Source organism: Canis lupus, chromosome 9, assembly GCF_003254725.2.
Source record: "Canis lupus dingo isolate Sandy chromosome 9, ASM325472v2, whole genome shotgun sequence".
In the NCBI taxonomy this organism is placed as follows: domain Eukaryota; kingdom Metazoa; phylum Chordata; class Mammalia; order Carnivora; family Canidae; genus Canis; species Canis lupus.
In genome coordinates, this window is record NC_064251.1 from 49417141 (window position 1) to 49684494 (window position 267354).

Genomic DNA, 267354 nt, shown 5'->3' on the forward strand with positions numbered 1-267354 from the left:
CCTTATTTTTTGGTGATTTCAGCTCCTGACTCTGTCATTGTCTCCAATACCACTGTTGCAGGAATTCTTAGTGCCTCCAGAATCCACGTGGGTGATGCTTCCAACCCCTTGCCTTCTTAAAAGGCACCTGGGATTGTTTTAATCAGGTATGAAAAGGTGACAGACGCAGAGACAACTGCCTTGAAAGAAGAGTTTAGAACTGACCCAAGAGGAGTGGGCACAAGGAACTACCAGGACTGGGCAGGAGGCTGAATTTGCCAGGAGAGAGCACAGCCCAGAGCCTTTGTGGTGTCTTCTGTGAAAAGGAGTGGGTGCAGCAGGGTAAGCAAGTTTCGACAAGCTTAGGATCAGATGGGTTTGAATAATTCCGGTGGCCTCAGGGCTGCAGAGGTGGTCTCTAATTGTCGGGTACCTGGCCCCATGGTGATTTAGGACAGGGGAATATTGATGTGTGTTTGATAAAGGTATCTGAGGATTTGACTTCTGGGTTGGTTGTTTTGCATGTGAAAGGTGTGGTCCAGGGCAGGCCAGTTACTATTTCTAAGAATTAGTTAAGTCTGGAAGTGGCAGCCTCTCCCCAGCCAGCAAGGCCCCCAAAATGAACAAGCATCATAAGATACAGAAAATAACAACATGATCAACTAAGCTCTTGTTCCCAGGACTCCTCTCCAAGAACCTTCCCTGTCCTGCCCTGTCCTACTGCTTCCTTAGTTGGTCTACAAAGATGTCTGGCAACAACTTGCCCCATCCCTTTACATTCATGCTGTTCCTCCCACCAGGAGGGAGGCTCTTTTCCCTCCTGTTGAATCTGGGCTAGCCTCTTGACTTAACTGGCAGAGCTGCAATGAAAGACATGCCTTATAGGTTGCAGGTTCTGAGGAGGCCTTGCAGCTTGTCCACATTCTCTCAGAGTCCTGAGCTACCTTTTCAAAAGATCACAGAGAGAGAGAGAATGCCTGCCAGGGGAGTGAAATCCTCTCAGGCTGCCTGCTTTACTCACTTACATACCCCAATAACTGCAAGCTGTAGGAGTGACCCAAATCGCCTTGATTTACTACTTATTCTGAAAATCAGGCTGCACTTTTCCACTCTGGGTGGGGTGTGTTAAGGGCAGAATGTCCAAGATCGCTCTTTTCACTGACATGTATGATGCCTCGACTGAGGCTGGTTAGGTGTCTCTTCCATGAGGCCTGTCCACATGGCTAGTTTGGGGTCCTGCACAGCATGATGGTCTCCAGACAATGAGGCTGAATACCTGACAGCAAGCCCCCTATAGAGAGGAAGTTGAAGCTGCCAATCCTCAGGCCTGGACTGAGAAGTCCCAGAACTTTCCACCACATTTAAGTGCGTTAAAACAGTTACAGGACCAACATGGGTGATGCATCACACGTAGGGAGGGAACTAGGACAATCTGAGACAATCTGCCACACCAGCCAACTGCAGAAGAACCAACCACCTGAGCCCAAGTTAGATTACAGAATCACAAGAAAATACAGTTGGGTTTTGGTTGTTTTTTGTTTAATTGTTTGTTTTAGGATTTTATTTGTTTGAGAAAAAGTGGGAGAGCACAAGCCAGGGGAGCAGGGAGCTTGATCCCAGGGTCCAGGGAATCATGACCTGAGCCAAAGGCAGACACATAACTGACTGAGCCACCCAGGCGCCCAAAAATAAAGTTGTTTTGAACCACTGCATTTTGGGTGGTTAATTATGCAACAAAATAGATAGCTGGGACAGAAATTGGTACTTAGAAGTGAGATACTGCCATAATAAAATTCTAAAATCTGGCACTGACTTTGGAGCAGGCAGCAGGTGGACACTGGCAACAAGAACTTTGCTGATGGAGGCTGGATGAGGGAGGCCATGTTCAGAATCGGCATGAAAATGGTGAGCCTACGGCCTGTGGAAACAAGGAAAGTGGAAACTGTGTCTAAGGATCTGATTTTCCTGGCAGGGAACTTTAAGGCCAGTTGGCTTTGTTCAGTTAGGCTAAAGTTAAATAAAAGAATTAAAGACGTAACTTGCATGTTCTGGCACAACCTAGAGGAAGTATTTCCAATCCAGGTCTTGCTGAGGTAGAAAGTCAGAACTCTTTCTCATTTCTAGCCTTCCCAACTAGCAAAAAATTCTGAAGGTAAGAAATGGCATCATGGTGAAGATTAAATCCAGGGCACTGCCAGCAAAACATGAAAGTAAATTCAAGGGTATGGTTCTATGATCCCTTGTTAAGACTTCTGAGGCTTTCAGGCGGGAGTGGGGAATCCTCGTAGACTTCATCAGCCTGTCAAAAGGGCTTCTAAGAGTCTTGACGTTGTCCCACAGCACCTGACTCACGGCCACCGGACCGAAGAGCCTTCTTCTCAAAAACATTTTCAGCAGAGCTTTTGTCTAGTGAAACCAGTTACTATTTGATATATAGAAAATCCATATTTTAAGGGGTGTATCTGCTTGAACTTAAATGTAAAATGGACACGTTTGAAATAAAAGAGGGATCTGGGCTCCTTTTTTTTTTTTTTAAAGATTTTATTTATTCATGATAGACACAGAGGGAGAGAGAGGCAGAGACACAGGCAGAGGGAGAAGCAAGCTCCATGCAGGGAGCCCGACATGGGACTCAATCCCGGGACTCCAGGATCACGCCCTGGGCCAAAGGCAGGTCCTGAACCACTGAGCCACCCAGCCACCCACTGAGCTCTTACTTTCTACTGTCAGGAAGCAGACCAACGAAGCCACTCAGCTGCAAACACAGGCCATTTCCTATGGAAAGGGGGTCACTGCACATGCAGGGCCCAGTGCCCAGAGTGAGGAACCCCAAACACTGACAACAGTAGCCGAGGGAGCCACTTACAGGGAGCAGACAAGCCCTGATCCAGGAATATTGTGACAGGCGTTAGCTGGATTCCAAAATTGCTGTGGACCAGTGACTAAGGGTATACTCCCCCCCTTTTTTTAAAGATTGTATTTATTTATTCATGAGACATAGAGAGAGAGAGAGAGAGAGAGGCAGAGACACAGGCAGAGGGAGAAGCAGGCTCCATTCAGGGAGCCCAATGCAGGACTCGATCCCAGGACCAGGATCACGCCCTGAGCGGAAGGCAGACGCCCAATCGCTGAGCCCCCCAGGGATTCCTATACTCCCCCTTTTTGAACAGGATGTCTGCTCACTTGTACTGTGTGCTTCAGCACTAAATGTTGGGTGTTGGGGGGCAGATAATGTGCCCTTGGAGCAAAAAGGGCCACACCCAATGTGCCTCATCCACCTGGGCCTGTTGCACATAACAATATACTGGACTCCAAGCCTAATGTCTTGATGAGATGGTGATCCTGGGGTCACTTGCGAGGTGCACTCTTCAAGAGGGAGGAACATGAGTCATTAGAGCCCAGAGGATGGATTAGGGCAGGCCGTTCATTCCACTAGTGGTCCCCCCCGTGAACCACACTTGTGGACAGACTTCCTACACTGACTTTGGGCTTGCCTGGTGACCTGCTTTGGCCAGTGGTGTACTAGCAAGAATGATTCAAGTGGAGGTCCAATAAATGCGTGCACAGTGGGACTTTGTCACTCAAAGCACAGCCTCCATGCTGGAAGGAAGTCCAGTTATCCTGCCTGGCCTTGCAGGAACCCTGAATAATGAGGCGTCACTCAAAGGCAAGTTACCTAGAAAAGAAATTAGATGCTCCAGTGAGTTCCCAGCCAAGTGCAACCAAAGGAGGAAAGCTGGCTGACACCATGTGGAACATAAGACCCCCAATCATAGAATTGCAAAAAATCATGAATCAATGTCGTCTTAAGCTAGTAGGTTTTGGAGTGGTTGGGTTGCACGGAAGCCTACAGTCGTCACCAAGCTGCAGCCCTTGTGGTCTCAGGCCCACACATCTTTGGCTACCATCTCCTGTCCTGCTAGCCCACTCTCTCTAGCACCCTGACTCCTGCAATCCGTAGGACCCTCCTGGGAACTCTAACCCATTGGCCTCACCCCTCTGTTGTCCTCTCTCCTTTCCTCTTTTGGCACTCTCACCACTGTGAGGCAAGCATCCGGGCCAGAACCCATACCCACCCCTTTTCTTTCTCCTTACCTTCTCTGCGGCAGTCTACGCAGGCTGGGGAAGTCATCCTGCCTGGCGCCCTAAACACCACTGGGCCGTCCTGCTGCCTTTTCCTGCTTCTCTTCCAGCCAGTCCCATCACTCCTGCACCCCTCTCCTTGCACTGCCAACGTTTGCTCCCCTGTGGTCACTTTCAAAGGATGACTTCGTTTTCTACTTAGGTGAGAAAGTAGAAAGTTCTCACAGGTGGAGAACTCCCTCAAAGTCCTAACTCCACACCCATTTGCCTCCCAGAAACCTTACACCAGCCTCTCTTTCCTACTAAGCTGGGCCACCCACAATCCTGCCTACCTTTCCAGCCCTCCCCTCGCCCAAGTTCTCCTCTATGGGACCATTCCTGCTGGTGAGCAAACATGCCATCTCCTCTCCCTATATAAAACCAACAATCTCTCCACTTCCCTTCCCTTTCCAATTTTGGCCCCATTTCTCTGCTCCTGTTTTTAGCAAAAACACCTGAGAAGCGTTGTCTGTCTCACTGCCTCCAACCTTCTTCCTTTTAACCGGTCAGTTGTATGTAGTTTGCCATCACTCCATCAAGCGCTGTCCTCGTCAAGGCTGCTGGTGTCCTCATGGTGCTCAGCTACTAATTCCAGACTCCAAAGGTACAGGACCAAAGGGCAGCACCCAACACAGCGGACGCCTCTTTCACACGCAGCCTTCACTTGGCTCCCAGGCTACTGCTCTCTCCTGGTTTTCTTTTTTTTTTCTCCTGGTTTTCCTCTTACCTGACACCTCTCTCTTTTCATGGTCTGCTCCTCCTTTCAGCCTCTCTTTCCCCTTAATAAGGGAGTATCCATCCAGGCTGTCTTTGACTTCTCTTCGCTGTCTGCATTTTCTTCTGATGTGATCTCATCCAGTTGGCTTTTAAACAAGTGTGCTAATGAATGCCAAATTTATACCCCAGGCTGGACTGCTCCCTTGAACTCTATCCTCATACAGTCAACTGCTTGGCAGCCTGAATGCGTAGCATGAACAAGAAATTCATGTTTATTTTGCTAAGCTGCTGAGAACATAGGATTGTTACTGAAGCATAAACAGGTTTAAGCGGACTGTTACAGAAGACTGGCCCCGCACGTCCAAACACCACCATCACCCCCTGACTAGCTGCTGTATTCACTGGCTCCACAGCCTTCCTGCTTCCAGTCTTCCCCCTAAACTACTGTACCCCTCAGCCAGCCTGGCTCATGGAAAAGCTGCTCTATTCAAATTCTCCAACCGCCTCCCTTTGCTAAGTATAGAAATCAACGTTCTTCTAAGAGCCTACTAACCACCACCCTTGGCTCCCACATCTCTAATCTTCAGCCCTGTTCCTGTCCTGAACTCCTGTCTGGTCACAGCGGACAATCCCACTTTTCCCAACATCCCAGCCCAGGGCCCTGTGGCCAGCTCTTCCCCCAGATGCCCACATGGTGCTCTCTCCACTCCTTACACTGTTCAAGTCCATGAGTCAATGGGGCAGAGCCTGCCCACCACCTTCCTTAGGCCCCTAGCCTCCTAATGCTGCTCTCCTGGTTTCCCCCACTGCCTTTATCACTCATCACGGGCCGTTCTGATTTGCACTCCCGGGTACTTTCAGTGGGAGTGCGGGCGGCGGGGTGGTTGCTAGGTAACAAGGGCGGCGGCCCCCGAGTGTCCTCCCGCCCCGAGCGCCCTCCAGCCTCCAGGTCCTCCCGCCCTAAGCGCCCAGCAGGAGCGAGCGGAGGGCAGAGCGGCCGCGGGCCCATCACCGCAGCCCGGTTCACGGCCCGACCCGCGGGGAAGGCGGCGGCGGCCCGAGCGCAGGCAGTGCGGGGGAGACGGGCCCCGTTGGCACAGGGGCGGTGTCCAAGGAGGGAGTAGGGCGGCCCGCGCCCCTCGCCCCTCGCCCGCCGTCCCGCGGGTGCGGAGCCGTTTACCGGGAGCCGCAGCGAGTTCCGCAGGACCCTTCGGGCCGCCCCTCCGCGAGGGGGCGGCGCGTGGGTTCGGGGGCCAGGGGCAGGGCCGCGGCCGGGCGTTGGGGCCGGCGCCCGGCCTGAGCCGAGGGCGGCCAGCGGGGAGCAAGACGCCGCAGCGCGGCCGCCAGCACAAAGCTTCCCGCGAAACTGACGTAGCGCGGGGCGGCCGCGCAAGCGCCGCCCTCGGCCGCGCCCCTCCCCCGCGCTCCCACTGCTCCTCAGTGCGCCGGCGTACTTCCCCTCCTCCCATTGGCCACGGCGCGGCGGCGCGCGCAGGCCGGCGCGGGGCGCACCCCGCGATTGGCGGGTCGGCGGCGGGCGGGGGTGTGTCCGCGTCGCACCCCGCCTCCGGCTCCGCTCGCGGTGGTGCGCGCGGCGGCGGCGGCGGCGGCGGTGGCGGCGTCGGCGGCGGTGGCGCGTGGCAGGTCCGGCGGGCCCGAGGCGGCGGCGGCCCGAGCCCGGCCCAGCCTCGTCCCGCCTGGCCCCGACCCCGGCCCGCCGGCCCGGCCCACCCGGCGCGCCGCGGCGCCGCCCCGGCCCGGCCCCGGCCCCGGTCCCGGTCCCGGCCCGGCGCCTCCCGAGGGAGCGGCGCCGCCGGCCGAGCGCAGGCCTGGCCATGACCGACTTCAAATTGGGTATCGTGCGGCTCGGCCGGGTGGCCGGGAAGGTGAGCGGCGCGGGGGCGCGGGGCCGCGGGGCCGCGGGGCCGGGACGCTGGGCTGGGGCCGTGGGGTCGGGGGCTGCGGAGCCGGGCGGGCGGGCGGGCGGGCGAAGGGTCCCCGCGGGCAGCACAGCGCCCTTCCGAGGCGGCAGGACGGTGTGCGTGCGTGTCGGCGCCCGCCAGCCCGTCGTGGAGCCTCGCGCGGGGTTCACGCTGCCGGCGCTGGCCGAGTGCGGACGGGCCTCGATGGGCCTCCCGGAGCAGGGCCTCCCTCTGCTTCTCTCCCTTACCTGGCCCCGCCCTCCGCGGGTTCGAGGCCGGGGCTTCCTGGCACCTGTGGGCATTGAGGCTTGGCTGTTTCCAGGAGCCGGCCGGCCGTGCAGCTGCTCCAGCCACGGACCTTACCCTGGATGGGAACCCTGTTCCCATCCCCAGCGGCGGCAGCTCCTGGTGGGAGACAGGAGCAGAGGCAGTCAGATGAAGGTAAAACCGACTTAGATCTTAGAAGGAGGCTCCCCGAGCAAGAATGAGACTAGTCCGTTTGGGGGGCCGTTTCCTGCCTTTCCTGCAAGAGGAATGTGGCTTTTTACCTGGGGAAGGGTGGGCTCCCCATCGGCTCTGAGACCTTTTCTTATTCAGTGACTGGTTGCATTCAGATCATCCTTTAAAACTTATTTGGAACATTTCAGAAGAAAGCTAAACAGTTCAGTGAGCACCTGTGTACTGCCACCCATCCTAATAAATAAATGTTTTCGAGGCCTTCTGTATGCCTTGTCTCACTCCAGGGCCCCTCCTCTGTTCCGAGGAAGCCCCAGTCTCAAATGAGGGTCAGCAGCACCTGAAACACAGCTTAGAGGTTAGCCAGTCCAGGGGCACTTAGGGCTTAGGCGCGTATGGATGGGAAGTGAAGCCTGATTCCTACTCCTCTGGGACAGTCTGGAGTGGGAAATGACCACCTGCCTTGGGGGTAGGGTACTTGGTGCCCCTCACCTGCTAGCCTCATTTAACCTGAAGGGGCGGTTTCTGTTACTAAAACTTTACTGTGACCCTGAATGTAACATTGCGAAACGTGGTTAATTTCCAGACGAAGTACACACTGATAGATGAGCAAGATATCCCGCTGGTGGAGGGCTACTCCTTTGAGGTAAGGATGGCTGTTTCTCTGTGGGCCTGCTTTCAGCCATTGCTTGAGGAGGGTCAGGAGGAATGGGTTTTACCCTGTGTTGTTGGTTCTCTCCCACTTTCACCCTGGTGCAAGTAGATCACATTGTGTCGTGTTTGTGATGATGTTCAGTTGGATAAGCCCTGGCTCCCTAGGGGACTGTCCAATGCCACCTCATGTTTCTTCTGGCCTTGGCCCAGCGTTCCTCCATCCCCCATCTTCCTGAGCTCCCTTGCCTTCCACTCTTCTCTGTGGGATGAGCTTCTGTTCACCTGCCCATCCTCACCTACCGGCTCCTCCACTTCAGAAATCCTTGAGGGCTCTGTGGACCCACTATGCTTTATCTCAGCCCTTCGTGTTTTTACAGAAAGGGTGGCCCTTGAACAAGAGTTTGAACTGCACAGGTTAACTTAGATGTGGGGGGGTTTTGATAAACATAGTCTATTACTGTAAATATATTTCATCATGACTTCTTTGAAAACAGTTTTCTTTAAGAATATAGCATACGATATGTCTCACATACAAAGTTTGTGTTAATCACTTGTTTGCCTCAGTAAGGTTTCTGGTCCAGAGCAAGCTATCAGTGAAGTCTCCGGAAGTTAAAAGTCCTATGCGGATTTTCACCTGTGTGGGGGCTCTGTACCTTACCCTACGTGTTCAGGGCTTAGCTATTAGTTACTTGTTCAAGGGTTTGTTTTTCTCACTGAATTGTGGGCATTTTCTAAGAGTAGGAAAACTTGTCTCTTTATGTCTACAGTGTTTTGCAGAGTGGTTTGTGGAGTATGTTGGGATACAGGGCTGGCTTCTCATGTCTGGGAGCCTCTGCAAAGCCCGGGGTCCCAGAAAGAGGCCTCATATATTTGCTCTAACTTGTTTGTTTCACTTCACTTCTTTAATAAAGTTTGAAAATGTAGCTGAGACCTGAAGGCTTTTTAACAGACCATTTCTCTCTCAGGCCCGGATGGAAGTAGATGCAGATGGAAATGGTGCTAAGATATTCGCATATGCCTTTGACAAAAACCGAGGAAGAGGGTCAGGAAGGCTCCTTCACGAGCTGCTGTGGTAGGTGTTTATGAGCTGCTTGTTCCTCATTTGGGTACTGCATGCAGCAACCTGTCCCTGTTGACAGAGGATGTGTTATCGGAGTCATGCTCCCCCCACCACCCCTCTTGTTACCTTTGAATCATTGCCGCTAACCCAGAGGAATGGCTCATTTGTATAGCGTACCACTAATGGAGCAGTCTAAAAGTGCACTTTCTGCTCAGGCACTTGTACTGGGCATGGCTCTCTCTCTGGGGTAGGGAGGACTCTGCTCCGTCCACTGTGTTCTTGCTGAGCCTGTTGGTGGGATGTGAGGAATGGCCTGCCTCCTCGTGGCGTCCACGGTGGAACTGCTGCTTGGAACTGCTCAGATGGGGTGTTCTCTAGGCTGTGTGTTTGATGGTTGGGGGCTCCATCCTTGGCTTTTTGCAGCCCAGCTCTCAAATCAAGGGGCTGAACTGTTAGCATGGTCCATCTTGTTTGACCACAGACTGACTGACATACTTGGATTCCTCTCAGCAGCCTTGTTCCTGACGCTCTCTGTCAGTGTGGCGAGGGGCCAGTTCAGATCCCACAGCTGAAGTATTTAGGGAGGCCTGAGGTGGCCGATTGCAAGACTTGTCTGTTTCCTAGGGAGCGGCACAGGGGAGGCATTGCTCCCGGCTTTCAGGTGGTACATCTCAATGCTGTGACTGTGGACAACCGCCTGGACAACCTGCAGCTGGTGCCATGGGGCTGGCGTCCCAAAGCAGAAGAGACATCCAGCAAACAAAGGTGGGTCTCATTCAGGGCCTGCTGAAGCCAGTGGAGGTGCCTCTGGGGGAAAGCCCTCCTCCAAGCCCTTGTGTTTTTATTTCTTAAATATTCTATTTATTAGAGTGTGCAAGTGAGCAAGAGCCGGGGGGTCGGGGGGTAGAGGGAGAGGGAGAAGCAGACTCCCAGAGAGTTGCAGGGAATTCTGTGTAGGGCTAGATCCCAGGACCCTGAGATCATGACCTGAGCCAAATGCAGGTGCTTCACCAAGTAAGCCACCCAGGTGCTTTGTCCTCCAAGCTCTTGATAACAAGAGGAGCCCCTGTGTCTGTTCTGATGCCTCTGTAGACATGGAGACCTTAGTTATTTTACCTCAAAGTGTGGGATCCCTGTTTTTTTCGTGGGGATACAATACTATTTTGATGGTTATTTTTTTGGGTTAGTTTTCTAATATTAGCTCTAGTGGGGAGAAGGGTCGTTTGGACTGGATACCTGCACATAGGCATGTTTGCTCTGTGCGCCTGAGAAAAGTTGGAGCTAGGATGCCCCCTGCAAACACATGTCTTTTTTTGTCACACTCTTTTGCTAAACATTTAACGTAAACAGTGGTTTAAAAGAGGCAAGACAAAAAATAATAATAATAATAATAAAAATAAAAGAGGCAAGACATGGGGCACCTGGGTGGCTCATTTGGTGAAGCATCTGCCTTTGGCTCAGGTCATCATCCCAGGGGTCCAGGAATTGAGCCCCACATCTGGCTCCCTGCTCAATGGGAAATCTGTTTCTGCCTCTGCCTCTATCTCTTAAATAAATAAATAAATAAATTAATTAATTAATTAATTAATTTAAAAAATCTTTAGAAGAAGCAGGATGATGTATTTTAGGGGATCTGCTGCTCAGCCTCCATCTCTGTGTGGTCCTGAAAACTTCTGCTCAGGACGGCACAGGCATTCCATTTGGCGAGTAGGATGTTGAAGGCAGTTGGCAGTTCCTGTGGCTCCAAGAGCAGCCCAGGTCTGAGCTTCATGGAGCCCTTGGGAAGAGTGGGAAAACCAGCAGGATGGGAGTTGGGAGCTGAAATGAGCCAGGATGTTCCTGGCCACACGTGCATCATCTGTGGGGTCACAGGGGCTCTCTGGGGTTTGTGCATGTCCTGAGCCTCTGGGAAGGTGGTGTTACCCACAGAATCAGTGTCCACGGATCCACCCTGGGTTGTCCAACATGGATGTGTGAACAGAAGCAGACAGGTCTCCTACCGCTTACTGCATACCTAGGGGACACCATCTACCCCTTCACCCAGCAGTAGATCTGCTCCGTCCAGAACTCTGTGTAATGAAATCTGTTACTTAAGGCCTTTGTGTGACTCATGGTTTGGCCAATCTGTGGTTGAATGTTAACATTAACTCATCTGAACACCTTCTATGGTCATGAAATAAGAACCGCAATTGAGAACACCTGTTTGGAAAAGTATCTGTTATGCCCCAAGCCACCCTGTCCAGTGTCCTCTGCTGGGTTGGGGCCAGCTGCCCCCATGCTCCCCTAGGCCACTTCTGGGAGGCCCAGGATTGAGGCTGGGCTCTTGAGGCTCTCTCCTTTGTGTCATCCCAGGAGCCAACCCAGTGGTGCCATCCTTAGTTTGTCAGCCAGGGATTTAGACCTAAGTTCAGCAGTGGTCACATCACTTGTAGGTCAGAGCCAGCCTGAGTGCAGCCTGAACTCTTAGCTGGCCTACACATTCTGTGTCCCCCATTTCTCAGCTGGTAGTCTCCATGAAGCTGGTCTTGTGGGAGTCACCCTGTCTGTGAGGCAGGGAATATGGCCCTGTGGCTTTCTCTCAGGCCTGTATCTCTTGCTCTGGTTTCCTTCAATGTGGGGTCTCATCTGTTAGGGGGAAGGGCCTCTTTGTCAAAGTGTTTTTCTCTCTTCTTTTATTTTTTTATTTTATTTTTAAAGATTTTATTTATTTATTCATGAGAGACACAAAGAGAGGCAGAGACACAGGCAAAGGGAGAAGCAGGCTCCATGCAGGGAGCCTGATGCGGGACTCGATCCCGGGACTCCAGGACCACACCCTGGGCCTAAAGCAAGCACTCAACAGCTGAGCCACCCAGGGATCCCTCTCTGCTTTTAAAAGCCAGCTGGGCCAAAACTTGCCTGTCTTGTAGGACTTCATCGAGGGCTCAGAACACAACACCCTCCTACATCCTGACTCTCCCCTTTTTCTTTCCTTTAGGAAACTTACTGTAGTGAAATGCATGTAACATTTACCATATTAACAATTTTTCTTTTTTTTAATTTTTTTAAAAAAATTATTTATTCATGATAGAGAGAGAGAGAGAGGCAGAGACACAGGAGGAGGGAGAAGCAGGCTCCATGTGGGAAGCCCGACGTGGGACTCGATCCTGGAACTCCAGGCAGGCGCTAAACCGCTGAGCCACCCAGGGATCCCCAACAATTTTTCTTTTAAGATTTTATTTATTTATGAGAGACCTATATAGAGAGGGAGAGACACAGGCAGAGGGAGATGCAGGCTCCATGCAGGGAGCCCGATGCGGGACTTGATCCCGGGATCCAGGGATTGCGCCCTGAGCCAAAGGCAGATGTTCAACTGTTGAACCACCCAGGTGTCCCCCCCTTTTTTTTTTTTTTTTTTTAAGATTTATATATTTGGAAAAAAAAAAGATTTATATATTTGAGAGGTAAAGGGAGCATGCATGAAAATGTGCCTGGGCAGTGGGGGCTAAAGGGTCATAAGGCACAGAGAGAAAGGGAGAGAATCTCAAGCAGGCACCATGCTGAGCAGGAGCTCCATTGCATAATCCTAAAATCATAACATGAGCGGAAACCAAGAGTTGGACGCTCAACCAACTGAGCCACCCAGGTGCCCCCATCGTAACCATTTCTGAATGGCATCAAATACACTCACATAGTTGTGCACCATCTCCACCAGCCGTCCAGCCATTTTCACAATATTTCCATTGTCCCAAACTGAAATTGTGTCCCCATTAAACATAGTCCCCTCCCCACCCTCCCATTCTCCATGTCTGGGTCTGACTCCTCTAGGGCCTCCTGGGAGTAGAATCCTACAGGATTTGTCTTTTTGTGACAGGCTTATCTCAGCACAATGTCCTCTGGGTTCATCCCTGATGTAGCCTGTATTAGGATTTCCATCCTCTAAGATTGAATGATAATCCTTTATACACCACGACAGATGCTTGAGTTGTTTTCATGTTTTAGCTATTGTGAATAATACTGCCATAACGTAAGAGTGCACATGTCTCTGTAGGACTCTACCTTCGGTTTGTTTGAGCATATGCCCACCAGTGGAATTGCTGGATCATATATTGCTGTTTTTAATATTTTGAAGAACCACCATAGTGTTTTCCACGGTGGTTGCATCATTTTAAATTCCCATCAACAGTGCACAAGGGCTCCAGTTTCTCCACATCTTTGCCAGTACTTAGTATGGTCTGGTTTTTGTTTTGTTTTGTTTAAAGGAATAGTCGTCCTAATGAGTATGAGGTGATATCTCATTGTGGTTTTGATCTGCATTTTCCTGATGATTGGTAATGATAATACATTTTTCAAGTGCTTTTTGACCGTTGGTATGTTTTCTTTGGAGAAGTGTGTATTCTGGTTTTTGCCTATTTTTAGAGATTTATTTATTGACAGAGAGGAAGGAGAGAGGGGCAGGAGGAGAGAGAGAATCAAGCAGACTTCCCACTGAGTGCGGAGCCCAACGTTGGGCTCAATCTCACGACCCTAAGGTTGTCACCTGAGCTGAAATCAAGAGTCGGATGCTTAACCAACTGAGCCACCCAGCCTCCCATTGCTTATTTTTGTTATTTTATTATTTATTTATTTATTTATTTTATTTATTTATTTATTTATTTATTTATTTTAATTTATGAGAGAACACCAGAGAGACAAAGGAAGCATGAGTTAGGGGGGAGAGGGAGAAGAGACTCCTCACTGAGCAGGGAGCCTGATGTGTGGCTAGATTCTAGGACTCCGGGATCATGACCTAAGCCAAAGGCAGATGCTTCACCAGCTAAGCCACCCACGTACCTTCCCCCCCTTGCCTATTTTTAAATTTGGTTGTTTTTTTTTTCTTGTTGAGTTATGGAAGCTTTGCATGTATTTGCATGTATTCTTTCCTTATTTTGTGTGTTGCCTTGTTAGCTCTGTGGATAGTGCCCTTTTTTTGTTGTTTTTCTAAGTAAGCTCTAGGCCCAACATGGGGCTTGAACTCCTGACCCTGAGATCAAGAGTTACGCACTGTGCTGTACCAACTGAGCCAGCCAGGTGCCCTGAGGTCCTAAGTTTAGGTGCTTGATCCATTTTGAATTACTTTTGGTAAATAACCTAGTCTCTCAAGGCTTGGCCCCCATGGGGGTGGTAGGTTGAAGGGTGTGTTAACCTGTTATTTTGCTCTTGAAGGGTGAGTGGTGCTTCCTTTGTGATCTAGCACTGGGGGGCTGCTGGGGCCTGCAACTGCCTCCCAGCCTGTGCTCCTGTGGGGCCTGTTAGGGCACCTCAGCTCTAGCTAGGGTCAGGGAGGATTCTTTACTTGCAGGCTTCTGGTCCACTAAGGACCTAGAGCATATACAACATCAAAGGGGAGGCAGACCAGCTGGGGCAGAAGCAGATGCCTCTGGGGCCATGAGCAGAGAGAAGGGCTGCTAGGCCTCACTCAGGTGTCTGTCCTGAGACTGCAGGCCCAGATTTTGGGAGACTGATGAGTAAGGTAGACCTACCCCCGCTCTGTACACACAGATAAGCCATGTTATGTAGTAGGAGTGGGCCAAAGAAAAGTCACGTTGTAAAGCTGAGCCATGATGTCACGTCATTGTCATATCCCTGCCTTGGCTGTCTGACTGGAGTGTGCTGAATCATCTGCTTTTCTTTTTAAGGGAGCAAAGCTTATACTGGCTGGCGATTCAGCAGCTTCCCACGGACCCCATAGAAGAGCAGTTCCCTGTCCTGAATGTGACCCGGTACTACAACGCCAATGGGGACGTGGTAGAGGAGGAGGAGACTTCCTGTACCTACTATGAGTGCCATTACCCTCCCTGCACGATGATCGAGAAGCAGGTACCAAAAAAAAAAAAAAAAAAAAGAGAGAGAGAAGCAGGTACAGGTGTTGCCGTGAGTGCTGGCTCCAGGCTGCCGCACACCCGCTGTCCTAGGCCCCTACAGACTCCCAGGTCTCTCTGAGAGCCCCCTCTCCAGCAGCTTCTCCATTGCAGTGGCTGTTCCCTCCAGCCTCATGCATGGGGTTGCTGGGTCCTTTCTGCTTGAGAGGTAGTGTTTTCCTTGGTGTGATCGTGAAGCCATGGTGGTTCTGTGTGTCCTTTCAGCTCCGGGAGTTCAACATTTGTGGGCGTTGCCAGGTGGCCCGGTACTGTGGCTCCCAGTGCCAGCAGAAGGACTGGCCTGCCCACAAGAAGCACTGTCGGGAGAAGAAGCGCCCTTTCCAGCACGAGCTTGAGCCAGAGCGATGACCGGACTTCCAGATCTTCCTTGGGCAAAGCAGACCCAGACTGGTAGCTGACCTGGAGGTGCTGAAGAAGCCAGTGACTGCGCACCCACGGCAACTGCCACAGAGGCCCTCTCGTCATGGGTACTTTGTGTGGGCACAGCTCTCCCCTCAGTGTTCATCTCCAAGCAGAGACAGCTGGGGAGGCTCCCACCAGGACGCTTCTCATTATTTATATGTTAATATGTTTGTAAACTCATGTACAGTTTTTTTGGGGGGAGGCAGTGGGAGGGTTAGAAATTACAAATAGAATCATTTGCTGTAATTCTCAAATGGCAAACGGTTGGGCCACATGTTTAAAAAAGTCTAAAAAGTGTCACATAGTGGAAGCTTCTCCTGGGCAGCTGTAGCCCCCTGCAGCCCCATGCGTGGCCTGCATGGGGTCATACCTACAAGGCAGAGTAAAGGGGTGGAATCATCGAGTGCCTCAGCCGTTCTGTGCTCTCCTTTTTGCCCTTGATGGTGTTGAGGTTTATTTTTTAAGTGAATTGAGGTGGTCTGGGGGTGGGAGTGGAGGTTGCCTTTATTCCTGGGCTGAGAGAGAGAGATGGGGGAGGCAGGGTACTTGAGACCCAGACCTGGGCTTGTCCTGTGTAGGAGTTGCTGGGGTAATGGAATAGGTGGCCCTGTTAGTGGGATGAAATGTTCTCAGCCTGGCACAGATAAATTCTCACCTTTATTCATGTGCTGACTGGTGGATCTTCTGCCCAGCCAGGTTCCTGAAGTCCTGCCTGTGGATTAAAGTAGTCAGGGTGAGTGAGTCTGCCTCCAGGGAGCCACAGATGTCTGAAGGCTGGGCAATGTCTTGTGCACCTTGCAGAACCACATTAGGGCAACAAGCCAGGCTGTGCACCTGCAAGCTTACTGGTCTCCAGAGCCAGCCAGCCAGCCAGACTGCTAGAGGCTTTATTTCCTCAGAGAATGAAGTCTGGCCATCCCATGCCCCATGTTGGTCCCAAGGATTCCTGCTATACTTTACCTCGTGCAGCTTTTCCGCCATCTTCTAGTGTGTTCCTTCTGCCTTGTGTGTTCTCGTTGCTTTCCCTGACATGGGACAGCTTCAGTTTGTGAGTTGAGCTTCTGGTAGGTTCTTTTGCAGTCCTTGGGGGAGTCCTTTTGGGCAGTATGTCTTAGAGAGCAGGACTGAGGAAATCAGGCAACATACAGGGAGCAGGAGGGCTCAGTTCTAACTCTTAAGGGAGGGTCTCTCAAGGTGAGAGAACCCCACTTGCTCAACCCTTTGCCAGTGTGTGAGTTAGATGCAGCCTATTTTCTAGGTCAAGGATATCTTTGCTCTGTAGGTGAGTTCCACTCTAGGTCTCTCCAGACCTTAGGCTGAGTGGTAATTGGGGCTCAGAAACCTCTTGGGGAGGGAATATGTGTGATCCTGAGAACCAGTCTCACAGATAACAATTGTCTTGAACTCTTAGAACGTTCCCAGGGCTGGTGTCCCTCCTGTTTCCAGAAGCCAGCGCTGGTCAGGACTGTGGAGGGGAAACTGTGTAGGCTGTCACGGGGTTTGGGTCATCTTCCAGGTATAGGGCCTTGGGTGTGCTTTCACACAAAGGCTCTGGGATGAGGATGCACCAGACCATAGACTATGGTTCTTGCCCATGTACTTTGTGTCTGGGCACTTCAGTCTGTCTGCATTCTCTGACTAGCACATGTTGTCCTGTGGTCACTTACTCATCAGAAAATTACATTGAAAGGTCTCAGCTGACCTGTAGAACACCACACCAGGTCCTGACACGTGGTTGGTTTCTTCCATGTCACTTGGTTCATCGGGAGTGGCCTTGGCCTAGGGACTGCTGTCCAATGTGGCTGTTTCAAGCAGGTGCTGCAGCTGGTAGCTGTTTCCTGATTGGGCTATGCCCCTGTACTGTGTGTTAGAGACACCCCTCCACCCCCAGGTCTGTGCTCGTGAAAGGCTCTGGATGGAGCTTGGAAGGTGGCTGTAAGGGTCCTAAAGTTGCACATGTGATGGCTCTCCCCTTTGCTCACATCACTGCCATGTCCCCTGGTATGGACACTGTCAGGAAGGTACTATAGGATCCATAGGCTGTTTCCCCTATTTGTTTCCTTTGTCCCTTCTCTGATACCAGCCCCTGGTTTTCTCCTCTGATGGTCCCAATCTCTTGATCTTTGTAGCCATACATCTGAGAGTATGTTTAACATTCAGATGGTGAAAATTAGGGGCTTGTTTGGAGTGTGCTATGTGGAGCTGCTTGACTTTTTTTTAAGATTGTTTTAAAAGATTTTATTCATTTATTTGAGAAAGCGTGAATGAGGAGGAGCGGCAGAAGGGGAAGCTGACTCCCTGCTGAGCAGGGAGCTCAACATCAGGATTGATCCCAGGACTCTGAGGTGATGACCTGAGTCGAAGGCAGAAGCTTCACCAACTGAGCCACCCAGGCGTCCCTTGACTTAGACTTTTTTCCTTTAAGTTTTTGGTTTTGTTTTGTTTTTTTAAATGTAATCTGTACACCCAGTGTGGGTCTGAAACTCATAACCCCCCCCCCCCAAAAACAAAAAAAAGAAACTCATAACCCTGAGATCAAGAGTTGCATACTCTAGCAACTGAGCCAGCCATTTCAGAAAGTCCTGTTGCTTCCTGACCCTTTTCTGTTGCTCGGTATTTTTAGCCAAAGTCCTACTGCTAAACCACAGGTGAGTCCCCAGGTATCTACATAGATTTCAGTGTCACCATGTCCAGTTACCTGTGGCTATCATAACAAAATGTCATGAAATAGATGGCTTAAAACAACAATGTGTCATCCCACTGTGGAGGTCAGAAGTCCCAAATCAAGGTGTTGGCAGGACTCCGCTTTCTCTGAAGACACAGGGAAAGGTGTGTGTGTTCCAGGCCTCTCCTAGTTTCTGGCAGTTTCAGGTGTCCCTTGCCTTGTGGATGCATAATACCAGTCCTCTGCTTTTACATTCTCTTCCTTATGTGGGTCTGTCCCGCATAGGGAACAGATCACCCCTTCCTAAAGATCCCAGTCACATATTGGACTAGGGCTCACCCTACAGACCTCATTTTAACTGGATTGCCTCTGTAAAGACCCTGTTTCCAAATGTCACATTCAGTGGTGCTGTAGGACAGGACTCCAGCATATCTTTTTGGAGAGACAAATTAACCCATCCTTAATTAACCATGTCCAAAACTTGCCTTCCCCAAACCTATTCTGTAGAGTATGTTAATTTTCTTGAATGGCAGCAACATCTACTCGAAGTCTCCCAAATCAGATTGTGGCTATGCCAGGTGTCCTCCCTTCCCTTTGGGCCCAGATGCTGACCCTGCAGAGGGTCCACCTTCCTGCCCACTACCCCAGCCGGCGAGGATCAGGCGCCCCCGGCTGTCCCTGGCTCCTTTCTCTGCTGTCCTGGCGGGCGGGTCTTTGCGTCCCTGGAGCAGCCGGCAGCCCTCTAGGATGGACATGAGGGACAGGGCAGCATGGCCCAGCCCCTTGGGGGCCAGCCTCCGACCAGGCTCCCTGAACCTCTGGGTCCTTTGCTCACCCTTACTTACATGCCCTGTTTCTCTCCTCCTAAGAGCCCAGCTTTTGTGCGATTTCCTTTGGACACTCTGCTGTCCCCCCCCCCAGATACTCGCGTCTCCCTGGAGGGCCGGATGTGCGCGCTGGTGCCGGGACCCGTAGGGGGCGCCCGAGCCTAGCCCGATGCGTGGCCACGGCGGCCGGAAGTCCCGCCCCGGCGTCCCGGAAAGGAGGGAGGCGACGGCGGAAGTAAAATACTGGACCGCTTGGAGCTCAGCGCTCTTCTCCTTGCCGCTCCGAACGCAATCCCCGCTCTCACCGCGGACCTCAGCCCCCACCCCAGCCGCGACACCCCCCCGCTCTCACCGCGGACCCCAGACCCCACCCCGGCCGCGACCCGCCCCCGCTTTCACCGCGGACCCCAGACCCCACCCCGACCGTGACCTCCCCCGCCCCCGCTCTCACCGCCGACCCCAGCCCCCACCCCGGCCGCGACACCCCCCCGCTCTCACCGCGGACCTCAGCCCCCACCCCAGCCGCGACACCCCCCCGCTCTCACCGCGGACCCCAGACCCCACCCCGGCCGCGACCCGCCCCCCGCTTTCACCGCGGACCCCAGCCCCCACCCCGACCGTGACCTCCCCCGCCCCCGCTCTCACCGCCGACCCCAGCCCCCACCCCGGCCGCGACACCCCCCGCTCTCACCGCGGACCTCAGCCCCCACCCCAGCCGCGACACCCCCCCGCTCTCACCGCCGACCCCAGCCCCCACCCCGGCCGCGACCCCCTCCGCTCTCACCGCGGACCCCAGCCCCCACCCCGGCCGCGACACTCCCCACCCCGCTCTCACCGCCGACCCCAGCCCCCACCCCGGCCGTGACCTCCCCCGCCCCCGCTCTCACCGCCGACCCCAGCCCCCACCCCGGCCGCGACACCCCCCCCGCTCTCACCGCGGACCTCAGCCCCCACCCCGACCGCGACCCGCTCCGCTCTCACCGCGGACCCCAGCCCCCACCCCAACCGCGACCTCCCCCGCCCCCGCTCTCACCGCGGACCCCAGCCCGGACCGCGACCCCCCCCCGCCGCTCTCACCGCCGATCTCAGCCCCCACCCGGACCGCGACCCCCGCTCTCACCGCGGACCCCAGCTCCCACACCGACCCTACTCTCACCGCCGACCTCAGCCCCCACCCCGACCCCCGCTTTCAACCTGGCCTCTCCACCCCGCCTTCGCCGCCCTGTCTCCGCTGCGTCTGCGTCTGACACCTGGGTGACGGGAAGTCGCGTCCGGCTGCTGCAGGCGGTGGACACGGAGTACACCGCGGACTCGGTGGAGTGGTGCCCGCTGGAAGGCTGCAGGCACTTGCTGGCCTGCGGCACCTACCAGCTGCAGAAGCCGGGGGACCAGGCCGCCGACCCTGAGAGCAAGGTGCGCGGTGCCCTCCTGGCCTCAGGCCGCTGTCTAGGTCTGCGCTCCCCACGTTGCTTCTTGTGTAGGAGAGGTCCCAGGAGGCAGAGCCGACCACAAATGTCTGGCCTGCGGTGGGGAAGGCTGGAAGAGAAAAGTCTGTAGAGTCACACAGGAGATGCAGATGTGACATTGGCCTTGTGGCCAGAGGGGGCGTTAGAATGGGCACTTTTTTTTCTTTCTTTCTTTCTTTCTTTTTTTTTTTTTTTTTTTTATTGTAAGTAAGCTCTACACCTAAAATGGGGCTGGAACTCACAGCCCTGAAATCAAGAGTTGTATCCTCCACCAACTGAGCAGCCAGGCACGCAAAGTGGGCATCTTGAAAGCCCCCTGTGTGCAGGTGTGGCTCTAAGTTTATGGATGAAGCCTAGAGCAAAGAGGAAATGGGAATTTGAAGGAGCCATACCTAATCTCTTGAAGGCGTCTGTTCAGATCCAAACCAGGACACTTTTAAGAATAACTGGCACTCCAGCAACAGGTCCTAAGCCAGGACCTTTCCAGGGCAGATGAGTCCTGTTAGCCCTCTTAGAAGGAGCATTCTAGAGGGACCTGGCTGGCTCAGTGGGTAGAGCATGCGATGCCTGATCTCAAGGTCATAAATTCAAGCCCCACATTGGGTATAGAGATTAGTTAAATAAAACTTTTTTTTTTTTAAAGGCATTTTATGGGCAGCCCGGGTGGCTCAGTGGTTTGGTGCCACCTTCAGCCCAGGTGTGATCCTGGAGACCCGGGATCGAGTCCCACATTGGGCCCCCTGCGTGGAGCCTGCTTCTCCCTCTGCCTCTGCCTTGTCTGTGCCTCTCTCTCTGTGTCTCTCATGAATAAATAAAGTCTTTTAAAAAAAATAAAAATAAAAAGGCATTTTATGCTGAGTCCAGCAGAGTTTGCCTTCTTACACATTAATTGTATACGAGACAAGAGACATTTCTCCAACTTAGAGATCAGAGGTGCTGCTTCCAGGCAGAGTTCCAGTCTTTTTTTTTTTTTTTTTTAAGATTTTATTTATTCCAGGGAGAGAGCAAATGAGCAGGGGGAGGTGCAGAGGGAGAAGGAGAAGCAGACTCCCCACCGAGCAGGGAGCCCGATGCGGGGCTCCATCCCAGGACTCTGGGATCATGATCTGAGCCACCCAGGTGCCCCCAGAGTTCTACAATCTTGGCACAGCTTTTCTTTCCCTTGATTCCTTTCCCCATCCTTTGGGTTTCTCAGTATCTTTTAGGGTAATCAGAATACATCTGTATCTTTTTAGAGTGCACCTGACCTTGATGAGCCTCAGATCCGTTTAGGTCGTCTCTACTTGTATAGTTTTAGTGAGGACAGCACTGCTTCCCCCCTGCTTGAGATCCAAAGGAGGGACACTTCTGCAATCCTGGACCTGAAATGGTATAACATTGATAACAATTCCTCTTCTCTGAAATTTGTCACGAGTGTATGTTCATTTAATCAGGGGAGGCTGATGCCTGTCAGCATTCAATAGGATGGAGAAATGTCTGAACTTTTTCATTTCTTTATTGTCCTGCCCACCTGTTGGCACTCGGAGGTAGACTTGAACTCCTTTCGTTTGCCAGTTTCCAAGGCCTAGGGTTGGTATCAGTCTGAGATTTGATGCTGGTTTTCTGATTCATAAGCTGGGGAATCTTGGGACAGAATTGTAGGCTACAACCTGGTTTGGGTTTGAAAAAACATTTTTTTTAAGATTTTACTTATTCATGAAACACAAAGAGAGAGAGAGAGGCAGGCAGAGGGAGAAGCAGGCTCCATTCAGGGAGCCCAATTCAGGACTTGATCCCAGGACCCCAGGATCACACCCTGAGCCGAAGGCAGACACTTAACTGCTGAGTTAAGTGCTGAGTCATCCAGGCGTCCTGATAGAGCTGAAAAAAAAATTTTTTTTTTTTTTTTAAGATTTCGTTTATTTATTTACTAGAGACACAGGCAGAGGGAGAAGCAGGCTCCATGCAGGGAACCTGATGCAGGACTGGATCCCGGGACTCCAGGATCACACCCTGGGCCGAAGGCAGGGGCTAAACCGCTGAGCCACCCAGGGATCCCTTAGAGCCGAAATTTAAATAATAAGTTACTGAGGTTCATAATGCTCTCCTGTTTTCCGGGCATATCCTGTGTTCTGACTGGCGTATGAATTCTTTCCTCAGGTGCCACATCCCGGTGGCCGGCCATGCCCTCTTGGGTGTGGCAAATGCTGGTGGGTCCATTGAACTGCTCCGCTTGGTGGGATCTGAGGTCAGTAAGTAAAGCCAGGAGTTGTGGGAGGTGGAAGGCATCTGAATGGAGAGGATTTGGGCATGAGGTTTTGCTGCTGCAAACCTTTTTGTAGCATGGTTCTGTTCAATGGCAAACTTTATCAGAACACATTCTAGTCTAGCATGCAGTCTATTTTACGTTATTGGGTCTGCATCTAACTCTAAGAAGACGTCACCTTTTGTGTCAACAGGGGAAGGGCTAGTGGCAGGGTATTCATTCACCTGTCCATGGACCAGCATTCTTAGGTTGATGATGCTGGGGCCCAGAATAGCAATGAATTTCCTATGTGAAAGTGGTATTTGTCACCCATAATTAGGAAGGCATATGTTTCCCATATGGCTTTCTCAGAGCATTTGGTATTGATCAGTACCACACATTTGCAAAATGACTACATCTGATTGTTGGAGGATCAAGAGAACAGGGAAGTGAGTAAACAGCCCACAAGACCAAGCCCTGACTCAGTGGGAGGGACACACCCTAGCATAGGTGTGCAAGTGAGGCTGGAGCAGGTCTGCTTGCTGTTGGAGTTACAGCAGCTGAGGGCTGTGCATAAAGGGCCTTGCTGCCCGGTCTCAGGAATAAGGGAGGAAATACTTTGGGAAAGACTATGGGCCCCTGAACCAGATTCTGGCAGGAGCAGAGAACCCCGGGAATGGACTCTGAGGAAGCAGCCTGCTGGGAGCCTTTTGAGAGAGTTAAGCCCTGTTCAGGTTGCCAGGGTAATAAAAAAACTTACCTAATCTTAGAAAAGAGAAATGTTTAATGGCTAGTTGTGGCTTCTGAAAAGGAAACTAAAGGAAAGATCCTGTTGTAGCTGTCCCTGAAGACAGTGTGTCCCAACATCCCTTGAGGTCCGGAGGGGTGGGGAGTGTGTGCCCGTGGTGCTTCCTGGAGCCCATGTAGGTGGCAGGACTGTGCTGGGAGTGCATGGACAGTGAGGGGGTCTGAAAAGCAGAGAGACCGGTTTCCCCTGAAGCCACATGTGTGGGAAAGTCCTCCTGTGAGTGTGTGAGCTCCTGGAGAGCAGGGGCAGGCCCCCAGTGCCTCCCGTTCTGCGGTGAATGAAGGGCTAACACACTTGTTCATCTAGCAGTAGATGAGGGAGTGATGGCCCCTGAGGAGTTGTCGTCTTTCCAGGTTTCTGGGCTGTTTTCCTTTCCCTGTTGCCCCTTTCTCCCCCCACTGAAACCTTCCCCCCTGGGACCCTTCCCCCACTGGAACCCCTCACCTGGACCTCTTCCCCCCACTGGAACCCTCCACCCTGGGACCTTCCCCCCACTGGTACCATCCCCCCCAACCTGGACCTCTCCCCACCCACTGGAACCCTCCCCCATCTGGACCTCTCCCCCACACTGGAACTCTCCCCTACCTGGACCTCTCCCCGCCCACACACTGGAACCCTCTCCCCACTGGAAGCCTCCCCCCACTAGAACTCTCTTCCTACTAGACCGCTTACACGCTGGAGCTGGTTTCCTGCTTTGCCCTGGAGAGGCAGTGCCTGGCCTTGTCTCTGGATTGGTCCACCAGGAAAACTGAATGGTAAGGGTTGGTGTTGGTGAGCAACCCCAAGTCTCTCCTCTGAGGATGCAAGAGAGGGTTGAAACCTTGTACCAGCCTTGATGGCGGCTTCCCAGAACTGGGAATATCACTACCAGTCCTAATGTAGAAAGAAAACGTTCCAACCTTTCAGATAAAAGGGATGATGTTTTCATCAGGAGAGCTGACACTGGTTTATTTTGACAAGCTAAGTGGTAGTTTTTGGTTTCTGCCAGATGCCAAAACTCCTTCACAGGCACGTCCACATACCAGGTCCGTGGAGAACTTCTCCCATGACAGGTCTCGGGTGTCACCAGTCAGGAACCAGAAGAGGGTGATGAGTGGGGTCAGTGAATACATTCAGCCGGCTTACTCTATTGGTTCCCTGTGTCTAGGGCCAGTGACCAGCCCTTGAAAATCATTAGCAGCGACTCCAAGGGGCAACTCCACCTGCTAGAGGTGAATGAGGCGGGGACCAGGCTGCAGGATTTGGCCTCATGGCATGCCCATCAGTTCGAGGCCTGGATTGCTGCTTTCAATTACTGGCAGACAGAAATAGTTTATTCAGGTAGGTATTTCTCCCCATGGGGGAGGGAGGGAGTGGGCAAGCATGGCACATGGTGAGGCCGTGACTCCGGACGTGTTGGCATCTTGAAGACCCTTTGTGGAGACAACTGTAGTTGCTATTCATTACTTAGCTGTCCCTTAGAAAGTGAAGTGCACTTGGCTGCAGGCTTGGGGTCTTGGATACCCCAACCCCTGTGTTGGAGTAGCAGGAGCCCTGCCTCCTGCCACTCTTGGTATCTGATCCCTTGCTCCAGCTGTGAGAAATCCAGAGTTCCCACATTTTTCACTGCTATTTCTAGGCCCAGTGTTGACTTTGTCATGTTGGATTTCCAGTTTGTCTCCTCTTTTTTTTTTTTAAAGATTGATTGATTCATGAGAGACAGAGAGAGATAGAGAGACATAGGCAGAGGGAGAAGCAGGCTCCATGCAGGGAGCCTGATGTGGGACTCGATCCTGGGTCTCCAGAATCACGCCCTGGGCAGAAGGCAGGCGCTAAACCGCTGAGCCACCCAGGCATCCCCCAATCTCCCTTTTTGGATAGTTTACCTTCCTGAAGAAAAGCCCAAGAGATGGGGGATCCCTGGGTGACTCAGTGGTTTAGCGCCTGCCTTTGGCCCAAGGTTCGATCCTGGAGTCCCAGGATCAAGTCCCACATTGGGCTCCCGGCATGGAGCCTGCTTCTCCCTCCTCTGGTGTCTCTGCGCCCCTCTCTCTCTCTCTCTCTCTCTCTCTCTCTCTCATAAATAAATAACATAACGGGCCCAGCTTTTTCCACCCTGTTAGGACTCTGCTCCAGAAGCATCACCACCTGTCACTCCCACGGCTGCTCCTCCTGTCTGTGCACAATGTGGCCCTCATGGTCAGCCTGGGGCATGATCCTGGAGACCTGGGATCGAGTCCCATGTTGGGCTCCCTGCATGGAGCCTGCTTCTCCCTCTGCCTGTGTCTGTGCCCCTCTCTCTGTATCTCCATGAATAAATAAATAAATAAATAAATAAATAAATAAATAAATAAATAAATAAATCTTTTAAAAAAAAAAAAAAAGGTCGCAGGGCCTTGCAGACCACAGGAAGGGCTTTGGGTTTTGCTTGGAATGAAACAGGAGCACTAGCAGGATATGAGCAGAGAGAGGGATGACATTTTCTGACTTGTGGAAATAGACTGTGAGGAGGTCAGGGCAGAGCCTGGAGGCCTGCATGCAGGTGGTGGCAAGATGGCCTCAGATCACTCTGGAAGCAGTGCACAGGAGGGAAAAGTGGTAGGACTTGGGATATATGTGTGCAGGTGGGTCAGGATCATCAGGACATCCTGGTGCACAAATGTGGGTGTGAGACAGAGGAGAGACCGGTGTGTAAAGACTACAACCAGGCAGCCTGGGTGGCTCAGCGGTTTAGCACTGCCTTCAGCCCAGGGCATGATCCTGGAGACCTGGGATCGAGTCCCATGTCGGGCTTCCTGCATGGAGCCTGCTTCTCCCTCTGCCTGTGTACTCTACCTCTGTTTCTCATGAATAAATAAATAAAATCTTTAAAAAGAAAAAAAGGCCACGACCAACTTCCTCTGTGCATCTGCCATGGAATGGCAGCTGATACCAAGGCTCACCTGCAGGCATCACACCCAGTGCGCTGGCTCTGCTGGTTGACTTGTCCTGTTTGTAGTATGCTCGGTAAGTATCTGTGGGATGGGCAGGTAGTTGAATAAAAGGTAGATAGGGGGTATGGGTAGGTGGGCATATGGAAGACTAGGTGGATGGATGGATGGATGGATGGATGGATGGATGGAGAGGTCACACTTAGGTGGAGAGGTTGTTCTTTTGCTTCTTTTCATCCTCCCTGTTTTTCAGCCTTGCTCCCTTCCTTCAGGATACCCACCAGCATCCTATACCTTATGGTTGCTTTTCTTCAAAGACTGCTTGTGGACTAGGGGGCCAGCTTCCCCTTTCTTCCCATTTTTTCAGTTCCCTAAGACAAGCACAAGGGTCGTTTTTACTGCAGGATTACAAAGGGTACTTCCCTTTAAAACACATGGGGGTGTGCAGAAGGTTCCAGAAACATAAGAAGTGCTCATGTTCACTGTGTCCTGCATGTAGTTCCTGTTCGGAGTTCTTTGATACTGGTGACTTTGGTTTGCGACAGCCGGGAGCAATGATTGCTGGAGCCTAAAGAGAGGGCAGTTGAGCCATGTTGTAACCTGGAAATTCTTCCCCTAACCTCTTGGCTTTCCCTTTTATTCCTGTAGCCTGAGCCCCCCAGCCTTTCCTGTCTCCTCTGCAGGCACCCTCTTCTAGTCTGAAGACAGTTCCAGCACAGGGCTCTTCTGCGTGGGGCAGCCTAGAACCACTGGGAAGTCATCACAGGGGTTTCCTCACAGGCGTAAATGCTCTCCCTGAGAAGTGGCTGCTTCCTTTATCAGTGGGCATTTCTGTCTCCACACAGGTGGAGACGATGGCCTTCTGAAGGGCTGGGACACCAGGACACCCGGCACATCTGTGTTCACTAGCGACAGGTAAATTATCTAGGGACCAAACCTCCTGTCCCTTCCCTGTGGACTTTGCACTGGAGATGTGCCCCTGTGGAGGTGCTTGCTCAGCCCATGCACTTTTGCCTGTAGACACTCCATGGGTGTGTGCAGCATCCAGAGCAGTCCCCATCGTGAGAACATCTTGGCTACGGGAAGGTGAGTCCCTTAGGGTTGGTTCACAGGGGTCCATCTTCTACCTGTCACTTCCTTTCCTCATGTTGACCATTGCCATGTTGTTTAATTGGACGACTCTCATACCAGAGTGTAGGTACCTGGGCTTGGGGAAAGGAGACTTTGTCCTAGAGGAATGAGTGGCGTGGGCTTCCCTGGGAGATGTCCCCTGCCACCCAGGGCCTTGGGGAATAAGTGGGTGTGGGCTTTCCTGCGTGATCACTGTGCTTGATGGGTTTCAGCTATGATGAGCACATTCTACTGTGGGACACTCGGAACATGAAGCAACCATTTGCAGACATGCCCACACAGGGCGGAGTGTGGAGGCTCAAGTGGCACCCCTTCCACCACCACCTGCTCCTGGCAGCCTGTATGCACAGTGGTTTTAGGATCTTCAACTGCCAAAAGGCAATAGGTGGGTAGGGGCCCCACGCAGCCAGGCCTGGGGTGGGGGGTGCCTGGCTTCCTGCCCCATTGTTCTACCAGGCCCTTCCCCCAGGCACCACACCTTCCTAGGTTCACACCCTCCGTCTCAGCAAGGCGGGTGTCTGGGCCAGCTCCCAGCCTCAGTCTCCAGCACTCTGCTCCTTAGCCACTGTTCTTACATAACGGGCCCAGCTGTTTTCCGCCCTGTTAGGACTCTGCTCCAGAAGCATCACCACCTGTCACTCCCACGGCTGCCCCTCCTGTCTGTGCACAATGTGGCCCTCATGGTCCCATGTTCCCAGCATGCCACAGCCCTCTGCTCACATTCTCTGGGCATTGCCTGGCAGTGGTCAGACTCTGCCATGCCTGAGCTACACGAGGGGATGGGGGGCAAGAGCAGCCCTGGGGGTTGCACTTTAAGTGCTACAGTGGGTTCATGGCATTGCCAGGGAAACCATGGCCTTTCTCTAGCCAGTAATTCTTTATTGTCAGAACTTTCTCAGAGCACCTGCGGGGCTGAGTTGGTGAAGTGTCTGCCTTCAGCTCAGGTCATGATCCTGGGGTCCTGGGATCAAGTCCCACATCAGGTTGCCTGCTCAACGGGGAGTCAGCTTCTCCCTCTGCCTCTGCTGCTCCCCTTGCTTAACACTCTTCCTCTGTCAAATAAATATAAACAGGTAAAGTCTTTTAAAAAAAAAAAAAAGAATCTTTTCACATAATTTTTCTCTTTTCTCAAGCCCCCAGTGCCCCCTTCCCCTCCTCATTCTTGGTTTGTGATTCCCCCTCCCTCCTTGTCCACACAAAGAAGTGGTTAGAGACACCAGCTCACCAGCACCTCACCAGCACTGTTCTGAAGGCCTGTCTCTGCGGAGCTGGGCTAAGCTCCAGGGCTTCCTGTTCTGCCTTCCGTCCCCCGTCTGTCCCGCATCCATTCTGCTAGTTACACCAACATGCTGTTCTCATTGAAAACCATGTGAGGGCTTCTTTTTTAATGTGGGTATTTACAGTGATCAGTTTCCCTCTGAGCACTACTTTCCCTGGATCCCACCAATTTTGGGAGATGGTAGGTTTTCATTCATCTCAAAGCACTTTCTAATTTCCCTTGTGATTTTTTTCTTTGACTCATTAGTTATTTATGAGGTTGTTGTTTAATTCTACATTTTTGTGACTGTCCTAAATTTATTTATTTATTTTTTAGATTTATTGATTGATTGACTCATTGATGAGAGACGCAGAGAGAGAGGCAGAGACACAGGCAGAGGGAGAAGCAGGCTCCCTCAGGGGAGCCCGATGTGGGACTTGATGCCAGGACCCCAGGATCATGCTCTGAGCAGAAGGCAGACGCTCAGTCACTGAGCCACCTAGGCGTCCTCCTAAATTTCTGTTACTGATTTCTATTTTTATTCTTTTGTGGATTCTTTTAAGTTTATTGAGAATTGTTTTGTGTTTGTGGTTGGGTCTCAGCAGTCTATGTGCTCTTCAGAAGAGTGTGCTCTGTGGCCGTGGGCGGAGTGCTCTGCAGATTCTGTTCAAGTGTTCTGTTGATTTTCTGGCTGATTGTTCATTATTTTTTTATTTAAAAAATTTTTTAAGTAATCTCTACACCAACATGGGGCTGAAACCCACAACCCTGAGGTCAAGAGTCACCTGCTACCTGAGCCAGCCAGGTGCCCCTGGTGGCTCTTTATTTTTATTATTTATTTAAACATTGTTTTTTTTTTTTTTTTTACTTATTTGAGAGGGAGGGAGACAGTGTGTGGGCATGCATGCACATAGTGAGGGGAGGGGCAGAGGAGAGGGAGAGAGAGAGTGTGTGGGCACGCATGCACATAGGGGAGGGGCAGAGGAGAGGAAGAGAGAATCTCAAGCAGACTCCTTTTGAACAGGGTGCTGGACATGGGGCTCCATCTTACCCCCCAAGATCATGATCTGAGCTGAAACCAAGAGTTGACACTCCACTGACTAAGCCGCCCAGGTGCCCACACTGGTTGTTCATTATTGGAAGTGGGATAGTGAAGTCTTAAACTGTCATGGTTGAATTACGCATTTCCTCCCTCATTCCTATTCATTTGTGCTCATGTGTTTTGGGGCTTTGTTGTTAGGTGTATGTTTATGATTGCAATTTTGTATGTTGTGAGGATCCCTCCTCTTTCTAGTAACCGTGTGTGTTGGAGTCTATTCTCTCTTAGGGTTGCTGTCTGCATGGTGGTACATCTTCACTGTCTTTGGCTTTCAGTCTGCTCATAGCTTGGAGTATGAAGTGTGTCTCCTGCACTGGTTGTGGATTGTTGTCAGCATTTTGACATTCTGCCTTCCTTAGTGTGCTTCATCAAGAGGCCCATGATGCCACTTTGTCTCTTTCCTGCTGATAAGGTTAATTTGGTCACCTGGTTAAGGTCTCCTCTGGGTTTCTTCACTATAAAAATATTTTTTTCCTGTGTAATTAATAATAATTAGTCTGTGGTTAGAGTGGTTGAGCCTTTGTTTTCATCAGACTTCACTCAACCCATTGATTCTTGCCTGAATCAAATTACCATAATTGCAAACTGGTGGTTTTCTATTATTTTTTTAAGATTTGTTTATTTGAGAGAGAGTGTGCATGGGTGCATGCAGGGAGGAGGGGCAGAGAGAGAGAGAGGGAGAGTCTTCAGCAGACTCTGTGCTGAGTGTGGAGCCAAGCGGGGGCTTAGTCCCACAGCCTTGAGATCATAACCTAAGCCAAAACCAAGAGTTGGGTTCTTAACCATCCAGGAGCCCCTATTATCATTTTGTCTACATTTTAAAATTAGCACTCTTTTATAAGGAAGAGCTTTAGTTTCTTCCATATATCTGTATTTTTTAACTGCCTGTCTAGATGCATGAATTTTTGTTACTCAGTGGGCCATAATGTGTTACTGTCATTTACTCATTATGTTTACTTTGTCCTAGAGTTTTCCCACGAAGCCCCCTGAAGCCGTCTCCTGTGTCCTGTTCACGTGTCCCCACTGATTTTTGAGTACTTCTTCGATTTTTGGCCACCAGGCCGTCCAGCTGGTGACAGTTTCCTAAGTTCACATCCCCAGCTCACTGGCCACTAGTTTTCTGTGGCTGCTCTTGCCATCCTTGGCCTTGCCCTGGCCCCTAGTACTTCAGGTGTGGAAACATCTTGTCATTTCTTTTTCTGGTCAAATGTTGCTTTCAAACCTTCCACAGCTGGACTTCCTTCCAGTCCTGCCCTCCAGCCTCAAAGTTGCCATAGCAACTCACCATAAGGAAAACTGCTTAAACTCTTTGGTGACTCCTTTCCAAGCTCAAACCCAGACTTTATGGAGCATGCAGAACTCTGCAGGATTTTGACCCCCAGACGTGTCACAACTCCCTGATGGCATTTCAGCCCTGGTCACGTTTGTGGCTGCCCAGTGGTGTCCTGTTCTCTACTTTACATATGGTTGTTCTCTGTTTCTCATGCATCCCTGTCTCTCCCAGCTGGCTAATTCCTTTGTCCTTGGCTTTGAAGTCTTAACTCAGAGACTTTTGCCAAGTCCTCTCCAACTTGGAAAGGCACCCTGGCCCATGTGCTTCTGTAGCCAGACTGATTCATCTGAGGCATGCACATGCACTCACTACAAGATGAAGGTGTGTTTTCTTCTCATCTGTCTACTTCTTGAGGATTCCTTTGTGTGATACACGCAACACTCGTTGCTGACAAATGAGTGGCTGCTTTTAGCAGTCTCCCTTTGAGAGTAAGCAGGGCCTCTTGTTTGGGGGTGATAAGATCAACCCTGGGTAACATTGAATCTCCTGTGTTCTCTCACTCCAGACGAGAAGCAGGAAGCCTGCACAGTCTCTGTGTCCCACACGTTGTCCAACTCATTGGTATATGGAGCTGACTGGTCCTGGCTCTACTTTGGCAACCTGTCCCAAACCCACCAGTCATACCACTTAGGGTCCTCTCCCTGCAACAACTCAGGAGCCAGGGCAGCACATCTCTGTAGCATGAAGGCTATATACCAGTCACCAGCACCCTCTCTTCATCATTTAGCAGAGGATGTTGAAGAGGATCACTCCAAACTGAGAACTCTTCTCCAGCCACTCACAGAGGATATGGTAAAGAGTGGCACCCGGCTGCATACTGCAGGGGCCAAGTTCTGTGACCGTGACCTCTATCTGGAAGCAGTGAACTCGGATGCTGACCTCCTCGCTACTTGCTCCTTTTATGATCATGTTCTTCACCTCTGGAAGTGGGAGAACATCTGAGCTAGGGAAGAAGTTGGTTGATTGAAGTCATAAAGACCATTTCCACAGATAAACCCAAGTGCGACTTTGGTGAAGTGCCCTCAGATCATCTCGTTGAGTTTTCCTGTATTCCACAGGTGACTAGAGGGTTTGGTGCACCTCAGGGGCTCTACGGTGTCAACGGTCAAAGAAGCTCTTGGCTTCTCTGAAATAAACCTTAACCAAGTGGTGACTCTGCCTGAGAGCAAGAATTGCTAGCTGTTGTGGGAGGGAAGGGTCTTGGTTCCCAACTCAAACTTGTGTCTTGTGGGAGTTGGACATTCAGTTCTTCATACTTTTTTTAAGTAAAACTAAATGAAAGTCTGCTTTTCATAAAGCTACCTAACAGTTTTATATGAACATTTAAAAAGATCACCTCATTACAGCATGGTAAGTACTTGTATTAGCCTCCTGTGAGAATAAGCAAAGGGAAACGTGTGCGCCATTGAGCGGCCTTAGCGTGTCATAAACTTGAAATACATTGGATCAGTGTGGTTGATTTATCCCACTTACCCCTTGTGGCTTTAGTATCCTTAGGGGCTTCCAAAGCCTAGACACAGAGTAGCTCCAACACAACTTGAGTTTGTGACTCCTCTGACTGCCAAACTTCATTCTGTGTTTCTGGAAAGCACAGTAGTAGGAGTGTAGGCCAGCGTGGAATTTGTCAAATGAGTAGATACAAATATAAACAGGCGTTCTGAGTCAGGAAACACCTTTTTAAAAAGATTTTGAGAAAGAGCACAGGGATGCAAGCACAAGGGGGCAGGGGTGGAGGTATAGTGGGAGAAGCAGGCTCCCAGCAGGAAATCTGGAGGCAGAATCATGGCCTGAGCTGAAGGCAGATGCTTCACCCAGGGAGCCACCTGGTGCCCCAGAAAACACATTTTTTTTTTTTTTTGCTTTATTTCTAATGAAAATATGTCAGAACATGTAAGAAATTACTCTGATAAAATGATGGATTCCTAGCTAATGCATTTATTTCAGTAGAAGAATTTGGACCCATCTGTAGGGTTGAAGGTATTTAACACAAGGATCAATGAAATGTTGGGCAGAACACAAGAGGCCCGAGGGACTCTGCACTGAATGGGTGAAGCCAAAGGGGAAAGAGGCTAGATTACTGGAGGTGCGCCCGCCAGAGCCGTTGCTTTTGACCCCATGAATATGCATGCTCCTTTGACTCCGGGTGATGGACGGTGGGGTGTGAACCGCCTTCCCTGTGCCGCAGACGCTGTGGGCGGGGAACGACGGCTTCCAGGTCCCCGGGCCGGCCCTGCTGCACGCTTCCATCCCGCCGGGGTCAGACCCGGGGACCCCTAGCGCGGGAAGTTCTTGGGGTACAGCTGGAAGAGCTTGCCTTCCTGGGTGGGCTCGAAGCCGTACTTTTCCAGCTGCTGTGGGTCGAAGGCGCCGTCCCTGAAGTCCTTCTCGATGGCAGGTGCCACCGCCTCCCGGAACAGCTGCTTGGCCGTCAGGGGCTGGTCTGTGCCCGCCGGGACGCGGTAGTTCACGTACGGCTTGAGCCGGAAGCCGGTCAGCTCGGGCACCACCAGCTCCGGGACCATCTCCTTGACCAGCACGAACTTCCCGTCGCGGCCGTGGACGCCGGTGCCCTTGGCGCCGCGGCCCTTGTAGAAGGTGCGCGGGCCCCGCTTGCTGGTCCACCTGCTCATGCGGTCGGCGCCCCGCACCAGGCAGCGAGCCGCCTCGCTCAGGAGGCCCATGCTGAGCCGCGCCCAGGGGACCGCTGTCCCGAGCCGCTCACGCGCACGGCCGCCAGCCGCCCCGCCCTGCGCTTCCGGCGCCCTTGGCGGCTTCCGGCGGCCCGCGCGGCTTCCGCGCAGCAGCAAGAGCAGCTCCGATTGGCTGGCTGCGTCCAATGCACAGCCTCGGCCTTGCGAGGGGGCGGGACCTCCGGGCCCCAGCCAATGCACCGGGAGGCGCGGCGCCGGCCGGGCGGTGGAGGCAGTGACGGGAGCGCGGGCGTCGGGAGCGCGCGGTCCCGGTGAGTCGCCGCAGAGCGCCCCCCGATGGCCACGCCCGGGGCCTGGCCCTGTGAGGAAGGGTAGCCCGCGGCGCCCCCAAGCCGTGCAGGACGCGCCCTGCCCCACAGGCTTCACGGCCGGCGCTGCGTGGGGGGAGGTGCAGGTGGGGGCGGATCCGTGTCCTCTCGGCCGCCCGCACGTTAACCACGCCCCCCGCCCAGACACCGGCCCCCGCGTCCCCCAGCCCCGAGGACCCCCTGCAGTGACCCCTCCACCGGCATGGCCCCGATGCCTACCCACCCGCCGCTGCCCGGGCTCGCGGCCCCTCTGTCCGGCAGGACTTAGGGAGGCTCCGTGAGGCGGCAAGGGGCGCGAGACCTTCCCTGGGACGCCCTGGGCCTTGGGCGCCCTTGGCCTTGGGCGGGCCCTCTCGCCGCTGCTTCCCTAAAGGTCCTGGGAGACCTGGCTCTTCCCGGTGGACCCCTCCCTAGGTCGTCCCCCTCGGGACCCGGCACGCCCACCCCGAGGGCCCCGCCACACTGGGGAGGAACCCCTGCTGCAGGCTGGAGGCTGTCGAGGCTTCAGCACAGCCCCCGCCCCCGGCCCCCCTGCAGCACCCCCCGTCCTCCCTGTGGCCAGAGGCTATGGCATAGCTGCCCCCGCCCCCGACTCCTCCCCCCTGCAGCCCCGACCCCCACCCCCACCCCCACCGCAGCCTCCTCCCTGTGGCACTCGCCCTTGACCTGCAGTTGTGGGTTCCCGGGCAGCCACGGAGCTGTCTACAGAGGGGGAAGCGGCTCTGGTGCTTCTCTTGGTGGAGAAACAGCTTTCCATCACGGTTTTTCTTTCGGTGCAAACATAATTTAACTAGAGAGGGAACCCAGGGGAGAAGGCTGCAGGCGTTGCTCTGCCCCAAGAGTGAGAGTTAGGGGAACACTTGGGGTCCTTTGAACCCTTTTCTTTTCTCCTTGACTGTTTTTTGTTTTGTTTTGTTTTGTTTTGTTTCATTTTTAGCCATGACGCAAGAGGAGGATGCCAGCCCAGAGGTATGGGGCTGGAGGGTCCCAGAGATGAATCAGAGCCTCACAATTCCCAGTTAGGGGCACTTGTGCACCAGGACAAAGGGTCTGCATTTGTTCTGTGGGCAGCTCCTTGAAGTCTGTGGAATGGAAGTGGCAGCCTGGGCCCTTCTGTCCACTTGTCAGAGTCGAGACCCTGCGTTGCCTCCCCTGAGGTCAGTTCCCACTGCTTCCCCTGAGGACTCCTGTTTGTTTTGACTCCGAGTCCTTTGTCACTGGAACATCTGTAGCCACATCACAAAGGCCTTTATTCCTAAAGCAGAAAAGTAAATGCATTAGAACAACCATAAAAAGCCTGATGCTCAACCATAGGAGATTGTATAACTAGGTTATGGGCCACCTGGGTGACCCTTTCCTCCAACATCCTTGCTTGTCCTCGAGGTGGTGGCTGAGCTCCAAGGGACACACCTGAATGAGGGGCAGGCTGTGAGTGCTGTCACGTTGACAGTGGTGCCACACCGTTAGGTCAGGAGAGGCTGGATGCCTCAGCTCTGCAGCAAAGCTCCCACTGCTTCCATTTGCCTGCTGGACCAACTTCAAAGGCCAGCTTTTCTGGGCCACTTACTTATCCTGTCTCGTGGTAGCATTCTGCTTTTGAGACCTTTTTCTGAATGCCCTTCCATTTCATTGGTGTCTGGTGCTCTCTCTCTCTGAGGGATCAGACAAGCTACTTTAGTCCTTGGCGCTTGTGTGGAAGGTTGAAAGGATTAACAGGTGCCCCTGCCCCATCGTGTTCTGGCTGCCTGGGGGGAGGTGTGTGGATACCAGGAAGAATGCAGGGTGGCTGCTTGTTTGGCTGGTTTTTCTTGCTCATTTTCATCTTCCTCTGGTTGAGGACTCAGCCAGCATCCTCCATATGGGTGGCCCCAGCCATGTGCCCACTCATCACCCTGCACTCACTTTCTTCTCTTCCTCCCTTCCGTGGGTCTGGGCTTCTGAAGATCCATTAACTCCTTCCCTGGGAGGTGGTCGGGGAGCAGGCATGGAACCTGTGAGCGGGTATTCAGGGTTCTCAAAATCCAGATGGCTCCTTGTTTCTCAGCCTTGCTGAGCCTAGGCTTCCACATACCCTGTGACCAGCAGCACACAGTCCTGCTGACCCGTGGCCAGCCAAACTTGCTCCTGCAGACTTGCATCTGAGGGACTGGAGAGCTGAAGGGTTGGGACTCACAGGCAATAAGGATGCCAAGGGCATTTGTGGTGACACAGCACAGCTGCCGGCCCTGCCCAACTGCCCCCATCCCGTGGTGGCTGGGGGGGGCGGATCCTTCTCTGTGTCTCCTGGACAGGCGTGCTCAGAGGAGCTCAGCACCCTGGAAGATCACTTCTTGGGGGGCTGCTAACTCCTGAACCAGTGGCTCTCTTCCTTCTGCCTGGGAAGCCAGGGCCACCCCTGTGTGGCGCTTCCTGACCACGGTGTTCTCCTCAGGATGCCTTCTGTCTGAGCACCACCCTGCAGTCCTGGGGACTGTCGCTGACAGAGCGGCATTCACAGTCCACCATGGTAACTGTCTCCAGTGCTTCCTGCCGAAGGGTTGGGGCTGGGCGGGGGGCCTGGATCCTGGCTTATCCCAGACCTTGCAGAGTGGAGAGGGGCTCTGTGGCAGCCTTGCTGATGGACGCTCTGTCTGTCCTTGCCCAGCTGCTGGGGATTGTGATTGGAGCACTCCTAGCCCTGGCCCTCGTTGGCATCACCGTCTTTTTTGTGTATAGAAGGGTTAACCGATTCCGTGAGTATCTTGCTCCAGCTTTAAAGGGAAGGACAAGGGCTTGGGAGGGTGGGGGAGGTTGGGGGGACTTGCCCGTGTTTTGAGCTTCTGGGAGCAGGCCTCAGGCCTGTGCTGGGGACCCTGGGCCCGCGGAATTTGCGTATGTTTCCAGTTTTCTTGGCTTACATTTCTGAGCAAGACTTGGTAAGAAGAGATGTGAGTCTTGCTCCCCTTGAACCACCCTGTGCTGGCTCGGGCCAAGAGGCTGTGGGCCTTTCCCCCACGCCACGCGCTGTAGCAGGGGCAGTACAGGCTTGGTGTGTGTGCCCTGACTGCCGCCTGGTAGGGCCCATCGCCCCGATGTCCCTGCCGCGGCTCAGGAGGCGCCTCTGCTCCCCTTGCAGGACAGGTACAGCCCACTCCTCAGTACAGGTTCCGGAAGAGAGACAAAGTGATGTTTTATGGCCGGAAGATCATGAGGAAGGTTAGTAACCTGTGCTGCAGGCCCCAGTCCTATAGGCTCCCTTGGGGTGGGGTTCCCAGCTATCTGGGCTGTTAAAGGCATGTGTGTCTTAGCTAGCAACGAGAGCGAGGACAGAAGGCCCTTTGGGGAATGTCCTGGGGCCTAGAGGGTCCTGGCTTCAGTGCTGAAACTGGGGGTCCTGCCAAGATTTGGAAGCTGGAAGGCCTCACTTGTCAACCCACGTGGAGGATTGGTGGCCTGGTCCAGCCCTTTCTGGTCCCCCTGGCCCACTCCGACTCCCTGAGGGCAGGGGGATGCGACCCTTACTGTACTTGAAATAACTGCTGGCTTTTTAGAGTAGCCGTTACTTATCATGTTTCTCTGGATAAACAACTAATTCATGTTCTCCATAGCAAATTTGAAATGCCACAGGAGAAGGCATGTGAATCCTTGTGTGGGCCTCCCATTCTTCCCAGCATCAGGCTATGACATGGAGGCCCCCTGGTACCACTGACAGGGGCTGTGGTGTGGGCCTCAAGCCTGAATGCTGCCTCCTCCCAGCCTTGTGAGGAGAGCCACGTGGGCTGACCCCAGTCATCAACCCGTGGTCCTGCTGAAGAATGTGCAGTTGCCAGGCCTGGGTTAAGGAGGACGGGAGTGTGGTCCTGTGGTGCCAGGTCACCTGAAGGGAAGCAGGACTTGGGACCACACACCTGCAACTGACACCACGGGACAGGCACTGAGCGGGGAGCAGGGGGCAGTGGCTGCCCGAGGGGCTTGCTGACAACCAGGAACCAGGGACTCTGCACTCTCACCACCACAGGGTAGATGAGCTGGTCTCAATGGGGAGAAGGGGCAAAGAGCTTTCTAGACCCAGGATGATCATGCAGGGACTCGGATTCTAGGCGACAGGGCAACAGGATAGGATGGGGTCGGCCTTTTTTTTTTTTTTTTTAAACATTATTTATTTGAGAAAGGATGTATGCATGAGCAGGAGGGGCAGGGAGAAGGAAAGAGAATCCCAAGAAGGCTCCGCAATGAACACAGAGCTGGACACAGGGCTCGATCTCACAACCAGCTGGCCACCCCGGAGGCCCAGAGCCAGCTTTTAAAAGCCTGTGGAGCAGCCCCAGTGGCACAGCGGTTTAGCGCTGCCTGCAGCCCAGGGCGTGATCTGGAGGCCCTGGATCAAGTCCCACGTCAGGCTCTCTGCATGGAGCCTGCTTCTCCCTGTGCCTGTGTCTCTGCCCACCCCCCTTCATCTCTATGAATAAATAAATAAAATCTTAAAAAAAAAAAAAAAAGCATGTGGAAAGGGGCTGCTGTGCCATCATGACAGGAGAGGCTAAGCATCTGCCCTGCAGACAGAGAGAACATAGGCCTGAGGACGCAGTGCTCTGAGAGCGCTGGCTGTTTGGGGATATGGCCACGAGGTGCTCCACTGTCCATGGTACCAGGGATGGCTCCCCATGTCTGGGGCAGACAGGGCCAGCAGGACCAGAGCCCGGGAACTGATGTCATGCTTGCAGGCAGCCCACAAGGCAGGTCCTGAGGGCTGTGGCTGACCCCTGAGGCTGAGTCTGGGTCCATTAGGTCATGGGGTCAGGAATCGGCCTCTCCCTTCACCCTGCAGGTGACCACGCTGCCCCACACGCTTGTAGGGAGCACGGCCGCCCCCCGGCAGCGGGTGAGGAAGAGGACCAAGATGCTGTCTCTGGCCAAGAGGTACTGGGAATGTCCTTCAGACCACATGTGCCCTGGCTGCCCTCCCTGGAGGGCACTGGGGAGCCTGCCTACCACCATGGCCCCTGGCTTCCCCACCTCTGGGTTTATAGTGCTCACACCAGCTGCTTCGACCACCTTTGGGTGCCAGGTGCATGAATCTGCTTTGCAGGATTCTGCGTTTCAAAAAGGAATACCCAACCCTGCAGCCAAAGGAACCACCACCGTCCCTGCTGGAGGCTGACCTCACGGAGTTTGATGTGAAGAATTCTCACCTGCCGTCAGAAGTTCTGTACATGCTGAAAAATGTGCGGTAAGACGGAAGCTGCGTTGGAGGCCTGGGGCCGTCAGTGCTATGTCCTATTGTATTGTTTGCTTGTCAGCACTTGCATCTTGAGAAGGAAACCCCAAGCAGGTACAGGAAGTGTGTGGCGAGATGGAAGCTACAAGCCTGGGCTCCCTTCCACCTATGCCTGGAAACCCCATTCCTCTTTCTCGCCTGGCTTTGCTGTCCCAGGTTTTGTGTACACCTCTGGTTCAGAGTCACAGTCATGGCTCAAGGGTTCTTTGAGCGGATGGGAGAACAGTTTATGAAAATTTCCGGATTCAGCTTCTGTCCTGACAGTGACTCAGGTGGCTAGTGCTGCAGGGTCTGCATGTCCATGACCTCCCACTCTGTGGATCTGGTCCGCAGTGCTGGCGGCAGTGGCTGTGTCTCCATCGACCTCCTCCTCTCCTTCCTGGAAGATCTCCCACATGTGTTGTGGTTCTTGCAGGGTCCTGGGCCACTTTGAGAAGCCACTGTTCCTGGAACTTTGCAAACACATGGTCTTTGTGCAGCTACTGGAAGGGGAACATGTCTTCCAGCCAGGAGAGCCAGATACCAGCATCTACGTGGTGCAGGACGGGCGCCTTGAAGTCTGCATCCAGGACGCAGTAAGAGAGCCTGGCCACATGTGTCAGTGGGCTCAGGGAGTGCAGAGCATGGTAGAGGGTATGGGTCTGTTGTGGTTGGATGGTTGCCTTGCTAGGTAAGCTCTACACTGATCGTGGGGCTCGAATTCATGACCCTGATATCAAGAGTTGCACGTTCTGCCGACAGAGCCAGCCAGGCATCCTTGTTGTGTTTTTACTTACATGTCTGCCATTTGAAAGATGTTTTAAAGTTTTCTATTGAAAAATTAGTATAAAATTTTACATTTCGATTCTTTGGGGAAAAAGGCACACTTTGATGTCGAAAGCATTGGCACACAGTGTGTATGCCCTTTGCTGTTGGTGCATTCCCTCTCCCTCACACATGGGCGGTGCCCGCTGTTTAGGGGGTCTGGTGGCATTTGACCTGTTCAAGCCTTTTAAGGTGCCTCTTCCATCTCCTTGGAGTACCCCCAGTGGTCACACCCCTGCCTTTTGTGCAAATTTCAGTGTAGTGACCCAGTGTCTGCTCTCAGGACAGGCAACAGTGGTTGGGTGGCCCAGCTGGCCTGTGGGGGGGGGGGGGGCTGAGCCTCCCATCAATGGACGATTCTGCTCTGCTTCCTGAGCAGGATGGCAGTGAGGTGGCGGTCAAAGAGGTTCTGGCCGGAGACAGCGTCCATAGTCTTCTCAGCATCCTGGATGTCATCACTGTGAGTCCCCCGGGTGCACTCAGTGGCCAGGGGCTGGCCTAGGATGGGAGGGATTCCCCATGGGTCAAGGGGGTGTTTGGGAGCCATGTTAACTGTGTTTGAGAGGAGCTGGGCATCTGCTGATGCGTTCTGGCTGTCTTTTAAGTGATTAATTTTTGGACTGAATGACACATGCGTGTGGCCCAAGATTCAAAGGGGACAAACATCATAGAGTGAAAACACTTCCTAGGGGGGGCCTTGCCCTGGATCTTCTGTGCTCATGGTATCTCTCATTCTCAATCTTCTGCTGTTGATTGTTGGAGTGGATGGTTTTATGTGCATGTCATTTTATGTATTTGACTGGCAGAGACTTCCCAGATGTAGGGTGTACCGCCCCCCACCCTGCCCGTGTCCTCACCCACCATCCAGGCATTCATCTCATGTTTGACCTTTGCCAGTCCAGCCAATTACAAAATAACATCTCACATCATCTTGTGATTTTTAAACTTACTGTCATGGAGCATCTCAAACATTTGCAAAAGTAGGCAGAATAGTAAAGTCAACTGTGTGTGCACAACTGTGTGTGCTGCAAAAAGTCTCGGCTCAGCGCAACCATTCCCTTCTCGTTAACTAGAATTTAACATCTAATTTTCTTTTTTTTCTGAGTAAAATTTCTGTACAATGAAACAAGATCTTAAGTGTGTCCTACCTGAGTTTTTTTTTTAAGATTTTATTTATTTATTCATAGAGACACAGCTAGAGAGAGAGAGAGGCAGAGACACAGGCAGAGAAGCAGGCACCATGCAGGGAGCCTGATGTGGGACTCGATCCCAGGTCTCCAGGATCACACCCTGGGCTGCAGGCGGCGCTAAACCGCTGCGCCACCGGGGCTGCCCTCTACCTGAGTTTTGATTATGTACACACCTGTGTAGCTCAAAAGGTGCATTTGATTGTCACTTTACCTTTGAGGTTATACTTCCTGCTTTGAGTTTTAGCTGTACATCAAGGCAACTTGTACCTCAGTTTCCCCCAGATGGACATTGCACAAAGTGGTCTCCAGAGCAGTTAGCAGACCTTGACAAGGATGCATCCATGTGGGGCTAGAAGCCTGGGTACTTGTGTGACACTCATGATGGGTGGGCCCTTTGGTGAGTGTCCTTTGATCTAGCCCTGAGTTCTTGTGCACATGGATGACAAACTCCAGAGACTTTGGGGGTGTCCACGGTGTTACCCCATCCCTATTAGGCTGGTACAGACATGCTTTGAGGTGTGTTAGGGCCTGGGGTAGAGGTATGGATAGAACTCTGGCATCTTGCTCTGCTCCCAGGACCTGGTGTGTATTCACAAGATGCTTGGCTGGCGCTAAGAGGAATACCACCTCCTCTGAGCAAGGCTGACCCACTTGAAAGGCCAGTGCATGGCCTGGTGGCAGCCTTTGCCTGGAGCATTGTGCTGGGAGAGGGCACCCAGATGTGCAGGGCATGTCCCCATGTGGTTCCATAGGACTCTGGCTGGTGTGGGTCAGAATCTGTAAGGTGCACTGTGAGTCTGAGAAGCCCAGGAGGTGTAGACAGATTGTTTACATGGAGATAAATTAGAGTTATGCAGCTCTGTACCCTCCCTCAACCTTGGAAAGTGTTAAGCAAACTATAGCTTTGGTGGAGGCCCTTCTTGGTATTTATTGTCTGCAGTGATTCCTGGTCTCATTATAATTTTGGGCTTGGGCACCACATCTTGCAGCCCCAGGAGATGTGTGCTGTGAGCAGGGCCTCCCCAGCCTGCTGCATTCCTGTCCTTCTCCTGGGGCAGCTTCCTCCTGGGGTGGGTAAGAAAACAGCAATGTTTCAGAGAAAATAATTCTGTATTGTGATTAACTAATCATCTGGAAGGACATCATTTTTGCCTAATCAGACATTTGTGTCTGTCATTAAAAAGAATTAATTCTATCCAAGTAACATAGACAAATTCTAAGCACAGTTTTGGTGTTTTGTGAATCACAGTTCTCTGTTCCACTGCCCTTCCCTAGAAAAGCCACTTCCATCTCTTCTAGGTTTTTTGTGCAGTGTGCTTCCCTTGCTCTTTTGTAATCCTCCCGTCTTAGATTCGTGTGAGCTAGTTAGCCTGGAAATGAGGGCAGGCTTTCCTGATTGCTCTACGGGCCTCCCCACTCCTCCCACCCAAGCAAAGCCACACTCATGCAGGGTTGATCGCCTCAATGAGGTTCCTTTCTTGTTTTTCCTGGAGTTAACAGCTGCCTTGGTTTTTGGGTTGCTTCGTTTTTTGTGTAGTCATGGTCTGGTGCCCTGCTCCAATGCCCTCTGAGTTGGGGAGAAGCCCCCAAGCACCCATCTTCTTGTCCAGCCTGACCTCCCTGGGCTGGCTCCCGATCCTCTGGGGTCCCCGCTCCTCATCTGGGTCCTTTCCTTCTGTCTCTATGGGGCCCTCACCTCCACTCCCTTGGCCAGCTTGCTCGTGTTGGTGGAGCAGTTGCTGTCTGCTTTCTAAGAAGGGTATGAGGGAGATAGAGTTCTGAAACCTTACAAATCCAGAATTGTCTTTATTCTGTGCTACCTTTACCTTTCTGTTATACTTTCTAGGAGATTTCTTCCACTTCATTTTCCAAACCTCCTACTGAGTTTCTCATTTTTGTCACCACATATTTTATTTTACTTTTTTATTTTTATTCTATTTAGTTTTTATTTATTTTTAAAAATCTTATTTATTTATTCATGAGACGCAGAGAGAGAGAGAGAGAGAGAAAGGCACAGACACAGGCAGAGGGAGAAGCAGGCTCCCTTCCATGCAGGGAGCCTGACGTGGGACTCGATCTCGGGTCTCCAGGACCACACCCAGGACTGAAGGTGGCGCTAAGCCACTGAACTACCCGGGCTGCCCTATTCTACTTAGTTTTTAAAAAGATTTTATTTATTCATGAGAGACACAGAGAGAGAGAGGCAGAGACACAGGCAGAGGGAGAAGCAGGCTCCCTGCATGGAGCCCGATGTGGGTCTCTGTCCCAGGAATCCAGGATCACGCCCTGAGCTAAAGGCAGACACTCAACCGCTGAGCCACCCAGGTATCCCTTACTTTTTTTATTTTTAAATTGAATTAAAAATTCAGTTTAACTCACAGTGTAGTTAGCTCATGGTTAGTGTAGTTTCAGGAGTATAATATAGTGGCTCAGCACTTTCGTATGTCACCCATTGCTTATCACAAGTGCACTCTTTCATCCCCATCACCTATTTCACCCATCCTCCCCTCTGGTTACCATCAATGTGTATAGTTAACAGTCTGTTTCTTGGCTTCTCTTTCTCCTTTGCTCATTTGTTTTGTTTCTAAAATTCCACATGTGAGTGAATTCGTATGGTATTTATCTTTCTCTGCAGTCAGATGTTCTACCCCTGAGCTGTAGTCCTTGTATTTGTCTTTCTCTGACTTATTTTATTTAGCATAATACTCTCTAGGGGCACCTGGGTGGTTTAGTCTGTTAAGCACCCAAGTCTTGGTTTCAGCTCAGGTCTGATCTCAGGGTTATGAAATCAAACCTGACATCAGGCTCTGCACTGAGTGTGGAGCCTGCTTGAGATTCCCTCTTCCCCTCTGTACCTCCCCTGCCATTCAAGTGTACTCTCTCTCAAAAAGAAAAAAAAAAAAAAAAACTCTAGATCCATCCACGTCATTGCAAATTGAAAGATTTCATTCTTTTTTATGGGTAATATTTCATCATATACACACACACACAAATACATACATGTACACATACGTATAAGTATATACACCTACCACACCGATTTTCTTTATCCATTTATCAGTCAACAGGCACTTGAGTTGCTTCCATATCTTAACTATTGTAAATGATGCTGCTGTAAACATAGGGGTGCTATATATGTACACATATGTGTGTGTGTATACACATATACATTTTGCATATATGTATTTTTTTAACTAGTGTTTTCATATTCTGTGGGTAAATACCCAGCAGTGGAATTACTGGAGTCATGTGGTGATTCTAGTTTAAATTTTCTTCACATCCTCACAAACACATTGTTTCTTGTGTTTTTTTATTTTAGCCACCATGTTTTTTATTTTAGGAGCTCTTCCCTGCCCCCCAATTTTTTAAATAATATCTTATTTTTTTCACAGATGCAGTAAGATGAGGTTTTCTTTTACTCTCTGTGTTTTCTCTCTTTCTTTTGGGTCTCTCTTCTCTGTTTACTTTGGCTTCAATCTTTCCTAGCAGCCCGTTTGTGTGGAGTGCCATCCATGTTGACCTGCCTAGGTAGGCAGGAGTCTGAGCCCCACATGTGGAACCAGAGTGGCCAGTCAGAGAAAGAGAAGGACAGGAGCCTCCCACAGGCGAGAATGACATGTGAAGGCAGAGCAGTGGTCAGCGCATGAGAGGGCCAGGCGGGCCACACAGCCTCTGCTATAACTGTTCAGCTTGGCTGTCCCTGTGTCCAATAAAGATTTATTTACAAAAACAAGCAGTAGGTAAGATTTGGCCCTTGGGCTGAAGTTGGCCCACTCTGGTGGCTGAGCGTTACCTGTCAGGAGTAGATGTATCAGGCTCAGCAGCAGCATACAGCAGTCTGGGCTGCTGAAAATGTTCTGTACCTCATTTGAGTGCTGGGTATATGGGTGAGCCCTGGTGTGCTCAGGTTTGCCCCAAGGCTCATTGCAGGAAGGCAACAGGGGGCCCACAGAGTGGCATCTACAGGTGTTTTCTCTAAAGCTGAATCTCAGAGAGGTGTCTGCAGTGTCCTGCCAGAGTGGAATTGGCTTGGAATCAGGGAGGGAGCGTGGGGCTGCCCCATCCAGGTAGATGGACGCTGTCCTCCTGCCCAGGCGTGAGCCCTCGGCTATGCTGAAGATCCTATGCTCTGAGCCGTTTGCTTCACCATCTGCAGAACCCCAGTGGCCAGCTGCAGGGCGGGGAGGAGGCTCAGGCCCTCCCGTGAGGGTGGGTTTCACGTCTTGCCTCTCTGCTCCTAAAGACAACAGCTCCATTAGCTGCCAGTCTGTCATTTACTTTTCACCAGTTTCCATCATTGATGCATCTAGTCTTCTCTCAGCTTTTGTCCTGATTCTTGGAGGTTTGTATTTTTGTAACAGAACAGAGATAAGTGGACATGCTATGAAGACCTCCCCTTCAAACCACCATCTCTCATGGGAGGTCATCTTTATTACCGTCCTTTCCAACTGAAGTAGCAAGATAGTCTTTGGATACCTAGGCAATTTTGATTCTTTTACTTTTTTTCCATTTTACTAAATAATTAGCCCACATCACTGAGAGGTGTATAGCAGGTACTCTGATTTACACCTGCTGTGAAGTGGTCACACAACAGGTCTAGGCAGCACCACCATTGCCCAGAGATTAAAGTAAAGGGGACATGCTGAGCTCCCAGCACCAGCTCTCCACAGTGTCCCCATATGTCGCCTGGCTCGTTGCATCCCCGGTTCTTCCCGTCTTGATGTTATAACTGAAACTGTCTGTTCTGGCCACCTTACCCCAAACCCCTTTCCCTTATTACTTTACTCTTTACAAATGTTGTGATATGTCTCAGAGATACGGAAATGCACAGTAGTTCGTAAGCAGCCAAGGAAGCTGTTGCCCAGGTCATGTGGCTATGGCGGAGCCAGCTAGCAGTGAACCTGGCCTCCAGCACCCCTCTCCTTTCCCCAGAGGGTTGACGTGCCCTCCAACATGCAACCCCCAACCCCATGCAGCCTTCTGCTGCGTGTGGCTCTTCCACAGGTCATTAACATCAGCCCCCTGTGTGCACAACTGTCCTGCTTCAGGCATCTGCACCTCTGCTGCTTAGAAGGTTTTTAGACACATGCAAACATGGGGGTTCCTGCACCTGGGCCCTGTGCACACTCTCAGCAGCTCAGCCTCTCTCTGTGGCTCAGTTTTTTTTATTTTTTATTTTTTATTTTTTTTATTTTTTATTTTTTATTTTTTTTTTAGTTTTTTTTATTTTAGGTGAGGTCGAGCATGTTGTTTTTCTGTTTGGAAATAAGTAGCCCACGAGCCATTTTTAGCAACAGTGGGTACACTTTCATTCCCTTTTCTACTTACCCCCCCGCCACATACACACACATATGCACATGCTTTTCTCTCTGATTCTTGGACAGAGATGAGAATTGCCATCTGATGGGGTCTATGGGGCTGGTCCTCCCATATGGTCCTGGAGCTTACTCAGAGCATCTTGAGAGCTGCATGCTCAGGTTCCCGAAGCATAGGGCCTGGTCACGGGGTCGGGAATACCCCAGCTCCCCCTCCGTGGGCGGACTTCCATGTGTGGCCAGCCCCATCCTGAGACTGCCAGGGCTCCCCCTGCGAACACAGACATTCCTAACACATTGAGAGGCTGCCCCCAGGAACTGGGGGCCACGACCAGCCACTTCCTCACCACTCAGCCCTGGCGGTACAGATGTGGTCTGTGTGAGGGCTACTGAAATTCCTCCATGGCTGGGGTGAGGGGAGAGGGGTGTGGAAACAGCATGGGAGTTTCCTGAATACTGAAGGTGCATATACGGTATAGCCCAGAGCTGTGCAATAAATGTGAACATCTATGAGTTTATTTTATTTTATTTTTATAAATATTTTATTTATTTATCTGACACAGAGAGAAAGCGCAAAAGTAGGGGGAGCAGCAGGCAGAGGGAGGGGGAAAAGCAGACTCTCCCCTGAGCAGGGACCCCGATGCAGGGCTTAATCCCAGGACCCTGGGATCATGACCTGAGCTGAAGTCAGATGGGTCACTGCCACCCAGGTGCTCCGACAGCTTTATTTATAATTGCCCCAAACTGGAAACAACCCAGATGCCCTTGAACTGCTGAGCCAAGGAAACAGCCTCATTGTGCACCATCAAGAGCACAACTGCTGGTGTGTGAGGAGCACGTCAGGCCTCAAGCTGGCATCTCAGGGAGGGGAGCCGGGTGTGTGTGATTCCACTCATGTGATGTTTTGACAAAGGCAAAGCCATGAGGAGGAGTGATGAAGGCTGGTTGTGGTGGTTGCTGGAGGATAGGGTGGCAGCAACAGAGGGCAATGCCCTGGCTGGAAATGCGGGCTCTTCTCTCTGGCTCCCAGTGGGCTCCCAGGAGGTGCTCCATGCGTGGAGCCCGGTGCTCAGTGGGACCCTGTGGGTACTTCCACATGCTGCTGCTGCATCCTTCTGAGTCAGGGCCCTGGGAGCCAATTGACGCTGATGTCCTTGCAGGGCCACACCGCTCCATACAAAACTGTGTCTGCCCGTGCTGCTGTCCCTTCCACTGTCCTCCGGCTCCCAGCGGTGGCTTTCCAAGGAGTTTTTGAGAAGTATCCTGAAACCCTGGTGAGGGTGGTTCAGGTAGGTCACTCCTGCAGTAGCCCCTCTGGCCCAGGGCCTGGCGTACCAAGCATTTCTCACATGCCGCTGTGTCAGTCCTGAGTGTCACATGCCCAGGAAGGCACATCCTGGTGGGTGAGGAAGGACTAAGGTGGGTTTAGAAGGTTTTGTGATGTGTATTTTACAGTAAAAGTGAATATTCATGATCTCAGAGAGGTCTCCAGAACCCCCAGGAGCCCCCCAAAGAGTTCCTTTTCTATGATTAAGTTTCTGTATTGAAGCGATCTTAGATTTACCAAAAATCTACACAGTGATGCAGTTTCCTTATGCCCCTAAGGCTGACATCTCGGGGGACTGTGGTGAGTTGTCAGACCTGGGGCTTCGTTCCTGCGAGGGTCGTGATGGGGCTGGGGTGCCTGGAGGAGGCCCGGCCCGCACAACTGGCTGTTCCCCACCAGATCATCATGGTGCGGCTGCAGAGGGTCACCTTTCTGGCTCTGCACAACTACTTGGGCCTGACCACAGAGCTCTTCAACCCGGTAAGTGCGGCTTCTCACCCCCGTCCACATCACCGTGACACTGGGCCCGGAGAGGGGTGTGTGGGGCTGTGTTTCCTGCTCTGCCTTTTAGCCGATGCTTATGGATGAGTCAGGAGCTGAGAACCTGTCCTGTCTGAGATCTGGGGAATGAGGCTTCTCTGATGCCTATTCGAGGAAAGCCTGGGGTTGGCCTGAATGTGTCCCCTTGGGTCCCCTTGCTCCGTGAGCCTGCCTGCCCCTTTTCTGTTGCTCACCTGGCAGTGGAGGTGGTCACCTCCTGTCCCCTGGGGTCCCTCCTGCCGGCAGTCTGGCTGGTGGGGTTGAGCTTGTGGCTGTGAGAGCCAGAGCTGCTGTGAGCAGGAGATGAGACCCTTGTGGGCCCTGGTTGGAGAGGCCCTGGATACTGACCACTCATTACTGGAGTCAGTGTTGCACGTCTGTCTTCTCCCTACTTTAATGGGTTTTAGGTTTTATCATCTTCTTTTACTGGTATTTTAAGGCATATCCTTTTGTTTTCTACTTTACTTTTCATCTTAATGAAGAGTATTAAGCTTTCTGACAGTGCTGACCACCATTTAAACTTGATGGAATTGCCAGGATAAAGCAAGCTGGGCTTTTGGGAGCTTAAGCATATGGCTGGTATCTTTGCGGGTCACCAATCCTCTTGTTCCCCCAAGTGTGGCTGCTGGGAGTACTAGCCAAGGGGTGCCCCTAGAGTGCCTGCATCTTTCTCACACCCCAGGAGAGCCAGGCTGTCTACCTGCTGTCTGTGGCCAGCATGGCTGCTGGAAAGGCCAAGAGGCAGGCCTGCTGCAGCTCCGAGGATCGTCTGGAGAGGACCCTGTGGCCCCAGGAATCGTGCGACCCAGGTACTGCCCCTGAACTGGCCTCCAGCCTGAGGCCAGGCCCCTTTTCCTCCCCAGCTACTTCTCCCATCATCTCTGTGGGAGGACTGGGCTCCCGGGGAAAGCCATCCTGGAGCAGATTCCTCACTTCATGCTACCCTGAGCTCTTGAGAGAATCCTGGATCTGGGGAAAGAAACTGTCCATTGAGGTTTCTTGGCTACAAGTCACCTTCAGAGTGATGATGTCATGTGCAGTATGCTAGCAGGTGTGGGATCAGTTACCTGCTTGTTCACGAGCAGGCGGCTGATAGTGAACAATAGCCATGTGGCTCAGGGCCCCTCCTGGAAGGTTGTTTTTGGATTCCTTTTCCTGAGGAGCCAGTAGAGCCCTCAAGTATGCCAGGGTCATGCCAGGTGCATGGTGGCCACCTTGACCACAACAGTCACAGGGAAGGGGGCTTGCAAGGCTCCAGCCTAGTGGAGGACGCTGGTAGCAGGGGTGAGTCTGTTCAGAGAGAGCTAAGAGAGGCAGAGCAGGGCTGCGTCCAAGGCTGGCACTGGCCTGGGCAGGTGCGTGTGGGTATCGAGGTCTGTGCACCGTCGTGAGCACAGTGGCCTTCGTTCCACTGGTCTCCTTCCATCAGATCGAGGGGGCGGCCGTGCAGCAGCCTCGGGGCCTCTGCTGAAAAGGAGCCAGTCCTCCCCACTGCCTTCTGTCCATGAAGAGATCCTGGACGAGCTCGGCAAGGCCCAGCCAGGTGACCAGGCCCCTTTCACTCCACCAGGTAAGGCAGTGGGTGACCTGAGCTGGGAACACTAACAAGTCCAGAGGACCCTGTGCCCACACTCTGGCTCAATTTGATGCAGTGCTAAGCATCTTATTGCCCCGAGTACCCTGTGGGCTTCCCTCCACACGGTCCCTGTTCTCCTGTTATCTCGCATCTGTGTCCCGGGGGTCCACATCCCTGAGGCTGTACCCAGCTGCTGCAGGAGCCTCTCCTTTGTCCCCTGTGCTAGGCTGTGCCCACCAGCACACCACTGTGTCACATCCTCCACTGACATGGGTTTTCTAGGCCCTCTGGCCCCTCAGCTGCCACCAGGGTCGGCTTTCATTAGAGCAGAGCTCTCAGGGCGCCTGGGGGCTCAGTCGGTGGTGTCTGCCTTCAGCGCAGGTCATGATCCTGGGTCCTGCTCAGCGGGGGTCTGCTTCTCCCTCTCCCACTCCCCTAACTCTGCGCTCTCTCTCTCTCTCTCTCTCTCTCTCAAATCTTTTAAACTAAACTAAACAAAACAAAACAAAAGCAGAGCTCCAGGAGCTGACCGTGCCAGCTGGGGCACCTTCCTGCAGGAACCTGGTCCTGGCCTCTGTGTGCTGTAGCCTGGAAGGGCTCCCAGCACATCCTGGGGCAGCACAGGTGCTACCAGGGACTCTGGTGTCCAGCCCGCAGCCCATACAAACTAGCTCCTCCTTGTAACTTTCTGATTTTCCTCTTATATTAGTTAGAAAGTTCATTTTGTTTTCATTTGCGTTTTGTGAGTTACTGGCAAGTTTCATCATTTGGTGTATTTGAGAGCCGTTTGGGTTCCCTCTTCAAGAATTGTCTGTTTAGGGATGCTCAGCTGGCAGTCAGTAGAGTGTGTGGCTCTTGACCTAAGGTTGTGAGTTTGAGCCCCACATTGGATATGGAGCTTACTCTCAATAAATAGATAAATAAAAGTTGTCTGCTTATATTCTCTGCTCATTTCCTGTGGGGCTTCCTGACTCTGTCTTGTTGATTTGCATTAATTCTTTATATGCTCTAGATAGAGACTCTTCATCTGCTGTAATTGTTCAGGCGCCTTTTTCTGGTCTTCATCTGTCAGAAGACCCAGCCCCGGGGACTGTCGTGGAACAGGAACCTTGGTGTTCATTTACTGAAAACCGGCCATTGTGCACCTGTGGTCTGTGTGTGGCCCCTTCCTCCTTGTTCTGTCCTTGTTCACTGGGCTTTGAGCATATCCACAGTCTCCTCTGAGCTGTGTGGTTCCCCTTCCACACCAAGGGCTCCTTCGTTTGCCCTTCTCACTTGGATGTGTTCAAAATAGGAAGTTCAGCCTTTTCAGCCTTTTCTCACTTTGTATGGTGGTAATTTATGCAGTACCATTAACAAAACGATCTTTCATTTCCCTGTTGCCTAGTTTGGTGCCATCTTCATTTGACATCAAATTTCTGAATATACATATTTGTTTGTTTTTTGTAATAGCTTTCAGAGATATGATGCACATACATTAAGTTCACCTTTCTGAAGTGTCTGATTCATTAGTATAGTCACAAAATTGTGCCTTGATCACCACTATTTAATCCCAGAACAGGGCAGCCCCAGTGGCGCAACAGTTTAGCGCTGCCTGCAGCCCAGGGTGTGATCCTGGAGACCCTGGATCGAGTCCCACATCAGGCTCTCTGTATGATGCCTGCCTCTCCCTCTGCCTGTGTCTCTGCCTCTCTCTCTCTCTGTCTTTATGAATAAATACAAAATCTAAAAAAATTAAAATAAAAAAAAATCCCAGAACATTCTGTCAGCCAGTAGAGACACCGTACACGCCCATCAGCCATCACCCCTGCCCTGGCCCCAGGCAACTACTGATCTGTGTCTGTCTCCAGGATTTGCCTGTTCTGGATGTTTCATTACTTGGATTTCCTTTTAGGCATTTTTTGTCTTCTGCTGGGGTATTTGCCTATTTCTTCACTGATACCAAGTTGTTTTCAAATTTCATTGGCTTTTTATGGTTGTATAATATGAGTACAGAAGGTGTAAATTGCAAATGGGTTGTTTGATGACTTTTCATAAACTGAACTCAGCCGTGAGGCCAGCACCCAAATGCAGAAACCAGCCACCCCAGGTCCCGCCAGCAGTGATGTTGGACTCTGCCTCCTGTCCCTCCCTGAGCTCCAGCTGCTGGGCCGGGTTAGTCTGATTGCTTCTGCTCAACTTTGCGTCTGACGTGTGTTGTGTGAGCAACACACACCTGTTCTCCCTTGGGGGGTAAATTTATTGTGTGAGCACACTGCTTGTGCATTGTCTGTTGAGTACACATGGACATATTCCTATTGGAACCATCAGGTCGCGGAGGGCATGCTGTTGGCTCAGGAGGTGCTGGGCATGGTTTTCCAGGTGCTTCCCCATCCTCCGAGGGCTGCGCTGTCCCGTAGGTGGCCCCCAGCACAAGTCGCTGTGTACACTTAGATCCTGGCAGCTTGTCCTTGGTCCCCCTCACATTCTCTTGGCTTGTGCTTTGGGATGCAGACAGGCCACACCTGCCCGCTGTGATGTCCCCATTTCACCTTGGCCGCGCACTGTGGCCACACCCCATCCTCCTGTTGCTGCCTGAGCCCCAGTAACTCCTGCCTCCATGGGCAGTGCATTGCACTGTCTTTTGTCTGCTTTCCTTTTAGATCATCGTTAATCTAATTACAGATTAATAGGAATTCTTGGATCCTCCGTGGGCCCTCTGTGGGATATATGTATTGAGGATATTTTCTGCTCTTGCTTTTTACCCTCTTAGTGGTGCCTTTTGATGAATGGAAGTTTTTTTAATTTAATAGAGTTTAATTTATTTAATTTTTTCTTTTGTGTGGTTAATGCATTCTGTGTCTTATTTAGGAAATCTGCCTGTAAGAATTAACATTTTACCTTTCATGTTTATCTCTCTAGGATTGGGTCTTTTGTCTAAAGTGAGTATGGGTCACAATACACTTTTTTTCCACATGGCTTTTCAGCTCTCCTGCCATATATTTTTTTAAATGTGTTTAGCAAATGTTTTCAGATAAAAGCAGCTTACGTGACAGATAACTGAAAGCAACAGTGGTCCACATGTAATAAAGTCTGACTCTGGATTATCCAGTTCCACAAACATGCAGGACAGTCACCTACCTCTGGTCCACACAGATAATGCCTCTTACAGGACGTGTGTCTGCAAAGAGCAGAGGTCCTCCACAGTTTCAGTTTCAACAACTGCCTGTATGTAATATGTGATGTATGGAAACTGGTGATTAGAACAGCATTCTGTAGGACTGTGTAACCTTTACTGTATTAATCAGGGAGTGTGGTTGGGTTTGTTTTTTTTAATATAGTCTTGTTAATTTTTTATTATTATTATTTTTAAAATAGTTTATTTATTCATGAGAGACATAGAGAGAGAGAGAGAGAGAGAGAGAGAGGCAGAGACACAGGCAGAGGGAAAAGCAGGCTCCATGCAGGGAGCCAGATGTGGGACTCAATCTCGGGACTCCAGGATCACGCCCTGGGCCAAAGGCAGGCGCTAAACCGCTGAGCCACCCAGGGATCCCTGGGTTTTATTTTTAAAATAGACGTTGGTATCATAACACTTTAGCTTATGAATAATAATAAAACAATAATATGTTAGTAAAATACATAATATTATTATTTTATAATAATACAACAACATTATAGTAAATACAATGCACAGTATCTCAGGATTAAAAGTTGGTTTGGGGACTCCTGGCTGGCTCAGCCGATGGAGCATGTGACTCTTGATCTCAGGGTTGTGAGTTCAAGCCCCACACTAGGTGTAGAGATGGCTTAAAAATAAACTCTTAAAAGGGCCTCTGGGTGGCTCAGTGGTTGAGGGTCTGCCTTTGGCTTAGGGCGTGATCCTGAGGTCCGAGGATTGAGTCCCACATTGGGCTCCCCACAGGGAACCTGCTTCTCCCTCTGCCTGTGTCTGCCTCTCCCTGTGTCTCTCAGAATAAATAAATAAATAAATAAATAAATAAATAAATAAATAAATAAATAAAACTAAATAAACAAAATCTTAAAAAAACTTTTTTTTTCATTTACAAAATAAAATAAAAATTGTTTGTGGGTCATAGAAGGATCTCCATGACATTACAGTGGCCCTGCACTGCAGTGATCTGAGTCCTCCCTCCCCAGGGCTGTGCTGCTTAGCCTCGGGGAGAGCTCAGCCAGCCCTCAGTGGGTGCCTATGGGTCCACGTGTCCAGGTGGGCCGGCGCAGTGTCCTGAATCTTCCCTCCATTTGTAGGGAGCACAGCAGGTGCTACCTCAGACCTGAAAATGGCGTGTGACCGTGCCAGAGTCCTGCTCCATGCAGAGGAGCACCCTGGAAGCACCATGGCCAGCAAGGTAGGCGGGGAGCCCCTCTCCCCTCTGGCTGTGCTCTCGGTAAGGACCCTTCCTCTGATCTCGCTGCCTGTGCTCCTCTCAAGTCCAAGAAGAATGTGATGGTGGCAGACGCCCCGTCTGCAGTCTTCCACTACTCAGAGGCTAACTCAGAGGAGACTGTCTCCAGCAGGAAGACAGATGCCATCTTCAGAGCTGCCAAGAAAGACCTTCTCACCCTAATGAAGCTGGATGTAAGTGGCCACGCTCCTGCCTGTCTGTGGCTAGGGTGCACAGGGAGACGTGCACAGTCTCTCTCCGGAGGGGCACATGGGTGATGACTGCCATAGACTGTCCTTCTAAGGACCTAGTCCTTTGGGCATGGTGTCCCAGGTCAGGGCCGCTGTGGCCCTTGCCTGGGGTGCACCTCCCTCTGGGGGTGCTGGGGATGGTGTCCCTGTGCTGGTGGCCTCGCAGACCCACTCCCTGGCCCTTGGTCAGCACGCCCCTGCCCTCCCCCGCGTGCTTGCAGGTGGCAGCAGGGGTGCCGTGCGTCCTGTGCCCTCTGCACACTTTTGGAAACCACCCAGGATGCCTTATTAGGGTTGAAAGTGATGGCTCTCCTGACCATCTTCATCATAGGCTCCTCTTTTCTTTATCCTTCTCCCCTCACATCTTTTTTTTTTTTTTTAAGATTTTATTCATTTATTCATGATAGAGAGAGAGAGAGAGAGAGAGAGAGAGAGGCAGAGAGAGAAGCAGGCTCCATGCAAGGAGTCCGACGCAGGACTCAATACCGGGACTCCAGGATCACACCCTGGGCTGAAGGGAGGCGCCAAACTGCTGAACCACCCAGGGATCCCCTCCCCTCACATCTTGAAGAGTGGTGCATTCCTTGTACACAGAGGGTGGATGCCCATGGAGCCACCATGCCAGGCACCAAATTATTAGTGGGTCCCCAAACCTGTTGTGTGTCCTCTGTGGGAAGACCACTGCCTTGCGCCTGTGTGGACTTTCCATTTCTGCACATGACTCATCCTGTGTGTCCTCTGGACCCACTGCTCCTTGCTCGGTGTCTGTGTCCCAGAGGCTCCATCACTGCTGTGTCTGTCTTGGGCCAGCTAAGGAACGGCCATGTGTGTTCATCCCTTGTCCACCCTGTGCAGGGACATGCGTGCAGATAGATGTCTGTGTCCCGGGGGGGTTTGTCACCTCCTGCCCAGATCAGGGGCTCCAGTGGCCCTATGGGCATGACAGCAGTCAGGGTTTGCAAGCTTTTCCATTTCAGATAAATAAGGGCACAATGTTGAGTACGGCGTTTGGTTCTAATTACATTTTTTTTTCTAATTACATTTTCTTGATTCCTAGTAGGGCTGAGTGCCTTCCACGCTCCTGGGAGGCAGTGGGGCAGAGTGCCTTCTGCCCATTTTTCTGTCTCCCTTTTAGACTGTAAGGATTTCTTTATATTTTCTAAATAAGAGTCCTTTGTTCATGGTCTTGCACAGAATCTGCTCTGAGATTCGCCCTTTTTGCCTTCTGAATGGTACCTCTGGTAGACAGCTCTTCTTTGGGTTGAAGGGACCTACCAGTCTTTCCCTTCGTGGGCAGTGCTGCTTGTGCCTGGCTAAGAAACCGTTCCTTCACCTTCATAAAGATGTTTTCTATGTTGTTTAAAAGTCTTATCGCTTTCTGTATCTTGGGCTTTCAGGAGCTGGAGGTATGGACTCTGACTAAATATAGCTTGCTTGCAGATTCCCAGTCGGCCCAGCATCCTCTCTGGACAGTCCGTTCCCTGCAGGTCATGAGCTTGTCTGTCAGGTTCTCTGTCATGTTTTCTCACACTGCTTTCTGTGCCGCACACGGCAATGTAGTCTGCTCCTGAGTCCGCCCACCCTGCTCACAGGACCTTCCTGTCCAGCCCCACCCAGCCCCCGTCGGAAAGAGTGCTTTTCAAGAAGTTTTTGTCCTTTGAGCCAATGGCTCAGCACGGCCTCTGAAGGAGGAAAGCAAGCCCACAGCGGAAGTGTGCCTCTGCCCTGTGTCCCGAGGGGCCTGGGGGCTACAGCAGTACCTCCTGCTAGCAGGGTGGTGGGTGACGGATGGGGGGGGGGTGTACCCGCACGCTGTCCCCAGCTCAGTGCCCCCACGAGAAGTCGTGTGCTGCTCTTTTCTCCTTTGAAAATAATGTTTCTCTTGCTGCTTTTAAGATACTTTCTTTGTCTTTGATTTCTTGTATTTTCAGAACTGGGTGTGGATTTCTTTTTGTTTGTCTTGCATGAAACTCTTTGGGATTCTTCAGTCTGGGCCTCTGAATTCCTTTAGAAAAATATCAACATTTTCTCTTCAAATATTGCCTCTGCACATTCTCTCTTCTCCTTAAGAGACTCTCCTTTATCTTTTACATCTTACCCCTTTTTCTGTGTTTTCCATATTCCTGTAAGTCCTTAACCCTTGATGTACATGTTTTTATCGGGGTTCACATTCTCTTTCTAGCATCTTTTCTGCTGTTAAACCTGGGCATTGGGTTCTTAAGTTTGGCTGTTCCATTTTATAGTTCTAGAATGTCTACCTTTTTTTTTTTTTTTTTTTTTTTTTAATCTGTGGCCACTACTGAGTGGTGATGTGGAACATGGTATTGTCTCCACAGCCTGCAGGCGGGAAGGGCCTCGCACCACAGTCCACTCAGCCAGTCTTGGCATCTTATCAGCTGTATCACAAATGTTTTTTTTCCTCCACTTACTAAATTTTTTTTAACAGACTTGACTTTTTAGAATAGTTTTAGGTTCACAGCAGAATTGAGAAGAATGCGCAGATTTGTTTTACCCCCTGCCCCTGCCCCCGCCACATACAGCCTCTCCCGGTACTAACACTCCCTCCAGGTGGTGCGTTCATCACAGCAGAGGAACCTACAGTAATCAAGGTCCCTGGCATGACCTTAAGGCTCTCTTGGTGGTGTATTTTCTGTGGGTTTGGACGAACACGTGGTGACACGTGTCCTTGGGGACAGCTTCATGCAAGCAGTTCACAACCTTAAGAATCCTCTGCTCCACCTGTTCATCCTCCCAACCTATCTTCTGCTGTCTCCATAGTTTTGCCTTTTCCACGATGTTGTTGAATCACACGCTGTATCACCTTTTCACGTTGGCTTCCTTTACTTGCTGTTACTCATTGAAGGTTCCTTCATGTCTTCTCATGACCTGAGAGCTTGTTTCTTTTTAGCACTCAATAGCATTCCATTGTCTGGAATGAACCATGGTTTATTTATCCATTCACATATATCTTGGATGCTTCTAGGTTTTGACTATTTTATATATATATATGTTTTTTTTTTAAAGATTTTATTTATTTATTCATGAGAGGCAGAGACACAAGCAGAGGGAGACGCAGACTCCATGCAGGGAGCCTAACACGGGACTCAATCCTGGGACTCTGGGATCACGCCCTTAGCTGAAGACAGATGCTTAACCTATAAAATATTATAAATATATAAAAATATATTTTTTACTCGTTTATTTTATTAATTTATTCAGGAGAGATACCGAGAGAGACAGAGAGAGAGGCAGAGACTCAGGCAGAGGGAGAAGCAGGCTCCATGCAGGGACCCCAATGTGGAACTCAATCCTGGGACTCCAGGATCATGCCCTGGGCCGAAGGCAGGCACTAAACTGCTGAGCCACCCAGGGATCCCAAGTTTTGGCCATTATAAATAAAGCTGCTCTACATGTGCACATGTGCCTGCATTGCCAACTCATTTGAGTAAATAGTGAGAGGTGCAAGGGCTGTATTTTATAATTAAAGTGTGTTTAGTTTTGCAAGAAGCCGCCAAACCATTTTCCAGAGTGGCTGCACCATGGTGTACGTCCCTGACCTTGCATGAGAATTCCTGCTGCCCCGCATCCTCACCAGCACTTGATGTTGTCAGTGTTGTGTACGTGAATGGATTGTGTCCCTTCTGATAGGTGTGCAGTAGTGTATCATGGTTGTTTTAATTTGCATTTCCCTGACAGCGTATCATATGGAGCATGCCTTCGTGTGCTGGTTTGTCATCTGTATGTCTTCTTTGGTAAGGAATCTGATAAGGTCTTGGCCCACTTGTTATCTGGGTTGTTTGTTTCCTTATTGTTGAGTTTTAAGAGTTCTTTGTTTTGGGGATGCCTGGGTGGCTCAGTGGTTGAGCATCTGTCTTTGCCCCAGGGTGTGATCCTGGAGTCTTAGGATCGAGTCCCACATCAGGCTCCCCACAGGAAGCCGGCTTCTCTCTCTGTCTCTGTCTCTGCCTCTCTCTGTGTGTGTCTTTCATGAATAAATAAATAAATCGTTAAAAATAATAAGAGTTCTTTGTTTTGGATAGCAAGTCCTTTATCAGATGTGTTTTTTGCAAATATTTTCTCCTATCTGTGGATTGTTTCTTTATTCTCTTGACAGTGTCTTTCACAGAGCAGAATTTATTCATTTATTTATTTGTTTATTTATTTTTAAGATTTTGTTTATCCACAAAAGACACAGAGAGAGAGTCAGAGACACAGGTAGAGGGAGAAGCAGGCTCCCTGCGGGGAGCCCGATGCAGGACTTGATCCTAGGACCCTGGGATCATGCCCTGAGCTGAAGGCAGACGCTCAACTGCTGAGCCACCCAGGTGCCCAGCCAGAATTTTTTTATTTTAATGAAGTCCAGCTTATAAATTCTTTCCTTTATAAGAGTGTGCCTTTGGTGTCATATCTAAAAGTCATTGCCAGGGCAGCCCAGGTGGCTCAGCGGTTTAGCGCCACCTTTGGCCCAGGTCGTGGTCCTGGAGACCTGGAATCGAGTCCCACGTCAGGCACCCTGCATGGAGCCTGCTTCTCCCTCTGCCTGTGTCTCTACCTCTGTGTGTGTGTGTGTGTGTGTGTGTGTCATGAATAAATAAATGAAATTTTTAAAAAATGCTTTAAAAAATAAATAAAAGTCATTACCCAACTCAAGATCATGTACATTTTCTCCTGCATTATCTTCTAGGAGTTTTATTTTGCATTTTGCAATTATGGCTGTAATCCATTTGGGGTTCCTTTTTTTGAGGGCATAAAGTCTGTGTCTAGATCCATTTTTTGCATGTAGATGTCCAGTCGTTCTCATACCATTTGTTGAAAAGGCTTTCTTTTCTTCATTTTATTGCCTTTGCTCCTATGTCAAAGACAGGTTTACTCCTGTGTCAAAGATCAGTTTACTCCTGTGTCAAAGATCAGTTTACTCTATTTATATTTTTGGGTTTATTGATATATTTTTGGGTCGTTTGTTCTGTTCCATTGATCTCTTTGTCAACATCTCACCAATACCACACTGTCTTGATAACTGTAGCTTTATAGTGAGTCTTGAAGTTGAGAAGTGTCGGACCTCTAATTTTGTTGTACTTCTCTATTGAGGTGTTGGCTCTTCAGGGACTCTTGCTTCTCCATATAAACTTTAGAATCAGTTTATTGATATCTACCAAATAACTTACTGAGATTGCCCTGAATCTATAAATTAAGTTGGGAAAAACTGACATCATGACAATACTCAGTCTTCCCATCCACGAACATGGAATATTTCTCCAATTATTTCTATGAATTATTTTATTAAATTTTTGTAGTTTTCCCCATGTATCTTTTTTAGGTTTATACTTAAGTATTACATTTGGGGGATGATAATGTAAATATTGTTGTGTTTTTAATTTCAATTCCACTTGTTCCTTTCTGGTATATGGGAAAGCAATTGACTTTTGTGTATTAACCTTGCAACCTGCAGCCTTGCTGTAATTGCTTATTAGTTGCAGAGTATTTTTCTTGATTCTTTTGAATTTTCTATATAGATTATCATATCATCTGAGAACAAAAATGGTTTTATGTCTTTCTTCCCAATCTGTATGATTTCCTTTTCTTGCCTTATCATATTATCAAGGATTTCCAGCTCAATGTTGAAGAGGAGTAGTGAGTGGCAACATCCTTGCCTTGTACCTGATCTTAGCAGGAAAACTTCAAGTTTCTCATCATTAAGATGAGGTGATGTGAGCCGTAGGTTTTTTGTGGATAGTCTTTATCAAGTTGAGAAAGTTCCCCTTTATTCCTAGTTTACTGAGAGTTTTTATGATGAATGGGGGTTGGATCTTGTCAGATGCTTTTTCTACACCTATTGTTATGACCATGTGATTTTTCTTTTTTAGTCTGTTGATGAGATGAATTATATTAGTTGATTTTCAAATGTTGGACCAGCCTGGCCTACTTGGGACAAATCCCACTTGGTTGCTGTGTATAATTGTTTTTATTTGTTGTTGGATATGATTTGCTAATGCTTTGTGAGAAATTTTGCATCTGTGTTCCTGAGAGATACTGTTTTCTTGTAATGTCTTTGTCTGGTTTTGGTATTAGGGAAATGCTGGCCTCATAGAATGAGCTGAGAAGAATTGCTTCTATTTTCTGGAAGACCGTAGAAAAAAAATTTTAAATATTTATTTACTTGAGAAAGAGAGAGATGAGAGCACAAACAGGGGGGGAAGAGGGAGAAGCAGGTTCCCCACTGAGCAGGGAGCCCCAGTGGGGCTAAATCCTAGGACCCTGAGGTCATGACCTGAGCCAAAGGCAGACTCTGAACCAGCTGAGTCACCCAGGCGCCCCTATAAAGGATTGATAAAATTTCTTCCTTAAATATCTGGTAGAATCTACTGGTAAACCAGCCCATCTGGGCCTGGTACTTTCTGTTTTGGAAGGTTATCAATTGCTGATTAAATATCTTAATAGATATAGGCTTATTCAGTTAGTTTCTTTTCTTGCATGAATTTTGGTGGATTGTGTCTTTCAAGGCATGGGCTCATTTCATCTAGGTTACCCAATTGTTGAGCATAGAGTTATTCGTAGTATTCCTTTATTATCCTTTTACTTTACTGGACGTCTGTAGTGTTTCATTTCTGATATTAATAATTTGTATTCTCTTTCTCTTAGTGTGGCTAGGGGCTTATTGATTTTTTTATAGATATTTTCAATGAACTGGCTTTTGGTTTTGTTGATTTTCCCTATTGATTTCCTATTTTCAACTTCATTGATTTCTGCTCTAATTTTTACTGTTTCTTTTCTTCTGCCAACTTGCAATTTGCTTTTCTCCCCTAATTTTATAATGTGGAAACTTAAATTACTGGTATTGGTATTGGATCTTCTTTTCTAATCTGTGCAATCAGCACTATCAGTTTCCCCCTATGTGCTGCTTTTGTTGGATTCCACAAATTTTGAGTTGTGTTTTCATTTTCTCTTAGTCAAAAAAAAAAAGTTTTAATTTCTCTTGCGTTTTCTTCTTTGACTTACATGTTGTTTAGAAGTCTGTTTATGGGGCACCTGGGTGGCTCAGTACGTTGAGTATCTGACACTTGGTTTAGGGTCAGGTCATGATCTCAGGGTTGTGGGATGCAGTGATGTCGGGGACCCTGCTCAGCAGGGAGCCTGCTTCTTTCCCTCTGCTCCCCCCCAAAATAAATAAATGAACATCTTTTTAAAAAGTGTGTTGTTTAGGGGTGCCTGGGTGGCTCAGTGGGTTGAGCATCCGGTTCTTGATCCTCAGAATTGTAAGTTCGAGCACCACATTGGGTGTAGAGATTACTTTTCAAAAAAATCTAAAAAAAAGAAGTATGTTTAATTTCCAAGTATTTTTGGATCTTCCAGTTATCTTTATGTTAAGATTTCTAGTTTCATTCCGCTGTGCTCTGAGAGCAGACATTGTATGATTTGTATTTTCTTAAATTTTTGAAGACAGGGTTTCTGGCCTAGTATAAGGCTATGTAGGTGAATGTTCTGTGGGAAAACTGCTCTTTTATATGAAGTAACTCATAGATATGAATTATGCCCTGTTGTTGGGGGTTCTGTTGAGATCAGTGGTGTCCCAACGGATATTCTGCTGCTGGGTCTGTGTGTTTCTGACACAGAGGAGGAAAGTCTTCAGCTGTCATACTGACTCCATCTGTGTGTCCTGCAGTTCTGTCTGTCTGTGTCTCCTGCAGGTTAATGCTCTGTTTCAGGCATGCACATGTTGTGTACTAGGTTGTGACATCATCGAGAACTGACCCTTTATCACCGGGTGATGCCTGTCATCCCTGCTAATCTTCCTTATCTGGAGTCTGCTTCATCAATATAGCTGCCCTGGCTTAGTATGATTAGTAATAACAGTCTTTCTCTGCGCATCATCTTTCAGTCTATGTGTGTCTTCACATCTAAGGTAGGTTTCTTGGAGACAACGTGTAGTTGTAGTCTGACAATCTTTGCCTTTTAATTGATGCATTCAGACGATTGATGTTTAGGTGATTATTGATATAGTTGGGTCACTATCTACCACACTGGTTATAGTTTTCTGTTTGTTGCCCTTGTTTTTTGTTATTTTTGTCTACCATTCTTTTTCTGGTTTCTGTGATTTTAATTGGGCATTTTACATGATATGTTTTTTTCTCCTTTTTCAGCTTGCCTGTTATATAGTTCTTTTTTCCTTTTTGTCTTAAATTTGCAAGATACACTTACACCTAACCCTAGTCCACTTTCAAATTATACTGACATGATAATAAATATATGTATTGGTCTCTGCCCATGGCTCCTGATACAGCTCCTGACATGACTCTGGATGGGGCTGGTCATCAGAACAACAAGGCCACAGCCAGAAGCTTGGCACTTTCAGCCCTACCCCCATCCTTCAGAGAGGGGAGAGGGGCTGCAGACTAAGCTAATCATCCATCACACCTACGTGATGACGCTGCCACAGAAGTCCCTCAAGCATGGGCTTTGGAGAACTTCCAGGCGGGAGAATACACCCACGTGGGGTGGGTGGTGCACCCAGAGAGGGCTCAGGAGCTCCCCTGCCTCACCCCTGTGCCCTGCCCTCAGCAACACTACCACTGGGATGTTCCTGACTCATACCCTTTATGACAAACCCACGACAACACATATATGTTTCCCTGAGTCCTGTGAACTTGAAGCAGGGGCTGTGAGAACCTCCAGTTTACAACCAGGTGGTCAGATGCACACCCTGGGACCCTCTAGGTAGGGCTGGCATCTGAGGTGGGGGCAGGCCAGTGGGACGAGCCCCTAACCTGTGAGGTTGGAACTGAGCTGACTTGCAGGTGGCCCAGCAGGTGTTGCAGAGAGACAGCTGGAGACCTGCCTGGCTGCACCCACAGCGTGGAGTCAGACCTGTTTAGTTGTAGGGAAACAGGGAGCTTTCCTTTGAAGCCTTGTGCTGCTTCCTGGAGCATGAGAACTTGGAACCACATAATCCTGACCTACCACCCTTTAGGTCGCCATAGCCTACACCACCAAGTATATAGCATTGCTGCGCCACCACATCAAAGATCAACTAAGAGTCAGAAGGGGGCGGGGGCCTGGCTCCATCGGGAACATTCGCCTCTGGATCTCACGGCTGTGAGTTCAAGCCTCACACTGAGTGTAGACATTGCTTAAAATAAAATCTTACCAAAAAGAAGAAGAAGAAGAAGAACAAAAGTGTTTATTTGGCCTTCACTGAGTTCTCCTCCTGTGCTCTCCTTCCCCTCGGCTCTGACCTTCACCACTTTCCTTCTGTCTGAGGAACTTTGAACATCTTACAAGGCAGATTTGCTGAGCAGGGTCCCCAGTTCTCATGTCAGCATCTTTATTGCTCCCTCACATTTAAAGGATAATTTCACTGGGTACAGAACTCTAGGTTGGTGTGTTTTTCTCTCTCAAAACTTTAAATATCGGGTTTACTCTTTCCGTGCTCATGTGTCCTCTGAGGAGTCAGTTATCACTGTTATCTTTGTTCCTCATTATATCAGGTGTTTCTTCCCTCTGGCTTCTTTCAGAATCTTCATCTTTGATTTTCTGTAGTGTGAAGATGGTGTATATGCTAGGGTGTTTGGCGTTTGTCCTGTGGGGTGCATTTGTCCTGCAGTCCTTGGACATCCTGGTCCGTGGTTGTCAGTTTCGTTTGCTTGCTTGCTTTTCAGTTTCAGGGTGTCCTCAGGTGTCGAGACTGCTCAGCAAGTCCCATCTGCTAAGGAGCTCATCAATGGCCTCGTTTCTGCTGCTCTGCTCTTGCCTCTGGTTCTCAGGATTTCCACATCCCTGCTCACACGGCCCATGTGTTCTTGTGTGCTGTCTCCTGTATCTGTAGGGCTCCCAGCCTCTGTGAACCACGATTATTTAAAATTCTGGTCTGAGCATTCCCACAGGTCCGAGTCTGGTTCTGATGCTGCTCTGTCTCCTCAATGTTTGTGTTTTGCCTTGCTATGTACCTTGTGGCGGTTTCTCGATGGCTGGGCATGACATCCCACGTCAAAGGAACTGCAGTCTCCCTCTGCTTCCCTAGCATGACCCAGGCAGGGGACAGCTGGGGTTGGGCCCAGTGTCTTCTCAGCCCCACAGAAGCTTAGCTTCTCAGCCCGCTAACTGGGGCCAGATAGAAGGGGAGCTGAGAGGCCTACCCCAGCCAAGCAGGGGTGTGGGACCTGGGGTCCAACCTGTGACTTCCTGCCTGGCTGCAGAGGGTACAACAGCCTCCCAGGCCTGCTTTCCAGGCCTCTGTGGAAGCACAGGATGAGTGAGACCTGCTACAAGGCCCTTGAGCTCCTCTGCTCAGGCTCTCAGGGCTCTGGGCTGGAGCAGAAGAGAAGGGGCATCTTCCTTGCTCAGGAGGTCACTGTACCCTGACTCCACATCCCAGCACTTGGCTCATTTCTGCCAACTGACCTTATAACAACCCTGGGTATTTTGAAAAGGTTCATGGTTTTGAATTGATGCTTTTAATAACATTTGTTATATTAAAGTTATAATTAATGAAAAAAGAAGGCACTGCAGTCAGCAGATGTCGAGTGATGTGGCGCAAGACTTGGGGAGCCATTGGTCTGTGTCCAGCAAGGGCCATGCATCTGGATCATGCTCCTGTCACCCCGACTCCCCTCCCCTGGTTAGCAGGGCCCTGAAGAACCCCAGCGGGCGAGGCTCTGCTGGAACAGTTTCCCCTGATGGCAGGCTTTCCCTCCCAGTGCCAGAGACCCAATAGCATTTTCCTCTGCTCTTTCCTGTGAGAACCAACTTGAGCTCCTGGATGTAAAGCTCACAAGACTGTGGGGTCTCATGACTGGGTGTCTTGTGCCTACAGCACCGGTGTTGGCTGTGCAGGGGTCCGCCTTGGCAGTGGTTCTCCAAGGGTGTCCGTGTTCCTTGTGAGGACCAGGGCTGCCTCCTTGTGTTGATCCCTGCATTCCTGTTTTTAGGACCCCTCGCTCTTGGATGGCCGGGTGACCCTTCTCCATGTGCCGGGGGGAACAGTGGTGTCGAGGCAGGGAGACCAGGTAAGCAAAAGGCCATGGTCGGAGGGAGCAGTGACCAGGGCTGCCCAGAGCTCTAGCCAGTGTCAGGTGGGGTGCCAAGGAGGCGGCCTCCCTGTGGCCCAGCCTGGGCACAGGCCCCCTGATGTGTGGGCTGTGGGCCGCCTTCAAGGGACAGTCTGCGTTTTCCTTCCTCTGTGAACGTGGAGCCAGTAACCTGTTCATGTGGGACATTATGTACGGAGGTGCCGGGGGAGGGATGGGCCTCTGCCACTGAAGAATCAACCTCCTATAATTGGTCGTCAAACAATAAGACCGTGGACGCTGCTGACACTTTCCAGGGGAGACTGTGCCTGGATCAGTGCTGTGAGGGAGAGCAGGCACAGGAGAGGTGTGGGGCTCCTGGAGCCCCCACAGACTGCAGTGCTGACCTCCTGGGTGCTGAGTGCTGCAAGCTGGATGCTGTGTGCTGCGAGCTGCATGCCAGGTCAGGGGTCTCCAGCCCACACCCCTTGTCTGGTCAGGACGTGAACATCCTCTTCGTGGTTTCGGGGCTGCTGCACGTGTACCAGCGGAAGATTGACAGCGAGGAGGACACCTGTTTGTTTGTGGTGCGCCCCGGGGAGATAGTGGGCCAGCTGGCTGTGCTCACAGGAGAGCCCCTCATCTTCACCATCAAGGCCAACAGGGACTGCAGCTTCCTCTCCATCTCCAAGGCACACTTCTATGAGTGAGTCTCTGCTGGGCCCCAACCTGCCGTGAGGTCAGGCCAGCCTGGGGACCCCTGTGCAGCTGGTGGCGGCTATGGGACCCCCATTGGGCCCCTCAGGGTCCGGCCTCAGGCCCTACTCACACATGACATGGGAGTCCCAGGGAGAAGGGTGATGGAGCAGGAAGGGGGTGTCACGCTGCGGGGTGGCCCCCGTGCCTGCTACCTCTGGACACCAGGAGGATGCTGGCTGCTCAGGAAGACACTCAGGCCTCCCTGTACCTGGATACAGATTCTCCTCAGCCCCATCCAGTTTGTCTAGGCCCAGATAGTCTTGAGCCCGCTGAGGGAGGCTAGGCCTTGTGTGCTGCCTGACTACCCTGCGTGCATCTGCATATGTTCGCGTGTGTCTCTGTGTGTGCATGTCAGTGTGTGTGTGTGTTTGCATGCGTCTGCATGTGTTCACATGTGTTGGTGTGTGTGTGCATGTGTTTGCATCTGTTCACATGTGTCTGCTTGTGTTCCCATGTGTCTTCATGTGTTTGCATGCGTCTGCATGTGTTCACAGGCATCTGCGTGTGTTCACAACCTAAGTCCCCTGGTGCAGGCAGCTCCTGCCCTATAGAGGTGGTCCGACTGCTGTCCTAAACAGTTTCACCCAATCCTGGGCCTTTATGTACCAAATTCACATCTCCCCACAAACGTCACTCCTGGGGTCAGGCTTGTGTGTCAGCTGCTGTCCTGATGTCCCCTGGGGTGCAGGGGTTTCCTCATTCTGTCGTCCAAAACTGAGCCACATGTCCCCCCCACACACACACACACTTTGCTCCCGCTCTGACTTTTGTCTTTGTGACTGCTGACTCTTGTATGCCCATCACTCTAGTTGCATCCCAGAGTGGCCCCCGTGTAGCTGCAGCCCTTGCGCCGACCACCTCCCTGCTTCTGCCCTCACCCCTAGCAGCCTGTTCACATACGGCGACCAGGGAGCCAGAGCCCACCAGTGACCCTGTCGTGCCCGGGATTGACCCAGTCCCTTTCTTAGCCCAAGGCCCCGTGTGGTCGCTGCCCCTGACCTTGGCCCCACCCCCACTCTGGTGCCCCCACTCAGCCCTTCCTCACCTGCTCTGGACTTGATGGTGCATCATAGGGACAAGGTCTCTGCATCCCACTGCCGGGGTCAAGCCCTCCTGTGAGGCCTGTGCTCTGGCAGGAGGCTCCTGGGCTCTCCCAGAGCTGCGGGCCCCTGGGCATCATGGGCTATGATGGAGCAGTGGCTGAGAGGGCACCGAGCTCTGTCCCGCTCTGGGCCTGTGTCTGTCACTTGCTACGTGGCATCACCATTTGATAAATGGGGCTGTGGGTCCTGCCAACTCTCAAGTGCTGTGGCCTAGAGGGAAGGGTCAGAACTGGTGGGATTGGCTGGAGGTCGTGGTGGGCCAGGACTAACTCGGGGCTGGCTCCACAGAATCATGCGAAAGCAGCCGACTGTCGTCCTGGGCGTTGCACACACTGTGGTGAAGCGAGTGTCATCCTTTGTGCGGCAGATCGACTTCGCACTAGATTGGATGGAGGTGGAGGCCGGGCGCGCGGTGTACAGGTGCGGCCCTCAGGTGTGCTGGTCCCTGGGAAGAGGGGAGAAGACAGTGCAGCTCAGCCCCCTGAGGTCACCACTCCATGTGCTCCATGCCCCTCCTCCCGCCTGTTTGCGAGTGCACACCCTCAGACACGCTTTTCCTGTCATTCTGTGCAAATCCACGCTGTGTTCTGAGATGGCCCAGTGGAAGTGATGCTAATACGGCATTTATGAAGGTGGTCACATGCCGAATGTGACCTTGTCTGGGCACCCTTAGCTCCATGTCACAGCAGCGCCTGCACCCAGGGTCACACAGACATGGTCATAACTACCAATTTACATGCCATTGAAAATTAAAACTAAGAACATTTTATTTTTTTATTTTTAAAACATTTTATTTATTTGAGACAGAAAGTGAGAGACAGAGCATGAGCAGGGGGTATGGGAGCAGAGGGAAGAGGGAGACACTGACTCCCTGCTAAGCAGGGAGCCTGATGTGGGGCTCGATCCCAGGACCCCGAGGTCATGACCTGAGCTCAAGGCAGACACTTGACTGAACCACCAGGTGCCCCCAAAACTAAGGACATTTAAAATATTTAATGATTTACTTAAAAATCACAATAAGTCTTTTACATATTAGCATATATATTTTTTAATGGAAAGTAACTGTATTTTCCAAAACAAAAATAGAGTGAGAAGATTGGGTTCTTTCTTTTTTTTTCCCACCTCAGATGGTGGTGGGTTTCCTGTCCTGGGCCCTCGGCTCCCAACAGCCTCTGTCCCTCTGTCCCCGCAGGCAGGGGGACAAGTCAGACTGTACCTACATCGTCCTTAGTGGCCGGCTACGCTCTGTCATCCGGAAGGACGATGGCAAAAAGCGGCTGGCTGGGGAGTATGGCCGTGGAGACCTCATTGGTGTGGTAGGGCCAAGGTCCCTCTTCCCCGTGCCCTGCACTGGGGTGACTGCCAGCTCATTACCTGGATGTGGGGAGGGAGCCCTGGACATGACCTGAGGAAGGCTCTTTCCCCTCATCTGAGGCACTCCTTTCCTGGGGGGGGCTGACTTGCTTGCTCTATGCCCAAGATGCAGCCCTGGGGTGGAGCTGACACTGGGGAAGGTCTGCAGGGACAGTAGCTGGCTGGGCACCTGGAACAGCACCTTCACTGCGGCCAGGAGAACATGCCCCCTGGTTGAGGGATGGCGGCGGCCAGGCCTCTGCTTGGTGCCTGCCGGCCTGGCCTGTCTGGCTGGCTCCAGTGCTGCAGTCATTGTGCCCCCTTACAAGCTCCCACAGATGCTTCTCCAGCAGCGCAGGGCTGGCTGCTCCAGCACCTTTCCCTCCCATTCCCACCTGTACACTGTGGCCAGAAGGGCTGCTGTGGGCTTTGCCTTCTGGCTGGGTCCAGAGTGCAGCCAGCCCGGCCTGCAGGACTGGAGCGTGTGAGCCGCATGGCAGTGCCTCCCCAGCTGCTCTTCCTCAGGTGGAGACGCTCACCCACCAGGCCAGGGCAACCACAGTGCATGCTGTTCGGGACTCCGAGCTGGCCAAGCTTCCGGCAGGAGCCCTGACATCCATTAAACGCAGGTACCCACAGGTAAGCGCTCCTGTTGCATACTACCTAGGGAAGCAGGACATCCAGACCACGACCTGGGAATTATTGGGCCCTGAGCTGCATCCTTGTCAGTACCAGAGTGAGGGACACACTGAGGTGACCTACAGCAGGCATGTTGCATGTTTTATTTTATTTTACTTAATTTTTTAAAAAGATTTTATTTATTTATTCGTGAGAGAGACAGAGAGAGGCAGAGACACAGGCAGAGGGAGAAGCAGGCTCCCTGTGGGGAGCCCGATATGAGACTCGATCCAGGATCCCGGGATCACGACCTGAGCCAAAGGCAGATGCCCAACCACTGAGCCACCCACCCAAGGCTGCACGTTTTAAAGGAAGTGTCAGCGTGGACCAGCACATGGGGGTAGGGCCTTGGGGCAGGTGCCTTGGGCAGTGCCAGGAGGTAGGAGGGAGAAACAAGGACCCAGCAAGTGAAGCCCTCCTGGCCTATCCCAAGTGAGGAGCCAGCAGGGGCCTCTTGCTCTGCATCTTGGGGAAGGTGAACTGGGCATTTGGAGAAGGATCTTGGGCCAGTGGCCATCGGTCCAGCAGAAAATGAGGGGAGTCTCTTTTATTTCTGGGGCCGTTAGCTGGCTGGTTGTCTGGCATTTGCCTCCCTGCTTTGAGGTAGTAGGTGTGCAGCCGAGGAAACAGGAGAACCTCTGAGCTCGGGGTTGGGAGAAGGATCAGCTGCAGGGCCACCTGAGAGAAGAGACAGCCTGTTCTTTCCTCACTGGCACCATGTGCACCTGTCCTGCTGACCTCTCTGCTTTAGAACACATAGAAAATCCCCCAGTTCATTTTATGAAATTAATTCTAATTTGACTTTAATATAAAAACTTGACAAGGACAGAAAAAACAATATTCTCTTAGTGCTGTAGCTGCAAATAGTCTACATGTCAGTAAATCAACTATGAAAACTATGTATTTGATTAGTCTGTTTAAGGAATTTCAGCCCAGCGCTGGCAAATTATTAAACCACAATTAATTGTGGAGACCCTAGTGAATGGCAGGATGGTCATGGTGGTGGCTGGGGCCGGATGTATGCCAGGAGCTCTGGGTTCACTGGGAGCGAGGGCGAGCCAGGCGCCTTCCTCTTCTGCACATCTTCTCCCTGGTGGACCCATAAACAGACTCTCTACTCACACCCACTCCCTGGGGTCCACAGACGTTCCCCATCTGCATTCCCAGGAGCCTGCAGCCTGTCCTGCTGCTTCTCCATCACACACTGGCTGCTGCCAGGCTGACCACCACCCAGAACAGTGGCCGTGAGCTCAGAGCAGCCAGGCTGCATGTGCCCTCCAGCACAGGGGGCCCCACAAGGGACTGCTGCCAGCCAGTATCCCCATCCCAACCACTCTTCACTCTGTCTGTTCTTGCATTTCACGTAAATGAAATAATGTGGACACAGTATTTTCTGTCTGGTTTCTGTTGCCTGTCATGATATCTGAGGTCTGTGTCTCATTGGCATGTTCTTTTTACTGCGAAGTAGTATCCAGTGTGCTCCACCCTGCTCACCTGTCCTCCTGACCATGGATATTCGGTGGTTCCCAGTGTGAGGCCGTCATGGAGAGGCTGCTAGCAAAGTTTTTATGGAACCTTTTTTTTTTTTAAAAGATTCTATTTATTTATTCACGAGAGACACAGAGACAGAGAGGCAGAGACACAGGCAGAGAGAGAAGCAGGCCCCAGGCAGGGAGCCCGATGTGGTACTCAATCCCAGGTTTCCAGGATCACGCCCTGGGCTGAAGGTGGCGCTAAGCTGCTGAGCCACCGGGGCTGCCCTTTATGGAACATTTTTCATTTCTCCTCAGAGCTACCTGAGAGTGGCGTTGCTGGGCCAGAGGGCAGACGTGTGTTAAACTTTCTCAGAGACTGCCAACAGGTCCCCCATGTGGCTGTGCGGCTTTATGGCCAGCGCGTGTGTGGCTGCGCTCCTATGGTGCTAAGTGGTTCTTGTGGGAAGACATCCCCTGATGACTAGACATGTTATGGACCTTTCCATGTGTTCATGGGCTTGTTTTGAACCTCTTTCGCTTGATGTAGAATTATTTTTTTATATTTTTAAATTAGCTTTAATGAGAATGACTGTGAATTTGTAATTGTGACAGTTATATCATGAGTGTGTTTTTAAAGGCTCTTGTCTTTAGAGATACAGATTCAAATATCAATGGATGAAATACCATGTTTGGGATTGGCTTCAGACATTTTCAGGTGTGCGTGTGAAATAAGGGATTGCAGCAGGTGAAGGGAGGGTGGGGTCACCTATTGTGTACTGTAAACTTTTCCGTAGTAACGTGTGTTGTTTTCGTTAGCTCCAGTGAACAGTTTGATGCTGCATTAGTTATATACAAACCAGACTCCTTTGTAGCTTCTGGTTGGACCACTGTTCAAATCGTTCTTTTGTCTCACATCCTAAAATGGGGACGGTTTCCTTGGCCTCTTTTTTTTTTTTTTTTAATTTTTATTTACTTATGATAGTCACACAGAGAGAGAGAGAGGCAGAGACACAGGCAGAGGGAGAAGCAGGCTCCATGCACTGGGAGCCCGACGTGGGATTCGATCCAGGGTCTCCCGGATCGCGCCCTGGGCCAAAGGCAGGCGCCAAACCGCTGCGCCACCCAGGGATCCCTCCTTGGCCTCTTGTATGGGTCTTTGACTCCAGCTGAGTCAGTTTGCAGGGGCCACTGGTTCCTGGAGCCTCAGGTCTGAGCCCCACAGCCCATGGCTGTTGACAGGTGGGCAGCTAGCCCGAGAGGAGGAGAAGCAGCATCAAATTTATCTGCTTTCTGGTTGTTTCCCTGAAGCTGACTCCAGCTTCTCTTTTCATACGGAGTCCTGGACTGCCAGCGCTGGGCTTTCGGTGCAGGGGTACATCTCCTGTCACCTGTGGACCTGAGCAACCAAAAAATTTAACTCACTTTATTTTTATACAAAGGTATTTAAAAGTAAATTACAGGGGCTTCTAGGGGCTCCATCAACGAAACATCTGCCTTCAGCTCAGGTCGTGGTCCCGGGGTCCGGGGACTGAGCCCCACGTCGGGCTCCCTGCTCAGCAGGGAGTCTGCCCCTCCCTCTGCCTCTGCCTCCTGCCCCATGTGACCCACTCTCTCTCTCCAATAAATAAATAAGTTCTTTTAAAAAAATAAAAGTAAATGACATATCTTGGCATAATTTGTCTAAGACTCTAAAATGTAGTAGTGATGCAACTGTGTACTACTTCCTAGATGTTGTGTGACACCCAGCCTGGGTCCTGCCCAGGCCAGGCCCCCAGGAGCACACAGCGAGCCCTTTTTCTCTGTGGAAGCCCTTTCCAGCCTGCCTGTGGGGTGGTCGTGGCTTACCCTGCTGCTCCTCTGCCCTGGAGGACCAAGGAGACTCTGGCCCGGGCACCAGGTCACTGGATGTGTGCCCCCCACACCTGCTGGCCCCAGCGGGCTCTCTGGGGGGGCAGCCTCTCATCCCACAGCATTGGCTCCCACCTCCTGGTGACAAGCCAGCCAACGGCACCACTACCCTCAGCCCAGACATGCTGGTTTTGAAAACATGGATCCAAGGTGCTTCTTGGTTTAAATGTGTGGCCTCCTTCCTTTCTCTGCAGGTTGTGACTCGGCTGATTCATCTCTTGGGTGAGAAGATTCTGGGCAGCCTCCAGCAGGGCAGTGGCACAGGTGTGTTCTTGGGAACCTTGCCCCATGGCCTGGCCGTGGCTGCACAGAGGGGCATGGGTGTGCTGAGGTGGGAGGGAAGGAGAGCCAGATCCTGGGACTCAGTTTCTGTGTTCTCTTCTGGCTCCAATTCTGAGCAAGTGCTTTGTTAAGTCTTCACTCCCCGCCCCTCGCGCCCCCCCCCTCCCCCCGTCCTGGTGAACAGCGGCTGGAACTGCCTGCTCCTGCCTTGGCCTGTGGCCTCCTCTGCCAGGGCCCCTGTCAGAGCCCTGCAGCCCCCTGGTCACCCCGGTGCCCTCTGTCCCTCCCTGCAGCCCCCCTGGCCATCCAGTGTCCTCCGCCCCTCCCAGCAGCCCCCCTGCCACCCTGGTGCCCTCTGCCCATCCCAGCAGTCCCCTGGCCATCCTGGTGCCCTCCGCCCCTCCTTGTAGCCTCATGGCCATCCTGGTGTCCTCCATCCCTCCATTCCCCTTCTGCATGTCTTTCAATCCCCCGACTCATCCCATGACTCCCTAGTTAGCTGGTATGTAGTCCGTGCCCGGCTGGCTCGGGCACCACGGAAGGGCAGCACCATGTCTCCCCACAGTGACCTGGGCGACTGTGTCTTGTGGAAGGGATGGGGGACTTGCATGCCTGGCAGAGGCAGCAGAGCGTGGCAGTGCCCCCTGACTCTGGCACAGCTCATGTCTCTGTGTCTGCAAAGACCCTACTTCCTGATGAGGTCACACTCGGGTCTGGGGTAGATACGGGAGGCACAACCCAACACGTGGTGTCTCCTTTTTCTTTTCACCTCCGACCACCTGTGTGGTCATGTTAGAAGCAGGTTTCTTGTGGAAAGCATATAGTTGGGCCCTGTTTTTGTCATCCCACCTGAGAACTTGTTTTGTTTTGTTTTGTTTTTTTAAGATTTTATTTGAGACAGAGAGTAAAGGGCAGGGAGGGGCAGGGGGAGAAGCAGGTTCAGTCCTGGGACCCCAGGATCATGACCCTAAGATCATGATGACCTGAACTGAAGGCAGACACTTCACTGATGGAGCCACCCAGGCACCCCTCATTTTTCTTTTTTGAGGTTTCTGTTCTTATTTATCACTCGTGGTTCTGGGGTCCATTCTCATAGGGTGCTTAGAAGTACCTGCTGTAGGATTGGGTCTCCTGGAGCTTTGGGGGGAGTGGCAGCCTCAGCACCGCTCCTGCCTTGGCCTGGCCCCCCATAGCTGTGCTTGCACTCAGTGCACCCCTCACGCAGCCTGTAACCTCCGTGTCCAGCCACCAAAGTGCTGTGGCAGCTCGAGTGGAGAATTGTCTAGAATATCTACCGCTCTGCCGTGCCCATCCTGGCAGCCCTTTCTGTCCCAAGAAGCACCTCCTGCACAGTCCTTCTGGGGAGGTCTGCCGGCTGCAAACACCTGAATCCCCGTCACCAAGCCTGTCTGCGGGGCCCATGCTGCATCGTGGTCCCACGTCTGTTCCATCTTTCTCTCTGGCTGCGTCCAAGACATTGTCTGTGTCCTTGGTTATAAGAGACTAAATGCTCCTGAATCTGTAGGTTTGTATATTTTTACCAAACTTGAGAGGTTTTCAGTGTTCACTTCTTTAGATATGCTCTCAGCTCTGTCCTCTCGCCTCTTTGGAAAGGCAGTGACACAAACGCTAGGCCCCCATTCTCATCCCCAGGCCTTGTGGGCCCTGCAGGCTTCCCTCCATCCTGCATACAGCTGAACTGAACTGTTCAGTTTCCTGGTGATCCATCCTCAAGGTCTGTTGCTGCATTTGTGCTGCTCGTTCTGCAGCTTATGATCACTGCTTTACCTTGTTGAGGAATTGCAGACTCTATGACATGCTCTCATTTTGTCCATCGTGGAGCTTTAGAGCTTTTCCTGGCTTTGGGTCCTACTGGTAACTTTGCATTATGTCCTGGGTTTCAGGCATGATATCATGAGGCTCCGGTTCTCTATGAAATCTTCTGCTTTAGCAGAGTGGGTATGCCCATATTCACAGAGTGCGTCCTGTCTCTTACTGCACTTGAATGGGGTTCAGTTCTGGAGGCCTTTGTGGGATTGCTTTGGTCTGCCCTGTGGTGCACGCCCTGGAGTTGGGATGGAGGCTGTTCTCAGAGCCTCCACTGTGCAACTCTGTCTGGTTTCATGTGTGGGATACCCGGAGATGAGCCCGGGACTTCACCGTGTCCATCCCACTTCTCACCGCAATCCCCCCGCTCTGTAGGTGTGCCGCCCCTACTTGCCAGGGCAAGGCGTGGGGAGTCGGGGCTCTACTCCACCATGTCTGCAGCCCCTGGACAATATCCCTGGAGGGCCAACCCTGCTTTGCTTCACTGGGGACGGATGGATGCATGGCTGCATTGCTGGTGGTTCCCAGGGGTCGAAGCCCACCTGTCTGCCCTCCTCTCTGTGCCCTTCTGAGTCCCTTGTAACTGTCGGCAGCAGTTAGGTGCCATGTATCTGCTCCATCTCCCCTGGGCAGCACCAGAACCCCCCGGTGCCTCTGGGGAAGCTAGGAGACAGCCTTGCAGGGCTAGCAAGAGGTGGGAGAGTGCTGACCCCAGTTGCTAGAAAGGACAGAGGAGGAGCTGCAGGAAAACTGGTGCCGAAGGGCTCCTGTGCTGGGCTGTGTGCTCCCACTGCCCAGCATCTGGCCTTCCCTTCCCCTGCCCCAGTCTGGCTCTGCGCTGCCTCCTCTCCCTGCTGTCCTATATCCCCTCTGGTTCCTGGGTCAGGCCATGCAGGGACCCACACACCACTGCTCAGGAACTGCCTCTCCTCACCCAGGGTGAACTGAGCAGAGTCAGGCACGGACCCTGTCCGGCAGGAGCTGGGCCCTGGGGTGGCTGGTGCCTGGGCCCAGCATGCACATCAGAGGTTGGGAGGGTCTGCATGGGGCTTGGGGTGTGGCAGCCACAGGCTAGGAGCCGGGAAGGCAGCCCTGGGCAAGTCCAGGCTGCAGAAGACCAGAGACTGCCTGGGACACCTGTGAAAACAGGAGGCGCTGCTAGCCAAGGAACAGCTGCTGTTGGAAATAAACTCCCAGAGACCTCGTACTGAGACCCAGTGGGTGGACGTGCCTGCAGCCCCCTTCTCTGCTGCCCCGGGAGGCAGGGGCCCCGGGAGGCACTAGAGAACAGAAAACCCTGGTCTCAGTGACAGGAAGCTCTGTCTACACTGGCTTGCCACTCAATGTTTAGGCTGCTGCCCATCCCCAGGTTGCTCTCACTGCTTCTAGAGCACGTGGTGGAGACACAGTGGGAGGTAGGCCTCACCTGGTGGAACACTGGACTCTCAGGGGTTCCTCTGGGTCTCATTCTCTGCTCGGTATGCTCATCAGTCAGACTGAGGTCCTGGAGCATGTGAGACGGGAGGTGCTCAGAGTATGGCCTGGTGCTTCTGCAGGAGAGGTGGGGTGGCCAGGGGTGGGCACGGGAAGTCCAGGAGGCTGGGTCAGACCCCAGGGCCCCTTCCTCGCTCCCAGGCCCTCATGTCCTGGCCCCATCCAGACACAATCAGAGACGCAGAGACTGTTCAGTGCCAGCCCAGCCCCTCCGGCCGACATGCAACCCTGTGCTCTGCAGGTCACCAGTTCGGGCTGCACACCGCCGGCAGCAAGTGGGACACAGGGAACCCTGCCAGCAACCTCTCCACAGTAGCCATCATGCCTGTGTCGGAGGACGTGCCCCTCACTGCCTTTGCCCTGGAGCTCAAGCACGCCCTCAGTGCCATCGGTAAGTCCTGCCCGAGGCCACGGGGCCACTGGAGCCCTCCCCTCTTGCCTCGTGGTTAGTGTCACCTTCACAGCCAAGCCTCAGGGTGCTCTGGAGCTGGAGAGCATCCACTGGGTGTCTCCTCAGTCGTGATGGCAAACTTTGTGTCGCGGGAGCCTGGCTGTTTCTCCAGGAAGCTTGGAAGCCTTCTACCCCGAGGGGCCCTGCAGTGGCTGCAGGAGCTGGCTGACCACGTGAAAAATGCTCAGTTGGGCAGGGGGCTTGGGTAGTGTTTCCAAATTCCTGACAGCTGTTAAACTTTGGAATTCAGGAATAGGGAACTGAAGTTCCTGAGAACTCTTAGGAATTCCCCAAATCATAAAGTATTTCGTATTTATTTTTAAGATTTATTTATTTGAGAGAGTGTGTGCATGTGAGTGAGTGAGGAGGGCGCAGAGGGAGGGAGAATCCCAAGCAGACTCCTGCTGAGCATGGAGCCCAACACAGGCTCCATCTCACCACCCCAAGATCACGACTTGAGCCGAAATCAAGAGTTCGGTGTTCCACTGACGGAGCCACTCAGGCATCCCAAAGTGTTCTATATTCTTAACACTTTATTTATAAGTTTCTGTGTAACTGTGAGCAACCCTAATACCAACAGATCAATTTTCTGTGATGCAGTTATACTGAGAATTTCAGGGGTTGTCATTTTAAAAATGACACAATAATAAACATAGTGAGTGTCCTGGTAGTGCCATGAAACAGGGTCTGTGTGAAGAGGGTATGTTTTAACACCATGGGAAAACCCTTTCTGCCTGGTGTAGCATTTGACGACAGAAAGCACTAAATAAATACCAAATAAAATTGATTTATAAGAGTGGAAGATACTGTTATAAGCACTTAAAAGTTATTCTCAAAACAGAATTGTAGCACATGAGGCATTCACTGCCCTGTCAGTCTGGATCTTTGTTGGCAGCCTGTTCATCTCCCATTGGCCTTGCCTGCCCTATGCAGAGCACATGAAGCATCTCCAGGTTGTACAGCACAGTTGTGTTCTTTCATTAAAAAAAAAAAAGCTTTATTTTGTGATAATTACAAATTCAGAATTACAAATTCTGAAGTTGCAGAAACAGTAAAGAGAGGATCATGCACCCTTCCCCTAGATTATGTAGCTGTAGCTCCCGTCGAGGTTGGACGAGAATGCTTGTGTGCCCCGTAGGCCTTTGACTCTAATCTGAGTGTGCACATGAGCTCTGTGCTGCAGTAACCCCAGGTAGGTTCCTGCTGCCACCAGGAGCCCCCATCCAGCCACCAGGAGCCCCCATCCAGCCACCAGAGCCTGTTCTCTGCTCTTGTCTTCTTGTCATTCTGAGAATATGGTAAAGATGGAGTCATGGTGGGTGACGACTGAAGACGGGCTATCTTGGCTCAGATGGTGCCCCATGGCCATTGGGCACTTCCCCTCACTGTGGAGGAGCCACCTGGACACACATGGTATCTGCAGCCACTCACCTGTTGAGGATGTTCAGGCTTCTTCTTGTTTGGGGAGTTTATGAATACAGCTCTGTGACCCTCCATGTAAAGGATTTCATGTGCACGGAAGTTTCCCTTTCCCTGGATAGACGTCTGGGCAGGTGAGTGTGGTTGGGTCCATGCTTCCTCCCAGAGAGCTGTACCCCTGCTCCTCCCTGCACTCGCCAGCCCTCAGAGCTGTCCCTGTCACCATCTCAGCCCTCACTGTGTGAGCAGGCTCCAGGCCCAGGGCTGTACCCAGCACAGGGCTTGGACTCAGGACCCTGAGATAAGACATGAGCAGAAAAAAAAAAAAAAAAAAAAAAAAAAAGACATGAGCAGAGATCTAGAGCCCAATGCACTACTGCCTGAGCCCCCAGTGGCCCCATTCCTGCTGTCCTGCTGGGTGAGCAGTGAGGGCACATTGTGGCCTAACTGGTGTCTTTCCAGTGGCCCACGATGCCGAGTGCATCCCCTGTACTGTTTTATCATCTGTGCATTCTCTCTGGCAAAGTACCTGTTCTGAAGTCCTATCTTTTGTTCTTTTTCTGATTGTGTAGTTTGTTTTCTTGCTGTTGAATTTTGAGGATTCCTCACCCTGCAGGCACGGCCCTTGGCAGGGCTGGACTGTGCAGCCTCCTGGGCAGAACGGAAATCAGCTATTTTGTCTTTTATGGACCGGCTTTCACTACCCTTTCTAAACTCTGCACCAGGCCTTCAGGCCTAGAATTCCTCCTGTGTTTTTTTTAAAAGCCTGAAGTTTTACTTTTTTTTTTTCTTTAAGATTTATTTATTTATTTGAGAGAGAGAACATGTGCATGTGCGGCAGGAAGGCGGGTGGGGGGCGTGCAGGGAGAGGGAGGGCCTCAAGCCTGCTCCATGACCCTGAGATCACGACCTGAGCAGAAATCAAGAGTCAGACCTGCACCACCTGTACCACCAGACCCCCCTGCACTTTCATGTTTAACCTAATGAGCTGTTTTGGGCTAATTTTTGTAAAAGGTGTGAAGTTTAGGTAGAGGTTTATTTTCTTGCTCATGGGTATTCAGCTTCCCCACTGTCATTCATCGAGGAACTACCTGTCTCCCCTGAACAGTCCTGGCATCCCCGAAAACCATGGTATATGCATGAGGGTTTGTTTCTGGGCCATCCTATCTGTACGTCTGTCTTCATGTCAGCACCGTGCTGCGTTGATTCCTGGAGCTCTGTGGTCAGTTCTGAAATCAAGGAGTTCGAGGCCTTGGCTTTGTTCTTCTGCAAGATCATCTGGCTATTCAGGGTCCCCTGAGATCCGCAGGCCTCTCGGGACTGGTTTTCCTCTATCTGTGCACAAGGGCAGTGGGATTCTGACAGGGATTGCATAGCCTCTGGGGTTCACACCGGGTGGTGCTCACAGTTCAACAATGTTCAGTCTTCCAGTCCATGAGCATGGGATATGTTTCCACATACTTAGGTCTTCTTTCATCTCTTTCAGCAATGTTCTGTGGTTTTTGATGTACAAGTCTTTCATCTCCTTGGTCCAGTTTATTCCTAATATTTTATTCTTTTTGATGCTATTATGAATTATTTTTCTTAATGTCTTTTTTTTTTGATGGCTTGTCATCACTAAATAGGAACACAGGTGACTTTTGGTGCTATTTTTATATCCTCCAAATTCATTTATTTATTTTTTATTTTATTTTTTATTTTTTATTTATTTATGATAGTCACACACAGAGAGAGAGAGGCAGAGACATAGGCAGAGGGAGAAGCAGGCTCCATGCACCGGGAGCCCAACGTGGGATTCGATCCCGGGTCTCCAGGATCGCGCCCTGGGCCAAAGGCAGGCGCTAAACAACTGCGCCACCCAGGGAACCCCTGCAAATTCATTTATTAGTTGTAACGGTTTCTGGTGGACTTTTTAAGATTCTCTATATGCGAGATCATGTTGTTTGCAGGCAAAGATGTTACTTCTTCCTTTCCAGTTGTGACGCCTCTTACATCTCTCCTCTGCCCGCGTACCCTGGTTGGGGCTTACAGAGCTATTGAAAGGGCTGAGGGCAGCCGTCCACTAGCTTCCGTACATGGCCTTGAATATGGTGGGGAGGTTTCTTTTCATTAATAGTTATGGGTTTCTTTATATATAGGATTTTATTTTTAAGTAATCTCTACACCCCATGTGGGGCTCGGGCTCATGGTCCCAAGATCAAGAGTCACAACATGGGACACATGGGTGGCTCAGCAGGTTAGCATCTGCCTTTGGCCCAGGATGTGATCCTGAAGTCCTGGGATCAAGTCCCACATTGGGCTCCCTGCATGGAGCCTGCTTCTCTCTCTGGCTGTATCTCTGCCTCTCTCTCTCTCTGGGTCTCTCATGAATAAATAAATAAAATCTTAAACAAACAAACAAAAAAAAGAGTCACAACGTTCCACTGACAGAGCCGGCCAACACCCCCCCCTTCCTTTTTACTTCTGTAAAATCAATAATAGTGCCCTGCTATCATTTCTGATTTTGAGTCTTCTCTGTTTTTTCCTTTGTTCATCTAGCTTTGAGTTTGTCAGTTTTGTTGATTGTTTTCCCAAGAACCAACTTTTTGGTTTCCTTGATTTTCTCTTCTCTGTTCTATTTATCTCTGTTCTAATCTCTATTATTTCCTTTCTTCTTTTTGCTCTGGGTTTAGTTGCTGTTCTCTTCCTAGTTACCCAAGGTATAATGTTAGGTCCTTCACCAAAAGAACATAAAGTCTTAACAAACTGAAGATGTGGAGGAAGGACCTTAAATGCGTGTTATTAAGAAGCCAATCTGAAAAGGCTTCCATACTGTATAATCCCAACTCTGTGACAGTCTGGAAAATGTGAAACCATGGACACAATAAAAAGATCAGTGGTTGCCAGGAGTCGGGGATCCCCACCGACACGGCGGACCATGGGCATTTTCAGGGTAGTGACAGTACTCTGCGGTAGCACAGTGGCAGTGATGGGTGGCATGTATCCAAACCCACATGGTGTACCATGTGAAGAACCCTGCTGTGCTCTGTGGGCCTGAGTCTGTTGCGATGTCAGCACTGCTGGTTGACTGGAGCCATGTCAGTGACGAGGGAGGCGGCTGTGGGAGGCAGGGGAGGAAGGTACACGCTGGACTCTGTACTTCCTGCTCAGTTTCCTGTAGGCCAAAATATATTTAACAAATAAAGTCTATAAATGATTTAAAAATAGATAAATATAGTTAGGGCCTGGATTTGAGCTTGCTTTCTTTCTTTCTTTCTTTCTTTCTTTCTTTCTTTCTTTCTTCTTTCTTTCTTTTTAAGATTTTATTTATTTATTCATGAGAGACACAGAGAGAAAGAGGCAGAGACACAGGCAGAGGGAGAAGCAGGCTCCATGCAGGGAGCCCGACCCGCCAAACTGCTGAGCCACCGGGGCTGCCCTCTTCCTTCTTTCTACCAAGCATGTCAGTGGCTGTGGGCTCCCTCTGCACAGCCACTGCACCCTCCCTGCACTTGGGATATTGTGTTTCTCTTGATCTCAGGGCTTCTTCTTGGCCCTGTGGGTAGTTGAGGAAGGTGTTGTTTAGTTTCCACGTTTGTGAGTCTTGTGGTTCTCCTGTTAGTGATTTCCAGTGTCCTACCATCATGACCAGAAGAGATATTCTGTGTGATTTCAGTCTTAAACTTTATTAAGACTTGTTTTAGGGATCCCTGGGTGGCGCAGCGGTTTGGCGCCCGCCTTTGGCCCAGGGCGCGATCCTGCAGACCCAGGATCGAATCCCACGTCAGGCTCCCGGTGCATGGAGCCTGCTTCTCCCTCTGCCTCTGTCTCTCTGCTTCTCCCTCTGCCTGTGTCTCTGCCTCTCTCACTCTCTCTCTCTCTGTGTGATTATCATAAAAAAAAAATAAAAAAAAAGACTTGTTTTATTGGGCAGCCCCGGTGGCACAGTGGTTTAGCGCCGCCTGCAGCCTGGGGTGTGATCCTGGAGACCCGGGATCAAGTCCCACATCGGGCTTCCTGCATGGAGCCTGCTTCTCCCTCTGCCTGTGTCTCTGCCTCTCTCTTCGCTCTCTCTGAATGAATAAATAAATCTTAAAAAAAAAAAAAGACTTGTTTTATTGCCTAAACTAGAGTGTGTATGTCCTAGAGAATGTCTAGGGCTTTGTCGTTTTCAAAATGAGTTCTGGGGAGCCAGCGTGGCGCCCCAGGATAGAGTCCTGGACTGTGTAGGCCCCGCAGGGCAGAGCGTACGATCTGGGTGGATGGCGGGGCTGTGGCTTGTACTCCCCAGGGGCTCAGAGTTAGCCTGTCGGTGTGTTGGCCATCAGGATGCCCTCTGTGACCCGCCGTCCAGGCCCCAGCCCTTCCCTGCCACCCAGGGTGGCTCTTCACGTGGCCTGGGCCTGTTGGCTGCCAGCACTGCATGCAGCTTGGTCTCTATATTTGATTTTTTACTCTTTTAATGATGTCTTCTGACAAACAGTTCTTATTTCTGACGCAGACCAACATAGCCATTGTTTTCTTGTATTGTTACTGCTTTTGTTGTTCCTAATGGAAGATAGCCTTCTACTCACTCCGTGGTGTTAGCTTCCCTTCTCGCTTTACAGTCCACTGGGCTGTTGGTCATGGTAGGAGGGAGAAGTCAAGATTGATTTTGTCTGTGGGATTCTTCAGGACTCAGACCCTCCTCTAGAGACATTGCACCGGGCCCGCTGCTGTGCTGACACCTTTGCCGAGAGCCAGGTGCCCGTGTGTAGGTGGCCTTCCCTTCTGGAGGAAGATACAAGGCTGATAGCCATTTTCTTTATCACCTGAAGGTGTACTTCCATTTCCTCAGCTCCCACTGTTGGGGGAGGAAGCTGTCTGGCAGCCAGGCCGCAGTGCGTGTTCAGGCCAGGCAGGCCGGGGCAGCAGCCTGGCTGGATGCCCAATTCAGCTATGCCCCGCAGAGCCACAGACTCAAGCATGGCTGAGCCATCCTGTCTGCTCCCTGTGCTGGACATGCCCACCTGGCCTTAGGCAGCCCCTCCTAGTACTGGCAGGAGCTGCAGCCCTGGTGAGAGCCCAATGTCCAGGCCAGGGTGTCTGCATGGGAGGTAGGTGCCAGTGGGCAGGTAGAGCCCAGCCTGGGGTCCCTGAGGGCCTCAGGGCCAGATCACATCACTGCTGTGCCCAGCAGGGCTCAGCCTCTTCCCGTCAGACCCCTGCAGGTGGCCCATGAGAGTTTATGGCCAAATATGCAGGCCCCCAGCAGGACAGGCCGCCAGGATGAGCCTTGAGAGGAGTTGCTTCCCTGCACTTGAGTTGGAGGCACCAGTCCGTGTAGGTGCCCCACCATCGTCCGCCACAGCCCATTCTATGAGCCTCTAGGAAAGCATGTATGGGAGTATAAAGAAAACTCCCAGGGCTTCTGGGTCCTCTCTGGCTCAGGCTTGCAGGTGCCCATTGGCAGTCTCCAGTGCACACGAGCCCTTGGTGACCTTTCTGCAGACTCTGCTGCTGGCATTCCCGGTGAGGCAGGCCCTGACCCCTGTGTCTATGTAAGCAGCCTAGAAGAAAGGTGCACGCTGATTCCAGAGACACGAGATGTGAAAAGAGGTGCATTTCCACATGGGTGCATCCATCAGTACACCACATTGAATCCAGATGGCCTTGCTCATCTGGGTTGGGGGATTGTGCAGGCTGCCCTCCCCAGCCCCAACACGCACACGCAGAACCTCAGGGTTGCAGAGATCTGAGTCCTTCCTGGGCAAGCAAGGGGACAGAGTCAGAGAGCTGCCCCAGTGCCCGTTGAGCTCTTGAGCTGGTATAGCCCTCACAGCACCGTGCGCAGCATCCGCTCCTGTACCACATGGCCTCACTGTGCAGAGGATCCCCTTCGGGGGACGGAGGGAATGCTTGTCCTGGGTGGTGGGCTGCCAGGATGGTTTTCTGTAGTTCATGTTTGTGTTTTCAGGCCCTGTCCTGCTACTGACCAGCGACAACATAAAACAGCGCCTTGGCTCTGCTGCTCTGGACAGGTACCAGCCTCTGTGTGGGGACAGCTGGCAGCAACCCGCACGTCTGCTGCATACCTGGCACCTGCACTCCCTGCATCCCCTGGTGTCGTGCTGCCTGTGCCTTATAGCCCTGTGTCTGTGCGTACTCTGGCATCTGTGTCTTCTAGTATCCACGAGTACCGGCTGTCCAGCTGGCTGGGGCAGCAGGAGGACATCCACCGGATTGTGCTCTACCAGGCAGACAGCACACTCACACCGTGGACCCAGCGCTGCATCCGGCAAGCTGACTGCATCCTCATCGTGGGCCTGGGCGAGCAGGAGCCAACGGTGGGCGAGGTGCGAGGTGGGCTGGCAGCGGGTAGGGCGAGGCAGGGCTGCAGGCTGGCAGGTCCTGCTTGGGACGCCTCTCATCACACCCCTCTGTCTCTCTGTCTTTTCCTTTGAATGAAATATTTCAAGAACCTGGGAAAAGACAGATAATCAAAGTCCACACCCACGTATCTGATCTGCTCTGCGTGTTTTGGAAACATTTTGCTGTATTTACCTCTGGTGGTTTTAGCACAAGGCAGGGCAGGTGCCCTGGAGCAGCCCCAGGGGGCTTCTTGTGAAGCTGAGTCTTGTGTTTTACTATGAACGTCCACAGCACTGTTTTTCAGGTCTAAATTTGATAAAAATAGTGTCCTATTTTATATCACTTTGAAATGTTCTTTTTTCCTCAACACTTAGGTGTTTAAGCTTTCTCCACATAGTTTCACTCGTTTTTATGGCTGTTTAGTTTCTTATTTGTAAGTCTCCCCACCCCCCCATCTGTTCTCAGCTGGGAAGTTGCATTGTAGGCCCACTTTGTTTCCAGCTTCAAGGGTGTGAAGTATCGGCTGGCCGTCCTCTCAGTGCAGTTACATTCCCCAGTTCCTTCTTCTCTGACCTGGGGGCAGCTAAAAATTACCCATCTCTGAAACAGGCTCCTCTTCTGTGGGACGATGGAAGGGACAGCGTGTGCAGATACATTATTTGAGAAGGTCACAGTGTGTGCCCATAAGGTGGTGTCAGAGCAGCCGACGAGAAGGGGTGCCTACACCACCCGCGCGCCCCCGCAGCTCCCCATGGCCAAATGTACCTCCCCAGTGTGAAGCAGGCACATGTCCCAGCAGACCCCAGGGTCATAGCCTGAAGCCAAGGGGCAGAGCTACTGCCCAGCTGGCTCACAGGAGCAGGATACCACCTGCCAGGGCCCTGGCTTCCACCCTTCTGCCTGTGGGGCCTCTGACTGCCCAGCCCCAGCCTCCGCCCCATCCTGCCCCAGCCCTCAGGCTCTGCTCTCCTGCAGCTGGAGCGCATGCTGGAGAGCACCGCTGTGCGCGCCCAGAAGCAGCTGGTCCTGCTGCACCGGCAGGAGGGGCCCGCACCCGCCCGCACTGTGGAGTGGCTGAACATGCGGAGCTGGTGCTCTGGCCACCTGCACCTCTGCTGCCCACGCCGCGTCTTCTCCAGAAGAAGCATGCCCAAGCTGGTGAGGTCCAGGCGCTGGACTGGCCCCATGGGAAGTCCTGGCCTCCCCCACTTGCTCTGTGACTCAGTAGTGCATTTCCTCCCTGTTCCCTCTGTGGGTCTCTGTTGTCTGAGCTCCTTGGGCACTGGTGGGGGCAGCTTGCCTCTCGGTAAGCTCACACTTACTTGAGCTTAAGCTCTGGGAACAGGACCTGGGAGGTCACTGATGTGGCCGCTGTCCATCAGCAGGTGTCCATCTATGGGGTCATGGAGGGGAGGCCTGACAAGGACACACTGGCACGCATGGACCTCCACTGGGAACCTGGAGGGAGAGTTGCGGGCAGGGGAGGTAACCAGAGCCTGCCAAGGGGCAGGAGGGGAGCCTCCTCAGCCCAGGGGGCTTGGGGCCAGGTGCCCAGAGGCTACCCGCATGCTGTGGCCTGCCTGGCCCCACAGCTCAGTGGGCAGTGTCCCTGCAGTGGCATCTGTGCCTGGAAGCCCATGCTCTCTGCTATGGTGGGGTTGGGGCTTGGTGTCCCTTTGGGGACAGCTCTCTGGGGGCTCTGTGGGTGGGTGACCCTGCTGCCCACACTGGCCCATCACCCATGTGCCCCAAGGGCCTCCTCCCAGGCAAGCCTGGGCACCAAGGAGCTGCTAGGGTCAGTATGAGATGGACATTGCTGCACCTGGAGGGGCTCTGGGTCTGGAGTGGGACCGCAGCTGACTGTCTGCTGACTGCTCCTCCCACCCCCCAGGTGGAAATGTACCAGCGCGTCTTCCAGAGGCCCCCGGATCGGCACTCAGACTTCTCCCGCCTGGCTCGGGTGCTGACTGGCAACGCCATTGCCTTGGTGCTAGGAGGAGGGGGGGCAAGGTGAATTCCCACCCCAGCCCCACTGTAGCTGCTAGCATGTGTGCTTGTGTGTGCTTGTGTGTGCATATGTGTGCGCACGCATGTGTACATGTGTGTACACATGCATGGGCATGCTGATGAAGAGGCCTCTGTGCATGTCCTGGGAGCAGTGTCTGTAGACAGGCCCAGCGCATGGCCAGCTGGTTTCCGCATGGGGTACAGGTCACAGCCAGGGCCTTCTGTCGGCTCTCCCAGGGTGTGATGGTTGCCCATGTGGTCGGGCTGTGTCTTTGCTAGAAGTGCCTGCTTGTCTGCCAGCCCTTTGTGCCACCTCTGAAAACTCTGTTCTTATCCTTTGCCAGTCTTTCCATTGGGCTCCGGGTGAGTTTCTTTACATTTTAATATACTTTGTAGAGTCATGGCCTGACATGCTTGCAGACCTAGTGCAACACCCTCGGTTCTCTGGGCTGTTGAGTCCCATAGAGGACATTCCCCTAAATGATCGCTGCCCTGTGTCTGTCACTCGGGCACTTGCCACCTTTCTCCTGAACTGAAAGAGGAATGTACTGGAGCAGTACAGCAGTACAGGAATCTCCTGGAGCAGGAGAGCAGCAAGGGGACCCTGAAGGGAGGTGTGTGCAGGTCCAGGTCTTCTGCAGGTGAACCGGATGCGCATGCAGAGGCAGAGCAGTGCCCCCACATCTGAGTTGGACCCCTGCGCCTCAGAGGGAGGGAGAGAAGGCAGGCAAGGGGCACCTGCACTGGGTCCTGGGCTGGGGGTGCCCTGTGGGATAGAGTTCCTCATGCCCCCTCCTCTCTGGCCAAGTTCCCGAACCTCCCGTAGCACCCCGCACACACACCCCACCCTCCCAGCCCTGCTGCTGCACTGGCCTCTCCCTGGGGCTGAGGAGAAGGTGCCTGGCTCAGCACCTCCCCATCCCAAGAACATCCCCCCCAGAGTGAGCTGAAGGAGGGAGGGGCTCGGCAGGACTGGAGCCCCTCAGCAGTGCCATGGGAAGGCTCTCCGTGGTCTCCTGCCTGTGGAGCCAGACCCGTGCTCACACCTGGCAAGTCACGGTGCAGCCTGGAGGCCAAAGAGGAACCAGACGCTCTGCTCTAGGAAGGGTCAGGACCAGTGCGGAGGAGCCTGTCTGAGCCCACTGACTGCACTCCCTACCTGGAAATCACTGGGGCCTGCGTCTGGCCTGAGTCCCTTATGGCAGGAGAGCGAGGTGCGCACAGCCCTGGCCTGGGTGGCGCGGCATGAACACTGCTTGAGCACCCAGTGATCCCAAATATTCTAGTACCTGAAAGCAGCCAGCAAGCCTGGAAGACCTGGTGACTTGCCCAATGTTGCCAGACTGAAGGGGAGACCAGGCCACTTCCTGGGGACTGGGACACTGAGCTGGCCCAGACCTGACCCTGGTTTGTAGGCTCAGCAGCAGTGTTTAATGAAAATTTAGTTTTTGTCAAGATGATGCTTAGTTTAAAAGCCACGTGCCCCCCCCCCCCCCGCCCAAGGCTATCCTCTGCCACCATCCTCCGCCTCCAACACCAAGCCCAGGCCTCACTGCTCACCTGCATTTCCAAGCAGCATTTCTGTTCTGTTTGTTTGGCTCTTTCAGTTTTAGATGATTGAGCCCTAGTATATCTGTCTCCATCATCTGCCTGCCCACTATCTGTCCATCTCCCTGCTCGCCACTCACAGTCCCAGCTGGTTATCACTGGGTCTCTTCCTCCCCCAGCGCTAAGTCAGTTTGTTGCTATGTGTCCCATGTGTCCTTCCTTGTGACTGCCATTTGCTGTTTCTGGGGTGTCACCAGTTGGCACCCAGACACCCTCCAGCACTGGAGCGTCCATGTGCACACAGCCATCCAGGCAGCCTCTACTTCCCTGTGTGGGACCACCGCCCCCCCAACTCCCGCCACCTCAGGGATGCTGGGATGCCATCTGGAGCTTCCCTTCACTGTTACCTGGGACCTCGAGTTGTACGTCCCATGTTCAGCTCCATTTCCTGGACCCCTCATCTCCCTCTTTCCTGACACATTCCTGATCTGGGGCGTATTCCTTAAGGGATGTTTAGGAAGCAAAAGTTCTTAAAAACCCTGCGTGGCAGGAAATGCCCTTGGCATCAGTTTGGGGGGGAAGCCAAGATGGAAGTCATGTCCCCTGAGAATGTCTAGGGGTCCTGCTGTGGTGTTTGGAGCCTCTGGCACTGTGTCATTCCTGAGGCCTGCCTTCCCTCCGGAGGCTATTCCTGCAGGGTCTTGGCCACTGCCTTGGGGCAGGCCATCCATCTGCTTCGCTGGGCGGGCTCCAGTGGCCCTTCCAGATTTAGGAGTCATGGACTTCAGGCCTGGGGATATTCTGTGGTGCACCCCACGTGGGCTGGCCCTCTGTGCCCAGGGCTCCCGTGACAGGCACCCAGGCGCTCCCTATCTCTCCCTCGTTTTCCATCTGTCTTTTTGTTCTGCTTCTCTGGTGATTGTTCTCAGATGGATCTTCTAAAATATTTCTGACGTCTGAGTGCTTTCTCCCTGGTCTTCCCTCTGAGTGCGAGGCTGGGAACTCAGAACAGGCGAGCAGGTGCCTTGCTTGCTGGCCCTTTCCACTTGGCTTGCTGCCCCGTCCACTCCACAGGCAGCTGGGTTTTCAAGGGGAAGTAGGTGTCCCTGCCATGGGGCTCCATGCAGCCTGCACCTGCGTACCGTGTCAGAGGGCGTCTCTCTGGGGCTGACGATGTCATGTGCTTGGCTGGGCAGTAGCTGCTCAGCCGCACTGACGTTCCCTCATGTTTAACGGCTGGTGTGTCTCTCGTCTCAGGTTCAGAGGAGTGGTTTATGCAGTCTGGATATGAGCCTTTTGCCAGATATACGTATTGCTAATTTTCCCTCTCCATCTTTGACTTTTCATTTTCTCCGTGGTATTTTTTGGATAAATAGTTTTTAATTCTGATGAAGTGTGATTTTCCATTTGAATGGTCATTGCATCTGGTGTCCTGAGTGCCCTGGCCTATGCCAGGGTTACCAACGTGTCAGCCTTCCCGGCAGCTCTGGGAAGCAGCATGTCCCTTCAGCCCTGACCCACCTCATGTTTCCTGTGGTGGTGCCAGCAGCTCTGGCTGAAGGCTTGCCCTGCCCGAGGCCGTGTGTCACTGCGTGGCTCCGGTGTGACACGTCCATCCTTCCTGACACCACCACCACCCGTCTCCACCGCGTCGTGGTGAATCTTGACTTCAGGCGCTGCAGATCCTTCCGTGTGTTTTTTGCCTTTTTCAAAATTATTTTTGGCTCCTCTAGGTGCTTTGCATTCCCATATAAATTTTTAGCATCAGCTAAGTATCTTATGGGATTTATTTTTTCCTGTAGTAAATGGCATCTTTTAAATTTCAGTTTCAAAGCGTTGTTGCCAGTACATAGAAACACAACTTATATTTGTACATTGATACCGTATCCTATAGCCTTGCTAAATTCACTTATTCTAGTGGCTTTTCTATAAAAGATTTTTTTCCCATTTCCTATATAAAAGTCATATCTTTTGGGAATTAAGGCAGTTTTTCTCTTTCTTTCCAAAATATGCTTATGTCTTTTGTTCTTTTTCTTGCCTCGCTACCCATGGAAGGGAAAGCGTTGGCTTCTGTCTCTGACTGTGGCGTTGGCTGCAGCTGTTTGCAGGCGGAGGCCGTGCCCTCTGTTCTCAGCTTGCTGGGGGAGCATCTGTACATCTGTTGAGGTGCTGAACTAACATTGGGTTTTACAGGAGAACTGACCTCGTGTTCTGGGGACAGACCGACTTGCCCACGATGTGTTGTCCTGTTCCTGTATTGCCAGACTCCCTTTGAACCTGAGTGTGCTTGTCTGTCCTTGCTTGAAATGCATGTAAGTTTGTGTGCTGGCTTCAGAGTTCTGTTTTATTTCCCCCTATTTTCTGAAGGGTTTTATGTAAGGTTTGTGTTACTCTTCCTTAAATGTTCAGTAGCATTCACTAGTAAAACCATCTGGACATACAGTTTTTTTTGTGAAGATTTAAAAATGAAAGGCTCAGTTATGTTGATGGTTATAGTACGATTCAGATTTTCTTGTGTCAGGTTTGGCTAGTCACGTTGTTCTAGGAATGTGTCCATTCTGTCTGCATTTTCCTACTTACGTGTGAGGTTCACACCTACCCATCATGTTTTAACTGGAGTATCTGCAGAGTAGCCCCTCTGCACGCCCGACACCCCTGCCCTCTGAGTCCATCCTCTCAGCTCTGTGTCTTCTGGTTCCTTTAATGTCCGCCCTTCACTGTGTTATTTCTGTAAGTTGAGTTGTTTGATGTAAACCGTTGTTTTTCCCCCCAAGTCCTGGGGAGTAGGCCCTGCCCTCAGAGGACGGGGAGGCCAGCCCCCTGCCCCTGGGGAGGCAGGTTGCCTTCTGTTCTCAGGCTGCTCCCAGGTATCTTGCATCTTGGGTTTCCGGGAATATGGGAACAGTCTTATTCTGGTTTGTGCTTAGACTTGGTCCTGCTCCTTCAATGTGAGGCTTGAGGTCGAGGTTGGTGCCTGCAGACCAGCATCTCTCCAGGCTCTGCTCCTGCCCACTACCCTTTCTGGGCTCCTCCGCTGATCCTACACATTCTCTCCACATGGACGGACAGCCGTCCCATGGAGCAGTCTTCCTGGCCACCCAGAGCACCCTGACCCTCAGCCAGCAGCTTCTGCCCTGCATCTGTTCAAGGGGTGCCCTGGGTGTGCCTGGGCTGCTACTCCCCTGCTGAGCACATTCCTTGTACCAGATGCCATATCTCTGCTTCGCAAGTTGCCACTTGGCCCCATCCTAGACTTTTCAGTTTTATCCCCAGGGGTCAGTCTTGTCTTTAATTTCTGGAATTTTGTTTTAGGCTTATACATAAGTATTCAATTTTTTTGTGGCAATATTCAGTATTTTCTTTGAATAGTGTTAAAATATGCATGCTGTAAATCTAGTTTTAAATATTTTAAAATGTGAAATTGGGTGGCGTCAGGTGCATTCACAGTGTTCATCACTAGAACTTTCCATCTCCCTGCACTGAACCTGTGCCCCGACCGCCCCATTCTCCACTCTGTCTGTGGGTTTGACCCCTCCAAATCCCAGCGTGAGGAGAGCCCTCGTCCTTCTGTGTATGGCTTCTTTCACTCAGCATAAGGGGCTCCATCCGCCCCCATGGTGACTTCATCAGGATTCCTTTTCCTCTCTAAACCAAGCAGCATCCCTCACAGTGTATGAGGTGCTTCGCTGACTCGTCCACCCATCGGGCACGCAGACCCTGGCACTTTCTGGGCCCAGCTGCTCTGTGCCGGGTCGTGGGCCCCTGGCTCCCTCTGGGCCCACCTCTCTGTCCTCCTGGCCGTGGCCACGTGGCCTGTTGTCCTCCGGCTGCTCCTGACGGGCACCATCTATGAGAAGGCTCAGGTGATGGCTTCGATCTGACCCTGGCTCCCCGGTCCCTGTGGGGGCTGCTCTGGGTGCCCTCCGTCAGCCCCGGGGCTGCTGCCTCGAGGGCACTGATCAGGAGCCCTCCTGGTGGGCCATGGTATGTTGGCCACCCTGTTGAGTCTGCACATAGCCTGTTGAGCTTTGCTGCTGCTGAGGCACTGAGAGGCACCCCGGTGGCATCCACAACCCCCCCACACACACACCCCGACTAATGCAAGAGGTGGGCGCTGAGGAGGAGGGGGCGGCTTGGGACCACTGTCTCGGGCGCCTTTTGCCAGCACATGCAGGATTGTGTGCCTGGCTACAGTGCTCACTCCTGCTCTGTGCTCCTGGTTGGCGTAGAGGCTGTGCCCAGGTTGGCATCATCCGGGCCCTGGCAGAGTGTGGCATCCCTGTGGACATGGTCGGAGGGACATCTATTGGGGCCTTCATGGGTGCCCTGTACTCCGAGGAGCGGAACTACAGCCAGATCCGGATCCGGGCCAAGGAGTGGGCTGAGGTAAGGGGCCTCTGCTGTCCACAGGGCCAAGCGCCAGGCCCCTGGTCGCAGTTCTGCAGGGCCCTGGCTTCGGGTTTGTGGGGTGGTCGGGGGTGAGGAGCCCAATGAAGTAAAGATATCAGTGTTGGGGGTCGGCTCTGGGTGGTGCCTGGTCTTAATTTTATAAAGGTCACTAAGGACAACGTGGAGAGGTTGGCGTCATCAGAAGGAAAGGTTAATGGCACCTGTAGTCCTGCATCCCACAGGGGAGCACCCATGCCTGCGAGGGGCAGACAAGAGCCAGGGGAAGGCCTAGGCCAGAGCCCTTATTGGGGTTTCTGCAGGAAGTGAGGAGGGCAGGGTGAGCAGCTTCCCATGGGTTGGGGTGTAGGGCTGTTCCCAGCTGGCCTGACCCTGGCTGATTGCGGCAGGGGGTGAGAATTTGATAAAGCAAGTCCAGGTGTGGGCTCGGGACCGCTATTTGCGAAGACTCCCCAGCGGCGAGCTCCTGCCTTTGCTAAGCACCAGCCAGCTCTGCAGCAGCAGTGGCCTCTCCCGGGGTGCAAAGACCCCCATGCAAGGGCCCCAGGGACAGAGAAGGTGGGGGGCAGCGAGGATGGCTGGGAGAAAGGGAAGCTGCCCACTGGGGCAGCTCCATGGGTGGAGTGGAGCATGGTGAGGTGGAGCATGGGGGGAGCTCACTGCCACCCTGTGATGTGGTCTGCACCTGTGGCTCCCTTGTTCTCATGGAGCAGGACAAAACCCTGGCTAAAACTCAGCAGGGCCAAAAGTATTCGAGTTTTCCTTCTAGAAAGGAAGTTGGTCCTGTTCTGTAGCAGAAGCTGTCAGAGCAGGTTCTGTGCCCCACCCACGTGGCCCCGCAGACACTTCAGAGACACCCCTCAGTGGCCACTCCATGAGGGCTCCAGGGGCTAACGCAGCTCGTCACGAAGGGTGGTGTCAGAGAACAGGGGGTGGGGGCCATGTGCTTCAGCCTCAGCGTCAGCTGCATCCGCTGCAGGTGTGGGCATGGCCAGGGGCTTTGGGCCTGATTGCCCCCATTGTCCTCGGTGTGCCTTGGGCCAAGGGACCCTGCAGAAGGCCACTCTACAAGGCAGGCAGGCTGTCCCTCTCTCCCTACCTGTCTACAGGAGCCTCTGGTCTCTTGCCATGCCAAGAGCCACCAGGTGGCCTCTGCAGGCTCTGTGGCACTAGACAGGGGCTCCTTGAGGAGTGCCTTGCTAACTGCAGAGGACCCTGAGTCGCTGCACAGGTGTTCCTCTGCTTGTCCTGTTCCTCTCAGCGTGAGCATGTTGGGGGGCAGCTCACCCTCGGCTGGGGGCCCTCCCTGTGTATGGCCTGTGTTCTGGGCTCTTCTGTCTCAGCTTTTGTTTGCACAGAGGCAGAGGACCTTCCTCTCCATCCCTGCCCCTTAAGAAGTCAGGCAGCCTTGAACCCAGGCGTTCTGGGGGCCAGGCCAGCATGGCCTGCCCGTTACCTGTCCTGCTCCTTGCAGGTCTCAGTGGCCCCATCTTCACTGAGTAAGGGTGGGCCTCAGTCCCACAGAGAGAGAAGACTGGGGGCTTTGGCAGAAAGGGCCACTGCTTCCCAGACCCTGATGAGAGCCGTGGTGGGATGTGAGCTGGGGCGGGGCAGCTGGTCACTCACCCACCAGTGTTGCCCTGGACTGAGCTTTGTCCTGAACACCCCCCAGACCCCCACCTGAACAGGCAGTGAGAGCCAGGTGTCAGTGAGCATCTTCACAAGACCTCCAGGCATTCACTCCCCCCAGAGATCCCTCAGGATGCTGTGTCCCTGCTCCCTTTCTGGGCCCCATGGGATCATCCAGGGCCTGTGCCAGCAGGTGGGGGGGTGCCCCTCATCCTCTGCAGGGTTCTCATGTGTGCCCTGCCCACTCAGGACATGACATCCATGGTGAAGACAGTGCTGGACTTGACCTACCCCATCACTTCCATGTTCTCGGGAGCCGGCTTTAACAGCAGCATCTGTAACGTCTTCAAAGACCGGCAGATCGAGGTGCTGCCCCAAGCAGGGACCATCCTGGGGAGCCCCAGCTGGAGCCCACAGCCAGCCTGAGCCTGACATGTGTCTGGACACTCAGCATCCTCCCTATCCCCTCAAGCCACTGGGCCTCCAAGGCCGAGGGGGGGCCCTTCTGAGTCCTGCCCTCCCCTTGCAGGACCTGTGGATCCCCTACTTCACCATCACCACGGACATCACAGCCTCGGCCATGCGGGTCCACACGGATGGTGAGCGCCTCGTCCTTGGGTTCCCTTCATGCAGCCCCAGGCGTGCATGGGGCACAGCCCCTACTCGGGGCAGAGTGGCTCAGTGGAGGGGTATTGAAGCCCCAGCACTGGGGGGCAGGCAGGCAGAGAGCCTGGTGGCTCCATGAACCAGAGGACACACCAGGGTGACCCAAGGAGGCAAGAAGCTCATGGAGACCTGAACACAGAGAGGAACTTGCTGTGAGCATGAAAGAAATGGGCAGGGACATCACCAAGAGTCTGGAAACACCCAGAAGCCCAAACTGGACACAGGTGGAGATAGCTGTGTGGGCTGAGAGCAGAGAGGAGTGAGGCAAAGGGCACACTCGGGGCACCTGTCTATGCCTTCAGATCAGCAGGTTCTGGGAGACGCGGGCTGGGCCCCAGGAGGCCAGGGCATGGCTGGCAGCCAAGGGCCCCTTCCAGGCCAGAGTGGTCTGGGAGCCGAGTGCATGTGTCTCTTTGGAGGTGAGTGGGACAGGGGTGCTCACAGAAGGCTGTGGCCAGCCCTGTGTTCCCTCCAGGGACAGAGCCTCCCTGTAGAGGAGGAAGAACAGAAGGTACGTCTGTCTGTTCAGGACAGGTGCCGTCCAGCAGACTTCAGGACCCCACATTTGCAGGGCTCTGGGGGTAGAGGGCAGGGACCCACTGTGGGCAGCGAGGGCCCCCCTCCTGCCCCTTGGCAGGCTCCAGTGACCTCCCCCATCCCCCAACTCCCTCACAGGCTCCCTGTGGAGGTACGTGCGTGCCAGCATGTCCCTGTCAGGCTACATGCCTCCCCTCTGCGACCCCAAGGATGGACACCTGCTGATGGATGGCGGGTACATCAACAACCTGCCAGGTACCACCGCCAGTGGGGGTGGTAGCACACATTGTCCTCAGAGTGTTCTGGGGGAATTACAGGGCTCAGGGGACCCAGAGAACACGTGTAGGCACAGACATGCCCTTGTACACATGCTTGGGCACTGTGTGCTCCCAGCATATGGCTGTTTGTCAGCTTAGCAGCGCCCAGGACAAGGGCCAAGTAGAGGAGCTGAGAGCAATTAGGTCCCATCTGTGCCCACAGCCGGAATTAACAGTCAGAAAGTGCCAGGTTTGTTGTGGGTGAGGCCCCTCCATTGGGCACACCTGTCACCTGTTGGACGGTTCTGAGGCTGCCCCTCTTCGGGCCCAGGAGTGACACTAGAGACAAGACCCTCTGGCCCTTGCAGGCTGTACCCCGTCCCTGCTCCAGGCCCTGCTCCCCTGGGGCTCTGCATGCCTGCCCTGGGGGGTGACCAGGACTGTCTTCCACCAGCGGATGTGGCCAGATCTATGGGGGCAAAGGTGGTGATTGCCATCGACGTGGGCAGCCAGGATGAGACGGACCTCACCAACTATGGCGATGCACTGTCTGGGTGGTGGCTGCTGTGGAAGCGTTGGAACCCCTTGGCCACAAAAGTCAAGGTCGGGGGCATAGCTGTGCCCAATGCCCAGGCTGCCAGGTGTCCCCAAGGTGGACAGCGTGGTGCTGCCCACACACCTCCCATGGGCGGAGGAGGGTTGTAGTGCATTCTGGCCTCCAAGGCCAACGGGGCTGCAGTCATTTGCTCACTGTCCTTGCCAGGGATCCTGCCTGGACCAGCTCTGCAGAAAGGGGACAGGCCAACTACCACCAGGATACATCTCCAGGAACCCTGGCTGGGCGCCTACCCTCCTCCCAGGCCTAGCAGAGATGTGCCTCCCTGTGGGAGAGGGGAGGGAGAGGGCCAGGGCACGAGACACAGGCAGCTGTGCCCCTACGGGGTTCCCGGGGCCATGTGGGGACTGCAGAGCCACGCTCAGATGCTGTGATGGCAGCAGGTGTTGAACATGGCAGAGATCCAGACACGCCTGGCCTATGTGTGCTGCGTCCGGCAGCTGGAGATGGTGAAGAACAGCGAGTACTGTGAGTACCTGCGTCCCCCCATCGACAGCTACAGGACTCTGGACTTCGGCAAATTCAACGAGATTTGTGTGAGTGCAGCTGGGCTGTGGAGGGTCTGTGGGGTCTAGAGCCTGCCTGCCCTCACTCCTGGGCTCAGAAGTGGGGGCTCCTGACGCTTGGTCCCGGGGTTGCTGGTGTGTGTGCAGGAAGTGGGGTACCAGCATGGGCGGACAGTGTTTGATATCTGGGGTCGAAGCGGTGTGCTAGAAAAGATGCTACAGGACCGACAGGGGACAAGCAAGATGACAGCGTGTGACGTGAGTGCCCAATTTGCGCCCCTGCTTCCCTTCTCACCTTCTGGGACTAGTCCTCTGCCTGCCTCGATGGGCCTGAGACATGCAGGGCGGCCTGTGGTACTTCAGCACACCCTCTCAGCCGCTCAGGCCTCTGGCGCTAAGGGCGGGGGTGGCCCTGTCGGGGATACCTCTTAGCCTCTCCCAGAATCCCTTCTTTTTGCCCCCCTTTGGCTCTATGCTGCTTGTGGTGGAAGAGGATAGGGGTCTGCTCAGGCCTCTGCTCATCTTCCATGCCCCTGCCCCAACTCTAGGGGTCTGGGAACCTCAGCAGGCTGGGATCATAGAGGCTTGCAGAGAGGGGGCTGTGGGCCTGGCCAGGCAGCCAAGGGCTGTGGTCTGGGGGACCAGGCCACATGTCTCCTCCATCTCGGCCCCCCAGGTCCTCACCTGCCCCAATGCCTCCTTCACTGACCTTGCTGAGATTGTGTCACGCATTGAGCCCGCCAAGGTAGCCACAGTGGATGGTGAGTTGGACACTCAGGACACACACCTGCATAGCTGAGGGTGGTGGTAGCCACGTCTCCTTCTAAGCCTTGACACGCCCGACAAGCTGCCCTAAGCCGCCAACCTCCCTGGACCTCCTAAGCTGCAGGGGACACCTGGGGCACCATGGCATGGCCCCTGCCCTCAGGAGTCGATCAACATGGCCCTCCCCTCTGCCCAGATGAGTCTGACTACCAGACGGAGTATGAGGAAGAGCTGCCAGATGGCCCCAAGGACGCCTATGCTGACTTCCAGAGTGCCCCAGCCCACCTGGGCTCAGACTCGGTGAGCTGCCCAGCCCCACCTTTGCCCCTAGGCTGAGTCAGCGTTCAGGGCTCCAGGCAGGCATCTGCCCCGTCCCTGCTGCCCTACGGCGGTGCAGAGCCAGACAAACCTGGCCCAGGTTCAGCCCTCCAAGCTCACTCCCCATTTATATTGTGTGGTCTGCCTCCAGGAGGACGAGCCCTCGTTTCGGCATCGGCGCCCTGGTTTAGCTTTGCAGAACTGTCCTGGGACTCCTGCTTCCCCTAACACTCTGACCTAGAAGTCTCCACTTGGATGCACCCCACAGCGATGTGTGCCGCAGGCCTCCTTCAGAGACCCTGGCTCCTACCGCTCCTGGGAGGAGCTGCCAGGAAGACCCGGCAGGGGTCCAGGGCCCCATGCACCACTGAGCCCAGCATATCAGGCTGCTTTGGGTGGCTCTGGCCTGCGTGCGCCGGCAGCTTGTGGTGGGGCGCCGGGTCCTGGCACCCTCTGCACACACAGCAGTCCCCAGGGCTGTGCCCGCCTCTTCGGGGCTCCCAAGGCCTCTGAGATGTTGGAGCCCCTGGTGCATCCACTTTGTGTGTCAATAAAGGTAGATCTGATGGTGTGTGGACGTGTCCGTCGTCAAGGCCCCTGGGGCAGAATGCAGCACGACGGGTCCCAGTGGAGCCAGGGAGCAGCCCTGGCCCCCATCACTGCTCCACCGGCGGGCGGGGGCACATTCATGAGTGTGGCCTCGCCTGCTGTCCTCCGAAGTCACCATGTGGGGACCCCAGGCACCCCTCTGCTGGGGCTTGGACCCTCCAGCAACCACTGGCCAGACAGGCAGGACACCCTGGGTGCGGCCTGGGGCTGAGGCGCCCCGAGCTGAAAGGCGTCCCCGCCTGATGTCTCGGGCACCTTTCCCGCGGAACATGGGCTGCTCTCCTAGGCTGTGTGCCGCCCATGCCCGCTCAGGTCGTTAAATAGCGCCACGGAGTGCTTTGTACAAAAGAAGGGACAGCTCTGGCCCTACCCTTGGGGTCCGCAGCCCCCGCAAGTCTCTGGGGGGCAGGGAGACCCCTGGCCCGACGGCCCAGGACCTTGAAGCCAAGTGAGCCTCAGCCTCAGTTTCTCTGGTTCCCACCACCCCCGTCGCGACCTCCCCGGGGGGCGGAGCCACCGCCCCAGTTCCCTTCGGACGACCCATCGGGCCCCGACGTCACCCGCGGCCGCCCCCAGGCATGACGTCGTGGGGGGCGGGTCGCCTCCCAGCCCCGCCCTCCCGTGACGTCGTGGTGGGCGGAGCCGCCGCCCCCAGCCCCAGCCGCGCTCTCCCCGTGCGGCGGGACTCGCGGACGGCCCCGTGCGGCCATGCGGGTCCCGGGCCGGAGCCCCGGCGCGGTGCGGCTCCCCCGGCGGAGGCGGCGGGCGCGGGGCGCGCTCTGAGGCCGGGGGATGCGCCGCCGCCGCGACCATGGGCGCCGCCGCCTCCCGGAGGAGGGCGCTCAGGAGCGAGGCCATGTCCTCGGTGGCGGCCAAAGTGCGGTGAGTGCGGCGGGCCGGCCGCCGGGGCTCAGCGCCCGCGCCCTCCCCCGCGGCGGGGTTCGCGCCGCGTCCCCCTCCCCCGCTCCTACCCCCCTCGGCGCCGCTCCCCTCCCAGACCGCACGACGCCCCCCCCCCACGGAGTGACGGGGTCTGGACAGAAGGCCGGCCTGGCCCCGGCCACGCTGCTCTGGGACCCCAGGGCCTCTGGAACTGCCACCTGCCAGCCCTGCGGTCTCTGGGGGTGGGACCGCACGGCCTGCCTGGGGTGACCCCGAACCCCCGCTCGCTGGTGCCCGGAGCCTGAGTGGGGGTGGGAGTGGGGGTGGGGGTGGGGGCCCCAGGCTCCGGTGTCGGGGGAGTCCAGAGGGGCCTGGGTGTACTGACGGCGCACCCCGCTGTCCACCCTTCAGAGCAGCCCGAGCATTTGGCGAGTACCTGTCCCAGAGTCACCCTGAGAATCGGAATGGTGCAGGTAGGGGCTCTCGAAGAGGTGCCAGAGGGGTGGGTCTGCAGCCCCGCCCCACCCCTACGACCTAGGGATGCTGTCCGGGCCCCGGGCCAAGCGCCAGTCCCAACCCTTGGGCTGTGAGTTCGGCTGCTGCCCTGCTGGGCTGGCTTCCTCACGCCCCCTGCCCTCCCTGGCCCAGAGCCCCAGGAGGAGCTCCGAGTCACTCATCACCATGGCACCCACCCAGCCTGGGCCGTTGGCATGGCAACAGGCCTCCTGGCACCCCCAGGGCTGGCACCGCTGTCTCTGGGGGCCAGCTGGTGGGGGGGAGGGGAGAAGTTGGCACTGGGCACACGGGTGCAGTGGTAGGCTGGGAGGTGGCCTGTTTATTCCTGTCCACCCCTGTCACCCACAGGTAGTACAGCTTGTCACCTCCACCCACACACACCCAGGGCCTGGGGCCCAGGTAGGAGGAGGGTGGGAGTCTCTGAGAGAAGTGCGCAGCTCGCAAACACCTTTTCTGAGGATGGCTGGGGCGTGGGATTCGGGCACTGGGGCTGGAGGGCAGCTCCCTCCACTGCTGGGCCAGGCACTCGCTGGGTGTTCTCTGCCCTCGCGGCACCAGGAGGGTGGGAGGGCAGGGCCAGAGGACTGCAGCTCACCTGCTGCCTCTCCCCCAGACCACCTGCTGGCGGATGCCTACTCTGGCCACGACGGGTCCCCCGAGATGCAGCCTGCCCCCCAGAACAAGCGCCGCCTCTCCCTCGTCTCCAACGGCCGCTACGAGGGCAGCCTCTCAGAGGAGGCTGTTGGTGGGCAGCCGGCCAGTGAGGGCCCCCAGCCCCGTGTGTACACCATCTCTGGGGAGCCGGCCCTTCTGCCCAGCCCGGAGGCCGAGGCCATTGAGCTGGCTGTGGTGAAGGGGCGGAGGCAGCGGGAGCGGCACCCCCACCACCACAGCCAGCCCCTGCGTGCCAGCCCGGGGGGGAGCCGAGAGGACGTCAGCAGGTCCTGCCAGAGCTGGGCAGGCAGCCGCCAGGGCTCTAAGGAGTGTCCTGGATGCGCCCAGCTGGCCCCTGGTCCAAGCCCCTCCCCTCGGACCTTTGGGCTGGACCAGCCACCTCTGCCTGAGGCCACCAACCGCCGCAAGAAGCTGGAGAGGATGTACAGTGTCGATCGTGTGTCTGGTGAGGGCAGGCCAAGGGGCGAGGGGTGGGTGCTGGGTTTTGCTGGCGACAACCACTGTCCAGGTCGTGGTGTACAGGGTGCTATGCAGCATTAAGTCAATCCAGGAGTGCTTCCTGCAGGAGGGGGACCAGGGGAATCTTGAGGATTGAGCAGGCACAAGACATGGTTTAGTTAGATCAGACTGCCTCTGGGGAGGTCTGAGGACTCGTACCTGCCCTGGGTCCCACTCCCCTCAGGAAGCACATGGCCATCTGAGCCTGGCCTGCCATCAGGCACCCCCCAGGATGGCTGAGCTGTTGGGAGGCTGGTGCACCCTGGAGGCTAACTGTGTCTAGAGGAGAGCTCTGTGGGACAGCGAGCAGCCCCCCTGCCTGCTGGCCCTAGGTCACTTCCTGAGGAGCAGGCTGCCAACAGCTGAGTCCCCACATCATCCCAGGTTGCCTTCTGGGCTTCATGTCAGCACAGCCTGGGCATCAGCATGGCCTGGGGTATGCGCTGCTCACCTCAGACTTCGTGCTCCTCTGATGGACACAGCAGGAGGCTGGGGCAGGGGTGAGGCTGAGAAGGAACAGCACGCCCTCCTCCACCCTGTAGGGCCCATAGAGGTCCTGAGAAGGGAGGCCTCTACCCCAGCCCTCTTGGAATGGTCCCAGGGCATGGAGGGTGCAGGCAGCAGAGCAGGCCCCAGAGCCTCCGGAGGCTGCAGCCCTTGTCCCCCCTCCCCCTCCCTGCCTCACCAAAGGAAAGCAGAGTAAATCTTGGCCCTGGGCACCTTGGACACAGGCTGTGCTTCCAGAGCAGCGCTCCTCAGCCGTAGGCAGCCCCGGAGAGAGCTCAGCAAAGACCATCGTCACGAAGCTGCTGAGCTGTCTTGGCTTCAACAGCTGAGCAGGCTCATTGCCTGATAGCCCCTGCCAGTGTCCGCCCACCTGGGAGAGGGTTAGGAACCTGGTGCCCTTCGTCCATGGGTTTTGGCAGAGCAGGTGGGAGTACAGGCTGTGGGAATTCCCAGCCATCCTCACCACTTGTTTTATCTTGCAGATGACGTCCCCATCCGTACCTGGTTCCCCAAGGAAAATCTCTTCAGCTTCCATACAGCAACCACAACTATGCAAGCGTGAGTCATGACCTGATACACAGCCACAGCCTGGACCAGGGGCCTCCTCTTGGAGCTCGCTGCTCAGGAACTACTGCCATACCCTCATGACCCCAGGCCCACCTGCCAGATGTGACCCCAGTGCCGAGGAAGGCAGGGCTGGCCGCTCTGCTCCCCGAGCCCCCCAGCTGCCTCTCCATGCCCCCCTGCCATGGGCCTGTCCTCTGCTCTCCTGGCACTGGAGAGCCCTCATGGTCTTCCCCGGCCCTCACGGTCCTCAGGGGACTTAGCCTAGGACTGCAGCCGCTGCAGGCACCAGTGGCAGTGATTGTTCTAGGCCGCTGCCTCAGCTCAGCTCCCCAGACAGCCAATGACCTGTGTCCTGTACGCACCCCAAGGGGCCACACAGCAGAAGCCCCCTCCCTCGCTTGGGGCCTTTGGCGCCGTCTCCGTGACACATAGCTGGGTTTTCTAGAGAGGCACCCCTGGCTGCCAGGCTCCCTCCCCTTGTGCTACCCAGGGGGGCCCACCACAGCTCTCAGGCTGGCTGGGGGCAGCCCGACCACGTCACAGCACCTGGTGGCACAGGCCAGTGACCTCCGCGTCCACTGCCCTTTTGTGGGCTTCCCACAGCATAGCTAGTGCGCTGCCCATACTTGGTGTGCGAGTGAGGGACCCTCAGAGTCAATGACAGGGAAGGCAGTAACCGGGAATCTTGGGGGCTGCAGGGGTCGTGGCTCACTGTGTCTTCTCTCTCATGCTGCCCCTCCCGCCGCACCTCCAGCATCTCGTAAGTACCCTGTGGGACCTGAGCCTGAGAGCACCGTGGGGGACAGCCGTCCCTGGGGGAACCCTCCCAGCCCCCAGTAGGTTTGGGCAGGCCAGGGACAAGGGCGTGTTGTGCCCCAGCAAGCACCAAGGCCATGGCAGGGCCTGCCAGGTGCCGGGCGGAGACAGGGTGAGACAGGCCAGGACCCTTCTGCCTGGCCCGGCGCCCTGGATGCCCCTCCAGGCCCTGCGCTCATGTCTCTGTCCCCACGTCTCGGTCCCTCCTACCTGCGGCCAAGGGCAGTGCTGACTCGTGGTGGTTTCCCAGGGTGTTCAGGGGCTACGCGGAGAGGAAGCGCCGGAAACGGGAGAATGATTCCGCGTCTGTAATCCAGAGGTAGGGCCTGCCAGCCACTCGCCACCAGGGTCCGTCTCTTGTCTGTGCTGGTCTGGCCTGGACCCACTGGGCTCTGGCAGACCTGATGGGGGAAGGGCGGTGGCGACCACTGGCCTGGCCCTGCTCTGGGGACGCAGCAGGCAGGAGAGGTCGTGTGACCTGGGCCGCCGGGCCTGTTTTGGGGGGTCCGTTGACAGCCGGCTAGCCCACCCATGTCTCTCTCTGGCCTTTGAACCCCAGAGCTGTGGGGTCAGCAGCAAGCCCCACCTCAAAGATGTGACCAGAAACCTTGTCCATCTTGGACACTGGACCCTGGCTGGGCACAAGTCTGGGGGCAAAGACCCGTCTCTGAGGTGGCCCAGGGACACCGGCAGGGAGGGAGTCTCTAGGCTGCACACCTGCCTGGGGTTGGTACAGGCAGCTGGTCTGCCCTGAGCACTGGGAGAGGGGTCGTGGGCTTCGGGGGTGGACAGTGGAGGTGCGGGGCTGGGAAGGCATCGGTGGGTCAGGGCTTCCAAGGGGGCAGTGGGCAGGAAGGCACAGGTGCAAGGATTTCCATCCCTAAGGGGTGCAGGCAGGACCTCGGGCGACATCAGGCCTGGCCATGGGCAGTAGTGACAAGCAGAGGGCATGGGGGGGCTGACCACCGCCCCCCACCCTGGCGATCCTCAGCAGCCCCCGTGTTTCTTCCCCAGGAACTTCCGCAAACACCTGCGCATGGTCGGCAGCCGGAGGGTGAAGGCCCAGAGTAAGACCCCGGGCAGGTGGGCAGGTGGGCGGCGCTGCTCTCCACCAGGGCTTCGCGGGCTGCTCGCTGCTCCTGAAAGACCCCCGCAGTCCTAACCCCCGCCAGCACCCTCCTTCCCGCTCCAGCACCCGCCCCCCTCCATCCCCTCCTTGGAACCTGGCTCTTAGGCTCCGCCTCTGGTTCCAGGCCCCACCCCCAGCCCCTCCGCAAGGTCCCGCCTCTGGCCCCGCCCTTGGCCTCTGACCACCCCCCCTTGGCCGCCCATTTTCAGCGCTGGCAAGTTCGGGGGCACCGCTAACCCTGCTCGCCCTCCCTGGGCCATCAGGGGGCATCCTCTGACCTTCCAGGTCCCCAGGGGGTGGTGGGGTGGCCCAGGTCGGCCCGCCTGATGACCCTGCTGACCCCGCTGCTGACCCCGCTTTGCTCTCACTGCAGCGTTCGCTGAGCGGCGGGAGCGGAGCTTCAGCCGGTCCTGGAGCGATCCCACCCCCATGAAAGCCGACACTTCTCACGACTCCCGAGACAGTAGGTGCCGGCGCAGGGAGGTCCCCTAGGCCCCCAGCTCCTGCTCTGCACAGGGCCGACCTCCTGCCCCGGCAGCTAGGCTTGTGCGCTTCCGCTCTCTGAGCCTCAGTTTACCCCCTCTGAGGTGGGGGCGCTGGTACCACCGACCTCGTGGGCAGGGTAACTAAGGGCAGGGCTGTGTGCTGCACCAGCTCCAGGGCGCCGAGCGGCCAGGGCTGCACTGCCCACTCCATCCAGGGCACCCACTCACCCAGCTTCACTGGCCTCCCCAGGGTCCCCAATGCCACAGCATCCAGTGGCAGTGTTGCCAGGCTACTGGTGGCCTGTGTTGGTCTCTCACCTGCCCTGGGTGCTGGCTGGCCTGAAGGACCCTCCAGGAGCCTTCAGTGTGGGCTCTGTCCACCCCGTGTCTGCGGGCTGCAGCTGGGGGTACTGTGCTGCTCTGCAGTCCTGGTGACCCATCCTGCCCCCCAGGTAGTGACCTGCAGAGCTCGCACTGCACCCTGGGGGAGGCCTTTGAGGATCTGGACTGGGAGACTGAGAAGGGCCTGGAGGCTGTGGCCTGTGACACCGAGGGCTTTGTGCCCCCCAAGGTCATGGTGAGGTCGGGCCGTCTTTGCCCTGTTCCTATTCCAGCCGGTCCTGGGCTGGTGGGGGCGGGGAGTTCCTTTTTCTTCCAGGAGCCCAATTGGCTCTACCTGCATGTGATACAGCCACAAGGCCTCCCAGCAGCCTCGAGGGGGATGGGGGGCAACCTTGGGGCCCTCCCACGACCCGGGGCTCCCAGGCAGCTGGGCCCTGAGCAGCTCCCCATGCTGTCTCCAGCTCATCTCCTCCAAGGTACCCAAAGCTGAATACATCCCGACCATCATCCGCAGGGACGACCCATCTATCATCCCCATCCTCTATGTGAGTACCTCTGCCCCTGGGGCTGGGTGGGCTGCTGCCCGCAGGGCTCTGACCCCCATGTGGCCTGTATCTGTTTCAGGACCACGAGCATGCGACTTTTGAGGACATCCTGGGTATGTGGCCTCCAAGCCCCCCAGTGTGTGGGAGGGAGGGTCCCTGGGGAACAGAGCTCACACTGCCCCCTCCCTAGAGGAAATAGAGAAGAAGCTGAATGTCTACCACAAGGGGGCCAAGATCTGGAAGATGCTGATCTTCTGCCAGGTGGGGCTCGGGCTGTGGGTGGGGGCGGGGTGGGGGCAGTGATCGGGCACTCTCCGTGTGCGCCCCAGGGGCCAACCGCCGTCTCCTCCAGGGTGGGCCCGGACACCTGTACCTGCTCAAGAACAAGGTGGCCACGTTTGCCAAAGTGGAGAAAGAAGAGGACATGATCCAGTGAGTGGGCAGGGGGGCCACCCCAGCCCCTGCGTCCTGGCCCCCCATCCTTGCCCTGGGGGCCTGGGCAGAGGCCACCTGTGACCCACGCCTCCCCTCACAGCTTCTGGAAGCGGTTGAGCCGCTTGATGAGCAAAGTGAACCCAGAGCCAAACATCATCCACATCATGGGCTGCTATATTCTGGGGAATCCCAACGGGGAGAAGGTACAGGGATGCCCCCACCCCACCCCCCCGCCCCAGACCCTGCCCTGGGCTTGCGGACAATCCAACCCCCCTAACCTCTCATTGGTCATTCTACCCTCCTTTCTTTTTTTAGCCCCCAGGGTCCCTTGTGCTTGATCCCCGTGGGGGGTCCTGCTGCCCCAACACTGTCCCCCACCCTCTCCCTCCCCCATCCTGAACTCATGGCCCTGCCCTGCCCTTCCAGCTCTTCCAGAATCTCAGGAGCCTCATGACCCCATACAGGGTCACCTTCGAGTCCCCATTGGAGCTGTCGGCCCAAGGTGAGTTTCCAGGCTGGTTGGCAGCCTCAGGTCGCATCCGGGAGCCAAGGCCTGAGTCCTGGCCTTTCTTCTTCTGCCCAGGGAAGCAGATGATCGAGACCTACTTTGATTTCCGGCTGTACCGCCTGTGGAAGAGCCGCCAGCACTCGAAGCTGCTGGATTTCGAGGACGTGCTCTGAGGGCCAGGCCTGCACCCGGCTGCTCCCTTGGACTAGTGGCTGGGGCTGGGCCGCGTGGGTCCCAGTGTTCACGGCCTATTCAGGGCACCCTCAGATGTCCCTCAGGTTCCCTGCCAGGGGGTCTGGCCCTCACTGCACCACGGGCCACAGAGGTCAGAGCCTCGGCCCACGCAGCCAGGGGTTGCCCGGCAGCCAGACGCTGATGGGGCCTCAGCCCTGTACCGGGCAGCTCCTCAATGTGGGTTCATAGAAATAAGTGCAATTTTCACACCCCCAAAACAATTCGAAGGGAAGCAGCATTACTAGTTGAATAGTTCAGTGCTCTGTTACCAGTTATGGTGTAGACAACCCAGTCCGACATGTGTTCAGGACCCTCTCTGCCCCCAGCCACCCCCCAGCCCTGCCGTATTTGATCACCAGCACCAGGGCGGCCCGTCTGTGGGGCAGTGCTGCCCGGCTCTCCGGCCTGGCTCCAGCCCTGGCCGAGACCCCGATGGTTTGCGCTTGTGCCCTCTTGTACCCCCTGCTTCCTCTGACCTCAGCCGCACCGGCCCAGCAGGGGCACCTGGGCAGTGGTGGAGGGGGCAGGCCTGCGCTGCCCTGGAGGAGGTTCTGGGTTGAGCTGGGTCCTGCCTGCTCCCCAACCTCCAGCAGCCGCCACCCCAATGCTGCAGTGTGGCTCAGCTCTCGCCTGCCCAGGTCTGCAGCACTCTCCCAGTGCATAGGGTTCCGCGGGGCGGCTGGGCTGGGTCCCGGGGGGCGGGCACCCCCGCAGCTCTGAGCAGCCAGTGGACTGCGGGCCTGTGGCCTTTCTGGGCCAGCTCTTGTATATAGCTGGGGCTCGGGGGCAGGCCCCCCTTCACAGAGCCTGGGTCTGAGGACACTTGGCTGTTCCCTCAGCAGAAGGAGGGGCAGGGGTGTGTGCTGGGCTCTGAATGATGTACGATATATCCCTTAGAGTGACCATTAAACCTGACCCTCCGCTGCGGCTGCCGCCTCAGTCTCCTCTCTCAGCACTGTCCACTGTCTCCAGGGGGCCAGGAACTTTGGGGCCTCCTGGCCTGGGGTGGCTGCCTGCACACCTCTGACTGGACACAGAGCTGGGGGGCCCCAGACACTCCTGCTGAGGGGCATGCTCCACAAGAGGGTCTAGCCGTGGGGAGGGTGAGCTCCTTCAAGAGGGGAGGGCAGATACCCCTACACCCTGCCGCCCCAGCACCAAGCAGAGGGGTCCACCCACCCCTTAGACCCCCTCACGTATGGTCAGCGTGACCCTAGGACCAGCTGGCCGTGCTTTGCTGGCTGTGCCCAGTGCTCTCGGCCGGGTCCCCCATGGCCCCAGGATGAAGCAGCAGGTGCTGGGGGCCAGGAGGAGTGTGGGAGCCGAGCAAGTGGGCAGCTGATGTGTAGGTGGCGACGGGAGCAAGTGAACCCATAGGCACGTGGACCAGGTGCTATCCGTGCTCATGTGCTGGGCTGTGTCATGTGCAAGGTTTCAGTGCCTGGGCCCTGAGCCCTGATGCAGCCGCCCTGCTCCCCCCACCTGCAGCCTGTGCGGTGCTGCCTGGCTTCCTGTCCATGGGTGTCAGTGCCTGTACAACCGTGAGGCTGGTGCTCCCCTCATGACCCAGTGGCCTGCACATTGTGTGCAGCCCTCACCTGGGACCCGCTGGAGCCTGGGTCCTTGCCCCTTCCTGTCCCCTGTCTTCTCATGGGCCCTGAGACACCTCTGCCTTGGTGTATGCCCCCTAGGGTCCCCGGGGAAGGCAGAGAGGGGCAAAGGTTGGCCAGCAGGTGACTCTAGGGCTCACGGGCAAATGTGCGGAGGAGACACTGGGGGAAGGTGGTGGCAGATGGGGCCGAGGCTGGCCGGGGTCACGGCTGCACCCCCCGCAGCAGTGAGAGGCAGGGGTGGAGGTGGAGGGTCCCCCACCTACGTCCTGTGCTAATAAGGAGAGTAGGGCAGCCGATGGGAAGCTGGCCAAGGGCATCCAGGGGCTGATAGGCATGTGGTCCATCAGGGACCCCATGGGAGCCAGCGGGGGGACACGGCCTTTCTTGCCTTTTGGTTTGGCACAAACATTAGGATACTTGGTGCCCAGTTCTGGTGAGTGGGCGGGAAAGGTCCCATGGGTCATTAGAGCATTTAAGGAAGGTAGTCTGATGTGGGGCATCTGGGCCTCTGGCCCTTGATCTGGGCCCAGGTCATGATCCAGGTCAAGCCCTGCACGGGGCACCAAGCTCAGCGGGGAGTTTGAGGTTCTCCCCTCACCTCCTCCCCTGCCCCCTGCACACTCACTTCACTCTTGCTGTTTCTCTAATAAAGCTGAGGTGCGTGCATGTGTGGCTCCCGAGCAGCAACCCCTGCCATGCCCCCCTGCCCCACAGGCAGACGCCCTGCTGCCCTGGTTTGCGCCTTCGTTGGGGCCAGGCTGGGTCATACACTGGGCTTTCCCAGAAGCAAGTGGTTCCAAAGGGCCGTTGATCAGGGGGAGGCCTTCAGGCTTTGTCATAGTGAACAGGGGAGTGAGCAGCAGTGAAGGGAGTCCTGCTCCCTCACCCTGACCTGTGCACCCTCACAGAGACCCGAAGACCTGGCCTGGGCATGGTGCTCGTCTCTCCAGATGGCATGGGCACTGCTGGCCTCCACCCTTGAGGCCTTGCTCAGGACATGTGGGCACCCGGCCTGCCCCTTTCAGGCCCTGCAAATGGGCGCTATGGTAGGACACTGGGACCTGGTGTGCTAGGGGGGATGACCTGAGGGGGGGCGCAATTCCTATCCTGGGAGGTAGAGGAAAGGAGCTGTCCATATAGGGATGCACGCACGCCTACCCACGGGGTGGAGGGGGACCACGGCCAGGACATGCCCGCTACACCTCCCCATTGCCATCTCCAGCCTGGCCTCTGTGCAGGCCCCTCAAGCACCCCTGCCAGCAGCACGGGGCACCTCTGCCTCCCCTGGAACTCTCTGGTGCCCCCTCATCATGACATTGAAGCTCGCACTTGGCACCACCACCTGCCCCCCCGCTTTTGGAAGGGACACGTGCCAACAGCTCCACTGACAAAGCCTGCACACACTAAGGGAGCAGGGCCAGCATGTCTGCGGGCCCAGGAACGGCAGCCATGCAGGCTGAGTACGGAGGAGGTGCAGAGGCCACCTGCAAGGATGTTGGTGACCTGAGCCCTGCGCTTAGGCCCTGCACCACAGACCGGCTGCTCCCGGAGGCGGGCCCAGCAAAGCCAAACGGGAGATGTGGTGAAGGGAAGGGGGTGCCATGGTGGGAGGACCACCCAGGCCGCAGGGGCAGGCCAGACCCCATTTCCCAGGATGGTATCCGAGTGGGAGCCCTAGGGACCGGCCAGCAGGGAGAGGCTGCAGCACCTGGCACCATAGCCAGGGTCCCAGACAGAAACTGCCAAGACGACGCACAGACGTGCAAACACGACAGGGCCGTGAAGAGGATGCTGCCTCCAGTGTGGGCGGACACGAGAAGGTGGATGTGGCCTTGCTCACCCTCCACTGAGCTATGTCTGCTGCTATCCCGGTGCTCAAGGGCTTTCCTGCCCTCCACGTCCCTAAGTGATCCTGCAAGTATTGGTTTGGGGATCATAAAAAAGTCTTGGTTAGTAGACAAAATTGTAAATAGAAACTCCACAAATAAGGAGGACTGTGTCAACAAATGAAATCCAGAAAAATATAAAGAAGAGAATGTAACACCATCAGAGAGAGTCTTCTGAGACTTTAAGGCTGGTTTTGTATCAAGAAAAAACCATGAACACCCTGTATCGAGAGTCTAAGGAAGGAAAAACCACACGGGCGCGTTAATGGACGAGGTGAAAGCACCAGGAAACAGAACTTTCATCGATGAAGAAAACGTCTCCAGCAAAGGAGAAGGGAGCTTCCTCAACTCAAAGGAGGGTGTCTGCCTACAAGCACTGCAGAGCTCCACGCCAAGTGGCCGAACGCTCTTCCCTCAAGGTCGGGGACAAAGCACAGGTGCTGACCCTGCACCTGCTCAACGTGCTAATAAGGCAAGAAAGGGAAATACAATGCAGGCCCATGGGAAAGGAAGTGGTGAGGCTGCTCCTCCCTACCGATGGCGGAGGTTCCAAATCCCGGGAACTAATGAGTGAGCACTGGGCTGCAGGCCAGCACCCGAGGACCAGCTGCATTCTTACTTGCTCCTCATGGACAGTTAGTTGAATATGGAATTTAAAATAATACGATGTAGGTGCCTGGGGAGCTCAGTGGCTGAGCGTCTGCCTTCGGCTCAGGGTGTAGTCCTGGGGTCCTGGGATCGAGTCCCGCATCAGGTTCCCCGCGTAGAGCCTGCTTCTCCCTCTGTGTCTCTGCCTCTCTGTGTGTCTCATGAATAAACAAGTAAGATTTTTAAAAATAATAATAGGATGTGTAATAGCTCCCACAAAAATGAAATACTTGGGTACAAACTAACAAAATACACACTATAAAATATAAGACCAAGACTTGAAAGTCAGACCTGAGACCATGGAATGACCAGAAGAAGCTCCTTGGTGTTGGTCTTAGTGATGATAGTCACCAGCACAAGAAATAAACAAGTGCAACCACATGAAACCAAAAATCCGCTAACAGAGGATCCCGTCCACGGAGCAGACAGTCAGCTTGCAGATGAGGAAAGATCATTGCCAATCGTGTCTGCTGGGGGCTGGTGCCCAAAATTCACACGGCTCAGCAGTAAAAAACAAAAACAAAAAACAAAGAACAAGCTGATTAAAAGATGGGCAGAGGACCCCACAGACATGTTTCCAAGGAAGACCTCCCAATGGCCAATAGACACGTGGAAGATGGTCATACCCAGCTGCAAATCCAACCACAATGAGATGTTACTTCACACCTGTGACAGTGGCTCAAACCAACAACATGAGACACAGCAGGTGTTAGTGAGGACACAGGGCAAGGGCAAGGGCCTCCTGGCCTGTGGGCAGGGATGCAAACTGGGGGCCTCTGTGGGGATATGGGGGGGGTGGTCCTCAGGAGGATGAAACTGGAGCCGCCCCAGGACCCAGCCTTGAACCACCAGACACTCACCCAAAGGAGACCAACATGCTAGTTTGAGCAGATCTGTGCCTCCGTCATCGCAGCATTACTCAGGGCAGGATGGGGGCAACTTGTGTCCAGCAGGGGATGATCGGAGGTAGATGGGGCGGGTCCGTGGGGCGGAGCCTGCTTATCAGGCAGACAGAGCTACAGCCTGTGACCTCCCATACGCAGAATGTGTGAGACAGAGAAATGGGTTCACTTGGCCGTTGTGCTCAAATAAGCTGAATTCAAAAACACACATGTGCAGGATCGTGGTTCTGAAAACTAGAAATTCTGGCCAAAGAACATATTTAAAAGACCTAAATCCTAAATAAACAGGACTGTGTTCGCAGACCCGAAGGCTGACACTTGTGAGGCTGTCAATTCTCCCTAAAATGGTCGCAGAAATTTCAGAAGGAGGTTTTGTAGCTAGAGAGGCCGGCAAACTTTACCTGGAAGCACATAGGAGCGAGGAGAACTAAGCAACTTTCAGGAGACACGAAGCTGGATAGGGGCTTTGCTGTGCTCCCAGGGCTTCCAGGGCACGGCAGCCAGAGGTACACGCCGGCCCCGCTCAGACAGACATGGGGCAGGCGGACACAGCAGGATCCAGAAGGAGGCCGCACACGTGGCCAGGTGCGTGAGAAGGGGGCATGAGAGGTCATGCGGGAAGGAGGGTGCTCTCGGCAGTGGGGCCATAGTCGGGCCATCCCTGCATGGTGGCCGTGACCTTGGCCGAAACCATGCAGCGCATGCGAAACAGAGGCACTGTGGCTCTAAACACACGTTGTGAACCAGGCATCTCGGAGACTAGCAGCTGGGCAAGAGCTTCCAGTAGAGGCAGGAAGGGCAGGGAGCACAGGCCCAGGGAGGGCAGCCCTAGGGCAGTGGGTGGGCACTGGCCTCATGGCCACAGACAGTCCTTCTTTCCTGGTTCCAGTGCCGGGTCGTGAGTATCCCTAGGTCAGTTAGGCCTACGCATACATCAAGGGGGGGTCTCCTGATGGACTGTCCGTGCAGCCGGGGGTCACTCAAGCCCCTGAGCCGAAAGCCGCCTCTTCAGACTCCTTGACTCTCATGGGAAGACATGAAAGAATCCAGTTTAAAGGGAGGAGATGTGACACGTGATCGGGGAAGATGCGTGTGCACATCAGTGCTGCACAGGTGTCCAGGATCCCAGCCATGGGGGCAATGCGAACCCATAATGAGGCTTCACCCATCAGATCAGCTGAAGTTAAAAATCATGACCCCAAATGCTGGGGAGGAGGCGGGAAGCTGGACCTTGCTGCAGACCTAGGCAGTTTGGAATCCAGGTCAACATGACTTGGCCATGTGCTCGGCAGTGTGTCTCCCGGGGGCGATCTGGGCACCAGGACCTCCACAGCCACGGCCAGAGTGAAGACTCCCCAGATGCTTCCCCGAGGCAGGCCAGCCAACATGCACCCCATCTATACGGACTGGCCCAGGCGCAGGAGGGACCAGGAAGCACTCTGCTCTGCGTGGGGGCCACCAGGCTCACCCAGCCCCGTGGCCACCTCCCAGCAACAGGACTGTGACCAGAGGCATTTGGCAGGGTGGGGGACCAGGGGGACAGGGCACGACCCAAGGGGCACGGGGAGGGGTGACTGGTGGTGTTCCTATGTGTCTACACACGTGCAAAAACAGAGCGACTTCATTGTACACTCAAAATAACCAAACAGCAGCACCAGGGAGCTGGGTGTCCCTGTCCTCCCTGGACCATGTGTCAGTTAGGCCTCCTCCGGCCTTTGCTCTGGCCAAGCCCTGGGTCACCGGAGTCTGACCTGCCCTTAGGCCAAGCCCAGGCTCCCCGCAGGGGAGGGCAGGGTCAGAGGGCAAAGTCTGTGCGTGCAGCCTCCAGAGGGGTGGGGGCCCCTGGGCGGGCCACTGAGTGGGGCAGGTGGGGCGAGGTCGTAACCCTGGGGGGTGACCCTGGGGGATGAGGGTGACCCCTCAGCGGGGCCTGAGCTCACTGCACAGAACTGGTGGCCAGTCTGGATTGGGCATGAGCAGTACCCACCGGTGGGGACCCTTCCCAGACCCTGTCACCTGCTGCTGAGGCCCAGGTGGAGGAGGGTGGTGACCAGCAGAGGGACGGAGGCGGGACAGCACTTGGCAGGAGCCCAAGGGACGGGAGCCCGAGGGACGGCCGCCCAGCTCTGTCCTCGCTGCAGCAGTCTCTCTGGCAGCACAGGTAAGGGGGGCTGTCCCGGTCAGAGGGGGACTGTCCTGGTCAGGAGGGGGCTGTACTGGTCAAGGGGGGCTATCCTGACAGTGGAGGAGTTTGCCCATCCTCTGGCTGGGGGTCTCAGGATGCGTGTTCTTGGGGGGAGCTCTGAGAGGGGTTCCGGCATCCCTGGGCCCTGCCTGTGACCTGCATGCTGGGTGGGGACCCAGGCTGGGTCTCCTCCGGACCTGAGAGGCCACCCACCTTCTGAGTCTGTCCCTCCTGCCTTAAAATGGGACCCTCACCTCGCAGCCCATCCTGTCCCTGGTCACTGGGGGCCATGGCCTCACGGTACTACCTCCCCTGACCCTCACTCAGCTTGAAATCACCTGCGTTTATCTCCATTTCTGTGAGGGTCACAGTGAACACCCAGTCGCAGGACCTCTAGCACGGGAGACCCCAGGGAGTGGTGCCTTCGGGGGGGACACCAGGTGCCTAGACTCCTGAGGGCCCCTCGCACTGCCTGGCCTGGGGTGTTGGGGCCCCTGTGCCAAGCGTGTTCCTGGCTCAGCCCAGCCAGTGGCCCAGAGCCCGTCTGGAGCCAACTAAACCATTTCGGAATCCAATGACAGAAGCCAGGGGTTGTTTTTTTTGTTGTTGTTTTTTTTTTTTGGGGGGGTGGGGGTTCAACCAGAAACCAGCGTCTTTGTTCCGAGCTCCCCAAGCTCAAGGTCCTTAGTCATGACGTGCTCCTCAGGCCCCTGCCAACCACACTCCTCAGAGGACACTTGAGGCTCCCTGGACCCCCAGCCAGGCACCTATGCCCACCAGGATCAGGTTGGGGCTGCAGAGAGGAGGCAGGAGGGCAGCAGAGGAGGGGGGCTGGGTCCCTTGAGGTCAGTTGCGCTGACCTGCAGTGCGGGACTCCTTCCCCCAGGAGGGCAGGGGAGGGGGCTGCCTAGAAGACACCATGGCCCCGGCATGAGGAAGAGGCTCCTCTGGATGCCACCGCCTCACCATTGCTTATCTCAGGCTAGCCCTGGCCCCGTGGCACCCCAGGCAGGCCTGGCTCTGACATGCTGGTCTTTGGCCCTGCCCACCAACCAGTGAGGATAGAGACCCACCAACCAGGAAGGACAGAAACCCACCCACCAGGAAGTACGGAGGCCCACCGACCAGGGAGGATGGAGACCCAGTGACCACGGAGGACAGAGGCCCAGTGATCAGGGAGGACGGAGGCCCACCAACCAGGGAGGACACATTGACCTTCCAGGGCAGGCAGCGTCTGCAGCTGCAGCACAGAGAGTCTGGGTGCCCACAGGTGCCCCCTCTGCAGGTGCCCAGCCCTCATGGGGCCGACCTGGAAGCAGCGGGTCCTAAGCACCCTGCTGGGGGCCACAGTGGCCTCAGGCCTCACCACGCTCATCCTCATCCTGGTGGAGGCCACCAGTGTCCTCCTGCCCACAGACACCAAGGTAGGCCCTGGGCTGGGGCAGGAGGAGGCTGGGCAGGCGGCACCCTCCTGACCCTGCTGTCACCCTCAGTTTGGGGTCGTGTTTGACGCCGGGTCCACCCACACGTCCCTCTTTGTGTATCGGTGGCCAGCAGACAAGCAGAACAGCACAGGCGTGGTCAGCCAGGCGCTGGCCTGCCAGGTGAAAGGTCAGGAGGCAGCGCCTCAGCGGTGTGGGTGTGGACAGCTGTGGCCTGCTCCCTGGGTGGGATTCACGTGCGGGGGGGGCAGGAGTGGCACCAGCTGGGGGGAGGCCGGAGCCAGTGGGGGCTGCGTTCACGTCCTTTAGCAAGTCAGTTAATTGACCCGAAAGAAAAGTGGTCAGAGAGGTTGAGGGAGTGACCTGGGTGGCTCAGCTCATGGCGGCGCTGGAGCCGAGCTGTCTGCCTGCAGGGACCTGGCACAGCACCCACCAGCCTGTCATCCCCTCTCCCCGTGGCGTTGCAAGGCCTTCCCCGTGTGTGTCACCACCCCCTGTCCTCCCTTAGACAGACATGGGCCTTGGATTCAGGGCCCCAGGGGGCCTGCTGAGCCTCCTCTTAAGATCCTTAATTATATCTGCAAAGACCTTTTTCCCAAATAAGATCTCACCCAGAAGTCCTGGGATAAAGACACTGCCGGGCCTCCTGGGGGCACCGAGCAGCTACAGCCCTGTGTCCCGGGTGCTGTGTTTCAGGGCCAGGCATCTCTTCGTATGCCTCTGACCCTGCGCAGGCTGGGGAGAGCCTGCAGGGCTGCCTGGAAGAGGCCCTGGTGATTATCCCACAAGCAAAACATCAGGAAACGCCCGCCTTCCTGGGGGCCACGGCTGGCATGAGGCTGCTCAGGTGAGGGCGGCCCAGGGCCCAGTGCCCAGCGCTCGCAGAAGGAACCCCCAGGAGCTGAGGGGCCAAGGCCGCAGCAGGTGGGCGGGCGGCGGGGCCGTGGGTTTCCCACTTGGGCAGCTGGTCCCGTCCACGCAGCCAGAAGAATGGCTCCCAGGCCACAGCCATCTTTGCGGCAGTCAGCCAGGCCCTGGGCCGGTCTCCCCTGGACTTTCGGGGTGCTGAGCTCCTGACTGGGCAGGACGAAGGTGCCTTCGGCTGGATCACCATCAACTACGTCCTGGGCAGGCTGGTCCAGGTGCCACGGCTGCCCCGGGGAGGGGGACCAGGGCTGGGGTTGGTGCGGCAGGTGCCGGGACTCACTGCACCTGTTGGTCCCCAGTATTCTTTCTCTGGAGAATGGATCCGGCCCCTGGAGGGGACCCTAGTGGGCGCCCTGGACATGGGTGGGGCCTCCACGCAGATCACCTTTGTGCCCAGAGGCCCCATCCTGGACGAGAGCAGTCAGGCCACCTTCCGCCTCTATGGCTCTGAGCACCGCGTCTACACCCACAGCTACCTGTGCTTTGGCCATGACCAGATGCTGACTAGGCTCCTGGCTCAGCTGGTTCAGGTTGGCCTGGCTGTAGGGAAAGGGGGGGCGGCAGGACAGCCTCTGGGCCTGTGCTAGGCTCCAGGCTGCCCCCTGACCTCTTGCAGGCCAGCCCCGGCCCCCTGGTCTGCCACCCGTGCTACCATAGAGGCTACCGGGCCATGCTGTCCCTGGCCACCCTGTACGAGTCACCCTGTGTGCATACCCCGCCCCCCCAACATGGGGCAGGGAACCTGACCGTGGAAGGAACGGGGAGCCCCACAGCCTGTGTCTCAGCTATCCAAGGCCTCTTCAACTTCTCCGGCTGCGAGGGCCGAGGACACTGCACCTTCGACGGGGTCTACCAGCCCCCCGTGCAGGGCCAGTTCTATGTGAGCACTGTCCTGTCCGCCCCCCGGGTCCTAGCCTCCTTCTGGAGCCCCAGGGGCCTGATGCCAGGCGGGGGCCTTGGGGACTCGGCCTGCCGCACACTGGGGCTCCCTTGACCTGGGCCCCCGGCACCGGCCCAATGCAGGCGCACCCACCTGACTCCTTGTGCCCAGGCCTTCTCGTCCTTTTACTACACCTTCGCCTTCTTGAACCTCACGTCCAAGCAGCCGCTGGCCACTGTCAACACCACTGTGTGGGAGTTCTGCCAGAGGCCCTGGAAGCAGGTAGGGGACATGCGGGGTCCCCAGCACAGCCTCCCAGGTGCCCTAGGCTGCAGCAATCACAGGCACGAGGCACGACCCAGGCCATGTGCTTGGGTGGGTCCAGCCCCCATGGGACGGGAGGGGTGCATCCCCCCGCCCCTCACATGCCGGCCCCCAGGTGGAGGCAAGCGCACGGGGGCAGGAGCGCTGGCTGCGTGACTATTGTGCCTCGGGCCTGTACATACTCACGCTGCTGCTGGAAGGCTACGGCTTCAGTGAAGAGACCTGGCCCAGCATCGAGTTCCGCAAGCAGGTGATCACCTCCTGGGCCCAGCCATCCGGGGCAGGGGCTCTGGGGCAGCTGCCCTTACCAGCCTCGTGTCCCACAGGTCGGCGGCATCAGTATTGGCTGGACGCTGGGCTACATGCTGAACCTGACCAGCATGATCCCAGCCGCCGTGCCCGCCCAGTGGAGGGCCCAGAGTTATGGCGTGTGGGCAGCAGGTGCTGGCTTCATGGTGCTTACGCTCGGGGCCACTCTTGGAGCTGCTGCCGTCCACCTCCTCTGGCCCCACAGCTGAGTGGGCCACCACCCACTGTTGGAGGCCCAGGCCCAGCTCCCACAGCCCGGGGCTGCCTTCCGCGCTCCTGACCCATATGGCCTCCCTGTCCTAGGGGCCCTGGTCTCGTGCTCAGACAGCCACGCTCTGTCCTCAGGGCTGCTGTGGGCTGGTCAGGGTGTGCTGTGGCCCCCCTCCTGCTCCCTTCCCGCCTCCCCCTCCTACCCCCCTCTGCTCTCCTCCCGTCACCCCCTGCTCCTCCCTTGCCCCCCTCAGCTTCCCTCCCACCCCCCTCAGGCACCCCTCTGCTCCCCTTCCCCGCTCCCTCTTTCTTCCTCCTCCCTCCCCAACCCCCCCCACCCCGCGCCTCCCTCCTACCCCCTCTCCTGCTCCCCCCTTCGTCACCCAGTCCTCCACCACACTTCCCCAGGGCAGTGTGGTCTACTGCATTAGCAGGCTGTGGGGCCCCGTCAAGCCCAAAAGTGGGGGTGACCTCGTGGCAGGGAGGGGCCTGGCTCCCTGGGAGAGGCGGGCAGGGCCTCAGGAGGAGGCTGGGGAGAGGCCAGCTGCGGCCCTGGTAGTCTGCTGCCTGAGGGAGTGGAATCCAGGCTCCATGGCTACTCCTGGGCTCCCACCCCCAGAAGCCTTTGTGGCCCCTGAAATGGACAAGCCGAGAATACAGACCACACCTCAGTGTGGGGAAGATGCTTTATTAAAACCCTCCTTGCCACAGGAAGAAATCATCCTGGGGCGATTTCTTCTCTGGATTTGGGGTGTCAGGCTCCTCACATGCACCATCCAGCTGGGACCACGAAGCACTTGGGGAAGATGCCGATGCGGCCGTCACAGTGGCCCTCCAGCCACGCCGGGTCCACTACATGCAAGGGAACATCAGGGCCCCTCAGAGCATAGCAACTGTCATACACTCATAGAAGCCCTGGGCCCAGCAGCCCACTGACCTGCACACAGGACGTCCACCATGTCCCCCTGCCGCAAGTCTAGGTCCTCAGGCCCCTGGGCACAGTAGTTGTGCTGGGCCACCGCCTGGTACAGGACTGGCCGGCTGCCTGCTGCCTGTGGCAGGAAGAGGGGGCAGGCTGCAGGGCCGGCAGGGCAGAGACAGGCCCAGGCCCCCACCCCACAGATCCACACCCACAGCTCCAAGTCTCACCCGGCACTGCAGCTGCAGTCCCCTGGGGCTGGCCGCTGTGTCTCGCCAGGCCCCCTGCAGTGCTTCCTCCCCGGGGAGGGCGACCCAGCGTGCCTCATGGCTAGGATCCCGGTAACTGCAAAGAGACCCCCCCAGAGTGGGCGAGGGGGCAGGGCTGCTTCAGGCAGGTGCTGATCTCTGACCTCTGCGGTCCCCATGAACCTGTCATCTGCTCACCTGAGCTGCCCATGCTGGGCCTGCAGAGGGAGAGCCTGGCTCAGCAGGGTCCGCAGGTGGGGCAGGCCAGCTCCCCAGGGGACCTTCAGGGCCAGGGTGAAGGCACACTGCACGGTGACCGTCACCAAGGACTCAGGGCCGCCTGTAGCCACCACCTGGGATGAAGCAGAAAGGCAGCCGTCAGCCTGGCTCAGTCCAGCCTGGAGCTGCTCGCTGGGGGCCCAGCTGGGATGGCCTTGGAGCAGAGGGGTGGGGGCTGCAGGCCAGTGAGGCTCCACAACTTGGGTTCCCAGGGCCGTCTGAGGGACAGGGCAGCAACGTGAAGGCCAGTGCCTCTTACCCTGGTGCCGGAGGGGTCCTCAGAGGGGCTGGGCTCTGGCCTCCCTGCTGCCGGTGGGCCTGTGGGGTGACAGAGCAGGGACTCAGTTGCCCACTCCCCATGTGGAACATGCTGAAGCAGAGGAGCTCCTGCACCACAGACCCACAGCTTCCTCCCTCTGGGGCCTAAGCACCCCCGGAGGCCTGCCTGGGACCCGCTCCACCCAGCGCTCCTGCTGACCACCCGCGGCTCAGGACGTCCTCACCTGGAGGAATGTGTTTGCCAACTTGCTCCATGCAGGGCTTCTGTAGGAAGAGCCACAGGCTGGTGAGGGGGTCAGGGAGGGAGGAGGAGGGCCGGGAGAGGGGGCCTGGGGGGGGGCCTGGGGGGGCAGTTTTCCCAGCAGACCCAGTGGTGAGGTTTACTGCCACTGACCCCGCTGACCAGCAGGAAGCCATAAATACAACCCACATGGAGGTGTATTCAGGGCATGAACCAGGTCCCCACAGGCTGGAGACCACACACATGTTCCTCACATCAGCAGGGTCGACCCCATCACCCACCCCAACCCCACCCCAACCCCCACCCTGACCCCACCCGACCCCTGACCCCACCACCAAGCACTATGAGATGGAGGCTCAAGCTGGGGGGCCCAGGCCAGGGGCCAACTGGACTGCACCTGTGTTGGACGTGCTGGGGAGACACCCCAGAGGGGCCTCGGGAGTCAGGCCATCCTGACTCAGACTCTGACCTCAGGTGGGGTAATGAAGTGTTTGTACCAGCTGCTTATAGCACCTCAGAAGTCATCAGGAAGGCCGAAGCCTAAGACCCCATCCATGAACCCCATAAACATAGCCTTCATGCCTTGCAGGGATTCAGCGAAGCCCAGGGAACAGGGCCTTTGAGGGCAGGTGTGTTCACCCGCAGTTAACAGAGCATCAACAACAGTGAAGAGACTGTTTTCTTACTGAGTCGTTGGGTAAACCATGTGTTAAGTCCAACCACTTTCTCCGTGCAGGGGAGACCCCCCTCTCCTGGCGCAGGCCATGGGCAGTGGCCACACACACCTCTCGGTCCAGGAGGGAAGGCTGGGTGACAAGGCCATGGCTGAATGGCCTGAGACCAAAGGCACAGATGCCCAGGCTGCAGGCCAGCCACTCCCCAGGCCTGGGGTGGGGTGAGGTACCCCAGACTCCTGTCTGTGCCACAGGGACATCAGCATGCTCCCAGCTCAGCCACCTGGGCTGGCCCCAGCTGTATCTCTGGCTGGACAGGGGAGGCCAAAGGTCTGTCCCCAGCAGGCAGTGAGGCCACCTGCCCTGTCCTGAGACCCAGGCTGTGGCTGCTGGTCCCCATGCTCAGTCTGGGGGGTGTCCCCCAGCACTAGGGCCCCTGTCCCCCTGACCCAGGCGCACTCACCTGCTCATCGTAGATGACTGGCGCACAGTGGTCAGCCTGCGCCACCCGTCCAGAGCCAGCCTCTGTCCCTACACCAGGGAGCACACCGGGACTGCCAGAGACGGCAGTTCCACAGAGGCCTGTGTCTCCAGCCCTGCGGGATGGGGGGAGCCCTGTTCCTCCCCAACACCACCGGCTCAGGCCACTTCCCTGCCTGAGAGGAGCCCCGAGTGTGGACATGAGGGGCAGCACAGGGTGCAGCACAGAGTGGGCCCCTGCTCTATGTCCCCCCACCCTCTGCAGACTTGAGCCCCACCCCCTCTCCGGGTTGGACGGCCCCTGCTGTGAGGAGGCCGGAGGGGTGAGCATGTCAGCCCACAACCCAGTCAGCGCCCTCCCTGGGTAGGGCCCTGAGCTTCGGGGCAACCAGCAGTGTCAGCTCCCCGCCGGTGCCCCCTGCAGCTCCTCATGGACTGGGCCTCTGGATAACAGGGACATGGGGAGGGTGGACAGAGGCTGGACAGCTGTCCCCGGCCTCAAGGGCTCTGGCCACATCTAGTCTGCAGGGGCTGTGACAGTCCTGGCCTCTGGCCTCCGGGGCCACAGGGGAAGCAAGAGGCGGAGGTGAGACGCTCCTAACTACCGTGGGGCAGGTCCAGGTCTGGCTGCATCCTTTGTGTCCCAAACCTGTAGGCCCAGAATGCTGTCCTGTCCCAGAATGCAGGTCCCCGGGGAAGGCCCAGCACCCCCAGGTAAGGCTGCATGATGTTCAGGCTCTCACACACAAGAGGCCTGCCACTCCCATCCTCACATCAGTGACCATCGGGAACCCCCAAAGAGAAAGGCCTCAAGCGCTCAGGTCTGTACAGTGACAGGGGCACTTGGGGGCTGGCTGGAGGGTGCCCCACTCACCTGGCGCTGCTGAGGCCGGGAGCCCTGGAGATGGTCATCAGGGATGGCAGAGGATACCACCTGGGGAGGGACAGCACGGGCATAGCTGTGCCGGGGGCCCCAGCCCCAACCCCCCAGGGGGAGTCTCCCACAGCCAACCCAAGGCTGCCAGACCACCACGGTGGGGGCCAGGACGGTGGGAAGAACACGTCTGACGAAGGACAACATGTGCAGATGGTTTCAGCCTCCTTTTTATACAAGTTTTGAAATATCTTTATTTCTCAGATGCCTGGTACTGTGAGAAGCAGACTCTGAATTGATTCATTAATGCAGCTCGGAGTCACCTGGCCCCAGCCAGCAGAGGTCATGAAGACGAGGTGTGTGGGGCATGTAGCCTCACCAGCCATGTACATGGTGGCACACAGCACACTGGCCCGCGGTGACCTCGGGGGGCTGGGGCTAATCCAGGGCCACCAGCTTGAAACCCAGGCGAACTTCCCTTTGTGTACACAGGTCCCTGTATCCCACCCCTGCCCCCAGGGCTGTGATTCTGGTGACGCTGCCTGGCCAGCTGACCTCAGCCCTACCTGCGATCCCACTCTCTGGGGCAGAGATGCAGGGAGACACAGAAACACAGAGACTCAGGGAGGTGCTGAGGCCAGAAGGGTGTGGCTGGGGGGGCAGCACCACTTAGGTGCCCCTCTGCAGCCAGCTTCTGCTGGGTTCTGCCTGCTGCTTCTAAGAACCCAGGATCTGAAGCCCACATGGAGACCCTGCCCCCGACTCAGAAGTTCAGGCATGTCTGCGGCCTAGGGATGGCCCTGTGCCCACTGTCCACCCACCCACCGAAGGCTCCCTAACAACAAGGACCCTTTGAGCTCACCCCCCTGGCTGCTGCTGACCCCTGAGCACCCGGGGTTACCTTGGCCTTGCCCAGGAAATCCACGGGTTCCAGGTGCTCCACATGCCGCCTGTGAGGCCGAAAGACCTCACCCCTGGGGACCTGCCGCAGCTGCAGGGTAGCCTGTTTCTGGAGGGGGTCCGGCCAATGCAGACCTGAGTATTTGACAGGGCTGTGGCCTCAGGGACCCCCCACCCACTTCTCACACCCTGAGAGACTTCCCCAGCCCCCACAGCTGGGCACAGGAGCACCTCCCTCTAGAGACTTCTTCAGCTCATACAGTTGGTCTGGGGGCGCTGGGACAGATAGGAGCCCTGGACGTGCCCTAAGGGGGCCTGGCCTGCTCTCCTCACCTGCACTTGGGCCAGGGCAGCATGCAGGTCTTCCCCGGCCCCCTCTGGCCCCTTGCAGAGGGCTTCCTCTAGGCTGCCAGCGGCCTCAGCCCACAGTCCCAGCGCGCACTGTGCCGCCCCCACGTTGAAGAGCACCTGGGAGGGGACGAGAGGTCACAGCCCTCTCCCTCGCTCGCTCTTCTGCTCCTGCCCCCCTGGTCTCACCCGGATCGGCTTCAGGCCCCCCGCCCCCGCCCCTGATTCCACCCCAGACCCCCCAGCCCCCAAGCCCCGCCCCAGACCCACCCCTGGCCCCACTCCCGCGCCCACCGCCTCCAACCGCCTCTCCTGGCCCCGCCTCCAGCCCCGCCCTCCCCCGGCAAAGACCCCGCGGCCTCCCTGGGGGCCCGCCTTGCCGCGGAGCCGCGGACCCGGGGACTGGCATCCGGCCTGTCAGCAGGTGCGGGGCTCTGCCGGGCCGACCTCGGTCTCCAGACCCGCAGCCGGAGAGGTAGGTTCTCTGCTCCGAGCATCAGGGGTAGGTTGGGAGCTCCGGGAGCGTCCTGTCCGCCTCCGCCCCCTTCTGCGCCACCGACCGCGCGGTCCTGCCCGGTGCAGGAGTCCGCGCTGCTGTCGCAGGAGCCCCGCTCGGGCCTGTCCCCTTCCTCACCCGCCCCCGCCCCCGCCCCCGCGTGAGAAGACGTTCTGACAGACAGGTAGGGTCGGGTTCCGGCTGTGGCCGGAAGGACACCAGGACACGCTGAGTTGCCTGGTGCTCCAGGAGGCCCCGCAGACACCCGCACCCCCCCACAGCCGCTGTGAGGGTAGCAGGTGCTTGCCCAGCTCGACTTTGTCAACAGAACCAACCGGTTCTTCCGCGCGCTGCGGTCTCTGTGGCCTGCCTAGCAACGCACACTCCCAGGGCCAGCTGGCCACCCTGGAGATTCTGCGGGGCGTGGTCACTGCCAGGCCAACTGCCCACGCCCAGCCCTCTGGCGGTGGGTGCCGTGGGCTAGGGAACCCAGGTGCCTGCAGAACCCCCTGATAGGACTTTCTGCCATCTGTTTATTGAAGCACAGGTCCTCTGGAGAAGGCTCCTAGGCAGCACTGCTGGGAGTGCTGGGGGTGTCCTCTCCATTCCCCTCCTTTGGCGTCAGCCGCCTGGACAGCCCAAGGTGGAGGCGCTCCCTCCCTGTCCCCTGCCAGGGGCCCATGGTCAAGCCATGCTTCTTCCTGACCCCATCTGCCACTCCCTGCTGCCTCTCTGACCCTCCCTGGCCCTCCTTCTGGCAGTCTCCCAACTCTCCGTCCCTAAGCTTCCTCGGGGTGGGACCGTGGCCCGTAGGGGCAGTGGGGCACCACCTTTGGAGGCCAGCTTCCTGTGCAAGTCTGTGCAAGCTCACCTCCCAGGTCTTCAGCTTGAAGCGCAGGCCCAGCTGCGTGTAGTCGATGGCCGCATTACCCCTCAGCTGCGCCAGGGCCAGCCGGAAGTCAGACAGGGCCTCCTGGAACCTGTGGGCAGTGGGGGAACAGGGGGCGGGGCTCTGAGGCCATTGGGGAAGGGCCCAAGCCCTGTCCCAGCCTCCCTCACCCAGCTCCAGGACACCTGCTAGGGGCCGTGGTGGCCACCCAGGTCCTAGCACATGGTGGGCATTCAAGTCTCTACCATTGGATCAAGGGATCAATATGCAGATATGGCTGTGGGGTTACAGAGGGCACCGGGCGGCCTGGGGTGTGAGGTGAAGCTAGCTCTGATCCAGCTCTGCCTTCTGGAAGGCTCGCTGCCCTTCCTGGGGCCCCTGTCTGCCCAACCGTGGCTGCATAGAGTGCCCTGAGCATTTCCCTCCTGCTTCTCGGGACCCATGTCCCCTGGGGGCCTCCCTCTGCACAGACCTGCTGGAAGGAAGCTCCTCAGCCTCCCCTAGGCAGGCCCCTGGCTCCATGAGAGGAGGAGGCTGCCCCCAGAGTCGGCCTGCCTGGCATGGGGCCATCTGTGGGGCTCATCCAGGGGCTAGGTGAGGGAGTGGGAAGATGAGCCTATCCTGCAGAATGGTTCCTTCTCTGGGAAGGACCACGGGAGAAAGAACCCTGGTGAGCATTGAGGACCCCAACCAGCTCCATGTCCTGGGACACACCATTCCTGCAGCCCTGTTTCGGGGTCCACATCTGCAGAATGAGTATGATCACACCATCCCTGCTACAGTAACAATGTGGTGAGGAGCAGAGGAGGGGATGTCCGTGAAAGCGCTCCATGAACCTCGGCAGAGATGAGGCTCACCATGCGGCTCTGCCCTGCATCTTCTGCAGCAGGAGCACTGTACCCTGCCCATACTTCCCGGGGCTATACAGGAGAGGGTTGGCAAGGGGGGGTGACCCACAGGGAGAGCACGGGGGGAGTACAAGAATGGACTGTGCAGAGAGAAAGGGGCATCAGAGAAGAAACAAGGCATCCCTGTGCTCACCTCTCCAGCTGGAAGTTGGCCACACCTCGCTGGAAGAAGCCAACAGCCATGCATGTGTCCTTGGTCACTGCTTGGTCAAATGCCTGAGGACAAAATGCCCAAGGATCACCCTTGTGTCACAGACAGTCCAGGCAGATGGCCAGCAACAGGGGGCCGAGGCATTCCACCGGCCCTCGAGCCGGCCACACATCCAGGGGTCTCCAGAGCTGGTATCTGGGTGCATGCGTCCCTAGTCAGGTGCCCTGAGCTCCTGAGGTCGAAGAGCCCAGTGAGGTGTCATCATAAACCACTCTGTTTACCATGAGGACGACGGGAAACAACAGAAGGAAGTGCTCCAGCACGGTCACCAGTCACCCCGGGGCTCCAACTTATGCGACATTCTCGTCTTTTTAAACTCCTATTTTTTTTTAAGATTTTATTTATTTATTCATGAGAGACAGAGAGAGGCAGAGACACAGGCAGAGAAGCAGGCTCCATGCAGGACTCGAACCCGGGAATCCAGGATCATGCCCCAGCCAAAGGCAGGCGCTCAACCACTGAGCCACTTGGGCATCCCTAAACTCCTATTTCTGATAGTTCGTACAGAATGACACACTTGTTATCTTTTTTTAAAAAAGATCTTATTTAGGGGGGTCCCTGGGTGGCTCAGCGGTTTAGTGCCTGCCTTTGGCCCAGGGCTTGATCCTGGAGTCCCAGGATCAAGTCCTGTGTCAGGCTCCCTGCAGAGAGCCTGCTTTGCTCCTCTGCAGGGAGCCGGATGTAGGACTCCATCCCAGGACCCCAGGGTCACCCCAGGACCCAGGTGTCCCACACTTGTTATCTTTTTGAATTAGAAAGACAGGCCCTTGGGTGGCTCAGGCGGTAAAGCATATACCTTCAGGTCCAGTCATGACCCAGGGTCCTGAGGTCCAGCCGCACATTGGGCTCCCTGCTCAGCGGGGAGCCTGCTTCTCCCCTCCCTCTGCCTGCAACTCCCTCTACTTGTGCTCTCTCTCTGCCAAATAAATAAATAAAGTCTTTTTTAAAAACCTGAAACTCGGGCAGCCCAGGTCACTCAGCAGTTTAACGCTGCCTTCAGCCCAGGGCCTGATCCTGGAGACCCAGGATTGAGTCCCCTGTCGGGCTCCCTGCATGGAGCCTGCTTCTCCCTCTGCCTGTGTCTCTGCCTTTCTCTCTAATAAATAAATAAATAAAAATCTTAAAAAAAAAAAAACCCTGAAATTGTTACTGAGAATTGTAGACTCATATGCAAAGGTAAGAAGCAACAGGGGATCCCTTATACCCATTGCCCAGTCTCCCTCTCACTCCCACATGAAGTTGTGCAAGATATTCACACTGATGCTCTCCTATAACATCTAATTCTCTTTTCATTTGTGTCATTTTTCAGGTAACTGCCACTGATCGTCTTGAAAACTGCTGGATCCTGGTTCTTTCTGTCAGAGAGGTTTGGGGACGGGAACGATGAGTGGGGTGCTGCTGGATTTTTGTACGTACCCCTGAATACGCATCACTTGAAAGAATACAAAGCATTCAGAGGGCAGAGAGCAGCTCTGTGCTGCCCCCTCAGCAGACGAGCTGTGCATGTGTACCTGTGTGCACTCCTGAGCTCTTGGTTCTTTTGGGGAACAGATTGGGGAAAAGATGAGTACTTAGATCTGGGGTGTGGGTACCAACAAGACAGCATCTGCGCATCGCCATAGGTGTCTGATGAAGTTCCTGCTCCAAGCCCTACACCTTGAGGGGCAGGCAGGCCCCTTCCAAGCAGGATCCAGCCTCCAGCCTATTTCCGGGTATGTTAGGACACCAAGCACCTGAGCCAGTATCACCCCAGCCCTTCCTGGTGACTGGAGAATCTGGCACGTGGTCATTACCACGTGGAGATGATGGGGGAGGCCGCCCCCCATCGTGGCCCTGAGTTCAGGTGGGATCCCCCACCACACAGCTCCCACCTGCCATAGCTGTTCACTGAGGCAGAACAGTGGGGGACATCCCCCAGATGACCGTCAGGAAGAAGGGCGGGGACGCCGGGCTCACCCCGGCAGCTGGGTCCCCAGGGCCAGAGAACAGCCTCCCCACAGGTGGGGTCCCCGCGGCCACCCTGGGTGCGCGGCTGTCGGGGACCCTGCTCACCCGTAGCGCGGCCTCCGGGTCCCCGGCCAGCAGGTGCACACAGCCCAAGTTGAAGCACATCTTGGCGGGCGGGTCCGGGTCGCCCGAGAAGAGGCGCAGGGCGCAGCCCCAGTCCCCACGGGCCACCGCCTGCACGCCCCGGTGCCAGTCGTGCACCAGGTCCCCTAGCGAGGGCATGGCGCTGTGACGGCTGCCGGCCTGTGCTTCCAGGCTGGAACGGGGCGGGCAAGTGGGTGCCGTGCGGCGTCCGGCGGGACTGGGGGCCAAAGGCCGCGGAGCAGGGGCTCCAGGGTCCGGAGAGGCGCGGCGGAGTGGGCGCCGGGAGCCGTAGCCCTTGCAGTCGGTGAGCCTGCGCAGGTGCGCCACGCCCCCGGTTGCCCTCGGGGCCCCAGGCGGCCCCTGGTGTCCCCGCGGCCCCGCCCCCTCTACATCCGGCCCCGCCCCTTCCCTCCAATCGGTCGCCCCCAGCCCGACTTCCGCCCTCAGCTCCCAGCGTTCGCGTTTCCCCGCCGGTAGCGCCCCCGGCCGGGTGGGTCTCAGTGCGCCGGGGAAAGCCGTCCGGGATCGCTGCGGCCGCGGCCGGGCCAGGGTTCCGGGCGGACCCCGCGGGCTCAGGTGAGCGACGCCGGGCGCGGGCCCAGGAGGGCCGGGGTCAGGGTTGGGGTCCTCGCCCAGCGGCCCTCGGGGACAGCAGAGACCCAGCGTGGGAGGGGTCCCCGAATCCAACCTCCGGGACGGCGGGTCGTGGGGAGGTGCCGGTGACACTCGTGGGGACCGTCCGCCCCGTGTCCCTGTCACCTGCCTCGTCGCCCTCTCCCTCAGTAGGGACCCACCTGTCCTGACCCACACCCCCTCGGGAACAGGGCCCCACCAGCCCCTGCCCCGCCCCGCCCCGTCCCCTCTCTGGGACAGGGACCCACCCGCCGCGCCCCTGTGGCAGGCCGGAGCACCCTGTGCCCTGTGGGCTTCCGTGACCCCCAGGAACTCCTTCACCTAGAAAGTAGAAGCCCCCCCCCCCAAGACAGAGGCACCTGTGGACCTGGAGGTGGCACCTGCCCCCCACCAGGAGCCGCCCTGGAAGTCTGCAGGGGCTGCAGGGGCCCCTGCCTTCTCAGCACATGTCCCTACTGATGCCCCCTAGGCGTCTGGTTGGCTGTCACGCTCTTAGCCACGTGGGTCGGGGTTCTCCGGGGAAACCAGGCCCAGGGCAGAGGGGGAGCCTGACAGCGAGCAGCTGTGGGGCCTGGAGGAACCTGCAGGGGCGCAGAACTCAGGCTGTTCGTGAGTCTGGGAGCCAGGTCTGTCCTCCCAAGGCCTTCTGGGGACTGGATGAGGCCTACCAGGTTAGGGACGGTCATCTGCCTCAGGACAAGACTACCGTCCCGACTGTCAGTCTCCTAGAAAATGCTTTCTGGGCACTTGGGGGCTCCAGCGACCTGGACTATGGTCCGGAATTCCAGTCCCAACTTGCGTTCCCTCGCCCCTCCGTGCCCCTGCACCAGGTGCTCTTGCCTCTCTCTCTAGTGGTTGACCCACTAGGTGGCACCATGGCTTTGCTGGGTTGACACATAGGATGAGCCATCTCCGCAGCTGGGCCCAGAAATGCTCCCACGGACATGCTCTGTCCTTTCTCCACTGAGCAAGCCTCCTGGCCCCATGGTGCAGGGGGTACTCGGGTCCTGGATGGCTCGGCTCTTGCTCAAGACCTGACTCACCTTCCACATTGGTGTCCTCCTTCCCAGGATGGGCCTATGAGTCCTGTGACCTGGGAGCCACGGCTCCTCCCTGTGTGACCTGAGGGGAAGAGGGCTGAGTCCTGACTTGGCAGACCTGGAGGCCCCCCAGGAAGCTCCCTCAGCGAACGTCCATGGGCCTGGGCCCCTGAGGACCTGCTTCCTCACCTTTGGGCCTGGGTTTCCTGACCCATTAGCCTGGAAGATGGTACCCACAGCGTGATCCTGTCCCTCCCACCTGCGCGGACATCCCTCCCACTCTCATTTTCCTGCCTTCCCTGCAGGGCCTGTCCTGCGGCCCACCAAGGTCCCACCTGGGGCTCCTCAAAGCTGACAGCTGCAGCACCCACACCCCGCCCTCATCCTCGCATCTCATGCCTCCTGACACCCCATCACCCACCCACACCTCCAGTCCCGTTCCCTTCATCTGGGCTGCAGGAGTGCGGCCGAGGTGCCCAGTCTCACCCTGAACCCCAGCCTCAGATAGGGGTCCACTCGCTCCTTCCTCCTGTGCCTTAGCCCAGTCCAGGACCTGACTACTGGCTTCCAGAGGAAATGGAAGTAGCCAGAAGGGACCCCTATGTAGGCACCCACAGGTCTGCCCCCTCCCTGACACTGTCCCTCTCCCACTCCAGCATGGTTTCCTGATGGAGTCAGCCCATCATCATACTGTCATTCTTCCCGTCTTGGCCCCCCTTCCTCCCAGAGCCCACACCCACCTGCCCTGGCCATGTCTTTACTCCCCTTTGCAGCAGAACTGCCTGAAAGACTTGGAGTGACCAGTGACCAGTGTCCGGTTCTGCTGTGTACATGTGGAAATCCGTGTATGAGCAGGTCACTTCTACAGTGTGCAGATCACTGTTCTTGTCCTATTCACAAGACTGAACAAGCATCACCTTATTCCATGGCTGGCTGGCATGCCCATCACCCTGCCCCTGCCCCGGCAACCACTGACCCCGTCTCTACAGACTTGGCCCTTCTGGGTGTTGCATGTCGATGGAACCGCACAATACATGGACTGTGTGTCTGGCTTCTCTCACTCAGCATCATGTTTTTGAGCTTCATTCGTGTTGTAGGTCCTATCAGAGTCTTGTTCCTTTTTAGGACTGAATGACACTCATCGTGTGGACGGACTCCACCTTTATCCGTTTACCTGATGATGGGCATTTGATTGGTTCCCACTCTGGCTATCGTGACAGATGCCTCAGTGAACATTTGTGTACAAGTTTTGTGTGGCCGAGTTTCAGTTCTCTTGGGTGCACATCCAGGAGTGGGATTGCTTTGGGGGTGCTGTCGTGTGGTCCCTCCATTGAACTTTGACTGCTACAGGTGGCTGCACTCTTGCATGTTTCCATCATGCTGCTTGCTCCTTCACTGGCTCTAGGCGCCCTTCCCACCATCACTTTACCCAAAGGCTAGTCAGGGTCACCAGCAATTTCCACATCTTGAGCCCCGTGGGGACACTGAGCATGCCTTGTCCTCCCCCCTTAGCACCTGTCCTCCAGGACATGACCTTGTCCGGGTCCCCTCTGTGCCCTGGCTACCCTTCTGCCTCCCCTGGGCTCCATCCTCCCTGTGGACTTACTCCCCAGTGCTCTGGTTGTTTGGATTACCATTGAGGAGTCTGCTGCATCTGCTCTTGTATCAGCTTCTTTCCTCCTGTAATGAAAAGATGAAAGACGAAATAAAAAGACCCGTCTCCCTGGCTGTCACTGTACTCTAATGTGTACTGCAGCCCTATTAATAGCAGCCCCAAGCTAGAAACCCCCTTCGTGTCCTGCAGTGGCTGACTGGCCAAGCCAACTGTGCACCTGAGTGAGGAGATGCGAGGTGGTGCCAGGATGCGCGACGGGGACAGTGGCTTATGGGCCTCCTGGGAGCGAGCTGAGCAAGAGGAGGTTGCCTACTTGGACTCAATTTATATGGCTTTCTTACTGGACCCATTGTATAAATGGGGAGCCGATGAGCAGTTGCTTGGGGTTGCTGACAGGTTACTGCCATAGGCGGACTGGCCTGTTCGGTCCCCGGGGTTGTGATGTAGCTCCTGGAGGTGACACCTGGAGGACATTTCTCTCAGAAGTACGTGTGCATCTCTACTTACCGCAAAATAAATGTTTGATTTAAAACAGCTTTTATTTTTAATTTTTAAAAAGATTTATTTATTTATTTATTTGTGATAGACAGAGAGAGAGAGAGAGAGAGAGAGGCAGAGACACAGGAGGAGGGAGAAGCAGGCTCCATGCCGAGAGCCCGACATGGGACTCGATCCCGGGACTCCAGGATCGCGCCCTGGGCCAAAGGCAGGCGCTAAACCGCTGAGCCACCCAGGGATCCCCTAAAACAGCTTTTAAAGAAGGTTTCAATGAAAGGTTTTACTGTCTTACAGACATCCTGAAGGTTGGGATGATTAACGAGTCTGAGACTGTTCCAGCTCTGAAACTTAACTGCTTAACTATCATGTAGAAAACTTCCTTCCATCTGAGCTAACATCTATTCCCATGTAGGCATTGAAGCAGCTGGAGTGGCCACAGCACATGTGCCCATCTGTGCAGACCCCACAGTTCCTACTCAGGGGAGGAGCCCAGGAAAAGGAGCTGTTTCCTCAGGTAAGAATGTGATGCAGATGGCGGTCAGCATTGTCACAGATCTATTTTTAAAGGAATTGTGGTTAATTCAGGAGCACAGATGCCAAACAGGCAGGAATTGCTTTTAGCCCAATACAAGGGAGTTGGGTCTTTTTCTTTCCTTTTTAAACAATAGGCATGTCCCAGGAAAAAAAATAAAATAAAAATAAATTTTTTTCTCTTGGGAAATAAAAACAGCCTTGGATTGATTGGAATGCTTGGTGCTGGAGACCTGCTTCCTGAGCCCTGGCCCGCCCGGGGCTACATCTAACTCGGGGTCACCCAGCACCTCCCCAGAGGCTTCAGTGAGGTGCACCCACCAGCCGCCATGTCTCTAAAACCCAGCACTAGAGCCTGTTTATGGGCTGCTGACTGTGGACACCAGGCAGCCTGGACCTCTGACACCCCAGAAACCTTGAAGAGGAAAACCAGGACCAGGACGGCAGCCGTGCAAACATGAAGCAGCTCAGGAGTCATTTTCTTTAAGGTTCAGAGTTGAGACTGTAAAACTGGGAAAGTTTTAACACAATCCTGCAGGATCCCTAGTGGTCAGGGGCCTGTAGGAGTCTGGCCTATGGGCATCAGAGACCGCATCACCACTCCTCTGCTCTCACAAACCTAAGCCACTGCCAGTTACTTGCTTCTCAGTGTCAAATGGAAAAGCATGTTGCCACTGGTCCCTGAGCTCCTTTCTACATGCAGCCCTTGCAAGGGGGTATCTGGGCCAGGATTGGAAAGTAGGAACGAAGACAGTCCCACCGCCATCTGCGGGCCCTGCACTGTGGCCATTTTGAGGGCCAGGGCCCATCTCTGGAGGCAGGAAGGGGACAGGATGAGCGCCCTGGAGCACACCTGCAGGGTCACGTCATGGCCGACAAATCCAGTACAACAGCCTGTGGAAAAGGGAAGAGCGTATGTTACATGAAATGAATGAGCAAGTGGATGACACCTTGAGACATGCAGGGGTGAGTCCTGAGGCCAAAGGTTCAGGGTCCTGTCCAAGGAGCCCCCCAGGAGAAAGCGCGAATCGTTTAGAAGACAGAGAACCCAGCCTACACAGCAGTTCCGGAGGTCAGAAGGAAGCCAGATATCCAAGGGCCGTTATGAGGAAGAGGAAGGCACAGAAGCCCATATTTAGTCAAAAAGGAAGAAAATCATGCCCAAAAAAGTAAAAAACAAATGGAAGATACTAAAGGGAAGAAGTGAGAGTTCATGAAGAAAAAAGCCTGGGATGCCTGGGTAGCTCAGCGGTTGAATGCCTGTCTTCTACTCAGAGCGTGATCCTGAGGTTCTGGGATCAAGTCCCACATAAGGCTCCCTGCATGGAGCTTGCGTCTCCCTCTGTCTGTGTCTCTGCATCTCTGTATCTCTCATGAATAAATAAATAAAATCTTTTAAAAAGAGAGAGAGAGGGAAAAGCCTAAGTAAGTAAATCAGAAAGTAAAAATTAGTAAGACCCAAAACAAATTCTTAAAAAGACTAGTGAAATAAATTTCTGACAAGACTAAGGAAAGAGAAGAGAAGTAAACGAGGCTCCGCATGAATGAGAGGAGAAGCACACCTGTGCCGCGTCCACACCAATACTGGGGTCATACGTGGGGAAAACCTCAAGAAACTGATGACCTCCAGCAATCCAATCTGCCTAGACCCGAAAGGAAGCAGGCAATGAAAGACCCAGCAGGCTGTGAGCCCTGCCTTGTGGGCCTTGGGCCAGCAGCCCAGCTGTGCACAGGTGCACAGGTGCGCATTCACAGCCACGCAGGCGCTCTGGCTTGGACACAGGCCCCTGGCCTAGCTGAGCCCAGAGACCCCACACAGGACCACACAGCCACACCGCCTCCAGTTCCTGACCCCTGACCCTGCATGGGACGGTAAACATTGTTCTGCTCTGAGCCACCGAGTTTGGCGGCAGCACATGACATGGGAGGCTCATGCCATCGGGTGGACCACAGGGCAGAGCTGGGGCCCTGGGGGCCCTGGAGAGATGGCTCCACTGCAGAGGGCACCTGGTGTCCAGTGGGCAGGGGCCACCTCCCGCATGGCCTGGGGTGGGGGAACCAGCCGGCAGGTGCTCTATCTCCTTTCCAAAGCTAAGGTTTCCTCGTAGTTTCACTTTTGTTTTAAGGATTTGAAAAGTGTGTTTATTGAGAGAGAGTGTGCGTGAGTGTAAGTGGGAGGGAGAGACACAGCAGGCTCCTGCTGAGCCAGAGCCCAGCGTGGAGCTTGATCCCACGACCCCAAGTTCATGACCTGAGCCAAAACCAAGAGTCCACCGCTTAACCAAAGGTGACACTTGGGCCCCCTGATTTTAACTTTTAAGATATCATTTGTGGTTTTCTTTTTTTTGTGTAAATACAAAGTGGAGTGTGTGTGTTGTATCATATTTAGCAAATAAAAAAAAAATGAAATAGAAAGGAGGGGTGGGCTGCACCCCCAGCGCCTGCGTGTCCTCCTGGCCTGTGTTTGGTCTGGCGCCCCTGGGTCGGGCATCCTGTGGCACACGCCATAGCACTGTGCTCACGTAAATACAGCCATCTGCTACATGGTGAGGTCGTTTCTTCCTATGACATTGAATGTTTCTGTACGATATCATTTTTAAGTAGCCATTCATCATTCCCAGGGTTCCCAGCCCATACTGGCAGGAGGCCCTCAGAGGGGCAGGGCCCCCCCCCACCGTGCCCCTGCTGCAGCCTGTACCTGGTGGGAAGGGTCCCTGCAGGGCCTGTTGGGTGAGGCCCCGGGCAGAACAGGCAGAACGCAGGAGGCTGGTTCCTCCCTGGGCTGCAGCTGCAGGGCTGAAGCCACTCAGTGAACCAGAGCAGCCCTGACCACGTGCACACTGCTGCGTGCTTGCAGAAAGCCTTCATGGCCAGCAGGGAAGCAGCAGTGTGAGCCCCTCCCACAGCTGCTCCAGACACCACCACCCCCTCCACGTGGTTACTTGCCTGTGTTTTAAATTGTTAATTTTTAAAGAAAGGAATGACTCTTGAGTTAAATCAGTAAGTTAAAAATCACTCCCACTAGGATGGATAAGACAGAAAAGGCAGAGACACCAGCATGTGTTGGCAAGAATGTGCAGAAATCAGGACCTCTGTGCTCTGTGGGGGAAGCTGGGGGAAGCAGCTCCTCACCGGCAAAACACAGTTGCTTGGCCCAGCTCAGCCCAGCTCTGGCGTCCACAGAGAATCAGCAGCAGGCACCTATGTGGGCACCGTGCCGACATCGGCAGCAGCACAGGCAGAAATCACCCAGGTGACTGTGGCCTGTCTGTACCGCAGAACATTATCCAGCCACGGAAGGGGAGGGGTGCCAGCATGTGCTGCACCATGGTTTGGCCCCAACAACTGCAAACTGGGTGACACGTCTTGGTGCGTGTCCAATGCTGGCCAGCCCCCGGAGACGGCATGGATTTGGGTGGGGGAGCGACTGCTGATGGCTCCAGGGTGATCCTGTTGCATGGAAAATGTGCCAGGATGAGGCAAGTGTAATGTTCTCTTGAACCTAAATGTACTAAAAACGCTGACTTGTGTGCTTTGAAAGAGTAGGTTTTATGCTATATTATATATCATTAAAGCTTTAAAAAAATCCCTGAGATGTGGATGCAGACATTTAATTTGGCCTTAAAACCAATGGAAACAGCTTTCCAATTAGTGTTCTCGTTTCACCGAAGAGACATGAGCGGCCCCTGTTTTCGGGATTCAGGCCACGCACCCCCCGTGTGTGGGGTGGCCACCCAGCCCCACCTGCGTTTGGAATTTGGGGACAGCACAGTGAGTCCCCCGATGCTGTTGTGTGGAGCAGGGCTGTGGCCTGGCTCTGTGCCTGTCATGCTGCGTGGATCTAGGCGTGGCATCTCTACTGGGGCACCTACAGGCCATTCTGCTGTCTGCCCCGGTGCTTTCTCAGTCCAGACCAGTGCGCCCAGCAGAGATAGGTGAACCACATGTGTAATTTTAAGTTTTGTGGTATGAACACTAAAAATATAAAAGGAGAAGATGAGGTGCAGCTGGCTGGCTCTGTCAGTAGAGCGTGCATCTCTTCATCTCTAGGTCATGAGTTCAAGCTGCTGGGTGGGCATAGAGCTTGCTTTTAAAGTAAAAAAAAAAAGGCAAAGTTAATTTAATTTATTTTTTAAAAAGATTTTATTTATTTATTCATGAGAGACCCAGAGAGAGAGGCAGAGGTGGGGAGAAGCAGGCTCCCTGGGATGTGGGACTCGATCCCAGGACCCCAGGATCATGCCCTGAGCTGAAGGCAGACACTCAACTGCTGAGCCCCCCAGGCATCCCGGCAAAGTTCATTTTATTTATTTATTTTTTTCATTTTAATTCTATATTCTAACTCCAGTCTTCCCTGGATATCACCATTTCCACCTGTGATGATATAAGAAGTCAGTGTTGAGGCCTCTTATGCTATTAACCAAGGTACGTCTTGCACTTAAAGCAGGAGGAGGCTGGGCAGTGCAGGGCCAGGAGGGGACAGTCCCTCAGAGAGGGTGATGGCATCTGCAGCTCTGCAGCTGGCGCCGATCCCATGCCCTCTAACCCACCTCCACCGTGTTCTTGCCACGGGCGTCGTCAGTAAGGGGGTGACAGCATCCTGAAGGCCCAGCGGACTGGGAGCACACGTGGGACCTAGGGAGGTCTCATCTCTCAGAAGGGCCCCAGCTCATGGTGAGGCAGCTCCGGGGGTGCAGCATGGGAGCTGGCAGTCCCATCATCACCCCAAGATGAAGGGCCTAGGGTCCACCTGCAGGGTTCACACAGCAGGCACCTTGGTTAACCATGGTGTGTGCTGCGGCCTGCTGTCCTGGATGGACGGATGGACAGACGGATAGTCAGAGGGCAGAGCACCGGCCCGCTGCCTACACTGGGCTCCTCAGCCACAATGCAGCTTCTTTCGAGGTCCTTTAATTTCCACCTTTCTGGGTTATTCAGACGGCAGCTTTAGGTCAGGAGACACCAGGAAGTGTCCGGGGCACACTGCTGGTCCTGAGCCAGGAGCCTGGTGGGGAGACCCTGGGGCTGAAGGATGTGCTGGGCCCACACTGCCTTGCCTCAGTGGCACTGAGGGGTGAGCCAGGTCCCAGCCGGGCCGGGCCTGCGTGTGGTTCCCGTGCCTTCACTTACCACACACTGCCCACTTTGCCGTGCTGCTGGCCCAGAACCCCTGCTGGTGCCTGCTGGTGGGGGGCTCTGTCTGAAGGGGGTGATGCCCCTGGGAGGGTGACCCTGCTCAGGTGCCCGCCCTGGCTGGGGCTGGTTGAATGACTGGCTTTCAGGAGGTCTTAGGTCTGGCTTGGTCAGGGTGCCGAGCGGCAAGGCTGGGCCGGCTGGGCCATCAAGGGCCCAGCAGTGTCCGAAACTTCCTGCAAATGCTGAGTGGGCCGGGTCGACTTTGAAAGTAAAATAGCCGGTTATTTTAGCCACAGAATGGCTTGACTTGGGGATGGCGCGGGAATAGTGCTCAGGACGCACAAGTTGTGGCAAAGCCTAGAAAGTAGAACAGGGAGGACGTTGCCAGCGGCTGCCTCAGTGGGCGCTTCTCAAGTCCCTGGGAGGAGAGCTGAGTTCCCCTGTGCGGCTGTGGCTACCGTATGTGAGGGCTGGGAGCGCCCCCTGCTGGTCCTCATGTACCCTTGAGGCTTCCTTGGGCAGGGGGCGGGTCACCCCACTGGGCGCCCAGGTAAGCTCCAGGGGCTGGGGGGTTGCCTGGCTGCACCTCCTGCAGGTGGTTTTGCCATGGGGCCTCAGCGGGGGGGGACTGGGCCCCTGAGGCAGACGTTCTGATGCGTCGATTGGTTGGTTCCCAGTGGGAATGTGTCCTGACGCCTAAAAGAGTTGCACATGTTGACTGTTTTAAGCGGAGGTTCCGAAGTTGCCAGGAGGCACTCACCGGCAGGCTCTGGAAAGCTGGGCAGCCCTGGCAGGGCTTGCAGGCTCCAATCCACATTTTCAGCTAAAGACAACTTGGACCCCACACGACTTTTTTTGCTTTAAAGTGAGGTCAGGGGCAGCCCCTGTGATGCAGTGGTTTAGCGCTGCCTGCAGCCCAGGATGTGATCCTGGAGACCCTGGATGGAGTCCCACGTCGGGCTCTCTGCATGGTGCCTGCTTCTCCCTCTGCCTGTGTCTCTGCCTCTCTCTCTCTCTCTCTCTCTCTCTCTCTCTCTCTCTGTCTCTATGAATAAATAAATAAAAAATCTTAAAAAAAATAAAGTGAGGTCAGGTAAAGCAGTTTGCTGCAGGGTGAACCAGACCTTGGTGGTACATAGGCTTCCCTGGGCCACTGCCCCTGCCTGGGGGATTCAGATTCCAGGGTCCAGATGAAACACAGGTTGTGAAGGAGAGCTGCGCAGGGTTCAGTGGCCTCACCCTTGCCCGAGGAGGACGGTGGATCTGTGTGCCTGCCCCAGGGTTGGTCTGGGGACACAGCCCTCACCCACCGCCAGCTTCCATGCTCCTCGGAGAAAAGGGGGAGGTAGCCTGTGGCCTCTCTTGGAACGGTAGGGGCATCTTGGAACGAGAGCCATTGGGTCGTCTGCCTCCGTCCTGAGCTGACCAGCATTGCGGTGGCTGCCATGCAGAGATCATGGGGGCCATGCAGTTGGTCCGGGACTCCGCGTGGGGAGAGCCGCCCCAAGGGGAGAATAGACTGCAGGGCAGGGCTCCTCTCATGCTGACCTGGTGTGAAGGGCTCAATGCCCTGCACTGACGTTGCTCATCATTAGGATTAGGATTCTGATCAAATGGGGGTGGCCTGGGGCGCTGGCTTTGCTGGAGGGAGGGCTGTAGATGGGCTGTCCGCAGCCTCCCCTGGAGACCCTTCAGCAGCCCCTCTGTGGCCTGCCGCCCTGGGAAGCATAGGGAGCCGCCTGCAGTAGGACCCAGAGACGAGGCCGGGAGGAGGAGCCACCACGTGGCCCTTGGTGATCCCTGCAGGACCTGGTGCTTGGCCCTTTTCCTTGGATGGGAGACACCCGAGGAGCTCCCACCCTTACTTCAACTCCTCGCTCTTCCCCACCCCAGCCCTCTGTCCAGGGATGCGGGCCCCACATGCGTTCCAGGAGCTTACTGCCCGTGGTGGGTCTGTGGATGGACCCTGCCTGAGAGACGGTTCTGGACACATGTAGCACGCTGTGAACTGTCAGGGGCTCCAGAAACGTTCGACAGTGGTGCTGACAGTGTGTAGCAGGCCCAGCCAGCACTTTGGCTTGCTGAGGCTTGCAGGCCGCCGAAGGTGACCCTGCGAGGAACGGGGTCTGAGTGAGGTGTGTCTGCTGGGGCAAAGGAATGACCGGAGGAGGAAACGGGCAGGGCTCCCGGTGGCTCCTGGGACAGGGGGACCCCAGGGACCTGGGGTGTGTCCTGTTTGCCCTGTTGGGGACCCTCTGGTGGGCCTCGAGGGTCTCCTCAGCATGGCCCCCCAGGGGACTTGTGACATTGGACCGCCCCCTCAGGACCCCAGGAAAGGGCCAGCAATAAACAAACAGCGGGACAGATTGATACTGGACCTGGTGGGCATCTGTGAGCAATGAAAGTGGCTCATCTGCTACGTGTGGGACCAGCAGGTGAGGACAGTCCACTCACTCCAGCTCCTGGCCCTCCCCCTGAAAGCCCACCCCACTACCTGTGTGCCTTGGGGGCCTGCCCCAAGCTCCCAGTGTGGGGGTGCCCGAGTCTCTGTCTGGGGGGCATGTCTTTGGGTGGGGCAGTGATAAGGAGGGCCCTGGCAGGGCCAGGTATGGGCAAAGCCAAGTGGGGTTAGGCACAGGGGTGGGGGGTGCTGGTAGGAGATGGGTGGGTCCATGGTCACGGTGGGGCAGGGGCAGTGGTGGCCAGGCCAAGGGTAGTCCAGGGGCCCTGGGGAAGCCTTGGTTGCCCAGCTGGAGCACCTGGTTCTAAGGCAATCACCATGTGTGACATTTATCAGCCACTTGAGCTACTCAGAAAGTGTAAGAAAACACTTGTGACTTCAGAGCAAGATCCTGGAGGAGACCCGCAACGAAGAGAAATTATGATTTTCTACGTTAAAACAGGAGTTATGCCTAAAGCATCTCCCCTCTGCCCTTCTGTGTCTTGAGTTAGGAGACAGGAGTTTGTTGTCAGGAGCATGCTGGGCCTGCAGTGATGACACGTGGGCTCCGAAATGCCCGAGGGCAGCAGCGGGGTAGGAATGCTGACCCTCACCAGCCGTCTCTGCAGAGAGACAGGCGCCCAGGGTGACGGGGAGGGGGGTGGGGAGGGGGATGACCAGAAGGGTAATGTGCTGTGACTGTAGCTTTTTATAATTTGTGTGAATTTTTCAAAGTTTGCAAATTTATGTCATATTCCAAATGTCCTACGATACGCACGATTGCCTTAGTAAACTAAAAAGTCAACTGAAAGCACATCAAAGTGAACAGTGGTGGAAGGAAAGAGCTGGGGGAAAACTCTGGTCTCGTCCCAGTGGAGGCTGCTTCCTCACCTGTAAAAGGGATGTCAGCCCTCTGCTCTCTTGCAGGGTCGGAGCTGGGTGCCCCTGCCCCTCAGCCCCTTCCCCATAGAACCAGAGCACCAGCACCGCTGCCATCCTGGAAAAGGACCAGCAGGTGTCCGGGCCCCCGTTGTGGCCGAATTGTGCCTCCAGAAACACTCACACGGTGAAGCCCTAACCCTCAGCTCCTCAGACTGTGATCGTATTTGGAGATGGGGTCTTTCCAGAGGTGATTCGGGTAGAACGAGGCCACTAGGATGGGCCCTAATCCAATCTGACTGGTGCCCCTTATGATGAAGAGATGGGGAGCCATCTGGGGGAGGACAGCCGTCTGCATATCAAGGAGAGAGGCCTCTGGAGGAACCAGCGCTGCCAGCACCTGGGTATTTGACTTCCAGTGTCCAGAACTGTGAGAAGTCATGTTTTTATTGTTTTACCCTCCCATCTGTGCTGCTTTGCTTTGGCCATCACAGCCTCCCACCCTGGCCTGCAGGCTCAGGCTCTGGATGTTGTGGGGCTGCAGTGCCCTGTGGGGAGCACCCCTCATGTGGTCCCATCTCTTCCTTCCTGGTGAGGAGCCCAGGCTGAGCATGCAGGCATCTGAGCTGCGGTGGAGGAGTTGTGTGCACCTCTGGGCAGCGAAGGTGTGCGAGGGGAACACCAGGAACAGGGCTGGCCAGCCACACTGGGGGGGGTCAGTGCAGCAATCCTCAGGAAATGAGTGAGAGAGATGCAGCAGCACAGTGAGCGGAACATGTGCTCCGCCGAAGTGGGCTTACGCTAGGAGGCACAGGCACGGGCCCAGGACCACTGAGACTGGCTGCTGGCCTCTTGTCCCCACCTCACTTAACACCCACTAAAGTGACAGCAAAGGCATTTTAAAAAGACAGTTTTGCCTTTTTAAAAGGCAAAAATACTTCAGGGCAAAGAGGTGAAAAGACCCGTGGAGATGGAAAACAGCTGCCAAGTGTGGCTGTTCAGCAGCCTGACGACACCGAAGCCTGGGACAGAAGGGTGGCCTTCAGCCTGGCCACAGTGCTCAGGGAGCCTCCGGGCTGGAAATAGGGTCTCAGGACGTTTTCAGGGGGAGGGGTCGGCCCCCGACCCTCCTGGAACCTGGGTCGTGGCAGCCCCGTGCCCACCTGCAGGTGTGGATGGGAGCATCTCTTTCCAATAGTTAGTCCAAGAGAAGAGACCTTCCGGGCCCCCAGTTACAGGGAGGCCGGCCATCCCCAGGGCTGCCCCCTGCTCAGTCCCTAAGCAGCAGGCCAGCACCTCACTCCTGAATATGAGCAGTAGTCTCCAGACACTTAAGCAAAGCTCCTGAGAGGAAAGACTCGCTGGGTGAGCAGGAAAGAGGGCGTTGATATGGAAGAATGTGTAGAAAAACAAAGACTGAGTCATGAGGTCCCCTGGGGTGAAGGGAGAAAGAGCTCTTGATTAATGAAACTTTGATAGCAGAAATGAATAATTCAGTGAACATTTTGCAAAATAGAGTTAAGGAAATCTTTCCCAAAGGCAGAGACGTGGCAAGATAAGAAAATCAGAGATTCTTCCAGGAAGCCCCACATCTCAGTAAGAGGACTGACCCCACAAAGTGGAGAACTGGAGGTCAGCAATAATCGAGGAAAATAAGACAGGTCCCAGAGCCGAAGGGCAGAAGGGCACCCAGTGCCCACCCACCCATCCTCCTGAGCCCCTGGATGCTGTTAGGGGAAGGCCCTTCAGGAGGAGACCAGCTTCCTACATGCAACTGGGAGTCATGTGGCTTCAGACTCTGGGCACTGCACGGGGTGGGAGAAGACAGTGTTGGACCCTTGGTATCATGTCTCTGGGGGGTGGCTTCTCACCTCCAGCCAGACACAGCCGAGCATCCAGCTGAGAGCTAGTGCCAGTGAAGACTTTCCCAGACAACCCAGGACTTGTTCACTGTTCTCCCTTTGCGATTCTTATCAGGAAGGTTCTAGAATAGGAGGGACACAGAAAGGTGAGGACTTGAAAGTCAAGGAATGCAGGATCATCCAGGAGGGAAAAGAGGACAGGAGTCCCGGGGGGAAGCTGTGCCACAGGGCTGGAGGGCAGCTGTTCAGATGGAGGCAGGAGGACACAGGCCTGAGGAGAGGTGTTGTGAGGAACAGGAGAGTAAATGCACAGAGGTGTTGCAACACTGGTGGGTCCCATCAGTGGTGGCAATGCCGTGGAACAGCCACCAGTGAAGTGGGGTCATGTGTCCTTTGGCCTACCCTGCTCCCCCATTCTTTACATAGGATCCTCCCTCTCTCTCTCTCTCTCTCTCTCTCTCTCTCTCTCTCTTTTTAAGATTTTATTTATTTATTCATGAGAGAGAGAAAGAGGCAGAGACACAGGCAGAGGGAGAAGCAGGCTCCATGCAGGAAGCCTGACGCGGGACTCGATCCCGGGTCTCCAGGATCACACCCTGGACTGAAGGTGGCGCTAAACCACTGAGCCACCCAGGCTATCCGGATCCTTTCTCTTGATCTGTCTTCAGGTTCCCCGATTCACCTGCCATTTCCAATCCACCATCCAGCCTGGTCAATGAATTGTTCATTTCCGTTATTGTACTTTTTACTGGAGAATTACCATGTGGTTCTTTTGTATAGTTTCAGATAATTTTCATTTTCTCTTATCTGTTTACTCATTAAGAACATGTTTTCATTTACTTTTTTTTGGACGTGTTTTCCATTCGTTTTTCACACTTATGACAGTTGTGTTTGTCCCTGATAAATCCCACATCTGAGCCACTTGGAGTTGGATTCTATTAACTGTTTTTTTTTCTCCTTGATTATGGGTCATATTTTCCTGTTTCTTGGTGGATCTTATGATTTTTATATTATGTACAGAGCATTGAACGATGCATTGTAGCAACTCTGGATTCTGTTATTATCTTCCTATGAATAATGTTGATTTTTGTTCTAGTAGGCAGTTAATTCCTAGCTGGTTACCTTTGATCAGGTGAGCATGGCTTGACATTTCATGAGGGTGGATCTTTAGCTTGGTGGCCTCAACCTACAAAGGGCCCCCGTGTTGATTTTATTGGAGCTTGGGTATCTTGGCAGGGCAGGTCGAGAGTGGGGCTTACTCTAGGCATTTCCCTAAGGTCTGGCCTTCCTGGAGTCCCAGCTGGATGGGGCAGTGTTGCCTGGGCTGGAGTCTTGTATGTCCTGCACAGCTTGACCACAAGTGTTTCTGTTGCAGTCTAAGTGCCACAACAACCATTTCTGGGATCCCTGGGGACCCTGTGTTGCTCATACACACCTCTGGCTGTTCCAGTCGCCCCTCTTGCCAGGGCCCTGCTCCACAGAGGTGCATATTGCCCCCTTGCCCGGGTGGAAGGCTGTGCTCTCTGGACTCCAGATCAGTGGTCTTGACGGGAACACGGCCTCTGGATGGGAGCCATCATCCTAGGGCCCCCTGGGCACTGTTCTCCCATCAGGAAGCACCACTATGGGTTGCCTGCTATCTAGAAGTCAGTGGCTAAAACATGTCCCGTTGATGTCTGTAGTGAGAGGACCGGCCCTGCATCTCCCACATGGCCAGAGCAGACGTCTGGAGCAAACTCAGCAAGATAAGAAGAATACCCACAGTCTACCCATGGCTCAGCTGTGGGCCATATTTACAGTTATGCTCATGTCTGCTGTAAATAGTGAGCCACAGCAAGACTCCCACACAGCTGTCTCTGGAGGTTGCGGGTAATGCAGGCAGACTGGGGTGTGATAGTGAATTCTTACCTTGAAGTTGGTCAGTCACAGGAAGGACTGGAAACTGAAGAAATAACCACAGCAGCATATTATTTAGAAACGTGAACAAGGCGCGTCTGGAGGCTCAGGAAGTGAAGCGTCAGGTCATGATCCTGGGGTCCTGGGATCGAGCCCCGCACGGGCTCCCTGCTCATCAGGGAGGCTGCCTCTCCCTCTCCCTCTGTCACTGCTCCTGCTTGTGTGCTCGCTTGCTCTCTCTCTCTCAAATAAATACATAAAATCTGTTTTTAAAATAAGAAATATGAATGTAAACATCTGCAGGGACAGCTGAAAAGTCTCCTGGGAATGGTTGCCTCTGGAGGAGTTTCAGGGAAGGAAGCTGAGCAGCTCTTGCCTTCTGTGCCTGTGTAAGGATTTGGGGTCACACAGGAGGCTCCGTGTGTCTTATTCAGATGCAAAGAAGACTGTGTATGTCTTTACAAGGCCCCATGTACACAGATTAAAGGAAGAGAAACAGAACAACCTCCGAACACAGAGCAGGGTGTTGTATAAAATAAATGTTCTCAGGAACCCTGCTGGCTGCTGGGTATAGGAGCTTGGTGCCTGGTGGGTGTGCTTGTGTGGGTCAGCTCATGGGTCCTCTCAGGTGGGCCCAGGTACATGCACCGTGACAGGAGAACCCTGGGTGGGCTGCCCACCAGCATATGAGCGTTGTCTCATTGTTCCTCCCTACCAGATCCTCACTCGGGCTGCCTGTGGCCTCCCCCAGCCCCCCCTTTGAGGATGGACCCAGCAGGTGCTGATGGAGACCCCGCTGCTGGCAACCTCGCTGCCGATGGCACAGCTGGTGACCCTGGAGGCAACCCTGTTGGTAGTGAGTACCATTCTGTGGGTGAGTCTGTGCCCCCTTAAGGGCCCGTCCAGCTGGGCTGCATTTGGAAGGGCTGGGTACGGGGTATGTGTGAGGAGCACCTATGCATCCTGGCTGTGTCCAGAGTGTACATGGGGAGGGGGGTATCTGTGTATGGGCAACACGTGTGTGCACCAGGCAGGCACCTGGGGGGAAGGCATCCCAGTGCTAAGCCCCATGTGGGGCTGGGGCATATGGGGCCACCCAGGAAATGTGCCAGCAGCTCTTGTGGTACAAGCTATCCCACAGTGGGCTGCCTGCTGGCCACTTGCTCAATGACTGCCAAGAGGACTGTCCTGGACCAGCACGCAGGGAGGAGGGCAGAGACAACACTGAAGGGTGTGGGGACCGCTGGGAAGGGTGGTGTTTCTGAGTCTGGCACTGCATGCACTGTCCCTGGGAGGCAGGCTGTGTCTGCAAAGCAGGGGCCCAAGAGCCCATGTGGCACTGCCCAGTGCCAAGGCCTGGAGCAGGCTGGTACAGGGCACAGGCCCTGGGTCCTGACCAGAAACAAAGGGTCTGGGTCTGTCTGGGCACAGAAACCCCCTTGGAGGATAAGGGAGGCATTTTCACTTGGGGCCGTGGATGGGTCAGCAAGGAGCTGTTTTCTCATTCCCGCCCTGAGAATGGCCACTGGTGCTGGGTGGCCATGGCCTCCCCGTGTTCTCCCCATTGTTCCCCACCTCCTGGGTTGTCATGTCAGGGGTCAGCTCTGGCCATTGAGCCAGCCAGAGACAGGACTGTGGAGGCTGGGTCTGGGGGTGCAGCCGGTACCCACAGGGGTCATAGGTGCACAGGGGATCTTGAGGCCCCTCCCTCTCTCAGGGCCTCACCCAGGACTGTGTCTGCCCATCCCCTGGGGGCCACAGGTAGGAGGGGCCTTGCGTTGCCGCACTTCCTGACCTGCGGAGTCTGTGACCCTAAGAAATGAGCAGGGAGTGCTTGCAGTGAACCACAACACCGCCCCCCCAGGACAGGCTTTGCCTCTGCTTGTCCCTAGATGTGCTCAGCAAATCTTCCACATTGTTCCACATTTTATTCTGAAATGAGGTGCGTCATCTTTCTAAATTCCTGCTGTCAGTAGGATCCTGCCTTCCAGCACATTCCCTAACGTGCCCTGGGCTCCGCCACTCAGGGGACCCTGGTGTGTGGTGACATCGCCGACAGGGACGGGAGCTTGCCTGTGTGGCCACCTGACTCCTTGTGACCTCCCAGGGCCAGCTGGACGCTGTAGGCACCAGAGCTGACAGCTGGTGGGGACTCAGTCCCAGAGGCTCATGACCTGCTGGAGGAAGCAAGACAGCAGGGCCTGTCATCCTACTTCCCCAACGGGGCGGCCCCAAGTGGGGAGCTGAGCCCACCTGCCTGTGGGGCCTGGATGCCGTGGGGTAGCCTCAGGGGGTTTCTGGGCAGCAGGGCTTGCACGTGGAGCCTGGAGGACTGCCCATTGTCCTCGTCTCCATGCCCTGCTCAGGGAGGCCTCACCCCCTTGTGTCCTGATGGGGATCAGGGACTGGGGACCAGGAGGGGCAGGCAGGTGTGCTGGAGAGGGTGGCCCTGCCTTGCCGAGGAGCCTCATGCCCCCATCCCGGGGGGCAGGATGCCCCCGACTGCCACAACGCACATCACCACAGAGGTCCTGGGCTCCCGTGCTGGGTGGTGCTGTGGGATGTGCAGGCATGATGGGCTTGTGTCTTGGCCCCTCCTCAGGGCAACAGCCAGGGTGGGGACAGCCATCCCCGGGGGTGGGGGTGACACTGCCAGGACCCACAGACAAGGCCCTGCCCGAAGCAGCACTGGTGGCAAGTGGGATCACAGAGCAGTGCAGGGGCCTGTGTGGGCCAGAGGAGGCCACAGCCAGGACGCGGTCTCCACACAGACTATGTGGGGACGGGAGGCCTGGTGCCCTCCCTAGTTCAGCCACACCAGCCATGGTTCCAGAGACTTCACCACCCCAGCTCTACCTGTGAGAAACGCCCACGGTACTTACTGTATGTCTTCCACCCATGTCATGACAGGACACAGCAGGCAGCTGTGGCAGCCAGCAGCATGGCTGCGTTTTCTGGGGTGCATCTGTCCATAAAGTGAGGTGCTGAGGCAGCTCAGGTGCTGTGTGTGAAGTGGGGTCTGTCTGTCCTGCCCGCCCATCCCTATGTGTCTTGTCCTCCTGTCACCACCTTGGGAGCATCACGGGGCAGCCAACAGCTCTCCGTGTCTGGTGGGCACCAAAGAAGCAGGACAGGAAGGGATGGAGCAGGGGGTGGGCTGCCCCCAGCCCCTCACAACTGGATCCCCCAAGCTCCCAGCCACTCACGACTGGAGCCTCCAGCCCCCTGGCCCCTCATGGCTGGAGTGGGTGCAGGGACAGCCAGTGAGACACACACAGCCTGGGCGGGGGGTGCAGGTGTGATGCCCGAGGCTGGGTCACTGTACAATGTCCTCTGTACGCACAGCCCCCACCCCGCCCCAATAAGGAGTCATGAGAGGGGTCAAGGGCCATCTGTCTCAGGCCCTGCACCTGCTGTCTGGCCGTCTGCCAGCAGGCCCAAGGCATCAGGGCAGTGTTGGCTGTGAACTTGGTCCTGCCCAGCCCTGGGCCCGGATGGGAAGGTGGGGGCCACAACAGGCCGTGGGCATGACCCATGTCCATCCTGTGGACAAGAGCCCCTCATACCAGGCTCCTACCTGGACTCCTACCTGAATCTGTGGGTCAGGGCAGCAGGGACCCAGGCCCTCCCGGTCCTGCGCGGGACCCTGCAGAGTGACTCTTAGCGTATCTGTTCCTTCAGACAAATGCCTCCCAATGCCCTCCCTGTCTGTGTCTTCAGGGGGCGTCAGTTCGGGAGCCTCCCCTCAGCTTAGAGGACCACCCTGCCCACAACCCGCACCCACCCACATCACCCTGCCCACTCACACCTGCCTCAGGTCCCCTCCAGCTGCACCTAGGGCTCCCAGGTGTCTCCCTGAGGCCCCTCGAGCTGTTGACTGGGGTTGGGTGTACACTGTCCTAAGCTCACTGGGAAGCACCCAGCAAAGCCAGTGTGGTCACTGCCCCGGAGGGACGGACAGTGGCCTCTTGGCCAGTGTGGGGGACCAGTCCTGGCTGTGGAGGAAGCAGCTGCGTGCAGGGCTGTCCCCTTAAACGCTGGAGGCAGAATGGGGCGCTGTCCTCTCTGAACCTATCCATGATGTGCCAGTCTCCTGCAGGGTCCTCTCCACAGGTGGGAGTCTTTTCGTGAGAGTGTTTTTTGGGAGACCTCTCCACCCAAAGGCATCAAGATACTGTCCCAAAGGCTCAGTTTATGTGTTTCCCACACTCAGCTGTGGGGCTGAGTGCGTGTTTTCCATGGGTGTGAGGCGGGGGATGCTTCAGCATGCTCAGCAGGGACACAGGGTGCCGGTGCCACAGGGCTGTCCAAGGCGTGCCCAGCTCAGGCTGGGGGCGATGACGTGGGTCCAGATCCATCCTCTCCAGGCTGGTGCCATGCTGGGTGGGGGTCTTGCTTCACTGTGACTTCGGGCAGATTGTTAGGTGCATGGACACACACACACCACCTGACCACCTGTGGGACAGGTGACAACCCCTTTTCTTGTGTGGGGAGGGCCTTCCTGCATTATTGGGTCTCTTAATCTTTTTATCAGTGTTTATTTTTTTAAAAGATTTTATTTATTTATTCATGAGAAACACACACACAGAGAGAGAGAGAGAGGCAGAGACACAGGCAGAGGGAGAAGCAGGCTCCATGCAGGGAGCCTGATGTCGGACTAAATCCCAGGACTCCAGGATCACGCCCTGAACGGAAGGCAGACACTCAACCACTGAGCCACCCGGGGATCCCCTTTATATCAGTGTTTTATGGTTTTGTGGGTTTTTTTGCATGAATTTCTTTTATTAGATTTATCCAACAAAATTTGAATTTGGGGAGCATCTGGGGGCTCAGTTGGCTGAGTGTCTGTGTTTGGCTCGGGTCATGGTCCCGAGGTCATGGGATCAAGTCCCATGTCAGGGCCCCCTGCTTAGTGGGGAGTCTGCTTTTCCTTTTCCCTCCCCCTCTGCCACTCCCCCTGCTTGTGCACACGCTCTTTCTTTCTCTCGGTCTCTCGGATGAATCAATAAAATCTTTTAAAAAAAGATATTAGTTTTTTTGTGCTATTCTGTTTTTAATGTTTATTTGTTGGTTGCTGGCCCTGTGTGGGGTGGTGTCCACTCTAGAACAAGCCTGATGTGTAATCCTCACGCCTTCTCTCTATTCATTGATCTTTAGTGAAAGTGTAGGGGAGGTGTAGAGGGGGAGAATCTCAAGCAGGCTCTGCACTGAGCATGGAACCCAACCTGGGGCTGGATGTCACAACCTGAGACCATGATCTGAGTTGAAATCAAAGAGGGCAGCCCCGGTGGTGCAGCGGTTTGGCGCCACCTGCAGCCCGGGGTGTGGTCCTGGAGACCCTGGATCGAGTGCTACGTCGGGCTCCCTGCACGGAGCCTGCTTCTCCCTCTGCCTGTGTCTCTGCCTCTCTCTCTGTGTGTGTCTATGAATAAATAAATAAACTCTTAAAAATTAAAAAAAAAAAAGAAATCAAGAGTCAGACACTCAACTGACTGAGCCCCCTGGGCACCCCTAATACCTCCTCTTTTGATTCTTCACAACTTTGCAAAAAATTATGTTTTGAGTGGCAATGTTTTTATTTTCTTGTTTTGATTTCTAAAGACTTATTTTTTTCTAGAGCAGTTTTAGGTTTTATAGCAGAATCTGGGAGGTACAGCGATTTCTCACATCCAACACACATGGCCTCTTGCATGGCACATCCTCACGAAGCCCTGCTGGCATGCGGGCACCCAGAGCCCCCCCTTGGATGTCGGGGCTGTGTCGGGGTGCCCTCTGGACTGGGGCAGGGTGGGCATGTGTCCACTGGGGCAGCCCCACTCAGACAGCTCACAGCCTCCATAGCGGTGCCTCTTCCAAGACGTCTCGGGGCCAGGGCCTTGCCGCCTGTGCCTGTGCTGACAGCTTCCTCCTCTCCGTGCCTTCTCCAGGCCTGACCACTCGTCTCTCCTTAGCGCCAAGTCATGTATCATGTACAGGCAGACCGGAGTGAGGAAGGCTCCAGATGTCAGCCTTGCCTGTTCCTTCCCACTGCCTGTGCCCCAGCCCTGGGAATGCTTTCAGCTAAGCACGTTTCCTACAAACATCTTCCTTTCTGGCCAATGAGGTCGCCTCTATTCCTAATTTGCAGACTTTTTCTTAAACCACCAACAGAAATTACTTGCGTGAAGTGCTTGTTCTGCATCTCCCGCAAGGCACATGTGGTTTCCCTTTGTTCCATCCATGAATGCCGCTGAGGCCCCGGCTGCCCTGGGATGCATCCAGTGTGTCGCTCACTTGCCCCTGCTGCACATGGAGTCTCACCCTGGCGGTCCATGTCTTTCCCAGCTAGGTCCAGCTGTCCCCACCTATCTGGCTACATCTGGTCTCCTGCCTGAGCCCCGTGGGCCCCAATGCTTGGTGGATAGGCAGGTGAAGCCCCTGGGCCCCTAAGCCCCCAGATGTGACCCAGGGCACCTGTTGGGGACCTCCCCTCCCCCAGCTCGTGGGCCCATCCAGGCCCTACTCTGCTGTCTACTGTGTGAGGGTCACGGCTGGGGTCCTGAGGGAGACCTGAGTGCCAGGGCTTGTCCACATCCCCGGAGCTGCACACACAGCAGGCTCTGTCTACTCCCGGCTCACCTGGCAGCCCCACCGGGCCTGCTCTGTAACATCCCGGGGGCAGCAGGACCTACTGGACGAGGAGGGGTTCCTGCAGTCCTGGGGCCTGTGTGGTGGGCCAGGGAAGCTGGAACAGGCCAAGCAGGGTGGCCCTGCCCTGAGGGGCTGGGGCAGGGGGCTGGAGGGGGTGGGGCAGGCCCTCCTGAGACAGCCAGGGGGCGCTGGTGGCTGTGGGTGATTGAGGCTGCTCTCCTTCCCAAGGTGGACAGGGCAGTAGCCGCCTCCCCGGCCAGCCCCGCCCTCCCTGGCATTGACCTTGCACCCACTGTAAGGGCACAGCCCCTTGTCCTTGTCCAGCAGAAGGGGTGTCCCAGCGGGGTCCCCACCCCAGCCCTCAGTCCCACGGTGGGCTGGGGACGTGGGCAAGTGAGAGACAGCCTGGGGTGTGGCTGGGGAGGCTCCAGGGTGTAGCCAGCCTGTGTGGGGGCAGCAAGGGCTGGAGGCCAGACTAGGTGGGCGGTGGATGGGAGGCCATGAGTGACATGGAGAGTGGGGGTGCTGTGGCCCACCAGGCATGCCCTGACGGTCAGTGCTGCGACCTTGGCCCTGCTGTCTGATGCCCCTTTCCTGGCCATGCAGTGTGGCCACTCCAAGGCCCACGGCCCAGCACCCCTGAAACATGAGGCTTGGCTTCCCCCATACTGTGGGCAGCAGCACTTCGCAGCAAGCACTGCGGGACAGGCAGGCCCCAGGTCCCAGGGAAGGGGCAGCAGGCAGCTCTGGCCAGAGAGGCACAAGAGTCCACAGGCAGTGGGTGTCATGTATGCAGAGCCCCCGGGCATTGGTCAAGGTGGGGGATGGGGGGTCCTGCATAGACCTTGTCTTGTCCCCCACAGGCCAGGACCCGTTTCCGTTCCTGCAGGCCCTGCAGAAACTGTGGTCCACGCGGGAGCTGCAGCAGGTGAGTGAGCGCACGGAGCGCGGGCACCTCTGCTGGCCTCAGTGGGCCACCCTCTCTGAAAATTCCGGTAGACACGTGGGGGTGGGAGCCCTGGGCCAACACCCACTGGACACTTGGGCCGAGAGCAGGAGGGAAGGGCCTGCAACTGCCACTCAGCATCTGCATGGCACAGGGGCCCCGGGATCTCACAGGCCTTCTCATGGCTCCCGTCCAGCGACTACTGATCTGGCCATCCCACTGGGGATGCATGTGGCCCTGGCAGGGGGCTGCATGCTCTCCCACAGCCACTCGGTGGTCCCGCCGCGGCCTGTGCCTGGAGGGCGGCTTTGGCCCTGGGGATAGCAGAAGTACCCCTGACCCTGGATGCCCTGCCCTGCCCTCGGCTCCCTGAAGCAGAAGAACAAAGTTGCCCTGGCTCCAGGGTGGGTACGTAGCAGTCACCACTGTGAGGGCCAGAGGGCTGAGGCCCGTGTCTCCTGTCCTGCCTCCCACTCCTGGTTGAGGGTGGGCAGTTCATCCAGGGTAGGAAGGGCTGCAGGCTGGTGGAGGAGTGGTGCCCCGAGCTGGGGACGTTGAGGACGCTCCTGCCAGGCCCACGGCTTGCTTCGCAGCAAAGGGGGAGAGGGGGACCAGCACCTGGCCTGTGGGTCAGCCACACTTGTGTGTGTCAGGGGACAGGCCTGGGCTCTGTGGTGGTGGTCAGCACCCTGGACTGATGCATCCAGGCTCTGAGCCACCCCGTCCAGCCATCGGCTAGAGAAATACAGTCTTTGCAGAAACCAAAAGCTCTTTAAATTCTATATCCCGTGGCCTTGGGTTAATGCTGAGGCAACGTGACTGTGTTATTTGGGGAACTGGCCTCACAGGTAGCCCCACTCAAGCTGCCCTGCACGCCCGGGTTGCGCCTCGCCTGGTGAGTGCCTGGGGCATCTGTCTGTCTGTCCTGCGTCAAAGGGAACTAACTCAGGGCTGCGTTGAACACCTCCCTTCTATTCATTCCTGGGGCAGCTGGATGATGGTAGGAGTCCTCGTCCCCAGAGAGTCTGGAGGAGCCCACAGACTGTCCTGCGTGGGTGCTCGAGGTCCGGGGCTGTGGCACCGTCTATGGGGCACTTCCTGCTTCTTCCTTTCCCAGGGAATATCACCGCAGTGGTGTGGCTGCCAGCCTGAGGTGCTTCCCACCTCTCCAGAACCCAAATGGGGCCAGCCCATCTTCTATGGCTGCCTCTCCTCTCTGACAGGTGCCACCACTGCTGCCATGGGCCTCATGTGCAGTCTCCTCTTCCCCAGGTACTTACGGCCCTGACGGGCTACATTCCCTCCAGCTCAGGGCTCCCTCTTCATTAAGGCATCTCTAATGCCGGCCGTTCCTCACTTCCAAGCCCACACAGGAAGGAGCACATACTCTCATTTTCAGTGCCAGAGAGGCCTGTGTGTGGCAGGTCTTGCCCGTGAGCGTGCCGGGCAGTCATGGTCCCCACCTGGCGGCTCCCGGGGAGCCTAGAGAAACACGTGCTATCTTCACTGGATTCACCCACCAGAACTGGTCCGGGGCCCAGTGAGTGAGCTCATCTCTGGAGATGCCCCAGTGGCCCAGAGGCAGACGGCGGAGGGCCACCAGGGACCACGGGGCGGAGGGACCAGTGTGACAGTAGTGGCGTCCTGAGGGCTGGCCGAGCTTGGAGAAGTTCCAGGGTCCTGGGAGAACAGGGCAGGAAAGCTGGAAGCTGGATCCTAAGAGGAAGGAAATGGGATGGTGGGGGGCTGTGGTTCCTCCTTAAAGATGCAGCAGGAGTGGCAGGTTTGGATGCTGGTGTGAGCGGCCAGGATGCAGGCTGCAGGTGGAGTCCGTGGCTGGTGTAGAGTGGGGCCTGGGCCCGAGGACAGATGTCCACAGAGCCCCCCTGGGTGGTGACGGGAGGAGAGACAATTGGCACAGGAAGGGGAGTGTGGAAAGGCCTGTGCCCCCTACAGCGGGGCCCAGGACACCAGACCCCTGGGAGCTTGTTTGAAACGTCAAGTCCCAGCCAACCTGTGGCCCTCCTAAGGCAGAACCAGGGTGTTGGAGTAGGTCTTGTGGGGGCTCTGGCTCCGCTCAAGCCCGAGGAACCTGTGGGGTCAAGATGGGGCAGGCAGCACCTTCACCTCTGCAGTGCAAGCTGGCGAGGGGCAGCCAGAAGGCAGGAGGGAGGGACAGGGCAGTGGCCACAGTCCCAGAGCCAGGGTTCCAGGGGTTGTAAGCATAGACATGGGGCCACCAGGCATAGGCCAGAGCAACACAGAGGGGCCGCGGACTGGACTTCCACCTTCCAGAATGAGGGATGGCCGGTGGGCTCGGGACCTCGCATGTGAGGTACACCTGGCGGCTGCAGGGGTCTGGGGGCTGCAGGTGGGGCCCAGCCATCCCTTGGGGCCCCTGTGTTCCTCCCTTAATTTTCACTTCTCCACAGTTTCAGGCACATTTATTGTCTTCTTTCATTCCCAAACCCGCATCCCCCTGCCCTGTCCCTGGAGCTCTCCCTGCCTGCTGCCCAGCAGCCCTAGTGACTGTCCCCTGTGCTCTGTGGGTCCTCCTGAGCTCATCTTAGCAAAGCTCTCTCCCACTGGAAGTGTGCCGGCCGGGCAGTGACAGCGTGACAGGGGTTCCTGCCCGCCAGCCTCCCCTGGGGCAGCGTCGCCAGGACCATGTGTGTGACGTGTCAGCCCGTGTGCCCCGTGCACCCCGTGGAGGGAGCTGCCTATGGCCCCACCTCCATGTGGCCACCCTGGGACCTTGGGCCTCCTTCCTCGCAGACCCCTCGCCTCTGCTGGGTGTTTGTACAGGGAGACTTGCCAAGTCTCCTGTTCACCCTAATGCTGCAGGAGAAAGTCTGTGTTTCACTTTCAGTAAGCTGCCAGATGGCTCAAGCACGGTGGTTTCAAAATTACACTGGAACTAAGTAGACATTTGCCCTGAATGTCTGGGAAGCATCGTCTGCATGGTGGATGCAGGGGCCGTGGCCCATGTTTCGGAGCTGCCCCTGCAGCCCTGCCTGCAGCCCAGAGCTCTGTGGGTGGGCCCCGTGGCCTGGGGGCACTGGTGCTGTCTGAGCACAGCAGAGGCATTTGTGTCGGAAGAGGCGCGCACAAGCAGGATGCAGGTGACTTGGAGCTCCAGACCCAAGAATGGCTCTCCTGAGGAGAGTTCCAGCCCAGCCTGGCTCCCGGATGCTCTCCGGGCGGAGACATGGGAAGGGCCGTGTGGCCAACAGCCTCCCTGGTGACTTCCCTCCATGGTCGCTTAGTCACTAGCAGTGGGGGAGCCTGTGACCCCGGCTGGGTCAGCAGAACCCTGGGGAGGTCACTGGGGCTGCTGAAGGCTTCCTCTCTCCAGGGAAGATGCCACAGTGAGCAAGGACATGCCCTCAGTAGTGACAGCCATAAGCAAGGCCCGCAGATGCCCTGTAGGGTCTTGGCTCCTTCTGGGATGCACCTACCTTCGCCCTGGGGATGATGAGCATCATTACCACGGGGCCCCAGGAACAGTGAGCGTCACCTCCATGGTATCACTCCAAGCCCCAGACCCCCTTTGCTCTGGGCACCTCGACTGTGTCTGGTGTGTCAGGACAAGTCCCGTGCACTCTGCATTCACGGAGGGTGACCATCCAGCGTCCTGGGCCCCTGGAAGCAGATAGCCATCAGGCCGCGTGCTGGTCCCCTTAAGCTGTCCTCTGGAGCCTTCTCGTGGGTGGGGACATGGCCAGCATCTTGCCACCGTACAGCAATAGGCAGTGACCATCTCAGAAGGGCCTGCCCATTTGCTCCCCTTCTGCTGACCACCACAGAAGCTCCCACCATGAAGGGCAGCTGGACAACCCAACAGAAGGAGCTGGCCCACAGCTGACCATGGAGGGGTTCTGGGGGGTTCCAGGGGCCATCCCACTGGGAAGGGGTCTGTGTGACCTCCTAGGGCCCCTTGGGCATCCTTCATCTACACCTGGCTGCCCATCACCCTGTCGTAGGAAGGATGGTGGCTTTTCTGGAAAAGCCTTCAATTTTTGTGGCCCCTGGTCAGTGAGCATTGGGCCCAGAGCTGGAGGGCCTCCTGGGGCAGGATTCTTCCTTCCAGCCTCCTGCCCTGGATCGTGGCAGGCTGTACACCCTCCACCTGGCTGGTGGACACTCTCCAGGGAAGAAAGGAGATGGGTGTTGACCTGAGCTCACCTTCCAAGTGGAAGAGCTGGCTGGCCAGTAACTGGGAGCCACAGGTCCCACCCACACAGCCACCCCACTCTGCTCTGTGAGCCTCTCAGAGTCACTTTTCGGGGCGCCGAGGGGGTACTGGACCTGTATGTGTTGGGACCAAAGTCCAGAGAGTGCCTTTCTCTATCTGTCCTTCCAGGAGCAAGAAGGCAGTGGTCAGCCTTGGGGGTCTTTTTTCACATGTTCCTGGAAGGCATGGGCAGCTGGTGGAGATGGGGGACAGTGGCCCCTAGGGTGGCCTCGGGTGTCAGGGTACCTGCCCTGAGTAATGGACACCTAGAGAAGCCTGCGGCTGCAAGCAGGCCCTGGACTTGCAGGGTGCCCCAGGGATCTCATGGCTGATAGGCCAGGGCGCAGCCAGCCGGCCATGCACCGGGGTGGCCCTGGGATGACACCCATTTGCCCAAGTGGAATGTGTTTCTTCTGTCAGTGTTCACGTGTTTCCAAATCTTCTGCAAGACGTGGAAAAGCACACCAAAGGCATTTTTTGGTATGGGTTTTTTCCTTCTCTTATCTGTTTCCTGTCGCTTGCCAACACGTCACTGAGTCTGAAGGCAGGTGCGGGTCCTGGACATCACACAGGTAGTGGGAGTGAGGCAGAATGACTGGAGCCCCTCAGACAGTGCTCACCCTCAGTCTGCGTGGGGACCCAGCCCCTGTCTTCACGGGACCATTAGTGGGACCCAGGGCCACAGCAGTCAGACCAGGCCAGAGACCCGAGAGGGGAGGATGACCTGACTCACCCCAGGTCCCTCTGAGCCAATCACACCCTGGACCACGCAGGTCAGGGAGGCTGTGCCAGGAGGCCTGGAGCCTGACAGAGCAGCTAGTGTCTGTGTCTCCACAGCTCCGGGAGGAGGCCTGGCGGGGCTTTGATGCCCTGGACGATCCGCGGACGGGACTCCTAGCCATGCTGGAGAGCAGCCGGGGCTGGCAGCAGAAGGGCCCCTCCCTGGAGTCCTGGCTTACCTGTCAGCTGCAGCACTGGCTGCAGGCACAGCCACTCCCAGGGCCAGCCCAGGTGAGCCCTGCCCACAGCCCCACAAGCCACAGCCATCTGGCCTCTGTAGCCAGCTGAGTTCGTTCACCCTTGGTGGGTGTGGTGCCTTAAGACTGCCTGGGCTTCCGGGTCTGTGGGCTTGACCCTCCATCTCCCCACCTGGGCCCCTCCCCTCTCGGCCCTGCCTGCCTAGAGTGTGCACCGTAGGCACAAGGTGGCCAGTGCAGGATTCCTCATAAGGCCTGCCCCAGCACTGTGACCCCAGTTGAGGCTGCTGTCTGCCCCCCAGTGCAGCTTGAAGCTGAAGCAGCTGCAGGCCCATGCACTCAGGGTCCTTGCTGAGAGCCCCCCTGTGCTGGTGGAACCACTGGTGAGCATCTTCCAGCTGCAGGATGCAGACCAGAGCCCCCTGCTGACTCATGTCCACCAGCTCCACCGGGAGGGCAAGTTCAAAGAAGTGAGTGTGACCCCCATGTGGGTCGTGGGTCGTGGGTCAGGGCTCGGGGGAAGGGCTCAGGGGCATGCCTTCTGATCCTGGGGCCACCGGCCAGGTCTGCATGTGTCAGGCAGCAGGCACAAACCGGGCCGAGGAGGCTCACAGGGTCCACCCTGGAAGTGTCCTCTCTGTCCCTCCACTATGGGGGCTGCATGAGGGGGCTTCAGGTCTGATGCAGAGGCTTCAGGGACCAGCCACCCCCAGAACCCAGCTCAGGCCTGTGCCCGACATTGGGGTCCTAGGAGACACTCATACTCACCAAGCTGAATAGGCCTGGGAGCAGCCCCTCATACTGGCACGTATGAGGTGGCACGGCACCTGGGGTCCTCTGTCTTGAGGTGCCCACTGGGTCCTCAAACATGCTCAGCGGTCCAAGGATCCTCTGGCTCTGCCCGGAAGCCCTATGGCAGAGCCACTTACCTGAGATGCTGCTGTCCAGTCTCATTTGTCAACTCCCAGAAACAGTTGTGGGGGTTAAGAGGATCAGCAGGGTGGGAGTCCCTGTACCCACACTTGCCACCCCTTGGGCCTAGGTCAGACTGCGGGATCTCCCACACCCTCCCGGCCCAGAGCTTCCCAGGCCAGGGGAGCTTTGACCCAGGAGCACCTGCATGACCCTGTGGGGTTGGAGGCCTTCTCCCTCCACTCGGCTTCTTGCTGACCTGGCCTGGGGGCGAGCAGTCCGGTTCTCTCTGGGCCCAGCTGCTGGCTGAAGACAGTACCCTCCCATTGTGTCCTTGCTGGGGGGACCCTGCAGTCACACCCACACCAGGCCTGGGGACTGGCCACTTTGCTTCTGTCCCAACAGCAAGAACAGTGCCCTGAGATCCCTGAATGCTATGCCTGCCACCTCCCTGGACCCATCCAGTGGCCCTGCCCTCACTTGGGGTGGCCTATCTCCTACTATTCGATGGTTCAGTTGGACCAGTCTGACCAGTGGTGGTGCCCCCTGAGGGTCCATTGGCTCCCTGCCGTGCAGGCTGGGCCAGACCCCTATCCTACCTTACCAGTGATCCCCAGGACTAGCCCCTCCGCCTAATGCTCATGTGTCTTTGCAGGAGCTCAGTGTGGGGCACAGGTTACTGGTCATGACAGCAGAGAGTCCTCTAGTGCATGCAATGCTTTTGAACGTAGGGCCTGGTGGGGACAGGTCATTTGGCTCCCTTGTCCTGGGGAGGCCTGGGTCTGAAAGAGCAAGTGTGGAAGCATGGGTAATTACCAGTCTCTGGGTAAGAGCTCGTGGGGCCCTGAGGGTCTCGGTGGGTTCGTTGAGTCTCCTCTGTGAGCAGTACCAGCTCTCACTTAAGTCCAGAATTTTCTGAGAGAAGATGGAGGCTGACCAGGAGCCCTGGGAGTGGCTCGGGTGTACATGAGGCAGAAGGGAAGAGGAGTCTGCAGTGAGTAGGGAGGGGACTCCATGCGGGGCGTCTCTGAGCTGTTGCTGTAGGCACAGGGGTCCCCGCGGCATCTCTGTGCCCTGAGGGGGAGGATCACCGCAGGGAGGCAAGCGCTGGAGAAGTTCTGGGGCGCCCAGCTCAGGGGTGCATTCCCACCGAGTCAGAGCTCCTATGTTCTGGGGTATCCAGAGGCTCACCTCCACCCATGGCCTCATCGGGCCCAAAATCAAACCTAATTTGTGGACAGTGCTGCTTCTGGACATACTTCCTGCGCCTGTGCTGGCTCAGGGCTTGGCAGGCACCAGGGCAGGACCCCAGGCCCACCCCATGGGGGTTGGGATGGGGGCTTCTTCCCTGGGAGGCCAGTCCCAGCCAGGGGGCTATTTGCAAGGTAGGCCTCACCTGGACTGCCAGACCCCAATCCTTGGAAATGAGGGCCGTGTGTTGGTGGCTGTCCTGCCCCAGCCTGGGCTCTTGTCTCGAGACTGGTGAAGGGCGCTGAGAAACCAAGATGACCACGCCGGGGACAATGTGGCTGGGGCTCTGCTCCTGTGGCGCAAGGCCATTCTCCGCAGGCTGAATGGGCGGCTGGGCTTGCAAGAATGCGGGAGGCAGAAGGCAGGCTAGTGTTTCGGCGTCTTATGTTACACCCGAGCCTTTCAAAGAGTGTCTAGGGCCGGCTGAATGCACCTCCCTCACGCTCCAAGGCAGGAATCCCAACACAAAGGGGGCTCTTGTCCCGCACAGGCCCCTTCTGCGAAGAAAAGCCATTGTCCCCAAGCGGGGCCGCCCGGCAGGCGGTGCATGCTCCAGTGGCCACCGCCGCGCCCGGCGAAAGGGGCCGCATTCAGGCCTGTCCGCTCGGATTAGCAGGGACTCACGACTTAATGTGCGCCGATATTTCATGTCGAGGGCGGCGGCTGGCTCCAGGCGGGATGAATGCCTGCTTTTGTCTACTGAGTTATTTTATTTACATTTTTTAAACAGCTTATCAAGGTAAAAAGATAGCTTTGCTTGGGGGGGAGGAAAGAAAGGCCCTTGGCTCCAGGCCCAAGCCAAGCTGTGGAGGTGGGAGGTAGGCCCATCCCAGGTCTGAGGCTACTGAGTCTGGGCTCGGCTGCCTGGGCACCTGCCCAGCCCTCCTGCCCAACGGAGTGGGCAGCCTGGGGGTCCATGTACACTCTTCCCACGGTGGCAACCCTGGCCCCTCCGGGTTTTCTTATTTTCCCCAAAGGCAGCAGCTCTGGCACCTGTCAGGCCAGAGGTGTCTACAGCCCTGCTCTGACCCAGATGCTGGGCAGTGCAGTGTCTCTTCTCAGTGGCCGCCATGCAGAGGCCAGGAAGGCCTGGGAGGTGCCAAGGAGGCCCAGTCCTCCGAAATTGCCTTTTGTGGGATCTGAGCCCCTCCCACCTTCCCTGGATCAGCAGGTGATCTTCCTACACCTGCTGGGTCTCTTGTGTGACAGCGCAGTGGGCAGTGGGCAGCTTGGTCTGCTGTCCCCTCAGCAGGAGCTCAGACAGAAAAGTGATCAGAGATGGATTGTAAGCCAGGCCTGATGACAATGAGAGAACTACCCGGAGTGCCCCCAAGTCCCAAAGATAGAAGCCAGGCAAAGCAAGGGGCTTCCTGGAGGAGGGGGTTCTGCGTCAGCCATCTCCCCAGGTCACTGTCCACTCCCTAAGGAACCGGGGCACCCATCCCGTCCTCCAGGTGCAGAGCCCTTCCCACCTCATCCCAGGGCTGCATCCAGCTCTGGGTGTACCAGCCGCACACTGCGGCATCCACACAGTATGAAGGAGGGGGTACCCTGAGTGCTGGGAGAGCTCCGGATGAAAAGCCACTGCTCTGGAAGAAGCGGGGAGAGGACACAGGCCACGGGCCCTGCTGAGCGCTCTGACTCCTTACAACAATGATTACGTGGGCAGGTGGGGTGTGCACAAGTGAGGTCTGAGCTGTCCACCTGCGGTGGGTACTGGTGGGTGCTGGTGGGCACCACTGCTGACTAGGGCCCTGACGACAGGGCAACAGATGAGGGGCTGGGGTGGGCACAGCAGGGCCCTCCTGACCTCGCTGGCGCCTTGGGGGAATCCCTGCTGGCAGAGGGCAGAGATCCTCAGGACGTGGTGAGTGGTTGCCGGCTGCCCTCTGTGGTGAAGCCGTTCCTGCTGCTGTGATCGCCCTGGGCCCACCCTGGCCCCCTCCACCCCGACCACCATTCCGGACTACCCTACACCCCAAGCCTGAGGCCTCACTCCAGGATTCAGAGGGGTTGTTGGATGGCTGGGGGTCAAAGATCCCCCCACCCCACTGAGGGCTGGGACCTAGAGCACAGATGGACTCTTGTCCTTAGGGGACCCAAGGCGGAGGACCCCAGCAGAGGGAGTGAGGGGGCGGGCAGCCCAGCACCCCAGGTCACCTCTGCCACCTCCTACCCCTTGTGGCTTCCCCTGCTTCACCTCTCCCAGGGTCACTGGCCCACAGCCTGGTCTGAGGGTGGGAGCGTTCCAAGCCCCCAGCTCTGCCTCCCACCCCCCTCCTGACCGAGCCCAGCTGCAGGTGTTGACCCTGGAGGAGCCAAGAAGCTGAAGGGGGCAGGACAGGTGCAGGTTTCTGATCTTGGTGTGCGGGGCCAGCAGGGTGCGGTGCTAGCCTTCCTGAGGGCGCTGGGTGCTCCCTTAGTGCCTCACGGGTTCTCCCATCCAGAACCGATAATACCCCCCAGGCCCCCACTCCCCCGCACCTGGACCCCACCCACAGCCCTGGCCCCTCCCACAGCCCTGGGCCCCTCCTCCAGACCTGGCCCTTCCCACAGCCCTGGCCCCTCCCCTCCCCTGCACCACCACCACCCCCGCACCTGGACCCCTCCCACAGCCCTGGCCCCTCCCCTACACCCCCCACGCCACCACTGCACCTGGACCCCTCCCACAGCCCTGGTCCCTCCCCTCCCCCCAACCCCCCACCCCGTTCAGGGCCCCGCGGGGCTGGCGGCGGGCGAGCCCTGGACAGCAGCCAGGCTGCGGAGGCGCCGGGTCAGCGCCTCAAGGGAAAGGCCCCTGGCCCTGCGCCCCCACCCCGCGCGATCCGAGGCCGGAGCCGGAGCGGGCCTTTCCCAGGCCGCTATTTTGGTCCTTTGTGTGAGCTGCGTGGGGCGGGGCGCCCGGCTGCTCCGCCGGTTATTTTTGCTCATAATAGGAGCGCGATGTATGGAAATTATTAATAGTAGCCCGGTCCGCGGTACGTGCGGACGCTCAGGGCCCCGGGCGCGCTCTGCGCCGGGTCGGAGGAGGGGTCCCTGTGGCCGTGAGTGGGGCCCCGGGGTCAGGGCCTTCTGCGGGGCCCACTTCCCTAGTCCTGGGACCTCTGCCCTCCCCTTCTCACCAGGAAGCTTGGGGTACAGAGCCTCCCTGTCTTTGGTCCCCAGGGGCAGCTTCCTGTGTCCCCCCAGCACCCACAGACCACAGCACATCCTGCTCCAGCCTCCCCTCCCCCGGGCCAGCCCACCTTCCCGACAGGCAGTATTCGGCTGGTCTTTCTGGGCTGTCCACTGGGTGTGCCCTGTGGAAAGTGCTCAGGGGCCCCCAGGGTGCCCAGAGGCAGGGCTCACCAGCCCTGGCCCCTGGCTGTGAGCACCATGACTGGCCATGCTGCATTTGCAGGGGGAGGGCAGCTCTGGGAGGTAGTGGGCAGAGTACAGTGGGCCAGCGTCTGGGAGGGAGGGGTGTGACAGAGCTCCTGCCTCTTGTCTGCCGGTCCCTCTTGGTCCTCTGTCCACTCATCAGCAACCCCTGGCCAGAGCCACCTGGGCCCAGCACCTGCCCCATGCCCCATCTAGGCCACCCCCTAGCCTGGCAGGGCCCACCTGGCTGGGTTGTTCCCACCTGCTCCATGTCAGGTGGAGTCTCGTTCACGTGAGGTGGGGGACTTGTCTGCCAAGAGGCTTCTGGATTCCAGGCCCTTGGATCTGAACAAACCCTGTCCTGTGCCCACAGTGGCTGGGAGGCATGGAAGGGTGGGAGCCCCCAACCAGGCCCATTGTCACCTGCTCCGTTTGTGGTTGTCAGGCTGCTCTGCTGGGCATGAAGCTGAAGCTACAGCCAGGACTTGATGTTGAAAAGGTGAGCATCTTTCTCATGCAAAGTGTGGAGATTCCCACTTGGATAGACCCTAGGTCTCCAGAAACATGGTTTTGTTGGGGGACATTCTCCTACCTGTGAGCCCTGGCCTTTGCTCCTCATGGAGGGGTCGGGGGTCTCAGGGTGCTGAGGGCCAAGGTCACTTGTGGGGGCAAGAGGGTGGTCACTGGCCTTAGGGGTAACATGCACAGAAGGCTGTGGCCATAGGGACTCTCAGGAGTGGACTTCTCCTGAGGTCCCATCCTGGCAGATGGGTCCCTGTTCAGTCTGGGTTCCAGGCAGCCTGACCTATGTGGTCACATGGAGCGGGAAGGAGGTGAGGAGGGGTCTACTGTTGGGACCCCTGGGAGGGGGCTTTGATGAGGCCCGGCCCTTACAGTAGAAATGGCCAGAGTGTCCCAAGGCCGTGCTACCACCAGAGGCTTCCTCGGAGCTTCCTGGAGGCTTGGGCAGCTCAGGGCCCTTGTGGGCATGTGCCAGGTACCATGCGCAGGTTTGTCTGTGCCAGCAAGGAGGCATTTCTGGGCCATCGGGGATACTGCTCATGGTTAGTGTCCTTCCTGCCTCCCACCACAGCTCAATGAAGACAAGGGGACAGCTGATCTTCCCCAGGATCCCCCTGGCCTCTTGGGGCCTCCAGTCCTTTGTAGTGCAGATAGAATGAGCACAGAGCCCAGGACCAGGCCAGAGAGCCATGGGGCCTGCGTGTGTCTGTGCCCATGTGCACTCGGCACAGCGTGGGCTGGGATGAGGGCACCATGCCCTGGGAGCCACTTGGGAGTCACGGATGTCTGAGCCTCTGCACCCCCAGGGAGGCAGGTCACCTGAATAGGTCTCTGGTCCTCACAGTTCTGATGCTCTGGCCACTCCCTCCTCTGGGTAGGAGGTGAGTCTGGGGTCCTGGCTGGAGGGTGGAGGCACCAGGCACCTGCAAGGCTGTGACCCCAGGATGTGCTCCGTCATAGATGAGCATCCCGCTGCTTCTCCAGGACAAGGTGAACCTTGTGGAGCGTTACGTAGCTGGCTTCCCGGACCTGCAGAGGAGGCTGCTGGCCCTCCTGGACTCCTGGTGCCAGCCTGACTTTGACATCAGAGTTGTTGCCAGGTGAGCGCATGGAGGCCCAGGGGTGGCATCAGGCACACAGGAAAGCCCTGTGCATGCCCCGTGCGCGCACACATACACACACATCGGCAAGCTCAGCCAGAGAGGGGCCTGCTTCTGGAGCCCAGAGGCCACACAGGGCTGGAACCAGATGAGAGACCGGTAACCCTCTTAGATGAACAAAAATAATTCTCCATGTTGCATGAACCATTTCTTACCCAGTTTTGGGAGTCACGGTGCCTGTCCATTACTCCTTCCTTCATCCCATCACCTTGTGACCCTCACTTGTGCACGCCTGGAGCCCTTGTGGGTTCCTTTCAACTACGTCCATATATGACACAAGGATGTCACCTGCGTGTGGGGCACAGGGATGGCCATGTGTCTGGGGTGGCCACAGTGTGAAGTAGCGCTTGGAGGTCTGTGGAGGTGCCCTGAGCCACCCAGCCCTGGGACCATCCCTCTTGAGATTCAGCCTGGCTTTGGGCCCACGCCCCCGGAGCTATGGACAAGTCACTTTCCCTTTCTGGGTTTATTTCCTCATTCCTAAAATAGGACTGATTTTGCCTGCATTCAAGGGCTGTGACTTAACGTGCTGTGAAGCAGACAGAGCACGTGTGGCACCACGCCAGGACGTCTAGTGTGGGGTCATTGCTGTTACTCCATATGTGGAAAGGGACAAGAGTGGCACCTGGCTGGCTCCATTGGCGTGGCATGAGGGTGTTGATCTCCGGGTCTTGGGTTTGAACCCCACATTGGGTGTGGAGATTGCTCAAAGATATTTTTTTAAATGAGAAGACAAGGTTGGAGCAGAAGAAAATATCTGAAAAAGACACAATGGCTTCCTTCATAATAGCTAAAATGGAAACGTTAGCAGGGATGTGGAGCCCCTGCTGGTGGGGTCTGCTGTGGCTTGGCCACTCAAGTATGCTCTTTGGCACCTTTGGCCACAGCTAGACCTGTGCTAGGACCGCCTCAGCAAATCCCTGCTGGAGAAGCCCACGACACACAGGTGCATGGTCTGTGAAGAGACCTGTGTATGCTCATGGGCCCAAAGCCCCGGGCAGATCCACATGTCTGTCAATAGCAGAGCAGACAAGGAACCTGTCTGCAGCCACAGCTGGGCCTCGCATGGTGGGCCGCACACAGTGGGATGTGCACAGTACACACGAAGCATAGAGGAACTCCACACACTCAGTGTTGTACGAGATGGTCCAGACCTGAGGGTCCAGACTCCATGATCCCTTTTGTGGGAAGTTCAGCACCTAGTGCACAGTCTCTGCAGGAACCAGCCAGAGCAAGGCCGAGGGGCAAGGCAGGGGCTGAGCATCCCAGGTGAGCTGTGGGTAGTGGGTCCTCAGGCACACCTATGATCCCCGCTCCTTGCTGTGTGTCAGTTATACCTCAACACACTAGGCTTTAAAAAGTTTACCTGTTTCTGGCAGGTAAACATGAGTACATGTTATTGCCCCTTTGCTTTAAAACGAAGAAAACACTAAGATACTGAGAGGTGCAGGGACAGCAGGTGGTCAGGCAGTAGCACTTGGCAGGCTGAGAAGCTGAGCCCATGGCCGCGAGGAGCACATGAGGTCTCACACCTCCATGCTGGGAGGGAGGGCTGGGGGACCCAGACTCCATGCTGGTCAGACAGAGCTGGGGACCCCAGGCTGTTGTGTCTGGGCACAGCTGAGAACAGGGGTGAGGCTCTGTGCAGTGTCAAGTAAGCTTTCAGAACCCAGAACAGAACTCTTGTCAATAAAAAATACGACCAAGGGATGCCTGGATGGCTCAGTGGTTGAGCGTCTGCCTTCCACTCAGGTCATGATCCCGGGATCCTAGAATTGAGTCCTGCATCAGGCTCCCTATAGGAAGCCTGCTTCTCCCTCTGCCTGTGTCTCTGCCTCTCTGTTTCTCATGAATAAATAAAGTCTTTAAAAAGATAAAAAAAAAAAATACAACCACAAAGCAAAAATGTCAGTCAAGATTTGGAGGACAAATTTGAAGATGTCTTCCCAAAAGTACAAAACTGATGAACAGAATGAAAATCAGAGAGAAAAAAGAAAAAGAAAATCAGAAATGATTAAAAGAAAAATTAGAGATACTGTCAAGAAGGCCTAACATCTAAATAATGGGAACCCCAGGAAAAAAAATAAGGAGGGGCTCACCCCCCAGGTGCCCAGGACAGAGGACAGGGAGCCAGGCCTAGCAGGTGGTGCTGGGCAGCCGGAGTGGGTGAGACCTACACTGCAGACCCTGGGCGAGCAGACACCGGATGGGGTTCCCGGAGCACCACCTGCCCCCAGCTGAGGGAGAGCTCTTTCAACTACAACGTATCCACTCAACTGAACCCCCCACTAGCATGGAGCTGACTACTGACCTCGGGTGGGCGCCATGTCCAGCTACTTCTGCAGGTGTGCTGTGCGCAGCCAGCAGGGTGAGGAGGCCCCACCTCCTCATGCACTCATGAAGGGGCTGGCCAGGTCCTCCCTCAGGTCTAGAAACTGAGGAGGTGATAAAAACAGACAAATATTACCCCAAAGAGAACGGGAGCGTGGCCTGCGCTGACTGTGTTGGCCTGCTCACCAGACTGTCACAGGCATGGTGTGTCCTGACTTGGGTGGATTGCAGACGCCAGGTAGGGGGTGACAGCCAAATGCCTCCCATGGTGAGACGTCCCTGTGAAACACCTGAAACCGAACAACCAAGAGATCACGTGCGAGTATGTTACTTGGAAACACAGAGGCAGATACTAGACGGGACAAAATTGACATGCAGGTGTCTGGAGCAGGTGAGACAGTAACGTACCGTGCTTCCTGTGGGTGGTTCTCGTGGAATCACCTGCATCTTGACCTCTGTGTGTGCATGTGTGACCCTGACAGAAATACAAGTCATAAATGTATTCATTTTAAAAAGAAAGTCATTGCCAGCCCAGAGACGTGTCTGTGTCCCTGCAGGCAGCACCCGCAGGTGATGTCCCCGAGGTTGGAGAGGCTGAGTCCCAGAGCGCTGAGTCAGCAGGTCCTGAGTCTGCTAGAACGGCATGGCCTGGACCCAGGTGAGTGGGACCCGCAGGCCCAGCGCCTGCCCACCACGGGCCCTGGACCAACTGAGATGCTGGCCCCCTGCCCTGCCCTGCCCTGCCCTGCCCTCCCGTGTCCCAGCTTTGCTGGAATGATGGCCATGTGTGTTCCCTGGTCATTGGTGCTGCATTTGGCCATGGCGTGTGCCTGTTGGCTGTCAGGATGTCTTCTTCAGAAAATGTCTAATCAGTTCCTGTGCCTGTTTTAAAATCAGGTTATTTGGGGGTTTTTTGCTCTTGTTGCAGGAGTTCCTTGTCCCTTCTGAATGCTCACCTTTCATCAGATAGGTGCTGGGCGAATGTTTCCCCCCATGCCCTATGTCACCTGTCAGTCTTGCCACGCAGAAGCTGATTCGTAGTTGATGGGATGCCACTTGTTCATCCTGGCTTACGTTTGTCTGCTTTGGCTTTTTAGCTTTTGGTCCCCCCGCCCCTTCCGCCCAGCAGGCTAAACATGAAGCCCTCTTTCCTCTTAAAATATTCCCCAAGTTTCAATAGATGTTATTTCCATTATGGTGCAGCTTTAGATGTTTTCAAGTTTCTGTTGTGGTTTTCTTTGCTGATGGGCTCATTAGAAATGTATTTCTTAGTTTCCAAACTGTGTGACTTCTAGTCATGTTTCTGGTGGGGGCTCCTAATCTCACTGTGATCAGAGACCATGCTGTGTGATGTCAGTCTTTTGGGTCAAGATGTGTGCTTAGGAAGAAATCTTAACTTCTTGTCTCTGAAAGGAATCTCTCTCTCTCTCTTTTTTCCCCCCACTTTGACTATTTTTAGGGTCATCTCTTTGTCTCTGATGTTCTGTGGTCTCACTGTGAGGAGACTCATTACAGGTTTTCTTTGTATTTATTTTGCTTGGTGTGTGTTAGGCTGTTTGAACCTGTGGACTGCTGTCTTCACTTGGTTCTGGAAGATCGGCAGGCATGATCTCCTTAAGTATTGTTTCTCCCACTTTGCTGCCCTGCTGTCCGACCCCTGAGTGCGTGTTCACCCTCTCCCCACACCATCCATGAGCCATAGCTATCCCATGGCTTCCTTGTCAGGTGCTTTCCCGCCTCACTGAGCCTCTCCTTGTCTGTGTCCACCAAACCACAAGACACAGCCCTCATTTGCATTTCGATTGTTGGATCTAGCTCCAGAAGTTGTAATGTGGTTCTTCTTCACTATTCTTCACTTCTGCTATTTCACCTTATATGGCTTCATGATGCTTGAACGCATTTCTGATTTTGTCTTTTTCTCTGGGTGTGTTGGTCACGGTTGTTTTATGGTCTATATCCACATTTCACCACCATCTCTGGTCGTGACTGGTTTCTCTGTGTCACTTGGAGGTTTAAGTGTCGTCATGTTTGCTTCTGCCGCTCTAGAGAAATTATGTAGCTTCTCTGGCCCTTGGATGAGGCGCCTCCTCCATAAAGGAGAGCACTCTTGGGGGCTTTTGCAAAGATAGGAGCACATCACCAAGAGGTTTTGATTTGTGATTTTCAGCAGCCCCCATGGTGGCAAGTGGTGCACACATGGGAGAAGCAGGAAGGTATGTGGGTGCCCGCAAGCTGGTGGTGCACATTGGTCAGGGCATCTAGGAACAAGGAGCTGCAGGCTGTACTGACAGTGGCTGGGGTCCCCACCTGACACATATGGGCCGAGTCCAGGAGACTGGCCAACTGGTGGGACTCCTGAGGCACCGGGAAAGCCACTGTGGGAAGGAGCCACCTTGAGCTGCAGAGTAAAACCAACAGTGGAGTTTAGGTGCAGAAGGTCCAAGGAGGGTCCCGGCACCAAAGACCTCTGGGGGTGCCAGGGTCCGAGGCACTGGGAGGAGGTCTGGAGTGTGGGCCACCTGCCCCTGCACGTGGGAAGCTGGAGCACTGTGTTGAGCACCAAGTAGGGAACACCCCCCCCAGGGACCCCTGTCCCTGGCACAGGGGCACCTGGGGTCACCTGTGTGCCTGTCCTAGGCACCGGTGTTCTAACACAGATGAGTCAGCAGGATACGGTTTGGATTGTTTGAATTCTGTGGCATTTTCAGGTGGTGAGCATGTATCAGGTGGTTGGGCTTGGCTTCCTATGCCTCTAGCCTTAAGGCTCTGTGCTCAGGTCTGGACCAGCAGCCAGGCTGCAACTGAGTCCTGTGTGTGGATGTGACACTGTATCGCCAAGGCACTCTGACAAGTATCCCCCCAGCCAAGTGATGCTTCAGATCCTTTAAGTTTCTGAAAGGTCTGAGGGTGAATGGCTCCTGCAGGAATGCGTTAGCTACTCTATGCCCTGCCTGGGGAGTGCCCATAGCTCCTTTCCTCGTTTGTTCCCCCCCTTCCTCAGGCTTTGTCCACTTCACCCTGCAATGTTGTCCCAGACCCCTGAGTGGCCTCCTGCGGTCTGGAACCCTCAGGTCCTCAGCAAGAAGGAGGAGGGAGAGCCCCCCATCACCAGTCTGAAGAGTAACTGGCCTTCCTTTGCAAGCCCCAACCTCTGGGCAGCATTGACCTCCAGGGTGGCTGGACAGCGACCCAGCCACAAGGCTGCTCCCCGGTGCTGGGTGTGGGGTGCTAGCAGGACAGCCACACTGTGAGAGGGTCCTGGCCAGGTCCTTGGAAGACCAGGCCCCCAACTGTCCTGTGGTCAGCATGCCATCCACCCTGCCAGGCTTCCAGGACAGCTGGCCTTAGGAGGGAGGGGCAGTAGCCAGATGGCTGGATGGCTGGCCAGGTGGATGGATGGCTGCCCTTCCTGGGAGTGAGGCTAACGGGTAAGCATCACTTTGTAAACAAACAAGCAAGACGGCTCTTCCTGATGGGCTCACCTTTCAGGGGGAGAAATGCAGAAATGAGACACCTCTGAAGGGTCCTACCCAGGGAGAAGCTGGAGCGGCACCTGGAGAGACAGCACACTGTCCCTTGTCCCCTGTACAGAGGTGGGGGCTCCAGGAGACCCCTGAAGAGGCTTGAGGCGGGGAGGGCAGGCCGCCTGTGGGGAGACCATGGGTTGGAGCCCACTGACCCTGCTCCCAGCCCTGACCCCAAGTCCTGCCTTTTCTCAACAGCACTGTGCCCCAACGTTGTCACCCAGCGGCGTCTGGCCACTCTGCGCTACCTGTGCTATAAGCGGCTTGTGGAGGTGGGTATGCCAGGCTGTGGCAGGTGGGGGGCTCCGAGTGAGGTGCTCTCCGGCTCCTGGGGCTATCACTAGGAAAGGTCACCTTGGTGCTCACTTTTGCAGGGAAGCATGTCCCAGGAGAACTGGACTGACCATGTGCAGGTGAGTCTGTCCATGCCCACCGTGCCCCTGGGGCTTCCCGGGCACAAGCTGGGGGTGCAGACCCGGGGGAGGGCCTGGGGGACAGGCGGCCCTAAGACAGTGTGTGTGCACATGGACCACGTCTGCAGGCCCAGGCAGCTTTCACATCGGCCCGCGGCTGGCTCCACTCCTCTGATGTCCCTGGGAGGTTGCAGAGCAGGCAGTATAGATAGAAGGCTTCTCCCCTCCCAGCATAGATGCCGCACCTTGACCAGGACTCAGACACAGACCTTGGGTCTGCCCACCCCTCTTGGAGGGTGCAAGAGGCAGATGCTGAGGGACTGGGCTTCGTGTGAGGACCCCCAGGTGAGGCAGGGCCAGAGTGGCCAGGGATCCTGGACGCTCCGTTAGTGTACAGAGCCCCCCAGTGGTGGGGGAGGCGCACTTTGTTGGAGGTTCCACGGTGTTCACTGAGGGAATATTCTAGACCATCTTTGAACACTGTCCTTGCCCGTACCTCTGGGCCCCCGGAGGCCTGGCGAGAGGTGAGCCCGGGCCCCTAGAAGGAGGCAGCCGCCCCTTGGGGTGATGCAGGGACCTAGACAGGGTTGGACTGCACAGCCACACCTGGGTTCTGGGGGCCGCAGAACCCAGCAGGACAGCAGCCTGGATGGGACCATCTAGGAGCTTCTGTCCCTCAGGCCAGGCTGGAGGTGGGGCTCATCATGGACACCGCGCTGCCTCTGGCCCTGGGTGGAGAGCTTCGGAAGAAGGGGGCTGCACAGGATCCCAAGTGTAACATGCCTCAGAGCCATGGGCCAGTTAGTGGGGCAGGGGCCTGTCCCTTCTGGATGAATAGTCTGGTGGCTGGTGTCCTGAGTGGCATCCAGCCGGGGGCAGCACTGAGCTGCCCCCCCCCTCCGGGAGTGATGGGTGTGTGAGGTGAGTGGTGAGTCACCAGAGAGGAACGTGGACCCCCGGGGAAGGCCCGGAAGGCTGGTCCCCCCTGGGTGCCAAGGCTGAGGCAGCCGGAAGGGCAGCGGACATCCTGAAGAATGTGGAGGGGTTTCCACATATTGTCGTCCACGTGGGAACCCGCAGCCTGCGGGAAGCGGATGGCCTGAGGCTACTTGGGGGACAGAATCCCTGGGAGGGGGCCCTGCCTGGACCCGGCAGGGGCTCCTCAGAGCACATGGAGGCCCCTGGGGTCAGAAATCCGGAGGACAAGAGTCTCAGAGTCCCGGGGAGGGTGGGGTCCTGGCCCCCCACCCGACTCACCGCAGCCTCTGACCCTATGGGCTCAAGGACTCAGCCAAGATGGGGACCCTCCTTTGGAGCCCTACTGGTACAGGTGGCTGGGCCTGGACATGGGTGGGATGCCTGTGGGCCACATGGGTTCCACTCCTCCTGCGTCCACCCTGTGGACTGGGGATGCAGGACGGTCCCATGGCCCCACCTTCCCCTGAGCATGTTGGCAGCCCAAGGGTGGGGGTGAGTGGCCTGAGGTGTGAACAGCCTCAGGTCAGGAGCAGGCCCTACCCTTCAAGGGTGGAGAAGGAGCAGGGCCAGGCACCGTTCTAGAAAGACAGTACCAGTCTCAGGTCTGGGGACAGGACCAGAGAGGGCCTGGGACTTGGACATGGGGAGCCTGGGGCCAGGCAGTCAGGCGGCTGTGGACATAGGACCCTCCAGCCCCACCACGCGCAGGGCCCTTGTACGACAGCTTGGTCAGCACAGAGCTCCATTGTGGGGGCTTCTGCGGCCCTCCTTCAGAGAGCAGCCTCCGCCAGAGGTCTAGGGGCTATCAGGACTGTCGCAGCCCCTCGGGGCAGAGCCAAGCAGTCCAGCGCACCCATCTGTCCCCCAGTGCCTGGTTGGGCAGGACGAGTGGCTGCAGGAGGAGCTGCTTCGGCTGCTGGCCTCTCCCGACAACAAGGCCGCAGCTGCCCAGTGTGCCCTGGACCTCTCACTGCCCGAGGAGCGGCTGTCGGCCCCTGTGGCTACAGAGCTCCGCCGGCTCAAGCTCCAGGAGCGGTGAGCATCCCAGCTCATGAGGCTGGCGAGGGGAAAGCGCACGCCCCCCACCCCTTGGGAAGGGCCCATGAGTCATGGATGTCAGCAGTCAGGGAAGAAGGGGACATATGTTCCTGCTCCTGGGACACAGACATTACAGAGCCCAGGAGGCAGGTGCCCCTCCTGACCAGAGCCCACAGCCAGGCCCAGCACCTGGCCCAAGACACCCACAGTCTGCAGTCGGGGAAGGGGAGCATGAAAGCGGGATCCCGAGGACCCAGAGCTGCCCTGCCCCACTGAGGTCTGCTCTGGGCCTGGCCTGGCCAGGAAGCAGGGGGCGGGTGGTGGTGCCACAGCCTCTCTCCTTCCAGGAGGGCCGAGGCACCTCTGGAAGACAGAAGGGATGGTTACTACCAGCCGCCCATCAGCAGGGAGGACATCCACTTCCTGGCCTCTTGGGAGGACTTGGCCCGGCATGAGGCGGAGCTCCTGCAGGTTCGTGGCTGGCTCCAGGGACTTTGTCCACACCAGGCCCCACCAGGCCTGGACGTCCACCGTGCCCCCCCCCCCCTCCAGACACCCATGCAGAGCAGGGCACGCATACCAGCCCACTCTGAAGGCCCAGCTGCAAGTATCGGGTGCCTGCCCCGGGCACTTGGCAGCGGCCCCCCACCTGTAACATCTCCACACCTGCCTGTGCCAGGGTTGGGCTCTTGGCCTGAGGGTGCAGGTGCTCTGACTCCTTCCGTGTGGAACGAGGGGCAACCAGGGCACAGGCCCAGCCCCGGTCATGAAGGATCCCACAGGGCTGGTCAAGCCTTCCCAACTGAGATTCCCTCGCCTCAGCTTCATCCTTGAGGTCGGGGGGCAGGCTGGCCGTGCCTTCGGCCACAGCCCCGCAGCCCCAGGTGGGCCTCACCTGTTCACACCAGCTCTCTACAGCCTGGCCAGGTGGTCGGTGTGGACCTGGAGTGGCGACCCTCGTTTGGCACAGGGGGCCGGCCCCAGGCATCAATCATGCAGGTGGCGGTGGGGGGCCGTGTGTTCCTGCTGGACCTGCCTCTGCTCTCACAGCCAACAGGAGGCCAGGCGTCTCAGGCCTTCTGTAGGCTGGTGTCCCAGCTCCTCTCTGATCCCTCCATCACGAAGCTAGGTAAGCAAAGCCCTCGCCCGCCAGTGGGAGGGTGCTGGGGCAAGGCCAGGGCCCTGTCCTCAGGTGTCCATCCCACTGACGGCCTTCCCTGCAGGTTATGGGATGGCAGGGGACCTTCGGAGCCTGGGTGCTTCCTGCCCCACCCTGGCTCATGTGGAGAAGCAGCTGCGGGGCGGCCTAGACCTGCTGCAGGTGCATAGGCAGGTCAGTGGACAGGGATGGGGACCAGGACGGGGTTCTTCACCACAGGCTGGTAGGCGTCTGTGGGTCAAGACATGATCGTGGCCTGAAAGCACCTTTGCATCGGCCACCAGTCACCAGGCTCCGTGGGAGGGAGTGTCACCATGTGTCCCCATGCTTTCCCCAGAACCAGCCCTGCTTTGGATCCCTCTTAGTTCTCAGCACGTAGTTTTGGGGGCTCAGATGGTAACCCCAGAGCTGTGGACAGGTCACCGTGGCCACAAGGCCCCCCTGTACTGCCTGCCCAGGCTGTCTGTGCCCCTTTTTCCGTGCACAGGTTACCAGGAAGGGTCAAGGGCCTTCCCCAGGACAGGGCCACCATGTGAGACAGTGACGGTGTGAATGATGGCCATCCATTCTCCAAGGCAGGCCTCTCACCCTCGAGGGCTTCTGTCTTGGCAGATGCGAATAGCAGACATGCCAGCTCTAGGTAGGGGTGAGGCCAGGGGTCTGCGAGGCCTCAGCCTCCTGGTGCAGCAGGTGCTGGGCCGGCCCCTGGACAAGGCACAGCAGCTCTCCAACTGGGATCGGCGCCCGCTGAGTGAGGAGCAGCTGGTTTATGCAGGTGTGCATGCCCTCCCTTCCCCCACACCCCATGCCCCATACTCTGGGGGCTGAGGCTGACCCATGCCAACCCCAGCTGCTGATGCCTACTGCCTGCTGGAGGTGTACCAGACTCTGTGCAGAGAACCTGCCAGCTTCTCCCTGTCTGAAGACCTGGCCAAAAGCCTGAGGCCAGGACACAGCGAGAGGTCAGGGCCCCAGGAGCTGCCCCGCCTGCAGGTGGCCCCAGCCTTGGCCTGGCAGGTGAGCGAAGCCCCTCAGGGTCCCTTTGCTCCCAATTTCAGGGAGGGTCACTGTCCTTAAAACAAGGGCCTTACAAGGGGAGGGCTGTGCTGAGGCAGGCCAGCAGCTTACAAGGGGGCCCAGGTCCCTGCCTGGAGAGAAGGGAGGCAGGGCAGCGGTCAGTGTCCTGGAGGACAAGCCCGACACGGCCCTGTCCCCACACCAGGTCTCACATGCTCCCACCCAGGTCCAGGGCAGAGTGTGGCACAAACTGTGTGGCTCCCGAGCCCCCCGCCCCCAGGAAACATGTGGAGGCCGTACTGGGGGCCCATTTCGTTCATCTGCATAGAGAACATACCACTCAAGATTCTTTTCAAAGTTTAAAAAAAAAAGAAAGGGCTGAGCACTGGGCACTCAGGGATGGGGCGGGGGGGGGGGGGGGGCGTGGACTGCTGAACCAAGCCACCTTGCAGGAGCCTGCAGCCAAAGAGGACATGGCCCCAGGAGTCCCAGCCAGGGCCTTCCGTGTGGTGTGCGACAACATGCTGCAGGGACTAGCCCGGAGCCTGCGCTGTCTGGGCGTGGACGTGCTGGCACTGGGCACCGATGATGACCACCGCAGGGCGGCAGAGGTGAGCGTGCCGGGTCTGTGCCCCCCACCCCCACCAGGGCTCAGGGCTCTTCTGTCTTCCTGTCCTGGGGGCAGGAGCTGCGTCTGCAGCTGCAGGGTGGGCCCGGGACACCCCTGGGTGTCTGCCAGCTGTGACCCTCCCGGCTCTTTGGGGGTGTGCCTGCCCCCACCCCCAGCCTCTGTCCTGCGGCCACTGGGGACACTGCACAGAAGGCCAGAGCCAACTTGTGGGGACTCCCGGCTCCAGGGCCATGGAGAAAATCTGGGCAGGGGGTTGGGGGAGTCCCAGGACTCAGGGGTTTGAATGTAAATGGAAAACTCTTTCACGGGTTTGTGGCAACAGAACTCACATGCAGCTCACATACCATCGGCCTCCGCCCCGTGCAGCCTGGCCACGGCTTCTGTGTGTCTGTCCGTGTGGTGGTCTCTGCATGGCTGGCGTCGTTCACTCAGCACCGTGTTTCTGGGCTCATGTCTATTGTGTGCGTGTGTGTCTCTCTCCTTTTCATGACCACGTCGCGCTCCATGTAGGGGTGGCCCATAGTCCCCCTGCTGCAGACGGTCACCTGGCTGCTTCTGGCCCTGGCCTTCCGAGTCACACTGCTGCGAAAGAGCACAGACATGGCCATAATGTCACTTTCATTGTTCATGTGTGGTTTCTTTTATAATTGCAAACATTCTTGTGAGAAAGCATCCTCAAGCTAACCAGAGGGCTGGCTGTGGCTGCAGGTCAGGGCCCAGGACCCCAGGAGGTGGGGTTTGCCGGCCAGCCAGGGGCCTACAGCTTGAGGGTACCACGGTTCCCTGCACGAGGTGCCCTGGGCACAGGTGGGGCTGCCACGTGGGGCTCAGCTCCCCTGATCCCTCTAGCACACACAGGCGGGTTTTCGTCACGCCGACCCCATGAGTGAGGAAGCTGAAGCCAGCAGAGTGGGGGGACCTGCCCTAGCTGCCTGGTGCCCCCTGGGTGCCGGAAGGAGGGGAGGGCTGGGAGAACACAGCCCCTGCCTGGCTGGAGCCGCACCTCCTGGGCCAGCCCCTGGTGCCCATGACAGCTGGGGGGCTCCCTGCCTGGCCCCTCGTGGGCTGGCCCGGTCCTGGTATCCAGAGAGAAGTGGGTGCTCATGCCCAGCCTGACCCTGGCCCCCATCCCTGTAGAGGACACCTGTTTCCCAACCGGGGAGGGTCTGAGACCTGGGTGGCCAATTGGGCTCCTCAGGACCCAAGACCAGGGTTATCAGTCAAGGAGTTGAGGAGCCAGCGAGGAGGCACAGGGGAGCCTAGCTCCCTACCTCGGGTGTTAAAACTACCCCAGGTGTGACTTCACACAGCCTGACAGCAGTTAAAGATATGACTTACCGATTGACCTTGAAACAGAGATTACCCTAAATTGCTGGGGTGGGCCCCTAGGAGGAGGGAAGGAGCCAGGGTCCTGACAGTACCTCATGAGCCAGAAGTGGGTTCTACCCCAGAGCGTGGCTGCCAGCACCTCGATTTTGGTGTAAGCCCCGAGGGGGAGCCCTGCAGCCATGGCGACCGGGCCACCACAGGGCCATGTTTGGGCTTGTGGGGAATGTGGCACTGCCCTGGCACATGGCTGCAGACACGAAGGAGCTTTGAGAATGGGTCGTGGCTGGGGCATTATGACGGGGGCCTGGCCAGCCCTAGAGGCCTGCGAGTGGATGGCAGCAAAGGTCAGCCACGGGGTCCGGGACATGCAGCCGAACCACATGGCACAGAACACACAGACTCTGAAGTGTCGTGGGAGAGATGCCCAGGCCTCCCTGGAGGCCCAGGAGGCGGCCCTCGTGGGTGGTCCTTGTCTGGCCGCCCCGCCCTGGATGTGTGAGCCCCTGGCCGCGTCCTGGTCCTGGACTCCTGTCGGCCGTGCGGTTTCCAAAATCCCTTAACATATTTCTATTCAGCCCTTTGATCTAAGCCTCTAACAAATTCTGTGTTTCCACTGGGGTCTGCAGGGGAGGAGGCTGCATGCTTGTTCGCTGGCCAGTGGGGTACGTGTGTCCATTTAGGGCACCTTCTTTGTGGCCTCATGGGGGCAGGGCCCTCAGGCTTGTTCTGCAGCAGGACTTCCTGCATCCCCCTGGCTGTTTGGTGTCCTCCTCTATGGACGCCCCCCTGAGTCATATGTTTCCATGTCAAACCTCTGATTAGATGAACTATGTGTTTTGTCCAAAAGCAGGTTGTTGGGGACACCTGGGGGCTCTGTGGGTCAGGCATCCGACTCTCAGGCATCCTGATTTTGGCCCAGGTCATCATCTCAGGGTCATGGGATCCAGGCTGGGTGCTGAGCATGGGAACCTGCTCTGGGTTCTCTGCCCCTCTGCCCCGTCCCCTCTATGTGCGCACAGCTGTCTGGAAGTGAGCAGGTTGTACAGAAGAAGGCCCCATTTATACCTCCCGTCTTGTGCACTGTTAACACACTGGCAGACATGTTCTGGAGCAGAAAGGACAGTCTGCAGCCAAGGGCCCAGGACATCAGGGGTCAGCTCCCTGGCACTGTATCAGGTGCTTGCCAGTCTCTCTGCCCCACGCTCAGGGCACATCCTGGGGCCTCCTGCCGTCTCTAGTCACGTGGAGAGGACAGGGCTCTCATCAGGTGATGGGAGATTCCAGTCTGGTGGGACGCGGAAACACAGACCAGCTGATGTGTCACAAAAGCAAGGGGTTTACATCAGGCCAGGGACGGCCCTGCACACCTCAGCCCCCAGCAGAACCAGAATCCCAGGAGAAAGTCCACAGGCTGGTCACCACTCAGGGCCCATACTGTTCCCGCCGACTGCAGATGTGCCCAGCCCGCTCCCCCTTGCGCCTCCGATGGGCGCTACTGCCCTGGGCAACACTCACTGGCACACTCGATGATCCCCAAGTGGCTCCAGAGGACAGCGTTCAGGATGCATCCTCTGAATGGGGCCTGGGGCTCTAGGCCTGGCCCTCCGGTCTGCACCATGAGGCATGGGACAGTCATCACCACAGTCCCTGCGGCAACGGGGCAAGTTACTCAACACATTGCCTGCCCGGGATGCCCGTAGTTGAGAACCGGTGGGAAGAGGAATGCGGGGTGAGCATACATCACTGCCCCAGGACATTCTTAGCAAAGGCACAAGGACGTGGGAGCAGCTGGCTGCTCTGGCTGAGCCAGGCAAAGTGGCAAAGGAAGGAACGGGTGTGGGCACTGCACTTCCCGCTCTGGGCCGCAGAGGGACAGAGAGCTTCTGCTCGCCCCGACGCCACCTCGGAGCAGAGAGAACAGGCAGCCAGCCCCAGGCTTTCCTGCGGCGGCGTCACCACCTGTGTCAGCCCAACCATGTCGCCAGGCCTGTTGCTGTGAAATCCTATTTCACGTAACTTAAGTTGCTCTTCCCTGGCGATCAACAGAGTGGAGCCGCTTTTCCTGTTCATGAGCTGTTGGCACCTTGTTCTGGGCCAGGCCTTGTGAGGAGGCGGGCGGCGCAAGGCCCTTACCCAGGCCTGCGTGCGAGGACTCACAGGCCTCAGGGGGGGCGTTGTGCTTCTGTCCGGGCATCAGCAGTCCTGGCGCTGGCCCAGCAGAGGTGCCCATGTGCCCAGCCTCAGGGCCAACCTCAGGCACCTGGCAGCCACGGCTTTTCCCAAGAGACAGAGACACAGCGCCCACGGCCATGTGTCCTTGCAGCCCAAGCAGGGGGCTCCTGGGGCCCTGAGTCCGGGCCTGAGCGTGACTCTGTGCCGATCCTGCTGCTGAGTGGGGGGACCCGGGTGCTAGCAGACTTCAGCTCACGTACCCCCCAGTGCCTTGGGGAGTTTGGCTATTCATTGTGGCATCTAAAGGGTGGGGGGAGTGCAGGTGGGTACAAAGGTCCACTGGGACCTGCACCAACCATGCATCGTGGGAGGTGGCGACACATCTGTAATTCTGGGGCCTCCATCCACCTCGGACATGGGGTGCGACCTCGCCACGAGCCCCTGTACCATGTCATCAACTCACCCGGGACCCAGCCTCGGCGTGGGTCACTCCCTGGACACCTTGTCCCACTGTCCTCAGTCCTGCAGAACTGGCGTGGGCTCCTCAGGGCTCCCCTGACTGCCGTGCCACCTTGAGTGGCGCTACTTCCCTTCCTTCCTTTCCAAACCTTCTGCTTTTTGCCCTTCCTGTCACGTCCAGTCCAAGTTGGAGACGTCACTTGGGAGCGGCAGGGGCACGGGTCTCATCCCATCCCTGGGGCCCAGAAGCCCTGGCACAGTGCACATCTGCCGCTGCTGGGATGCCCATGGGGCTTGGCCCCTCGTGTGTGTCCACTTTGGCATTTCTAGCCTGGACCCCCTGCGCTTCTGGGTCAAACCGCCTGGCCCAACACGTGGCCCGCTTCCTGCACCGCTGGCTCTGGCTGGACAGTCCTATTTGGGAACCAGGGCAGCTCAGCAGGAGCGCATCCCCCACCCCCATCACCTCCTTTCCTGGCCTCCGGCCTCCGGGTAAACAAGCAGAGGAGCCATCCCTCTCTCTGCAACTTTGAAGAACATCTGAATTATCTTCCCCTCCAGTGCTGGCTGCCTTCCTGCAGGGCTTCCTGGCCTGATGTGTGACAGGAGGGAGTTTCTTGGGCTGATTCTCTTCCATCTAATGATTATAGGATCATTTAGCTGTCTGCATCTTCTTGAGCCACTTTTGGTAATTTCTGTCTTTCTCTGGAATGTGTCCATCCTGCCCACCATTCCAGATACATGCGGCTATTGGTATTCTCTCTCTGTGAGTCCTGCCCGGTGTGTGGCTCTGTTCACACTCCACTCTCACTGGTGCATACTTGTGCTCCATCTTTTCTCTTGATCTTGCAGAGATTTGTCAATTTAATAAGTCCTTTCAAATTGGGAGCATTTGGTTTGTTGATCCTATTGCATTTTTGTTTTCTATCTCATTAATTTCTACTCTTATCTTTATCATTTCCTTCCTTTTGCTTTTTTTGGGGTTATTTCCAAGCAGAGTGCTTAGCTCCTTAATTTTTAGCCTTTTAAATTTTATGATGTAAACATTGAAGACCATAAATTTTTCCTTGAAGTGCTATTTTTCACTGCATTCCATCAGTTTTGGTATGTAGTACTTTTACTATTTTATAGGTCTAATAACTTTTGAGTGCCCATTGTAATTACTTATTTGATTTAAGAGTTCCTTAGAAGGCTGTTTTTCAATTTCAGAAAGCTTAAAGTCTTGGAGCTTTTTAGCTGCCTTTTTAAAATGGATTTCTAACCTAACTGTATAGTAGTCAAGCAGCATAGTCTATAATCTGCCAATTTAGAGATCTCTGAAGACTTGCTTTGTGGCCAAGTAGATGACCCCCCTTTTTAAATATTCCATGAGGATTATAAAAGGATACATATTCTCCTCCAATTATGCTTATTTCCATCTCTCTCTCACACACATGCACACACACTCAGTAGATCAAGCTTAATTAATGTGCTGCTCAAATAATCTTTATCTTGTTTGTTTGTTTGTTTGTTTGTGGTTTTTTTTTTGCTTAATTCTCCGAACTGTAGTCCCCTAGGATGGTGAGTTCATCAAATTCTTCTTATATTAGTGTCAGAATTTGCTTTATATGTTTTGTTTTTGTTTTTGTTTTTTTAATTTTATGATAGTCACAGAGAGAGAGAGAGAGAGAGAGAGAAAGGCAGAGACACAGGCAGAGGGAGAAGCAGGCTCCATGCACCGGGAGCCCGACGTGGGATTCGATCCCGGGCCTTCAGGATCGCGCCCTGGGCCAAAGGCAGGCGCCAAACCGCTGCGCCACCCAGGGATCCCGCTTTATATGTTTTGAAATTGTGTTATTTGGTGCATATGCATATATTTTGAGAATTCTTATTTCTTCCTGTTGAGTGAAATCTTTTACAATTATGAGGTAAGCCTCTTTGGCTCTGATAATGCTTTTTGCCATAAAGTCTATTTTAACTAATATTGACATCATTTCTCCAGCATTCTCTACTTAGTATTTATATATCATTCCTCACCTTTTTACTTTCAACCTTCTTTTACCCTTATATATTATATATTTCTTATAAATTATTTCTAGCTGAATGTAAAAAAAAGTCTAGTTTGACAATCTTTGCTTTTCAGATCATGAGTTTAGTCTGTTTACACTTAATGTAACTGCTGATATACTTTGGGTTCAGCTCTCCTATTTTGACTTGTGCTTTCTGTTGATCCCACTTTTTCTGTTATTTTTTCCCCTTTATTAACATTCTTGTAGCTTTTTTTTTATCTTTGTTCTATTTTTCTATTAACTTGAAAGTTAAAAATTCTGCTTCCATTCTTTTAGAAATTACCCTAGAAATTTTAACATTTATATTTGAGTTAACATTGTCTGAAGTTAAATACGAGGATCTTAGAACAAGTCAACTTTCTTTTTTCTTTAAGATTTTATTTATTTATTTATTCATGATAGACATAGAGAGAAAGAGAGGCAGAGACACAGGCAGAGGGAGAAGCAGGCTCCATACCGGGAGCCTGATGTGGGACTTGATCCCAGGACTCCAGGATCGCACCCTGGGCCAAAGGCAGACGCTAAACTGCTGAGCCACTCAGGGATCCCCACAAGTCAACTTTCTTACTCCTTTCCCAACTATTAGTATTTTGACACAGTGTGATTTTTCTGAATTCTGCAAATTAGACATTATCACATTTGTTTTATGTATTTGATGGTTTTAAGAGTTTATGATGTGTGGATGTGCATATGCACAGAGCTTGCTCCAAGAAAAAGTAAGTTCTTTCTTGCTAAAAGAACGTCTATTGCTACATCCTTTCTTTTTTTTTTTTTTTTAAGATTTTATTTATTTATTAATGAGAGACACAGAGAGAAACAGAGAGGCAGAGACACAGGCAGAGGGAGAAGCAGGCTCCATGCAGGGAACCCGATGTGGGACTCGATCCTAGGTCCCCAGGATCACGCCCTGGGCTGAAGGTGGTGCTAAACCTGTGAGCCACCCAAGGATCCCTGCTACATCCTTTCATTGGGGGCTATTTTTCCCTGAAAAATCTCTATGCCTTCTCTCTTGTAAAAATGAATGTTACTGGGTTGATAATTGTAGTTTGACAAAAATTTGAAAATAATACATTGTTTTTTAGTGTCTGTCATTGCTTTGAGACGTTTCCCATCAGTCCTTTGTCATTTCCGTGTGGATAGTCTGTATTTTCTCTTGACTGTCCACTCATTTGGTTCTTTCCTCACGTTTACTTCAGTTGTTCATTTATTTTATTTTATTCATCACATAGATGTGTATTTGTTTTCACTACAAAATAACCACTTGGGGGATCCCTGGGTGGCGCAGTGGTTTGGCGCCTGCCTTTGGCCCAGGGCGTGATCCTGGAGACCCGGGATTGAATCCCACATCGGGCTCCTGGTGCATGGAGCCTGCTTCTCCCTCTGCCTATGTCTCTGCCTCTCTCTCTCACTGTGTGCCTATCATAAATAAATAAATAAATAAAAACAAAACAAAACAAAATAACCACTTGCTTTATTGCTTTTTTCTTATTTTTTATAATAAAATACACAAAGCCTTGATCATTTTAACTATAAGTGTACAATTTAGTAACATTAAGAGCAATCACAGGGACGCCTGGGTGGCTCAGTGGTTGTGCGTCTGCCTTTGGCTCAGGGCGTGATTCTGGAGACCCGGGATTGAGTCCCACATCAGGCCCCTTGCATGGAGCCTGCTTCTCCCTCTGCCTGTGTCTCTGCCTCTCTCTCTATGTCTCTCATGAATAAATAAATAAAATCTTTTATTTTTTTTTTAATTTTTATTTATTTATCATAGTCACAGAGAGAGAGAGAGGCAGAGACACAGGCAGAGAGAGAAGCAGGCTCCATGCACTGGGAGCCCGATGTGGGATTCGATCCCGGGTCTCCAGAATCGCGCCCTGGGCCAAAGGCGGGCGCCAAACCGCTGCGCCACCCAGGGATCCCCAAATAAAATCTTTTAAAAAAAGTTTTTAGAAAAGGGCAATCACAGTGTTGTGTACCCATCACCACTATCTAGTTCCAAAACTTTTTCATCATCCCAAACAAAGGCTTCATCCCCATTAAACCATCATTCTCCAGCCCCCATCCCCAGCCCCTGGCACGCACCATTCTACTTTGTCTTTATGAATTTGACTTCTCTGGATATCTCATATATGCAGAATCACATACTATTTGTCTTTTTGTGTCCAGATTATTGCACTCAGCACGATGTCTTCAGAGTTCATCCACACTGTAGCAGGTGTCAGAATTTCCTTCTTTTTTATTTTATTTTATTTTTTTTTAATTTTTTACTTATTTATGATAGTCACACAGAGAGAGAGAGAGAGAGGCAGAGACATAGGCAGAGGGAGAAGCAGGCTCCATGCACCAGGAGCCTGATGTGGGATTTGATCCCGGGTCTCCAGAATCGCGCCCTGGGCCAAAGGCAGGCGCCAAACTGCTGCGCCACCCAGGGATCCCTCCTTCTTTTTTAAAGCTGTATAAATTCATGTGTTTACCCATTCATTCATCTGTTAATAGACACTTGGAACGCTTGGGTTCTTTCCACATTTTGGCTAGTGTGAATAATGCTACTGTGCTCCTTGTGTACAGGTATCTGTTCACATTTTTGCTTTCAGTTCTGGATGGATATATATATATATAACTTTTTGAGAAACTGCCATACTGTTTTCCACAGTGAATATAGCACTTTATTACACCTAGCAATGCATGAAGGCTTTAATTTCTCTACATCCTTACCAACACTTATTTTGCTTTAAAAAAAAAAAAAAAAAGCCATCTTCAGATGCCTGGGTGGCTCAGTGGCTAAGCGTCTGCCTTTGGCCCAGGGTGTGATTCCCGGGGTCCCAGGATTGAGTCCCCACATCAGGCTCCCCACAGGAAGCCTGCTTCTTCCTCTGCCTGTGTCTCTGCTTCTCTCTGCGTATCTCTCATGAATAAATAAATAAAATCTTTAAAAAAAAAAGTCTTAACAGGTGTGAAGTTGCATCTCTTGTGGTTTTGATTTGCATTTCTCTAATGATTAGTGACGTTGAGCACCTTTTCATGTACTTCTTGGCCATCCGTACATCTTCTTTGGAGAAGCATCTAGTTAAGCCCCTTACCCATATTTTTTTTTTCCCTTACCCATATTTAATTGCTTTTTTGTTGTTGTGTTGTAGGAATTTTTTCTATATTCTGGGTATTAATCCCTGAACGGACACAGGATTTGCAAATATTCTCACTCACTCTGTGGGCTGTCTTCTTACTGTTTTGATGGTGCCTTCTGATGTGCAAGAGTTTTTAATTCTCATGAAGCCCAATTTTTCTATTTTTATTTTTGTTGTCTGTGCTTTAGGTGCCATGTCCAAGAAATCACTGCCAGATCCAAGGCCATGACATTTCCCCTGCCATGTTTTCTTTTAAAATTTTTATAGTTTTAGCTCTTAGAATTTTGAGTGGCCTCTTGAATTCTTCAAAGATAACTAATGATTGTTTAGAAGTGTGCCAGATACAGCCCTGTTTGGCATTTCTGTGCACAACCGCTGTCGCTTTATTTGTAGGTTTACCCCTCCAGTCTGTGAGTCCTTTTGCTGTGACACTTGTGGACTTTGATAATTTCTTTGTTTTCTGACACACTGAGACATTCCTGCTTCATTCAACTTTCTGCCTTAGCCCTGGAATCAGCTATTTCTCAAAAAAAGCGCCAGTCCCCTTTCCACCTATTTGGAAACCAGTGTGGCCACAGGTTGCTCCCGGCTATAGGGTTAGGTCTTATTTCTGGGCTTTTGTGGTAGCCAGAGTGATGAAATACTTGTCAATGTATACGTATAAGAAATTCATAGTGAAGCTTTCTATTGAGGACAGAAGCCATGGGGTAATTTCCTTAGCTTTAATTCAGACCTCACCTCTCTCCACTGAACCCAACCCAACCCAAGCATAAGCTGTTTTTGTCACAGTTCACACACGAACGTTTCCAAGTACAATGCCAGTGTTACCACCACCAGTAGGATCGCTATAGGACTTGATGTTTGGTCTGTAGCGTAGTATCTGGAGATATGCGGTCGATTTACTGTGCTTTCACGTCCCTCATAATGCTTCTTTCTGTGCCGTTCATTTGTTTCACCTTCTTTGGATTTTTAGAGGTTGCTTTTAAATTAAATTTTTGTTTGAAATTATGTAAAATGTTTGTATGATTCTAAGACCAAATCTATAGAACAAAGCTGTGGCCCAGGATGGGCTGCAGGATCCTGATGGCTGCTCGGGCCCCAGGCCGAGGCAGCTCTGGGAGACAGGGAGGGGCCTAAGGAAGATGGGGGCTAGGGTGCCCCTCACCTGCCCCACCTGCCCATCTGCCTCCTACACAGGTTGCCAGGCAGGAGGGAAGAATCATCTTGACATCTGGGCTGCCGTACCACAAGGTGAGGGCCCCAAAGACAGCTCACACCTGAGCCTCATCTTTCCCAGGGAGCCTCAGCCTGGCCCTCAGACCACCCCTCCTTGGGGTCTTACCATGGGGCTGATGGGAGTGGGGGCTGAGCTGGCAAGGGGGTGCTGGAGAGGCTTTGGGTTCTGTGGCTGCAGCTCAGCAACCATGCTTCTGTGTAGCTCCGGGCCCAGGTCGGGGCTGGGCGCTGCCTCTCAGTGGACTGTTCCCTCAAGGCCCGGCAGCAGGCGAAGGCCGTGCTCAAGCATTTCAACGTGTGTGTCACCCACGCAGACATCTTCAGCCGTTGCCAGGTGGGTCCTTGTGTGCCCCAGGCCTGCCTTGGGCCGGGCTGTGAGCCCCAGGGCTGTCAGCCAGTCATTCTGTGATAGGTGAAACCTGGCATGTCCCTAGCTGATGGCGGGACAGCAAAGGCCACGTGCTCTTGCAAGCATTCACTGCCACTGCCCTCTCTGTGGCATTTCCTCCTCTTCCACCCACTCCCACTGGGGCCAGGAGGTGGCAGGGTACTGGGACTGGCAAGGCCAGGGAGCAGCTCACATGGGACGTCCGCTCCATCTGGCCATTTCCTCCTCAGTCCAGGGCTGGCCTCCCACAGGGCTTCTAGGGGAGGGAGAGGGAGCCCACAGAAGCTGCATCTGGCTGGGGGGGGGGTGCGCATTTTCGGAGGGCAGTGCCCATACCACAGATAGCCACTGGGTCTGTCCTGACATCGAGAAAGGTCTGGGTGAAGCAATGGCCAGGTCAGGGGGGCTGATTCCAGGGTGAAGGTCTGAGAGGAGTCTGGGGCCTGGGTACTGTCTGCTGATTGGGCTGGGAGGGGCGCCTGGGGGCACTGTCTGAGCTCTAGCCTGTGTGGCTGGGGGGGTGCAGGCTGGGGCGGGCTGGGTTCCGGTGGGGCCTCCTCTGCAGGGGGCAGTGGGCAGAGGGCCATCCTAGCACCCCCGGGGTTCCTTGTACAGAGTGCTGGCTATTTGGGGATATTTTGGGGTTGGAGCCATGCTGAAGCTCCACCGGGAGCACCTCCTCAAGCCCAACTGTTTGGTGGAAGCTTGGCTTCACCTCCACGGTGCCAGGAGGGGTGGTGTACTGCCAGGCAGGGGGACCGGGCAGATTCGCTGCTACTGCTGGGCGGGTGCACAAGAGGGCCGAGCCAGAGAGAGGGCCAGAGGGCTGAGAAGGCTTCATCCAGATCCTGGGGCCCAGGGCGGGGCCTCAGGTACCCATCTGTGCAAACCCCCCCAGCGCTGACAGGGTGGCGGGGAGGGGCCTTTGCCTCCAGTGAGCTCTTCTGCCTCCCTTTGTGCTCCAGTGACAAGTGTTGTAAAGACCCCAGGACATCCGGGATGCCTGGGAGGCATTTTAATGAGCTTTTCAGAGCCTCTGCTGCTAAGTTTTCTTGAGAAAACAGGAAGTTGGGTAGCTGGGAGGAAACCCCCCACTGGCGCCCCGGGAAGCCTCGTGCAGGGGAGCAGCCTGACCTCCTTCAGGCCCGCGAGGGAAGAACGTCCACGGCCTCCCTGCCCCGTCCATCCTGTGTGTGCTCCGTCCGTCCTGGCCCAGCAGTTGCAGCCCACAGGCCCAAGGTCCCCCTGCCCTGCCAGGTGGCAGGATGCAGGCCGTTTGAGATCACCTGGAGGGTGCCACATAAAGCCAGCTGAAATGCTGGGAGGCAGAGTGGCACCCGCCCTGAAAGGGGGTCCGGCCAGTGCCCAGGCCGGAGAGGTGGCCACTCTGCCTCCCCAGGAAAGAAGACAGCCCGTGGGGGCCGGTGGGGGTGCTCTGGGGCTGCTGGTATCTATTCTGATTTCAGTAGGAGGGGTAGAGAGAGACCCTTGGGTAGAGAGGTGGGAGACCTGGGAGCCACTGCTGGCCCTGCAGGGTGACAGGTGGCTTGCACTTGATATAAGCAAGAGAAGATGCAGAATATAATTTAAGGATGTGGTTGGGTTCCCGGGTTTTAGGCTTTGCCCCTGGCCAGTGGATATGAGCTCCGTGGGGTCTGATTCGTGCACCAGGCCCTCCAGACTGGGGAGGGACACAGAGGACAGGAACATGGACAAGGGGACGCCTTGGCCCCCAACCCACTGCTCATCTGGGGGCTCTGCCCGCAGTGCCCGTATTGGCAGGACACACGCATTCAGCACAAGGCCAGCTGCTGAGGGCAGAGGTAGGGCCCTCAATTTGGGACCACGTGGCTGCAGAGAGCGGCCACCCTAGGACCAGAGGACGCCCAGAGCTGGAGTGGGTGGGGTGGGGACCCAGCAGGGACTTGTGTATATGGCTGTTGGCCAGGGTTGGCCACAGCATGGGCAGCAGGTGGGAACACAGGGATGAGGCTGTGTATTGGCCCCTGATGGGCCTTTGTCAACACAGGGCCCCGGGAGCCCTCCAGCCGGTGGCCTCCACTGAGCTCAGCTCCAAAAAAATGTGTCCTGGGTGTGCCCCAGGGCGGGACCCTCGCTGGGTGGCTGGTAGCTGTTCAGGAGGGTCCATGAAGGAGCCTGAGGAGCCTGAAAAACCAGCGTTACGGGCCGGTGCCAGGGGACAGGATTCCTGCATTGGACCAGCGTGCTCACCAGGGGAGGGGGTAGGAGGGCTGAGCTTATCATGCGGCAGTGAACACTAGTGCTGAGGCCTCAGGCCAAGTCCCCACCGAGGTTCTCAGGCTAAATCCCCGGTTACTGCACGTGAGCACCAGGTCAGGTGGGCCTCCAGCCACATTCCCACTGTGTGCTCTTGGAGCCCGCCAGCCACAGTGTCCCCCTGAACCCCAGGAACTCAAGCCTGAGCAACAGCCAGGAACGGCTGAGCACCTCGTCCTGAACACCAGCCCCCCTATGCCCAGCCTGGTGCCAGGGGGAGGTGCCGTCCTCAGGGCCGGGCAGGGTGGACAGCAGCACACACTGGACACTCCAGGGTGGTAGCCGGGGCGGGGGCAGCACAACATGGTGACTGGGCCGGCTCCGCGAGCTCCCTGTGACTGCTGGCTCACGGCCCCTCTGGACCTCAAGAGGTGCTGCCCGGTGATCAGCAGAGAGTGTCATTGTCAGGACTGACCTAGGTTTGGCCCTGGGGGGCGTGAACTCCCCGGCTGGTGGCTCAGAGCCTCCACTGCCCCTGGCCCGGGCGGGAGCTGGCTGTCTCCCTGGAGACCTCCCACTGCCAGGCCGACTTTCCATTTTCCTTCCCTGCCTCATGCTATTTTAGTGCCATTCCCAGAGGGAAAGCCCACTGGACACATAGAGCATTCCCAGAGTGAGCCTGGCTGCTCCCCAGACTGGTGCATTGGGGTCCAAGGCAGGAAGAGGGGGAAAAGGGAGAAGGGTGGGCCAGGTGCCTGGCCAGAAGTCCGTGGCCACAGCTCACCCGAGTGCCCTGCACCTGACGCCATGTGGCCTGTGCCCCAGGCACCAGGGTCTGCTTTCTGGAGCATCTGCATGTGAGGACAGAGCATCACACGAGGGCCAGACCCTGGGGTGGAGGCCGGTGGCCCCCGGGCCCTCTTCGGGGATTTGGTGGGTAAGGGCTAGGGGGTCTCACATGGTGGGCAGAATCATGATCCCTGAAACTGGCGACCTGGGCCTGGGATTGTCCATCAGGAACATCCGCTGAAAGGATATTCCCAGTGCCGTCCACCATGGGAAAATATTTTATCAAAGAAATTTCAGTTAAAAAAAAAAAAGCACAAGCACGAACCCCTGACATGGCTAGGCATAATGTCTATTTTTACTGTCCCTCTGGTCCCCTTCTGCTGTGGTGGGGAGCAGGCTGTGGCCCCCGTGTACAAGTGGGGGAGCGTCCTGGGAGTCAGTGATGCGGGCCCCAGAAGTGGGCACCCAGGAGGGAGGCCTCTGTGGGACAGTGACTCTGCCTTGGGGTCTCAGGCAGCACTGGCTGCAGGATCCCCCAGAGGGAGGGGGTGTGGGGCCACAGAGAAGCCTGCAGTGAGGGTGGGGGTGCTGGTCCTTGGGCTGCAGGAGGCCACGGGGCTGGGCAAGGGCCCTGGGACAGAGGTGGACACCAGCCCAGGCTGACCTCTACAGGGGAGGAATGCCAGCAGGGGGCTCCCAGGGCCTGGGGAGGTGAGCGAGACTCCCGGGGTAGCCACCCCCGGCACCCACGCCTAGAACCCAGGGCTGACCAGGGCACCAACTGCAGACCAGGGACCCATAGGAAGAGAGGCAGTGGCCGCTGACCCCGCCCCTCCCCAGCTTTTGTGCTCCATGGCCCCCAGCCCTGTTCCCACACTCGGCGCCCCCAGGGTCACGCAGGCACAAAGGCCACAGGAGGGGTGGCCGCCTCCCTGCGCTGGCAGACTCCGGCCTGCGGTCTGAGGCTGCAGGAGGAGGCCGGTGGGAGTAGCTGGCGGGTTGGGATGCTGTCCTGAGGCCTCAAGGTTTTGGCAGCAATGGAGGCCGGCGCCCCCAGACCCGGGACGCGAGCCAGGGCAATGGCTGACAGCAGGGTGGGCCACCCCCAGGTTCTCCATGCAGCCTGTGGGGCCACCCCCTGCCCTCCTCCCTCCCAGGAAGCCCGCCCTGGGTTTCAGCCAGAGCCCGGCTTCTGTTCCCAGCAGAGGGCCCCTGGGGCTTGAGGACAAGGACCCCACTAGCCTGGCAGCACCCCGGCCTCCAGTGCCCCTGACTTGACCCCAGCCACTTCAGGAGGGATCCTGGCACTCCCGGGCCAGGTGATAGTCACACCTGCCTCCTTGACACTGATGCAGGGCTGCCCGGCCCGGCAGTCAGCTGGCACTGCCCGCTTCCCAGAGACCTTCACCCTCCCAGGGCCCCACAAATGGACCTATGCATGTCCACAGCAGGCCCGCTGCCCCCGGCCCACTCCTCCCTGGGCTGAGAGGAGGTCTGAAGCCCCATCCTATGCCTGAGGCCTTGAGACCTGCCCAGGCTTCTCTGGGCCAGTGCCTGGGGAGGTCAGCATGTGAGTCCCCAGTGCAGCTCATGCTGGGCACTGCCTCCCCTCGTGTCTGTGGTGCCTCGGGATCCAGTGGTCAGTGATCATGTGCTTCTGATGGGCCTCCACGTCAGCGATCTGGGGTCCCCTCTGGACAGGGCTCCTCTGACTACCCCCTGAATGTTGATGGCAGAGTATTCACATGTCCATTCTGGAGGGTTTGACACACTTAAAGTTGAAATTCAGAGGGCACGGAGGCACCCACAGTGGGATGAGCACCAGCCAACAAGGCGCTTCCTGCTGCCCTGACGGCCGTGTGTGGGGACAGAGCACCAGTGCACATGCACAGGGGTCCGTCCATGGTTGGGGCGTAGATGTCCACAGGTGTACGGACACTCAGCAAGCACAGTGTTAGCGGCCTGGACAGTCACAACCATGGCCCCAAGTCAGGCGGTGTGCCCTGGGCCTGGGAAGCTGCTGCAGGCTAAGGACAGGCCACTGGGTTTGAGGGAAGGATAGCAGGCAGGGAGGTCCCCAAGCAAGCGCTGGCCCCCCAGGCAGGACCACCTGGGCCAGAGTGTCATCCATACTGGCCAGCTGACAGCCAGATGTGGAAGAGGCCGGGCCAGGCCACACTGGTCGTGTGGGCTCTCGGTGTCATCGTCTGGGGCGGCTGTCCTTGACCCCTCGGACAGTAAGACAACGCCTGGCACCACAGACACAAGGTCTGGGGGTATGGCCGTGTCTCTGGGGCCCGAGGCCCTTGTACCTCTGCTCCGTGCCTCTGCCGGCTGCTGGCATGGTACCACTTCCCGAAGCCCGGGGCCATGGAGCCATCCAGAGCCACCAGCTGGACATGGGGAAGGCCGGCTCTTAAACCTGCCACCCAGCAACCTGTACCGATGTGTGGGAAGCAGGGAGGACAGAGCCCCGATGATGGGCCTTCTTCGGCCCAGGGTTCTGGATGTTGGCGGGGCGGGGGGGTGGGGTGCCTCTGGGGCTGGGGCACCAGAGCAGCACACGCCCTCGGCTCAGGGACCCTGCGGCCGCCTCGGCCCCCCACGGCCAGGGCTGGGGTTAGTGGCAGGTTGAGACACACACCCTGATGTCAACGCACCACAGCCCGCAGCTAAATCATACGAAATTCAAATTTCAGCGTCCATAAATAGTGTTCTTGGCAGCAGCCCCGCCTTGTGTTCCTACACTGCCCACAGCTGCTTTCTCAGGGACCCGGTGGCCCTTGCAGGGGACTGACCGATGCCCAGGGGCCTGACGGGCATCTGACAGGGGGCAGGGGCAGTCGGAGCCCCAAAGCAGAAGTGGGGCCCAGGAGCCAGGGGGAAGTTGTCCCCTAGGTGGGTGGCCGTGGGGCCTGGGTGAGACAGCAGGTCTGACTTCTGCAGACCCACTGTCCATGCGACCCTGGACATGGGAGGTGACACAGGCCCAACTGGCTGGCCTCCGGGTGTAAGGCAAGAGTTAGCCAGCCCCTTGGGGCTGTATGTAGAGGCAGCCATGGGCAGCCATGGACTGGGTCTGGGGAGGGTCCTTGGGACCCCCAGACAAAGCAGGGTCTGCAAGACGGGGATGGCTCTGTCCATGTCCCAATGCGGCAGGGACCAGCAGATGATCAGCTGGTGCTGCAGGGCACCCTGGGGCTGGGGTATGTCTCCTTCCCTCGCTCTCCCACATTTCCTGAGGTGGGGCTGCAGCACCTGGAGTACTGTCAGGACAAGCAAATGCCCCAGGGGAGTGCCCCAGGGGCTCTGAGGGGAGCCAAGCATTGAGCATAGAGATCAGAACGTGGGGCCCTGCCCTGGGCAGAGGGGTATGACCCCCGACCCTCTGAAGCACCCCACAGAGGGAGACAGACCTTGAACCCCTCCCTGGAGGTGGGGTGGGGGTGGCAAATGGAGGGTTCTGAGAAGGGGGGGAGGAGTCAGAGCGGGAGTCAGAGCCTCCCCCTCACACCTCCCATCTTGGAAAACCCATTTCAAGGCACAGGTGGGGGTGGGAAGGGCCGCCTCTCCTGGCCTGACTCAGTGGCCCAGGGAGGAGGCAGGAGGAAGGGCAGGGGACCCCTGCCCTGTACTCTGCCCCCCATCCCCCCCTTGCCAGAGCTCCCACCCCCTCCACCTGGTCTGCACCCCAGGGTGGCCGTCACTTCCTCCAGGAAGGCCTCCGGGCCCCCAGCCCCATCTCGGACTGTCATCACCCTTTGGAGGAGCACTTTGGGGCCCGGTGCCCCTGGCTGGGGACCCGGTGGGGCAGGGCGGCTGAGTGGGGAGACCGCGGGGCAGCTACAGACCCAGGCCGCCTGAGGAGGCCAGAAAGCTGGGCTGGCGCGCCGGCCCCCCAGCCCCCAGCTTCCGTAGCTCCACACCCCGCCCCCCCGGGCCCCAGGTGGGAGGCCCCCAGCCCCCTCCCGTCCTGGCGCGCGGGAAGGCGGTGCAGCCGTTGGCTTTTGAATCCGGGGCCGAGCCCTGAGTGGCCCTTTCAAAGCCGGCAGGCGGGGCCGTTCCCAGGCGCGCCCCGCCCCCGCCGCCCCTCCCCCCGCTTTCCCACGCGGCCCGGCCGCTGGCTGGTTCTCACGGCCCGCCGCCCCTCCCCCGTCTGGGAACGGCCGGGGTGCCCGGGCGGGGTGGGCGGCGCGCGGCGGGGTTCCCGCTGGGCCGGCCTGCAGGCCGCGGTCCCGGAGAGGGGCACCCCCCCTCCATGCTGCTCGACCGAGCCAGGCCAGGTGGTGGCCCGCACCTCAGGGGCAGACCTGGCCGCCACCGCCGGCTGCTGCCACCGCAGTACTGACCCCTCACTGGGGTCTCCCAGGTCTCCGCCCTCGCGCAGCCGGGAAGCCCAGGGCCCTAACGCCCTGACTTGTCAAATGCAGATGGAGACCCTACCCCAGTGTGAATGCAGAAAATAATGCCTAGCCCTCACCTGGAGACTGTTTCCGCCTGTACCTGACATTCCTATGGAGGGCCCAGCTCTCCCGGGCCCTGACTTGGGGGGTGCGGGACTGTCCCCTGTCAGGCGGTGGAAGCCAGGCAGGATGGCTTGGCCACCTGCGCCCCCCCCCACCCGCCGTTGCTCGTTGCTCGTATCAGGTGGCCTGCCTCCCTGCAGGTTAGGCCTGGCCTGCCCAAGGGAGCTGGGCCTCATCTACCAGCCCCAGATGGCCTGGGCTGGATTGTTGACCCTGCTGTCCCCCTGGGTCCAGGTCCCAAGCTGACCCTGGCTATTGGCTGGTGCACTTGGATGAGGAGCTTTCAGAAGCTAAGGTGCCCAAGGTAGAGGAGTGGACACCAAGTAGAAAGCCCACCTGCCTGTCCTGTTTGTGACCACTTCCTGGGGCTCAGGCCTACAACCCCAGAGGGGCCTGGGGGAGGGGCTGTGACCCCCCCCCCCCCATATGCACCTGACCAGGGGCTGGTTGTCATGTGTGCTATGTCTGGGCACTATGTCTGCCATCACAGAGACCAGCAGGTTGAGGGACGTCCAGGGAGGCCGTAGGGTGTTCAGCCCGGCCAGGGCTGGTGGGGCCCTCCATGCTGGTGGCCAGCCCTCCTTGCCTGCAGGCACAAGGACAGCTCTCTGGCTAGGGCCTCCACTCCCAGATCTGAGGCAGGTCCCCAGGAAGTCCAGGCAGCTCTCCGGTCCATGCAGCAGAAGGTGAACTGGGCTCGGGTGAACATGTGACATCCCATCCACTCACCTGGATACACCCCGTAACACAGGTCCTGTGTCCACACCTTAGAATACCCAGCCACATGCACTCCCGTTCACACCTCTGATACTGCTCACACACGGACACACGCTCAGCTCCTCTGATGCCGGGTGCTGAGGAGAAACACACCTGCAGCGTACCAGCTCTCACACACGTGGGCACATCCAGGCTTCATGGGGATGCGGACCCACTACGTGCCCCAGCACCTGGGCCCCTGCCCCCTAGGGACCCCGTGCAATGCTGACTCTGCCAGGCCTATGCCCAGTCTGTGGAGATGTTGTCCTGGCCCCACGGAGGGGATGGGCAGCAGCCAGTTCAGGGAGGGGCTGGGCCCCTGGGAACTGCCCTTCCTGGACGTGGGGGCAGGGCAGACATTGGAGCGAGGCCCCTGCAGGGCTGCCGTCCCAGGTCACAGACCTCAGCGGTGGAGGTCACTGGTTGGAGGGCCAAGAGGCTGCTTCACAGTCAGAAGAGCATTATTGTTGGGTTTGTTGGCATTTTTTAAGATTTTATTTATTGGAGCATGCAAGAGCACACAGGAGCAGACTAGTATGCACAAGCAGGGGTGGGGGTTAGGGGCAGAAGGAGAGGGAGACGCACATTCTCCCAACCCTAAGCAGGGAACCCCACGTGGGGCTCGATCCCAGGACCTAAGCCCAAGGCAAGTGCTTAGCTGAGCCACCCAGGCGCCCGTCGTTGTTGGGTCTGGAAACCTTCCCACACAGGCCAGTACAGCACCCCCTGCCACACTCCCCCCAGCAGGGTGGGGATGACTCCCCACAGATGCCCTGCGAACCTCAGCTGTCAGCCAGACCCACTGCAGCCACGAGCCTGCAGGGTCTTCCTTGGCAAAGCTGGCCGGTGTGCGGGTCAGGGAGAAGGCCGCAGCTCCGCAGCCGTGCTCTGCCCCGGAACCACATCTCCTTGGGGGGCAGATGGCTCAGGGCCTCACAAGGCATTGCCTGCAGGGTGTGGGAGCGCACGGTGTGGAGTACACCCAGGGGGCTTCAGGCCGAGGTGTCAGGCTAACACCCCGCGGCCAGGAGTCTTTCATCCCAGCCCTCCGGCCCTGCACCCGGCACCATTTGTTGGGGTGGCTCTGCGGGGGTGGGTCACGGTGCATGAGCCAGCCCAGGAAAGCCTGGGACACAAGTGTGGACGGTAAGGGGAGGTAGCTCTCGGCAGGGACCAAATGGGCAGAAAACACTGCGGGAGCCATACCCCTGTGTCCTGCAGCCCCTCCAGGGCCCCCCTCCCCTGACGTGAGCCTTGGAGATGCTGGCCCCAGGAGAGGTGTGCCCTGGGAAGGTGCCGGAAATGGAAACTCTTCTCCTTGCCATGCTAGCTTTTCCCACCAGGTGGTGGGATGAGGGCAGGTTTAGTTTCTTCTTTTCTATGCTTTTCTCTCGTTCTCCCAATTTGCTCTAAAGGAGCAAGAAATGGCCTGTTACTCTAGAGCATGTCACAGCTTCTGAGCCGAAGCTCCCATCCGCCCTGCCTGTGGAGTCAGAAAATCCCAGAATGCAGCCTCCCGGGGTAGGGGCTCAGGGCCGGACACATTTGCCATCCAGCAGGAGTAAGGTTGCTGTTGTCCGCCAGTTGTTCGGCCCCCAGGCTGAGTAGTAGCCCCAACAGCAGGGCACTCTCGTGGCCTGGGCCCAGTTCCCAGCTGGGAGGGGGGGCCCTCGCACCCCACTGTGCCAGGTGCCCACTGGGCAGGGAATTGGGGGCAAGTCTGCAGTGGGGGCAGGGAGCCACCCCACATCCTTCTTGCTGCCCCGCCCCCTTGGGAACACGGGGTCTCTGCCAGGCCCCATGCCTGGTGAGCCCCAGGTGAGGCTCACATCCCACCCTCCTCTCACCCTCAGCCCCCGACTTGCTGAGGCTCAGGGCCCAGCAATGTTTATAGGCCACCATCAGTCCCCAGGGGACAACGTCCCACTCATGGGCTCATCCTGGGAAGCCCCCAGGGAGCCAGAGGGTCCCAAGTAGGGACGGCTGGCGGGTGTTGGCCCTGAGCAGCTGCAGGAGCTGTGGAACCAGGCAGGCAAGTGGCCCCCTGACACGGGGACACCAGAAGCCTTCCCGGCCCCTCCTGCCCCCTCCCACCCAGCCGGGCTCTGGGGGTGGAGACCAGGCTGGACCCACGGGACTGGACCACCCAGCCCTTGTCTGGGCCTCCCCAGGACCCCCACTGCCATCTGCCTGGACCCCCTGGCATCCCGAGCTAGGGTTTGGCCATCCCACAGGGAAGAATGGGCATGACTTAGGTAGTACCTGCTCACACAGCTTCCCCTGGGGGTCCATGTGAGGACCCTGGTGCGATACCCTCAGAATGAGTGGGTGTCAGGAGGGGGCCTCTGCTGGACTGGCACGGGGCCCGCGACGCAGCCCAGGCTAGGCTGTGAGCCCCGAAGAGCAGCCCCTCAGCCTTGGTGAGGGTGGCCACTGCCTGCCCACAGCAGGTGGTCAGAGGAGAGTTGCTGGGCCCGGGGATGGGGGGTGGGGGGTGGGGGGGTGGGGGAGTGGTGGGGGACGACCGAGATGGAGGAGAGGCTTTCCTGCAGATTCGGAATGCAGGGCAGAGAAGGGGTGAGTGCACAGAACCGGCTTTTCCAGCTGGAGGTGGGGGTAGGGCAGGGCTCCCAGGGCCCTACGGGGTGACAGCAAGGGCCCTGACAGTGGGCAGAAGCCGTGGGAAAACCTGCTCTGGTGGTTCCCGAGGGTGGGGCCAGGTCCTCGCGGATGGCACCGGCCGTTTGTCTGCTCAAAGTGACTCAGCATGAGCTGGCCACCCCGCCCAGGTGTGCACCCCAGGCCTGGGCCCGCGACAGGCTCCCACCCCACTGCCTGGGCTCTGTCTACACCTACTGGCTCTGACCCCTCAGGGAGCCTGGCCAGGGAGAACGTGGACCTCCGTGGGGGACAGCCCTGGCTGCCAGAGACTCTACTGCCCTCTTGCTCTCCATCCTTCCCCAACCAGGCCTGGAGTGACCACAGGTCAGACCTGCGGCCAGCACTCCGTCTGCACCCCTGCCCCAAGAGGGTCCCTGGATCCGTGTGCTGGGGGCCAGGCCCCGCAGTGCACCCCCTGCGCCACAGGCAGGCCCAGGGTCCGGGTGGCAGGGGCAGCCGAGGGGAGGATAGGAGGCCCCCCAGAGGCAGCAGGAAGGGTCCTGCCCAGGCTCGGCCCTCCCGGGCCCCACCTAGGCTGCCCGCCCACACCCACAGAGGCGACCCCACCCACCCAGCACTCCCAGGCCCTGGCTCCTCGTGCTGGATGTGGAGCCACGAGGCCACAGGTAAAGCAAGCTCAGTGTCGAAAGGCCCGTGGGAAAAGGGCGTGTGGGGGCAGGGAGGGCACCGCCTCTGACATGGGCACCTGGGGCTCCAGGGACCCATGGCTGCCGCCTGCCCTCCCCAGAGGCCATGTCCTCCAGGAGGGGGCCAAGAGCCATCACATGTGTGCAGGTCAGGGCCCCCCTCCCAGGGCCTGGGAGCCCCCGGCCCAGCTCCAGCTCATTGTCCAGAAGGCCCTGACCAGAGTGCACGTCTCTGCGGCACCCCACGCCTACCTGCCTGGGAGCCAGGTCTCCAGGCACCGACTCCTTCCCCACCTCCCCCTGGGGGTCCTGGGGCCCCTCACCCTGGCAGGTGGCAGGCTGTGCCCAGGAGCCCCTGACTCCACCAGGGTTGTCGCCAGGTCAGCAGGGCTGTACGGAGCTCCCCACAGCATATCCCTGGCCAGGCTTCCCACAGCATATCCCTGGCCAGGACCCCAAACAGGAGCAAAAGTGACTTCCGTCTCGATCGCTCACCAACATGGCCATTGAGAAACACGGACACTGAGATGGCCTGGGTCCCCCCAGACCAGCAGAGGGGCAGCTGAGGGGCTGCTTACCTGAGCCTTTGATGCTGGGCCCTGTGTCCCCCACCACAGCCCAGCCCAGGGCCTGGCTTTGCCCTCAAGACTCTGGGGTTGGGGAGATGATGGCAGAGTCCCACAGGGTCTCAGGAGCCAGAAGAGGCTGCCCAGGGGCTGTGAGGATCCAGTCCAGTCAAGGAGGGCTCCCAGGAGGTGGTGTGCCCTGTCTTGCAGGGAGAGGAAGGGATGTGTCGTGTGTCTCTGGCCAGACCCAGCACTGTAAAGAGCATGAGGCAGCAAGTGGGCACGTGGAAGGGTTCCCACCTGGCCTCAGGATCCCCTCTGTCCTCAGGCCTGTAACTGTGACCGGTACCTGAAGGTCTCCAAGGACATGATGAGGCAGCTGGTGCGGCTCGGCAGCCCCCAGGAAGATGCCCACAGCACAGGTGTGTGCGCCCCACGGGGTTGGCCATAGGCTCTGTGGGGTCTGGGGATGGGGCAGGGGCCCAACCCCTGGATGCTCCTAGGGCTAGAGCGCCAGCTGGCGGATGGGCGGAGCTCAGCACCTGCAGAGGCCACAGGCCCAGGGGCATGAGGCCCAGACACACAGCCCCTCAGGGTGCTGTCATCCACGTCTCCCCAGCAGGGCAGGCACACGTGCCATCGTTCCCATGCACACGCTGGGGTGCACATGCAGGTGCTTGCACACCTGTGCACTGAGGGCACCTGCAAAGCAATCTGAAGGCAGACGAGCCCTGGACAGACAGGAAGGAGGGCAAAACCCAGATGTCCCCCCAACTAGGGGCCCAGCCTCAGTTTCCATTCTTGTAAAGCTGGAAAGAAGAGGGTACAGAGCCCCCGGAGACTTTGCAGTTGTTGCCCAGGGCAGGGGTGTGCCCTGCCGCTCCCAGGCTCAGTTAGGGGCAGGGTAGGATGCACAGGGACACTCCCTGGGGGCCAGCCTGAGGCCTGGGTGCCTCTCCAGGGTCTGGGGCCAGAGCAGGGGCCACCCACTCAGCAGGTATGCTATCCCCATGACCTGTGTCCAACCCCCAGGGCTGTTGGCTCTTCACAGTGTGGCCTTGATGTGTTTGGGGCCCAGGAGGGGAGTAGAGCATGCGCAGTGCCCTCATGGACCATGTCCTCCGCAGGCTGTGCCCTCCGTGGGCACCCAGGGCTTCCGTCCCCTCAGGGCCTCTGGCACCCCACCCAGAGGCCCACACCTATGCTGGAGTGGTGGACAGGCATCCTGTAGGCCACCTGGTATCCTGGGGGCCTCAGGTAGAGGCTGAGGGCAGACCGGCCAGAGAGGAAGGCCAGGTGGAGGTTGTGGCCACGCTGGGCTCCCCAGAGGCAGTGGGGCTTGGGTGGGGGGCTCATCCAGTCAGGCCCCGGCTGTGGTCTGCCTGGAGCTGCCTGTGCAGGAATGTTTGCTGAGCACAGTATGAAGGTCACCAGAACCCGGAGGACACTGCCCTCACCCATGCCACTGCTCCTCTGCTGCGGCTGCCCTCAGCCCTATGCCGTGGCCTGGCCACCTCCCTGAGGGCCAGTGGGCCCCGGGGCCCCGGCTGCCACAGTGCGGGCTATTGGGAGCTGCACTCCTAGGCAGGGCAGTGGCTTATCTGCTCATCACCACAGAGGGATGCTCCCGCCCCCACCCGCTGTTCCCAGGCCCCCAAGTGCCCTAATCAGCCAATCTCACGCCCAGAACTTGTTTCCCAAGGACCTTTGAGCCCCAAGAACATTCCAAGGTGTGAGTTCCCATGGGAGGGGCCCAGGCTGGCACCATGGCTCCTCAGCCCCCTGCCCTTCGCCCTTTCTGCTAAGGGTGGTGGAGAAGCTGGGCACTTGGAGGTGCCCTGTGGGCCCAGAGGCATCCAGGCCCTGTTCTGGGGACTGTCCCCGACGTCCTGGATTGATTCACAGGTGACAAGGCTGACCCGAGTGAGGACTTACAGGATGCAGGTGAGGTCACGTGGGGCTCCTGACACCCATACCCAGCCCAAGACGGTCTGTGTGCTCAGTGAGGGGTGGTGTGCAGCCCCAGTGGGGAGAGCCAGGGGTCTGTAAGATGAGGCAGAGGATGAGGTGGCACACACGCCCAAGGCTGAGAGCTCAAAGTGGCCCCGACACCTGCAGGCGACGCCCCCGACGAGGCCCCCAGAGGGGGCTACACCTCTCACCTGTCTTGCCGCTGGCTGGAGGCGGCCGACCTGCAAAGCCACGCGCCTGCCACCCTGGCCAACGGCACCCGGCTGCAACTGGCGAGGGTCCCGGAGGGCGTGCTGTGGCGGCCAGACTTGAGGCACTTCTACTGCTGCTCGGGCTGCGGCAAGGTCTTCTGGGAGGGCTCCCACCTGGGCCGCGTCACCTCGCACTTCAGCGAAGTCCTGAACAGTGCCGCCGGCTCCCAGAGGCAGCCCAAGCCCCCTGGCCCAGCCAGCGGCCCCCCAGCACAGCGCCCCAACCCCACTGGCCTGGTCCCCTGGGGTGGGCCGAGGCAGGACACCCTGACCTACACGGACCCAGTGCCCACCCCAGAGTGCTCCAGATTGCCAGCAGGACCCCCCGCACAGAGCACAGCTCGGGGGGACACGGTCTGCCCATAGTCAGGATGCTCACACCCTGAGGAAGGTGGGAAGGACATGCCTGGTAGAGGGCACTGCATAAAGGCCCAGGTGTGGGACCCAAGTGGCTCCCCGTCCCCAGGACTCTGCAAGCTGCAGGAGGTGGGGGACACACAGGCCCCCTGCGCCGGTGGCCCACTCCCTTTGCTGTGATAGCAGACGCACTCCCCACCCCACTAGCCCATTCTGTTGGCCTCCCCAGGCCTCCCCTGCCTTCCCTTCCCCCAAGCAGGTCCCAGCCAGGCCAGCCTCAGGACCCTCCAGCTCCCCCTCCAGTCCCAGGGATCCTGCTAGGCAGGCTCTTCAGGCCAGATGTGGGGGGGCTTCCTGGGGTTAAGCCCCAGCCCCACCTGGTGCCTGAGGCAGGGCAGCCCCCCTTGTGGAAGACATCCATGTGTACTGGAAGGCCGGGGCCTGGAGGGAAGGCAGCGCCTCTGAGTCTGCGACCCTGGCCCCCCGCTGGCCGGAGCTTGACCCCACAGGCCTCCCCCGGCTCAAGGCTGGGTGGCCTCCTCTCCTGCAAGAGGGCAGCAGCTGAAGCCCCAAGGGGCCCCTGCACACAAGAGCCCCCTCCTCAGCTTCAGGAAGCAGCTGCTTTTCCACCCACCGGAGGGAAACTGAGGTGCTGGCACCCCAGGGCCCTGCAGGCCTCACTGCCAGGTGGGTGGGGAGAGGAGCCAGACTGCATCTTGCCCTCGCTGCCTCCTCCTGGCTCACCCCCCAGGAATGTGTGCTCCCCCCCTCCACATCCCTTTCCTGTCCTTCCTGCCTTGAGCGGAAACCAGCTCAGATTTGGCTGAGGAGCCCAGGCGGAAACCTCGGGGGCCGCTGGGGCTGGGGGCTAGAGCAGGGCCGCCGTCTGTGCCCCGAGTGGGTGCACCTGTGGGCCCAGGTACCAGGTGGGCTCTGGCCATGCCCCAGGCCAGGGTCAGGCCACAGGGTGTGCATGCAAGGGCTCCTCCCGCAGGCCGCACAGACGTCCCACCATCTTCCCTGTCCTCTGCTTCCCCGGAAGTGCCCACTGGGCTCCGGGGCATGCCTGGGCTGGCTGCAGCTGGTGCCCCTGCTCAGATGGAGAGGCCAGGAGGCCCCGGGGACAGGGCCAGGCTGAGTGGGCATTGTGTCTGGGCCAAGTGTGCACGCTGGCCTTCTGGTCACTGCTGGGCTGTTGAGGTGAGTGGGTTGGCCAGGCCCCACCAGAGCCAGGCACCCTCTGTGGTCTGGGTGCTGCTTCCTAGAGCCAGAGCAGCACCGAATCCTGTCCTAGGAGGCAGCCCAAGCTTGCTCCTCCCCAGGGGGCCAGGAGGAAACCCCCGGGGGTGCTGGCCCCCGCTGCCCACCCCCCTGCTTCCTGGAGACTCTGCCCTGAGGCCCTGGTGTCAAAGGCAGCTGGTCCTCAACAGAAAAAGGCCAGAGCAGGGGCAGCACGGGGAGACCAAGTGTCCTTCTTGCCCAGTACCCCTGCCCCGGGTGCCCCTCACGGCCTCGCCTGTACCATCCCACCTGCCTCCCCACCTCCCCAGCCCTCTGCCACCCAGCCTGGCTCCGCGGCCACCCTGGTCCTGACCATCCGGGGTCAGGCCAGCAGCCTCTTAAGGCCCCACCCCAGGCCAGGGGTCAGGCACCGTGCTGGCAGGGTGGGCTGGGGCCCTGGTGCCAGGCGCTGCCCCGAGCAGCCGGTGGGGCAGGCCAGAGCTGCGCAGGGATTGTCTGCCCCAGTTCCTGCCCTGGGCGTCCTTCCTCCGCTCTGGCCGAGGGCTGAGTGTTTGTTATTTGATCTCTATCCTCTCGGCCCTTCTACCAGGTGTCTGGGCTGCTGGGAAGAAACACTCTCCTCTTTCCCACGCTCCCCGACACATTTTAATGAATTAGCTGGAAGCCCCGCCCCCGCCCGTCCGCCCGCGCGCCCTCCCTCCCCCGCCTAGTGCTTAAGGGGGCCGCAGGCCCTGGCCCAGCTCCGGCCGCGGCCTCCCCTGCGGCCCTCCCCCGCCGCCAGGCTCTGCCAACGAGCTGCCGGCACCCACTGCTCCGGCTCCTCCCCCAAGGCCCTGCGGGCGGCACCCCTGCACCACATCCTGGGAGCAGATGCAGAGGACCGGCCTGCCTATGGAGCCCGGGTTCAGGCGACCCCCACATACCCGGGGTCAGGGCTTTCTCCCCCAGAGCCAGGGAAGCGCCTGCCTGTTTGTGGAAGTGAAGACAGCACTGAGAAAAGCTGCAGATGCCCAAGGGGGTCGCTCGGCGCCCAGGCAGGGCCTGGCCAATGGCAGGCTTCTCCCCCTCCCTCCAGGGCATTTGGAACAAATGTCCTCCTTTCTCGGAACATCCCTTGGGCAAACATTTAGGAGGCAGTGCCCTGCAAGCCCTTCTTCCCCTCCTGTCCTAGGATGGGGCAGCCCCTAGGGAGTGGGCCAGAGCTGCTCAGAATGCATTGACTGCCCTGCCACGGAATCCCATCAGCCCCTAGGGACAGTGTGACCCTCACCTGAACTCCACAATGGCGGGCCCAGCTGCACCTGTCTGACTCTCACCCCGAGCCCTGCGCGTGTGAGCCTCAGGCCAGACTCATGGCCACTGTGGCCACGCCGCCCCGGCTGGGGACACCCAAACCACCGATTTAATGGCTTGCAGTGGCAGCCGCGCATTCCCACACGCAGCTCACAGGGCCCCTTTGTTTGCCCTCCCTGACGCTGGCGCGGGTATTCCTGGGACTTTGTTCCCAGGCTCTGCCTGGGCCCAACAGGGTCTCTGAGATGCCCTTCTTCAGGTCAGGTGACCTGAGCCCACCTGGGCCGGGGCCTGGCTTTGAACGAGCCACCCTCGGGGGACCGCCTTGGGCATGGCCAGAGCTGGTGCACGTTCCCAGCATGCTGCCCCCATGCCCAACCCTGTTCCAGGGAGAAGCAGACAGCAGGGTGGCATGTGCTGCCTAGCGTCCCAGCCCTGCAGAGGGTCACATGCTTACCACTCCGACGGTCACTGTCCAGAGGTTTCTGTGGGCCCCGGTGGACAGGGCCTGGCCCTCTTCCCTGGTGCTGGGGTGGTTGGGGGCCCCAGCTTCAAGGTGTCCACAGTCCAGCGGCACCTGTTCCCAGGCCCTCTTACTGGACCCAGGGACACTTCCTGGTAAGAGGAGTGTCCTGATAGCAGCCCCCTCCCAGGTCACACCCACAGCTGGCCCTAGCGTAGGGCTCTGTGGGGCACTTCTGCGGGGGGAAGCCAGGCCTTGCAGAACTGCTGGACCACCAGCTGGACCACTGGCCTCAGGGAGACCAGCGAGTAGGACTCCGGGAGCTCTGGCTGCCAGGAGGGCCCTGGAGGGTCAGCTACGGTCATGTCTCAGCTTGGCAGACTAGAGGCAGCCAGTCCTGGGTTGGCCTTGCCCAGTTTTTCCTGTGGTTTGGCTGTGACTCTTCTAGGGCACAGAGCAAGATGGGGGTACCACTGCATGTGTGCAGACACTCATGGGCCCCCCCAGACAAGACCAAGCGGGTGGGCTCCCCAGATAAGGCTCGCAACTGCCTCCTGGGACTGGAAACTGGTCTCCTCCTGCTGCCCAAGGCCTGCTGCTCCGAGACTCATTCCTGCCCAATTTCCAGACACCACAGCCCAGCTATAAACTGTAAAACCCTAATGAGGAAATTTGGTGGCAGTATTAGAGCATCAATAAAATATGGGTTTACAGTTTGAAAATGAGTCATTTCTGTGTTTCCCTTCCAAGCAGCCCTTGGTGGCTTACCTGGGGCTGCTCATCCGGCCAGGCCTTGCCTACTCCTGCAGCTGGAGGTGGCCCAGCAGAGGGAAACAGACCCTGAGGTCCCACTGACTGACCTGCCCCCTCTGGAGGAGCGTCTGAGCCGGGGTGGGATGTAGAGGGGCAGCCCCCCCAGCCTCCTCAGGTGGAGAACCTGCTCCTTCATCAGGGCAGGGCCTCAGGGTTTGTGGAGTCAAGGCGGGGTCACCCAGGCCGCCTAAGAAGCCTTCCCCCCCACCCCCGTGCGGGAAGGACTGCATGGCTGAGGTCACAAGACCGAGCTGTTGTTGGCCCCGCGCGTGGACCCGGGGTCCCGGGGCCCAGGCCTGGCCAGTCTCGTCGCCGCGCACCCGGAGAGCTGGGGACCCCAGCCCCCCGGATCTGAAATGTTCCCGAGCCCCCACCCTGGGGAGGCCGCGCTCGGCCGGGATCGTGCCGGGGTCTGCGCGAGCGGGCAGCTTGGGGTTCCCCGGGTGGCCACAGGAAGAGTAGGCGGGACGACGGCGGAGATGCGGGGAGCCCGGGGCGCAAGGATCCAGGACGCCCCCCCAGCCCAGCACCGCCACCTGGCCCGGAGCCGGCGACCAGCGCCCCCTGCGGCGAAGCGCGCGGCCGCCGGGGCACGCCCCGCCCAGCCCCGCCCCCACGTGGGCGCCGCCCAATCGTAGGGCCGCCGGCGTGCGCGTCACGGGCGCCCTATTGTTATGCAAATATAAAGGGGGTAAAAGGCGCCCCGGCGCGGCGGGCGGGCGAGTGCAGCTGCGCGTGGGGAGGCGCGTGGGGTCTGCGTGGGAGCCGCAGCGAGCAGGGACCCGGAACGCGCGGCGGCGCCGCCGGGCCCACCGGCCCCCGCGAGCGCAGTGCCCGCCCCGGTCGCCCGCCCGCCCGGGCGCGGCTGGATGCGGCGGGGGCCCGGCGGCGGCGGCCCCCGGCCCCCAGCGCCCGGAACGCCCAGGGGCGGCGTGCGGGGCCCGGGGGCTCCGCGCCCTCCATGCGCCCCGGCGCGCCCCGAGACAGCCAGGGGCCCGCGCCGCAGCCGCAGCCGCCGCCGCCCGCGCTGAGCCCCGGCACGGCCCCCGGCCCGCGTCCGGCGGCAGCATGAGCCAGGCTGAGCTGTCCACCTGCTCGGCGCCGCAGACGCAGCGCATCTTCCAGGAGGCCGTGCGCAAGGGCAACACGCAGGAGCTGCAGTCACTGCTGCAGAACATGACCAACTGCGAGTTCAACGTGAACTCGTTCGGGCCCGAGGGCCAGACGGCGCTGCACCAGTCGGTCATCGACGGCAACCTGGAGCTCGTGAAGCTGCTGGTCAAGTTCGGCGCGGACATCCGCCTGGCTAACCGCGACGGCTGGAGCGCGCTGCACATCGCCGCGTTTGGCGGCCACCAGGACATCGTGCTCTATCTCATCACCAAGGCCAAGTACGCGGGCGGCGGCCGGTGATGCCCGCCGGGACCGGACGTGGGCCTCGAGCGTGTCGCCTGCTGTACCTTCCCGCCAACTACCTCGGTGCGCACCGCGGCCACCACGAGTCCGGCGCGCGCGTCCGCGCCCACGGGGGGCCCCGGGGTCGCCGCTCCCGCGCGGCCGCCCGGACCTGGGCCGAGGGCTGCCCACGGCCGCCGCTGCCGCCGCCTGGCTGGGGGAAGGGGCGGTGCTCGGGCTGCAGCCCCTTTGAAATCTGAGTCTGGCCACCAGCGAGTTCGGAGTCCCGAGACACCGGATCCTCGGTCCATGCGTTTCTCCGGAGGCGGAAGGCGGGCGGCGGGGCTCGGGGGTCGGGGCGCCCCGCCGCCCGCAGGACCCGCGGCCGAAGCCCGCCGCCCCGGCCCGGACGCGCGACCGTGGGGACGCTCCGCTCTTCTGCGGCTCCAAACTATTTATCCTGTGTGTGCACATTGTGGGTGCAGTTTGTGCGACTGATTTTTGTTGTTGTTTGGAAAATACTGTGCGTGGTCAATGTGGTTGTCGGGGGAAGATGCGTTTTTATTTTCCTAGTCCTAAAACTTAAAAAAACTTGAGTCTGTCATTTCTTGGTTGCACTGAAAACACCGCCCAGCCTGATGGTTTTCCCGTGCGAGGCCCCCTCCCCGCCCCCGCCACTCCTCCCTTCCCTCCCCCCCCTTACACGCGGACATACTCCTCGGAGCGCGACTGGGGAGCCCCGGGCCTCCCTCTGCCCTCTCCCGTGGGAGGCCGTGCCCCGACCCTGCTGGCTTTGCAGAGGCTCCTCGGGGGCTGGGGTGGCGTGAGGCCTTTTCTAGCGACTTCTATTCTAGGTAGTTGGTTGCACACTTTTTTAAAAAAAGTAAATGGATTTGCCACGATTAAATGTCATAACATTTATGACAGAATATAAAATATTAACATATTTTAAGCCAAGTTTTAGGTGTATTTGTTGAATCTTGGTTATAAACCCAATTTTAAAGGGCGTTGTATCCAGCGTTGTGAAGGCAACAGTGTACCCATATTTATATTTTTATAAAATACCTATAAGACTGTGAATCTCTTGTGCTAATTGCTGAGTGAGTTGAAGGACTGTGTTGTCTTCAGCCTCCCGGAGCCGCCCGGACCCGATTCGAATCCCGACGTGGGGGAGGGGCCGCGCGGGGACCTGGGCCGGGGCGGGGCTTCTGCGTCACTATTCCCGAAAGGCGCCCTTCCTGGTCTCCGAGGTTCCCATTTTCTATGCAACCCCACACCCCTTGTTGTTTTGATCCCGAGAAATAAAAGGGAGGCTGAATTATTCAAATTTAAATGAGGCTTCCCCTGGGTAGAGTGCTGCTGACCCTTCGTGCAGAAATGGGGAGCACTTGAGGACACAGGTGGGTGGAGGCCCTTTGTGCGCGGCTGGTCAGACCCGGGCAGTCATCTGGGGCCTTTTATAAACCCTTGTGTGAGAAGAATATATTGATAATGTCAGTGAAACAAGCAGACATTGAAACTGAGGCACAGATTACTCCAAAAGGAGTTTTTCTGTATATTTTTTTCTAGATGCAAATACCTTTTTAATTATGTTAATTAATGTTAAGACTTTCTAGGCTTATATGGAAGCTGTGTGTGGGTCCTGGTATGATCACTTCTAACTGGATAAAGTCTGCAGCACATTCCTGAGCGTACGATATAGACTTGTAGCCCAGCATGAAAAATTTATGAATAAATTTTTCATTGATTTTTTTTTTAATTAAAAAAAGCTTGTTGGTTTTTCTTGCTCTTGGCACCTGGGAAGAGGGTCAGGCTGCAACACGCTACCTGTGGGTGCCGTCTACACAATGCTTGGCTTGTCTTCACCTAAGCACCCAGCCTGGTAAACTGGCTCTGGGCACAACTCAAGTGCCAGCCCCAGTTGGCCACGTACGGAATTTGTGAGGTGCCAGGGGAGAATGCTCTTCCAGCTGGGGGGCCGGGTGGGGGGACCTAGGCCACCCTGAGAGCGCCCAGAACCAGCCCACAGGCTCTTTCCTCTGCTCCCTGGCAAAGCAGCTGCAGCTCTTCCCACCTCGAAGCCAGCCTGAGATGCCACAGGCCCCCCTCTGCCTACCACCCCCTTCCTTTGCTGTGGGTTTCTGCTGGGCCACCTGCAGCACAGAAGGGGTACTTTTTAAATCTGGGAAACCTCAAGAGTTGCTCTCTCCTGACGACTAAAAGGCCTGCTTCTTCTCTCTGTCCCCTGGTGGCATTTGGGAGCTGGGGAGGCCAGCATGCCTCTGGAGCCAGCCATTCCTGAAGACTACAGACCCCAAGAGAGACGGACACGTCCCTGCAGAGAGCTCAGAGCAGGTGTCTGTTTCTGGTATATAGAGGACAGACTCTCCATGCACAAACCTGAGATGCCCCTGGGGCACTGGGGCCTCATGAGAGGGGGGTGCCCGGAGGACAGCAGGTGGGTCCAGAGCAAGAGGATGCCTGTATTCAGCAAGGATAGCCTCCCCAGAGAAGGGGAGGCCGGCAAAGGTAACAGCTTTTTCTTGTAAGTCAGACCCTCTGCAGCAGCCAGAGGGTGTCAGCTTCCCGTTGGCAGGTCCTCAGGCTGCACTTTATCCTGCAGACACACTGCCCTTTCCACACGGGAAGCTTTCGGCCCCACCGTCCATGTTTCCACTTTGCATATCCTGCTCTGTTCTGCCCTCCCTCTTCTGTTGCCAAAATCAGCATTTACTGTCCCTCAGCTGCGGGAGAGCCTGAGTGTTGGGGAGTAAGGAGCAGCTCTGACACCCACAGAGGTGAGTGGAATATTTGATGCAAATGAGCTTGCAGGGGAGGTGGTGTCCACTGGGCTGGGGAGCAGAGCTGCCGAGGGTGCCAGCTGGGGGTGCCAGGCCTGGAAAGGGAAACTTGCCACAAGAACTTGGACTTTGCTTGGGGTTTCTGGAGAATGAAGTCAGGCCTGGGTGGTGTGGACAGTCCAGGGGCAGGCAGGACCACAGGTCCATTCCCACCCGGGGAACTGCTGCGCCCCACCCCCTCCCGCACAGGGAGGAGGTTGGGGTAACACTAGCAGGTAATGCTTACTCCTGGCACTGCCTGTGGGGAGGGGTCTGCTGAGAGTGGCTGGCCCTTCGATGTCCCGTCCCCACAGAGGAGAGGCCAGCCGGCCTGTGCGCCTGTGCGGCAGGCGCACGGGCTGCCACCACGGGGGCCCGTCTGCAGCTCCCTGAAGTCCTCTCTCTGAGACACACATTTGACTGAAAAAGGCTTTGTGCTGCTCACAGAGGAATAGTTTTCTCCACAGCTTGGACATAAAGGAGGCCAGGGCCGCTCAGCCCCACGGCTGTGGGGGAGGCCTTGTGGGCTCTGGCTGCCTTTTTCCTAGGTGCTGCTTGGTGCACAGCCAACCTGGCCCCCCAGCCTGGGCCCTGGCAGTGGGTGGCAGACTCTGGGGGTATCCAGTCCAAAGACACTTCCTGCCCTCTGGGGTCAAAGTGATGAACAAGGGAGCCAGCAGGACAATGCAGGTTCTCTCTCCAGATCCTCAGGGTGCAGGAACAGACACTAACCTGCCAGTGGTGTCACTAGGGAGTCCCTCCCCAGGTGGGCTGTGCAGACCATGGGCATCCTCTCAAGCCTTCCCATGCAAGGAAGAAATCAGAGGTGACCTCTCTGGCCTCTAGGACATGCAGGTCTGTATGTGGAGGCCAAGTGAGGGTCCTTGCCAGCGGCACCCAGGCCCCCCCACCCAGGTTGGAGGGGTCCGGCAGGCAGGGGCTGTGCCACAGGGAAGGAGAAAGGACACAGACAGAGTGGGCGAGGGCAGGGCCTGCTCCACACCCCTGGCTGGAGGTGCCGGGGGCTTCTGTCCACCCGACGTCTCTCTGACCTGACCCCCAGCCAGACGCAGGAAGTGTTTACTGTTGGACTGGATGCCAGAGAGAGACCAGGAAATGCAGGAAAATGGTCAGCCAGAAAGTGATGTCTAGGGCCAGCAGCGTGGGAGCCAGGCCCAGCCTGCCAGAGGAGGGAGGGCCAAGGGCCAGGGAGGGGGAGGTCCGGAGCAGCAGAGGGAAGGGCTGCCCTCTGGCCTGTCCCCCAAGGGTCCTGCGGCTCAGCACAGGGTGGCACGGGGCGCCTGACACGGGGGAGCTGGGGAGGAGGCCCGGGCTGGACGGGGCCTCCAGCGCAGCCTCCTCCGCCGCCCTCCCCCACCTACCCCCCCCACCGCACGCCCCCCCCCCCCCCAGAGCGACGCTCCCAGCCCTCCCCGCCGTCGGGCGCATTCTTCTGTTTGGCTGTACGTCGTGCCGTCCCTCCGCGCGCGTCTGTCGGTCTTTCTTCTCTCGCTCCCTCCAAAGCCGTGGCCCCCATTCATTCTCAAGGCCTCTGCCCTTTCCTCCGTGCGGGTCCCCGCTCGGCGAGCAGCTGCTATGCTAATGAGGGCGAAGGGAGGTGGGGGACCGGCGGGCGGGGGAGGCTGGGGGGCCCCGGGAGGTGGGGGGGCAGGGGCGCGCCTGGGGGCGGGCTAGAGGACGCTGAGGCGGGGGAAACCAGCCTGGGGAGGCTGGGGGCTCGGCATGGGGGGTGGGCAGTGGGGGCCCTGGCCCAGGGAGGTGGACGGGCGCTCAGAAAGGCCGGGATAGGGTGGGGACGCGGGGGCTGCCCCGCCACCCTCGACTCCAAGCCCGTCCTGCGCACCCACTCGCCAGGCGCGGGGTGTCTGCGGGGTAGAGACCAGCTGTCATCTGTGTTCTGGGGTCACGGCCTGGGACAGGCCGTCCGTTCGGAGGTTCCCCGCCCCCGCCCGCGCCCCGCAGACCCTGCTGCATGTGCCATGCGCCCCCCCAGGGGGTCTGAGCCCAGCCGGATGCTTGCTCACTGAGAGGGGTCCGGGGTTATCCCCCCAGAGGCGGCACCTGAGTATCCTGGGCTTCGGTGGGACTGGGGCGGCGGCCCCCGAGGATCCTGACCAGCGGCACCCCCTGCCCCACGTCCGAGAAACCACGAGGGTTGGGGTAGGGGCCCCCCCGCGAGCCTGGCTCCTGGCGCCCGCGACGCCCCTGCGCCTTCCCAACCTCGACCCCCGACTCGACCGAGACCCCACGCGCGGTAGGGGCTCTCCTCCCGCCCCGAGGCAGGCTCAGCCCCAGTGGGGGCGCCGGCCCAGAACCGCGCTGCGCGGGCTGTGCTGCCGCCCTGCGGCCGCGCCGGGCACTGCGCCCACGAGCCCGGGGCTCCCAGGCGCGACACACGCACGACCTCCCGGCGGCTCCTCGCCGTGCGCACGCGCCCTCCCGGCCCGCTGGGGACACCCTGAAGCCGCCCCAGGCCTGAGCAAGAGGCGGGTACGTTGACTCCATAGCGACTCGGCTTCCGCGGTCCCCGGAGGACGCGGTTTGGGAAGTGCGTCTTCCACTGTCCCCATGAAGTGATCCGCAGGGGTGTGCTGTTCTCCCACCTGGCCCAGTGGGGAAGAGAGGGCACTCCAGGGCCCTGGGGCCACAAAGAATGGATGACCAACAGGTCATAGGCTCTGTCGCACACCCGTGGACGTGGCTACCCCATGTCACACTTCGGGACCAGAGTCACGGCAGGGGGTGGGGCGCTCTAGATCCCCGTCCGGGGCCGGAGCCTCAGCAGAGGGCTGGCGGGGGTGGAGGCCGGCCTTGGCCCCTTTCCGCGGGCCCCCACTCCACCACATCCCCGTGGAAGTGGTGCCGCGGGACAAGTGCGGGTAAGGAAAGTCTGTGTGCAAACTCCTGCCAGCTCGGAGCTGGAGGCTGGACAGCAGCCTTGAGGCCGGCTGGTCCCCCAACGGATCAAACCCACCTCTGCAGGTCTGCGGGCCTCTGGGGGACCCCGGGCAAGAACCCCGGGCAACCAAGCCAAGACGTCCCAGATACGTCCCAACCAGATAGAGCAAAAAATTCTCAACGGAGAAGTCAGGCAGCCCGGGCATGGGACGCGCTGTGAGGGCCCCGCTCCCCGACACTGCGGGCCGTGCCGGCTCCTGACCACGGCGCTCCCGCCCGCAGCGCTGCAGGCCGCCAGCAGGTCCACCCCCGCAGCGGGCAGGAAGGAGCGGCGCTCGGATCCGCTCCCGCAGGCCGGTTTCTAGGAGGGGCCCCGACACCTGCCCGCACCCCATTGGCTAGGGCGGGGTCACAGGACCAAGCTCGCGGCAGGGGCGGCTGGGAAATGTAGTCCATTTCCGCTGTGCCTGGTTGAGCCGGTCTTGGAGGAAGCCAGGCTGACCCTTTAGAGTCTGTGCCAGCCCTGGTGACATGACATCACCCAGGCCATGTTGTCAGGTGACGTGGGCGACAAAGGCAAAAGAAAAGTTAAACTTCTTACTACTTACAGCCCATTGACAAATCCTTGAGCAGAGCAAGCGGTCTCTGAGAGCTCCGCCGCCTCTCAGTGGACACTATTGAGCGCAACAGACCATCCTAGCCCGACCGCCCAGGACCGTGAGTCTACTCAATATAGAGGTTCCTTTGAAAACGTCTTTATCTCTACCACCACCCCCACCCCCAGGCTGGCAATAAAACCATTCTTTTTTTATATATATATATATATTTTATTCATGGGAGCACACAGAGAGAGGCAGAGACCCAGGCAGAGGGAGAAGCAGGCTCCATGCAGGGAGCTCGATTTGGGACCGATTCCAGGACCCCGGGATCACGCCCTGAGCAGAGGGCAGATGCTCAACCGCTGAACCACCCAGGCATTCCTAATAAAACCACCTTTGTGTGCACCAAAAACATCTCAGGAATTCATCGATCCTTTGCTCGGAACCCCAGCATGTCCTATATCATCAGAGCGATTGTGCTTTCTGCTCTGTCTTGCTCTTCCCGGGTGCAAATCCACCCAATCCTGTAGGTTTGGAAGTTTGTACTGAGGAACTTTCTAGAGATTAAAACTGTCCGACGATGGCCGAACAGGAAGAAAACAGGGGCCTCCTGAGCCTGACCCAGCCTACTGCAGGCTTCAATGATTCAATGATTCAATCATTCTACTCTTTGGCCCAGGAGACAGGAAGGGCAGGCGCTGCGTGTACACCTGCAAGCCCCCGGAGCCCTGCCGAATAGGCCCGCTGTGCGCTCGGGTCCTCTGTTCCACGGTGAACAGCACGCTGCCGCTGCCGAGCAAACAATACAGTGCTTATGGAGCCATCAGGAAATCCAAAGAGGCTCTGAAGCTGGGAAAGGGCTCCAGGAACCCTCTGCTTCCCACACCCCAGAGAGTGCAGAGGGTCTGCAGGTGGAACTGGCCCTTTGCCCCTCAGTCCTCTGTTCCTGGTTCTTGTGGCCTTAACCTTCCTCTCCCTTATCGTGGAGGAAAGTAATAAGTAACCCGGCACTTTGAATTCTCAAGGTCATGTTGTTAATAAAGTTCTCCTCAAGGTTTTCTGTGATGCCCTTTTGTGGTGGCTTTTTATTTTATTCGAAGCTAAAAGAAAATTGTTAGGTTTATCATTTATATTCCTAAAAATCAACTGTATTGTGGTATAATTTGCACTCAATAAAATGCAGCCATTTAGAGCCTGGTAGGTACTGATCGATGTTTCCTCCTGCATAACTCATGCCATACTCAATATAGGGAATATTTCCATCACCCCAAAAACCTTCTCCATGCCTCTCTCTGTCAACTCCCCCCAGCTCTACCCCAGATCACTGCTGATCTGATTTCTCTCACCATGGATTATTTGTGCCTGTTCTAGAGTTATATATAAAAGGATTTGTGTGGGATGTACTTTCTTGGCATTGCTTCTGACACTTGGTTTTTGAAATGCAGTGTGTTTCAGCAATTTCTGAGGGGCTCAGTCTTGTCTTTTTTTTTTTTTTCCTCCAGAAAAATCTGGCTGGTACCACACAAACCAACAGGCTAGTTCTCAATGGTAATGTTTCGATGGTGGACAGAATTTTTGTCCTCAATAAAGGTGCTGGCATCACAGAGACACCTCAGAAAACGCTGGGGAGTATGGGCCGGCCCGTCCCCCAACGGATCAAATCCACCTCTGCAAGTCTGCAGGCCTACCCCGCACATTTCCCAAATGGGCCCAGCATGGCCAGTGTCACCCCCTCCTCCTGAATGCTAAGTCCCCAAGGATGGAAAATTCGACCCCAAGTGTCCACAGAGCCAGCCTCACCCAGGGGAACGTGGCAGTCTCACTGCATTGAGGGCTGTGTGCTTGAGGCCAAGGCCTCCCTTTCTCCAGAGATGAGCAGGGTAAGCTGTGTCCTGTCACTTTGCAGCAGACATGTGAATTGCCAGTCATGCGATGTGGTCAGTATATAAAAATCAATTGAACCCTGGGTGGCGCAGCGGTTTAGCGCCTGCCTTTGGCCCAGGGCACGATCCTGGAGACCCGGGATCGAATCCCACGTCAGGCTCCCAGTGCATGGAGCCTGCTTCTCCCTCTGCCTATGTCTCTGCCTCTCTCTCTCTCTCTCTCTCTGTGACTATCATAAATAAATAAAAAAATTTTTTAAAAAAATCAATTGTATCTCCATGTCCTATCCATTAACATAGAAAACAAAACTTTAAAAATACTATTATAGGGCAGCCCAGATGGCTCAGCGGTTTAGAGCCGCCTTCAGCCCAGGGCGTGATCCTGGAGACCTGGGATCAGGTCCCACGTTGGGCTCCCTGCATGAGCCTGCTTCTCCCTCTGCCTGTGTCTCTGCCTCTCTCTCTGTGTCTCTGATGAATGAATAAATAAAATAATAAAAAACCAATTAGTTCAAAATGGCTCATAGACATAAATGCAAGAGCTAAAAACTCAAAATCATTTAGAATACAGCATAGGGAAAAATCTTTAAGATCTGGGGTTAAGCAAGGGTTCTTAGGTACAACGGTGTGATCCATGAAAGAAAAAGAAATGGAACAATTTGACTTCATAAAAATTCAAAACATTGGCTGTTCAAGACATTTTTAGTTATGAAAATTGAGGGACAACCTATAGACTGGAAGAAATTATTTGGAACATAGATCTGATCAAAAACATACAGCTGGGGCAGTCCAGGTGGCTCAGTGGTTTAGCGCTGCCTTCAGCCCAGGGCCTGATCCCGGAGATCCGGGATTGAGTCCCACGTCTGGCTCCCTGCATGGAGCCTGCTTCTCCCTCTGCCTGTGTCTCTGCCTATCTCTCTCTCTCTCTCTGTCTCATGAATAAATAAAATCTTAAAAGAAAAAAAAAAAACCATACAGCTGGAATATGTAAAGAGCTCCATCCCAGGACTCTGAGATCATACCCTAAGCCAAAGGCAGATGCTCAACCGCTGAGCCACCCAGGTGTCCCGACAGTCTTTTTTTATTACAGCCATCCTGGTGTGTGGTTTCGATTTGCATTTCTCTAATAACTAGTGGTGTTGAGCAATTGTCCCATGTGCTCATCAGACATTTACTTCATTTGCTTGGTTTCACTTATTGTTGAGTTGCGAGAGCTCTTTACATATTCCAGCTGTATGTTTTTGACTGTCAGCAGCCAGCGTTGGCGAGGATGTGGAGAAGCGATCACTCCACACACTGCTGGTAAGTGTAAGTGTAAAACGGTACTGGCCACTTTGGAGAGCAGTTTGGTAATTTAAAATTTTTTTTTTAATTTATTTATGATAGTCACAGAGAGAGAGAGAGAGGCAGAGACACAGGCAGAGGGAGAAGCAGGCTCCATGCACCGGGAGCCCAATGTGGGATTCGATCCCGGGTCTCCAGGATCGCACCCCGGGCCAAAGGCAGGCGCCAAACCGCTGCGCCACCCAGGGATCCCAGTTTGGTAATTTAAATTAAAAAAATCACACAAAACTTTTTTTCACATGATTCAATCATTCTACTCTTTGGTATTTGTTCAAGATAAAGGAAAACGTACGTCCACACAAAGAAATTTGGGGCAAATGTCCCTTGCACAATTTATTCATGATAGCCAACAAGTGCAAACAACCCCAATGTGCATGGGATGCTTCTGGTCCATGTAATGCGGAGAAAGGCGCCCACAAAGGCAAGCCCTACCCATTTGGGTGAACCTCAAAAGCAGTAAGTGAAAGAAGTCAGACACAAAAAGCTAAAAAGCCCACATACCTGCAACGCCAAATTTTAGAAAAGGTTAAACCTTGGGAGACAGAATTAGTGGTTACCTGAGGAAGGGGTGGAAACGGATTCACAGAAAAGCAGCAGGATGGATCATTCTGGGGTCGTGAAAAGATCCCACACCTGCATTGTGGCACAAGTCTCCAAAGTTACTAAAAATCATTAAATCATCCCCTTAAAAGGAGTGACTTTTGTGGTGTATAAATGATACGTCAATCGAGCTGTTTTTGCTTTTGTTTAAATTAAACAGGAAAGTTGCAAAGTGAAGAACAAAGTAAAACAGACTGGTTGGAGCTGTGAAGTTGGGTGGTTCAAGTGGGAAGAGCAGAAGGTGGTGATTCGAGGGGTTGGCAGGTCAGGTCATTGCTGGGCTGGGCAGGGGGCACCAGGGAGTGGGGCCGCCTTGAGAGCGTCCAGGTGCCTGGCCCATCCCACATCCCCACCAGTATGGGGGATGTAGCTTTGTGATAAAGCTTCAAATGCAGATTTTGCTTTATATACTTTCCCAGGTGTATGTTAGATTATACAACGCTGACCTTTTGTGACATCAACCAAATGCTTTATGGTTTTAAGGAATAAATCTCAGAAATGTGAGCAAGACCTGTCAGCAGAACATGACATAGTCCAGTCAAACGCGTGTGTGCGATCAAGCCTGGTGACTGCATGGCTGTGTGATGGAAGCACACTTCCCAAACTCACTGGCCTGTGGATCCGTGAGGGCCCAATTCAAATCCTGAAAGGTTTTCCAAAGAATCTGACAAAGTCAGGGGCGCCTGGTGGCTCAGTTCAGCGTCAGACCCTTGATCTCAGGGCTGTGAGTTCAAGCCCAGCTTTGGGCTCCACACTGGGCATGGACCCTGCTTAAAAAAAAAAAAAAAAAAAAAAAAAATTGACAAAACCAAGTTCTAAGTGAAAAAAGCCCAAGAGCCAAGTAACTCTTCATGAAGGACGTCCTGCCAGCTGTCCTGACTTCTACAGACTAAGAAGCCGCAGTCATGGGGGCAGCGTGGTGCCCCAGCATGAGAACAGTCCCACAGGCATGTACAGAACCTGGGAAGCTAGTTTACAGCACAATGGGAATTACAGAGCCTCCAAAACAGAGGAAACTCGTTCATAAATATATCAGTAAAATAAAATTTAAACATCAGTAAACATTAAATATAAAAATAATGTCCCATATGTGGGGTTGGATAAGAGGACAGTGTTGCCCTACTTGGTGAGACTGGCCTGAGGGTGCAGAGGGTGGGCTGGCCCTCAGCTGGTCACAGCAAGTGGCTCAGGGTATAAGTGCCAACCCATTACAGACGGGACGCTGTGTGCCGTGGTGGGAGTTGCGGGGGCACCAGAAAACTAAAATAAAAATAAAGCAAGATATAAAAAGGCAGGACAACTAAAAGGCACAGAACAAAGTGACAAAGAGAAGGCTAAGTGAGCAGCATGCCCTGGGTGCCCGGGGGTCAGGGCCTAGGACCTCCGGGCTGGACATGGGCTACCCTGGCACCCATTCAGCCTTAGACTCCAGGGCTTCTTTCCCCAGCTACTCAGCATGTGGGGTCGGTGGATGCACTGGCCATCCCCCCCAGAGCCCCTTGGGGAACACAGTTCCCCAGTATCTGGGGCACCTCCCTGCCCTGCGCCAAACCCCATCACCCCAGGGTCCACAGAGCTTCTCTGGGCTGCCGGGCGCCTCCTGCTTTTGCTACCTGGGCCCGACGACTGCCAGGGCAGGTGGGGTGGACAGCACGGGGAGGGGGAGTCTGCGGACCATGGGGAGGGGTGGGGGGTGGGGACATGTCCCTCCCCCAGGGTGGGCCAGGCCTGCACCAGGAACACACCCCCAAGACCACCAGGTGGGAGCACGGAGGCCACCGCAGGGCTCATGGGCAGCGGGGGCCACTAGAGCTGGTGGGGGCCACGTGGACGCAACCACTGCCCTCTGGGAGCCACATGCAAAGGGTGCCTATGGCGCCTGAAAACCTGCAGAGCTCTGCAGCTGAGCCTCAGGGGTCTGTACCTTGAAGCCTCCCCAGTTCAGCGTCCTGAAGCAAGCTGCTGCCCAGGGCGGGGGGCCAAGAGGTCAGCGCCCCTATCTCTCTGGGAGAGTCCCCTCACCTTCCAAAGCATTCAGGGGAGTCCCCTGGATCGCCTTGCTGTGTGGAGACCCACGCAGCCCGTGGCCTTCCAGGAGTCCAGGGGGAACCCGGGGAACCCCCCATTCCCCCAGCTGGAGAAGTCCCGGGGCTTGTGGCCTGCAGGGCTGGCAAGTGTGCGAGGGCTGAACAGAGCATGCATGAGTGTGTCTGAGGGCTGCGGCGGGCACCCCACACAGCAGAGGTCAGAGCCAGCTGCAGGGGACTGCCCTTCTCTGAGGCCATCATGCATCCTTGTAGCCTGGACCCTGGATGGTGCACCTCCCCCACCACCTGCAGGGCGCGCTCAGGCACAGCGACTGGATTAGGGACCCTACACAGGCAGACTGGGGGCTCTGATGGGGGTGAACTGACCCAGCCCATTAGCTCCCCCAGGTCCCTGGGCAAACCACAGGTTGGGGAGGGGCCAGAGACAGACTTATTAGGGGCCTCAGGCCAATGCACAGGCCCCGTCCCTCCTCCTGCCACCACCAACCCAAACCTCGGATTGTGTCCACTCGTAGCCACCGTGTCCAGTCGTGCCTACGCTACAAGAGGTTCACCCGGGCCACCACCTGCTTGCAGCCAGTGACAGAGAACTCCCGGCCGGCCACCCGGTAGTAGCTGAGCTGCGCCGCCAGGAGCTCAGCACGGGCCTGCTCCGGGAAAAAGCCCTCCCCGGCCATCTCATCCCGGAAGCAGCTGACCACGTCCTGCTTGTCCAGCAGCAGGAAGGGCACGATGGCCGCGGCCTGCCACAGCGGGTGCTCGCGGACCAGGAGCACCCTCAGACGCGCGCGCAGCTCCTCGTCGGTCTGCACAGCGGCTGCCAGAGCCGGCTCAAGGTGGGCATCAGGGCGCTGGGGCCCCGCGCTGGCTGCGTTCTGCAGCACGAAGCGCGTGATCTCTGCGCCGCCCACGCCGCTGAGGAGCACATAGATGGCGTTGTGGAAGGGGTGGGCGCGCTGCGGCTGCAGGAAGCCGTGCAACTCGTCCAGCAGCGCGGGGGGCATGAGCTCCGCCTCGTCCAGTACCACGAGCGGGGTCTTCTCCTCCACCTCGGCCCGCGCCACCACGTCGGCCACCAGCGCGGCCAGCTCCTCCCGGCAGGCTTGCGCCGCCCGTGCCTCGGGGCAGTGGTGCCGTGCGTGGTACTGCAGCACAAGTGCGCCGTCCTCCAGCACCGAGCGGAAGTGGCGCGCCAGCAGGCGGCCCACATGGCTCTTGCCCACGCCGCTGGGCCCGTGCAGCGCCAGGAGCAGCGGGCGGCTGTGCACGTGCGTGGCCAGGTAGTCCCGCAGCAGCGCCACTATGCGAGCCACGGCCTCAGGCTGACCGAACACGGCGCGCTGCAGCGCCTTCTCCAGCCCATCCAGGTCGTAGCGCTGCGCGTTGTCGTCCAGGTTCTCGATGGCGTTGAGCACCTGGAAGCCCACGATGGCCACAAGCAGCAGCAGGCAGCGCTGCGCGCGGCTGCGGCGCTCGGCGTGGGGCCGGCACTTGCGCGAGGTCTCGGGATAGAGCACCACGCGGCTGCGCCGGCGCCTCTTGCGCGGCGTCCGGGACGGCAGCTCGGCCGGGCCGTCAAAGGTGAAGAACTGTGGCCGGTCCGGGTCGGCGGGCGGCGCCCCTGAGCTGCAGCCGGGTCTGGGCGCCCCGGGCCCCAAGGCAGGCCCGGCGCCCGGCGGCAGGAGGCGCCGCTTGCGCAGGAGGCACACGCGGCGGCGCAGGCGGACCACGGCGCGCAGGGGCGCGATCACGCTCGGGCCGGGGATGCTGGGCCCCGGGGCCGCGGGCTCCAGACCGGGCTGGCCGCCGTCCATGGCGCAGGGGCGGCGTTCTGCATGCAGGTCGCCCTCCCTGCAACGGAAAGGCGGGAGGATCTCCAGACTTCCGCCCGGGGCAAGTTGCCCCCCCCAGGCCCCCAGAGCGCGGGGGAGGGGGTCCCGGGCTCCCCTCGACCCGCAGACCAGGAAGCGGCACCCCTCGGGGCCCTAAGGCAAATCTCTCGGGTCCTCCCATAAACAGCCGCCGGCCTTGAGGAAGTGGCGGAGGGGGAGGGCGCAGCTTATCGGGAAGCCACCCGGCTTCCTGGAGACCAAGTCGGTGCCAACTAGGCGCCAATTAGGGGTGAAGAAGGGTCAAGGCCCGACCTTGCTGCCCGACCCTGGCCCCAGCTCCCACTGCCCGGCTCCGGAGGCCCTCCCGACTCCCGAGCGCCAACAGGGGCATCAGAGGGCCGAGCACCCCTAGATTCCAGAGACCTCCCCTGCACACTAAGAACACTTGCGGGGGGACTAGCCCGAATTTCTGCTGTCTGGACAGACGCAGGCCTCGCACCCCCAAGATCCTCCCAACATCCTTCCAGTGGCCACATACAGTGGCCAGCAGGGAGCCCCCAGAAACCAGCGGGGTGGGGTGGAAAAGTGCACAAAAAGAGCCAGAGGAGGAGACCGAGCTGAAGAGATGCAGGACACACACACACACACACACACACACACACACACACACACACACACGCCCCCAGCCTGCCCCATACCTGCAGCTGTGTCAGGTTAAGCTCTGGCTGGCCCCTGGCCCACCAAGGGCAGCCCCCTCCCCAGGCCAGAGGCTGGGGCTGCAACTCAGGACACAGAAAATGCCGGCTTCCTGGGGAGGGTCCCAGTGGGGTCAGGGCCCAGCTGGGCCAGCTCAGGCCAGGACGGAGGAGAGTGAGTAGCACCTGTGGGTCCCTGGGGCCCGGGAGGAGGGGAGGAAGCTCTGGGGAGGTTTCCGCTTCCATGCAAAGGAAGTGAGTCAGGGGTGTGGCAAGCAGGCGGGACTTAGGCTGGACTGAGGCGCCAGAGGGGGAGGTCTGGCTGCTTCGCAGGTCCCCAGGCCTGGGGTCACCTACCCTCCTCAACCCTGCAGCCCTCCTGGCCCCATCCTTGCCTTCTGGTAAGGCTAGGGGGCACCCCCCCCCCCAGGGATCCCACAGCCGCTGCATCTCAGCCTGTTCCCCACGGAACCCCTACCTACCCCGGGACCTCTCCTGCATCTGACCTCCCACAGGGAGGGGTGCAGGGAAAGAGCACATGGGGCATGCAGGGGGCCATCTGCGCAGCTCCGTGATCCTCGTTCCCCTCCCCCACCCCCTTCTTCCCCTCCCCTGACCCCAACCTGGGGGGCTCCCAGAGTAGAGCGCCTTTCCTTCTCCTCATCCTCCTCTTCCATTCTCTCCTTGTCTCCTTCCCTTTTCCCCTGTCCCTCAACCTAGAGCCCTCCCACCCCAAGGACAGGACCTAACACCGGGGCATAAATTCTAGAGCTGGGGTTAACCACCCCCCACGCATAGCTCAGCATTCTGGTCAGGGAGCAAATTTAGAGAACTTAGGCCAAGATGTGGCAGGTGGGGGCTCGTGTGTCCCTGCCCCCAGCCCTATTCCCATCTCTGCACAGACGGCCTGAGTGACCCTCTGCTCTTCCCATTCTGACCAACCAAAGCCCCAGGCTCCGGCCCTAAGAGGGCTCACCAATCAGTACTGCGCCCAAACTAGTCTGGCCCTGTGTCCCTCTGGCAGAGGCAGTCCAGTCCCTTGGCTGTCCTATGGTCCTCCCAACCTCATGCTCTGAGCCTCCCTGTGCCTCTCCAGCACCCCCCCCCCGCCCACACAGGCCCCCCCACCCAGCACTGCCTCTGTAGCTTCCTCCACTTCTCTGACCAGCAGGCGTGACCTCCACCTGGGGAATGTTGGTCACGGGCTTGGGAGTCCTCATTCCATCCAGTATGGGACTCACAGTCCTGGTGATGCATGGGAGTTGCTGTCCTTGCAATGCCCTCGGGCAGGGTCACTGCACCGAGAAAGCCCCACTTATTTGCATGCTTTCCAGCTGGCTCCCCAGGACCTTCCTCTGCACAGGGGCAGGGGCTTGGGGCCTTGGGCACCACCCCACCACATGGGCCGGCTGTGCTCTCAGCCTTCCTGGGACTGGGGGGGGGAGGGGGCCACATTGTCTAGATCCTGCCCATGCCCTGAGATCCCAGCTTGGAGGCATGGGGGGCAGGGGTGAGGTCCTGCCTGGCTCTCTGCTTCCTGGGGAAAATGAAAGCAACTCCAAGGGGGCCACCCCCCAGCACCTGCACCACAGATGTCTCCTCCCTAAGAATGTCCCTGCTTCCAGGGGCAGGGCCAAGCATCCAGACTGTGGCCCACAAGGGCAAAAATGCCTTTAAGAAGGCACCTGCTCACCTGCACTCCATCCAACCCACAGGGGTGCCCATCAACAGCTCATCCACTGGATTTACCCAAACACTTTTTATTTACATAAATGAAAGTCTCACTGTGTGCAACGGCTGTCCCCCACGTGGGCAAGACGGTGCAGCTGAGCAACAGGGAGCATACCACTCCAAGGGTAAACTGAGGCAGCCAGTGGGTCGCCTGTGCTTTCCTTAGCCAAGCCCACTACACAGGGCGCTGCTGGCCAGGGGAGAAACAATTCCCTGCCTGGAGGGCCATGGGTCAACCAGACTGTCCACTGTGAAACAAAAGCTCCTCAGAAGCAGCTGGGTTCAATCTGCAGATGACTGGACCCAGCAAACCACATGACTCTGCCAATCCAGGCCAATAGGGCTGGGCTGCCCCTTCCCCTTTGCCTCAGGCCTCGGCACCCTGCCCACTCCCCATGGTAGCTTTTTCCTAATTCCAACTACTGCCAACCTGTCTCCCCTACAAAAATGGAAACTCCTCACTCCTCTGGCAGGAGTGAACCAGAGGTTTCCACAGCCTGGGAGTGTGTCCGGGGCCAGGCTGGGCACAGCAGGACCAGTGCTGTCCTCCAAAGATGTACACAGGAGCCCATGAGGAGCAAGAACCGGCCCCAAGATCAAGGTCAGGGTGGGCTGAGGCCCAGAAGGGTGCCCCCCATGCAGGATGTCCGAGGGCGGGGGTTGCCCAGCCTGGCCCCGGGGGCAGCCAATCTGCCACCAGGAGAGGTGGGGTCCTGACACTTCCAGCTCTAGGGGAGCTCCTTCAGGCCAAGGCCACAGAACCACCAGGAAGCCTGTCGAGTTCTGAGCAACCTGGTGAAGGCTCAGAGCCCAGCCGGTGTGGACACGGTGGGGAGGGGCAGCTCCAGCGCTGGAGTCTCTGCAGCCTGGGCTGGGCTGGGCTTCCGGTGCTCCAGCTGCTCCAGCTTCTCGCCGAGCTGGGAGTAAAGTTCCTTCACTGCCTCTCCACTCTGGGGGGAAAGTGTGTGGCTTTGGGGCAGGCCCAGAGCTGCTCGGAGCAGACCCCATGGTCACTTGGGTCAGGTCCATACAGGGGCTGTGCCAACGAGGAAGATGAGGCCACCACAGGCAGTGTGGCCCCTAGGGTATGGGCTGAGGGTTGGGGCACTCACCTGGCCGGTGGGCTCTAGAGCCTTCCGCAGGGCTTCCAGCTTCGATGGGGCCACCCGGTGGTGCAGGTGGATGAGGAGCCGCAGCACATGTCGCTGTACATTCTCCTTCCTGGAAGAGGCCACGGCAACACTACAGGGGGCCCAGAGCTGCCCTCCCTACCCAGGTGTCCACACGCCTCACCGACTTGGCCCCAGCAGCACAGATATAGGCAGAAGGTGGGCACCTGGGTGAGGCTGTGAGGAGGAAGCCATCAAAGAGGCTCCTACAGAAGTCTTCCAGGGCAAACTCGTCAGCCAGCAGCGCCAGATTGCCCATGAGCAGGTGCAGGAAGATGTCACCAAACGCCAGGTCACCAAAGGTCTCCACTGCAAACACAGCAGGGGTCGGTCAGCTTCCCTAAGCCTGCCACCCTTACCCTTGCACAGGTGGACAGTGGAGAGGCTGCAAAGTGGCAAGGTCACCTGAGGATGTGGTGCCCAGTTTTCCTACAAGCTGGAATTGGGGCAGGGCAGGGGGCAGCCAGGGGCCCAGACCTAGGCAGTGAAGCAGGGCTACGGTGCGAGGACGGGGCTGGGGACGGCAGAAGAGCCTGTCACCATGACCAATGGCCAAGGGACTCTGGATGAAGTAGACTCCAGGAGAGAAAAACTCTAAACAGACCAGAAACTAGAAAAGAAACCCAGGCAAGTGCCACATACCACCCATTGAGTCCTACCAGACTGCTATCTGCACAGTTCTGGAAAATATATTTTAGTATATGTGCTGCCGAAGCAAGCACTGGTTCTGGAAAATAGACCACAAAAGAAAATGATTTCATGTTTTGAAGCCACAGACTCCAAAATGTAAAAGAAACAGCAAAAGCATGGGGCGCCTGGGTGGCTCAGTGGTTGAGTGTCTGCCTTTGGCCCAGGGCATGATCCCAGGGTCCTGCAAGCGAGTCCTACATCGGGCATGGAGCCTGCTTCTCCCTCTGCTTGTGTCTCTGCCTCTCTCTCTCTGCGTCTCTCATGTATAAATAAGTAACATCTTCAAAAAAAGAAACAGCAAAAGTGACTACCAAGGAACCTCAATGATGAGCAGAGACAGGAACACCTTTGCATGCAGCCAACAGGGCCAGAGACCCAGCTGGATGGCAACAGGCCACACGGGGACACATATGTGGACACAAGTGCTGTAGCAGAGGCTTTGAGAAATGCTGCCAGGGGACTCTGTGACCATGGACCCAGCGGATGTCAGCAGAACCCAGAATGTGAGGAGACCGGGGCACCACTGGACACAGCTGGAGCGCACTCCTGCCACACATCTGACTGGACAGGACACTCTGCCAGGGGCAGTCACTACAACAGGGGACACCACCAGCAAAGTCCCAAATGGAAAACACGTGTCCTGGTTCCCACAAGTCCCACAGAACCCTACAGACAATGAGAAACCCGAAAGCCTGCCACCCTTTGGAGGTGGAAACAGGGAAGTGGGAAGGGACACATTTCTTGTTTGAATCCTGATGGGAACAAACCATCCATATAAGAATGTCACAGACATGGGATCCCTGGGTGGTGAAGCGGTTTGGCGCCTGCCTTTGGCCCAGGGCGCGATCCTGGAGACCCGGGATCGAATCCCACGTCGGGCTCCCGGTGCATGGAGCCTGCTTCTCCCTCTGCCTGTGTCTCTGCCTCTCTCTCTCTCTCTGTGTGTGACTATCATAAATAAATTAAAAATTAAAAAAAAAAAACCAAAAAAGAATGTCACAGACAATTAGGGAATCGTGGCCACTGCCAGGACCTGGCCCCAGATGTGACTACATGCTGCAGCTGTGCTAACACCACTGTCTTGTAGAGATACCTGCTGAATCCCTCACAGCTGCTGTGCTGGCAGCATGGATTTAGGTCTAGACCATCACCCAGGGCCCCCACATAGGGAGCTAGTAAGCACAGGACTTCACCATGCTCTTGTGATTTCATCAAAAATCCCCATAATAAAAAGCTAAAAAATAAACAGAAAGGAATTTTTAAAATCTGCATCTTCCTAGCACCCACTGATGACATCAAAGAATAAGTGTACTCTTGCTAAGCTTATGCCCACTGGTGGCAAGGACATGCTGATGCTCCCAATGCATGCAGGACACCGCTGCGTCTAGTCAATACCATCAGACAAGAGAAAGAAACAAACTACTGAAATGAACAAAAATGACAAATGCAAGCTATTTGTAACTGCACTCTTGGAAATCTCCAGAAACACAAAAAAGCTCCAGCATCCGTGACCAAGAGGAGGACGACCCCGGGACAGGTCCACGCCCTAATCCAGGGGCTGGTGAGCATGCTACCTCGCAAGGTTAAGAAGCCCCCAGATGGGAGATGATCCTGAGTGACCCAGGTCAGCCCTGTGTCCCCTAAGAAGGAGGTAGGGGGTGGTGTCGGTGAGATGCAGGGGTGAGAGCAACTGAGCCAGGGCTGGGCAGCCCCCGGGAGCTGGACACAGGGAGACAGATTCTCCCTGCTGCCCCCAGCAGTCGGGCCTGCCCACACCTCAGCCGTGGCCCCAGGACACTCGCTTCATCCTTCTGGTCTCCAGAGCGGAAGAAAATCAGTTCGTGCTGTTCACTTAGACGGAGGCTGGAAGTAAGTTAAGAGCCACAAACAGCTTCCTCCCCAAACAGAACACTGGGAGCACAACACGTGCACCATCCTCAGGCCTGTCAGTGACCCAGAAACACACTTAATAAGGGACCCCATGTCCCTCTGAAGCGACCTCAACACCACAGACGAGCCCGGGCCAGAGGCCCCAACACCCTGCTCCCTGGCTGGGCCTGCAGCTTCCACCTGAAGGGATCCATTCAGGCCCCTCCCTCGTCTTCCTGCCCAAAGCATGCCGCCCCCACATCAGGTAGCCACAGACTCAGGCTCCGCACTGGAAGAGTACCACCTCCCTTGGCAGGGAGAATAAAAGGCAGCTGTGGCACCACAGCGGAAATGATCCTTCCACAGACGGTGACCATGGATCTGTAATGGGGTGACAGGAGGTCTGATCTACCAAGCTGGGCTCCACTCGCTCTTGCACCCAAACAAGTTCCAGAAGACTGAGACCCACACTCGAGGCCAGCCTACCCCTAGGAGGTGGGATGAGGCTGGGGTGTCGGGGCACCATGTGGGCAGCTGCCTGCACACTCACCGAGCCCTGGCAGCAGGCGGAGGAGCGCGTTTTTGTTCCTCTGCTTGGTGATATGCAGCACGTAGTACAGCCCCACCTCGCAGGCCATGCGCTGCTCCTGCAGAAATCTGGGCCAGCATGGATGGGCCACCCTGAGCTGCATGCTCTATGAAGCCAGGAGGGGCTCCAGAGGGCAGCAGGGCACCCCCACCCTTTCTCCCGGAGCCCATACTTAGTGAAACTCTCTGGAAGCGTGTTGGGGTATGTGACTGGGGCCTTCTCCTCAGCTGGGAGCTTCTGATCCACGTTGAAGGTGTGGTCGTCCACCACAAAGGACATGAGCATGGGCAGGAACCTGGTGATGAGCTCCACCTCCTAGGCCAAGAGAAAACCCACAAGTGGTCCTGCAGCGTACCCCACCCCTCGCCCGCCCACCTCACATCTGTCTTTCCTGGACATCAGCCTAAAGGCCTGTCCCTCCTTCCCATCTCCCAACACCCCACCTTGCTGACTTCCTTGGCCCCACAGACCCTCTCAAGAAAGCCGCAGAAACAGTCCCACCCGAGTCCTGTTACCATCTTGGGCTCCTTGAAGACCTGGCTGTCGATCATGTCCCACGCCCCCTGGCCCAGGGCCAGCAACCTGAGCAGCAGGAGGAGGTCAGGGCTGTCCTATGGAAAGGCCAGGGCCTCAGCACGTGTTCACCCGGGCCTCCCTCCCCCACCGAAATCACTTGTAGCCCAGCAGGGTCCTTGTGCTGCAGCCAGAAGCATCAGCTTTGCTCCCAGGCTCCACATGCCCACCATCCACCAGGAGCACGTCCACTCACTGGGGCAGCACAGACCTGGCCATCGGCTGCCCACACTCACACATCCACGCAGGGCGCTCACCCTGGGCAGTGTCTCCTGGCCGACCAGCTCCTGCAGGTGCCTGACGGTGCTCAGCGACAGGGTGTTGATGGCAAAGGGGTCACACAGGATCATGGACAGATCCCTGTGAGGATGAGCATGTTGCACTAACCTGGCACAGCCACAGGCTGGGGAGAATGGCCCCTCCACACACAGCAGGCCTGCCCACCCACTCTGGATATCTTCCAAAAACAACTTTGCTGTTCATAACTTATCTTTAACTTACTCAAAACAATGAAAAGCCAAAAAGCCAAAATTTTTTAATTTTTAAAAAATTAAGCTCTCAGGGCTCCTGGGTGGCTGTCAGTTGGGCATCTGCCTTCAGCTCAGATCATGATCCAGAGTCCTGGAATCGAGTCCTATGTCAGACTCCCTACTCAGCAGGGAGTCTGCTTCTCCCTTTCCCTCTGCCCCTCCTACTTGTGCTCTCTCAAATGAATAAGTTTTAAAATGTTTTTAAATAAAAAAAATAAAAATTACAAATAAATTAAGCTCCTGTTTTGGTTCTGAAAACCCGACCCTGATTCTGTAAGCTCATCCAGGATCCCACAGAGATGGTCACAGAGAGAAGGCAATGCTGGGAGCCAGATCCCACCAGCACCATGGCCCCTGGGACAGGCCCCAACTACTGCACACAGCAGAGCCCCAACCCAGGCCCCAGATCACCCCAAACTCTGACAGCCTCAGCCCCAGCAGCCAGGTCTCTCTGCCGTGCGCACAAGTGCCAGGCAGTTCTAAAGCATATTAAACTATGGACACGGCCTGCTTGTCCAGACAGCTGTGGACAGGACCCTGGGGGCTCCTGCAAAATGCCAGTGCTTACCCCAGGACCTGCTCCTGCCCCTTCTTCACTCCATCCAGAAATCCCTGCAGCTCCCGGGCCCTCTTGCTGTCCACAAACCGCTCACGAATGCAGGCGTCCAGGCACCAGGTAAACTGCGGAGAGGAAGCACAGTCATGACGTAACCAGAGGCCATGGCCTCTAGGCGGCACTTGTAGTCACTGCTCAGGCAAGACCCATGCCCAAGCCTCATGTGAGCAACAGAACCCAATGCCTCGCATGGTCACATGCCCAGCGGGCCAGGTGGTCCACGGAGATGTCTGTGCCTCTCTGGGGACCTGTCATCGGGGCAGAGACCAGTCTCACCCTGACACCACAGATGTCACAGGCTGCACTACACCCACGCAGGGGACAAGGGCGGTGCGGAAAGCACCATCCCTGGAGCACAGCACCCAAGGACTCTGGAGCAGGGGAAGAAATAGGGCAGGCAAATAAGGGAGGTACAGGTGGCTCTGACTCAGGAGCCTAGAAGTTACCCCCTGCCCCTGAGCCTGGTGGGCAGAGGTGGGGCAGGGGCTGGGTGGGGGGCAGGGGGGTACATGAGGCTGCCACCTTGTGGCAGGGGTCCACAGAGCAGATGTCGCCAACGTCCAGCTCGTGCAGGGACATGAGTAGCTCAGCCCGCAGGGTACAGTAGTGCACGTTCCGTGTCCGCAGGAAGAGGGTCCGCAGGAACTGCAGCACCATGTCGTACAGCTTCACGTTCTTTCCCACCATTTGTGTCAGCTTCTGAACCACCTGGAGGGTAGGACCCCACGCCATAGTCTCACCAACAGCCCCAGGGGCAGCACTGCCCTATCCCCACACTCAGCCCTTCTACTTGTTTGGCATTAAGAGCATCCTCTCTCACAAGACGCCTTCTCTGTGTCAGGTGGTGGCATTTCTGGTTCTGAAGGAGAGCAAGCCCACATCAGATCCCCCAGCTTCTTTCAAAGGCCCCGGGCCTGGGACCCTGACTCCTCAGAGCCGCCCAGGAGGTCTGCCACCTGCCTGACCCGTGGATACTCAGGTGGAACAAGGATACTGAGGCCCACATGACAGACATCGGCCACACAGTCAAGACCTCACTACTATCTAAAGCCCAGCCTGGGCCACCTCACTCCCTGGATTTTCCCAAAGCTTGAAGCCCTGTGGCAACCTCACACCCTGCCCTCATTCCTCGGCAGGGACCACCCACCTCTGCAACCCACACCCCACGCAGAAAGTTCCTGCCGCACCGCCACAGCCAGCATGAGGGAATGCTGCTCACTGCACATTGGCTGTGCACAAGAGCGGGACCTCTTGCTCTAATGGTGCAAAGAATGCACAGGACAACCTGGGGCAGTGGACCCCATAGCACCCCAACAGCACCAGGCTGGACATTGAGTGCAAAGACGAGCAGGGATGGCAGAAATAGTGAGCATGGGACAAGCCACCTCAAGGGCTCTGGGCAAGGCCTCTTTAGCAGGCCTCAGGGACCCTGATGTACACAGTGGACCTGGAGCGCAGCCTGCATCTCAGCACCCACCCAGTGGGTACCCCCAGTATGGACGAGAGCTGCCATGTGCCTGCCCTGACCACAACCCAGCTGGGCACAGAGCCATGGCCCCCGGGCCTGAGCCACACCCTGAGGACCATGAGTGACACGTGAACCTGCCACAGCACTCTCCTCCTGCAGTGGTGCAGGTCACACAGTAGGAAGGACTCAGGCCCCACAGGGGGACCCTGGCTTAGGAGGCAAGAGACCACAGGCAGGAGCTAGTACTACAATCACTGGCCAGGTCCTGGGAGAAAACATTAGGTCAGATCCCACGTCACAAACCAAGCACAAAACCCCAGGTGAGAAAGCCAAGAACCAACAAAACACCCAGTGACACTCAACCAGGATGTGGTTGGCTTGCCACCATCACCGTCATCCTCTGTTAAGCTGTCATGTTGGAGCAAGTCAGGGGACTTTAGGGACCCCCAACTCACTGGGAAAAGCCAAGTCTCCACAGTGGCCTCCAGCCCTCCTGAGCTCATCCCCTACCTACTTGCCCATCTGCTCTCGCTCCAGCCACAGAAGCCTCTCCCAGACCATCAGCCTGCTCCTCTGCTGAGCCCGGGCTCACACCCTGGCCTGGCTCCTCCTCTTCATTCCCAGCCCTGCCTCACCTTGCTCTGTGACCTCAGGTCTCCGCAGCCCTTGTCCACCTCTTGAGCTCTGGTCACCAGCACGTGACATTCACTCTGTAGTGTTTGCTCCCTACAAACTGTGGGTGCCCCAGGCAAATACCCCAACCTCTGGGGAGGAGAGGGGAGGGGAGGGGAGGGGAGGGGAGGGGAGGGGAGGGAAGGGAAGGGAGAGGGTGCCTGGCCCGCTCAGTCAGTAGAGCATCCATCTCTTGATCTTGAGATTGTGAATTCAAGCCCCACACGGGGTGTAAGGATGACTTAAAAATAAGATCATAAAAAAAGGGACGCCTGAGTGGTTCAGTGGTTAAGCATCTGCCTTCAGCTCAGGGTGTGATCAGTCCCACGTTGCACTCCCCACAGGGAACCTCCTTCTCCCTCTGCCTGCGCCTCTGCCTCTCTGTGCCTCTCATGAATAAATGGATAAAATCTTAAAAAAAAAAAAAAAAAAAAAATCTTGGGACACCTGGGTGGCTCAGCACTTGCCTTCAGCCCAGGGCATGCTCTTGGAGTCCTGGGATTGAGTCCCACATCGGCCTCCCCACATGGAGCCTGTTTCTCCCTCTGCCTGTCTCTGCCTCTCTCTCTCTCTCTCTGTGTTATTCTCATGAATAAATAAAATCTTAAAAAAAAAAATCTTAAAAATTTCCCAGACGAAAAGAAGACACGATGAAAACCAGAAAACCAGAAAGGCCTGCCGAGTCACCTAGCACCAGGTACACCAACCAGAGACCCACCACCAGAGGCTTACATCCCACAGCTCCCGGGCCAGCCCTGCAGCCAAGCCCACCCATCTCAGGAGCAGAACCCTGTGAAATATGCAGAGGGGTGAGGAGGGGTGGTCAGGGTGCCCCCGCCTCACCTCGCCCTGGCGCCTCGCCTTTGGGGAGGGACTGAAGAAGTTGTGCAGGACGGAGAGCTCAGTGCTGAAGAGCGCGCTCTCCTTCTCCAAGATGTACTGCTTCAGCAGCGGGGACACTTCGTCCCCAAATAGCGCCTGGTTGTCCTGCCAGATCTGCCGCTTCACCTCCACCGCGCAGGCGCGGTACAGCTCCTTGTCTGCCATCACCAGCTTCAGCTTTTTCTCAGGGACCTACCCGACCACACAGACCATTCGTGAGCTGCACCCGGCCCAGAGCTGCACCGTGAGCTCCAGACCATCCGTGAGTTTCCCTTAAGCTAGGGCAGCAGGCCTTGGCCGCCCAGTAGAGACCACCAGCAGGGTACCTGAGACGTGAACCACAGATGCAGGCAGCAAGCTGAATGCAAACAGCTCTTGCCAAGTCACCATGGGTCCCACAACCCAACTGACCTGCCAATCTTCCATCTGTGTGACTCAGAGGATGTGCCCCAGAGTCATTCGTGGGGCAGGCAGCTCGGGAGCCCTCCCCAGCACTAAGATGCCCGCCTACCCCGGATCCAGGGCATGCTCCACTCCCAAGCAAGGGCGCCAGGCAGAGCATGCCCTGGACATGTCGCCCATGGTTCTTACCTTGGGCAGATGTTTCATGACGCACATCACCACTGGCTGCAGGGATGGCATCTTCACCAGAGAAAAGCTCTTTTCCAGAAGGTCTTCCAGTTTCTTGTACCTGGAAAGACCCACTTTCTGAGGCAGCATCACAGGTTCCATGGGGAAACAGCTGCCCACTTGTCCCTGGACAGCTGACAGCTGAGCAGATGAGGCTCCACAGGCAGGACCCCCCTCTTACAGCTGGCGTGACCAGAGGGACGCTCACTTTGCAGGGTGGAGTCACCCACCCACCTCTCCTCTGCCTTCCCCTCGGACGCAATGGCCGACACGCGCTCCAGCAGCTTGTCCCGGAGCTCGTCGAACACAGACTGGTGGAACTCCAGCCGCGGCGTCCCGTGCAGGTCCAAGAAGGGCAGGGCGGACTGCAGGGAGGGCAGCAGCACGCCATTCTCGGTCTGAGGAGACAGAGGGCCCTTGTGCGCGGGGATGGGGCTGGGGGAATGCGGGAGGCGGCCTGGGTGGGGGTCGGGGGCGCAGCCTGGGGGTCGGGAGGCTGGGCTGGGGGGGTCAGGGCTGGTGCCGACGGGGCGGGGGGGCTGGGGGGATGCGGGGGACGGCCTGGGGGGTCGGGGGGCAGCCTGGGGGTATGGGGGGCGGCCTGGGGGGGCGGGAGGCTGAGCTGGGGGGGCGGAGGGGCTGATGCGGTCGGGGCGGGGGGGGGCGGGGGGCGGCCTCTGTTGGGGGGGGGCGGCCACAGGCACCGCAGGAGCAGCCGCGCCCGACCAGCAGCCGGAGAGGCGGGGGCGAGGACGTGGCCGGCAGCCCTGGCTGTGACTCGGTCAGAATCCGTCCGCAGGGCGCAGAACCCCCGGCTCCTCCAGCGGGGAGCAGCAACGAAGGGGCCCCACCTGGAACTGCTCGATGGCCTTGAGCGGCTCGGTGCAGTTGGTCAGCGTCTCCTTCAGGTCCTCGCCGTTGGCCACGCCCAGGTCCTGCAGCCCCGCGAACATGGCCGAGGCCGCGGCCCCCGCCCGGCTCGGCGCCCCATCCCCGCCGCGCTCCCCCGGTGCCGCCGCGGCCGCCGCAGACCCCCCAGGAGTCCGCTCGCTCGGGCCTCGGGGGCCACCCGAGCCCCGCTCCCCGGCACCCTCCAGCTCGGCCAGGTCCCGCCCGCGGCGCCGCTCCGCCGGCACCGCAGCCGCCCACTTCCGTCTGGCGCAGCCCGTCCGCGCTCCTACCGGTCCCCCGGAAACGCCGCCGCGGCGCAGAGGTTCCGGAGAGCGGGCTGTGGACGAGGGCCCCGCCCCCAGACCCCCCGGTGGCTCCCCCTGCCCCGCGGCTTGCGCGGCCTGTGAGCTTACCCTCTAGATAAGGTTCTTCTGAGGGGGCATAGCAGGGTGCTGCGGAGCACCTGGGGATGGGGGAACCGCGGAGGGGGTGCTGCCCGCGGGCTAGGCCTCCTTTATGAATTTCAAAACTAATCATTTTGACCAAGTATACTTTAAAATTTTTTTAAAGATTTTATTTATTTATTCATGAGAGACACACAGAGAGGCAGAGACACAGGCAAAGGGAGAAGCAGACTCCATGCAGGGAGCCCGATGTGGGACTCGATCCCAGGTCTCCAGGATCACGAAAAATCCTGTGGCTTACCTCACAGCAGCCTCTGACACTGAGAGTATTTTTTTGCTTCAAGAAAATGAGGCTCCCTGCCCTGGGGCCTCACCAGATGCTCAATCCTCTCTCCCCCGGAACTGGGACAGGGACGGGGACAGAATGAAGCTCACAGCACAGGGGTGTTGTGAAAACTAAACTCTTAAGTGTGCTTCCAGAAGCGCCTAGCAGAGACCTGGGGACAAAGTGGAATCGTGACCTAGGACAGGCACCCTCTTTCACCCCCGTGAGCACCAAACCCCCAAGCTAATCCAAGGTGGTAGGCCCTCGGGTTGACCTATGCATCCTGGCACACCACGAACTCAAATCTGAGGTTTCATGGTGCCCCCTATCCCTTGCCGTGCAAGAAGCTCCTACACGGTCAGTGGGCACTGCCTGGTCTGCACCATCCACGGGCTCCTCATTGCTGAGTGTGCAAGCCCCTGGACCCAGCATTCAGCCCTCTGCAGCCTCTCACCTCACCAGCTCACCCCCTTCCATCCAAACAGCCCTGTATCCTCCCAAGTTTGGCCACACCAAACATCACACCCTTATTGTGTGCCTTGGCTTCTGAGGTTTATCCTGCCAGAAATTCCCTTCCTACCGGCTGGCAAACTCTTCGTCATCTTTATTTTTTTTTTTTAAGATTTGTATTTATTTATTCATGACAGACACACAGAGAGAGAAGGAGAGAGAGAGGCAAAGACACAGGCAGAGGGAGAAGCAAGTTCCATGCAGGGAGCCCGACATGGGACTCGATCCTGGGTCTTCAGGATCACGCCCTGGGCTAAAGGCAGTGCTAAACTGCTGGGCCACCAGGGCTGCCCTTGATCATCTTTAAAAGTCACTTCTGCCACTGACTCCTCCAGGAAGTCCTCCTTTGTCAGCCCAGCTGGAGGGGTTTGCTCCATCCTTCCTGCTGGTCCCACTCCTGACTTGGAGCCCTAGGAGTTGCTAGCGGGGCCACTGTGAGCAGAGCTCCTGCTCCCCACCCCCTTTCCCCATGAGCCAAGCCCCCAAGGACAAGGCTTCTACAGCTTTGTCTCTGTTGCCTGCTGGCTGAGGCTGAGCTGATCAGCCCAAGACCTAAGGACGGCCATCTGCCATGCCACTGCTCTGGTTCCCAGGGGTGCTGGAGCTCGACCCCCCCCAGTGGTTCAGCCCTAGAAGAGGTCACAGTACATTACACTCAGACTCCCTGGGCCTTGGCCTCCCTGCAGAATGGGATGATGTCCACACCACAGCAGGTGTTGTGGCACTCACTGCCTTTTTGAAGGGGTCAAGCTCTGGCCCAGGATATGGGTGGCCCAGGGAGGACCTCTGGAGGAACTGGTGCAGTGATAGGAGCCACCACCAAACTGCATGTGCGGCCCCTGGAGGGAGACAATCTTGGTGACAACCCCTGGGTAGAAAGGCAGGGTGTTGCTGTGGGTAGGGACAGGGCCCTAGCAAGTGAAGGCCCAGGAAGTCTGTTGGCTGTGGCATGACCTGCATGGCCCCGGGCAAGTTCATAGGTCCCTTGGGCAGGAGCTGAAGAAGTGCGGCCAGGCCCTGACAAGCTGGTCCTCTGGGCTCTTCCCAGTGACTGGGCAGGCTGACCTCACCTCAAGATGGCAGCTGGACCAGTCCCCAGGGTAGCACAGCTAGGTGGGGGTGTCCTGTATTGCCCACAGGGCCCCCTCCCATTCTGTCCCCAGCCAGGAAGTCCCAGGCTGCCACCCTACTCACCCTAGAAAGGAGAGCACCAAGGGGGAAGCAGAGGGAGACCCCTGGCCAAGGAAAGCCAAACATGGCAGGTTGGCAGCAGCCTACATCTGTGGGACAGCTCACCAGTCAGGCACACAACAGAGTTGGGAAGAACCAACAGCATCTCTGTATGGCAAGGGAGTGGGCAGGTGGGGGCTTCCAGCTGGTACCCTCTCGATGTCCATGGCTCACAGAAGGGTTAGCCAGCCAGACGGGTGGATCAAAGGTGCCCAAGGAGTCAGAAGGCCAGGTTGGAGGCCCAGAGTTCCACAGGGAGGCCTGGGAAGGCCCCCAGGGAGCCCAGGGCTGTGCCCAGCAGGTGCTACAACGTGCAGAAGGGTCCTGTGTCGTGGCGCTTGGATCTTCGGACACCCTGGATCACCACTCCAGGCGCTGAGGGGAAGCGCGAGTCATAGCAATCCTCCACGTGGTAGGCAGCCGGACCGGGAGAGCGGGCTGCAGAGACAGGGTGGGAGCCAGCTGCCGCACAGCTCCCAGCACAGCTCCCAGCTGCCAACGGGCGGAGCCCGCACCCCCGCCCCTGGCCTGGCCTCCTCCCTCAGAGGCCTCCTTACCGGAGGTGACCCAGGCGGTGAACGCAGGTGAGCGGCTCATGGAGAAGGCGGGGGGGCGGGGGCTCCGCAGACGGCACCCAGGAAAGATGTTGTAGGTGTTGGGGCTAGGGCTGGGGAGCTTCCTGGCCTCCGGGGCAAGCGGCGGCTGGGCACGGATCCCCGCACCCTCAGTCCGCAGCAACCCCCGGCCGGAGGGGGCCTCAAGGGCCTTGGAGGCGGGGCGGGGACCCCCAAAGCTGAAGGCCGGGCAGGCAGGCCGGCTGAGCGGCCGGTAATCCGCGGGCGATGGCCACTACTGGGAGAGAGGCTGCTGCAGGCCCCGCCAGCCCCTACCAGGCTGCCTTTCCGCGGGTCCCGGGCCCCCTCCTCCAACCCCCTGCAGACCCCGCCCCGACCCCGCCCCGACCCCGCCCCCGAGCCCCGCCCCCAGGCCGCACCGCCTCCTCCAGCCCTCCGGGCCCCGCCCCGAGCCCCTCCAGGGACGTGCGGGGCTGACCCTCCACCTTTTGCTCCTGGTTGAAATCAGCCTTCTGTGTGAAGGGGCTTTCGCTTTGGAACCACAGGGTCTGCCACGCCCTGCGACCACCGCCCTCTGCTGGAGCAGCGGCTTGGTTGGGGAGGGAGCGCAGGCTGGCGGCCGGGGGGCCCCTCTCCCGGGACACGGGGCGGGCGGCTGGGGGCTCAGGGAGGGGCACGCACCGCGGCCGGGGTGCCGGCGGCCGATGCTGAAGCAGGGGTGTGGGGAGCACTCGCGGGCGGAAGCGTTGGGCACCCGGTACTTGGTGGGACCGGGGACCTGCAGGTCGGTCACGATGGGTGGACGTCGCTCCAGCCCTGGCAGGAAGCAAGCTCTGGGCCTGGGGACTCAGCAGACGCCTCCCCACCCGCTAGCAGGACCCTGACTCACACAGCTCCCTCAGGTCCTGGGTGCAGATAGGAGGGCACTCGTGGAAGTGGACGGGCCCCACCGGCACCCTGCAGTGGGCCTGGAGCTCCTGCACCCCTATGGGCCACATGGCCTCCCAGGCGGCCTCTGGCTGGGGAGCCCACAACAGTACAGTGGCCTTGGGCCTGCCAGGGAGACAGAGCAGCGCTGTACGGCCAGCCCAGAGGCCACCCCATCTGAGCTGCCCCTCCAGCGCACCCAGCCCCCTGGGAAGTTACTGGGCTGGCACAAGTGGCCTCTGCCTCAGGGGGCCATGGGTCCAGTGTTGGCCTCCATTGATGTAAAAATTTGCCAGGAATTTCACAGCTTTCTGGTCAAAATTCATTGTCAAAGTATCTGGCTCCCTTCCCAAGGGACACCTCAGAGCTCTGTGACCTCACTAGCCAGTCATGGGCACCCCCTGCCTCGGTTGCCGGGGACTCCCTGGGAAAGGTGCATTGTCCAGCCCTGGGAGGAGCTGTTACAAGGGGTCCCCCACCCCTGGCCTGTGGGATGGGTCGCTGTGGTGTCAGCCTCGGCCAAGAGGACCCCTCACATCCCCCAGTGACTTCTGGCTTGGCCTCTTCTCCCCTTCTTTATCCCAACCCCTCTCCTCTCTTAGAATCTGGGGTCCTCTGGAGGGCCAGGGTCCACTTGAGCAGGGCTTTGGGAAGACTGAGGCCTCTGCACAGGAATGAGAAGAGTGGCTGCTATGGGGGCCCAGCTGTGCAGGGCCATCCAGAATGAGGAGAGTGGGGCAGAGGTGGGGATGGGTCCAAGGAAACTCCCTGGAGGGGGCGGAGCTCCTGCTGGAAACCCACCCTTTAGAAAAGCAAAGTATTGGAAGGTGGTTCTGGGTGGACCATGCTGACCAGAGGGTCTTGGGACTGGAGCTGCCTGGGGGTCCAGGCAGGGCTGAGGTATGGAGGCCTGTTTTCCACTTAGGAGGATCCCAGAGGCTGTAAGGTGTCACAGATGAAAGGGCTACCCAGGTGGAAACGTGAAGGAATCATAAGCCCAAATGACAGAGCCCACTGGGCACCAGGGCCCTTGCTATGCCCTCTGCCACTCACCAGCCTGCCAGTCCTAGCCCTGGTCCTGACCTAATCCACACAGACAGGGCCCATTCGAAAACGTCCCATCCTCCAGACCCACCCCACCCCAACCAAGTCTCTTTCTCTCCAGATCCCTCCCATCCAGAACTGACTCTGGCCTCCGGAGGAACTCCAGATGGGTGGATGGAGAGACAGAGGGAAACTTGCTTTGTGACACACATGTTTCATTAGGGTGAGGGGCTTGCGGTCTGTGCTCTGGGCCCCCTCCCTTGCCACACAGTGTTCTCCAAGGGCATCACTGATGTGGCTGCAGGTGCAGCTTTGGTAGCCAAGTCCTTGTCACTCTCTGTAGCCCTGATCTCTCCCTATAACAAGTCTTACTCTGATGGCTGACATGGCACAGGTGTCCTCAGGTCGATGTCCATCATTTCCTTCTGGTAGGTGCTTATGAGTGAAGAGCCCTGTCCAAGTACGTGACGTCCACTGAGGACTGGACACATACTCACCAGCTGTTTTCGGGGGGCATCCAACACCTCCATCATTGGCGTATGTCAACCTTGTGTCCCTGTGCTTCCTGCCCGTGGGTTCTTAAGACGCTCACATGATGTGGATTTCTCTACCATGGTGTTAATTGGTCTTGTTTCTGTGAAGTTTTGACACTGATAGTGTATCTCTCCCTAACACTTGTTGCAATCTTTTTTCCCAGCTTGTAGTCTGCCTTTGAGTATCTGTCGTGTTTTTTTTTTTTTTTGACGCGTAATAGAATCTGCTCATTTTTTCCTTCAACGTTTGTTTTTATCGTTAGAAAGTCATTCCCATACAAAAAAAAAAATAATAAAATCAGGTGTTAAGATGGAAAACAGACCTCAGTTCCAGCAGAAAGACTCTCCAGGACAGAGTCCCAACAGAGCTTAGACACCTCCCCAATGAGGCCTCCCATGATGCCTGAGAAGCTTCCAGGGCCTCTGGTCTGAGGAAGGGGCTCAGGTGGGGAAGCTACCTTTCAGTTGGCTACTGGCCTCCTGGGGGTAGCAAGAGTCCAGGCTCAATGCCACCCCACGCTTCCTGGCAAGGCCAACATGGCTGTCCCCTGCTCTGAGCTCTGAGGCCCTCAGAGTGCTGCCTGTCTGGGCCTGGGTGTTCCACCTGTAAAATGGGAGCACTCACAGGGTTAAGGAAGGGTCCTGGACCAGGAAGTCCCCAACAATGGCAGGCCCCTTCACAATGGTTTCCAGGCAACGGGAACTCCTCTCAGGGAAGGGAGTCAGACGCTGAAAGGGGCTGGAGCCATCAAAGGTGCTGTTGAGACAAGATGACAGCTACTCAGAAACACGGTCTCTTCACGCCAGAACCTCATTACATCCCTGGGTGAGGCTGGGGGAGCGGGGGAGGAGGCTGGGGGAGCGGGGCCAGGTCTGGACGCTAGGGCAGGGTGCCCTCCCTGCCAGCACTGCACCAAGAGCCCCACCCGATGGCCAACAGGCCTGTGATGAGCAGAAACAGGGGGACGGCCCAGCAGCAGGATAAACCCCAGATGCCCCAGAGGGGGTGCCACATGTCTTCAAGACCTAAGCCACTGGAGCAGGCGGATGGTGGGGGCACCAGGCCTGCCAGGTTGGGTACCCCTAACATAGAGGCTGAACTAAAACGAGCCCCATGGGAAGTGTATGAGTACACCTACGTGCACACACACACACACACACCCAAGGGCAGGAAGGAAGGCTGGAAGGGAGGCTAACCCAGCTCTTCACAGTAGTTCTAGGGGAAACGCAAGGCCAGGTGACACAGAAGACGACCCCTGCCCTTTGCGCTCCAGCCCTGCTTATCTCTCAAAGTAGTAATTCCACATTTGCTTTGGCAGGTTTTTCAAAAGAAAACAATTTGCACTGCCTGGGTGATCATGCAGGCCCCACCGCTACCCCCCCTTCTGTCTCTAAATGATGGGATGCCTGGGTGGCTCATTGGTTCAGTGTCTGCCTTTGGCTCAGGGTGTGATCCCAGAGTCCTGGGATGGAGTCCCACATCGGGCTTCCTGCATGGAGCCTGCTTCTCTCTCTGCCTATGTCTCCACCTCCTTCTCTCTCTCTTTCTCTCTCTCTCTCTCCTGTCTCTCATGAATAAATAAAATCTTTATTTTTTAAAATATTTTATTTATTTATTCATGAGAAACACAGAGAGAGAGAGAGAGAGAGAGAGACAGGCAGAGGGAGAAGCAGGCTCCATGCAGGGAGCCCAACGTGGGACTCGATCTGGGGACTCCAGGATCAGGCCCTGGGCCAAAGGCGGCACTAAACCGCTGAGCCACCGGGCTGCCCAAATAAAATCTTTAAAAAAAATAATAAATGACACCTCAGCCATTACCTCCTACCAGCAGCCCTCCCACCTGCCTCTCAAATCCTGGTCCCATACAGTTGGCTCCTGGCCTCATGGGTGGCAAAAGTCCAGGCCAAGTTCCTGCAATGCCCAGAGGGACCACCTTTGTAGGTTGGGCTGTGCCACGGTCCAGGCCTGGACCCAGTCACCATCCCCGTAAGCGCTTGAGGGGGGCAGAGATCCCTGTCCCCTCATCCTCAGCCTCCTTGCCTGAGGCCAGCTGGGAAGAAAGTAGAAGGCAATCTGGCGGTAAGGACGACCGTGCATCTGTTCTGGGCCAGGCCTGTTCTCAGTGCTTGCCTCGTGCCTCCCATTCAAGCCCCGTGCACCTCAGAAGGCAGGTGTCCCAGGACCACCATTCTGTAGGTGAGGTCAGGTACTTTGCCTATGGCCAGCAGGCCGCGTCCACACCCTGCTCACAGGGGCCCCACCTACTCTACCTCTTCCCTCCACAGCTATGCTGGCTTCTATCCGCAACTGCGCTACCAGGTGGGGAACACCTATGGGCGCACCACTGCTCAGCTGCTCACAGACCCTGGTGTGCAGAAGAGCTCCTGCTCTGTGCTGTCCCCAATATCCGAGCCCAAATTCATTGAGGACTTCAGCAAGCCCAAGCCACCTTCAATCCCCTGCCTTGACCTGACTGAGCCCTACATCCCCCACTACACCGGTAAGCCGCCCACCCACCAGCCTTGCCTGCCCCAGTTCACCCTCCTGCCTGTTGTCACTCATACCCACCCTGTCCATACAGGTATGAAGCCCTACAAGAAGTTTGAGATCCTAGGCCGGTTCCCACCCCAGGAGGTAGATGCTCAGAAGGGGCCACCAGGAGTAGAGAATATATCCAGGCAGGTCCTGCTGCCTGCGGGCTTCATGCCCTACCCCCCCTATCCCCCGTGCCCACCAGGCAGGAAGGGGGACTCCAGAAACTTTGGACACCCAGGCCTGCGGAGCACCTCCCCTGTCCACGAGGCCCCTGGGCAGGACCAGGTAACTGGGAGAGGTGCTGGGACTAAGCCTCACCCCAGCTGGGCCCAGTGGGGCCGCTGAGGCAGTGACTTGACCCTTCCCACCCCAGCTGTACCATTGCAGGAAGGAGTACCACCCACCCCCAGCTCACCAGCAGGAGACCCTGGATGTGGGCAGGTTCCACAGGCTGCCCCAGCTGGACCACCCCAACCTTATCCAACGCAAGGCCATCTCAGGTGGGAGCCCGGGGTCTGAGTGTGAACTCACCACCCCCAAACATAGTCCAGCAAGGCTCCAGGGGCCCAGGAGGATGAGGGAGAGCAAGTGAGGAGGGCTTGCCCCGGCCCTGCCCACTGTTTCCTAGAGTGTGGGTACACCTAGCGGAGATGGGAGGGGACCTGGGGTAGGACCCTGACCACTTCCCTCCCCTAGGCTATGCTGGCTTCGTCCCTCAGTTTGCCTGGGTGATGGGGGTCAATTACCGCGAGGGTGTCACACAGGCTATGGATGAATTTGACAAGAACCAGGTAGGACACCACCACACCGGGGCCTGTTCCCAAATGCCCAGCGTGGTCTGCACAGTGGCATCTGCCTCAGGGCAGGTAGGAGCACAGCTAAGGCTCAGCTAGCTTCCCTGGAGGGAAGCCAGAGGCTCCCCCGCTCCTCTGCACCCACCTCGGTTCTCTAGTCGGGCCAAAGTTCCCTGCTCTGGAACACTGTGGGGAGTGGGTAAGACCCCCCCCCCCCCACCCCAAACCTTAACCATAGATCAGAACAGCTGCCCAGTCCTCACCACGACCTACCTTTATGAGCTGGGGAAGGCAGGTTGTGTCAGCACCTGTTTCCACAGTTCCTCTTCAGAAACCCCATCTGTGCCCTGGGTGAAAGGCTGCCCAGAACACACTGGCCCAGCAACACCATCTATAGCAGCCAAGGCCTGATCCCTTTCTACATGGGGTTCATACCATGTGAGTACACAGTGGATCACTCCCTCATCCACCTCCTAGATAAGGTCACAGGGACCAGGCCACTCTGGGGAAAGAGTTGGGTGCCTGGGATCCCCTCTGCCCATGCTGTACCCCCAGACCATAGTGGCCCTCCAGAGCTTCATGGTCAAGCTGGGCAGGAAGCAGGTGCCCAGGGCAACCCCAACTCCTGTGAAGCCTGTGCTAACCCCTACTCTGGGCATGTGGCAAGGCCAGGGGCTCAGCTGCACACTGTCCCTTGTAGCCATGCAAGACAACTACGCAATGACATTTGGCAACAGTACCCGCAGGGCCTATCAGAAGGAAATGGAGAGGCAACACCAGACACTATGAAAATGCTTTAATGGTGGCATCTGTACAGCATGTGACGTCCAGACAGGAAAAAGAGCGAGTGCACACAGAGACACGGCTATCAGAGAACAGGTTGTGAGCGAATAAAGAGTTCACACAGCTTCCACGCGCTTTACCAGGTTATCAGCTCTAGGCCACCTCCTCCTCCGCCTCCTCCTCGAACTCCCCCTCCTCCTCGGCGGTGGCATCCTGGTACTGCTGGTACTCAGACACCAGGTCATTCATGTTGCTCTCGGCCTCTGTGAACTCCATCTCGTCCATGCCCTCACCCGTGTACCAGTGTAAGAAGGCCTTGCGCCGGAACATGGCCGTGAACTGCTCTGAGATGCGCTTGAACAGCTCCTGGATGGCTGTGCTGTTGCCGATGAAGGTAGCAGACATCTTTAGCCCCCGGGGTGGGATGTCACAGACGGCTGTTTTCACGTTGTTGGGGATCCACTCGACAAAGTAGCTGCTGTTCTTGTTTTGGACGTTCAGCATCTGCTCGTCCACCTCCTTCATGGACATGCGGCCCCTGAATACTGCAGCCACAGTCAGGTAGCGGCCATGGCGGGGGTCACAGGCAGCCATCATGTTCTTAGCATCAAACATCTGCTGGGTGAGCTCGGGCACCGTCAGGGCCCGGTACTGCTGGCTACCTCGGCTGGTCAGTGGGGCGAAGCCGGGCATGAAGAAGTGCAGGCGGGGGAAGGGGACCATATTGACAGCCAGCTTGCGCAGGTCAGCATTGAGCTGGCCAGGAAAGCGCAGGCAGGTGGTGACCCCACTCATGGTGGCAGACACCAGGTGGTTGAGGTCCCCATAGGTAGGTGTGGTCAGTTTTAGGGTTCTGAAGCAGATATCATAGAGAGCCTCGTTATCAATGCAATAGGTTTCGTCTGTGTTTTCTACCAGCTGGTGGACCGAGAGGGTGGCGTTATAGGGCTCCACCACCGTGTCCGATACCTTGGGCGAGGGTACCACACTGAATGTGTTCATGATCCTGTCTGGGTACTCCTCCCGGATCTTGCTGATGAGGAGGGTCCCCATCCCAGACCCAGTCCCCCCACCCAGGGAGTGGGTCAGCTGGAAGCCCTGCAGGCAGTCACAGCTTTCAGCCTCCTTCCTCACGACATCCAGCACCGAGTCGACCAGCTCTGCGCCTTCTGTGTAGTGCCCCTTGGCCCAGTTGTTCCCAGCACCACTCTGACCTGTAAGAAGGCAGCCAGTCACTCTCTGCCGGGCATGTGGTCACCACTGGTCACCCATGCCAAAAAGCCCAAATAACACGGTGTGACGGGACACACACGGCTTGATCTGCATGTACAGCAAACGGACCCCAAATCTGATAAAGCAACGACCATCCCCTTTAAAACTTAAGTTAGGGTCAACACACCTTTAAATCCTCTCCTCCCCACAGTCCACCCCCGCCAATTCTCAAGAACAGAGCACTGCAAAGCACTGCAAGGCAGGCCTCCCCTGCCTCCCAACTCAACGTTACAGCAGGGAGATTACATCTGCTGGCTTCTTCCCTGCGGGTGAACAGCTGGGCCTTCCTCCCAAAGCCGCTTTAGGAGGAGATTCAGAGACTCCACACAGGGGAGGAGGGTGTCCAGAGGCCCTAGCTTCCACTCCAGCGGCAGAATGGATCACGACCTCAGCTCTGCGGTGCTGCCGGCTGCGACCTTGGGCACCCCTTGACCTTTGAGCCGTCCTGGCTATCATGCCGCTGCCCAGCCCCCATCCCGCAGCTCACCGAAAACGAAGTTGTCTGGCCTGAATATTTGCCCGAAGGGTCCCGAGCGCACGGAGTCCATGGTGCCGGGCTCTAGGTCCACGAGCACAGCGCGGGGCACATACTTGCCACCTAGGGGGAGAGAGGGGGACGTGAGCGAGCGGAGAGCCGAGGGGACGCAGAAGTAGTTGAGGAAGGGGCGTGGTGTCTCACCGGTGGCCTCGTTGTAGTACACGTTGATCCGCTCCAGCTGCAGATCGCTGTCGCCATGGTAAGTGCCGGTAGGATCGATGCCATGCTCGTCGCTGATCACCTCCCAGAACTGTGAGGGACGCAGGCGGGCCGGGCCCGGGCTGAGTCACGCCGGCAGAGCCAGCCCCGCCCCGGATGGGCGCGGCCCTCCCCTCCCCCCACGCCGCTGCCGCCGCCGCCGCCTGCCCAGGTCCGTCCCCGGGGGCCCACGCCGCCACCCCGGCCCCGACCCAGCGGGGGCCCGCAATGCGGGGGGCCGCCCGCCCACCCGCTCGCCTACGGCCGCCATCTTCTCGGCCGCCCGCCCATCCGCCCGGGAGACCCGCGCCGGGCCCCAGGAGCCCCCCTGCCCACCTTGGCGCCGATCTGGTTGCCGCACTGGCCGGCCTGCAGGTGCACGATCTCCCTCATGGCGGCGGCGGCGGCGGCGCGGGCGGAAGGACGAACGCAGAAGCCGAGGAACGGGCGCGCAGACTGCTACAACCGACGCTCCGCCAACGCTTATATAGCCGCCGTGCCCGCCCCCGCCCGTCTCCTATTGGACCGCCAGAACGAGGCTGGCAGGCGTCCCGGCTTGATTGGCTGCGCTCCCCGCCGATCCGTCCGCCTAACGCCCACCTTCCCAACGCCGCTCGCTCTTTATTGGTCCGCCTCGGCCTCCGCTCTCCCTATCAGAACCCCCGCCCTCGAGCTGCAGTGCTCTGCCCATTGGGTATTTCAAATGATTGATTTGCCCCCTCATTGGCTGGCCCCGCAGAGCCCGCCGACCGAGGGCCGGCGTCTTGGTAACCGCCGCAGTGCCGCGGGGACGCGCGCGGGCGTGGGGGGTGGGGCCTCCGGGGGAGGGCCCGCGGGCTGGTGCGGAGGGCGGGGCGGCTCTGCAGCCCCGGTGGCCTTAAGGAACCCAACGACGGGCCGGCGCGGGAGCGGGGGCGCTGCGGGAGCCAGGGGATGGGGGGTGGCCTGACGCGGGGCCGGGGGCACAGGGGGGTAGGTGCCCCGCCGCCGTCCTCGGTCCGCGTGCTCGCCCGCCCGGTCGCGGTCAGGTGAGGGAGCACGTGGGGCCGCCGTCCCGGGGGCCCTCCCTGTCGCCGCGCTCTTGTTGTGGAGACGGCGCTGCGCCGCGCCGGTTGCCGGGAGCCTCGGCCCCGGGAGCACGCAGAGCTGCGTGGAGACGCGGGCGGGCCCCTGACCCCGATCCCTGGGCCCCGCTGCCCCAGCCACGCCTGCACTGACAAGTGCTTTTGCGTTTCCCCAGTGCTTGAGGGAAGTCTACAAGGAAACACAGTTATATAACATGTGGTCGCACTTGCGGTCCGTCTTTCAAAAGGGCACTCGCAGTCTGTTCTTAGACCCTCTTAAACTCCCGAAGGGCAGCCCTGCGTCAGCCGTGGCCGCCCGCGCCTCCCTAGACTCTGGTTTTGCCCGCGAGCCGCTACCCCGTCCCTGGCTTGTCTCCCAGGTGCTCGGAACTGCGGCATGCGGCAACCGCGACCGCGAACGTGTGCGGGAAAGTAGGAGCAGGCGGCGTGCTGGCTAGAGCCCAGGGTTCTCGGGCCCACAGTGGTCTGCAGCTGTGCTCCTCCAGGACTGCAGTGGCCGGAGGGTGAGTCAGCACGGCCTGTGCGGGAAGGTGGACCCGGCTGCCGGGCGAGGTGCGCACAGGGTTCCCTCAGGCCCCGTAGACTCGCTCGCTCAGTTGCCCAGGCAGCCGTGGGCTGGGCCCGGCTCTGCCGCAGTCATACATCCAGAGATCCGCGGAGGAAGGGAGCAGCTCAGAGGTTCCCCAGTGAGTCCAGGAGGGCTGCTCTTGGAGTTTGACAAAGGCTTCTCTGCCCCCCCCCCCCCCCCCGGCACCCCCTTGCCCCAAGCTGTGGGGCCTGAGATCCCCGGCCCCGCTTCCTGCCGCCTGTGCCCACGTTTCAGTGTGCCACCCCTACTTTGTAAACAACAAACCAGAGGCTGTGTTTCTGCCCAGGTGTGAGCCCTAGAGCTCAGAGACACCGGGTTGTCCACCATGACCCCAGGAGGTAGACACTGAGAGCAAGACCACGAAGTCTCCCTGTGGCCCTCAGGCATGAGCCCAAGGACCATGGTGGTAGCTGCTATACAGGCTTGTGGGGGAGGCCCTGCAGACCCCCCCACCCTGAGCCCAGGCTGTTCCTGCCTCCTTGTGGAGAAGTGGGGCTGTGTGGGGCAGGAGGGCTTGGTCACAGGGTGGGTCTGTGGCCAGGAGGGATGCGGAGGCCTGGGCAGGGCTGTGGGAGAGCTGGGCGCCTGCCCCCCCCACACCCCGCCCCAGCCTGCAGCTGTTGGAGGCATCCACAAATGGAGGCTCTGTTTACCGGTGGCCATGGTCCCAGCGGGAGGGTGCGTTACTGCCAGCCAGGGGCGGCAGGCAGACACTCGTCCATGGCCTCAAAGGACCCGCAGTCAGCCTTTGTGGGCAGCCTCACCCGCCCCGGAAGGAGGGGTGCCTGCGGTGCTTCCCCCCCTCCCTCCATGTCCCCACCACGGGGAGGGAGAGCTCCTGCACGCGTCTCCCCAGGGCACTAGCCAGGTCCAGCCCAGCTCAGAGGGCCCAGAAGGCTGATGTCCACCCCTGGGAGTGTCCTGTGGTCACAGAAGGCGGTTTGGGGGTGGGGGACAAGTTGGAACGTATGAGCCCGCCCCCAGTCTTGCTCCCAAGAGCCCCAGAACAGGAAGCTACCTCCATTGGTGAGCAGCGAACCCCAGGCTTCAGAGGCCTGGAAGCTTGGTGGTGGGGGGGACAGAGGACATGGGGGGCAGAGGGGAATGAGGGCTGGGAGTTCTGAGGGGAGTGGAAAGTCAGGACCCTTTATGCGTTGGCCCTGAGGCTCCCCAGGTCTGTTCTTGCTGAGCATTCACTCTCCCCACACTGGGGCTGGGTGGGCAAACCTGGAGGGCCCCGGGAGGCGGTGCCAGACAAGGAGGAGGTGACTGCCTATAGCAGCACTGGAAGAGCTGGAGCAGGCCAGACTCCTACCCATGTTACCTCTACCTCTCTACTCTGTGGGCATGTGCCCCTCAGGGGAGGAGCGGGGGGGTAGGGCAGGAGCCCCCTGGGGGGGTGCACCCCCAGCCCCAGGTGGAGGGACAGTGCTCGGCCTCTCCCTCTGCCCGCTGACCTTCACAATCCTCACAGCCAAGGGGTTTGGGTGGCATGCTGGCAGGGGCTCCAGGTGCGGGCAGGACCCACCAGGAGGTGGGTCATGTGGGGAGCAGGCGAAGGTGGAGGAAGGGGCACTGGGCACCTGGTCCCCTGGGCCACGGCATCCCTGAGCCTTTGCTTACTCAGACACTGCCCTGTGCCCTGCCCATCGTGGGGGGCAGTATGGGAGTGGGGGTCTGGGGCCTCCTGGTCCTTGCTCATCCTCTCCTCAGGCCCTGGGCACCTGCAGGAACCATGAGGCTGGCTCTCGGAGGAGCTGCCGGCACCTGGCTCCCAGGGCGCATACTCAGGGGTGGTGGGGCGTGGGAGCCGGCCACTCCTCCATCCTTCACCCAACAGTCCCAGCTATGTCCAGCCACAGATTCTTTCTGAGGAATGTCTCTATGCTCCAGACTGGCCACCACTTGGTCCCCAGAGGCTCAGGAGGGAAACAGAGTTACAGCCTGGGACTCTGGGATTAGGTGTGTGCCCACACCCACACGGGCTGTAGAGGGTCCCAAGTGTCACCTGGGGGACAGCCGGAGCTGGTTCACCTCCAGTTCACCCTGGAGCACGATCAGGGGCCCTCTGTAGTAAGGGGAGTGCAGACCACTCACACCTGAGTGAGTCATAGCCTTGTTTATTTGCAAAGTAGGCAAACCAGGTGACTCAAGTCTTCTGCTACTGGATCCCCCGGGGTACCCAGGAGCCAGTGAAGTGGGAATGCCCGCCCTTCACAACTGCTGGGAGGCCAGGACCTCAGGGTTCTCATAGCAGTGGGCCTCCTTGGCAGCGGCCTGAGGGGGGCTGCAGACCTTGCAAGGGCAGCAGCTGCTCACCAGGCGGTCCCAGGGCTCCAGAGAACGGAGCCAGATGGGGAGCCAGGCCCAGGACCTGAGGTGGCGGGGCAGCCAGGCTGGCCGGTGCCGCTGCAGGACATTGACCAGGACGATGAGGAGCAGCAGCCCCACCAGGGGTCCCCCGACTGCAGCCAGCACCGTGCTCCCTGCCAGGGAGAGCCCGAAGGCAGCCAGGGGCAGCAGCAGGAAGCTGAGCAGCAAATAGGCAATGGCCACCCAGCGGTAGTTGGCAGTCAGATCCCCGAAGCGCTTGGCCAGCGGGATGGGCAACCGCAGGACAGGCACCACATACCACAGCAGGATGCCAGCCAGATTGAAAAAGAAGTGGATGAGGGCAACCTAGAAGTCCAGAGGGCAGGCAGGGTTAGGAGCCCGGGTCCTAGGGCACACAGGTCCCCTTTGGCTACTCAGGACACCTGCTCTTCCTCCTCCGACCCATAGCCACCCCCTACCCCAACAAAAAGGATACTAAGTCGGAAGCCTGTTTGAGGTCCCTGTGTTCTCAAGGGGTCCCCTTAGAAGGGCAGATTCCAGCAGGGTATGGGTATGCTCCTCTAGTAGCGCCCCACTCCCCCCTCCACACACTTACGGGGTGGGATCCCAGTCTAGCATCCCAGTGTGCTAGCTACATCACCAGTGGCCTCCCGGACCTGCTCTCCTGTGCTGGCTTAGCTTGCCCACACCTCATGCTTAGTGACCTCACTCCTGCTTATCCACAAGTGGGCTTGGCCACCCAGCCCTGGACTCTGGCCTGGCTCCTGTGGGGAGGAGGTGCATGGCCACACGTGCAGGGAACATAGCCCACTCTGGGGGCTGCTGGCCTTGAGAAGTCGGTGTGGAAGGTGCAGTCGGAGGGCTTCCTGGAGGGGGTGGACCAGGGCCCTGCACTGAGAGGGTCTGAGTAGACAGAGAAGAGGCAAAAATCCAGGTGGGTGGTAGGGAGGGCTTGTGGGCAGAAGCCCAGCAAGATCTGGGCTTTCAGGAGCTGTGCCTGTCTGGGCATCTTGGCAGAGGCAGTGGAGGAGGGAAAGCAAAAGCAGAGCCAGGGCAGTGGACTGCAGCAAGGGTGACTTAGAGAGAGACTTAGCAGGGCTAAACGGGACTGAGTGTGGGCCACAGAGCTAGGAGACCAGAGGGAGGCATCCTGGAGGCAGAATTGTGGTCTTGGGCAAGGGCAGCTGGGAGCACCCGGCACAGGTGTGGTAGGGCTTTGGCAGGAAGATGGCATGCCGTCCAGGTAGGGACCTGTTGGGTTTAGGTGCGGGGGGGTGTGGGGGGAGGGTGCATCCGAGAGGTGGTGGGATAGGGGGGCTTGAGATCCCTTGAAGGAACACAGCACGGGGTGGGGCTGAGGACAGGGATTCCTCGAGGGAGGTTGGGCAGGGGCTTCCAGGAAGGAAGAGCGGGCACCCCGAGGCCATAGTATCCTTGAAATGACCTGGTCCCAGGGGAGGAAGAGCAGGGCTGGGGGTCCAAGAGATGTCCACAGGATCCCCAGGGTTCCAGGAGGTGGGGCTGCAGGTCTGACCTGGCAGCCAGATGTGGGTCCCAGGACAGCGAGTGCCAACCAGGCTGCAGGACTGGACAGGAGGGGGCTGAGCCCAGGGGGAAACCACAGGCCTGGGGTGGAGCGGGAAGGCCGGAGGGCAGGGAGAGGTGAGGGAGGGTGGTACCTGGAGCGCACTGAGCAGCATGTCCGCAGGACTGGCCAGGGCAGCCAGCAGGGCTGTGGTGGTGGTGCCAATGTTGGAGCCCAGGAAGAGGGGGTAGGCCCGCTCCAAGCTGATCACACCAACCCCTGCGGGAGCCGGGGGTCTCCACCAGGGCCAAGTCCTCATCCCCTGCCCCAGGGCCCTGGGGGCCCCCTCTGCACTCACCCATGAGGGGCACGATCGCCGCGGTGAAGACGCTGCTGCTCTGGAGCACGAAGGTCAGGCCGGCGCCCACGAGGATGGCCAGGTAGCCGCTGAGCCAGCTGAACGGGAAGGGGAAGTCTGCAGGGGGGGAGGGTTGGATCACCCTCTGCCCGCCCCCCTCCCCGCCTTCACCCCCAGGTCCCCAGTCTGGCCGCACCAGCGTTGATGACCTTCCTCACAGCCTGGGCGACGCGGCCGCGCAGCACAGAGTTGAGCAGCTTGACGATGAGGACGAGGCAGGTGCAGAGCAGAAGCAGGGAGGCGGCCAGCAAGATGAAGCCCACAGCCAGGTCTGTGAGCTCAGTCCCCACAAACAGGTGGTGGCCTGGGGGCGGGGCGGGGCCGGTGAGCCGGGGGCGGGGCGGGGGTGGGAGGGGTGAGCCCAGGGCGTGGCTGAGGGAGGGGCGGGGCCTCACAGGGCAGCTGCTCCACCACCGTAGAGCTGTTGCTCTCGGGGCAAGGGCCGGAGATGGTCGCTCCACAGTCGCTGCTGTTCCCCGAAGTCTGGGGAGGCAGGGCAGGCTCAGGATGGGCTCAGAGCCGGCGGCACGAGTAATTCCGCAGGTCAGAGATCGGGGGTCAGAGGCACCTCACCATCACCTCCCGGGTGCCGCACCATCGCTTAATGAGACTGCCGTTGGTGGCGTTGCCTGAAGCACTGCTTGCAATCATATCAGTGTCCAGCTGGGGGACAGAGGGATCGTGACCATGTACTGGACCCTCAGGGCTCGGTTGGGACTCTGATGCCCACAGCCCAGCCCACTATGCCCTCGGCCCTGGGCTCAGGGTAGAACCCGGGGCACTACCTCCCCCCCACTCCCACAGTGCTCGGGGTGCAAAGGGCCTCTGGAGGGCAGCAGCCTTCCTCACCTGCACGATGAGGTGTGTGAGAGGCTTTGTCAGCACCTTGAGGATGTCGGGTGCCTGACCCCCGGGCTCCAGGCTGGTGGCACCCAGAGCCAGAGCGCTGAGCCTCTCCAGCAGGGCTGTGGCGCTCTCCAGGGGCAGCAGGATCAGCACGGTGAGCCAGTTGAAGATGCTGTGTACGGCCGAGCCACCAAAGGCCCTGCCGCGTGGAGCAGAGTGGTTAGTGGCCCCGGCTGTGGCCTCGCTTGCAGCCCCTGGCCCTCCCCTCCCCCCACTCACCTCCGAAACTCATCCCGGTCCCCTGACTGTGCCATCGAGACCAGGGTGCTGGTGATGGAAGTGCCCACGTTGACGCCCATTATGATGGGCACACAGGCCTGGACAGTAAGCACTGTAGGGGTGCTGCATCAGCCTCTTGTGTTCTGCCCACCCACCACCACCAGCCCGGGATGGGAGGGAGGGCACTCACACTTGGAGGCCACCATGCTGACCACGATGGAGGAGGATGTGCTAGAGCTCTGCACGAGAACTGTGACCAGCACACCAATGACCAGTCCAGCCACAGGGTTGGACAGCACCACGTTGTCCTTAAAGATGTCTCCAGCCATTTTGCCTGTGTCCACAGGAGGTTCACTGAGGCTGTGCAGGGCTGGCTGCCCGCCCCACCCCCAGACCCTTGGGCACTCACTGCTCAGCAGCTGGAAGGCGGAGCTGAGGATGTCCAGGGAGCAGATGAAAAGATAGAGGTTGCCTAGGAGCCCACAGGCCTTGAGGAAGCCAATGACCACCCGGAGTACCCTGCCGGCCACGCTGAGCTCTGAGAACACAGGGCAGGGCTGTGCTTAGCCAGCCCTCACCCAGCCCTGCCCTGCCTGGTACCCCTCGAAGTCCTGTTCCTGTCTCCCTCCAGGGCAGGGTCTGGGTCAGCCTCCTTGTCCCCCATGGCGGGCTCTGGGTCCCTCCTCTGTTCCTTTGTAGAAAATGGCCCAGCAGACCGCCCCTAGGACCTCCCAGAAACCTAATGATCATTAGGAGGGAGGAGGAGGAGCAGAGTGGGTGGGGTGGCTCTCATCTCCAGACAGGGCAGGCAGCTGAGCTGAAGGACCAGGGCCCCTGAGGGGGTGGCCTGCTAAGTAGGTTTCTATGTAGCCTGTGAGGCAAACCTCTTCCCTTCTGTCCCTCCCCAAGGACCATCTCCACACTCAGACCCTGGGGAGTTGGAGCCCTGTTTGCCCAGTTACCCAGCACCTCCAAACCTACCTTTCCAGGATTGGCCAGTGTCCTTTGGCTGAGGGAGGTCCCAGGGGTCCATTTCCCCCTCTTCCAAGACTGGGGCAGAACCGGAGGTCCCTGCACGAGCCAAGGTGAAGTAGGGCCAAGGATACTCCCAGGTGGGGGCCAAAGGGGGTGGAGGGGCCTATGGTATAGGGGCTTGGGGCAAGAGGCAGAAACAGGGAACAGAGAGGAAGGGGGCCTCCAGCTTGTCTGGCCCTGACCAGAATCATCACAAGCCGCCCTGGGCTCTGCAGGAACCCCTCCCCACTTAAATGGGTCAATGGATCAGGGGCTGGATGGGTAGGCAGAGGGGCAGGCTGAGGCCTGCTGCCCTGGGGCTCCTGGTACCTGCATTTCCCAGACTCCGGTCCACCAGGCCAACTGTGTCCAGAGTATGGGAGGGGACCTGGCCACCCGTGAGGGAATTCGGCATGGATTTCTGGCAGGGACAGACCCAGACCCAAGCCTGGATCTGGTGGGGGGAAAGTCAGGTCAGACGTGTGTCCTCCTGCTGCCCCGCCAGGTCCTGGGGTCCTCTAACCTGAGATCTGTCTTCCCTCCCCACTCCCTGCTGGCCTTGGTGACTTCCTGTCTCCTCCATGTACAGGGGGATGGTCACAGTAACCTCAGGCAGCTGTCAGGCGAGCCCAGTCCAATTTCGGGGAGCAGAATCGAGGGGGCCCTGGCTCCCTGGCTCCCTCGCTGGTCCTGGCTGGAAGAAGACTTGGTGGGTGGCCCAGGGCACAGGGTGCTGGGTGCCGGAAGTGGTTAGGCGCTGGGAACCCAGGGAGCTTCCTATCAGGTGTCATCAGGGACACTGCAGATGGTCCCAGTTTAGACTTTGGCATTTGATACCAAACGGTGACGTTTCCCCTTGATAAGGGCCACACCCCCAGTGATGGGGGCAGGGCAAGGGGCTTGGGTGCCCCCACCCCAGCTCTCTTCAACCCTCTGGGTCTAGTCTTCTCCCCCAGTTCCCTCTCAGTCCCCAGGGTCCAGGGCCCAGGTCACCCCTCCCTTCTGATTTTCATTCTCAGCTTGGGGAGGCTTAGGGTGGGTCCTGTGCCCTGCGCCAGGAGGTCACCCAGCCCTGGTCCTGGTGTCCCCGGGCCCCCACCTGGTTCTAGAAGCTCCTACCTGTGAGGGGAGTAAGGGGGCGCCTGCGGGGAGGAGACACAGGGCGGAAGCAAGTGCCGGTCAAAGATCTGCTGGGCACACACATGACCTGCTGTGCTCTGGGCCCCATTAATGTTTACCCAGGAGCGGAGGCCCCAGAGGGGTACCTGTACAGCCCTAGGTGCTGCTATTGCCTGGGGCCAGGGCTCCAGGGCCCCAGCCCAGCCCTCTTACAGTGGGGTTTCTCCCTGGATGGGCCCTGAGCCAGGCCAGGTGTGTTGCAGGGCTGGGCTCAGGCTCTGCGTGCACGACTTCCACCAGCAGACGCTGCACACTGCCTACCTGGGGCGAGGCGGGGCAGGATGCTGGGGCTCTGGCAGCTTGGCCTGGAGGCCCCTCGGGAAGTCAGCCCCGAGTTCTGCAGACCTCACTGTGGTGGTCCCTACCCCATCAGATAGTGGGAGGGAAGCCCTTTGCACCAGGTGGGTGGGAAGGGCCTCAGCTCTGGGGTCATCCAGTTCAGATCCGGATTCAGGGCAGGGCTGGGCCCGGCAGAGCTCCCAGCAGCCTCAGCCTCAGTGCTGGGTAGTAACAGTGGAGGGTGTTGCACTTCCATCTGCAAGTTGGGCAGATGGGGTGGGGGCAGGGTGTCAGGACCCATCCCCAGGTCACAGTGCTGCCTGGCCCACTGTCCACCCTACCTGGATTGGCAGACCTAGCCCGTCCTGTCCACTCCCACAGGAGAATGATCCCAACCGGCCCATGGTTCGTGGGTGCCTCAGGGTCAGTCCCTTCCTGCTGCTCTGCTGCACATGCTCCTTCCCCTCCCCCTTGGGCCTGGTCTCCCCAGGGGGCCTGCTGGCCACAGCACCCTGGGCCAGATGCTGCCCACCAATCGCTGTATGCCTGGGGGACTTTGCCCCAGAGAAGGAGGAGGTTTCTGAGTGTCCTCTCAGCAAATTTTCTTGTCCCTCCCCATCCTGCTCCCACTGCCCAGGGCAGGCCCAGCAGTCCCTCCCAGAGGCTCCCGAGTGGCCATGTGACAACTCTTCCCTGGATGGGGATGGGGATGTTGCAACCTGAGTTGGGGGAGTGTCTGTGTCCATAGCCTCCAGCACCTGCTATGGCCCCTCTGAAGGGTCTGTGTGTGGGTCACCATGAGGCAGAAGGAAGCTGATAGCCAGGAAAAGGCTGAATGTGGGAGCAGCTCTACTGAGTGACCATGGTGGGTCCCCACCCTCTCTGGGCCTAGAGCTAGCCCCAGACAGGGCCCTCTCCTTGGGCACCTGTCATAGCAGGGACTTTGTGCCTGCAGAAGACTCTCCCGGAACAGTGCCCAACACATAGTTGGCGCTCAGTGGGCTCTGTTGAACAGATGAACTTTGCAGGTACTCTTTGCCAGCCAAGGATGGAGGAAATGGTTCTGTCTCTGCTCTGGCTCACACCTCTGGGACCTTCTATAGGGAAGAGGAGATGGGTTCCAGCATGACCAGGCACAGACTTGGCCAGGCCCTGACCTGTGGAGGCATCCTCTGGGCTGAGTTTTGGCCTGGGCTGGGCTTGCAGGTGGCTCTGACAGCAGGACCCTCACCCTGCATGTGCTCAGGCTAGCTTGAGGCCCTAGAATCCTGGCCAAGATAAGCAGGAGGCCACCCTCTTCTCCCAGAGCCTCACAGTACTGTGGGCATAGCCCCTCACTTAGACTGCAGTCTGGGGGGTCCGTGTAGGGCAGCCCGCAGGATGCTCGGTCCCCTGGCTTTGTGGGGCTGGTGGTGCCACAGTTCGAGGTTCCCAGGCGGGCACGCTGTGGGCCGCAGTCCTATGGGCAGGACTCAGACCTCAGGACTGCCAGGGGCACCCCAGCAGAGGCTCCTGCAGCCACCGCAGCAGCGCCAGGATGAGGGGAAGTGGGGCTGGGTGCCCAGGGAGGGACAGAGCCTGGTTGGCTGCTGAGTGATGGCAGTGCTGCCTTTGGGGGGTACCCGGGGCTCCTCACGGGACAGCTCCCACTCAGCCTTCACAGCCAGGAAGGCGGCCAGGTCGAGGTCCAGCATGGCCACCCCTCCACGGGGTGTGGGGGTGCTCTGGCGGCACTGGGGGCAGGGGATCCAGCGCTGCTCGTGGGCCGGAGCGTCAAGCTGCCTCACGCACGCCTGGCAGAAGGTGTGGCCACAGTAGAGTCTGCGTGGCAGGTGCCCGGTGAGGTCGTAGGCTGAGTAGCAGATGATGCAGTCTCCCCGCCGGGAGCTGGCAGCGGTCCCCTCCTCAGAGACCTGGGGACTCTCTGGCTGCAGCATCCTGCGGAAGGCATACAGGGGAGTGGCGGCCCCACCTCACCTGCCTCGAGATCTACGTCGCGTGGTTGGGCTGTGACGCCGGGAGTCTGCCCCAGAGCACGGGGTCCTGGGCCTCGGCAGAGCCGGGGGTGAGGGGGTGGCCGGCGGGGCCTCAGACACCAGGGTCTGGGCACAGCCCAGGGTTCCATGGCTGCTGGCTGGCCAGCAGCCTGTCCTGCCATTTGGTCCCTCTCTATGGCCCTCCTGCTCCACTCCTCGCCCTCCCATACCCTAGCCTGCCTAAGCCCCAGGCCGCTCTTACCTGCATCCGCTCTGCCGGGCAGCTCTGCCCAGCCAGAGGATGTCCTGGGTGGAGGGGGACCCAGGGCGCCCTGCGGCTCCCACCCTGGGGCTCGCATTACTAGTCGACAGGGAGGCAGGTGGTGGCTGCGGGCAGGTGTGGGTTCCCCTTTCAGCCACAAAGCACTTGCAACTGGATCCACTAGCACCATCAACCCAGTAGGAGATAAGGCGCCCCCCACCCCCACTCCCCCTTCCCCAGGCCAGCTTCAGTAGTCCCCCTCCCAGGCCTGGCTTCACAGCTCACCTTGGTCCCTCTCCTGGCCTCGGGAGCCAGCCAGACCCACCTCCGACTCTGATAATCCCTCCACTTTGCACTAGGAAAGCCTCTGGCTTTGAACCAGGAGATGCTTCTTCAGCTCTCAGCTCAAGTGTAGCCCTCCAAGTAACCTGCCAGGACCCTCACAGGCTCAGAGGGGCGGGGGTCCTATTCTTCCAAAGCTCCCTCACAGTGCATGTGTGTGTCCACAGCACCTTCCTATTGCCTGGTCTGGGTCTGTCAGGCCCCCATTACAGGGTAGCGGCCTGCTCCACAGGGCCCCAAGGAGGTGCTCAAGCATGGGTATGGGAACCTCCATGCACACACAAGGATCACCCAGAAGCTCCCAGGGGCACACTGTGGCTATCCCTGGTCGCTCCCACTAGAGGCCGCCTCCCCCTAGCGTCTGCCTGGCTGTGGTCCCTGAGCTGGCAAGGTGATTATGACTGTGGGCACAGCAGAATGGGGTGTATCAAGAATGGTCAGGACAGATGGGATTGGCGGGGAGGGAGCCCAGAACCAGAGGGGCTCCTCCTTAGTCCTACTACCCTGCTGTCAGCAGCCTCCCTGACCAGTTGAACAAGCTTTCTGTGGCTGGCCTGGGTGGGGTCATCCTCTGGTGGAGGCAGGCCATGGGGCAGGGGCCAGGAGCATGGCACTCCTGAGTCCCTGCACAGTCAGGCCAATGACGTATCCACCCACGGCCAGAGACAGGACAGTCACCCTGGGTCAGGGGAGGGCTGGCACCAGGACCCATCCATCCTGCAGGGGCAGCTCAGTTTCCTTGTCTGGCTGTCTCTGCCTGGCCCTGGAAACGTCAGAATGCCCAGCGCAGGCCTTACTGGTCACTCCTTGCCCTGGCATTCCAGCCTCACCCCAGCAGTGAGGCAATGCCAGCCTCACGCAGCTTAGCTCCCCACACATCCCCCTAAGGCAGGCATGTTACACTGCTCAGATAAACGGGAGATCTGTCCTCCAAGGGGCAGCACTGGCCAGCTCCTTTTTCTGCTCACCTCATTCAGGAGGTCCAGGCCCTGGAGGCAGGACAGCAGATGAGCAGCATGGCATGGGGGCCACACCGCAGATGTTTAGGAATTGGGCATTTCATGAGGAACCAGAAAAACACCCCGGCTGGGGTAGGGCGGTGACTCACGGATGGGCAGGGCCTGGTCCTGGCTGCCTGGGATCCTACTCACAGAAACTTGCCAGAGCCAGTCCCACCCGCCTGGTCCTGCCAACGTGATGGTCCTCCTGGTGGCCTCTCTTGGGGCTCCACCCCCCACACCCCGGTTCTATGCGTAGCATCCTCCTACTGTCTGACCCAAGGCCTGACCTGTCTCCCCGCCCTGGCCTGAGTCCTAGGGAATGCAAGAGCTTGAACCCAGGCCTGGCTGGGTCAGGGCGGGGGACACGCTCCCACCCTCCCATCCAGCCTCTGAACGGATCTGAGAGCTGCAAGACAGAATGTCCCGAGGAGTGCCTTCCCCACCCCTGAATGTCCCACAGAGGCCGAGGCCCGTGATATGGTCCAGCCCAGGACCCTCTTCAAGGCGGCAGTGTAAAGAAGAATAACCAGAACATAGCTCACTGCTTTATTGCCTGGGCCATGGGCCTCCAGGGAGGCAAAGGGGGGTATACCCAGGGCTGCCACCACAGCAGGTGTCCCGCCTCTCTGGCAAGGTGCCGGAGCCGGGTTGTTGGCCTTCTTGCCAGGTAGCTGCTCCTGTCTGGGGTGGGAAGTGGCCAACACCCATGACAATGGTCCAGTGGCTGCCCCAAGTATGTGGGCACTGGTGTGGCCGCTGGGCTAGGAGACGATGCAGCAGCAGCTGTGGCAGCGGCAGAAGCGAGGGCAATGACAGCAAGAGCAGCAAGGACAGCAGCAGCAGTGGTGGGCGATGTCATCCCCGCGCCCCATGGGGGGCCGGCCAGCATAGGTCAGTCCTGCTGGGTGCTGCCCACTACCATAAGGGTTGCCGGGCTGCAGCCAGGCCTGTTGGCCCTGGGTCTGGGTGGCCCCCTTGGCGCCCTTGGCATCCTTGCTCCCTGGGGCCTCCTCAGTGGGCTGCAGGAGCCGGGTGGGCTCTGAGGGGCAGGACCCTGCAGGTAGAGGCTGTGACTCCCAGGAAGAGGGAGCCGCCTCCAGCTGCTGCCCCAGGTCTGGCCGCAGGTGAGCCCGGGGGATGCTGACCTGGGCATACGGGTTCTTGACGACCATCTCATGTGGGTCCATGGCCCAGCCTGGCAGGGGCAGGCAGAGGAGACAATATTGGTTCAGTGGAGGGAACAGCCTTAGCCCAAGACAGTGCCCACCCCGCAAAAAGCCAGGCTGCGGAGATACCAGAGTATCCCAGGCCTGTGTGTCAATGTGTGTGTGTGTGTGTGCGCGCACACGCGTGCGCGAGCGCACACACACGCGCATGGGGCGGGGGAGCTGAGTATGAGGGCCAATGTCTCCCAGATGCCCTTCCTGCATGGCAGGACCCTGTGATGGTACTGGGAAGGGGGTGGGAGGCCGGGAGACGCAGCTGGGCTTGCCCACGGCTGAGCCCCAGTGTAGGGAAGGTCCTCAGCCCCAGACCCACCTGGAGTGGTGATGGCAGCAGTCTACCCTCTCGTCCTGTGTCCTGTGGGCCAGGTCCCAGTGCCTATGAGGCAAGCAACTGGCAGCTGCCTTTTTCCCTCCTGGGGAGGGGCGGGGCCCTGGGGCGGAGCTCCAAGATGGGGTTCCGGGGATCCCAGGAGGCCCTGGCTCTTCCAGCACAAGTGGGTGGTGGCCCCAGCAGGGGCTCCAAGGGGCCCTGACATCCTGGGTGACTCAGCCTCTAAGCATGTGGAGCCCGACGTCAGCCCTCCACAGACCTGCAGCTGGCAGGAGGGAATAGGCAAGCCTGACCTCAGCCTCAGAGGGGAGGCCTGCAGGGGGTCTGGGGAACCCTAGCCATCACTACACACCTCGGAGCCCCTGCTTTGGGGCAGAGGGCAGAGGGCCTCACTTGAAGCAACAGCCTCCAGCCAGGAGACACAGATGGTGGTGGTGGGAGCACAGGCTGCCTGGAGGTTTGCAGTTTCTTAACTGATAAAAAACGTTTGATTCACACACCTTTGCTACAACTCATCTAACAATTGGCAACGACAGGGGCTTCACTGGCTCATTTCTGAAACGGCAGTTTCCATCTCCGGTGGGCTCGGAGACAAGCTCCCCACCCCACCAGACTCTTCGTCTTTGGAATGCGCACCTATTCTCACCATCTAGCACCTGCCACGCAGGGTGGCCATGTGCTGGGTGACAACGCATGCTGGGCGCTCGGGTCTGGGCCTGGCACTGGTGATCTTCCCCCAGAGCCATCTAGGCAGTAGAGTGGGGCTGGGACCTGCACCCCCAGGATTGTCACCCCAGGGAACCCCCAGGAAGGGCGGGATCACCTCAGAGGCCATGGTGACCGGGGTGGCCCGCACGAGGCCAGTCAGACCGGTCCGGACACGAATTCTACCGATGTGGCACCGGGTGTGGAGGGGAGGGGGCCCGGGACCCGCGACTTCGCAGGTATATGACAGATGCTCATTGCGCAGGCTCAAAGAGCCCCGCCCACTGCCCCGGCAGACTCCGCCCCTTGCTGCGAGGCGGAGGCTGGCGCATGCGCGCAACACGCCTGGGGGCAGCCGGTGAGAACTTTATTCCCCAGAAGCCCCCGCGCTCGAAGGTTTCTCCAAAGACCCGGTTTGGGGTCTGCTGGCCTCGGACGGTCCAAAACTCAGCCTGGACAGCGCAGCAATGACCCGCGAGGCTCTGGCCGCGGCGGCGCGGGCTCGGGCGGGCTCGGGGAGGTGGGCCCTCGCGGGGCAGGACCTCAGGGCTAGGGGCGGGGCCTCAGGGCTAGGGGCGGGGCCTCAGGGGCGGGGCCTGATGGCTGGTTCCTTCTGAGGTGCGCGGCCCACGGGTCGGTGGGAAGTTGAGCAGAACCTGAGGCCGGGGCCAGGCCCCTAGCCCTCCCCTGGCTGGGGCTCTCTCGGTTGCTCTACCTTCACGCCAGATCCCATAAGGCCCTCGCTGCCCATCCTGCCAGGCACCCACTCACCTGCACACCCCACACCCGCTGTCTCTAAATGGCTTTGGAAACTGAGACCTTGGCACACCAGCCTGAGGTCACAGAGCTGCAAAGTTAGGCCCTCTGCCTCAGTTCACTCCTCCGGTCTGTCTTGCCCATGTCTTCTTCCTCACCAGGAATAGTGGCCTCTCTGGGCTCTGCTGCCCGGAAGGACCAGGTGCAGGTGGGCCTGGACAGAGATGGGCTGTGGCCAGACTCTTGGACACACGGTCAGGCGTAGGGCCCAGTGCTTGGTCACGGGAGTGCTAGCATGCCCCATGGTGACTGGAGCAGCTCAGGGGGTGGCACGTGCCGGCCCCTGCGGCTGAGGTCCCTGCCCACATAGTTGCCAACATGTTCTCTGCCTCTTCTCTCACCTGAGGCTCCCCCACAGGCAGAGGGTATGTTCCTGGGGGGGTTAGGGAAGCCTGGCTTGAGGAGGAAACAGAAAGGAATGGGGCCTCTCTGCTGGGTGGGGTCAGATTAGCACCAAATGTGTGACAGCAGGGCACGTGCTAACCTGATGGGATGCCGGAAAGGGTCACCCCACCCTGGGCAGGTGCCTGTTGTCATCAGTGGACTGCCCCACTGGCCTGTCCAGTTGTCTGACCATCTGCGTACCCCTCACCCCACCCATCTGTCCAGCATTCCTGTCTTTGGAGCCTTCTCCCAAGCACTGTTCCTCTTCTCTGTCTACACCTCTGATATCTTGCTTGTCCACACCTGCTCACCCTCATGTCCCCTTTGAACACAACCTGGGTGCACCTGTGAGCTGGAGGCGATCCCACTGGGGACAGAGTGGAAGGACGAGCAGAGACCCTGACTCTCTGGCGGACGTGTGGCAGTCCCCAGGAAGGGCCCTGGGAACCAGCTGTCCTGAGACCATCTCTGTGTCCCCCTTGCCTTCCTCCTGCTGGCATTGAGGCCTCGGGCTTCGAAAAGCACGATTTCCCTTCTAGAATTGGGGGTGGGGGACTTGACGTGGACCCAGGTCAGCCAGGAAGGGCTGAGGGGTCGCGGGTACCGGAAAAGGGCGTCGCGGGGGGGGGGGGCGGCGGGGGTCCTGATCCACAAGCGGCTCGCAGGGGAGGGCAACCCCGGGAGCGGGCGGCAGACCCGCGGCGATGGAGGGGCGGCTGAGACACTGGCCCCGCCCCGCGGACCCCGCGCGGGTCCCCAGACGGGGGGTGGCGCTGCGGGCGCGGGCGGGCGCCGCGCGCACTGCGGTCCCCGCGCCTCCGCCGCAGAGCGCGCCACGCTCCGCACGCACCTGCCGCCGCGCCGCGCTGCCCAGAGCCCCGCGCCCAGCGCCCCTGGGAGCCCCGCCGCGCCGCGCCATCGCCCGAGGTCGCCGCCGGAGCCGCTGGAGCCGCTGGAGCCGCCGGAGCCGCCGGAGCCGCGGGAGCCGCCGGGCCGAGGCGCGGGCGTCGCATCCGGGCCTGCCTTTGAGACAACCTCTGCGGCGGCGGCACGGCCCGGGGACGCCAGGCTGGGGCAGGTGAGCTCGGGCGGGGCGGGGCGGGACGGCCGCGGGGTCGCCACTCGCAGCCCCTTCCTACCGGCCGGGGTTGGGCCTTGGGGGAGGAGGCTGGGTCCGGAGTCTGGTGAGGATCAGGGTCAGAGGTCGGGCGCCCCGTCTTTTGTGTAGGGTGAGGGTGGGCCCCGGGTGCTGCCCTCACGCCGTCTCTCACCTGCAGCCCGGGCCTGGTCCAGGCCTCTCTTCTGCTCCCGCTGCAGCCGCCGCCGCTGAGCCCGCGGCCTGGGGCCTCCCGCAGCCAAGGCTCAGGCTAGCTGCCTTCCCTGGGCGCCCTGTCCTGGAGCCATGGGGCCCACCTAGCCCCCGCCTGCCCGGATGTCCCTGCTCGGGGGCTGCTGACCTCAGTTGCAGGGGGAGTCCCCCCCACGCCCCCTCGCCAGCCTCAGCAGCCGGAGACCCTGGGTGAGCCCCTGGGCCAGACCTGCAGCCCAGGGCAGCCTCCCCTACCCCCCTGCCCCCGCCTCCCTCCGCCCCCCCCACCCTTCCCTCCTCCTCCTAGGACTGGACCAGAGAAGCCACTGTGGCCACTGGGGGGGGCCCTGCCCCCCCAGCTCTTGCCGGCCGCCCCCAGGAGTCCTCGGGGCGGCCGGGGTCCCTACCAGGCCTGGCAGGACCAGGATGCTGCCCCCTCTCCTCCTCCCCGGCCTCACCCAACACCCCCACCCACCCGAACACCCAGTCTGACTGGGGACAGCCGGATGCCGGCTGACCCCGGGCCCGAGGTGGGCAGTGGCTGGCCGGGCTTCCTCATGTCCTGCCTGAAGGGCCCCCATGTCATCCTCAAGATGGAGGCCATGAAGATTGTTCACCCTGAGAAGTTCCCTGAGCTGCAGGCGGCTGCCCCTTGCTTCCCACCAGCACCGCGGCCCACCCCTGCCCTGGCACCCAAACGCGCCTGGCCCTCAGACACAGAGATCATCGTCAACCAGGCATGCGGAGGGGACATGCCTGCCTTGGATGGGGCACCCCGCACTCCTCCCTTGCCGCGACGGCCCCGAAAGGGCAGTGTGGAGTTGGGCTTCCCCCGAGTGGCACCAGCGGACGAGGTCATCGTGAACCAGTATGTGGTGCGGCCTGGTCCTGCCACCTCAGGGGCCCCTGCCACGGCGGCACCAGCCTCAGGTGAGCCCCTGGAGTGCCCCACCTGCGGGCACACGTACAACGTCACCCAGCGGCGGCCCCGAGTGCTGTCCTGCCTGCACTCTGTGTGTGAGCAGTGCCTGCAGATTCTCTATGAGTCCTGCCCTAAGTACAAGTTCATCTCCTGTCCCACTTGCCGCCGCGAGACTGTGCTCTTCACGGACTATGGCCTGGCTGCACTAGCTGTCAACACGTCTATCTTGAGCCGCCTGCCACCTGAGGCACTGACTGCCCCGTCCGGTGGCCAGTGGGGGGGTGAGCCGGAGGGCAGCTGCTACCAGACCTTCCGGCAGTACTGTGGGGCCGCGTGCACCTGCCATGTGCGGAACCCGCTGTCTGCCTGCTCCATCATGTAGCACCCACCGGCTCACCACTGCCTGCCAGTCCTTGCTCGCCGCTTCTTCAGGGATCCGGCCCTGCCCTGTCGCCTGTTGACCCCTCACCCACCACAGCTTCTGGCCCCTTCCCATGTGGCATTGTCGCTGCAGCCAACTCCGCCATTAAAACTCTTTGCCAAAGTTTGCACCTTGTTCCCTGGACTGAAGCCTGAGCTTGTGGCTGAGCCGGGGGCTGCAGCCCAGACAGGGTCCAGCCTGGAGCCACTGAAGGCAGGCTCAGTGTTGCTGGGGGTCAGCCCACTGTGCTGACTGGTGCCAGCCTGGGCCAGGGCAGCCACTCAGGAGGGCTGGGCCTAGCTGTGTGTATGCATGCGAATGCCTCCCACACCTGTGTGGAGCCAGCCAGCCTCCTGTGTGGGCTGCTGGGGCAGATGTGCAGAATGGGCAAAGGGTGGACATGTCCTCTGCACTGGCCACTGGATGTGGGGGCAGCTGGATGGGGGACACCAGGCCCCTGGTTCCCCTAGACCCTCTGAAGTTGAATGGGAATGGCCTTTGGGCCAGACTGAAGCAGGGTTGAGATAGGCTAGCTGAGATCGTAGTGGGGTGGGAGGACCCCATGGCAGAGTGGGGGAGAGAAGGGTTGGGGAGAGCCACAGGGCATCGAGGAGGCGCGTAGACATGACAAGAGCATGGAGGGATGTCTCCGTAGCAGCTGTCTATTGAGAGCCATCCCTCGTTCTAGGTACAGCACTCTGCACGTTGCCAACAAGCCCCAAAGGTTGTACAGATGTCCTTTAGATAAAGGCCCTGGGCTCAATGCCATGAGGTTACAGGGTACTCAGTTCTATGCTGTCCAACTCCGAGGCTTAGCTGGACCCTTGTCCTAGTAGTTCAGGGGCATGGGCTGGACGCCCGACAGCCAGGGGCCATCGCCTTCAGTCTGACCCAGTCAGTGAGGAAGCTGTGGCCCGAGCTTGCATAGCAGCGGCCCCGCCCCTGCAGCCCTGACCTTCAGGGAACACACTGGCCCTTATCTGCAACGTGACAGCATTCACTTTCGTGTCCATTGTGTCCCTCTTGCAAACAGGCCATGTGGGGCAAGGGGACGGAAGGAGAGCATGAAGCTTGTGTGTCGAGGGGTGCACAGGCCCCAGTTGCAGGCTTCCTCCAGCACTGCCCGTGGGCACCAGTAGTTAGTGTCTGGGCGGCAGGGTGGTTTGAAGTCTCTGGCTCCGTCAGAGGCTGAACACAGGCTCCTGGCCCCAGGCCTGGGTCTGGATTGAAGGCTAGTGCCCGGCCCCACCGTGGGCTTTGTAGTTTGGTCATCAGTCCTCAGGGCTAGCGTGGGTCTCCCGGTCTGTTGGCAGCAGGTGTGACGAGTCCTGCTCAGTGGCCAGAGCGGTCCAGCAGCATAAAGAGCAGCCCCAGCAGCATGAGTGGCGTGAAGATGAGCAACAGGCCCAGGAGCTCCAGGGCTAGCAGGCCCAGCAGTACTAGGCGGCGGGTGCAGGGCCCTCGTTCCCGCAAGGCCCAGAGCCGGGCACCCAGCCAGGGCGGGCAGGGTAGGAAGGGAAGGCAGCCCTGGCCGCCCACAGGCCCTGCCAGGAAGCGTAGCCGGTAGCGGTGCTCTAGGGAGGCCCAGGGCCCAGGGCCCCGGTGGGGAGGAGCAGGGGGTGTAGGGGGCCGTGGGCCCTGAGGCCCATCTGCCCACAGCAGTTCCTCCTGCAGCTGGCAGATTTCCCACTCAGGCATGGGCGTCTTCTGGCGACACAGTGGGCAGCACACCTGGCCCTGGTGGGCACTGGAGGCTGTGCCTAGCAGCTGGTGCAGGCAGCCCACACACAGGCCATGGCCACAGTTGAGCAGAGCCAGGTGGTGCTCACCGGGCCCATAGGGCTCTGTGCAGATGGGGCATTCCTCCTCCCCCCACTCTCCTGCCTGCTCCCCATCCTCCTCTTCCCCTACTTGCCCAGCCCAGGGGCAGGCAGTGGCCATGGCTGTGGCCCCAAGCAGGGGCTCACTGTCTAGAGCCCCAGCGCCCTGGGGGTTCCCAAGAACCCTGCTGTCCAACTCTTTGTCTGCCAGCACTTGGCACAGGGAGGCCAGGCATCCAGGGCCCAGAGGGGCTGCAGCAGGGCTGGTGAGGCCAGAGCTGAGGTCATGGGGGCCATAAGCGGGGGCCGTGGGACAGGAATCCAGATTCGTGGGTGGGGTCCCCAGGGTGGCGACTAGGGTGGTTGGAGCTGTGAAGGTCAGTGTGGCCCTCTGGGCACGAGCAGAGTCTGGCACTGACCTGGAGGCAGCCGCAGCCTGGTCCCAGCTCCCAGCTCCTGCCTCACCTGGGGAAGTCCACGTCACTTGGACCCCAGCGCTGGTGGGAGTTCTGGGCAGCTCCCGTGCCCACGGGTGCCCATGGGTGCCGTCTCCACTGAATCTGCCCCCGCCCACCTATGTTCCTCACTGACGGATGGACTCCTGGGAGCTGCCTTGTGGGTAAACCAGCCTGCCTGACTCCTCCTACAGGAATTCCCCTGAGGACAATGAAGGCCCCTCCCAGGGGTGGGATGACTGAGGCCTGCTGCCGCCTTCCCTCACCATTGGGGCAGCTACTGGGTGAGGAGTGAAGGCCTGGTCAGGACTGGCCCTTCCTCCCCGGGCCCACTTATGGCCACCCCCTGCTCCACAGAGCTGGGGCACAGCGTGTATACGATGTGGGCAAACAGCTGGCTTCACAGTAGAATCACACCCCTGAGTACTGATGGGAGAAGAGATGGCTGATCGTGGCTGGCTGTGCCCATCTGGGCGTGCTGTGGGCCCACCCACCCCGAGGCACCAAGGAGCTCACAAGGAAGAGGTCAGAAACGGCCACGCAGAGCCCACAATTTATTACTGAGGCTTTCCAAGATGGAGGCAGGGAGAGCCTGTGCTGGCTGGGGGCCTCCTCCCCCTGGGGCTCTGGTCCTTGCTGACCTCCAGCCTGAGCCCAAGCCATGCACTTTGTGGCAGGGCACACAGATGTGGCACAGGGTGACTGGGAACCTGCGGTCTCCTAAGGCAAAGAGCGGTGGCGTGTGGCACTCCTCAAGACCCCGTCCCACCTCCTAAGGCTCCCCAGGCTCCCGGGTCCTTTCTCAGCCACTGTCCTGTGCAGGGGGGGAACCCAGGGACTACCCTGACCAGGACCCAAGTTGGGGCCAGTGGGAAAGGCGAGAGGTAGGCTGGAACCCTGGACAGGGGCAGGGT

General features: G+C 57.5%; 20 protein-coding genes across 71 annotated transcripts in view; 9 read left to right on the forward strand and 11 right to left on the reverse strand.

Annotated features, from left to right (window-relative positions):
• Window positions 1-6548: 6548 nt before the first annotated feature.
• Window positions 6549-15623, forward strand: ZMYND19 (zinc finger MYND-type containing 19). The gene is made up of 6 exons (XM_025476026.3): window positions 6549-6704; window positions 7783-7842; window positions 8816-8922; window positions 9535-9675; window positions 14568-14748; window positions 15015-15623. The coding sequence occupies exons 1-6, from the start codon at window positions 6654-6656 to the stop codon at window positions 15156-15158; spliced, it is 684 nt and encodes a 227-aa protein (XP_025331811.1). The 5' UTR covers window positions 6549-6653; the 3' UTR covers window positions 15159-15623.
• Window positions 15624-22332: 6709 nt separating this feature from the next.
• On the forward strand, window positions 22333-32085 carry DPH7 (diphthamide biosynthesis 7). Its single transcript, XM_049114910.1, has 6 exons — window positions 22333-22397; window positions 24350-24522; window positions 26957-27026; window positions 27132-27197; window positions 27455-27627; window positions 31438-32085. Exons 1-6 carry the CDS (start codon window positions 22333-22335, stop codon window positions 31872-31874), a joined length of 984 nt encoding a protein of 327 aa, XP_048970867.1. The 3' UTR covers window positions 31875-32085.
• A 762-nt stretch (window positions 32086-32847) lies between these two features.
• On the reverse strand, window positions 32848-33711 carry MRPL41 (mitochondrial ribosomal protein L41). Its single transcript, XM_025476024.3, has one exon. It carries the CDS (start codon window positions 33611-33613, stop codon window positions 33206-33208), a length of 408 nt encoding a protein of 135 aa, XP_025331809.1. The 5' UTR covers window positions 33614-33711; the 3' UTR covers window positions 32848-33205.
• Window positions 33712-33772: 61 nt separating this feature from the next.
• Window positions 33773-98505, forward strand: PNPLA7 (patatin like phospholipase domain containing 7). 6 transcript variants are annotated; one of them, XM_025476003.3, is made up of 36 exons: window positions 33774-33894; window positions 34889-34920; window positions 36383-36457; window positions 36596-36683; window positions 37067-37146; window positions 38759-38850; window positions 39020-39160; window positions 39624-39783; window positions 40392-40472; window positions 47678-47806; window positions 48244-48324; window positions 49067-49193; window positions 49814-49954; window positions 54212-54312; window positions 54396-54542; window positions 65522-65599; window positions 66100-66305; window positions 67750-67881; window positions 68654-68777; window positions 69340-69453; window positions 73070-73139; window positions 76720-76869; window positions 84284-84347; window positions 84494-84662; window positions 85654-85836; window positions 86570-86688; window positions 92463-92619; window positions 94519-94635; window positions 94799-94868; window positions 95611-95727; window positions 96184-96332; window positions 96729-96881; window positions 96999-97109; window positions 97528-97612; window positions 97813-97916; window positions 98086-98505. In XM_025476003.3, exons 2-36 carry the CDS (start codon window positions 34891-34893, stop codon window positions 98173-98175), a joined length of 4035 nt encoding a protein of 1344 aa, XP_025331788.1. In that variant the 5' UTR covers window positions 33774-33894; window positions 34889-34890; the 3' UTR covers window positions 98176-98505. The 6 variants fall into 6 exon arrangements, 5 of the variants coding, with proteins under 5 accessions (XP_025331788.1, XP_048970865.1, XP_048970866.1 ...); XM_049114908.1 differs by having other exon boundaries at window positions 84494-84653; XM_049114907.1 differs by lacking the exon at window positions 33774-33894 and adding an exon at window positions 34019-34037.
• Window positions 98506-99202: 697 nt separating this feature from the next.
• On the forward strand, window positions 99203-107609 carry NSMF (NMDA receptor synaptonuclear signaling and neuronal migration factor). 9 transcript variants are annotated; one of them, XM_025476008.3, is made up of 15 exons: window positions 99204-99425; window positions 99837-99898; window positions 100555-101061; window positions 102104-102179; window positions 103231-103323; window positions 104019-104095; window positions 104507-104596; window positions 105071-105195; window positions 105422-105505; window positions 105585-105618; window positions 105696-105766; window positions 105858-105937; window positions 106041-106143; window positions 106367-106442; window positions 106524-107609. In XM_025476008.3, exons 1-15 carry the CDS (start codon window positions 99355-99357, stop codon window positions 106619-106621), a joined length of 1647 nt encoding a protein of 548 aa, XP_025331793.1. In that variant the 5' UTR covers window positions 99204-99354; the 3' UTR covers window positions 106622-107609. The 9 variants fall into 9 exon arrangements, with proteins under 9 accessions (XP_048970869.1, XP_025331793.1, XP_025331796.1 ...); XM_025476011.3 differs by having other exon boundaries at window positions 103255-103323; XM_049114911.1 differs by having other exon boundaries at window positions 99205-99425; window positions 104019-104071.
• Window positions 107610-115214: 7605 nt separating this feature from the next.
• On the forward strand, window positions 115215-118078 carry ENTPD8 (ectonucleoside triphosphate diphosphohydrolase 8). 2 transcript variants are annotated; one of them, XM_025476000.3, is made up of 9 exons: window positions 115215-115340; window positions 115410-115527; window positions 116055-116205; window positions 116341-116500; window positions 116585-116815; window positions 116902-117165; window positions 117337-117447; window positions 117605-117739; window positions 117816-118007. In XM_025476000.3, the coding sequence occupies exons 1-9, from the start codon at window positions 115215-115217 to the stop codon at window positions 118005-118007; spliced, it is 1488 nt and encodes a 495-aa protein (XP_025331785.1). The 2 variants fall into 2 exon arrangements, with proteins under 2 accessions (XP_025331785.1, XP_048970870.1); XM_049114913.1 differs by having other exon boundaries at window positions 117605-118078.
• A 585-nt stretch (window positions 118079-118663) lies between these two features.
• NOXA1 (NADPH oxidase activator 1) lies at window positions 118664-128223 on the reverse strand. Of its 10 annotated transcripts, none has more exons than XM_035720417.2 (15): window positions 127807-128221; window positions 125677-125759; window positions 124618-124726; window positions 123646-123819; window positions 123236-123370; window positions 122904-123011; window positions 122003-122062; window positions 121734-121777; window positions 121112-121202; window positions 119958-119997; window positions 119714-119772; window positions 119374-119528; window positions 119158-119272; window positions 118946-119060; window positions 118664-118860 (listed from the first exon to the last, which is right to left on the reverse strand). In XM_035720417.2, the coding sequence occupies exons 1-15, from the start codon at window positions 127981-127983 to the stop codon at window positions 118772-118774; spliced, it is 1554 nt and encodes a 517-aa protein (XP_035576310.1). In that variant the 5' UTR covers window positions 127984-128221; the 3' UTR covers window positions 118664-118771. The 10 variants fall into 10 exon arrangements, with proteins under 10 accessions (XP_035576310.1, XP_035576308.1, XP_048970882.1 ...); XM_035720415.2 differs by having other exon boundaries at window positions 121112-121244; XM_049114925.1 differs by lacking the exon at window positions 122904-123011 and having other exon boundaries at window positions 127807-128223.
• Window positions 123588-204697, forward strand: EXD3 (exonuclease 3'-5' domain containing 3). Of its 21 annotated transcripts, XM_049114921.1 has the most exons (26): window positions 123687-123725; window positions 127064-127162; window positions 127377-127466; window positions 130292-130373; window positions 132044-132145; window positions 145094-145249; window positions 151869-151933; window positions 157023-157196; window positions 157465-157632; window positions 163131-163184; window positions 164168-164307; window positions 167256-167356; window positions 170421-170494; window positions 170597-170635; window positions 172482-172648; window positions 172999-173122; window positions 173570-173780; window positions 173875-173984; window positions 174423-174585; window positions 174661-174827; window positions 175280-175438; window positions 185789-185842; window positions 186030-186161; window positions 198727-198820; window positions 200304-200342; window positions 200517-204697. In XM_049114921.1, exons 6-26 carry the CDS (start codon window positions 145141-145143, stop codon window positions 200984-200986), a joined length of 2814 nt encoding a protein of 937 aa, XP_048970878.1. In that variant the 5' UTR covers window positions 123687-123725; window positions 127064-127162; window positions 127377-127466; window positions 130292-130373; window positions 132044-132145; window positions 145094-145140; the 3' UTR covers window positions 200987-204697. The 21 variants fall into 21 exon arrangements, with proteins under 21 accessions (XP_048970871.1, XP_048970874.1, XP_048970875.1 ...); XM_049114914.1 differs by lacking the exon at window positions 127377-127466 and having other exon boundaries at window positions 123588-123725; window positions 130292-130363; XM_049114917.1 differs by lacking the exon at window positions 127377-127466 and having other exon boundaries at window positions 123588-123725; window positions 130292-130363; window positions 174498-174585.
• Window positions 204698-205769: 1072 nt separating this feature from the next.
• Window positions 205770-207263, forward strand: LOC112677501 (NOTCH regulated ankyrin repeat protein). The gene has a single exon (XM_025475966.3). The coding sequence runs from the start codon at window positions 205857-205859 to the stop codon at window positions 206199-206201; it is 345 nt and encodes a 114-aa protein (XP_025331751.1). The 5' UTR covers window positions 205770-205856; the 3' UTR covers window positions 206202-207263.
• Window positions 207264-216075: 8812 nt separating this feature from the next.
• On the reverse strand, window positions 216076-222274 carry TOR4A (torsin family 4 member A). Its single transcript, XM_025475965.3, has 2 exons — window positions 220947-222274; window positions 216076-220267 (listed from the first exon to the last, which is right to left on the reverse strand). Exon 2 carries the CDS (start codon window positions 220228-220230, stop codon window positions 218956-218958), a length of 1275 nt encoding a protein of 424 aa, XP_025331750.1. The 5' UTR covers window positions 220231-220267; window positions 220947-222274; the 3' UTR covers window positions 216076-218955.
• A 413-nt stretch (window positions 222275-222687) lies between these two features.
• Window positions 222688-233480, reverse strand: NELFB (negative elongation factor complex member B). Its single transcript, XM_035720422.2, has 13 exons — window positions 233214-233480; window positions 232597-232760; window positions 232324-232423; window positions 231694-231924; window positions 229233-229418; window positions 228663-228775; window positions 227822-227924; window positions 227507-227602; window positions 227164-227306; window positions 226953-227059; window positions 224011-224152; window positions 223787-223895; window positions 222688-223624 (listed from the first exon to the last, which is right to left on the reverse strand). The coding sequence occupies exons 1-13, from the start codon at window positions 233313-233315 to the stop codon at window positions 223478-223480; spliced, it is 1743 nt and encodes a 580-aa protein (XP_035576315.1). The 5' UTR covers window positions 233316-233480; the 3' UTR covers window positions 222688-223477.
• A 294-nt stretch (window positions 233481-233774) lies between these two features.
• STPG3 (sperm-tail PG-rich repeat containing 3) lies at window positions 233775-237700 on the reverse strand. The gene is given in 6 exon segments (XM_025475963.3): window positions 233775-236195; window positions 236290-236571; window positions 236783-236871; window positions 236979-237113; window positions 237187-237350; window positions 237444-237700. Coding segments are annotated over 6 exon segments (1188 nt in total). The 5' UTR covers window positions 237551-237700; the 3' UTR covers window positions 233775-235784.
• Window positions 237701-237820: 120 nt separating this feature from the next.
• On the forward strand, window positions 237821-243042 carry FAM166A (family with sequence similarity 166 member A). Its single transcript, XM_025475962.3, has 10 exons — window positions 237821-237967; window positions 238390-238491; window positions 238701-238805; window positions 239495-239627; window positions 241088-241302; window positions 241384-241622; window positions 241711-241837; window positions 242034-242128; window positions 242452-242569; window positions 242832-243042. The coding sequence occupies exons 4-10, from the start codon at window positions 239572-239574 to the stop codon at window positions 242918-242920; spliced, it is 939 nt and encodes a 312-aa protein (XP_025331747.1). The 5' UTR covers window positions 237821-237967; window positions 238390-238491; window positions 238701-238805; window positions 239495-239571; the 3' UTR covers window positions 242921-243042.
• TUBB4B (tubulin beta 4B class IVb) lies at window positions 242913-245418 on the reverse strand. Of its 2 annotated transcripts, XM_025475959.3 has the most exons (4): window positions 245259-245418; window positions 244866-244974; window positions 244674-244784; window positions 242913-244128 (listed from the first exon to the last, which is right to left on the reverse strand). In XM_025475959.3, the coding sequence occupies exons 1-4, from the start codon at window positions 245313-245315 to the stop codon at window positions 243068-243070; spliced, it is 1338 nt and encodes a 445-aa protein (XP_025331744.1). In that variant the 5' UTR covers window positions 245316-245418; the 3' UTR covers window positions 242913-243067. The 2 variants fall into 2 exon arrangements, with proteins under 2 accessions (XP_025331744.1, XP_025331743.1); XM_025475958.3 differs by having other exon boundaries at window positions 244674-244974.
• A 3278-nt stretch (window positions 245419-248696) lies between these two features.
• SLC34A3 (solute carrier family 34 member 3) lies at window positions 248697-255216 on the reverse strand. 5 transcript variants are annotated; one of them, XM_025475952.3, is made up of 14 exons: window positions 254132-254185; window positions 253620-253706; window positions 253343-253466; window positions 252980-253069; window positions 252408-252536; window positions 252189-252332; window positions 251999-252110; window positions 251723-251918; window positions 251447-251536; window positions 251269-251356; window positions 251010-251177; window positions 250814-250930; window positions 250610-250734; window positions 248697-249275 (listed from the first exon to the last, which is right to left on the reverse strand). In XM_025475952.3, the coding sequence occupies exons 3-14, from the start codon at window positions 253425-253427 to the stop codon at window positions 248811-248813; spliced, it is 1809 nt and encodes a 602-aa protein (XP_025331737.1). In that variant the 5' UTR covers window positions 253428-253466; window positions 253620-253706; window positions 254132-254185; the 3' UTR covers window positions 248697-248810. The 5 variants fall into 5 exon arrangements, with proteins under 5 accessions (XP_025331737.1, XP_025331734.2, XP_025331738.1 ...); XM_025475949.3 differs by lacking the exons at window positions 253620-253706; window positions 254132-254185 and adding an exon at window positions 254812-255216; XM_025475953.3 differs by lacking the exon at window positions 253620-253706 and having other exon boundaries at window positions 254132-254533.
• A 707-nt stretch (window positions 255217-255923) lies between these two features.
• On the reverse strand, window positions 255924-256671 carry RNF224 (ring finger protein 224). Its single transcript, XM_025474998.3, has one exon. The coding sequence runs from the start codon at window positions 256405-256407 to the stop codon at window positions 255943-255945; it is 465 nt and encodes a 154-aa protein (XP_025330783.1). The 5' UTR covers window positions 256408-256671; the 3' UTR covers window positions 255924-255942.
• A 1912-nt stretch (window positions 256672-258583) lies between these two features.
• On the reverse strand, window positions 258584-260571 carry CYSRT1 (cysteine rich tail 1). The gene is made up of 3 exons (XM_025475956.3): window positions 260432-260571; window positions 259591-259653; window positions 258584-259246 (listed from the first exon to the last, which is right to left on the reverse strand). The coding sequence occupies exon 3, from the start codon at window positions 259236-259238 to the stop codon at window positions 258813-258815; it is 426 nt and encodes a 141-aa protein (XP_025331741.1). The 5' UTR covers window positions 259239-259246; window positions 259591-259653; window positions 260432-260571; the 3' UTR covers window positions 258584-258812.
• A 1864-nt stretch (window positions 260572-262435) lies between these two features.
• On the forward strand, window positions 262436-264288 carry RNF208 (ring finger protein 208). Its single transcript, XM_049114281.1, has 2 exons — window positions 262436-262591; window positions 262791-264288. Exon 2 carries the CDS (start codon window positions 263329-263331, stop codon window positions 264124-264126), a length of 798 nt encoding a protein of 265 aa, XP_048970238.1. The 5' UTR covers window positions 262436-262591; window positions 262791-263328; the 3' UTR covers window positions 264127-264288.
• A 518-nt stretch (window positions 264289-264806) lies between these two features.
• On the reverse strand, window positions 264807-266947 carry LOC112677492 (RING finger protein 224). Its single transcript, XM_025475943.3, has one exon. It carries the CDS (start codon window positions 266104-266106, stop codon window positions 265498-265500), a length of 609 nt encoding a protein of 202 aa, XP_025331728.1. The 5' UTR covers window positions 266107-266947; the 3' UTR covers window positions 264807-265497.
• Window positions 266948-266964: 17 nt separating this feature from the next.
• The window catches only part of NDOR1 (NADPH dependent diflavin oxidoreductase 1), an 8692-nt gene continuing 8302 nt past the window's right edge, over window positions 266965-267354 (reverse strand). For all 4 annotated transcript variants that reach the window (XM_025475939.3, XM_035720424.2, XM_025475942.3 and 1 more), the window contains one exon: window positions 266965-267160. In XM_025475939.3, coding sequence (XP_025331724.3) covers window positions 266967-267160 — 194 coding nt within the window. In that variant the 3' untranslated portion in view covers window positions 266965-266966. The remainder of the gene's footprint in view (window positions 267161-267354) is intronic.

Bases quoted from the DNA above. Each gene is read 5' to 3' on its own strand.
- CYSRT1 (XM_025475956.3), bottom strand. From the start codon at position 259,238: ATGGACCCACATGAGATGGTCGTCAAGAACCCGTATGCCCAGGTCAGC.
- MRPL41 (XM_025476024.3), bottom strand. From the start codon at position 33,613: ATGGGCCTCCTGAGCGAGGCGGCTCGCTGCCTGGTGCGGGGCGCCGAC.
- ENTPD8 (XM_049114913.1), top strand. From the start codon at position 115,215: ATGGGGCCGACCTGGAAGCAGCGGGTCCTAAGCACCCTGCTGGGGGCC. The intron at 116,206-116,340 runs GTGAGGGCGGCC...CCGTCCACGCAG, and splicing joins GCTGGCATGAGGCTGCTCAG to CCAGAAGAATGGCTCCCAGG. The intron at 116,501-116,584 runs GTGCCACGGCTG...GTTGGTCCCCAG, and splicing joins TCCTGGGCAGGCTGGTCCAG to TATTCTTTCTCTGGAGAATG.
- FAM166A (XM_025475962.3), top strand. From the start codon at position 239,572: ATGACAGCTACTCAGAAACACGGTCTCTTCACGCCAGAACCTCATTAC. The intron at 241,623-241,710 runs GTAACTGGGAGA...TTCCCACCCCAG, and splicing joins AGGCCCCTGGGCAGGACCAG to CTGTACCATTGCAGGAAGGA. The intron at 241,838-242,033 runs GTGGGAGCCCGG...TCCCTCCCCTAG, and splicing joins CCAACGCAAGGCCATCTCAG to GCTATGCTGGCTTCGTCCCT.
- RNF224 (XM_025474998.3), bottom strand. From the start codon at position 256,407: ATGCTGCAGCCAGAGAGTCCCCAGGTCTCTGAGGAGGGGACCGCTGCC.
- NOXA1 (XM_035720415.2), bottom strand. From the start codon at position 127,983: ATGCCCTCGCTAGGGGACCTGGTGCACGACTGGCACCGGGGCGTGCAG. The intron at 125,760-127,806 runs GTGAGCAGGGTC...TTTTGTCCTCAG, and splicing joins ACCCGGAGGCCGCGCTACGG to GCATTTGACCAAGCAGTGAC. The intron at 119,998-121,111 runs GTGAGTGCGCCT...CTCTTCCTACAG, and splicing joins CAGTCATCTACGATGAGCAG to AAGCCCTGCATGGAGCAAGT.
- DPH7 (XM_049114910.1), top strand. From the start codon at position 22,333: ATGCCCTCTTGGGTGTGGCAAATGCTGGTGGGTCCATTGAACTGCTCC. The intron at 27,027-27,131 runs GTAAATTATCTA...TTTTGCCTGTAG, and splicing joins TCTGTGTTCACTAGCGACAG to ACACTCCATGGGTGTGTGCA. The intron at 27,198-27,454 runs GTGAGTCCCTTA...GATGGGTTTCAG, and splicing joins AACATCTTGGCTACGGGAAG to CTATGATGAGCACATTCTAC.
- SLC34A3 (XM_025475949.3), bottom strand. From the start codon at position 255,216: ATGGACACAGACACTCCCCCAACTCAGGTTGCAACATCCCCATCCCCA. The intron at 253,467-254,811 runs GTAGGGTGGACA...TCCCCCCACCAG, and splicing joins GGCTAGGTCTGCCAATCCAG to ATCCAGGCTTGGGTCTGGGT. The intron at 249,276-250,609 runs GTACCACCCTCC...CTGGACTTCTAG, and splicing joins TGCTGCTCAGTGCGCTCCAG to GTTGCCCTCATCCACTTCTT.
- RNF208 (XM_049114281.1), top strand. From the start codon at position 263,329: ATGCCGGCTGACCCCGGGCCCGAGGTGGGCAGTGGCTGGCCGGGCTTC.
- PNPLA7 (XM_025476003.3), top strand. From the start codon at position 34,891: ATGACGCAAGAGGAGGATGCCAGCCCAGAG. The intron at 39,161-39,623 runs GTAAGACGGAAG...TGGTTCTTGCAG, and splicing joins TACATGCTGAAAAATGTGCG to GGTCCTGGGCCACTTTGAGA. The intron at 85,837-86,569 runs GTGAGGTCCAGG...CCCACCCCCCAG, and splicing joins GAAGAAGCATGCCCAAGCTG to GTGGAAATGTACCAGCGCGT.
- LOC112677492 (XM_025475943.3), bottom strand. From the start codon at position 266,106: ATGGCCACTGCCTGCCCCTGGGCTGGGCAAGTAGGGGAAGAGGAGGAT.
- EXD3 (XM_049114914.1), top strand. From the start codon at position 127,138: ATGAGTGGGGTGCTGCTGGATTTTT. The intron at 172,649-172,998 runs GTGAGCATCCCA...CTCTCCTTCCAG, and splicing joins CGGCTCAAGCTCCAGGAGCG to GAGGGCCGAGGCACCTCTGG. The intron at 200,343-200,516 runs GTGAGGTCACGT...CGACACCTGCAG, and splicing joins TGAGGACTTACAGGATGCAG to GCGACGCCCCCGACGAGGCC.
- NSMF (XM_025476008.3), top strand. From the start codon at position 99,355: ATGGGCGCCGCCGCCTCCCGGAGGAGGGCGCTCAGGAGCGAGGCCATG. The intron at 101,062-102,103 runs GTGAGGGCAGGC...TTTATCTTGCAG, and splicing joins CAGTGTCGATCGTGTGTCTG to ATGACGTCCCCATCCGTACC. The intron at 105,938-106,040 runs GTGAGTGGGCAG...CTCCCCTCACAG, and splicing joins AAAGAAGAGGACATGATCCA to CTTCTGGAAGCGGTTGAGCC.
- TOR4A (XM_025475965.3), bottom strand. From the start codon at position 220,230: ATGGACGGCGGCCAGCCCGGTCTGGAGCCCGCGGCCCCGGGGCCCAGC.
- NELFB (XM_035720422.2), bottom strand. From the start codon at position 233,315: ATGTTCGCGGGGCTGCAGGACCTGGGCGTGGCCAACGGCGAGGACCTG. The intron at 232,424-232,596 runs GTGGGTGGGTGA...GGGTCTTTCCAG, and splicing joins GAGGGGAAGGCAGAGGAGAG to GTACAAGAAACTGGAAGACC. The intron at 227,060-227,163 runs GTATGGGCTCCG...ATGCTGGCCCAG, and splicing joins CTTCCAGAGAGTTTCACTAA to ATTTCTGCAGGAGCAGCGCA.
- LOC112677501 (XM_025475966.3), top strand. From the start codon at position 205,857: ATGAGCCAGGCTGAGCTGTCCACCTGCTCGGCGCCGCAGACGCAGCGC.
- TUBB4B (XM_025475958.3), bottom strand. From the start codon at position 245,315: ATGAGGGAGATCGTGCACCTGCAGGCCGGCCAGTGCGGCAACCAGATC. The intron at 244,975-245,258 runs GTGGGCAGGGGG...CGTCCCTCACAG, and splicing joins GCAACCAGATCGGCGCCAAG to TTCTGGGAGGTGATCAGCGA. The intron at 244,129-244,673 runs GTGAGCTGCGGG...GCCTTCTTACAG, and splicing joins GCCAGACAACTTCGTTTTCG to GTCAGAGTGGTGCTGGGAAC.
- ZMYND19 (XM_025476026.3), top strand. From the start codon at position 6,654: ATGACCGACTTCAAATTGGGTATCGTGCGGCTCGGCCGGGTGGCCGGG. The intron at 8,923-9,534 runs GTAGGTGTTTAT...TCTGTTTCCTAG, and splicing joins CTCCTTCACGAGCTGCTGTG to GGAGCGGCACAGGGGAGGCA. The intron at 14,749-15,014 runs GTACCAAAAAAA...GTGTCCTTTCAG, and splicing joins GCACGATGATCGAGAAGCAG to CTCCGGGAGTTCAACATTTG.